We start from the raw sequence: 236,028 nt of genomic DNA on the forward strand, positions 1-236,028 counted from the left end.
CAGCTGTAAGACGTAGGAGAATTTAGTTCAGACGACGAGTGTGAATCAGATCAGATTTATTTTTTTGCGGCTGATAAAAACAGAAAAAAGAAAGATTTGAAAACATCTTGTTAATGTTCAAGAGCAAACTATTATTGTTATTATTATAATTATGATTATATGTTGTACTGCGGTCACTGATGACAGTTGACAAACAGTTTTTATTCTAAAGTTTGTGAATTAAAAAAAAGAAAAAAAGATTTTTACTTTTATTTTTCACCCAAATCCAAAATTTGACTTTTATCAGTTTGAGAAATTAAACTGGACTTTTCCTGTGTCTTCACTGTCTGTAGTAAAGGCTTAAAATGAACATATAGAAGTTTATATTAACAGGTAATGACCAGGATTAGAGCCGTTCCTTACTTAAATTATTTTACCTTCATTTAAAGCAGAATTAGATTTTATTTAATCGGAATTTTCCAAATTCAGACTTCTGTGTTGAAGGAAAATAAATCATTAACACTTTCATTATTTCTAATTATTATAACAACGTGTGATGACTGGTTTCTAACAGACTGTAATGCAGCTGTGATCAGGTCTAAGTGTGTTTTAATGTGTTGAAGGCTGCTGCACAAACTGTGTAACACAAATGTTGCTCCTGGATAGTTTGGATAAATGCATATAAAACAAATACAGACCCTGGAATTAAACTAAATTGAATAATGCAGAAAGCTGAGGATTTGAATTTGGAATTTAATGTAATGATGTTTTCTTTTTTCCCTTTGATCTTGCAGATACTCTGATATTCTGGGTTGGTTTTCTGGAGTGTGACATATTCAACCTGTTTCTTTTCAGTTCAAATTTGTGGGAAAAGCAATTTGTTGTTTTTCAAGATGCATATAAAAATTAGAGATAAAAATTATTCATTCACTCAAAGCTTTAAAGATTTAAGATTAAAATTAAAATGATTTAAATACCCAGGTCTCAAAGTTTGAAGAGAAAAACAAATCTTTTCCATTTATTTTAGGAGTTGGACTGGTCATTAATAAAAACTTAAAATGTCATTAAATCTGCTTAAAAAACAAACATTAAACTGTTGAATAAGAGAAGTGGTTAACTGAGCAGGTTTATTAAAGATGTCACTGCAGAACAATGAAGCAAACAAGTTGTTTCACTCTGAGCTCACACTGTGTTGTGAGCTGAGTCATTAGATCATTAGAGTTTGGTATGAAGCAGATAAACGACTGAATCCCCAAGTGAAAGTGTTTCTGTCGTTTTCTCTGCAGCACATGTCTGAACCTGCAGCAGATTTTTGTGATTTCTGTTTCCAACTGTCATAGAAATTTGCAGAGTTTCTCACCACTGCTGCCTGGACCTGCCTCTCATCAGCTCCTCACTTTGAACATATATTCCTCTTATTTTACATGCAGCAGTCGAACAGTATATCAGTTTAATTCACTCAGAGTAGAGGAAATAAAAGTCTGACCACTGATTTCTTCTTGTTTTTGTGAATTTTCAGTTTCAGATTCTTCCACTTCTTTTCAAAGTCTACTTTTTAGTTTGTGCTCAGAGTAACAGAAAACAATGCTAATATCACTGTTCAGAAGAAAAACACATTCTCAGTTAGAAACATTTGTCTTCTACAGTTCAAAGCCCCAAAATCCTGAAGACTCTTTATTTATAATTTTTTATACAAAATCTTTGAGGACTTCAGCGTCTGTGAGTTTGTATTAAAAGACTCAGTCAATGTATAGATGATTATTTAAAAATGAATCTCTTTTAAGTGTTTATGTACATCGTCTTTGTTTAAAAACATATATGTAAAAGCTCAGTTTTCACATTTGTACAAAATTATATAAGATCAATAAAAAGTGTTGTCACTGCAGAAGAGTCATCACATTTTAAAGGCTTTTATCAACTTAGATTAATGTTCATAGGGATGTTTAGGTCCTAAAAATAAAACCAAAACCTTTCAGATGTTTCTGTTTTTGGCTTTTAAATTCAACACATTCAGTTTCCTCTCACATCTCAGAAATCATACATACAGTGTCTGTGACGTCTCCCACAGCTTTCTAAAGCTTTAGAATGGCGTTTGGTTTTAGACGTAGTGTTAAAATCCAGGTATCCGAAAATCGTCTTCAAGCCTCCATGTTTTGGACCCACAGAGCACGAGCTGTAGATTCCTTCTTTGGTTGACGCGTGAACGTAATTTACTGATGCAGCTCTTATTATTTTTGGACCTTGTGGAGTCAACCCATGGTTTTACTGCCTTTTCTTATTCAATGATTGTCCAAAGTGGACAGTGCGGGTCATGTGACCTGCAATACCAACTGTGGCCGCTGCACCAAAGCCACCTCATTGCTCTGAGATACACCTGAAGCCATCTCTGTCCATTACTGGAGTCACAGAGCCTCAGTTTGAGTAATGGAAGACATAAAAACCAGTAGAAACGCCCACACTTCAGTCTGACCGGCCAAGACACCTTGAGACTCAGTCTGTTTTTAATTTAAACCAGACTCAGAGTCCACAGTCATGCTAGCTGCGCTGTGAGGCTGTGCTTGGAACGAAATGCTTATGCTTACAGGCTCACAGTGACAATGCTAACATGCTGTTTACCATGTTAGCATGCTAACATTTGCTAATTGGCATTAAGGGCAAGGTAAAGCTGAGGTAAGACGAACGTCTGAATCAAATTCAGTGACAATCCGTGCATTAGTTGGCCTCAAGGTGGTGCTAACTGAAAACTCACCACCACCAAAGTCTGTGGGATTCATCCTGTGGGGACCATGAACACCCAGAAAAAATTTAATGGAGATCCATCCAATGGTTGTTGATATATTTCAGTGTGGACCAACATGGACCGACTGACCATCTCCGGAGCCATGCTGTTAACAGGGCTAAAAATAATTTGAACAATGGAAATCACCCCCAAAACATCACAGTGTCCTGACTTTGTGTTGGCAGAGGAAGTCGGGAGTTTTTCCCATTCACATCAACACAGTCAGGTTCCAGGTTAAGCAGCATCCAGTGGCCATTAGAGGAACTGCAGCTTATTAAACCTCTGCAGGAGGTGGCTGGACTCACTATATCTTATAAAAACACATGTATATATATATATATATCATCACGTATCAAATATATGCAAAATATGTACAAACACACCAGTTATCCCACTAGAAATGTTAGCTGAACATGTAGAGTGCTGGAATGTATGAAAATAAGATATCAAAAAGCATCTCAGCCTTGTTATATCGGCCGATTGGTTCTTTACATGAAAGTCAGGAGAAACACTCAACACACACTGAGAAGCAGCGTCCACGGTCCTTTCTGACCTTCTTAGAAAACTTTTTCTCCCCGAGTCCTCTCGTTGCGTCTCTTCAGGTCTTGACGCCCTTCACTTCTTTCTCTTTAGACGAAGTGTTCTCCACTGGTTTCTGGTCGTTCACCAGCTCATACCCTCCTTTACTGCCTGGCTCTGGTTCCTGACGTCCGGCCCGCCGTCGCAGGACCACGATGGTCAGCAGGAAGCAGAGGAGCCCCCCGCACACGAAGACCACCTGCAGACCCAGGAACCTGCAAACACACAAGCACAGAGGCAGTAATGGACTTGTTGTTGTTTTTGGGACCAGGTAGAGTCTAAAGTCTGCAAAAAACTCAGACAGACACCACAAAACTCTGACAGAGCAACGTGTTAATTCAGTAGAATTGTAAATGATGACTAAACACTCAGTAAAAACATCAGAAAATCTGCAAGGCAAAGGTCAAACAGCTGCTGTTAGACATTTGTGTGTATAAGGTTTATAAGGTATTGTCTGCTTCCTAAGAAACCACACATGACTCTACTTTCAGTGTTTTGGTTCTCATATTCTACGTCTTTACATCAGAACTGGATGCCTTTCTTTATCTTGTTAAACGGTTGGTTGTCCATGAAAACATCAGCAGCAACGATGGGAATAAACTTAAGTCTTTATCATTCTGCCCCTCACATGTTGAATAAATGAACCAAACCAAAAACATGTACTGAACTGGTTTCTAACAGTTGAACAGTACACCTGTTTGGTAACATCACACAAAACAGACCTTTCTAACAGCAAACATGTTGTCAAATACAGGTGTAACTGATCACATATTAATGGCCTTTGTATTCAGTTTGGTCTGTTGAGAGCGATGAAAGAAACATGATGAAATCTTCAGTTATCCAAAACCTGAGGAACATATTACCCAAGACATATTTACCTCTGGAGTAAAAATGCATTTCAAATATTCAGATACAGTTGATGATGCAGAAAGTTTGTTGTGCCTGCTTTGACATGTTACTGTCTCAAACTGAACTGGTGCTGCTGTCTGAGGATGACGTCTGGACCCTCAATACTGTATTGGCCTTGATAACACTTCTTCACTTGTCCTGTTGGATTCCTCTGACACTTTGTTTTTTTTACATGTCATATTCTGTTTCTGTTTGACAGATCCAGGTCCAGTAAAGACATCAGGAGACACCGGGAACTTGTTTTCACTCGTTGTGAGGCAAAACATGTTACCACAGCCTTGAGAGATTCCCACAGGTTAAACCAATAACCTAATCAAACATTTTAAGGGCTGAGTCAGAAAAAATACTAAAAACTGAATGAAAACACTGTGAATTAGACTTTTTCAAACCTGATTCCTAGAAAATAAAGCAGTCTTATATTTGGGCCAATACGGTAGCATGTTTGTGACTGGTGCATAGAGACACATGGTACACCTGGGATCATGGTCCGTCTCAGAGGGACTCACCTCTGTCTGAAGCGGTCCAGGTTGTAGTAGAGACAGGAAGTCTGCTTGCCGCACTTTTTGCCCCACAGGATGCAGGTGGTGTCGATGACGCTGCCGTACAGCACTGGGCCCGGCATGAACGCTGCACATGGATGGAAGGTAAAGAAATGTAAGGAATCAATTCAGAAATGGTTCATCCACTGGGGAGCATTTTATAACTCTACACCTCACCTACATTACTGCAGCAATCTGCGACAATTATCAGCTATAGTTATCAGCCATTTACCGTTAACACCGTCACAGGATATGTGTTTTGTCCAGACAGAGATCGTTTTCACTTTAAAATGACATCAGTGTGGATGTAGCCCGAGACTTGAGAAAGACCTGAGGCTTGTACTATGAAGCAGGTAATTTCAGGTTTAACTGAGGGTTCAGGCAAATCACCATGGTAACTGATGCTGAACGGCTAACCTGCTCCAGGGCAGGTTAACTTCAGGGGATCAGATCGAAACCTGACCAATCAGATCACTGGAAAACTAACTTACGTACGTATGTGCCACAAAAGAGCTTCTGACAAACGGAGAGTTTATCAAACTAAATGATCACAGACTGACCGTTATTGCTTCATGATCTAGATTGAACAAAGATGCTTTTATCTGCACTCAGGAAATGAGTTGATAACCAGCTTCGTCTGACCACTTAGCGAGAGTGCGGTTGTCAGGTTTAGTGACACCAGATACCAAACATCAGTCATAATAAAATAACTGAAGCAGTCGTCCTCATTTCTAAGAGGTTTAAAAGGGATTAGACCAACAGATATAAGATCATGCAGCCTTCAGCAGGTCTTCAGCCACAGACCTCATGCCTTGCTCGAGGTGCTGAGGGAAAAACGTGTCTCTAAGTGTCTGATGGAGGCGTGGACTCACCGAGGACTCTGAACAACATGTACTGAACTCCCACTGCAAACGACTTGTCCTCTGTGGGCACCGTCCTGCAGCAGAGACACAAACATCACAGTCACAGTGAAGATCATGAATATGAACATGGGTTTAGTGTACGTGCACTCAGATGTGTGTGTTTGGTTTGTGGACATGTTGAGACAGAGCTGGATGATAACAGCAGTGACGCCTAATGCCATAACCGTGACATGTTATTATAAGTGCCTGGTTCGGTTGTTGTTGTTTCGGTCGCTCTGGTTGAGTTCAGGTGTGTGCAGATGTTCTACAAAACAGGAAGTTTGTGGTTTAACTGCTCCTCATTTGACCTCTCACCTACACCATCAGCAAGTGGAGCAGCAGCAGTGACTGTGACAGGTGATTTAAAAAAAACTTCAGTCAAAAATCAAACTCTTCTTTAATTCGGTTCAATCTGAGCCGACGGATGTGATTCACACATTTTCCAACTCAGTGTGACTTAAGTCTTTCCGAAGATAAAATTTACTTTGATGTCACTCGTAGATCAACTCAGATAAATCTGCTCAGAAATCAATGAAAAGCTGTTCACCTCACTGATTCCAGCTTTTCCACCAAATCAGCTCTGGTTCTTGAACCGGTTTCATTCAAGAGTCTTTAAACCTCAGTGCTAGCCAGTGAATTTTAAGTTTGTTTGTTATATATTTTGCTTTCATTAATGTTGGTATCAGATGTGAGGTCCACAGTCATTCAGATTAAATCTTTCTGATGCTTTTCTTTTGTCCCATCATGAATTTTACTCGTACATAAAAGAAAAGTCATGAAATCTCTTGAAAGACTTTGTATGAACACAGGTGCACTGACAAATGACCTGATGACTGTGACATGTAGCTGCTTATACACCTGAGGCTGATTATCAGATGGAGAACAGGTGAGGCAGCAGCTCAGGAAGGTGGAGGTGACGCAGTCAGGAGAGTTTTTGATTATTTCGTTTCTTTACAACAATAAATGTCAGAGGGGATGAGTGAAACTAAATCTGAAGAACATAAATAAATAATTAAAGTTCTACTTTCTCTCCCCTCCCTTCAGCCAGAAGAAAAATTACATAACCATTCCCTGTTTTTTTCCCCTCTGGAACAGATTCAACACCATTTGGAATTTATTCTAATGTCTTGCAGCTGTGAGCAGCTCCTCGTATCAAGAAGCAGGGCATTGTTAGCGGACGTCTTCTGAATGTGATCAGTTTTTCCACAGTAAACTTATTTACACATCACCTTTACAACTATTACTGTGGAACTCTGTCTCAGCTAAACTGAGACTGAGGAGGACGAGGAGGAAGCCGGACACTCACATTCACTGTGCGTCACTGTTTCTCTGGTTAAAATGACAATGTCAGCTCATATCAGCTGTAGATCATTAATGTTAATTAATTTAGTCTGTAGGTTGTCCCTGGAACTTGTTAAGGTCAAAGTTCTGGATCAGGAAAAATCAGGTGTAAAAGTCAAGTTTGTTCCAGCTGTGTCACAACAATTGAGATCAATCAATAATCAATATTCCAGGTCATGTCCAGCATTAATTAGGCTTCATTAAAACTGATGCTGATTTTAGTTGGTTTAGCTGTAAGGTTTCAACTCAATCTTTATTTATAACTTCAGTTACTGACAAATGAAGAAAGTGAAAGTTTAATTAATGGATTCTGGAGAATTCTGATTAAATCAAATCACAACCTCCACACTGTGTCACAACAATGATCCATCATGACACAGTGTGAGGGAGGGTCCAAAGAAATCCTGGTCCCTGACTGTGTCGGTTATGAAATGTGTCACACACAATGAATGTGAATCAGAGCCAGGACGGAAACAGAGAGAGGACGCCAGCAGAGACATGTCACTGACCAACAGATAAATCAGGATAAATCAACAGGTGTGCAGCTGTGGGAAAAGAGATGAAGCTGATTTCTGTTATTCATCCACAGCAATGACATGTGACCTGACGTCAGCTTTATTAAAAGTTATTAAAAGTAAAGATGTATGAAACAAAGGCCTGTGTCTGTTATGTCTGGTTCATCTGGAAGCTGAAGAGCTGCTGCTCTTCCTCTGGTCAATGAGGTCAGTCGTTTTAGAGGAGAGTTATGAATATGATGATTAAAGGATTAAACTTTCCCTGAAATGACTCAGTAAAACCCTGAAGATATGCTGGGAAAAGCTGGAACGACAGCTGCAATAAAACAGGTTTTCACTTTGTCATTATGGGTTACTGTTTCCTAAAATAATTACCACAATGAGAGAATAAAATGTGAAAAAAAAGTGTCTATACACTTTGTGTAGACAGAACGGAGTCAGTTTCATACCTGAGTATCATCATGTATGACGGGGTCTGGGAGAAGGAGGCGACGAAGCTGGTGAGACCCAGCAGAACCATGAAGGGCCGGAGGAGATGGGAGCATCCACTGCCACAGGTCCCAGCAGAGGCGTAGCTGACACACCGACAATCAGTGTAGTTCTGCAGAAACAAACACAGGCTGAGTTCACAGCTTCACAGTAATGATATTGACAGAATGTGTTCACATGCGGAGCCTGAACTGGTCACTTCCAGTCACAGGGATTTTATCCAGCTGAGTAAACGTCTGTTCACCCACTGTTCCTCAGATGGATTCCTGCTAGTACGATTCTTGCCCTTCAGTTTACCCAAAAGGCCGGAGCGGCTGCAAACATCTGGACATTACATCACTTCCTGCACTTCTGGCCGGTCACTCAAATTCCAAAATCCAGTTTTCACTTTCATTTTTATGTTTAGACAAATGAAACTGATGTAGAAGAAAATAAAAATGTAAACTCCACCGACCCCGGTGTACCCCACCTACGTCAGCTGGGATAGGCTCCAGCCAACCCAGAACCCTCACAGGACAAGTGGCATAGATAATGGATGGATGGATAGATGGATTAACTGAATATCTAACTTTATTTAATCATTTAATTGACTGTTGCAGCTCTGAAACTGACAGTGTCATGACTTTTCATTTTCACTTTCAGACTGGCAAACAAGGTGCAGTTGAACCTTCAAAGTGAACGTTTAGATTTGTATTATTTCCTTTTTAAATCTCATTTCTACTGAAAGTAAAATAGAAGCACTGGATGGAGAGGGTCATGGTCGGACTGGGACAGAAATTCAGCCCTGGACCGACTTAGTGAATTTTTTTACAGCCCATCGGGATTTGTCCCGGGAGGCACTATGCCCAGTCCGACTATGGAGAGAACTGCAGGACTTGAGATGGTTCAAACCTGCCTAAAACAACCAGATGTTTAACTCTGTTTCTACTGTAAACTGGGATTCTTAAAGTTGTTTCTTGGTTTGGACAGAGGTGTTGCTAACACTTCAGTCAGAGACAAACGAATGATAATAATGTTAACCTTTCTAAAATTAGCAGAGGTGAAACTGATTATATTCTTCTTTGAGACTTTGTGACAACATTAATATCACTTGGAAACACTGGTGGGGGAAAGTCATCTGTTGCCACCTGGACCATTTGTTTCACTGTGTATATTAATGCTGCCTGCTTTCACTCAAGACCTTTTCCAGAGAAACAATCGTAGGAGTGAGAGTAAGCTGGAATGTAACGGGCTGTGTTTCTGAGAGACAAAGAGAGAAGAGATTATAGTTACGTTTCTGAGGGCATCAAAGCAGAACAGAAGAAGAAGAGGTGCTGGGCCTGCAGCTCAGACTTAAACAGGAAGGGTATTCATTAAAACACGAAAAGTGACGTTATCCACTTCATCTAGAACAATGAGCCAATGGGAACTGGCAGCACACTGACACAGAGCTGACTGCTTCTCTGTTACTGCACATTAATTTAAATTCATGGCATGAAATAGTAGAAACATAGAGGAGAGAGAAAAAGTGACCCTGGCCCTCTGGGACGCAAAGTGATTTTTTAAAGTCTGAATGTTTTGTTTCTTACTGTGATTTTGTTGTCAAAGTCAGTCTCCATGGTGGTGCAGCCGGCGTGACAGGGAGACCTGTACTCGACCCCGTTCGACCCGCAGACCGGGTTAAATGCCTCCTGAGGACACCGACAGCCTGAACTGCACGACAACGCATCAGAGCTGAAAAAACAAAACACACAGGTTATTGACCTGGTACATAAATAATCTGTAGTTTTGTTGACAGGTGAAGCGTCTGAGAACAGCTGGAAAATCACCATCAGTAAATTTAGTGCTTTATTAATCATCTAAAGTCAGTATAAAATGAATTCCTGTCCCCATCAGATTAGTTCCCTGTTACTGGTGAAATCAATTATCACATTTAAACCACAGATGTAAATAATAAAAATAATGATTATATTCCATTTCGCGTTTTTACTAACATCTGCTGTGACAAAAAGACACATTAGTTCTCTTTCAGGGGTTTAAATTAGTTCCCTGTCAACAGCAAAATCAGTTCCCTGTAAATTATGAAATTAGTTCTCTGTCAACAGCAAAATCAGTTCCCTGTAAATTATGAGATTAGTTCCCTGTCAACAGTAAAATTAGTTACTTTTCATTAATTAATTCTTTTTTGCCAGTGAATCAAATTTCCTAACAGTGGTGAAAGGGTTCCCTGACAGCGGTAAAATTTATTCTGTTAGTGATGAAATTAGTTCCCTCAGTAGTGAAATTAATTTCCTGCAGGTAGTAAAATTTGTTCCTTTTTGTTCCCCATTAGCTTAGGAACAGGTTGATATTTGTTTGTTTCTCCAGCTCATAGAGATGCACAGCTACAATTTAGCTGTGAGTTGTTCCCTCAGTGAAGGAGCCTGTTTCGACACAGTACCTGGGAGGAAAGACCCCGGCGACCTTCTGGGTGGAGCAGCCAATAAGCAGTAGTGGCGTGGCGGAGAACATGCAGAGCAGGATGGCGGTGGTGCACAACTTGCTGGCCCCACTGACCGAAAGATTCAACCTTCGCATCAGAACTCCGCCCAGGACGGTCCCGAGCACCGCCAGCGGGATACCAACGCCTCCTGAAAGAAAGAAATCAAGATGACAAGACGCTTCAGTCGCATTTCATCCCAACTGCGATAACGGATAATTCCCACAGACCCAAGTGACCTCTCACCAATCATCATGGTGGAGAAGGAGACGGTCTGGCTGAACTGTCGCTCAATGAACTTGGCCATGAAGGTGGCGAGGCCGGCCAGCAGCGCAGCGAGGTTGACCTGTGCCAGAACCACCAGCAGGTAGATGGGACTCCGCAGCGTCCGGAGAGCGATACGAGGGAAACCTGAGGGACAGCGGTGGACAGTGAGGCTGATTAAGACTAACGGGTGGAGACAATTCTGCTTTTCAGAAACTATTTCTCTATAACAGTCGACAATCTGCAGATCCTACAGATCCAGAGAAACAGAGACAAGGGTTCTGGAAAGAGACTAGCATCAGCAGAAAGGATAAAACTCTTGTGTGGTCACAGTGACCCTGATTCAGTGTCAACGCTCTGTGGTTTCAGCAGACAGGAAGTAGAGGAGTAAAATAAGACTCTTACTTTTGAGGAACTGAAGGAGGGACAGTTCCTGGGTGTTTGTCTGCTGCTGCTGCTGCTGCTGCTTACAGTCCGGTGTGGACTCCACATCGTCTGAGCCGTCCTGGACAAATATGGAAACAGAACATCACAGGCTGGACGTGTTTTTTCTCTGCAGGTTTCGAAACCCCTCAAGTCTGCAGCTGCTGCTGCTTTTAGGAAGTCTGAAGGGGCCCTGGCTGCTAGAAAGGTTTACATTCAAGACAGTGATAAATGTGTCCTCTGAAAGCCATGGGAGAGCTCTGTGTGTTATGAGCTGTTTTTTTTAATTTATCTTTGTACTGTTGGTGAGGTCGCTGTGAAAAGAATGTTTCTCAAAAACACAGAGGAAAGACAAATATCTTTACTAACCCTAACCTGTAATCAGAGAGTCAGAGGTAGTCTGAGCAGGAAAAATATTATCAAAAAGAACAAAGTTAGGGGCTGTGATGAAGCTCTTGGTTTATCAGATGACTGATGTTCCAACACAGGTCGGCACAGGAATTCAGATTAATGAGTGGCTGTAAGAAGTTTTGTTGGCAGCAAGTTTGGACTTAAAGGACCAGTGCATAGGACTTAAGAGGATCTTCATTAGTGTTTAATGAAGAGTCTTAATGTTTTCACTGGCTTCGATTCAGTCTTTTTCCCATGTTGCTCAGCCGTGTTTCCCAGACTGGACAAACCAAACACTGACTGTAGAGAGGACCTTTCATGTGTTTAATGTTACCTGAGGGCCACCACATGAAAGGGAGGGCTATTCAGATCATTACAATCTGCAACCTCACCACTAGAAACCACTAAATCCTACACACTGGTCCTTTAAGGTCGTTTTCTGTTACATGTTTGTCCACTTGTTTTCAGTGGAAACTAACAGATCATCACCTTTCTTCAATAGATTTGTGATCAAACAGCTGTTTATTTCCACAGTCAGCAGCATGATGATTAATGTGGAGTGGTGATTTGTCCAGTGTTCTGTCTCTTTTAGCTCTGTTTTTAACCTCCACCACCTCCTGAGGGAAATATCTGGCTCTTTAGCTGCTAAATGCTCCACCATTTTCACCACCTGCTTTCTGACTCTGTCTGTCTGCTGTTTGCTACTGAACATGAAGTGGACAGTGGTATTTTTTACAACTGTTTCTCTAAAAACAGCTCCATAAATCTCCATAAAATTATCATAAAAATGGTTGATTATTGCCTCTTTAAAGAAAGCCCAGAAGGTGAGGGTTAAAACCTCCTGCTGATGTCACTGTTCTCACTGTGAAAAACAAATGGGTTTAAGATAATATCACTTATCAAACACAGTGAGAACATGTTTGGTGCCCTCAGTGCTAATTTTAAACCACTGCTGCACAGGTCAGTTAGCGTTAATGTTAGGTCTTCCAGGATTTGATCCTCAGTTGGCAAAGTTTGTTTTCTATTTAGGTCATATGCACATGATAAGTTATCAGATGGTTTATGGTTCTAACTCTAGTGATTCTGCAGTGAGCCCAGCTCTGCTTCAGTCTGTGAAAGTGGTTTGGCTCTGCCACAAAAAAACCTTCAACAGCAAATGTTTTTCAATGAAATGAAGCAATTGGTGCCAGGAGGTTACTCAACCCTGCTGAGATATGACTCCCTGAGCTCAGATAAACACACTCCCACAGCAGCCAAAGTTCACATCTGAATGAGGCTGAACCTCAGTGTAAGTTTTAGTTTTAAAACCACTTCACATGAGAAGATTTTACTTGATATTCTCAGGTTTTTAAAACCACATTCAACTCTCTGGGACAAAAAACAGACAAAAAGATAATGGGAAGAAAAATGAGTGGAATTTGAGTCCTTATCTGAAAACTGGCACCAAAATGTCTGTAGATAAAGTCGACTTTTACCTGACCATTAAATGTAATGTGTCTCTGCTGTAAGGTCAGACAGTTACAGACAGATACTGCAATCATGTAGATAGTTTGTGTATGCTGGAAATCCACCTGTTACACAGTTTACTGTCTCTGAAGATCAATCAAACACTAAGTCATGTGCTGATGAACAGGATGAACTTCTGACCTACTGAAACTCTGACGTCCTTCGCGTGCGGGAAAAAGCTTTGACTCAAAGATCTGCTTTTACAAAGTGAAAGTGCTGAAGTGTGGCCAAAGTTTGCTACTTGATCACTGATGGGAGGATATTTGATGGAATTCTGTTGAGCAATCGTTTGGTAAATTGCCTTATTTAGTTGATAAATCATCTGCAGAGCTGAACTTTGTTTGTTTTGGGAGCTGTGCCAGAACACTGGTCGCTGTTAGAGCTTGTCGAGGTGCAGGGAGTTCATGTTACATATGTTTTACTGTGTTAATCTAAATTTCCTGCACAAACTTTACTGGCCTTGCTGTTTTCGTTTGTTTATCATATTACTGATCAGTTTTAATGACGTCTAATTGGAAAATTGCAGCTTGCTTTGGTAAAAAAACCATGCCATAATTTATTCATACAATTTAATATAGTTTAATATATATGATGTAAAGTGTTTAATTTCCCATGTATTTTCTTCTTTCTTTAGTCTTGTGCTGAAGTAACATGAACTTATCCTCAACAACAATGAAAACATACCTCTTGATTTTGTGTTTTTACAGCATGCCATTCAGCGAGAGGCTCATTTCCTCCCGTTTATATCCCACCTTCCACTCCCTGAATTCTCTGAGTGTCATTAAATCACATAGCAGTTTGACCTCAGCTGATCGTTATCTCATCAGAGGGTGTAACTAAGATATGCTGTCATCACTAAGATGTTTGCTGCAATTAAGGCATAAACACATCAGCACGAAACACAGAGAGCTTCACAGTTAACTCTGATTGTTTCCTCTGCTGTAAGTCAGTCACAAATATAGTTCATGTCAACATCTAAGTCGGAATTACTTCTTTAACTTGGTGCACACCAGAGGATTTTCAAATATTAACCAAGAGATTTGTAAAAACCGACACACGAGACGATTCAGTCAAGACACTTGCCGTTTATACTGAATAATTTCAGGTGATGATTCCAGGGACTTAGGATCTCACAGGAACTTAGAGGAAAACAAATATGCAGGGGGATCATTGGGAGGAGCGCAAGCACAGGAAACTCGTACATCTTCGACCTGGTCCGTTCTAGGTTACTAAACCCAGATTTAATGGAGGTACTGCTCAGTATTTCTAACCCTCTTGAGCTGTACAGTAACTTGCCCATTTATCCCATCATTCCCACACAGTGTTGGGTAACGTTACTTTCAAAAGTAACTCAGTATGTTACACAATTTCTGATTTTAAAAAGTAACTCGTTAGAGTACTTTTGCGTTACAAATTAAATGACAGCTTTAGCTGAAACTAAAAGATAGCCGTTGCTGTTTCGGAGCTGTAGCATCAAACGGTGATGGATTGCTTATTTGAAAATGTGACTAACTTATGATTACTTATGTTGTAAAACTAACTTGTTACCCTACTAATTTCAACAAAAAAGTAATCAGAGTACTCTGACGCGTTAATTTATGTTAATTATGTAAGTGTTACCCCCACACTGATCCCACGTAATGAGAACATGACAAAAGACTAAAACTCTGTACTAACGTCTCTGATGAAAATAAGACTCACTGTTTTTACCTCACCTCAGAGAACAAAACTTTATAACGTGTGTAATGTGATTTTCCCTGCAGGAAGTTTCCTTCTGACCAACAAAGAGAAAATACAATGAAGAGCTGTCAGTCAGTTAAGAGGATGGAGAAACATTAAAACCATCACCACGGACCGGACACACATACACCTGAAGTCAGTCGTTCTTCAGACCCTTTCTCCCGCTCTCATCTCACCTCTTTGGGCATGTTTCTGGGGAAGAAGAGGTAAGGCAGCGCGGTGAGGAAGAGGAGGCAGGAGGCCACCAGGAAGCCGAGCCACCAAGCTCCCACCCAGCGCAGGTCTTTGGGGTTCAGCCTGATCTCATCTGGAAACAAGAGCAGATCAGTCGGAGAGCATGAACTACACTCATTGGTTTTAAATGGATGACAAAACTGTGAAGATGTTTTTGTTTTCAAACTGACTCTATATCAGTCTTTAATTAAATGATCACAGTCGATTATCGAATAACAAACGCTTGAAAAGTCAATGTGAATCATTAAAAAAGTAATAACTATTTTAGTTTTTATCTCTCTGCCATACAAAGGTCAAGGTTCTCCAAGGCAGCACCAAACACTGATGCACATAAACTGTTGTTAGTGTTGTAACCTCAGTGTTTCACACTGTATCAGATTTTTATCACCACATCAAAGTTCCTCTGCGACTTCTCATCAAACACATGTAGCTCTTTCCCATAACTTGGACTTGTAAGACCATGTGAGGTTCAAGGTTCTTCTTGTGTTTCCACTGAAATGGCGACACTGTAAGGTAACACCAGGACAAACGTTATCATTTTTAAACGGACAAATCGTTTGACGTGTCTTTGCCTCCTCCCGCTGTACAAAAACTAAGCCAAAATATGAAACATCTTTTGGATCCTTAGTAGTGAGCAGCCGGTGTAAGCGTGGTATCGTACCATACACCCATGCGATCAATTGTGAGTCAATCACAGCTGTCAATCATCATGATAAACCTGCTTTTTAAGTTTAAGTAAAAAAAAAAACACCTGACCATACATCAGAGTGATCAGAATCACTGAAATCAACAGAAATCATCTTTGGGAAAAATGTATTTGACATGTATGTCAATGTTTATGACCTATACAACAGATGTCGTCCATATTTTTACACAGTTGTCAGGACAAATGCGTAAAAATGCAGCAAAACACACGTCAGATATTCAGTCAGATTTACAAACATATCCTGTGTTGAAAAGGTGGACGGTTGTATATGTTCAATCATCTACTTGCTGCAAGACTCAAGAATAAAAGCTACTCTACACACTTTTTGGCAACGTGTACAATCTGTTGCAACATCCGAGCAGGTGTGACAGGTGTTGCCTTGTTGCTTGTCTGGTTGCTTTTCTTGGCTGTCTGCCTGAATTTCAAACTGCATTACATTTCGACAGCTACAGTTGGCGTGTGACGTCCAAAACCCAGCAGGACGACTTCAGGAGCCTGAAGATGTTGTGGAGTGAATATCAACCAAGTCTGACTGCACAGAGTTTGCTAACCGACCTGGAGAGAACTTGCCGTGCAAGGCCCTAATTACTGAGAAAAAACTTCAGTGCCAACAACAACTTTAGACACACCCACAACATCACGGATAACTTAAACAGCTCTGTGCAGACTTATACCATCATCTACACTATTCCACTGATTCTGACACGGACTCACTCAACAACATGATCATTCATCTAGAGTTGTTAGTGTCAACTGACTGTAGATTCAGCTGATAATTCATCACCAAAGAGACCTTTATCACTGTTAGTTACACTTGAATCCTCACAGGCCGACATTTGTTACAGGACCCAAACCCAAAGAGGTACTATCAATATATAAAATAAACCAGTAACTGGATCGATGTTTTTCCTCGCAGTGTGACTGACACACCTCGACAGGCCTGACACCTCATACTTTGGTGTAGATTACATGTCATAAGAGGAGAGTTTAGAGAGCTTACATTATTCCCATCTCAGTCAGATTTAGATCAAATAAAGATGGTGAGGATTCTCATCCTTTCGTGGATTCGTTCTGTCAGTCCTGTTTGTCACCAACCTGCTGCCAAAAAAATGTTCCTGCCAGAAGATTTTCTGCATCTAATTATTCCCCAGAAACCGAGGACAACCACTTACCCCTGTTCATTTTTAGTTCCCACAGCTTTCTCACTAAATGCTGTCTGCAGAGCTGCACAGCTTTTACTTCATCTTCCTCTGTCTGAGACAGGTAAAATCTATGGTTTACTCCATGATTTATTGGATGAAATAATAATAAGAATCAATGTCTGCAATTTCCGGAGAACTATTGTCAGTCACTTTGCAGATGGTATTCATACGCCTCCAGCATTTAATACTGCTAGCAGTTTACTACGAAGAAGAAACACATGACCTGAGCATTGTGAAGTTTTATATGATGTAATGTGACCATGTGTCAAAATGCTCGTGGTTACATGCGTACACACTACTTTGGTTACCAGACAATTTTCGTTAACGCACAGTGTACGCTGCTGACACAGATCAGATCGGCTTCTTCTCTGAACATATTCCATTACTTGCCAAGTTGGATGTCTGCAGCAGCTTAACCGCAGTCAATAAAACAACATGCTGACTGTGTATGAGTCACACAACACCCATGGAAGCAAGTGACAGGCTCAGCAATAAAATACTGGTTTATATTCCTGAACAAAAAGGATCTCCTTGACAAATTGATCCTACAGCCCCTTAATGACATGTTCATACGCAAGTGTGTTCAGCACTGTGCAGGGTATACTTTGCCTCTCGCCTAATGTCAGCTGGGATTGGCTCCAGCCCCCCCACACCCCATAAGAACGAGTGGTACAACTACTGGATGGATGGAAACAGGAAAGTCCTGCACACACTCACATCCGTCTAAACACACATATTATACATGCATGCATAGGCACATACAAACCACTGTCTATAATTTGTTCACTTACACAATCACCCCCTCCCTCCATTCACACGCATCCAACATGGTGTAAAGAAACAGGTTTTTGTTTGAACACGTCTGTAAAGAAAGCTGAGCTCCATTAATCCTGAAGGCGTCAAACAGTGCCTGAGTTTCAGCGAACATCAACAAACTCTCAACAAACTGCTGAGACCTGGAACTGATCCTGAAATATAATGAGCCCACATCAGATTCTGCAGAGAGAGCCAAGGTGGAAAAAAAAAAACAACTCTTAAATTTAGTTGTCATTCTCGGCCTCTTGCTTAATTCCCAGTTACTCAATATGTAAAATGGCCAAAGACTGGTCGACGTCCAGGGTTAGCTTCTTTTTAGCTGGGTCATTCTGAAAAGCTGAAACATGTTCCTGAAGTTTTCTCTCATTATTCAGAGATAAATGTGTAAATGCACTGGAGCACAACATTTGAACAGACTGTCACTTAAGCAAAGATGTAACAACGTTTAATGCTGTTGGACGAAACAATCATGTGTTTGATGTAAAAGCTAACAGCAACACATACTCCCCATCTTCTCACTATAACCTCTTAATTTACATTTCTTACATCTGTATGTCTGCAGATCCATGTCACTCATCCACAAACCTCTGAGTGTATCAACATCAAATCTATTATTTTAAATGACGGCTGTGGCTCTGTGTGAACACCCTCAGGGTCAAGTCCTGCAGCTACGTGTCTGTTTCCCACGTGAAGCAAAAGGAGGTCAGCTGGGCGTGAAGTATATACTTGTTAAAACCTTCAGTGAGTCAGTTCTGGGCATTAGTGAAAACCTCTGTGTAGCCTGGAGAAATAAAGTTGGTTTAATATCCCTGGTATGAAGCAGAATGTTTGTTAATCAGAGTCATACACTTGACTGAACAGGTTGGGTTCACCTGTGAAGGTTTAGATTGATTTCCAGCTTTTATTACTGATATTTCCTTATTTTACTTTATGGCTATCCAGATATAATACCTCCCATGTAAAGTCAGGGTTTAATAATAACAAAAACACTGACACTATTTATTTCTTAAAGTTGCAAACACATTTAACAAATAATGCAACTAGACATGCAACAGGATGAAGAACAATTAAAGGTTCAGCCCCTGTGTGGACAGGGACAGTAAAAACTTTACAGGATTTGTCCCAAATGTCCCGATGGTCAGTCCAACAACACAAGACTGAACGAGACTGACTGGCATTGTGTTGATGAGGTACGTCGTTAAGTCACTTAACGACACCAACATCAGCTGATGTTGACCCTAGTCTCCCCTGACGTCGGCCATATTTCCATTTGGCCAGATAAAACCTCCATTTCTAAGCTAACCCTAGCTAGTGTTGCACACTGTTGGCGAGTGTAAACGTCACATCCTTTGGATTTTTGTGGAAAATTTGTCACTGATCCTTTACATAGAAATCAGTCCACAGGTGGGGAAGTCAGGGAAGGTCTCATTGTTTAAGATATGTCGTCCATTCACACACTGACAATAAAAAATGATAATGGGTGTTGTTTTATTTCTCTTGGTTCTTCATTTAGTCTCAATCTGGTTTAGAACTGATACTGATATGGTACTGACTCAGACTCAGACCTATATGTGACAGAACAGCTCAGATTCTTATTCAACACACAGTTTGAATCAATCAGTCATCATATGACTTAACACCAGTTGTGCAAAAAGGTCAAATACGATTCATGACTACTGTGTGTCACATTACAGAAGTAATACAATAAAAATGTTATTTCCTGTAGCATTGACCTTGTCTCAGTTATTTGGTTTTATCTGCAGCAGCTCTCGTTTTTCTATCTGATAATCTGAGGAAATGACCGACATTCATCAACTTTACACAGTTTTAACTTCACACTTTAACAGACTGAACTCTCAGGACTGTAAGTGACGGGAAATCCTCCCTTAAGTGTTATGAATGAGTTGGACTTGACGTGAGGGAATACAATGCTACTTCAAGTCCAGCTGTGAATCGTCAGAGTTAGAGAGTCTCCTCACCTTTGGATAACTTGTCAAAGTCGACGTAGAAGCGCAGCATGAGGGAGCCGGTGATGAAGCCGAAAGCCGGGCCGATGGAGGTCACAGCGAGAAGGATGCCTGAAAAACACGACGAGAATAAACCTCAGAAGAAACAACAAAAGCACACTGAGGTGGTTTGAAGAGAAGTGAAACGCCTGAGCTTCAGTCTTTCTGCTTGAGGCAGAATTTTCCCTTTAATTGTTGCTTTTAGTTCATTTACAGTTTGAAAAACTGTCTGAAAATATCACCTTTATTCTGAATCTGCATCTAAACTGCTCACTGGGTCCTTGTGTTTGTGTGTTTGTGTGTTTGTGGTTTGCGATGTGATCTGAGATCTCAGAACTTTTTCCCACTCATTGTCCCAGAGACTGAACTTAGGACAAAGTCGTTCAGTTTTCAGCTGCCTTGAATAAACTTCAGAATGATTTAAACTGAAGGAGAAATCCACTGGAAACTGTAGTTGTTTTTAACTGCTCCACTGGTGCAGGTTCCTTATTTTACTAAACCATTGTTATTTTATCTAATAATGACAATTTAATGTGTGTGTATGAATGCATTCTTTATCTGTAACTATTTGTTGTTGATGTTGTCTTCTCAGAACGGTGCAGGTAAATCTGGGAGCAGACAGAAACCAGAGGAGCAGCAAGAAGATGAAGAATAAAATGAAGAGGAAAAGCCACTCACTTTAAATCTGTTTGATTTGACTAAATAATTGTGTATTCTGCACCTGTGGCATGGAACATTCTGCAAAAGGACCTGAAGCTTTGTCAATTAATACTGTTAAACACATCTAAATCTAAAATGAAAGAATTAGCGGCAGATTCTTCATTTTCCTGGTGACGAGGCAGAAATTTTGAAATGTAGCTTCTTTGTTCTTGTTCTTTCATTTTTTGAGTTTGTCTTTTGTTGTGTTCTCATTTTGTGCTGCTGACCAGGCCTCCCCTGAAAAAAAAAGATTATTAAACTGAATTGGACTCTCCTGGTTAAATAAATCAGTAATCTTCTACCAGTATTTAATATGTTGCTTTTCTTGTATTAGAACAAAGGAAATTCCTGCTTTTTGTCCTGCCAGTGGACACATCACGACCTTATAATTGCAACATATTAGGAGGCATTCAGGCATAAATCCTCTGCTCCGGTTAATGACCTGGAATCATTGTTTCAGATTTCCTCTACATGGATCAGGTTCAGCCTTACGAGTCTTTCCAGGAAGCCAGTGAAAACCGGTTTGTTGTGCGAGTACATGCCACAGGTTGGTGTGACCCTGCAGGGCGTTGAAACTCTCACCCTGCGCTCGCTGCACAGAGGCTGTGATATTTCTAGCATCACGACTCGAGATCTGCTGCACTGTTTAACTGCTGTAATGTGACCACAGTGTGTGTGATGTGTACATGTTTCCTGCACAGAGAATATCACATCACCTCAGGACATGTTCATGTTGATATACAGTTAAAATCTCTCACCTGTAAATACCAAACTCTGACTGGTCATTACAACCAGGAAAGAGCTATTTTCCACATAACTGTGACATAACAACAGGTGGTAACAGAGACTGGAGGAATGTGAGGAGCATTAAGTCCAAACATGACCTATTTTTCTACTTTAATGAGGAAAGTTTTAACGAGTGAAAAGAGCTTTGAAGATGTTTAAAACACACCCACGTCAGGATCGACCTGCCCAGCTCGACCGAGTGGACCAACAAACACTACGATTAACACACAAACTAGAAGACACCTGGCCTTAATCAGCCAATCAGTGATGAGCAGAGGAGCAGGTGTAAGGTTGGGTTTTAATTCAGAGGAGTTGATTCTGGTCTCAACTTTTCCTCTTTCATGGAATATTTGGCTGTTCAGATAAAAACACCACTCAGTGTTTCCGTACCGAGGTAGAGCGGTGAGTTCCTTTTGCTGGCGTAGTCGTCGATGTAGGAGATGCCGAAGGGCTGGATGGGGACGGCTCCGATCCCCAGGAGCAGCTGACCCAGCAGCAGCAGAGGGTACACACCTTGCTGGGCGTGGCTCTCCTGCTGGCTGCAGCTCTGATTGGAGGACGAGGTGGTGAAGGGGCTTGCTGATAGGCAGATGCCTGAGGTGTTATCTCTGGACGCTGTTGGGAAACAGAAGTTGTCTCTGCATCAGTTTCTCAACCTTTTCTTGCTCAATGTGTGTGTCTGTCTCCGTGTGTGTGTGTTCTCACAGCTGATGCGGCCGGTGTAGTCATACGGCCCGTTCAGGAAGTGCGGCAGCGCCATCAGCAGCGAGGCGAGGCAGGCCAGCAGAGCTCCACCGCCAATGAACCGCGGCCGATGGACTCGACTGCCCAGGAAACTCACAAAGACGATAAGGACTGTGTTCCCCACCTGCAAATAAAATAAAAAGAACCACACACTCTCACTGTTTGTGGCGTCTCTTTTAAGGATGTCATGTGCACTGATGCATCACACTGACCTACAGCAGCTGTTTTAGGTCTTCATTGATTCCACTATTGATACTTAAACAACAAACCTTTGAGCGCATTGCACATTCAGCCGTTGTAAACAAGCAAGAATGTAATTCAGAAGCTTTATTGGACAGTCTGTGTAACGTAGCCTATAGGCCTATTTGTGCACCAGTGATTTGATTGAAATGACGCAACTCTCAAACCTCTCAAAACATTACGCCATAGGACCTGTTAGTCTCGATGGCAATATCAATAAGCTCACTATCAATATCAATAATGTCACTGAGCTGAAGAACAAGCAGAGCAGACAGACCTCGTTGAAGGCGGCCAGGAGCCCAGACTTCTGGCTGGAGAGGCCGTAACGTTTCTCGATGGTGGAGATGGAGCTCTTCATGTAGCCTGACACCAGCAGCTGGGCCAGCTGCAGCAAACTGTGGCAAAACACAAAGAACTGAAGAGAGAAGAAGAAGAAGAAGAAGAAAGAGGAGGAGGAAAAAGAAAGAGAAGGAAGACAGAAGTTTGGGTAAAGAGAAACAAGATAATGATCATCAGATTCATGACAACAATTATCAAAGACGGGGAGTTAAAAAGTGTGTGAGCCCATCAGAGTCACGTGAATAGCTGTGTTAAAAGGAAATGTTTACATGTTGAAATCTGACAGAACAATACCAGGATGACCCTGAGGAAGTTGAGTTTCTCCACAGACAGAAACCTGCTTCAGCACAACACAGATTTCTGTGAAAACAACAAAACCTCGTGGACAGCTACAGTGTTTGGACTCTAGCAGTTACATGTATTTAAATCTACTCTATACAAAACATCTGGAGACAGTTACTCTCATTTGTAGGCCTCTTTGTTCCCCCTAGTTTTGGGGCCTTGGTCTCAGTGGTTATGAAGAGATCAGAGTGTGACTTGTTCCAGGCCTCTGAGTCGGTCATCAAATCTCAAATGTTCGTGTAATTCAAAGGTCTTTTTCTTGAATCAGAGACAAACCTTGATGCTGTTGAAGGGGCTACGGCGCTCAGCAGGAGGTGGAGACGCCGCAGGGTCAGATTTCATGTTGAGGTCGTTGGCCACCATGATTTAACGTCTGCAACACGGAGACTGAAGAGCTGAACGAAGCCTGTAAAAAACACACACACGCAGGTTAAACAATCACTGCTTTATTTTCTATTGGAGTTAGAAACGTGACTGTTCCTGCTGTAACACAGGAACTTTAACACAATGCTGCTCGTTTGTGTGGTCGCAGTCATTCTGTACAAACAGCTGCAGTTTTCTAGAATCACTAAGCACATAAAGGATGTATGTTTAAACAAAGGGAAACAGAGATAAGAGAGGAATGAGAGCTGTTGGCAGACTGAGGTCAGTCATAGAAAAACAAGATGTAGACAGAGAGAAGCTTTTATTAATGTTTAACAACAGCTCAGGGCTGCAGAGGAGACGAGGCATTCACTGACAGGCCTGCTCGTAAAAATGTAAACAAATACTATACACCCTGTGGCTCTGAATAAACCTACAGTGAATTGCAAAATCCAGCCAACATTAAGAAACACAGACCACCAGCAAGAATGTGTCAGTCCCTGGAGAGGCTGCTCTTCATTAACATTTAACACATCACACAGGGCTATCTGACACTGACATTTATGGATTTTGGACAAACCTATTTTGAAAAGAAAGAAAGCAATGTGAAAGCAATGAAAGAGAACGAGAAAGAGAGATGTGGTGATCAACAGGAAAGAAGGCGATTCTTATCAGCAGAGGAATGTCAAGGAAATCAGATTAGATTCCAAACACAACAACGTCCAACCTCCAAACTCAAGGCTCAGAGCCGAACACTGAAGCTAAAATCCTTCAAGAGAAAACCAACACGACAGTCAGATGAATCATCATTAGTAGTTTCTGTTTGTACTTTAACAAAACAGTCGACCATCTTTACCTCACCTGTAGTTTGTTTAAAGGAGTAACTAGAAGAAGAAGAAGAAGCAAGAAGGCATTTATAGACGTATTAAAATACAGTGAAATTTGTATGGTACCACAACATTAGAAAATGACACACACATTCTCTAGAAACCCTTAGTCCAACTTAGATAAATAATAAAACAAACGGAGGAACACAACAAAGAGCCCACAGTGTTGACCTGGCCTCCAAACTCCCCAGTGAGATGACCCAGAACAAGCCAGATCCACGGAGATCCCCCACTCTGCAAACCAAAGGATCCTCTACCAATGTCCCTGTGACCTCTTCTACAAAAGCCTTTCTTCTTAGAAAGTTAGTGAGAGTTTGAAAGAGCGTGAGTAGAAACACAACGAGGCTGTAAAGGTGGACTGGTGAGTAGATGGGTTTTCATGTTAACGTCCCCGACAACCTCTGTAGTCTCATTTAGACACTCGTTAGCAACCGCCTTTTTTAAGACACGTAAAAGCTTCAAACATCAGGAGTGGGGGATTTACTGACCCATTTTATGTCGGAGAATAAAACCTGAAAATGTCTTGAGCTTGTGTTAAAACCACAGACCTTATTTCAGACATTTAACCAGAAACACACTGACTCTGGGACGAGGGAACAGGAAGTGCTAACATGCTAACATGCTAACTTACCTCTGGGTTTTAGGACTAATTCCTGCACCACTATTAGCAAATGTTAGCATGCTAACACCTTAAACCAAGATGCTGAACATTACAAATGTGAAGTGTTAGCATGTTAGCATTATTACTGTGAGCTAAGCTACCCCCTCCCCCCCCTCCCCCCTCTCCCCCTCTCTCTCTCCTTCTTAACCCAACCGGTCGAGGCAGATGGCCGCCCACCCTGAGTCCGGTTCTGCTCGAGGTTTCTGCCTCTTAAAGGAAGTTTTTCCTTGCCACTGTCTCCTAGTGCTGCTCATGGTGGATCTGTTGGGTCTCTCTCTGTAAATACCTATTTTAAAGAGTACGGTCTGACTGTTGACTGTTGTTGTGATATGGCGCTATATAAATAAAATTGAATTGAATTGAATTAAGTGCAGTCTCACAGAGCTGCTACTGCTGCTGTAGATTTCTAGTCTTGTTTTTTGCTTTGTCAAGACAAAACAAACAGTTACTGCTGTCGACCTGGAAAACTCTATATCTGACTGAGTGCATGTAATGTTCGGGTGTAGAGCTGGAAGAAGAGGAAACATCAGAAGTACTAGAACAGAAAGAGAAATCTGTCATTACAACTATTGTCTAAAAACAGATTCCACCACAGAGTCAAACACTGAATTTGTAGCTTTAGAGAGTGTTTTTCTTTCTCTTTAATTAGTTTTAATTAGTTTCACAGAGATTTTACAATGGCAGCTAGTGGCCACTGGAGGAACTGCAGAGTAGCTGCAGAGCTGAGTCCTGAATCTGGCTGTTTAAGATAACATAATCCTTTATTAGTCCCACAATGGGGAAATTTAAGTCATGCTGTTGGTCGTTCCCAAAAACAATTCCATAAAGCTGACTGTGCATCTCTGTGGGATGCAGAATGAGTTGGCTGCTGTGTCACTGCTCAGCTCAGCTCTGTTTGGTCAAGGTGGTTTGCAAAACCAGAGCAGACTGACCTTATTTTAGCTCCAACAAGGTCACAGTTCATTTTGACAAAGATAAAGTCGGGAAAATGAGCTTAAAGATTTGGATTTTTAATTTTACTCTTATATTTTAAACTTCCTTTGAGAAAACATTCAGTTTTAAGTTAATAACAAACTGATGTCCTGGTATTCTGTGATTTAGTTGCCTGTCCAAACACTATAGCATAAAATGTCAAATTTTTAAAAAACAAATTACACATACAGTACAGTATTTCTCTCTAAAGTGTAATAAAGTAAATTACCTGAGTGAATGCCTGCAAACATCAACACAGCAGCAGTAGCACTCATCAAGTGTCAGGCAGCAGAAGAGACAAAAATCATCTGATTTAAATCAGTTTTTCCTCAGACTTTGCCTTGTTTGATTCAAGTCTGTGAGAAAACCAGAGACTTTCCTGCCTTCACAGACCAGCTCTAATGAAGCAGAGAGGATCAGTCCCATTTAGTCCCACTGAGTAAAAAGCCTGAAAAGGTCCTAGAGAGAAGAGACAGAAGTGACAGACTCAGACTCACTGTGAAAAGCTGCAGCTCAGACCAGCTTCTTTGCTTCCTTCTTTCACTTTGCTGCAGCTCAGATTTTCTCTCGTGTGCTGGCCCCACACCGAGGGAGGGAGGGCCGAGGCATCTGGAATTTCACCCTGGCAAACTGGAGGCAGGACGACAAGAAAAAAAACGAGAGGAATGAGGAAAAGAATGAGCAGCAGAGAGATTAAGAAGCATGTGTTGAATACTTGTCAACAGAAGGAAAAACAGGATTCAAAGAAACCTGCTTCAGGAAGGTTGAAAGTTCTTTCATCTCCTCTGCTTTTTTATTCATTTCAGGTTTCTCTTTTATATGAACAAGTTCTGCACATAGATTAGCAGCGATCACAGGGTTTTCAAAGCACTGTCAAACGCTCTGGTCCAGACTGAAATCTCTGAAACTCCATTCAGATATTCACGGTCCCCAGAGGATGACTTGTTAAAAAGCTGGTGATTCTTTCTTAAATATTTTTATTAAAATGGAACCTAGGGTTAGGGTTAGGGTGCACACCATGTGGTCGTATATGCATCCCTATATTTCCTGTTTCTCTCTATTGTCTCTACCAAAATAATTTTAAAAAAGAAAGAGCACATAATGGTATTGGGGGGGGGGGGGGTTTCTCTCATTGAAGTGACGGACTTTTCATCCAGCACAGGTCAAAGTTTTCATTTGACCGATGCTCGCCGTCATGAGACTCGCCTGCTCTCATTTACCCAACTTCCTGTTTGTGTTTGTGACTATCTATCTTTACATCCTGTTATCATCACTGTCTGCTCAACATGTTTTTGTTTCATGTCATATCATGTAGCTCCACAGGGAGAGCAGGGGACGTCCCTCACTATTCTCTGTAAACCAGATAAAATCCACGAGAGAAGAGACAGCTATGAGGACATTTATCAGCCGACACTGAACCATTTATTCACTGCTATGTCCAGTTCTTTCAAATTCAACAAACAAGCTACAGTATATCTGATATCACTCAAAGGATAACTCTTTGAGCCAGTCTTATTTTACCATGTTTTTGGATGTAAATGATAAAAAGGGACAAAAATCTTTGGAATCAGTGCAGTATTGATCATGAACTGCTCCTGTAATGTAATTCAATGGACAATTGTGCACATCAAAGTCCGTCCACTAAAGTTCTTGTTTTTGTCTCTGACAGACTCAGATTGTTATTCTAAGACTCTGACAACATGATGACAGGATTCCTACAGAGACAGAGCTTTTTATTAAAGAGGAAGATCCTTTTAGTTTAACCTGAAACATCTCTATATATCTCTACCAGACTCCATTGACAAAAACAGGGATTTTACTGAATTTTACTTTTACTTATATAAAGTATCTGATTACTTCTTCCACCACTGAAAGTCACAAATCAAGACAAACACTCTAACAGATGGAGGCAGTGGTATTCCAGCAGCTCCTGTGTTCTGCTCGGTTCCTGTTCTTGATCAATACCGCACCGATTCTAAAGATTCAAAAGGTTCAAAAATACCAGAATTACTCTTTAAAAATAAGAGAAAAGCAAAAAAGAGTAGTCTGATAAAGTCTGATGAACAAATACCGAGCACAGTCTGTTTCTGCTTGTTGTCAAACCTCCTCCAGAGAAATGTTTGGTATTTTTGCTTGAAAATGATTTAAGTAAAACGTGGGAACAAACTGTAAAACATGCACACGATTAATCTGTTTGCATGTTTAGAAAAAACACTGATGTGACCATCGGGGGGTTCTTGGAAAAAATTCAAGATTTTTTTTCTTTGTTTATTTTTTAGTTCCTTTCTGATTTAAGAGAACCATTAACTATACTAATTAACTAACTATAAAACTATTAATTAACAAAACAGTTTGTTAACCTTCTCTAACATCCACATCACTGCTGCTGTAAACTGATCATTTAAACAACCACCTGATCAAAGTATTAACAATGTCCTCCATCATCACATTGAGCTAACAGAGCCATCATGTGACCAGCAGGTGGAGCCAAACTCCAGCTGGAGCTCACCATCAGTTCCTGTTGAAACATTTGCTCAAGTGCTGTATTTGTTTTAAAGCACTTGAACTTTATTTGAGTTACTTTGAACTTCTACTCGACTACATTTTAGAGGCTTTGCTGTACTTTTACTGCAGTACATTTATCTGACAGCTGGAGTTAGTTGTTACTTTTCAGAGTGAGAGAGAGTAAGAGGAACTGTTCTACTAAACGGGCTGTAACTTTTGAAGATATGCAGCTGATCTTCAGATAAACGTCTAATAAACTTCATGATGAGGGATTACTCACAGGTGTGACAACCCAGATCAGATGTTTGAGTTGCCCAGATGTTTTGAGTCAAACAGACAAAGTGATGGGAACAGATTTAGCAGCAGCTTCACTGCTGCAGAGGAAAATCTGATTATAGATCAAGGATCATATTGTTTCTAGATCTGCTGCGGTGAAGACGACATCACCCACAGTGAATTACTGGGTTTCTGTTTACATCCATCAACATGAGTTCTGATGGTGTTTCTACTGTTTACATCTCTTCTCCACAACTTCCTGGAGTTCCCTGACACAACACAAACTGGAGGTTTAGACTGGATGAACTCACTCTGTCACATCTGCTGAGACGTGAGGAAAACTCTGCTGACTACAAACTCTACAGACTTGAAGATCATGAAGCTGTTCAGTTTTTTGTTTCAATTTGTAGAAAATATTTCTCGATAGTTTTCTTAGTACTTAAATACCTCTTGTTGTACCTCTACTGCTCAATTAGTTAATTACGTTGTTTGTTGATAATAAAAACACAAAACCCCTTGGAAATGTTACTGTTCTGAGGAGCCTGCTGCAGACAGGAAGAGATGGTTACTGTGCTTGAAGCCAGAGTCCTAAAAAGACTAAAGGGGTCTATACAAGAGACATCTGGACCAAATCACAACTGTGGAGGTTCAGGTTCACCTAAAGAGGTGAGTCAAATATCTCCTCAGGAGGTGGTGCAAAGAAAGCCTCCAAAACAGAGTCAGCCTCCAGATTCACAACAACACTGTCATGTCTTAGTTTAATGTTTCCTGATAGTTTCTTGGTTTCATGGAAACAAGTTTATAATTAGGAGGAAAACAGAAACAAAGCTATGGGACAATCACTGGAGGTTAATGGAGCTGTAGAGGAAATAACTTTGAAGTATTTGCTCATTATTCTCTTATTATTGGGAACTTTATTCTTTACACAAAGTCTTAGGAAACTATTAAGAAATTACAGACATGCAAAATTACATTTAAAATCTACAGAGCCTCACAGTGGTCATATTATTATTATTATTTAAACGTGCAAATGAATTGTATTCCCTTCACACATTTTAACAGATTAATATAATTACTCTGATGTTTCCTTGCTACCTAATAATCAGCTTAACACTGATATGTGAAGAAGGTGCAGTACACTTCATGCTTCAGAGAGAAAGCCTGTCTGTTGTCAAGGCTCTCTGTATATATGATTATCTCATGCGAACAAATTAAGTAAAACGTGGGAACGAACTGTAAAACATGCACAAGATTAATTTGTTTGCATGTTTAGAAAAAACACTGATGGGTTCTTGGAAAAAATTCAAGATTTTTTTTCTTTGTTTATTTTTTAGTTCCTTTCTGATTTAAGAGAACAGTCCAAATGTTGTGCTATGTTCTGTTAGAACAACCAGGTCGCACATATACATTGAACTGTTTTATGTTTTTAGACTTTAAAGACGATGAAGTTTAAATGTATTAATGAATATATACTTTCATTTGCACAACTGTAACTAACGATGCTGGTGTTATATTCATGCGACTACAGTGCTAGCAAGACGTACACTGTGCTGCTCACTCTTTAGAATTTCAACATATAAATATAAACAGAAAAATATTGACTTAAATATATTTCTGAGACTCCAGAAATGTGACTTCCTGTTTCACTCATAGTTGAAGAAACAACACAAAATGTTAAAAGTTACTTGTGAAACTGAACGAAGCCTCCATGACCTCTTCCTCTGTATAGACCCTGAAGGGGTTCACTGTGTTTGTTTGTGGTTACAAACACAAAGTTTGTCTCAACTGTTGCATGCTGGGAGCTCAGGGGACTGCATCTCCGGTCCACCGGTTTCATTACTGTGTGTTCCAGTAATGAGTGATAATGATTCAGAAACAGGAGATTATTAATGAGGTCCACTGTGAACTGCTAACTAACCAAACACTTAGAGTTTCTGATGGTAATTAGCCCTCAGAGAGCAAAGAGAGAGACCCAATAATAGATGTTTATCAGAGCTCAGAGGATTACACTGATTACAGGAGGTGGTAATGAAAGCTCCTGGGATCTACAGGGACTCATTTCACTGACACTGATGAACCTGTGGCTGCTGAGAAATTGACATCAAACAAGAAAAAAATATGATTATTTTTCCTTTGATGGAGCTAGGCTAACAGTTCCCCCCTGCTTCCAGTCTTTATGCTAAGCTAGGCTAAACACACTCTGGACAAACCTCTGCACTATTCAGAGCTGTGTTTGCTCAAGAAAATAAATCAGTATACACAGATACACACCTCGGGTTTAAAGAAAGTGTGAAGGTAAAGAGAGAAGATCAGTCTGCAGGCTGGAGTCTCTCCAGGGAGAGTGAGTGGCTCCTTGTCCATCAGCCCCTGAACGCCTCACTGCAGCTTTTAATTCTATTAACCTGCTGGTCACCGAGACACCTGGGAGCTCTGAGGCCTCCAGGACACTCATTACAGCCCAGTAATAACACAGGGACACAACAGCTTCAACAAATTCATTACACCAACACATCACTCAGCTAAATACAAACTTTCCACCTCGCTGTCACTGTTTAAACTTGACAACTACCCTAAATATGCAGTGTAATCGTCAGCTGGCTCAAGTATGAACACAGTGATTATTGAACACTATCTTCAGACAAGAACACAGATACTGGACTCTTAAAACACACTACATGTCCATCCATGACCCTGACCTCCACAGCTTCCCACACATTGGAGCTGGATCTGAGCATTGGCATCTGACCTCAACAACTGGAACTATTGTCTCTATACCTGACACCATGTTGCCCCCAAGTTCCTATCAAGCATAATAAGCACAGCAAACTGTACCTGGCCCCAGGTTTTCCATGTATCAGTTAGTGTTTGTAAATTTGAATAAAAACAACTTCAATTGGCAAAATGCACCTGAACATTAGCTAAAACTGACTGACGTGGCACAGGGTGCCTCTAAAAGGTGGGGCCACAGTAATGCAGGATCTGTCTATTTGAAATTGTACTTCAATGGTGTAAATTTCATTATAAATGTTCAATTAATTAGATTGCCAAAAACATACTGATTTGCATTCTACCTAGGACTATTAAGCCTCCTTGGGGTCTCGGGCCCTGGGGCAGTTGCCATCTTTGCCCATACAAAAGCAGAATATATTATTATTATATATGACACAAAAACATATATTATTCAGACATATGTGGGAGAGGAAGCAAGTAAGTTTTCTGCACCCACTTATTCCAGAAATCTTTCTATACACCAGTTGAAAGGCGGGGAGTGAGACTATAGAAGGACTCATAATCATTAAAACATATACTAAACTGTTACTTTCTTCCTTGACATTAAAAATCATATAACTGAGGTTTGCAGAATAAAGTTGTTGGAAGAGTCTTCAGAGTGCTGATGTTGTTTGAATGCCTAAAACCCTGCAGGGCCACTAAAACTGATGTCAGCTGCTTCGCTGCCTCATGGTACTAATTAACAAACTGTCACTGTAACAACAGCAAAACAACAAAAACACTGGTGATGCAACAGCAAGGTCATATTTTTACATTACATGACTCAGCATGGGAGGAGATCAGAGTACAATAATGCAGCTGATGTAAGATTTGACAACATACTTTAATCTTTTACCTTTAATCCAAACCAGGTTAATTTTCTGTTTCTGTTGTGTAGGAAGGCTCTTGACCACAAAACAGTAATTTCATATCCAATGTCCAAACCTCTAACCATTTGATCACCTTTCATCACTGTCTTTAAACATAAACATAAAAACAGTCCTCTGAACGGGAGAAAGGTTTGATCTGCCTACGGACTCTCCAAGTGGGCCAACCTTTAATCCATTACCACATACCACAAGTATTACAGTTATACTGTAGCACTTGCAACAATCAGTGACCACAGCATTGTTAACAGACCCAGATAGACAACCTCCCCTTGCTGAAGTTGCACAAAGAAACAACCAGAAGTCAGCTGGGTTGGGCAAATTCAATTCAGTTCAATTCAGGGGCCAAAGACTGAGGAGGTGTTAGTCTTTAGGATGTAGGGCGAGTCAAATCCTTTATGGATTCCAGTTGATAACAGCCCCTGTCTTCCAGAAAAGTCAGATAATTGCAGAGGAACAACCACAGCACAGGGTCCAAGTCATATGGACGAAGACAAACTGGAAGCAGGACTGGGCTCAGTTCGATGCTGGAGAACCTCAGGATCAAGCTCTAGCAGAGACCTTTGAGAGGCAGGCATAGGCCAAGGTTTATAAAATGACTTCAGCTGAGGCTGAAAAAACTTAGAAAAGACTTTAACAAAGGTCTGGTTGTAAAGAGCCGCGTTTGGGCCGAGGCACAGAACAATAAGGGTCATTCTCAAGTCATTCACGTTTAAAAGAGACTGGCTGAAATCTCTCAGTACCAGGGTCTGGCAAAGACAGAGAAACCATGTCAGGAAAAGCCTGAGAGAGAAGACAAGCTCTGGCCGGACAGACTCGGGGTGGGGGTGCATGTTTAGGACAAACAGGCCATGACCTCAAGAAAAGGAGGAACACATACAGACTCTGACAGAAAAACAGGATCTGTTAGTGACGGAGAACAGACCCAAGCAGAACCATGAAGAGATACGCAAAGCACAGGGATTGTACACATAGTGAGACCCAACAGCTGATGACCAGGGGAACTGGGCTGTTGAAAGACCAGATGAAACAATGGCCTGGCTTGAATAAAGCCATGGTAAAGACACTGAGTAGTGAGGCTGACTGATAAGGGCTCAAATGCAATGGCCAAGAAGCTTTTCTTTTTCTGATGGAGAACACGGAGCTGCCCAACGAGAGAAAGGAAAAGGCAGTGAGGTACATACACCACAGATGGAGCCACTTTGAATACTTTGAAGTTGGCATGGACCCCTGGAAGCAGTCTCGATGTGGCAGTGAGGCAGGAAGTAAGATCAGATGTGTGTGATCTTTAGCATGTATGAATATCCAGTTCCAGCAGACACCTGCAGATCACAGGACTGCACCTCACTGATTCTGGGCTAGCTGGTGGACCTCACCCTGGTAGGAAGAAAACGCCCAGAGGACAAAATCCTGCTTCCTAATGAACTTTGTCTTTTAAAATCATGTCATGAATGTATTTTGGTGAATGCCACCCAGATAATATTTTCTGACTGTGACCAAACCTCATCTGTTTGTGAAGCATTGTTGCTTTACTCCGTCTGTTGACAGTCTCTATGGTCACCAATGTGATGACTTGTCACACATTACTCCCCCCAGATTACTACATCTCTTTATAAAAACTGAGATACAGGTTGTGATCTTCTGACAGACGTTTGGCTCATGGGTATTTGGTGAGAGCAAGAGAAACAAAGGGTAATATTTATATCAATTTAATCACTGAACTATTCTAAAGGTGTTTAAGTTGCTTTTTAACAAACAAATGGTGTTCAAGTTTTAATGATTTCTGATTTTCTGTAGTTAAAGCTCTTTAACTCTGTTCACATTTACAAAAGCCTTCGTCATAGAAGATATTAGTCATTCCTATCTTCAATCTAGATTTAAAGAATCTTATGCACGTTACAACTGAGCATCAACCCTTTTTCTTTGTTTCAGGTTGATGGAAAACTACACATTGAACAGCTTTACCTGCAGCTGGAGGGATTAAAAGTCACAGAGGTTTCTGTGTACCCTGTCTTCTTCTTTTTCTTCTTCTCCTACCTACTTATTATATTAGTAAATGTAGGCATTGTAGTCCTGGTTTTCATTGACAAAAGCCTTCACCAGCCGATCTACCTCCTTTTCTGCAACCTACCAGTCAATGACGTTGTTGGAAATTCGATCATGGTGCCTCGTTTGCTCTCAGATATCCTGCGTCCTCCCTCTGAACGCCTCATCAGTTATTATGAATGTGTGGTCCAAGCTTTCACCACACACATGTTCGGCACCACTTCCCACACAGTGCTCATGATTATGGCCTTTGACAGATATGTGGCCATCTGCAATCCACTGCGTTATTCTGCCATAATGACCAACAACATGGTGATCAAGCTGACAGTTTCTGCCTGGGGAGTGGCCTTTGTTTTGGTTGGGATTCTGCTCGGTCTGACCATAAGACTGAACCGATGTAGGACTCTGATCACAAACCCTTTCTGTGATAATGCCTCACTGTTTAAACTCTCCTGTGAGAGTGTCTTTTATTAATAACATCTATGGTCTCACTTTCACGGTGGTCCTGTTCACAGGTTCCATAGGCAGCATGGTCCTCACCTATACTAAGATTACAGTAGTCTGTCTGACCAGTAAGAACAAGTCTCTGAACAGTAAAGCCTTAAAGACCTGCAGCACTCATCTATTAGTATATTTAATGATGTTCTTATGTGGAACGCTCGTCATCATCCTGCATCGCTTCCCTCAGTACTCAGACTACAGGAAACTATCTGCCATTTTATTTCATATTATTCCCGGCAGCCTCAACCCCATTATCTACGGGGTTCAGTCAAAAGAGGTACGAAAATTCCTGTCAAAACTGTTCCAGCCGAGAAAGGTTTTGCCATCATTATAATGTGAAGGCGATAAGTTTTTTTAAACATAATTTTGGAGGAAATGTGCTGTTTTGCTACATATTTCTGTTTGCTATAGTCATCCTCACTTTTCAAAGATCTATTTGTTCTGCGAGGTGGACATGGTAAAGGAGGAGGTTATCACAGTCTTTATATTTTATAAACAATAATGTTAATGACATTTAAATATTTCAACAGAGTCAAGTTACTGAGAAACTGCAGATTTACAGGCTTTACATCCATGTGTCTGTTCCTTTAATTGTTCTCATGGGGGAACTCTGTTTCACTTGTTTTGTGTCTGATACTGGAAAAAACTGCAAATTTTTTTTTTTTTTTTTTTTTTTGCTATACATATTGCAATATTAAAAAATACAAGAATTCTCACCAGACGACTTGAATAGTTCTATTTGGAAAGAATTACGTTGATTCACCAAGGTCAATGACCTTATTAATAAACATCTTTGGAACAAAAATCTAAAAATTAAAGAGCAGCTGCATCAGCCCTGAGTGGTTCACAAAAATACAACAGTGAAATAAAAATCTCTTTTTTCTTTCTCTTTTTCCTTGTGCTGGGCAGCACAGAAAACGACTGACAACCAAAAAACGAAGGTGTGGGCTCATAGCAAGAAACAGCCTGTAAAGCCCATAGCTTTTATCAGGTTTACCTGTTTCTACCAGCGGGTGCTAACTGGTGTTAACATTAGCTAGGTTAGCTAACGGTAGAATCTACTGTTGTTAAGATAAGATAAGATAATCCTTTATTAGTCCCACAGTGGGGAAATTTACATTGTTGCAGCAGCATAAGTGATCGAAAAAGTTAAAACAGACATACATACAAGTAAACTCTGTTTGTCTTCATTTGTTTAAGAAAGGTAACTTATCAGCTGCAGCCGTTTCCTCTTTTCTTTGTGGTCACAGTGAAAGCAGCACAATGACACTGAATAGTTTTATTTAGCTCAGGTCTGTTCAAACAACATGGACTCAGCAGTGCAAAATGAAAGCTGTCACATGGTCTTTTTATGCTGAGAAAAGGAGATTCATGTTTCTGATGGATCATTTCATAATGTAATACACCGTTCTATTTGCATCAGACGTAAACAGCGCCCTGTTATTATGTTTGAAAACACACTGGCACCATCATGAATGAACCTACAGGAGACACATGTATGATGCTGGGTAACGAGTTGCCAAGCAACAGCTGACCTGTCAGCGCATGACGCTGCAGCTGACGACTACTGATGAACCAAATAAAAGTGTTTCACAGCTTCATGTTGTGTCGGGGTGGAGGGCGGCTCACAGTGCAGAAGGTAACACTGACACACTCACATACTGTACCATCAGCAGCTGGAACATGTCTGTGTAAATGGAACTTTGCTGTATATCTCTATATTCTGTCGGCAGCTGAAACATTAATGCTACAGATGTATCCTGCCTTTGTTTTGGCATTTTATAAAGTGTTCAAATGTCAGACTGACTGTGGAAAAGTTAAAAAGCCTCATTTACAAACACTGCTCAAGCTTTTAACCTGCTCAGACCCTGCGCCCTCATACAGGGACATTACATTTTGGGTTTGCTGCACCTTCATGTTGCTAAACTTAGACCTGCTGTCCTTGTTAGCTGACACCTTTTTGTGCAGCCCAGTGTGCAACCTGTCAGTAAAGGTTAGCAGAAACTCACATACTAATCAGGTCCAACTGATCCCGAACAGCAGGAGAAAACAAAAACAAAAACAACACTCGACTCTGAGGAACTGAGAAAATCAAGATTTCAGTCTCTCAATGCATTCACTTGTGGTCATCACTGTGTCTTTACTTGTTTATGAGCAGGGGTGTGATGTGGAGCCTTTATTAAACACCACAGATCTGTAAATCTCTCATTTGGATCATTAATATGTGAGGAAGCTGCAGAAACATTGAATCACTGTGTCTGTAGGTGAGTCAAATGTGGCTGATACAGATCAGTACTGACTGATCCCCGTCTGCATCTGTGCGTATCTCATCATATCTACAATGTTTCTGTGGCATGTCTTCCTAATCTCTGATTTTTACACAGATATGGAAAACCAGACATTAAGTGAGGACATCCTGCTCCTGGAGGGGTTAAAGGTCTCCTCCCAGTCCTCCATTCCCACCTTCATCCTCCTCCTCCTCATCTACACCTTTGGTATGGTATCTCACATCAGCCTCTTAATCCTGATCTTCAGGAGCAGCAGCCTCCACCAGCCCATGTACCTGCTCCTCTGCAACATGAGTATTAATGATGTGTTCGGGGCCACGGCCGTCATCCCTCATGTCCTCCGAGATCTTTTATTATCAGACTCAGAGAGGTACATTCATTACATGGACTGTGTGGTTCAGGCCTTCTGTGTTCACCTCTACGCTAGTGCCTCTCACACGGTGCTCATGATCATGGCCTTCGACCGGTATGTGGCCATCTGTGACCCCCTGCGTTACGCCACCATCATGACCAACAGGATGGTGGTGAAGCTCTCGGTTGCAGCCTGGACGGTTGCTTTAGTCATGGTGGTGATCCTGCTGGGCCTCAGCGTCCGTCTGTCGCGCTGCAGGTCAGTTATATTCAACCTGTTCTGTGATAACGCCTCCCTGTTCAAACTGTCCTGTGAGAGCGTCCTCATCAACAACATCTACGGCCTCACCTACACCGTGGTCCTGCTGGGCTCCTCCATCTGCAGCATCACCCTCACCTACCTGAGGATCGCTGCAGTGTGTCTGAGAGGTAAGAACAAGGCTCTGAACAGCAAAGCTCTGCAGACCTGTGCCACTCACCTGGCCGTGTACCTCATCCTGCTGCTGTCGGGCTTCATCATCGTCATCCTGCACCGTTTCCCTCAGCTGTCAGACCACAGGAAAGTGGCGTCTGTCCTGTGCGAAGTGGCTCTGCCTGCTCTTAACGCTGTCATCTACGGGCTGCAAATCAAAGAGATCAAGCAGAGAATCATCGCTTTGTTTTTCAACAGTAAAGTGGCTCAAATGACATGAACAGACATCTGACAGGATACATTTATTGTTTATATTTGCTTCAGTTTAGAGAACTGATGAAATCATGTTGATGTGACTCTCTGTCTCAAGTTGTAAATATCGATCGCCAAATCAGTATGACAGGCTTCATAATGTTTAAAATATCTTGTATAACATTTTTGTTCACTGCAAACTGCTTTTCAGGAATAATAACACTTTCCTTTAAGTATTAAAAGTGAAATGAGTGTGAGTATCATTAATCCATGCTTTGGTGGTTTCTAATAATAGATAAATAAACATCTTTCCTCTGAGATGGTTTTCTGTTTTAATGTCTTTGGACAGGAGACCTCAAGTAAACAATCTCTGAAATTTAAAAATGATTTCCAAAGCACAGAATTCATATATACTTAATGTAAAACTAATAGGACTGAACTGCTATAAACAGTAACATTAGCAGAGTGTTCACTATCATTGATGTGTGGAGCAGCCATCTTGAATTCTTATGACAGGGTTGGTGGGGTTTCTTCCAACTTTCTGAGTTGGAAATCCGACTTCAGGTTCAAACTTCTAAACTAGAAACTCGGAACGCACCATAACTATCCATGGAGGAGGTCAGGATGAGTGGGTCCAACATCAAAACATCCAAGCAGTCAATGTTTCTTTTAATCATGACCATCATCTCACCCCAGCCTTAACCAAGTGGTTATTAATGTAACTATGACAATAAAGGTCCATTAGTCTTAAGTACTCATTTTAACTAGGGATGGGCATTTGAAGAAATTTCCCTGATCGATCATTGGGAAATTTGAGGCTCTACAATTGATTAATCATTTTTTTTTTTACTGAAAATACCTATGGCAGAAAAGAGGCAGCTAAAAAAAGCGTGTTTTTCCTCAGTGAAATATTTATTCCAAAAAGAAGTGAGAGTCCAACAATCCTCTGAAAAAAGCCGGTAAAGCTAAAACTAACAGCGCCTCCTGCTGGTTGCTGCCACATAGTGACCATTCTTTACATCACTATCAAGAATTAATCTACAAGACATACAAATGATGATGCTGTGTCCTGCTGCCAAGCAACAATCAACCCGTCAGCACGTGACGCTGCAGCTGATGGCCTCTGGTGAACCAAATAAAAAGTGCCTGCTGCTTCAGTTCTGGTCTGGGGTGGAGGGTGATTTGTGTTACAGAGGGAGGCACTGACAGAAACAGAAATCACTGTGTATTAAAACTGGGTTTATCCAAACAACTCTACACTTAATGAGCTTCTAACTTTAGTAAAGGGTCAGTTCAACCAAATCATCAATGGTTTTGGTTTTATGTGCCATGTTTTCAATCTGTCTCTGACATCTCTGCCTTCACTCTACAGAACTCTACAGCAATGTGTCTCCACAGAAACACTGTCCCTGCTGCTGTGGATAAACAGCAGTGCACACTGACACCGCAGAAATTACTTCACTGTTCATAGTGTAAAGGGAAACATTGTGTCTTAATTCTGTAAGTAACGAAACACTGAGTATCAGAAATGCTTCTCTAACAAATTAACAGTGGTTTAATTACAGCCTGTCATTGTCGTTGTGATGTGGAAATAATCTAAAGAACTTTATTAAGATTCATGAGGGAATCTTGCTGTTTTTCTGACTCTAACTGTAACTCTGACCTCAAAACTCTTCATTGTTATGTGACAGATGTTATGGAGAATCAGACTGTCGTTGCAGATATCCTAATCCTGGAGGGGTTAAAGGTCAGTCCTCAGTCCTCCATCCCTGCCTTCATCTTCCTCCTCCTCACCTTCATCTTCATCATAGTGTCCAACATTCGGCCTGGTGGTCCTGATCACCATGGAGAGGAGCCTCCACCAGCCCATGTACCTGCTCCTCTGTAACATGACTCTTAACGATGTGTTCGGGGCCACAGCGTCATCCCTCATGTCCTCCAGAGATCTTTTATTATCAGACTCAGAGAGGTACATTCATTACATGGACTGTGTGGTTCAGGCCTTCTGTGTTCATGTCTATGCTAGGCGCCTCTCACACGGTGCTCATGATCATGGCCTTCGACCGGTATGTGGCCATCTGTGACCCCCTGCGTTACGCCACCATCATGACCAACAGGATGGTGGTGAAGCTCTCGGTTCGCAGCCTGGGACAGGTTGCTTTAGTCATGGTGGTGATCCTGCTGGGCCTCAGCGTCCGTCTGTCGCGCTGCAGGTCAGTTATATTCAACCTGTTCTGTGATAACGCCTCCCTGTTCAAACTGTCCTGTGAGAGCGTCCTCATCAACAACATCTACGGCCTCACCTACACCGTGGTCCTGCTGGGCTCCTCCATCTGCAGCATCACCCTCACCTACCTGAGGATCGCTGCAGTGTGTCTGAGAGGTAAGAACAAGGCTCTGAACAGCAAAGCTCTGCAGACCTGTGCCACTCACCTGGCCGTGTACCTCATCCTGCTGCTTGTCGGGCTTCATCATCGTCATCCTGCACCGTTTCCCTCAGCTGTCAGACCACAGGAAAGTGGCGTCTGTCCTGGGACATGTTGTCTTGCCTGCCCTCAATGCAGTTATCTACGGACTGCAAATCAAAGAGATCAGACAGAGGATTATTGCTGCGTTCCACAACAATAAAGTGGATGTAAAATGAAACACTGTCTGATCAGAGGACTGTGGAAAATCTGAAACCTTCTGCACAAGATGCTTAAACAATAGAATTATAATATTTGCTTCAGTGGAAATCAGTTCACATATTTCTGCATGAATCATGTTGATACTCTGTCAGGTTACAGGAAGAACTGTTGCCCTCTACACTTTCTTGGTAAGAAATGTCACCATGTTGTACGAATGTTAGCACGTCTTTACAAAACTCAGGCTACTTCCTTAGTGGTCAGAGGTGTTTGCCAAAAGGGCACAACTGGTTATTTCAGCTCAGTATGACATTCTTTGTATGTCAAGTCTAATCCATCTCTTGCTCAAATTAAAAGGAACTGAGGCAGCAGAGCTATCCTGACTTTTAGTCTTTAGTCTTCAGTCTTGAGTTTGTCACACATACTGTTAATATTCCAGAAATGAACTTAGAGAACAACATGGAATTTTTAAATATATGAACTAATAATCTTAAGTTAGAGAGACTCCTCTCAGATCCCTGTCCATGAACAGGCCTTTTTAACAGCTGACAGTGATTTGTCTTTGTGGGCATATTTTCTGCTGGAAAATATCCCAAATCTATAGTCTAATATTATGTGAACTGTAAAGCAAGGATTTTTGAATCTGGATGTTATTTTCCCATATTATGGGCTGCAAATGAAAGGGACAACAATGTATGGAATAGTTGCAGAATTAAACGAGGGTGAACAGTGTACCCAGCAATTGCTAACAGACTCCTTGACAAAACAGTGAATTTATTAAGCTCAATATCTCCAACCTCCCTCAGGATGCATGAGAAATTCTTCCAGAGGTTGGAAACCCCATGGACAGGGGTTAAACAGTCCTAGTTCACCCACACTACATATTTAGGTTTGCCAGGTCTGTCCAGCAGCCATCTGATCCAACTCACCACCAGATGGTGACAGCTCTGCCCCTCCTTTCACCTGACTGTCCAAGACATACAGCCACAGGCCTGACAATACAATCACAAAATCAATCTTCAATGTTTGAGATGTTCTGGTACCAAGTACATTAATTAAATTTCTTATGCTTGAACATGGCGGTTGTTATGACCAACACATGACTAGCACACAAGTCCAGTAACAACGCACCACTCAGGCACAGATCAAGCAGACCATTCCTCCAAATCCAGCCCCTCCAGGTCTCCCTATCAGTCACCCACATGCATTGAAGTCCTCCCCCCAGCCAGCCATCTGACCCCAATGCCCATCCCATGGGTGGTGAACCCACATGGTAGCAACACAATGTTGTTTTTTCAGGCTGAGCCCAACCATGCCCCGTGATTACAGGCCTGGCTACAAGACGACCAGCAGGCTCCCCTCCCAGGTCTGGTGTCCCTAATCCAGGCTAGGTATTCAGACTCGAAACTGGTTGTTTCATTTGGGATGACAACACGGTCAAGATTCGCCACCTTAATGTGGTGGAGAGGTTTGTGTGGCCCAATGATCCTGGGAGCTGTGTTGTCAGCCCCTGTCAGGGTCTCCCAAGTCAAACTGGTCCAAAGGTACGGACCAGACTAAGAGTGATTCATTAACCCTAATTTTTGATTTGCCTGTTTTTATTTTAATTTGCACATTAAAAAAAACGCTGGCAATGGAAGTGTCAAAATTCATTATCATGTTTGACTGGAGCTCTATTAATGACCTCATCTTGTTTCCTCTTCATCTGAAATACAGGTCTCACCACCTAATATTCACATGAACAGCAGTGGATGGAGCCAAGCATTAAATTTCATTTTCTTTTGTGTGACTCATGACAGTGAACCAGGAGGCATCATGGGCCATTGTCACAGAAGCTTGTCAGCGTCAGGTGTAAATAATAAAACAAGTAATGGATTCATTTCATTTAGCTGCCTCAGTTTCAAGGCCCTGGCTCCCTGTTACACTGTTACTGATTACTGAGACACCTGAATCAAATAAAGACATGATAATGGTATTAGAAACACTTTCCAATTGGTCAAAATGTCCGGTGAATGAGAGTGAGTCTCAAACTAAATATTTGGTTCATCCAAAACATTTTGTTTTACTGAACAGGACCACATCATATTAGATGTGTCAAAAACATACACAAGCTTTTATAACTTGTCTTTTTCATAGACATACATAACATCTGTTGCCCATTCTTCATGTTGCTATCATGAATTAATCTACAAGAGATACACGTAATGATGCAGGGTATTGCGTAACAGCAGTTGCCAAGCAGCAGTTCGACCATCAGCACATGACACTGCAGCTGAATAAAAGTGCCTGCTGCTTCAGTCCTGGTCTGGGGTGGAGGCGTGATTTGTGTTACAGAGGGAGGCACTGACAGAAACAGAAGTCACTGTGTATTTCAGCTGTTAGAAAATGGGTTTATACAAATGCTAACTCAGCTATATAAGTAGAGGTCCAATGAGTCAAGTCTAATCTTCTACCATGCAAAAAACTTAATGAAACATTTATTAAAAGATCAATTTCAACCAAATCATCAATGGTTTTGGTTTTATGTGCCATGTTTTCAATCTGTCTCTGACATCTCTGCCTTCACTCTACAGAACTCTACAGCAATGTGTCTCCGCAGAAACACTGTCCCTGCTGCTGTGGATAAACAGCAGTGCACACTGACACTGCACAAATTACTTGCATTACTTACTGTTTAAAGTGTAAAGGGAAACACTGTGTTTGGGAAGTTTTTGATTCTTTAAATGTCATTTTAAGTGAAGAAACACAATTTCAACATGTTATCATTGTTATGTGGATATATTTTGATTAGTTTTAGATTCATCAAAACGTCTGGTTGTTTTTCTGTAATTCTAACTGTGTAACTCTGAGCAGGGCAGTCGACATCTTTATAAAACATGACAGATGTTATGGAGAATCAGACTGTCGTTGCAGATATCCTAATCCTGGAGGGGTTAAAGGTCAGTCCTCAGTCCTCCATCCCTGCCTTCATCTTCCTCCTCCTCACCTTCATCTTCATCATAGTGTCCAACATCGGCCTGGTGGTCCTGATCACCATGGAGAGGAGCCTCCACCAGCCCATGTACCTGCTCCTCTGTAACATGACTCTTAACGATGTGTTCGGGGCCACGGCCGTCATCCCTCATGTCCTCCGAGATCTTTTATTATCAGACTCAGAGAGGTACATTCATTACATGGACTGTGTGGTTCAGGCCTTCTGTGTTCATGTCTATGCAGGCGCCTCTCACACGGTGCTCATGATCATGGCCTTCGACCGGTATGTGGCCATCTGTGCACCCCCTGCGTTACGCCACCATCATGACCAACAGGATGGTGGTGAAGCTGTCGGTCGCAGCCTGGGGAACGGTTTTCGTGTTGGTGGTGATCCTGCTGGGCCTCAGCGTCCGTCTGTCGCGCTGCAGGTCATTTATATTTAACCTGTTCTGTGATAACGCCTCCCTGTTCAAACTGTCCTGTGAGAGCGTCCTCATCAACAACATCTACGGCCTCACCTACACCGTGGTCCTGCAGGGCTCTTTTATTTGCAGTGTAACTCTCACCTACCTGAAAATCGCTGTAGTGTGTATACGCAGTAAAAGCAAAGTTCTGAACAGCAAAGCTCTGCAGACCTGTGCCACTCACCTGGCCGTGTACCTCATCCTGCTTGCTGTCGGGCTTCATCATCGCCATCCTGCACCGTTTCCCTCAGCTGTCAGACCACAGGAAAGTGGCGTCTGTCCTGGGACATGTTGTTTTGCCTGCCCTCAATGCAGTTATCTACGGACTGCAAATCAAAGAGATCAGACAGAGGATTATTGCTGCGTTCCACAACAATAAAGTGGATGTAAAATGAAACACTGTCTGATCAGAGGACTGTGGAAAATCTGAAACCTTCTGCACAAGATGCTTAAACAATAGAATTATAATATTTGCTTCAGTGGAAATCAGTTCACATATTTCTGCATGAATCATGTTGATACTCAGGTTACAGGAAGAACTGCTTGCCCTCTACACTGTGATTTCTATGCGTTACTTTCTGGTAAGAAATGTGGCTATAATGTTACTAGTCAGAGGTGTCTGACAAAAGAGATGGAACTAGAGATATCAGCTGAGTATGATATGTAATAGATGTAATCTTTTAAGGTCCCTTTAATGTTTCAGATACTGTTTTTAGGAATCATTACTGCTTGCTTTAACAAGAAGTATTAAAACCTTTACTGAAATGTTTTGATCACTAATCTATCTGAGCTGTGTATCCTGGTGACTCAGTACCGACACAAGAGACAGGTCAAATTGAAGCATCAGGCATCAAGATATCCTGACTATATATATATCCTGACCATAATGCAGTGTGTCTTCTTCCTACCTGCATCCAGTGTGTAACACAGACTCTGTCAAATATTGTGAGTGGAGGCCAAGTTCAGATAAACCCAGTGAATATAAATAAACGTAGAACACATGATGAGTTTTTTAAAGGCAGGCATACCATATTGTTACCTGCCTCAGCGTCAGGATTTCTACTTGTTATGAATACATTATAACATATACTTATAACTTCACCTGTTACAGGTGTTAGCTGCCTAACTTTGCAGAACCATTAACACCTGAGCTTCCAAGCACGTGAACACCTTATCTTGTTGTCAAAAACATACTGTGCGTTAAAAAGCTGCCTCTGTCTCCTCTGTAGCCTGCTGCAAACTAGTTTTGTCTTGCTTACTAACGTTAGCATGGAGTTTAAAATATGTCTTCATGAATAAATCAATAACTTTCATTAACTGTAAAACACATGAGTAAACCATACGGAGTCAGCCTGAACCTTCAGACTACAATGAGACAGCAGATTACTGTAAGACTAATTCAAACTTCCGGTCGCCATATTATTTTTTAACAGTTAGCTACCGTTCAGCCTAAGCAGGCTGTTAACATACATCTCAAGAGCTAATGCGCTAACTAACCACTCACACCTTAAAGCTGAGCTCCAACACGGACAATAACAGCAGACTGCTCCACAACTTTTGTGATGTGTAAAGACTATTTTCGTGACATTACTTATCTTTAAAATTCAGAAGAAAGGCCAAAGGTCTCTACCGGTTTCCACGACGACGCAGCAGCAGCTAGCGGTTATTGCTAATGCTAACAGCGATGCTTCCTAACCTGGTTCACAGCCCGAGTTGATAAAATTATTATTTTATTCACACTTTAACAAGACGGATAATTTCCTCCTGGTTGCTCTGTTTATGTTTGTGAATAAGACACAACTTCCTGTTTACAGACCTGCAGCTCAGTTGCGATAGTGACACCTAGTGGCGACTTTATGAACGACTACTCGTTTTATTTCACAGGAGGGAACATTTTTAACAAACTCACCCAAAAAGTTCCCACAAGGAAAAACCACACCACACAATTTAGTCTTATTTGTTCCATATGGATATACTAATATCTGTTTACCTGAGCTTGAATTCATACAAGCTCAAACATGAGCCAATCAGCCACACTGTGCATCAGAACTCAAACAGAAAATATCTGTGCAAACCTCCATTAATAACAAATAAAATGGGTAAATAATAACTGATAATGATAAGTTTTAGAGGTTGGGCCAGTAAAAATTGTCTTGGGGCTGGTAGATTTCAGACAATACCATTCCTTGCTCTAAACATTAGAGTATTTGCCTCGTCCTGTTTTGTTGTTGTTGTTGTTGTTTTTTTAATCTTCTTCGTCTTTAATTCTTAAGTTTAAGTAGAACATTGTCAGCCATTTGAAAACAACCATCCTATATTTAGACTGACTAATACAAGGTAATAAAAGATTGTGTTATTGTGTAAAATGTGTAAAATGAAAAGGTAATTGTCATTTTCGAACATGAGGCACACAAACAGCAAACGATTATTCCATTTGACTGCATTATTCAGTTATGTATTCTGGTTATTATTGGTCCTGGATTTGGATGGAGTGGCTCTTACTTTGAAGGAGGATTTTTTTTTTGGTGTGGCCCCGATTATCCAAAAATAACAGTGAGATTCTTTCTCCTGTTTCAGAAAATAAATATCTACATTAACACAAAAACTATTATTTGGGTGAATCTTCAGTGTCCAGAGCCACATTATAGATTTCAGTCAAACATCCTCAGACAACAGGTGTCAAACTGCAACAAACACCAGCAAAATCCCAACAGGAACCACAGTGTTGTTGACGATCGACAAACAAAGCCTTGAGTACCAGGGGACCCTCGTTCAGGTTATAAAGTGCCAGCTCAGGTCTGAGTGGAGGAGGTTCAGCAGAGGTGAGCATCACACTTCACTCATTATGTGTTTATCATGTTACTGTCTGTAAATGGTTATGATATTAATGTGTTTTTGTTTTGTTTGTTCCACACACATCACCAAATTCTTCTAACAGTCACTGATTCTTCTTTTAAGTTGGCCTTTCAGAGGGTCGTAGGTTTTAATTACAGATTAAAATCCTTCAGCTGTGTGTCATTAAAGCCACATCTGCAGATTATTTATTATTTCAAACGTTTGAACGAGTGAACAGTATTAAAAGTGACTAAATGATTAATGATTGTATCATTTTAATGCAGAGAGGTTTTATTGTTTGACCCTGGTCATGTTGATGTTTGATGTGTTGTCCTGAGGTTTCTGTTCAACTGTGAATCACTGAATCTTTGTGAGCACTTTGATTTGTATGAGAGTATGGAGAGACATTAACTCCCTGGTCACTTTATTAGGTATACCTATACAATCTAATGCAATCCAATACAACAGCTCAGCCTTATATTTCACCTTCACAAAGATGTTCAGCTTTGAGCTGTCACTGTCAGACAGGTATTCATCTGTCTGTCTCTGTTAACACCAACACTGACTACAACCTCAGTGATAAGGATAAAGCTTAATTAACACCAGAAACATCTGAAGCTTGATACAGGGAGATCATGGGGCTGAGCTGCTGTACTGGATTACACTCTGATACTGATCTGATTCACCTTCTCACCAACATTAATCAAATGAAAACACAAGCTGACTTCTCTGTCCTGCAACTGCTACTTTGACAGCATGATCGATTTATTATTGCTGAGAGTTATTTTATAAGAAGCAGCTCCGACAAATGTCAAACCTTTGATTCAATATCCTAATGTGCAAGAAAGCATTTCTCTACAGAGGAATAATCTGCACACACATTTGAAATGAAGGTCCATTTAAAGTAGCACCATGTTGTAAATTATATAATAATCACTCCCATGTTTCACTGTTATATTATTATATACAACCTCATTGTGTTTATTTATTTTATTTCATATTGATCATTTTATCTTTGCTGTTCTATATCTGCTAAATGGTCTTTCTCTGATTTTAAACAATGACAGTAAAGGTCTATACTATTCTAATTTTAAACATTTGTGTTGACACAGCTGCCCCCTGCTATTGATTGATAGATTGATTATTTATATATCGATTGTATTGTCTTATTTTTTTTTTTTTATCATGTTGTGTGAGAGGTGTTATTTTAAGAGCAGAGTAGATGTAAGTCTTCAGGCTTTGTTGTATTTGTATCCTCTCACAGCAGGATGATACTTCAGAATAGCTGTGATTTCAATATTACCTGATATTTTTTAAATGTTTCAGTTGTTGTACATCATGTGCACACAAACATCAAAGGATATTCAGTTTGATTTCACAAGTTCATCATCTGTAATAGTCCTGGAGTTCATCTAATAAACTCTTTGCACACATTAAAGGTAAAGTTCTCTTCTCTGCATCGAGCAGTTCTGCTCCTGTTCCTGTCGACTGTTTATGATACCGGCAGCATTTTTCTCTCTCATCCTCACCAGGCTTGAATCAACCCTCTGCAGCATGGAGAACCAGACAGACATCCTGCTCCTGGAGGGGTTAAAGGTCAGTCCTCAGTCCTCCATCCCTGCCTTCATCCTCCTCCTCCTCATCTACATCTTCATCATGGTGTCCAACATCGGCCTGGTGGTCCTGATCACCATGGAGAGGAGCCTCCACCAGCCCATGTACCTGCTCTTCTGTAACATGAGTATTAATGATGCGTTCGGGGCCACGTCCATCATCCCCCGCCTGCTGGGTGATGTTTTTATTCTGAGCGCTGAGCGCTACATCAGCTACATGGACTGTGTGGTTCAGGCCTTCTGCGCTCACTTTCACGCCAGCGCCACTCACACGGTGCTCATGATCATGGCCTTCGACCGGTATGTGGCCATCTGTGACCCCCTGCGTTACGCCACCATCATGACCAACAGGATGGTGGATGAACCTCTCAGTTGCAGCCTGGACGGTTGCTTTAGTCATGGTGGTGATCCTGCTGGGCCTCAGCGTCCGTCTGTCGCGCTGCAGGTCAATTATATTCAACCCGTTCTGTGATAACGCCTCCCTGTTCAAACTGTCCTGTGAGAGCGTCCTCATCAACAACATCTATGGCCTCACCTACACCGTGGTCCTGCTGGGCTCCTCCATCTGCAGCATCACCCTCACCTACCTGAGGATCGCCATGACGTGTCTGAGCAGTAAAAACAAGGTGCTGAACAGCCGGGCGCTGCAGACCTGTGCCACTCACCTGGCCGTGTACCTCATCCTGCTGGTGTCGGGCTCCATCATCATCATCCTCCATCGTTTCCCTCACTTGTCAGATGAGAGGAAACTGGCATCCATCATGTTCCACGTGGTTCCTCCTGCAATGAACGCTGTTATCTATGGACTGCAGATCAAAGCAATCAGACAGAAGATTTTCATCATGTTCACCAGGAATACTCTGACTGTGACTGAAGTGAAATGACTCAGTGCTGACTAACATGTAAAAAACTGTCAATAAAATTGTTTCATTGACCTACATGTTTCAAGCTGAAAATAACACATTAGTTTGAATAGGCCGATGAAACCTTGATGAAACACTGTTTACATCCATGTTGACTTGGTCCTCATCTCCCCTGAATTTGTTGGTGTATTATTAACACATTACCACCAACAACATAAAATACTTCAGGCTAAAACCTAAGGCTAAAAGCTGAGCTAAAACTTGGAGCAGTGTGTAGGATTTAGTGACATTTAGTGGTGAGAATGCAGATTGCAACCAGCTGAATACCAATCCCCTCATCCCTTTCCAAGCATGTTAGAGAGTCTGCAATGGCTGTCAGGTGACAAAATGGTGTCAAGACACGTTTTAAGACACGTAAAAGCTTCAAACATCAGGAGTGGGGTATTTACTGACGGATTTTATAACTGGCACTAATATTTATAAGCCACAGCTGATATAATCAATGTCATATAAACCAGCGTAAGCAACTGTGTACACCAGCTAAAAATGAATGCATTGCACATTGCTAATAAACAAGGCTACAGGATATTAGCAGCCATGAAAGGTCCTTTGGTTGTGAGTCTGATTTTAGATTCATTTAACTGTGCCTATTAGAATATTTAGATGTTGCAGCATTTTAGAAAAGTTGGCAACCTGAAATAAATCCAACAGATAAACACAAGCTTATTTAAATTCAAGTATAAAACCAACAGCAACACATCCTCATAATTTTATGTGTTTATCTGACATAACATTAGCAATTCATTAATATTCATGATACAATATTCAGTGAATAATCTCTTTACAGTCCCTCTGCAAACACAGGAGCAGTGATGTCACCATCTTGTCAAACATGGGACGTTCAGTCATCTTATAAACAGTGTGAATGAGTCCAGCTCTGGTCTGACAGGAAGAGGATCAACAGAGGTAAAGCAGACACACACTCACACAGTCAATGATCACACTCTTCTCCTCTGTGCTCTGTGCTCTGTGCTGAATGACTGAAAACACTAATGAATATAAGCAGGAAACACTGATGTATCTGATCTAAATGAAGCCTGGTGAATAATTTACAGCTGCTTCTGAATCTGTGTAAAGTCTGACTGGAAACTAATTTAGAAATATTAGACTGACACAGAGCTGTTGACCTGTTTGTGATGAATTCACCGACCGACACATCTTTACTGACAGTGTGTTCACTGAAATGTTGCTCATTATATTCAGTCATTAACACCTCACAGGGCGTTTCCAGGTTGTTCTGTTGGTTTTCATTGTTAGTAGAAGTCTGTTTTCACTTCAGACCTGGAAACACACGTTTAGATTCACTCTCATGAAGCTGAAAGAAGAACTGTGCAGATCTGTCATTTCTACTGCAGCTTTACAAAGTGATAAAGTGAAGGAAACGATAAGGAGCTGTTGAATAACTGAGTGTTATCATCTCCTGTTCTGTTGAGTCTCTGTTAGTGGAGCTAGAGTTCATCACTGAGTGATTAGTATCTGAAAAGAAATCGTGAAGAACAACAAGAGCAGCTGTGAATAACAGAGACAGAGGGAGAAACACAGCTGTTGATGTTTCCAGTCTGAAATGATGTTTCATTTTACTTTAACGTCTTTTTTTGTCATTTTCATGAACACTGAAACATGAACATGAACAATGGAATAAATCATGACTGAATTCTCCTCTGCAGCATGGAGAACCAGACTGTCAACATGGACATCCTGCTCCTGGAGGGGTTAAAGGTCAGTCCTCAATCCTCCATCCTCCTCCTCATCTACGTCTTCATCATGGTGTCCAACATCGGCCTGGTGGTCCTGATCACCATGGAGAGGAGCCTCCACCAGCCCATGTACCTGCTCTTCTGTAACATGAGTATTAATGATGCGTTCGGGGCCACGTCCATCATCCCCCGCCTGCTGGGTGATGTTTTTACTCCGCTGACTCAGAGGTACATTCATTATTATGAGTGTATCATTCAGGCCTTCTGCGCTCACTTCCATGCAGGAACCTCTCACACGGTGCTCATGATCATGGCCTTTGACCGGTACGTGGCCATCTGTGACCCCCTGAGATACGCCACCATCATGACCAACAGGATGGTGGTGAACCTCTCGGTTGCAGCCTGGACGGTTGCCTTCTGTTTGATTGTGGTCCTGCTGAGCCTCAATGTTCGCCTGTCGCGCTGCAGACGCATCATAAACAACCCGTTCTGTGACAACGCCTCTTTGTTCAAGCTCTCCTGCGAAAACATCCTCATCAACCACATCTACGGCCTCGGCACAGCCATGGCCGTGATGGCCTGCTCCCTCTGCAGCGTGACGCTCACCTACCTGAGGATCGTCATGGTCTGTCTGAGCAGCAGGAACAAGGCTCTGAACAGCAAAGCTCTGCAGACCTGCGCCACTCACCTGGCCGTGTACCTCATCCTGCTGCTGTCAGGTAACATCATCATCATCCTCCATCGCTTCCCTCAGCTGTCAGACCACAGGAAGCTGGCATCCATCCTGTTCCACGTGGTCCCCCCTTCTTTCAACGCTGTTATCTATGGACTGCAGATCAAAGCAGTCAGAGACAAAATCATCATCATATTTACAAAGGAAAAATGACACAACTGCAGCTCCACGTTCATTAGACTCTGATCAGAGGTGAAGGAATTTTTTCTCTCCTTCCTGTTTTTCATATTTAGACCTGGTTATTACATCAGCTGTGAGCTGCAGTAATGTTTGAATTATTGAGCTTTTTCCCAAGAAAAATGATCTTACAGATGTTAGAATTAGAGTGGATCCAATAAGGATTCAAATTTAAAGCCTCCAACACCAACAAGTCCCCAAAGTCTCGAGAGATGATTTTAGTTTTTTACATTTTGTGCACAAACAATAACAACAGAGCTAAAATTAGTGTGTGTGTGTGTGTGTATAGTTAGTTTATGGGAAATAATTCCTTAGTTGTGATGATAATCAAGTATTACAATATGTCTTCATGAAGTGTCGTTCAGACAGAGGGATGGCTCCTGTACTTCATCACTTCCTGCGCTGGGTGAAGAATATGTCCAATAATAATAAGAAAGAGAGAATATTTGTACATGAGTCTTTATTCATTATGAATATACTTCTGTACTTTTCACATTTACAACATACAAACTGTTTCACTCTTTAGACTTAATGAAGCACTCGTCTGTTATTTCACTCAGAAAGTTGGAACAGTTTAATCAGACGGTTTCTCTGCTTCATCGTCATGAATCAGATTAGAACAGAACAGAAACAGCATTGATAATGTTCCACATGTTCGTCTGATGGTAGGTTTAAGGTGTGTGTTTTTTATTGGGAGTGGAGCTGGTTCAGGCACAGAGACAGTGGACAGAACCAGTGAAGGCAGAGATGAAATGCAGCTCAGACCTAGACCAGATATAAACCAGGACCACTGCAGTAAGGACTCAGTCTTATGTGGTTTTATGGCAGATAAACTACAGTCGCCTCCACTAGGCTTATAAAACAGGGGAAGGAGATGAGAGATTAAAACGACCCCAGACTTTAAGTCGATCAGTTGACGTAAATATTGACAACATGTGGGATGATGTTAACACAGAGTTGACAGCAACAGTTGCCTGGTGACGAAGCACTCAGCATCACAACAAAGCTGTGAGCGTGGAGAAGCAGAGGCTTCAGGTAGCTTTTAAAAGCTGTGAGTGAGTCCAGCTCTGGTCTGGATGGAGGAGGTTCACATCAGCAGAGGTAAACCTGACTCACACACACTCAGACACCATGAAGACATGATGACTTCCACCATACATGTGTCTACTGTGACGATTTTATCTGTTGGTCTTTGTTCAGCTGTTTCTGTTTTTAACAGGCTTCATAAATAATCTGATTTGATGAACACACTGTGTCAGTAGAAAAGCAAACATTTAAAACTGAGTCATCTGAATATGAATGAACAAACTAATTAAATGTTATGAAACATGAATCTGCCTGTGTATAACTTTTTAAACACATTTGAATTAGAAGTGGAGCCTGTCTGACTCATGAGACTAAAACATGAGCTCATGGTTCGTTGTAATGGCTGAAGAGGAGGTGAGTTTCTGTGCAGGTGAAAACATCAGTGAATCGTCCTCAGAGGTTAAACCTGCTGAGATCCTCTGATCATGATCGCAGCTCTGACAGCAGGAGACGTGTTGATGTTTTATTCCTGGTAAATGTTGTTTAATTTCTAATATAACGTCTGAGGTTTAGAAAGTGAAGTGATTCTGTGTTGTCTTGTTCTAGTGAGTGAAACATGTTTTATGTGATTCTTTTTCTATATTTTATAAATTACAACTGCAGTTATTTTACTGACATGTTCAGACCTGAGCAGAGATAAAAGATTCAACAGGAGGATTGAAATGTATGAACTGATTTTGCTTTGTTGTAGAATTTTACATCAGATTTTTTAAAACACTGATAAATGTAAATCATGAAAAACAAACAAAATAAACTGATAAATAACTGTTACAGCCACAGTTAAAATAATTCTAATGTGATGTTTGAATTCAGAGAGTCCAGAGGGAAAGTTTACAAAGAGTGGGTCTTTAACAACTGTGAGAAGTCAATGAATCAACAGAGAATTAGTCTGTCAGTCTGATGTTTTATGAACCAAACGACTGAAGAAAATCACCAGCTGTCGTCCAGATGTCAACTATGATGAACATGTTTTGTGAATGATCAGATCCTTAAAGTTTTCTGCTGATGTCAAAACAGTTTGTTTATTTCTCCTGACACTCGAGTGTTTGTGTGGTCGGGTCACTAACACCCACACAGTCCTTCACATCGTACATCTGTGAGTGTAGCTCATGCAGCTAACAACCCTCCAATCAGCACCTGAAACACACAAGAAAACACAACAGTGACACCTAGTGGCCACATGGAGGGATCATCACAGAAGTTCCAGAGAAATGATCTACTGCACTACTAATACTTATATATAATACTTATATTTGCCTGTCATCACTGTTAACCCTAACCCCATCACTCTGACAGACTGGGTTTCAGTGACTCTGTCTATAATCCTCTCCAGGATCCTCCCTCAGTAGCATGGAGAACCAAACCTTCAGCGCTGATATTATATCCATTGAAGGGTTAAAGGTCAGTCCTCAGTCCTCCATCCCTGCCTTCATCCTCCTCCTCCTCATCTACATCTTCATCATGGTGTCCAACATCGGCCTGGTGGTCCTGATCACCATGGAGAGGAGCCTCCACCAGCCCATGTACCTGCTCTTCTGTAACATGAGTATTAATGATGCGTTCGGGGCCACGTCCATCATCCCCCGCCTGCTGGGTGATGTTTTTACACCAATCACAGAACGCTACATCCATTACATCGACTGTGTGGTTCAGGCCTTCGCCAGTCACTTCCATGCAGGAACCTCTCACACGGTGCTCATGATCATGGCCTTCGACCGGTATGTGGCCATTTGCAACCCCCTGCGTTACGCCACCATCATGACCAACAGAATGGTGGTGAAGCTGTCATCGGGGGCCTGGGTGGCGGCCTTCATCTCCGTGGCGATCCTGCTGGGCCTCACCATCCGCCTGACACGCTGCAGGCAAGTTATATTTAACCCCTACTGCGACAACGCCTCCCTGTTCAAGCTTTCTTGCCAGAACCTCCTCATCAACCACATCTACGGCCTCGGCAGCGCCGTGGTCATCCTGGGCTCCTCCCTTGGCAGCATCGCCCTCACCTACCTGAGGATCACCATCATGTGTTTGAGGAGCAAGAACAAGACCCTGAACAGCAAAGCTCTGCAGACCTGCGCCACCCACCTGACTGTGTACATCATCATGTTGGTGACTTCCTTCACCCCCATGATCATGCACCGGCGCCCTGAGTGGGCAGACAGTGGGAAGGTGGCGTCCGTCATGTTTGTCGTCGTCTCCCCGGCACTGAACCCCATCATTTACGGGCTGCAGTGTACACAGCTCAGACAGAAGATCCTCAGCGTGTTTCACGGGAATAAAGTCATGGATGGTAAAAGTTTCACAAAGGAAAAAACTTTCCATGAATAACTTCTTAAAAACAAACAAACCTCAACCTCCCAACAACTGTCAGGGAATTTAAGGTGGAAATTTGTTTTTATTTGAGACTGAGTTGAATTTTAACCAACACATTTATGTTTACAAGACCAACTGAGTTAGATTGAAACTTTGTCTTTAACTTTACTGCTGATCATAAAATTGACAATATCTTCAATTATTTTCTTTAAAATTGAAGGTTTTTTTTTGTAGGTTTTCAGTCTCATTTTATTTTCATATTTCACAGATCATGTTTTCAATGATGAAGTTTGTTTTGCTGCAGGGAAACAATGATTGAATCTATTTTCCCACAAGTATTAAACATCACTTTGATAACCACTTTACAAACCATTGAGCAAGACAGTCTTCACCAAATGGAGGAAACTTCATATACAGATGAGGATGTCTGAATAATATGCTTTCAATAAAAATGTTTTTAATGTGTCACTTCTCTATAATCTTCTTGGACGTATAAAAGTACCTGCACATACCTGACCACAGGTGACCAAGTTATAGAACGGTATAAAAAAGTCAAGTACTTGAATAAATGTTTGATTCCACCACTGTGATGACCTGGATAACAGCTGCCTGACTAAGACTTTCTGTGTCTGTGTTCATGTGGAACCTCTAATATTGCCTGTTAATAAAATTTTGTTTGGCACAAGAAGAAGCTGTAAATATTAAAACACTGGACAAAATAATGTGAAACATGTTCACACAGCTTTATGACAAAGACATTTATTCAACATTGATTCATTCATCTGAGGGAAAACAATGAGAGGTTAATTAACATATTCACTTAAAGGGATCATTAACTAACTTTTGTCTCCCCCTTCTGGCAGAGAGAGTAATTACACAAACACTGTCGTGACTCCACACCAGAGGGAATCTGTGGTTGGTGTTGTGTATGGAGGGTGGAGCAGCGTGCAGGTGGAAAACATTTCTTCAGACTGGCCACAAAAAGAAGAAACAGTTTTATTAATTTATCACTGAGGATCTTCTGCTGATAATTAACGAGAAAAAAAAACATCAAAGTAAAAACAAAACACTGACACACTCATTTTCCCAAAGAGTGAAAAACAGACCAGCCAGTTTCCTGTCTTCCACAACCTTTTATCACCTGTCACCTGCTGTCTGCAGCCAATCAGAGAGCAGCTCTGCAATCAGTGACCAGGTGGCATCAATCTGCCTTAACCTGGAGATAACTGATGCTCAGCTGCACTTGGACAAAATTACAAGAGGCAAAATCAAAACATACATTGTTGGTGAAGTTGATAAACAAGTAAACACCTGTGAAACTGATGAATGTTTCAGCAGAAAACATCATTCATCTTCCTCTCAGCATACAGACCAATGATGACACACAGAAGTGATATATTTGGAACAGAGGAAGCAGAATCAGTGACACTGTGATCCAGAAACACAGCTCCACCATTCTCCTAGCGGCTGTAGTCTACTCTGTCAACAATCATTGATGGTTGACTTAATATGCATCGGTACTGGTGCACCAGTGCAGGAATTAAAACCCTGGTATACTACAAAATGCCTTAGATTTACCTGGAGCTGAGAGGCTGAGTCAGCAGTGTGTGAACTCATTTGGCAGTGAGAGCTTGAATCTAATTCTCTATATGTTAAAGTCCCAAACTCCAGTTTTAATGTGACTCTTGACTGTGAATTTAACATTTAAAGTTTTGCGTATAGGTTAGTCAATAAAGAGGCAGCAGAACAAACATGGAAGGTACAAAATATAGTTCAAAGACTAGTTTCAGTGTTTAAAGTGTCAGTTTCTCTCTAAAGACACTGTGTTGATGTTCCTTGTGGCTGAAACAGCAGCAGGTCTGAGCCTGCTCAGGGTCCTCCCGATAGACTCCTGCAGCTCCTTGTTCCTCAGACTGTAGATCATCGGGTTCAGGAAAGGAGTCAGAGCAGAGTACAGCACAGACACAATGATACGAACCTGAAACAGAAGCGATAAACATACTTCACTGATAACCACAAAATTTACTATGAATGCTTGTCCTCAAATTGTGATGAACATTCCTAATGTTCCTACTACTACTGTTTAACACCTTCTGGTCCTCAATGAACCATCACATACTTGATGGTCTGGTCTGTAGGGTTGGATTCAGGACCTTAAATGTGTTTTGTCTTCATACAGTTCTGTGCAAAAGTTTTAGGCACTAAAAGTAAAGTGAGGATGTTTTAAAAATAAAAAAAGCAGTCAAAACAGTCTCTTCATGTGACCCCAGACTTTCTCTGTGATGCTGAGATCAGGACTCTGTGGTGGTGGGGGTCAGATCGTCCGTTGCAGGACTCCTTGTTCTTTCTTTCTGAAACTTAGAGACAGATTATTTGAGTCTCATACCTCTGGTGAAAAGTTTCCCACTCTGTAGGAAATGTACACGAAGGAGGCCGCGCTGTAAGAGATGGACACCACGGTCAGGTGAGCAGCGCATGTCCCGAAGGCCTTCAGCCTCTGAACGACACCCATCCTCGATATGGAAACGCCAATGAGGACGTAGGAGGTGAGGATGAGGACTCCTGTGGTCAGCAGTGCCACCAGGGCAAAGGAGATGGACACAATGTTATCCACTGAGGTATCACCGCACACCAGCTGCCGTACAGACGACAGGTCGCACCAACCGTGTCTCACCACGTTGGGGCCACAATATGGCCGCAGCCAGGACATGGTGGTGGCTGGCAGAGTGCAGAAGATCCCAAATCCCCAGGCTCCTGCGACGAGGACCAGCCGGACCGGGCGGGTCATGATGGTGGTGTAGCGCAGAGGGTTGCATATGGCCAAGTAGCGGTCGAACGCCATGGCGGTCAGAATGGCACGGCTGGTAACGGCCAACTGGATGAAGAAATACATCTGGAGGAAGCAGCCTGGGACGGAGATGGTCTTCATATCTGTCAGGAAGCCGGACAACATGTTAGGGATGGTAGTGGTGGTGTAGACCATGTCCACAAAGGAGAGGTTGTAGAGGAAGAAATACATGGGAGAGGTGAGCTTTGGATCAGTCAGAGCCTGCATGAGAAAAGACAGAGATCACAACACTGATAATTATCTTAGACGGACTGAGGTGATATTGATGGAGTAAGAAGAATGTGGCTTTATTTTATTTATTTTTTCTTACCAAGAAGATAATCATGCTGTTTCCTGCCAGGATTACGATGTAACACAGCAGCAGGATGACAAAAAGGATCAGCTTTTTCTCACCAAGGTTGGCGAGGCCCTGGATGATGAAGAAGTTGATGCCATTGGGATCTGAGGTGTCGTTAACAGACCTGGATCTGTGATAGATCGATAAGGACAGGTGTGAATCTGGAGGGAAAAAAGTAAGGAAAAACAGACGTCAGTGTTGAGGCAGCTGTCACTTTATCCAGTACACTTGCCAAAAACCAATGTTTTAGCCACAACAGTGGTTTTTGTACAGAACAGTAATCCTTTGTTGCAGGTTGGCGTTTCGTTCACACGACAACAGCGTTTTGAAACTCCAGACTGTAATCTTTTGAAAACGCCACTCTTACTGTAGGCATGTTAATTGCAATAGTTCTTGTGAAAACTGTTGTCACTGCCTCACCTCGCACATGGCTGTTACGTTTTCAGCCAAACAGCCATGCGTGAATAGAACAACAACAATGGCGGACTCAGCAAGTTACATCGCCATCTACTGGCCTTGTATACTACTGCATTTTCAATTGTTTTCACAGATCAGTGTTTTTTAAAACATCAAGAAAAAACTTCTCAGTTTTTTGCAAAACTGTAAACAGGGCGTTTGAGTGTGATAAAGAGACTTTACTGCAGGACTGTCGGATTAGACTGACTTAGCTTTAGCTGGGTGTTCCTGATAAACTGTTACCTTAAATCTAATATGTCAAAAAATTGTGAAATGTAAACTATGAATCAAATTATTCATTAGTCAATCACTACTATATGTATGAAAAACAATATATAGAAAGGAATAAATGACCTGTCCAAACACTTTAACTCTTCACTGAGTTCTTGTAAATTTTTAGTGTATTTGTCCTTTTCATAGAGACATGCTTTGTCCCCCATATAAACATATCAGACAGTGTTAACCTGTTCTGTCTTTGTGTGTGTTTAATCAGAGCAGTGGATTCAGGTGTGTGGGAACCACCAGATGTCGGTCGTCATCATCATCACCCTGCTGTGCTTCAAATACCCGCCTCCTCCCTCAGCTCTGTTTGCTCAGTCAGTTCTGTATCCAGTCTTTCTACTCAGTATTTTCTCTGTAGTTTTTGCCTGTTTGATATTTGCCAGTGCAGTCTGCTCTGCTCAGGGACCCTGCTGTCCCACATCTGATTCCTCTGAGCCCTGGTCCAGCCTCCACCTCAGCCTCACCTGGTTCCCACACAGCTCTGTCTCTGACCTCAGCTAAACCTGTTCTCAGACCCAGTCCACAGCCTCTTAACCTGCCTCAGTCCAGTCTCTGATCTACCAGCTGTAACAAAACATAAACATCCATGGTTGCCTGTCAAACCAAATGACCATATATTTGTCCATGCACAGGCCCATACAACAGGAGAAAACGGTGCAGTAACAAAACTACCTGAGAAACAAGTGTCAATAAAACACAGGGGTGAGGGATCTGCATGATCTGAAGTGAGTATAACAAATCTGAAGGTGTGTAGATGTTTGTTTCACCCTCCAGTTGAGTAGGTTTGAGTTCAACACCTTTAAACAAGCGTCGCTCCAGCTGCACGGTGCATATCTGACTAATCTCCTCGTTAGAGCATAATCTACATTTACTGAGTTAGTGAGAGATAAAGACACATGTAGTTTACAGCTTTTACAGCAACTTTAAGATGAGTTAACATGAGGCTAAAGCTCTGAGGTAAAAGCAGGCATCCTCTAATAAAGTTAGATATTGTGAAACAGTCAGTACTGCTGTGATAAAAGGCACAGTTATCAGGAGAAGAACAGCTTAAGACTCAGTTCTAAATGACTTTTGTTGTAAATTCTGGACTAACTTCGTCTCTGTGTCTCTGTTCTCTGGCTTACAGATGAAAATATATAAATAAACATATCACAGAGTCAAGTCTGATCCCATGAAAAACACAAAAACACAGACCTCTGGGGCTTTCAGGTGAAATATCAAACAGCAAAATCTCCATCTCTCCTCAGCAGACAGATGAACAGATGAGTGGATGAAGATTAATTTCCTGTCAACAAACAATAAGTGCAGCAGCTCAGTTTGACCACACCAAACAAAACAAAACTTCTTCATATTTTTTAAAAGTTCAAACACCTGGAAAATATGATTATATATTAATATAACACATCATCGTGATCATCTTCTTACCTGAACACCTGGATCAGACTTTCACTGCTCCGTCAGAAGATCTTCATCTGAGCTCCACATTTTGTCTTTTCAGGAGGAACCACCTTTTTCTCAGATTTTAATGAGACTAACGAACATTAATGAGACAAAGTTGCATCAGATCGTCTGCATTAAAAAGATAAATTGGACACAAGGAAAGAAAATAACACCACAGGGACGTGGTTTTAGTTTCCTTTGTGGCTATAAACAAAGAAAAGGTAGCCACATAATTGTCTGTGTTGCCATGGTGACGGCCATCTGCTCCTCAAGTCTGGTTTAACCTCCTCATTACAGATTCATTATAGAAGCGATTAGGCTACTTTAATTGCTTGTGTGTGTGTGTGTGTCTGTGTGTACTTGTATAAGTCCTGTTGTGGGGAATCTTAAAGTAAATCATTGCATGTTTAAAGTGAGAACTCAGTTTAAAGCAACAGAATGTAAGTTTGGCCGAGCAGCAGCGCCCCCTGCTGAGGGACAGCAGCACTCTGCGACACATCACGTTACCATGACGATGTGTTCTACTACTGTAGGTTTGGGATGTTTTAAAAGTTTATTTTACTGGCTTCATGGCTGAGACTCTTTGGAGACCGACTGATGTGAACAGCCTCCAGGTTCTTGTCTCACAGACTGAGAGTGGAATCTCAAATAATCCGTTTACTTGTTCTTGTCAGAACAGCAAAATGAAAAGAAATGGCTGAACAGCATCTGGTTACATCCCTCTGATTGATTTCATGGTTGTTTTTCTGAATCACCACTGGTGTACATGTACTAGAGTTGGTTGTCTTCATGCTGTTATTACCTCTGAGTAAGGCATCATCAGAGTCTGTGACAGGAACCAGACCAGTCTCTGTTTGTTACTGTATAAGTCACATTATTCTCTTCTATATTATTTTATTTTTTGTTATTATTATCATGTGGAACATGATGCGAAACTCAGTGAGCAGTTTCGTTTATGAGCAGAACAAACCTTTGTTTTCTTATAAACAAACAATGTTTACTTTCAAACTCAGTGTGAATCCTCAAGCTCTGACAAACATGGTGAATTTGTTTCCTTCTTCAATAATGGTATTAAATATCTAATAATCAATATGAATCAATATGAAACCCTACACTGCTGGGTCAATAATAATTTATTTTGTTTATTATGTGAAAATGGTACAGTAAAACAGTAAAATATCTTAATAATATTTCTTCTATCAGGACAGAACTCTGAGATATTTAATTCATTGACATAAAACAGAAAAGCAGAAAATCCTCACAGTCAGAAAGTTTCTACTGAAAAAAATCACTGAAAGATTTATTCATTTATTGATGAATTATTACTAGTTTCAGTTTTATTCTGTTTTTGTTCAGACTGTGGATGTGGATCATTTTCAACCGATCAATAAATCGAAACATTGGTCCAGTTCTAAGTCAAATCAATCAAAGTTCTCAGGACTCATTGACTCTTGTTGACACAGATTTATTTAACATTCAAATTTTCCTCACAAGTTTCACATTTCACGATTTACATCCAGGTACTTTCAGACAGCTGTCTGCAGATGTTTTCCCACTGAGCAAACTCCATGTATGTCAGATTTTGAAGCAAACAGATGTTGAGTTTAGAGTAAGAATTTACCCAAACCTTTTCCCACAGCTGTTTATCCATAGATACTGACTTTTAGCACAAACAAGTTCTACAATCATTAAACACTGGAAGTCTTTTCAGACTCTTCACATTAAACGTTTGCATGTTGTCAGAGGCCAAAGTGTCTCGGCCTCAGTAATGGGAGTTTAGGAAAATTTCAAGGAATTGTAAAGATGAAAATCATCAAAGTTAAAGTCACTATCAAGGTTATTGTCATAAATGTGTATGAAGTGTCATCGTATCAGCAGTGTTACCTCAGCTTATCCCTGTAATCAGTGCACTGCCTCTTCGTGAGTTTGAGAATGTGTGGCCCTAGAGATAATCCACACCCCTCACACCCTCGCAAACACAAGGCAGAGGAAAGAGTCAGTTCACTTGCTGATGTCAATGAACGCTTGATGAGACATCGCCGGTGGGCTCAGGAACTTATGTATTTTATAAGTCCTGTAAATGTCCTTTGGTAGAGATAGTGTTTGTTAGATTGGGAACAGAGCCATCGTCTGCCACGGCCTCGGCTCATATACCCAGAAAGCCATCACAATCCGGTCCGAAAGATCCTGGAGGAAGCGGACGATCCTCCTCCTCCTCAGCTCAGAGGGGTCCAGTCCTTCCTCCTCATCGTCAGAATCCACGTCCATGATGTACTCGTCCATCCGGTTTCTCACCGTCCTCCATTTCTTTCCAATCTTCCGTGGCAGCTTCTGGAAGAAATGTATGACGTTCTTTTTCTTCCTCTTCTTCGGTGTGGGTGCGTTGTCATCATTTTGAAGTGCCATCCTGGAGAGCGTCGACCTCCAGCTGCAGCCAGAAGGCGGTGGACGACCTGCGGAGGTCGCTCATCACCTGGTCGGACATCAGCTGAGCATACCGGCTGATGGTGTTGTCGTACAGCTGAGCCGACTCTGCCAACCTGGCGGTGAATGATTTGTCGCTCTGGACTTGTACGACCCTGCCCATCCCCCAGGAGAGAGGAGGGAGGACGAACAGTCGAAGCAGATGCTTCACAGCTGCAGTGCAGAACAGATGAACCTGTTCAGCTGGTCTGACGGGACCGGACCACAGAGGGCCCAGAGACGTCGTCAGCAGCTGGGAGAAGCTGGACAGTTTATCCTCACTGATCAGATCCTCCAGTTTGATTAGAGTGGATCTGTCCCAGTCGCCTCCGCAGACGTCGACCTGCTGCAGCAGAGTCCTGACAGCACCGGTTATGACCTGGACTCTGGATCTCTGCTCCTGCTGCATGTCCTCACACTCTTCTGTCTTCTGTCTCAGGTCGGACAGAAGTGTGGATACAATCGTCTTTGCTTTTTCCTTTTTGTTGTTCTTCTGCTGCTCCACAGCGTCTTTGTGGCAGGTGAGAAACTCTCTCAGTTTCTCCTGCAGAGCGACTTTCAACTCAGTAGCTGTGGAGTTCACGTTCTTCTCTTTGACCTTTGTCTTGCGTCGTCTCAGTGGGAACTTCGACTTCTTTTTCTGGCAAAGTTCCTTCACACTGTTGACGACGATGTCGAGAACGTCCGAGGCAGCAGACTCTAAGGCGGGCAGGGATGACCTGTGTCGACCGGTCATCACGCTAAAACTCTGTGGGGATGACAGGGCCAATAACTTGGCCAGAAGGCCCTTTAACACCTGGAGACAGGAGCCATGAAACTCAGACAGGTCGCTGTTGATCTTCTCAGACGACACGTGTATCGGGTATGGCTTCTGACGAGCTCCAGGCTGCTCAGGCTGCTCATCACTGTCAGTCTTCAGACTGATGGTGAACGAGCTGAGCTGCTGGTGGCCGGATGCTGAGCGCTGCTCACTTATTTTGGTAGCAAGGTCTCTCAGGATCCTGGTTGACTTCCTCCCTTCAACCTGACAGCTGCTCATGGTGTCAGCGATGGCGAACATCACCTCCTCAGTCGCTCTTTCGGAGATGGTGTCTATGTCCTGGTCCTGATCCTCGTCTTTTAAATGAGCCAGAGTCTCACCTGCCAACGCCAAGAAATTCATGGCAGCAGATGTGACCTCTGACCCTTCGGCCTCAGCGCTGTCCTGGCTCTGAGCAGCCAGCAAACACAGACCCTGGTTCAGCTGCTTCACTAAATCTCCCAGCATGCTCCTCACCGGCAGCTGGGAGGCGGAGCTGCCCAATGAGCGAACCAGGGCTTCTTCATCGACTTCCAAATACTTTCGCTGATCTCCAGGCACCGGTCTCAGAGCAGCAGAGGATCTACAGAGAAACAAACACAGACTGATTCAGATTCAGTGTTCAAGGTTTAGTTCAACCCTTTAGACTTTTCAAGACCTGCAGAAACCCTGGTGTTAAATGTGAGTGGTGGAGAATCGACAGTAGCCAATCACAGCCCAGATCACAGTTACCATGTGATGAGGTGTTTTCTTCTTACCTGTCGTTGTTGTCGCTCTGATGCTCCTCTTCCTCCTCCTCTCTCTCAGAGGGGGGCGCTCTAGGCAGGTCTTCAGGTTGGAACTGGACCTTCAGAGCTGGGGTGAGCAGCTGGAGGACCAGCTGAGACACCACCCTGATGATCCTCTCAGACACCTGAGCCAGGTGAGTCTGAGACATCTGAATGGGAAGAGACAGAGAAGAAGATGGTTTACGTTCAACTTTACAACAAGGATCAACTGATGCTTATTTTACTGATCAATCTATTTATTGTTTAATTTGTAAAACACAAAATAAAGGTGCGAAATTCTTTGTCACAGGTTCCCAGAGCTCAAAGTCATGTGACACCTCCATATCACTTGTTTTAAAACAATAATAATAATAATAAAATTTACGGCAGAATTTCTGCCATATGCATTATCACAGCCAAAATGACAAAAATGTTCCGAAGTTCCCACAAAGATTAATCAACTAATCGAGTAAAGTCTGGGTGAGTTTTCAGTCAGGTGATTCTGGGTCAGAGTTACTCACCTGCTCCACCATCCGGTCCTGCAGGCTCTGCCACTCTCTGTCCTCCAGGCTGCCGATGAAGGATGAGAGCATGGCGGAGATCAGGTCCTCCTCCTCCTTACAGTCAAACAGCACCTTCTCCTCCAGGAACAGCATCAGGGCTGCCTGCTGGGTCAGCAGGTCGGTGGTCTGTTCCTGGTTGGAGGTCCGATCTTGGTCAGAAGTCTCCTCTTGATCGATGATCTTGTTCTCTGAGGTTTGATCCTCAGACGTTGGACTCTGGTCAGATGTTTGATCCAGGTCGATGATCTGATCCTGGTCAGAAGTCTGGTCCTTGTTGGTGATCTGGTCCTGAGACGTCTGATCCAGGTCAGTTTCTTTCTCCACCTCACTCGGAGGGAGAAAGTCTGAACTAAAAACTCCAGACATTGAAGCTTGTCTGTAAAACTGTTCTCTGAAACTGGTTTATACAACAGGTCTCTGAAACTGTGTTGAATAACTGGTCTGTGAAATGGTTTGTTCTGTAGTAGCTGTGGTAAACTAACTCTCTGGTCTCTGGTTCTAACGTTCCGCTCACTCTGACGTGTTCAGTGTTTATGACACAGCTGAGATCTGGTTCCATTTGGAACACGGTTTGGCCTTTGATCAAGGTCTGGTTCTAGAACCCGTCCGGGACTCTCTGCTGCAGGTTTCTTTACATGAGAAGCTCACAGTCATATTTCTGCTGAACAAACTCATCAGTTCTCATGACACATTTTTCAGATGAAAATAAAAACACTGAGTTACTTTCCACCATTGGAGAAAGTGAGGTGGACTGAGTACAATTATTCAAGTCCAAATTTGATGGACTTGTGCTTTATTTTATGTCCTTTATACCTCTGCTCTATCACATTTACCTAACAGCAACAGTCAGCAGTGACTTTATTGTTAAAATTATGATTTGTTATAGGTTAAACTCCCAACAGTTTGTATGAGTCAACCTGAAACAAACTGCTGATTAATCAATTAGTTGACTGATAATTATTTAAGTTAAATCATGGTTGCAGCTTATTTTATTTTGTAATGAGAACTCTGTGTACTGTATGGAAACTACAGAAGTGGAAAATGTGCAAGCTGTTCAAACACATTTGATACTAGTTTACAAAATTCACAGCAGCAAAAATAACATTTAAAATGTCTCAGTAATACTTTCTTCACTCCATCTGGGTTAGTTTGTACCTGAAATAAACAACCAGTAAAAGGTATCCACTTTTCCAAATGACTCATTCTTCAACTTAAAAGAAAAGCTTATACATGATTTTACCCGATTTCTTGCTTCTCAACAAATACAAATGTTTTTGTAGTAAAAATAATGGTCATGGTTTTGTTTTTTATTTGAATATTTTCCAGTAAAAATATTTTGGGAAAGAAAAACCTTCAGAATCTGAAATTAAAATGATGTCTTAACTTTTCTGAGCTGGAATACATTTGACAAACTCTTGTGTATTTCCTGGGACTGCAGCCCGTAGATGACAGGGTTCAGGCTGCCGGGAACAACGTTAAACAGAATGGCTGAAACCTTCCTGTACTCTGCGTACTGAGGGAAACGATGGAGAATAATGGGAACCAACCCACTGATGAACATAATCAGATACAGGCACAGATGAGTACTGCAGGTCTTCAAGGCTTTACTATTCAAAGACTTGCTCTTACTAGTCAGACAGGCCTCTGTGATTTTAGAATAAGTGAGGATTATACTGCCAACAGAGGATAAGAGCAGGACCATAGTATAAGTGAGGCCATAGATGTTATTGATGAACACATTCTCACAGGAGAGTTTAAACAATGAGGCATTATCACAGAACACATTCATGATCAGAGTCCGACATCGGTTAAGTCTTAAGGTCAGACTGAGCAAAATCGCAACCAAAACAAAGGCCACTCCCCAGGCAGAAACTGTCAGCTTGATCACCATTTTGTCAGTCATTACAGTAGAATATCGCAGCGGATTGCAGATGGCCACATATCTGTCAAAGGCCATAATCATGAGCACTGTGTGAGCATTGGTACCAAACATGTGTGCAGTAAAAGCTTGCATTACACACTCATAGTAGTGAATGTGTCGCTCAGAGGGAGGCACCAGGATGTCTGCGAGAACTCGGGGAACAAGAAGAGAGTTTCCCATCATGTCATTGACTGACAGGTTACAGAAGAGGAGATACATTGGCTGGTGCAGGCTTCTGTCTGTCCATATCAAGACCACAATGCCCACGTTAGCAACAAAGATGAACATGTAGGCCAAAAGCAGAAAGATGAAGAGCGGGTACTTGTTAGTCTTGGTGACCATTAACCCCTCCAGCTGAAGAGTGAGGCTGTTGTATGTATAGTTTTCCATCTGCTCACAAATAAAACAAGAGAAAGAACGAGGAAAAATCATGAGACACAAACACTGGTAGAAATCTCCACAAACAGAAAACTACAGCCTTTGAGATGATATTCATAAATAATATGAAAGTTATTTTGTAGCTCATTACTAGAATTAAGACGCACAGGTATTCACAGTAAAGTATCTTTTCAAAAGTGACAAATTATCAATGCATTAATCTGGTATCAGCTACTTTTTCTCCACCACATAGAAAATCACTGTCAACAAATCACCTTTCTGCCAATCAGTCTCCTTTCTGTCTACACTGTAATCATGGGCAGTGGTTTTATGAACGTGACTGTCCTCAGGGGAAAACTTTACCATCGCCTTAGAAAACATTACGTAATGTTCAGGTGGTTAATGAAAACTGTCAGCAAGCTCATCTGGTGGACATACATGGAAAAACACCTTGCTTTTGTTTGTTTAATGTTGGAAACTGGATGTAAGACAAGTAGAGCAGCACATCAACACCCCATAGGTCCAACTTTGGTATTTTATTTATTGTGTCTCATGTTTTATCATATCTTTAGATATTTCTCTCTCTCTTTTTTTGTTTTACATACTTAACATTATTAAAGCTGGTTTTACTGGATTATGAGAAATATACTATTTACCTCTCCACCCAGTTACAGCACAGTCCAGCAGCACATGTTTACCTGTAAGACTCACATTGTGACATTTAGAGGTGGTATATGTAAGTTTTTGCTTTAGTTCTATAACCAATGTTAGCTTTAACAGCTGTTTATTCAGCCATTGTTGCATTTAAAAGACATGAAGTTAGAATACGTCCTATGGGCAGCACCACTTCTTCATGCCCTCATATTGGACTGAGGGCAGACTGGACACTTCAGTGACTCACTATGGCAAAGTGGTATTACAAGATGGGACAGGACTGGGCTAACTAGCTAACATGCTAACTTCAATAGAAGAAAAAAAATGATATAAATAGAAGCAAAATTAGAGTTAACATTGCCTTCGCTCTCTACCTCTGGAGACAGCTCCTGGCAAGTAAAGAAATGAGGTCACCAACAACATTTGTTCATCATCTGTGACGTGAGAACATTTAGGGCTTCCCCTAAATTTTGTTTAAACTTTAAATCCAAGTCTTGTCTTAAAACAACTGAACCACAAAACTAACTGTGATGGAAGTAGAGGCGTGAAAGAAATGAAGGGCAGTGCAACTGGTTTCTGTTGGCCACTTCGATACTCTCTGGTCTGGTGGCAGGTGAGAACTGCCTGATGAGAGCTGCATGCCTGCTACGGCAATGTGCACAACTAAAGCGGAAACTATCAATGTTACAGCGAGTTAAAACCAGTTGACAACACTGTCAGCAGCCCTGCAGGAGAGACACTCCACAGTGAGGTAGGGTTTCATAGCTGAGCTGTGACCAAGATGCCAACTTTATGTCTGTATGAAAAACAAGACTGAATTAAAATAGAGAATACAGCTCTCATCAGGCAGCTCTCACCTGACACCAGAGCAGAGAGTACTAAAGAGGCCAACAGAAATGAATCGTGACCTGACCTGCCTCATTCTGTTTGGTGTCATTCTACCCTTTGTTTCTATCATGTCTCTACTTCCATCACAGTTAGTTTGCATAGTGCATGTGTTTTTGTATTTTTGTTTTACCAAAGAGAAGCCAAAGACAAATTTCCACTTAGGTGGACAATAAAACCAATCAATCAATCAATCAATCAATCAATTAGTCAATCAATTAATCAATCGTTCATTGTCGTATTGAACAGCCCAATCCCACTCAACTGGCAACATTCTGAGTTTGGTACAGTCCTACAATCATCAAATTTCTAACCCAGCATGGAGCGTTTCTAAAGCCAAAGAGTGAATCACATTAGACAGCAGTGGAGGACGTTGAACCAGAGTCTGGTTTAAAAGTAGTTTGCTGCTAAAATCTGAAACAGACTGATTTGTATAGATTTATGGTGGTGAAGAACATTCTTTATTAACTAAATATTCATGACAACATTACAGTTATATTTGCATGTTCTGTATTTCATGACAGAACGGAGCCATATTACTTTAGTTTACTGTGTTGAGGTTTATGTTTATGTTTACAGGGCTTTAATTACATTAAAACAAATATGTGGGAATTCCTAAAGAATTAACATCAAAGCCTCTTTAGTTTATATTAAATAACATTTAAAATGTCTTAGTAATACTTTCTTCACTCCATGTGCATTAGTTCCTGACTGAAAAAATACACCAATAAAAGAGGTATCCACTTTTCAAACAATTCATTGTTAAACTTAAAATGATTTTTGCAGTAAACGTTATGGTTTTATTTTCCAGTAAAATCATTTTGGAAAAAAAACCTTGACAATCCTTGATTAAAAGGATGTCTTAACTTTTCTGTGCTTGACTATGTTTGACAAACTCTTGTGTATTTCCTGGGACTGCAGCCCGTAGATGACAGGGTTCAGGCTGCCGGGAACAACGTTAAACAGAATGGCTGAAACCTTCCTGTACTCTGCGTACTGAGGGAAACGATGGAGAATAATGGGAACCAACCCACTGATGAACATAATCAGATACAGGCACAGATGAGTGCTGCAGGTCTTCAAGGCTTTACTATTCAAAGACTTGCTCTTACTAGTCAGACAGGCCTCTGTGATTTTAGAATAAGTGAGGATTATACTGCCAACAGAGGATAAGAGCAGGACCACAGTGAAAGTGAGGCCATAGATGTTATTGATGAACACATTCTCACAGGAGAGTTTAAACAGATGAGGGATTATCACAGTACGGGTTCGCGATCAGAGTCCTACATCGGTTCAGTCTTATTGTCAGACCGAGCAGAATCCCGACCAAAACAAAGGCCACTCCCCAGGCAGAAACTGTCAGCTTGATCACCATTTTGTCAGTCATTACAGTAGAATATCGCAGCGGATTGCAGATGGCCACATATCTGTCAAAGGCCATAATCATGAGCACTGTGTGAGCATTGGTACCAAACATGTGTGCAGTAAAAGCTTGCATTACACACTCATAGTAGTGAATGTGTCGCTCAGAGGGAGGCACCAGGATGTCTGCGAGAACTCGGGGAACAAGAAGAGAGTTTCCCATCATGTCATTGACTGACAGGTTACAGAAGAGGAGATACATTGGCTGGTGCAGGCTTCTGTCTGTCCATATCAAGACCACAATGCCCACGTTAGCAACAAAGATGAACATGTAGGCCAAAAGCAGAAAGATGAAGAGCGGGTACTTGTTAGTCTTGGTGACCATTAACCCCTCCAGCTGAAGAGTGGGGCTGTTGTATGTATAGTTTTCCATCTGCTCACAAATAAAACAAGAGAAAGAACGAGGAAAAATCATGAGACACAAACACTGGTAGAAATCTCCACAAACAGAAAACTACAGCCTTTGAGATGATATTCATAAATAATATGAAAGTTATTTTGTAGCTCATTACTAGAATTAAGACGCACAGGTATTCACAGTAAAGTATCTTTTCAAAAGTGACAAATTATCAATGCATTAATCTGGTATCAGCTACTTTTTCTCCACCACATAGAAAATCATTGTCAACAAATCACCTTTCTGCAATCAGTCTCCTTTCTGTCTACACTGTAATCATGGGCAGTGGTTTTATGAATGTGACTGTCCTCAGGGGAAAACTTTACCATCGCCTTAGAAAACATTACGTAATGTTCAGGTGGTTAATGAAAACTGTCAGCAAGCTCATCTGGTGGACATACATGGAAAAACACCTTGCTTTTGTTTGTTTAATGTTGGAAACTGGATGTAAGACAAGTAGAGCAGCACATCAACACCCCATAGGTCCAACTTTGGTATTTTATTTATTGTGTGTCTCATGTTTTATCATATCTTTAGATATTTCTCTCTCTCTTTTTTTGTTTTACATACTTAACATTATTAAAGCTGGTTTTACTGGATTATGAGAAATATACTATTTACCTCTCCACCCAGTTACAGCACAGTCCAGCAGCACATGTTTACCTGTAAGACTCACATTGTGACATTTAGAGGTGGTATATGTAAGTTTTTGCTTTAGTTCTATAACCAATGTTAGCTTTAACAGCTGTTTATTCAGCCATTGTTGCATTTAAAAGACATGAAGTTAGAATACGTCCTATGGGCAGCAATCGATCAATCAATTGTTCATTGTTGTATTGAACAGCCCAATCCCACTCAACTGGCAACATTCTGAGTTTGGTACAGTCCTACAATGATCAAATTTCTAACCCAGCATGGAGCGTTTCTAAAGCCAAAGAGTGAATCACATTAGACAGCAGTGGAGGACGTTGAACCAGAGTCTGGTTTAAAAGTAGTTTGCTGCTAAAATCTGAAACAGACTGATTTGTATAGATTTATGGTGGTGAAGAACATTCTTTATTAACTAAATATTCATGACAACATTACAGTTATATTTGCATGTTCTGTATTTCATGACAGAACGGAGCCATATTACTTTAGTTTACTGTGTTGAGGTTTATGTTTATGTTTACAGGGCTTTAATTACATTAAAACAACAGTAAACAGTAAAAGCTTGCATTACACACTCATAGTAGTGAATGAGTCGCAAAGATGAACATGTAGGCCAAAAGCAGAAAGATGAAGAGCGGGTACTTGTTAGTCTTGGTGACCATTAACCCCTCCAGCTGAAGAGTGAGGCTGTTGTATGTATAGTTTTCCATCTGCTCACAAATAAAACAAGAGAAAGAACGAGGAAAAATCATAAACACTGACATTAACACATAAACTATCATGAAATCTCCCAATGAGAAGAAAAACATGAAGACAACAAGAGGATACTCACAAATATTACAAAGGTCATTTTTACCTTCCTGCTCAAAAAGAAGTAAAGAATGGTTTCTGACAAAATGACAAATTGTGATTGCAATCATTTACATATAAACATATGCACTGATGGTATAAAACTAAATTATGGAGACAGACTAGTACTGTTTTGCTGGAGAGGATGATTATTTTGCTGATGGTCGAGATTTTTTTTTTTTTTCCACCATATAGAAATTCAAACAACAAATCAAATTTTCCCCATCACACTGAGTAACCAGCTTCACTGAGCAGTATTTCAAGTAAAACAAAAACCTTCTGGGTTGGGTCAGTAAACTACTGATGATCACCTCTCTGCCTTCAGTGCTTCAGTCTCAATGAGGCCTCTCCTTCTCTCAAATGTTTAACCACACTGGTTTTATGGACATGACTCTCCTCAGGGGAAGTCTTTTCCATTGCGCAAGAAAACATTATGTAATGTTGAGGTGGTTAATGAAAACTAAGAACAAGCTCATCAGGTGGAAATAGATAGAAAACATAGAAATACATAGAAAAACACTTGTGTTATTACAACCTAAATGTTCAACACAGATCACACTGACATGCTAGTAGGCCAAAATGGAGGGTCAACTTCGGTCTTTTTGTGAAGTTTGAAATATTACAGATAATAATTGTAATATTACAATATTACAATAACAGTTGGACACCTCCCACCTCTGGAGAAAGTTTTTCTTCAACTCGGGAGAGGTTGAAAACTGCTCAAGGGTCTTGTCAGCAGGTTATTGGTGCTTGTTGCAATGACAACTTGACGAATGTAATTGTGGAAATTCTGCAGTGAAGGAAGACATCCAGCTAAATTCTATAGACATTTGTAGGCCAGAGGTGCTCATTCTGTAGCCTGAAACAAAAACTGAGGTGTTGGAGGAGGACATGGAGGACTTTCAGTTGGCAAGAGGTGCTGGCAAATTGTTACACAACTCAGAAAAGGAAAGCAGGGATCAGTGCAGGCTGCTTTCAGAAGGTGGAAAGAACTGTTGACTGGGAGTATTGTTGGCAGGTGGAACACTTCTAAACCTGACTGAGAAGGGGAATGTTTGTAACCCCTGTGGAAGCCAATCCTATTTCATTGGGAGAGGTCAATGAGAGAGTTTGGATGCTCTGCAATGGCAAGGCACAAGGGGGTGGATGAGATTTGTCCTGAGACATTAAAGGCTCTGGAAGATATTGGTCTGTCTTGGGTTGCAGATCTCTGTCAGCATCTTTCACCTCTTAAGTGGGAGTGGTTGTTCCCATTTGTAGGAAAAAGGAATGGAGAATGTGTTCCAGTTATCAAGGTATTAACTGTTCAGCCACCCCTGGAAATATTTATTATAGGGTTCTGGAAAATAGACCAACTGTGAAACAGCAGACCACCTCTTACAAGGCTTCTGAATACATCTATTGCAAAAAAACCCAAAACAAAACAAGACCAAAACCCCACCACAAACAGGTTGAACGAAGCCTCTGACATCAAAGGAACACTGAGAGACATGAAGCAGCTCGTAAATAAGACATCTTTACAGTTTCTTTATGAATATAACACATATACATATCCATTTGAAATTTCTTGTGCTTTTAGTCTGTCCATATATTTGAAATAGGTTTGTCCTTTATTTCAGAGTTTTGGAACAGCAAAAACAGTCCCTCTCTTTGAATTTGGAGATTAGAAATTAATAATATGCATATGCAACTTCAATCATTTTATATGAATATCAGATTTTAAATATCTACGGACATGGGTGTTATTCAGCTGACTAACAAAATTCATACAGATACTGGACCTCTGATACAGGGCAAATTCCATGTGGTGTCTGATAGGGCTCCATTCTTGGACCTCTTTTGTTCCTAATCCATAGTAATGACTTGGCGTGATACTAGCTTGTTCATTTCACATTATTTTTTTCTCCTCACTTTGTTTTGAGGCACATTCTCAGTTATAGGAACAGATGGATGCGTTGGTATTCCAGCAGCTCATGTGTTCTGCTCTTTAAAATTCCTGTTTTTATCAATGGAGTCTGGTAGTGATATATGGTGATCTTCTTAGGATCTTTCTCTTTAATAAAAAGGTGTGTCTCTGTAGGATGTATCATTGATACAAATCAATGTAAACTTTCTATTTGTACAAGATAATGAAGATTAAAGCAACAAAAATGAAAATTAAAGTGACTTTTATCAGAAATAGTCATTATACTGAACATTGTTAAAGAGAAACTGTTATTCATTAACACCTGCTTTGAGTCTTCTGGTCCATTGGTCTTTGTCTCTTCCTTATTGCATCTTTGTTGGCAGTAAATATCCACCAAGGAAGATTTCTTCCCTGGCTGCAGTTTTATATTCTCACTGTATTATTCTCAGGGGACTTAACTCTGATGATTTGTAATGCAACACTGAGATGTCATGATATCTTTCTGCCCTGTTGGGCCAATGTTCCTTTAATTGGTTGGGTAAAAATGGACTGTGGTGGTTTCTGTGAGAAGAGCGTAAGAACTCATAGTAACACAACTTTACATCTTGTGCACACAATTACACTCTGTGCATGTGTAACAGGGTAGACTTGTGTGTGATCTTGTGTGACACAAGTGGTGGATTTGTGGTGCAGGTGTGGGTGTGGCTTTGTAGGGTGAGTCTGTGGAGTGATTTCATGGTGATGGGCTAATCTGAAACAGGTGTGCTGGATGTGACTTTCAGCCAGCTTAACTACCCCCACCCACACTCTCCTTCAGCTGAGTGCAGCAGGTGTCAGAACACAGTACGAGGCGCCAGCAGCAGAGTGTAGCACACTGAGTCAGCATACCAGCCGACTCAGTGGCCACTCACCAGGCCACACACCTTCAGCCATCTTCCCTTCTTTTAGAGTAACTGTTCCTGGACTTATTTAACTTTGATGGTTAGAAATAATAAAAGACTTTTTCAAATTTTATTCCTGTCTTGCCCATTATCCACTGGTTGGTCAATCGCTGGAGCTGAAAGAATACTTTACACACGTCTAAACTGTCCCTGCCTAAACTTGTCCTATCTACAGTATCTGCCTCCTCATTGCCCTCAAGCAATGATAGGATGTTTGAAGCCGAGGTGTCGAAGCATGTACCAAGTGTGAAGGGGCCCCGCTTCAAGGCTCGTATCATTTTCAGAAAACCACGTGACCTGTGACAAACCAGGCCTCAGTTTGTTTTGAGCACCAGTTTCTGGATATAAGCATCAGGTTGCTGTAGGTATTAGTTTAGCAGATTTTGTAGTAGTTGAAGTTGGCAGAGTATTTATTATTTTTATTATTATGATCATTATTATTTGTAGTAGTTGTACTTTTTCTGTTTTTAAAGAAAAATCCCTGAACTTACACTGTTGAGCACTGAATCCCCACACACAAATTACAAATGTCATGATGTGATTTATCTTCATTAACAAACATATAAAGCGAGGAGATAACGGAAGGGATAGCAGGGCTGCATTGTTCTAGATACGAAAAGGCTCATGAACGATTTGGCTGCAACACATTAACCTGACCAATAGATGTCACCAGTGAGCGCTGTTGAATGAAGCTTTGAGTAATGAACCTTTTTGCGAACCAATAGGCTCTAAAGCCTCACAGCTTCAGGGAACTTCATTTGGCCATTACCACTGTCAACCCCAGCATGTGCTGGCACCCACAGACTTAAATCCACCTTCCATCAGCCGTCTGTCTGGGCTGTACCACACCTCTCCTGAAAAAGAAATGTGATTAAGTTACTCCTCTCCACTGTCCTCAAAGTACAAAGAGTACACAACAAAACTAATTCAACTAACCTAACTAACTCCCCCCACCCCTCCCCTCACTTGGTCCATCCCAGTGACATCACTTATGATGTCACCCAGTTTACAAGTACAGGAAGTTTTGAGGCTCCTCTTGCTGGTCCTGGTGCACTTGTGGATATGGTAAGTGGCAAAGACAGAAGATTATTAGCTGAAAAGACACAGAACTGAACCAATAAACAATAACTAAAGTTAACAATATCGGTCTGTGTTTGTGAACTGGAACCAAACTCAATGCAAAACACAAACAAACCTGGGATAGTGTGTGTCTACAAGCTACAGATCAATGATGGAACTATGGCTAAAACAAATAATTAACAAGCATGATTAATCCAATGCTGGTGAAGCTTCCAGACATTTTCTACCTGTAAGGAAAGGAGCTTCAATGTTTCCAATCTTATCTCCTTCCTTTTACAGTGGAAAGGTAATAATGATGTCCCATAATGCCTTGTTGCAGCAGCATTTAAAATGATGCACCATTGTAGATTTCTGGAATTTGTTTTTTAAAGTTGTGAGGAGCAGATGAACTTAAATGAGTGGAGGGATTTCATCAAACACACTGAAGATATACAGGAGCAAAATACCTTTATAAAATACCTGTTTTATAACAACAATGCTGCACAATGACTTTTAAAATCTGATCTTTAAGATAAGATAAGATAATCCTTTATTAGTCCCACAATGGGGAAATTTACAATTTAATTAAGTAATTGCTCAAGCAAAAGTCTGAAACATAATCTGAATTCCACTTCTTTATTGTGAAAATCTGCTGCTTTTCTTTTTGGTGGTTGTAAACTGGATGTCTTCGGTTAGGTTATGAATGAATTAATAAAATCTGAAGGCCATTTTCGCCATTTTTTGTATACCAAACAATTTATTTAGGAAACAAGTGGCAAAATAATCAGTTATGAAAATGGCCATGAGTTTTTCACATGACCAGGTTTTTTAGCAGTGTTGATTTGCCCCAGGTATTTTTGAAGCTGAAAAATGTAATTAAAACTCAAAGAAAATAGAGGAGCTTCACACGGGAAGAAAACAATTTTATGAAGTCTAGTCAGCATTAAAGCTTCGGTTCGATTGATATGGGTAGGTGTAAGTCTTGTCTCAGTTTACAGCTTACAAAGTTTACAAAGAGATGTGACTGCTGATTCTTTTACATCCCAAGCAGATCCACAGTACTGAAATGGTGGAAGAAGTTTCAGTGGCAGAAATCTTCTAGATCTACCACTACAGGTAGAATATATAGATATCTTCATTTTTTGGGAAAAGTGACTTTTTAACAACCACCTCTTTTCTAATTTTTTTTCCACAAGTCTTATAAGTTCTTTCCTCATAGATCAGTGAGTATTCTGTTTCCACAGTTGTAGAAGCTAAATGCACATCATTATTATGACCCACCATCCAGAAAATCTGATGAAGACCCACCAACCCAGCGTTCTGCAGGGAGGACCTGGCCATGCACCCTTTGGCAGCGTGTTAAGTCTTTGGCCCTTCTAGAGGCTCCATGATTTCAACTCAACAAAGAAAAAGTATACCAACTACACGGTAAGTCAACGTCATGCAGCTGTTACTTGGTGAGTTTGTAAGAGGTAAGTGCTATTTAAGTGGGTCTTCTTTGTGTGTGTAACATATAGGCTTGGGTTTTGTTGTGATTTTATCAATACTACTATTCTTTTCAATACTTCTCATCGGTCTGGTACTTTATTGATACTTGTATCAGTACTCTTAAATGACTATGCAAGAAACTAAACTGAAGAAAAACCTGAAGACAAGAGTTAACATTTCCTAATTCAACAAAAACAGTTCCTCGAACTTCAACAACGTTTACAACAGCAAAGGTATTGTATAAATTCTACAATAAACAGTGCAACAGCCGTCGGTTGGAAGGCAATGCTGGTAGAAGGAGAAGGGGCTAGCTAAGAGTCAAAGTCCAGAATTTTTAAGATACGTGGCATATTAGGCTAAACAATTACTTACGGCTTTTGTTTTTAGTTTATTATTAATTAATTTTTTATTAACTGCTTATATTATCTAAAACATACTGGCTATAGATGAAGATACAGTGAGTTTATGTTGTGTTCGCTCACGAGTTTTGTTGCACTTATTACAGTGAACATTGATATTGTTGACTTCTGTAAAATGTATTCTCACTTCAGATTGTTTCATTCTATCCTCTGTGGTTTCTCTGCATGTATAGCTTAATTTAAGCCTTGTGATATCCAAAATTAGCAGCTCTTGTTTCTGACATTAATATCAGCCTTGTGTTCGCCAACATTGCAGCCACTATTTTCTTTATTGTAGCATTTGATTTGTGATGGCCAAAGTTAGCAGTTACTACCATTGTTTATGGAAGCCTCTGAATATCCATCAGTCTATCTTTTTTTTCTTCTGCTTGTCTGGGGTCAGGTCGCAGTGAAGGTAGGAACATAGATTTTGCCCTTCACATTTTACCATCACTCATGAAAAAGACCCCAAGATATTTGAACTCCTTCACTCGGAGCAGTAAGTCACCACCGCAATCCGCTGTTTTCCAGCAGAGGACCATGGCCTCAAACTCAGAAGTGCTGACTTTCATCCCAACCACGTCACACTGCAAACTGCCTCAGTGCACACTGAAGGTCACATATCCGATATGTATGTATTTGAATATCCTATGGTTAAATGCAAGCCTTAGGATCCAGTCAGCAGCTGTACCTTAACATTAGCCTTGTGTTGACCAACATTAGCAGCTAATTTTATTTGTATAAAGTAGCATAATGTTGGCCTTGTGATAACCAAAGTTAAAATCTAATCATCAGATTTATGGTTTACACTTTAACCCTTTCATTAATATTATCATGGCCAATGTTACTAACAATTTCAAGTTTATGTTAAGAGAGAGAAGTTATCCTTGTGATCACAAGTCATTATGTAAAAATTAAGGAAATTAAGGAAAATTAAGATGAAACAGGCAATTTAGCAATATTGAATTTTGATGGTATTATCTTAAAAAAAGGAATCTGCATTATTTTCTGGTAAATAGCTGTGGTAATGTGTTATAGATTTCCTGTGATTGTGAAATTGTTAGACTGATACCATTCCATATGTTTTGTAAAAACATGCTCACAATATTACCTCATTGTTGTTAGGATAAGCTTTATTTACGTATGTCATTTACATCAAGATTCCAGCCCACTGACACTCTGCAATAGTAAAGGTTATACACTTTTCCATTATTACTCAGAGAATACAACTCTGATATAACGGAATATTTGTGAGCAGACTGGCCTATTGTAATATAAATGTGTCATCACTGAGATGTTCTGCCCTATTATTGTATATTACCAGGCTATCATGTAATTAGCATAATATTATTCTACTGTGTTCTTATATTATTCTTTATTACTTTAACATTATTCAACTGTAATCATAGATCTTACAAACAACAAATAGTAGATCATAGAACAGGGCATTCGTGGTACACATATATTTGTATTGTATCAGAATCAGAATCAAACTCATTCATTAATCCCTTGTGGGAAATTGTTGCATTGCAGTGCACCATTTCACAAGTACAGATAAATAAAGAGGAATAAAAGAACATAATGAAAGATACGAATAAAATAAAACTGTGATATAATCCAATCCTCAAAAAATAAAGAAATAAAGAAATATACCCCTTCAAAATAGGCACTATATACATTGTTAATATTTACAGACATTTAAGATATTTAGGCAGGAATGATTTCCTGTGGCGCTCTGTGGTGCATTGTGAGGGGATGAGTGAATGTGCTATGAATAAATTTACAAATAAACCTTGGAAATTAGCCTTATAATGATGGTGGAACCTTCTTGGACTCAAACAACTTTGACAAAAATTTTCGGATCTCTTTGGACTGCACACCATAAATAATGGGATTGAGGCTGCCAGGAACAATATGAAACAAAATGGTACAGAGTTTCCTGTAGTCTGAGTACTGAGGGAAACGATGAAGAGTAATGATAGACATTCCACTAAACGCCATGATCAGATACACAACCAGATGAGTGCTACAGGTCTTCAAGGCTTTACTGTTCAGAGACTTGTTCTTACTGGTCAGACAGACTACTGTAATCTTAGTATAGGTGAGGACCATGCTGCCTATAGAGGAGGTGAACAGGACCACAGTGAAAGTGAGACCATAGACGTTATTAATAAAGACACTCTCACAGGAGAGTTGAAATAGTGAGGCATTATCACAGTAAGGATTCATGATCAGAGTCCTACATCGGTTCAGTCTTATGGTCAGACCGAGGAGAATCCCAACCAAAACAAAGGCCACTCCCCAGGCAGAAACTGTCAGCTTGATCACCATGTTGTTGGTCATTATGGCAGAATAACGCAGGGGATTGCAGATGGCCACATATCTGTCAAAGGCCATAATCATGAGCACTGTGTGAGTGGTGGTACCAAACATGTGTGTGGTGAAAGCTTGAACCACACATTCATAATAACTGATGAGGCGTTCAGAGGGAGGACACAACATGTCTGACAGTAAACGAGGCACCATGATAGAGTTTCCAATTATGTCACTCAGTGGCAGATTACAAAAAAGGAGATACATAGGCTGATGAAGGTTTTTGTCAATGAAGACCAGAGCAGCAATACCAACATTTGTGACCATTATAAGCAGATAGGAGAAAAAGAAGAAGAGAAACACTGGGTATGTTGAGTACATTGGGACATTTAACCCCTCCAGCTGGAGTGTGAGGCTGTTATAAGTGTAGTTTTCCATCAACCTGAAAAAAACAACAACAATACAATTATGTTAATGTCACAGATACTGCCATAAACAACTAAATGAACAGTTAAAATATTAAGCTTTCCCCTGACTGTAGGGAATTGTATTGTACAGTGTGCAGTTTTCTGTAAAATTATATATTATTAACAATTCTATGTATCTATAACTCTGTAACTTGTTCTGGGTATTCTGTTTTGTATGTTCTGCTCTAAAAGCTGAATTTCCTCCCTGACAATCATCTTAGCACATTCAACAAATCATTTAAGTTCTAATAACGAAGGCTGAAGATGTAAATGTTCTTTAAACACGTTTTGACTTTGATAAAACATTCTGAGAAAAACGTAGGAAAACCATGAAAGAAGAAACAGTTTAATACCTTTAGCTTTTCTGTTTTCAGTCCTGCATTTTTTTCTTGTGTCTCCTCACCCACTGCTGATAATATCCACAAGCACCAGTCAAGACTGTGCAATATTGCAGTGTTTTATACATGATTGTATCTTTAGGGGAATTGATTATCATTTCCTTGGATAAAGAATGATGCAACATAAGTACATCATTACGATGGCTATTGCAACTCTTATCAACCTCTGACACACAAGTTTTTAACTGTGAGATAAGGAAGTAATGTTTATACATGTCTGTCTCAATTCCAACAACACTTCTGACTCTTAGTCTGACTGATTAGATTAGATCATTAGTCTAAATTATTGAGCTTCAATCCTCAATTTTAGGTATCTAATAATCACAAATCCACTATGTATGATCAGGAGGAGCATGGCAAATGCATTCTAACCTAGAGCCTTTTTATTGTGTAGTGACAGTGTTAACCACAGCACTGATAAAATGAATTACTTGATGTTGTTGACTCCTGGTCCTCTGTAGCTCTGGGTCTCTATAGCTCTAAAGCCTTCAGTCTGGCTGCTGGAACTGTTCGTCACAATCATGGGTGCCTTCCTAAACTTGAGTCTTCTTGAAGTCATGCCCCAGGCTATCATACCCAGGTGCTTTGTCCACTTGGTGTACTATCTTCTTCTTGATGTGATGACAGCAGGCTTTGGTGGCGTGTTCTTTGTTTTGGCATTTTGCCTTTTTAAATTAGCAGTTATCTAGCCTGTGTGCTTTGCTGACGCATTTATAACAGGACCTTCCATTTGCTGCATTTCTTTGGAGAATTTGCCTTAGTCTGAAATGACTTCCGTGATAGTTACAGAGCATTTTTTTGTCACTTCATTCATTTGTTAATCTCATTATACTAAACTGTTGCTGTCAAATCTTTGGTGTGAGCTGTATTTAGCATTCGGTCATAGAGGTATGCACAAACGTGTAAGTGTGCATTTCGTGACTCAGTGAGCGATAGAGTGGCTAGAGTTCCTATCAGTCGCACCACTGGTCGGCCAGCCGTGATGAAGTTACACCGTTGGTCAGCCAACTATTTGACAATTCCCATTAGCTGTTTCACTGTCAAAATGATTTGACGTAAACAGTTTTTAGTTCTCGAGTTCTGCTTGCTGAGAACTGCATGCCAGTTGTGGGAATGTGCATGGCCAAAGCGGAAACTACCAGCGTTGTGCTGGCAGAGTTAACACAGATGGCAGGAGAGACATGTCCGGCCATATACTAGGTTTTTACCTAATCTTGTTAACTTGCACACCAATCCCTCTTTTAGAAGGTAATTTCAAAAAGACATGCATGAAGGTAGCCTCCTCATTCTGGTCATTTGCTCATTTACACATATAGTCTCTACTTTCTAGAAATAAACTTACTGTGGAAATTATATTGCAGCACATCAGTTAACCCTGACAGCTTTTCCTAAAGGACACAATTGCCCACCAGGAGTGTAGGGAGTGGGTCTTCCTATGATTGTCAGAAATTTGATTTGTTATTATCAATAATTCTTCACTTTTTGTCACAGATAAAAATTAGATAAGATGAGATATAGTCTCTAGCCAGTGGTGTCGTCACTAGTTTGTATTAGGCCTGAGAAATTATTTTTCTTCTCCCTATTGAGGATTGAGATCCATGTAGATTGTGTCAGATTTTAGCTGTGTGTGCCTGTGTTCCTTTTCAGTTCATCTACAATCTGTATTTAATTCTAACATAGAAGTTGTACACATCCAGGGAGCTTTGGCTTTTCTCTACATAGTTTTAGTATTTTAAGGGTGCAACAACATTAATTGTGCACATGCCCTTGGCTCAGAAAGTAAAAGTTCATTTTTCTAATAGACAGTATTGCATGACTCACGGGTTGAGTTCTTTCACAACATGAAGCACAGCATGAAACTCTCCTGGTTCAATCATCTGGTTCTCTGATATATATGTAATATGAATGTCAATGGTACAAGCCCATGGAGTTACAACTCCTGTGCAATTTGGTAAAAAAAAACACTCAAATCACCAATAGTATTTAGGAAACTGACAATACAATCTGCAGTTTACATGAATTTACTTTTGGATTGTTTTGGGTGAATTCAGCAGTGGTTTACTTCTTATAACTTAATTTGTCTGCACAATGTTATGTCAAAAAAAGACACATAAGAATCACCATGTCAGCTATTCTGGAGGCCCTTTTTAGCCTTGTGGTATTACCAGGTCAAGTGTACTGCCTTTAATATGAATGGGGCTTGACATAAGCCCAAAATGTTGAGAGCAGGACTATAAAAGGGGCTATTAAGAGGTCTGAAGGGGCACAAATTACCTCTTATTATACATAGTTAAAATCATTTTTACATTCTAGAAAGCATTTTCTCAATGTCCCCAAGAAAACATTAATTGTATCTCGGTAAGTGGTAGATATGTGAAAGAGTGCAAGCTACTCAGAATTTGGGAATAAATGAAGAGAAATTTGCCCGTAGCAAGATAAGTCATGACTTTACGTTCCAAACCTCAGGTGTAGGCAGACTAGTTAGGGATAGAGTCAAGGTTAGGGCAAACATGTGCTCTTGAGCCCTGAATCTACTTGTGAGTGTGGAATGATAGACAAGTTATAATGGATATAGTCTTTACTGCCACCTTATGGGCTAAATGTCTAATAATTTTCAAGTAAGTTATTTACCATCAACCAGCTAACTGAAAATCATTTCTGGACTTTCCTTTGACAGAAATCTGATTTGACAGTAATGGCACAGTTGTTCATAATAAAGTCTTCACCACATTTTAGCTTATATTATGTATTAACTCTAGGATGTAAAACCAAAAAGGAGATCTGTTAGTAATTATGACATTTATAGAAAAGGATTGCCTTTGTAATTGCCACAATATTGGTTAGTATGACCCTTTATCACCTTGTTATTACCAAGCTTTAATTGTAGAAATTGTAATGAGTCAACAAACCTAGGAATATAGGATACAGCAGGGCATGCGTAATGTACATTTGATGTTACCTGTGTAGATAAATTTAAAATAAAACATGGACAAGTTTTTTTTTATCATGATATATGAATTTGTGTGTCTCTTCAGACTGCAAGCCATAAATAACGGGATTGAGGCTGCCGGAGATGATATGATACAGAATAGCAACAGATTTTCTGCTGTCTGAAAGAAGTGGTGTAGAATAATGACAGACATTCTGCTGAGCAATATAATCAGATACACAACCAGATGAGTGCTACAGGTCTTAAATCCTTTATCTACAGCAAGGAACCCTTAAACTCTTTTCTCAAACACAAATCTGACTTTACTTATAAGGGACAACATCCTGGGACGCTCTTAGTTTGCATTTTATGTTATTTGTGTTGATTAATTTTTTTTTAAGTAACTTGGAAATTCTTTTTAGAATACGGTCTAGATGTACAGTGCTTCAAGATAACTTCTGTTGTGCATTGGTGCTATATAAATAAAACTGACTTGACTTTTTATATGGATGGCAAAACTTTATGTGGTTTGAACAACTTTGACAAAAATTTTCGGATCTCTTTGGACTGCACACCATAAATAATGGGATTGAGGCTGCCAGGAACAATATGAAACAAAATGCTAGAGAGTTTCCTATAGTCTGAGTACTGAGGGAAACGATGCAGAATAATGATAGACATTCCACTGAGAAACATGATCAGATACACAACCAGATGAGTGCTACAGGTCTTTAAGGCTTTACTGTTCAGAGACTTGTTCTTACTGGTCAGACAGACTACTGTAATCTTAGTATAGGTGAGAACAATGCTGCCTATAGAGGAGGTGAGCAGGACCACAGTGAAAGTGAGACCATAAATGTTATTAATAAAAACACTCTCACAGGAGAGTTTAAACAGTGAGGCATTATCACAGTAGGGGCTTGAGATTTGAGTCCTGCATCGGTTCAGTCTAATGGTCAGACCGAGCAGAATCCCGACCAAAACAAAGGCCACTCCCCAGGCAGAAACTGTCAGCTTGATCAGCATGTTGTTGGTCATTATGGCAGAATAACGCAGGGGATTGCAGATGGCCACATATCTGTCAAAGGCCATAATCATGAGCACTGTGTGACTGGCAGTACCAAACATGTGTGAGGCGAAAGCTTGAACCACACATTCATAATAACTGATGAGGCGTTCAGAGGGAGGACGCAAAATATCTATGAGCAAACGTGGCACCATGATAGAGTTTCCAAGTATGTCATTAAATGGCAAGTTGCAAAAAAGGAGATACATAGGCTGATGAAGGCTCTTGTCAGTGAAAACCAGAACAGCAATACCAACATTTGCAAGCATTATAAACAGATAGGAGAAAAAGAAGAAGAGAAAGACTGGGTAAATAGACTCCTTTGAGACATTTAATCCATCCAGCTGGAGAATGAAGCTGTTGTAGGTGTAGTTTTCCATCAACCTGAAAGAACAAAACAATGCTCTTATTGAGATATGTATTGACTGGCCAATCTAGTCATCAGAGAATTTTGTAGAGAAGTGTTTACACCACTAAACACATCAGAAACTTAAAGCTTTCCCCAAATGTCACCAGATATACAGGCCTGCGGTGTTTATTATAATTACATTTGTGGACAGAATTTCTGTTTCTTTCTTTTTCATATGTTGCTTCTGCTGTTGAACAGTCAACCTCTATAAGCAAGTTCAACAAATCACCATTATTGTTTCGAAGAAAGCTGAAGAGGTAAATGTTGGTAACGCATTTTTTTCTTTGATCAGAAGCTATAAAGAAAAAGTTATAAAAACTGTAACAAATTTTCAGAACCTTTCAGTAATGGATACATACCGTGAGTCTTTCAGTTCCATCTTTCTTGTGGATACCAGTCCCTGCAAGTAATACCCACTAGCACCTAACAAGATGCTCTCTGTTGTAGTGTTATATAGACATGATTTTACCTGAAGGGAATTCACTTACCACTACCTTTAATCATAACATCAAGAACTTGAAATTAGACAATCATCAGAAAATAGGTTGAAATTATTCAGCACATGAAAAGGTTCAAATTAACAAATAAAAAAATCAAAAACATCAGTAATTCAACAAAAATACATCTGTGTGACTATTTGAAGGAGACTCTACTTTTGGTCAACCTGTGCTCATTTGATGTGTGTTACACTGCTTATAAAAATATTCTTCAGTTCTCTTAGTTTTTTGTGTGTGTTTGTTTTAAAACACAAATTTATACTGAGAAACAGAAAGAGACCATTTAATGTCAGAGTGAAAATAGATCTCTACAACGTGATTGACATTGATTACAAATGCAAAATATGTTTTCATAAGTATTCATTCCCTTTTACATGCAAGACCTAAATTATTAATGATGCACGCTACTGATTTTAGAAGTCACATAATTATAGTGAAGATCAGCTGTGTATAATGTTCAATTAATTGTAGTATTAATACCATCAGTATCATTCCGTGGCTTCTCTGCAGCAAGGCCTGGTCCATTAGTGCAGGCAGTGAATACAGCACAAAACAAGGAAATCCTGGAGGAAAACTTGATGCAGTTTGTGTTAAACCTGCAACATGAAGATTTGATTTGTAGAGACTTAAATATTGGCATTGAGGCTGCCAGGGATGATATGACACAAAATAGCAACAAATTTTCTGCTGTCTGAGTACTGCAGGAAGTGCTAATGAAACAATCAGATATACAACCAGATGAGTGCTACAGGTTTTCAGTCATTTATCCCAAGCAGGACTCCTATTCACCCCTTGTGTCAAGTTCAAATCTTACTTTACTTACAAGGGACAACATCATGGGGCATTCTTAGTCCACATTTTATGTTATTTGTGTTGATTAATTTAGAAATGTAACTTGGAAATTCTTTTTCTACGTGTGGGAATATTTTCCTGGTCTCAAGCAACTTTGACAAAAACTTTTTTATCTCTTTGGACTGCTACACCATAAATAATGGGATTGAGGCTGCCAGGAACAATATGAAACAAAACGCTTGACAGTTTCCTGTAGTCTGAGTACTGAGGGAAGCGATGCAGAGCAATCACAGACATTCCACTGAGAAACATAATCAGATACACAATCAGATGAGTGCTACAGGTCTTTAAGGCTTTACTGTTCAGAGACTTGTTCTTACTGGTCAGACAGACTACTGTAATCTTAGTATAGGTGAGGACCATGCTGCCTATAGAGGAGGTGAACAGGACCACAGTGAAAGTGAGACCGTAGACATTATTGATAAAAACACTCTCACAGGAGAGTTGAAACAGTGAGGCATTGTTACAGTATATGCCTCTGATCAGAGTCCTGCATCGGTTCAGTCTAATGGTCAGACCGAGCAGAATCCCGACCAAAACAAAGGCCACTCCCCAGGCAGAAACTGTCAGCTTGATCACCATGTTATTGGTCATTATGGCAGAATAACGCAGGGGATTGCAGATGGCCACATATCTGTCAAAGGCCATAATCATGAGCACTGTGTGAACAGCGGTACTGGACATGTGTGTGGTGAAAGCTTGAACCACACATTCATAATAACTGATGAGGCGTTCAGAGGGAGGACGCAACATGTCTATGAGCAGTCGGGGCAGTATGATAGAGTTTCCGAATAGGTCATTGACTGATAGGTTCAATAAAAGTAGATACATAGGCTGGTGAAGGTTTTTGTCCATGAAAATAAGAACAGCAATGCCAACATTTGCAACAATTATAAATAAGTAGGAGAAAAAGAGACAGAGAAACACAGGGTAGACCGAGTCCTTTGAGACATTTAACCCCTCCAGCTGGAGTGTGAAGCTGTTGTAGGTGTAGTTTTCCATCATCCTGAAAGAACAAAACAATAATATTACTGTCACAGGTAATGCAATGTAGGTAGTACTGAGTGTCCAACCAACCTGAAACTCTGAGCTTTTAAGTAAATATAGAAGACACATACATACTGCCAGTAGATTAAATTAAATTCAGCAACAAGACTCCATTATTGGTTGTTTTTAAAATATCTGATCATCAGTCATGTACAAATCATTATATAAAGAATGAAAGTGGAAGAATGTAATGTGTAATAGAAACTGTTTTACTGTTATCATATGAGAGAGAAAATTTAAAGCTGTGAGAAAACTTAGATCAGTAATACCTACTATGAGTGTCTCTGGTTTCAGTCTGTCGTCTTCTCTTTCTTGTGTCTCCCTGCTCATTGTTGATAATATCCACCAGCTCCAATCAAGATCTGCTTTGTTGAGATGTTTTATAGACATGGTTTTATCTTTGGGGGAATCAGTTATCTTTACGTCAGATAATGTATGATGCAACAATAATATATTGCTACAACATGCAACTTTATTGAACATTATGAGCATACAGGCATTCATCTGGTGGACACAGAACATGGACATTTTTGTACAATCCAATAAAGAGAGAGAAAATTAAGTATATGTATTAATTGTTGTTGTAGCCTTCCTGCCAACACCAGTAAAACATCACCGCTACCATGGGGAAAGGAAAAAAGCATTTGTTTTTTTGCACTTGATCTGTTACATAACAAATATGTTACATCATAATTAATAAAGAGGTACCACAGGATGTGTTTGTTGTCAACTGTTCTCCATTCTGTACTCCATGGATACTTAGTGTTGACAAAAAATTACAGTAACAAGCCAGAAACCCCAACCCACTGCCATCACTGCAGGTGCAGCCTGCTCTCATCACACTGAACAAAACTTTTTTTATTACGCAAAACATTACAACACATGTAAATCACCAAATTAATTTACTATTTAAAGTTAGGGGACGGTGTGTATTTTGTAAATATTATAAACTATATATCCTGTCAGAGTGCAGCCTGTTGAGTGCTCACCACGTTACTAATGTCACAAAAGATTACAGCACGCATAAATCACTAAATTAATTTTCTATTTAAAGTTAGGCTAACTTTAAATGCTAATTTTATAAATATTACAAACTACCTATCTTGTCCCGGAACAAAAAGTTGCATGTTGCAGCATAATAATCTATTACTGTTGCATCACACGTTATCTAATGTAAAGATAACTGATTCCCCCAAAGATAAAACCATGTCTATAAAACATCTCAACAAAGCAGATCTTGATTGGAGCTGGTGGATATTATCAACAATGAGCAGGGAGACACAAGAAAGAGAAGACGACAGACTGAAACCAGAGACACTCATAGTAGGTATTACTGATCTAAGTTTTCTCACAGCTTTAAATTTGCTTTTCATGATGATAATCAAACATATATATATATATATATATATAATCAAACATATATATATATATATATATATATATATATATATATACATATATAGTATAGGAACACATTTTGCTCAACCTCTGCCTTTGTACAGACACGGGGTTTGTAAGTAATCAACAAAAGTTGGGGAACCTGTAGGAAATGTTTTCATGAACTTTCAAGGCTTCATTTCCTGCCATTGCTACAGGAAAGCGGTAACTTAATCAATTTCTTTATCCTTAAAAAAAAAAATCATTTTTTAATGAAATATAACCCCTTGATGCCTGAATGTATTTACAATTGTATACAAAAATTAATTATTTGTGTTTTTGCTTTCAAGCTGACGCTATCTCGGCTGCAGTCTGAATGCAAACGGTATGATGCAAATTCGCGACAATCGGCGTTAAGGGGTTAAAAACTGGAAAGATGGGGGTGTTCTAGATAGTAACTTCATTGTTTTGTTCTTTTAGGATGATGGAAAACTACACCTACAACAGCTTCACACTCCAGGTGGAGGGATTACAAGTCTCGAAGGATTCTGTCTACCCTGTGTTTCTCTGTCTCTGTTTCTCCTACTTAGTTTATAATAGTTGCAAATGTTGGCATTGCCGTTCTTATTTTCATGGACAAAAACCTTCACCAGCCTATGTATCTACTTTTTTGCAACCTTGACAGGTCAGTGACCTTCTTGGAAACTCTATCATATTACCCCGTTTGCTCATAGACATGTTGCGTCCTCCCTCTGAACGCCTCATCAGTTATTATGAATGTGTGGTCCAAGCTTTCACCACACACATGTCCAGCACCACTGTTCACACAGTGCTCATGATTATGGCCTTTGACAGATATGTGGCCATCTGCAATCCGCTGCGTTATTCTGCCATAATGACCAACAACATGGTGATCAAGCTGACAGTTTCTGCCTGGGGAGTGGCCTTTGTTTTGGTCGGGATTCTCCTTGGTCTGACCATAAGACTGAACCGATGCAGGACTCTGATCAGGAGCATGTACTGTAACAATGCTGCCCTGTTTCAACTCTCCTGTGAGAGTGTTTTTATCAATAATGTCTACGGTCTCACTTTCACTGTGGTCCTGCTCACCTCCTCTATAGGCAGCATGGTCCTCACCTATACTAAGATTACAGTAGTCTGTCTGACCAGTAAGAACAAGTCTCTGAACAGTAAAGCCTTAAAGACCTGTAGCACTCATCTGGTTGTGTATCTGATCATGTTTCTCAGTGGAATGTCTATCATTATTCTGCATCGTTTCCCTCAGTACTCAGACTATAGGAAACTCTCTAGCATTTTGTTTCATATTGTTCCTGGCAGCCTCAATCCCATTATTTATGGTGTGCAGTCCAAAGAGATCCGAAAATTTTTGTCAAAGTTGTTCAAACCACATAAAGTTTTGCCATCCATATAAAAAGTCAAGTCAGTTTTATTTATATAGCACCAATGCACAACAGAAGTTATCTTGAAGCACTGTACATCTAGACCGTATTCTAAAAAGAATTTCCAAGTTACTTAAAAAAAATTAATCAACACAAATAACATAAAATGCAAACTAAGAGCGTCCCAGGATGTTGTCCCTTATAAGTAAAGTCAGATTTGTGTTTGAGAAAAGAGTTTAAGGGTTCCTTGCTGTAGATAAAGGATTTAAGACCTGTAGCACTCATCTGGTTGTGTATCTGATTATATTGCTCAGCAGAATGTCTGTCATTATTCTACACCACTTCTTTCAGACAGCAGAAAATCTGTTGCTATTCTGTATCATATCATCTCCGGCAGCCTCAATCCCGTTATTTATGGCTTGCAGTCTGAAGAGACACACAAATTTTCCAAGAGGATCTTGGCTCCACTGCAGGTTTGGCCTTCCAGAGCTCAAATGAGTTTTCCCTTTTTGGCCTTGATGTTGGTTTTGTGCAGGCTTCTCACAGGTGGGCTTTCCTACAGAAAACTCATATGGACCCATCTGCTACAATCAACTGTAATATGAAGAGGGGATATTTGCCTGCAGCTTAATGTAAAAAAAAAAAAAAAATCAGAAATGTCTCACTTGAAGTGCTGACTACTTGGAGATTTGATACCTCTAAGGAAAAAAACGTGAATTCACCAATGATTTGTCATTCATAAACTATGATAATAGATAGACAGTGGAATCCTCATTAACCTCCCACATAAATCTATCTAGAAAACACTATAAGTCTTTCTCATGTTTCTGTTGCATACTGTTTAATGTCAGTAAGATGAAATGTGTATAATAAAGGATATAAAATCAGTACAGAACAGAAGTAGTGCAAGTATAATGTAAATAATGTTGCGATGGGAAGGAAGGGGATGAAAATTAAGGACAAAATTATTGTGCGGTCAGAGCCAAGGCCATAGTAAATGAATGCTGGCGTTCATTGTTAAAACCACATTGTAGGACTGGCTAATACATAGCCATGCAATGATCAAAGAAACCTGGTCAGAACATACTATACAGTGGCTTCAGAAAGTATCCAGACACACACTATTGTTTTGCATATTTAATTGTAAATGGATAAAACTGAATGGATAAAATTGGATGGGAAGCATCTGTGAACTGCCTTCTATGGGGTTTAATTATAGGCGTTGACAGTGTCTGACTCTATCCTTGAGTGGCTCATTGATTGGTGAACCACTGACCCAGTCGCAGGTTGTGTGCACTCTGGAACAGAACATATGAGCAGTGTCTGATGTTCTCCAGCCAAAGTGCTTGGAGTTCTGTCCAATGAGTTCCGTTTTTGTCTTATTTGACCAGAGAATCTTTTTCCTCCGAACAGGGAAAAGAACATTTCCTGCAGTAACAGGAATAACCTGTATGATCATAGACGCATCTAATGAATCTAATGAGACCAAGACAGTGAATTATCTAATCTCATGATCAGTAATTTGGTCTGTCACCTGTTCTGCTGTTGTTCCATCAATAGAATTATGCTAAATGTTTTGTCCTGGAATGTGAAAACATCAGGGACAAAATCTATCCATCCATTATCTATACCGCATATCTGTTAATGGTCACGGGGATGCTAGAGCCTATCCCAGCTGACATTGGGCAAGAGGTGGGGTACACCCTGTACGAATCACCAGTCCATCACAGGGCCAACATAGAAAGACAACTAACCATTCACACTCATAATTACACCTATGGGCAATTTAGAGTGACCAGTTAACCCAACATGTGTCTTTGGATGGTGGGAGGAAGCCGGAGTACCAGAAGGGAACCCATGCAGGCACAGGGTGAACATGCAAACTCCACAAAGAAATACCCCTTCTTGCTGTGAGGCAACAGTGCCAACCACTGCACCACAGTGCCACCCCCAGGGCCAATAATGGAAGTAAATCCAGGACTTAAGCGTGCTATACCTGACAATGATAAGTTGTATATTAGAATGATATCCGTAAACCAATGAATTACAAACATAGTTAGGTTAGTTAAAGTATGGTTAAAATACATATAAAAAATATATATATACTTCTTCATCTTTTCATATTGGACTGACGGCAGACTGGATGCTACAGTGACTCACTTTTGCAAAATGGTATTAAGAGATGGGATGGCTGGGGCTAGCTGGTTAGCATGCTAACTGCAGTGAAACATACAAAGTGATAGAAATAGAACTAAAATAAGAGTTAACGTTGGCGTTGCTTTGGAGACAGCTGTTGGTGGGTAAAGGAATCAAGTTTGAATCTGAACTTGTAACATTTCTTGTAGACTGGTAAGTGAACAGCTTTTAATGGAATTGAAACAGATGTATACATGTCAGAGCTCTGTTTGATGGCTTTTACACATAAACTACCATGTAGGTCAAGCAGATTGTAGAGCTTAGGCCCATGTGACATTTATGAAAGAAAGCCCAGGATGGCTAATAAAATACCATGACCTGGTTGGAACATACAGTACAGTGGCTTCAGAAAGTATTCAGTATCAGTTTTTGCACTTTATTGTGTTGCAGATTTTGTTTTAATGGATAAAACTGCCATTTTTTGCCCATCAGTCTAGACTACAATTTACAATGATACTACAATCTACAGTCTACAATCTATAATGACAAAGTGAAATGTTTGCAAATTTCTTTAAAATCAAAAACAGAAATATCTCATTTACATAAAGTATTCAGACTCTATTCAGACAAGCCTCTTTGGCAGCATTTGCATCTTCTTGGGAAAGTCTCTACAAGCTTTGCACACATGGCAGATCCTCTCTAGCCCCATGAGATTGGATGGGAAGCATCTATGAACTGCCTTCTTCTGGTCTCTGCACAGATCCTCAGTGGGTTTAAATCTAGGCTTTGACAGTGTCTTACTGTCCTAGAGTCTCCCAGTCAGAGACTGTTCTTGATTGGTGAACCGTCAACCCAGTCTCAGGTTGTGTGTCTTCTGGGAATAACATCTCAATTTGGCTAAAGTCATTCTTCCCTCAATTCTCTGTGCAGTCAAGAAGATTATAGGATAAATTAGGATACTCTTCGTTCAAAATTTGTTATTTTAATTGATACATATACAAATTTTGTAGTATATCATTATTATGATGGTAAAACCCTCTTGGACTTAAAAATAGACAAAGATTTCCGTATCTCTTTAGACTGCATGCCATAAATTATGGGATTGAGGCTGCCAGGGATGATATGATACAGAATAGTAACAAATTTTCTGCTGTCTGAGTACTGAGGGACACGATGCAGAATAATGATAGCCATTCCACTGAGAATTGTAATCAGATACACAACCAGATGAGTGCTACAGGTCTTTAAGGCTTTACTGTTCAGAGACTTGTTCTTACTGGTCAGACAGACTACTGTAATCTTAGTATAGGTGAGGACCATGCTGCCTATGGACCCCGTAAGCACGACTACAGTGAAAGTGAGGCCATATATGTTATTGACAAACACACTCTCACAGGAGAGTTTAAACAGGGCAGCATTGTTACAGTACATGCTCGTGATCAGAGTCCTGCATCGGTTCAGTCTTAAGGTCAGACCGAGCAGAATCCCGACCAAAACAAAGGCCACTCCCCAGGCAGAAACTGTCAGCTTGATCACCATGTTGTTGGTCATTATGGCAGCATATCGCAGGGGATTGCAGATGGCCACATATCTGTCAAAGGCCATAATCATGAGCACTGTGATAGCAGTGGTGCTGGACATGTGTGTGGTGAAAGCTTGGACCACACATTCATAATAACTGATGAGGCGTTCAGAGGGAGGACGCAACATGTCTATGAGCAAACGGGGTAATATGATAGAGTTTCCAAGAAGGTCACTGACTGTCAAGTTGCAAAAAAGTAGATACATAGGCTGGTGAAGGTTTTTGTCCATGAAAATAAGAACAGCAATGCCAACATTTGCAACAGTTATAAACAAATAGGAGAAAAAGAGACAGAGAAACACAGGGTAGACCAAGTCCTTTGAGACATTTAACCCCTCCAGCTGGAGAATGAAGCTGTTGTAGGTGTAGTTTTCCATCATCCTGAAAGAACAAAACAATAATGTTACAATCACAGGTAATGCTAAATAGGTAGTACTGAGTGTCCAACCAACCTGAAACTCTAAGGCAGTAAATATAGAATATATATATATACACACACACTACTGATCAAAATTTTTAGATAACCCCCATGTTACTTCTGTACTTCTGTAACTATGTTGAAAGATTAGATTGCTATTGTCCAAGCAACATTTCATTTCCATTGTACAAAGAACGCAGCAATTTTGTTCTGCTACTGGATGAGTCAAAAATAAATAAATAAATTTGATTCCATTTATTTCAGTAACAAGATTCCATGTTTCATCATTGCTAAAACATCAGATGGTTTATTTTTTTCTTTGCTTTTGAGACATTGAATTATCTAAATTCAAATAACAGCTGGAGAAATTGATTTGTTCTCAATCTTGGCCAGTATTGTATATATAAACAGTCATACATATACAATTCATTTTAAAAAGTGGAAGAGGTAAATGTGATAAACATGTAGTTAGTGTTAAAAGTTATCATAAGTTTAAAAGGAAATGTTAACACTAAGAAAACTCATATCAGTAATACCTACTATGAGTGTCTCTGGTTTCAGTCTGTCGTCTTCTCTTTCTTGTGTCTCCCTGCTCATTGTTGATAATATCCACCAGCTCCAATCAAGATCTGCTTTGTTGAGATGTTTTATAGACATGGTTTTATCTTTGGGGGAATCAGTTATCTTTACATTAGATAACGTGTGATGCAACATTATGAAATCATTATGCTGCAACATTCAACTGTTAACTCTGACTCAGGAAAAAGTAAATCTGTCTCTCACCATATTCAAACTTCCTTCCACTCATCAAGAATCCTTCACTGCATTTGTCATTTGCCTCCTGGTCACTTGTGGTGATTGGACAATTGCTTTTACAGGAACATTCTTTCTAAAACTGCTCAGCTTAATTGTTCCGTTGATGGGGTACCAACCAAACCAGGGCTCAAGTCCACCTTCTTGGTCGTTTGGTTTTATGCCTTTGCTCCTGTGACAGCCTTGGCTATAGGCATTATGTTTTCAGGTTGTCCATCTGGCACATTGAACATCATCTGGCATCATGAACACAACATATCAGTAAAGCCTTGAGGGAATTTCTTGAAATTTGATACAAATGTTCACTTGGAATAAAGGATGAACTGATTAGATTTTTGTGGTCAAAGGTCACCATGATTTCACTAAACATGTTTTTCACCTCTTGAATATGATATTGCCTGGAGGGAATTTCTTCAAATATTGCACAGACATTCTCTTGTATGTGAACTAATTAGATTTTTCTGGTTTAAAGCCAACCGTTTCGGTTCTTGCAGATACAATATATCAGAATGCCCTGTAAGGACTATCATTACATCTGGCACAAACATTTACTTGGCCTCACAGGTGAACTGATTAGATTTTGGTTGTTAAAGGTTAAAGGTCAAGGTCACACATTTTTGACCATCACTCAAGAATTCGTATAGTAATTGACTGCAACTGAGCTGGTTGGTGTAGGCATACAACCATGAGGAGGTAATTGTATCTCAGTTGATGGGACACCAATAAAGCAATCACAGACTGAATTATTGATCTTTAAATTACATAATTCATTGTCTTGCAGGTTGCATTGTTTTTCTGATGACTGAAAAGTTTTGGTGGAAGGAAGTTTGAACAGGGTGAGAGACAAATTTATTCTCTCTTTACTCAGAATGAAAAGTTGCATGTTGCAGCATAATAATTTCTTAATGTGGCATCACACGTTATCTAATGTAAAGATAACTGATTCCCCCAAAGATAAAACCATGTCTATAAAAGGTTGAACAAAGGAGATCTTGATTGGAGCTGGTGGATATTATCAACAATAAGCAGAAAGACACAAGAAAGAGAAGACGACAGACTGAAACCAGAGACACTCATAGTAGGTATTACTGATCTAAGTTTTCTCACAGTTTTAAATTTTCTCTCTCATATATATATGATAACAGTAAAACAGTTTGTATTACACATTACATTCTTCCACTGTAATTCTTTTTATAATGCTTTGTATATGTATGAGTATGAATATGTACAAGAGTAGCCAAAAGTTTTTCAAGTTTTCCAGCTGTAATTTATATTTATACATAATACATAATTCAGTGTCTCATGTGTCTGATATTGAACCACAGAACAAATGTTCAGAGATTTTCAAAACAAAGAGTCATGGAATCTTGTTGCATTCTTTGTACAATGGAAATGAAACATTGTTCAGACAGTTCATCCCAACACTGTTGCAGAGGCTCCCACAAATGTGTTGCATTTGTAGTTTGTTTCCAAACCAGCTCCAGAAGGTTTAAGTCTGGAGACTGTGTTGGTCTTCCACCATGTGAGGCCACCATCTAGTTGTATTCTTCAAATGTTTTTTTCTCCTACTTGGGTCATTATCTTTCTGTAGGATGAACCTCTGACCAATCAGTCAGTTTTCACCATTCTAATAACAATATACAGAATACTTCCTTCAGCACAGTATTGTCCTTATAATAAATCAGATGGTTTATTATGGCATTTGTTCCAACACTGCCTTTGTACAGACAGAGGGTTTCAAGGCTTCATTTACTTCCATTGCTGCTGGTTAGCTGGAACTTTCTTTATCCCTTAAAAAAGCCTGTTTCCAATGATATTTACATGATCTTTCAGTTTTATTTAGTTTTTTTGAACAAATTAGAGCTGACCTTGGCTCCATTGAAGACTTTTTACTGGACTTGAACTGTTTGAATTTCAATGAACACTGGAAAAATGGGGGTGTTCTAAACAATAATTGTTTTGTTCTTTCAGCATGATGGAAAACTACACCTACAACAGCTTCATTCTCCAGCTGGAGGGGTTAAATGTCTCAAAGGACTTGGTCTACCCTGTGTTTCTCTGTCTCTTTTTCTCCTATTTGTTTATAACTGTTGCAAATGTTGGCATTGCTGTTCTTATTTTCATGGACAAAAACCTTCACCAGCCTATGTATCTACTTTTTTGCAACTTGACAGTCAGTGACCTACTTGGAAACTCTATCATGGTGCCACGTTTGCTTGTAGACATGTTGCGTCCTCCCTCTGAACGCCTCATCAGTTATTATGAATGTGTGGTTCAAGCTTTCACCACACACATGTCCACCACCACTGCTCACACAGTGCTCATGATTATGGCCTTTGACAGATATGTGGCCATCTGCAATCCCCTGCGTTATTCTGCCATAATGACCAACAACATGGTGATCAAGCTGACAGTTTCTGCCTGGGGAGTGGCCTTTGTTTTGGTTGGGATTCTCCTTGGTCTGACTATAAGACTGAACCGATGCAGGACTCTGATCAGGAGCATGTTTTGTAACAACCTCACTTTCACTGTAGTCGTGCTTACGGGGTCCATAGGCAGCATGGTCCTCACCTATACTAAGATTACAGTAGTCTGTCTGACCAGTAAGAACAAGTCTCTGAACAGTAAAGCCTTAAAGACCTGCAGCACTCATCTGGTTGTGTATCTGATTACAATTCTCAGTGGAATGGCTATCATTATTCTGCATCGTGTCCCTCAGTACTCAGACAGCAGAAAATTTGTTACTATTCTGTATCATATCATCCCTGGCAGCCTCAATCCCATAATTTATGGCATGCAGTCTAAAGAGATACGGAAATCTTTGTCTAATTTGTTTAAGTCCAAGAGGGTTTTACCATCATAAATCAACAAAACATTGTATTCATTGTGAATGAAGAGTAGCCTCATTTATCCCATATTCTTGTGATTGATCCTTGTACTTGGGACCAGGTAACATGGTTACTCATAGAAAACCAACATGGCCCCACTGCAGGTTTGACCTCCCAGAGCTCACAGGACTTTTTACCCTTTTGGGCCCCATGTTGTTTTTGTGCAGGCATCCCAAAGTTGGACTTTACTGCAGAAAACTCCCATGGGCCCAAATTCTACAATCAACTGTAATGTGAAGGGGGGATATTTGTTCTCCAAGTTAATATAAAGCATAGATGTTTCTATTTAAATGCTGGAGACCCACATGGTAGTTTGTGTGTAAAAGCTATAAAACAGGACTCTGACATGGATACACCTGTTTTGTTTCCATTAACAGCGGTTCATTTACCAGTCTAGAAGAAACATTGCAACTTCTGAATCAAACTTCATTCCTTTACTCACCAACAGCTGTCTCCAGCAGTGGGACGCGATCCTAATGTTAACTCTTATTTTAGTTCAATTTCTATCACTCTGTATGTTTCACTCCAGTTAGCATGCTAAGCCACAGCTAGCCCTAGCCCATCCCCTCTCTTAATACCACTTTGAAATAGTGAGTCACCATAGCTTCCAGTCTGCACTCAGTCCAACATGAAAGGATGAAGAAGTAGCCCTGCCCAAAGGGCATATTTTAACCATACTTTAACTAACCTAACTATGTTTGTAATTTACTGGTATATTGCTATCATTATAATATACAACATATCATTGTCAGGTATAGCAGGAAATGTTCTTTTTCCTCTTCTGAAGAAAAAATGATCTTGTCTGATGAGATGAAAAACTAAATTCTTGGACACAGCTCTGGAGAACACCAGGCACTGACTAAGTTTACATTGTTCAGCAAAAATGGCAATTTTATCACAGATCAACTTTGGTGTATGTTGACCCGTAACTAACTACCAATAACAGTACAGAACTGCCATAGATATTAAGTCTGAAGCAGATTAGAAAGTGTCAAACCATTACATCTTTTATTTTGTGATTTCTTTTGTGGGTTTCTATGAAGTTTTATCTGCTTTGGTAAACTATGAAAATACCAGGTACAACAGTGGAAGATATCCAGGACTTTATCGCTATATACCTGACAAGTCTGACATGTTGTAGATAAGAGTGACAGTAACAACAGAACAGAACAACAACAACAACAAAAGACCAATAAACCAAAAATATTGTTGGCCCACCAGTGAGCAGCAAAGACTTACTCATTCATACATTTATGTTTTGGTCAGAGTTTTAGTTTTAAAAAAACAAAACAACAACAAAAACTTAAGAGATCCTTGCCAAAATATGTTCTATATTTTAAAACTATCACCCTCACACATTTGCACTCTACACTTTATATTTATGTTCCTTGTAAATATAATACTTGCTTTTTGTTTTTCATGCTTACCTTTTACTTTATCTCTCTTAGTTTACTGTTTTTGGCACCAATATACCAAAACAAATTCCTTGTATGTGTAAACTTACTTGGCAATAAAGTCTGGCTCTGATTCTAATCAATGTTGTTATTGGTATCAAAAAATGTAAGCATTCACACTGGCTGTTCTCTCATAGAATAGAAGAAATAGGTGTATATGCACTACAGAACCCTGTTTTACGGTTTTTACATAAACATTTTACATAAACTGTCATGTGGGTTTCCAGGCAGAAAGCTTCATCATTTAAAAAGAAACATACATGTCATGAGGTTGCAGGCAAATATGCATGTGTGTTTTCTGTGGGTAACCATAATATCTGGTTCTAAGTACAAAGAATAGTCAAAAGAATTTTGGAATAAATCAGGCTTTGTTAATTGTAAATACATTTTTATTATGATGGCAAAATCCTTTTAGACTCAAACAAGCTAGACAAAAACCTTTGTATCTCTTTAGACTGTATGCCATAAATAATGGGATTGAGGCTGCCAGGGATGATATGATACAGAATAGCAACAAATTGTCTGCTGTCTGAGTACTGAGGGAAGCGATGCAGAATAATGATAGCCATTCCACTGAGAAACATGATCAGATAAACAACCAGATGAGTGCTACAGGTCTTTAAGGCTTTACTGTTCAAAGACTTGTTCTTACTGGTCAGACAGACTACTGTAATCTTAGTATAGGTGAGGACCATGCTGCCTATGGACCCTGTCAACAGGACTACAGTGAAAGTGAGGCCATAGATGTTATTGATAAGGACACTCTCACAGGAGAGCTTAAACAGGGCAGCATTGTCACAATAAGGACTTCTGATCAGAGTCCTGCATCGGTTCAGCCGTAGGGTCAGACCAAGTAGTGTTCCTACCAACAACAGACCCACTCCCCAGGCAGAAACTGTCAGCTTCATTAACATGTTGTTGGTCATTATGGCAGAATAACGCAGTGGATTGCAGATGGCCACATATCTGTCAAAGGCCATAATCATGAGCACTGTGTGGGAAGTCGTACTGAACATGTGTGTGGTGAAAGCTTGGACCACACATTCATAATAACTGATGAGGCGTTCAGAGGGAGGACGCAACATGTCTACAAGCAAACGTGGCACCATGATAGAGTTTCCAAGAAGGTCATTGACTGACAAGTTGCAAAAAAGTAGATACATAGGCTGGTGAAGGTTTTTGTCCATGAAAATAAGAACAGCAATGCCAACATTTGCTACCATTATAAACAAATAGGAGAAAAAGAGTAAGAGAAAGAGTGGGTGGATAAATTCTTTTGAGACATTTAACCCCTCCAGCTGGATTGTGGGGCTGTTGTAGGTGTAGTTTTCCATCAACCTGAAAGAACAAAACAATAATGTTACTGTCACATGTAACACAATGTAGGTAATAATGAGTGTCCAACCAACATGAAATTCCAAACTATAAGCTTTCACAAGTGTGGAAGAGACTGTATACACTGTGTATACACATATACAAATCATTATAAAAAGAATTAAGGTAGAAAGTGAATGTGCTATACATAGTTTGACTCTCCAAACAGTGTTTCATTTCCACTCTACAAAGATCTCCACAAGTGTGTTTGGCTTCTGGATGAGTCAGAAATTTAGATTTAGAATTTAGATTTAGCAATTCAGCGACAAGATTCCATGATCCCTTGTTTTTAAAATCTTTGATTGTTTATCTGTTCTGTGCTGTAATACACTGAGACATTCAATTTTGTACAATCAAATAACAGCTGGAAATATTGAATTGTTCTGAAACATATGGCCAGTATGTACTCATACATGTACAAGTCATTATAAAAGAATGACAGTGGAAAAAATCAGTGTGTAATACAAACAGTTTATCCTCATAAATTATGAAAAGCAAATTTAAAGCTGTGAGAAAACTTAGATCAGTAATACCTACTATGAGTGTCTCTGGTTTCAGTCTGTCGTCTTCTCTTTCTTGTGTCTCCCTGCTCATTGTTGATAATATCCACCAGCTCCAATCAAGATCTGCTTTGTTGAGATGTTTTATAGACATGGTTTTATCTTTGGGGGAATCAGTTATCTTTACATTAGATAACGTGTGATGCAACAGTAATAGATTATTATGCTGCAACATGCAACTTTTTGTTCCGGGACAAGATAGGTAGTTTGTAATATTTACAAAATTAGCATTTAAAGTTACCCTAACTTTAAATAGAAAATTAATTTAGTGATTTATGCGTGCTGTAATCTTTTGTGACATTAGTAACGTGGTGAGCACTCAACAGGCTGCACCTGCAGTGATGGCAGTGGGTTGGGGTTTCAGGCTTGTTACTGTAATTATTTTTGTAAATACTAAGTATCCATGGAGTACAGAATGGAGAACAGTTGACAACAAAGACATCCTGTGGTACCTCTTAATTAATTATGGTGTAACATATTTGTTACATATATCCAAAATGCTTCTGTCTCAGTGAGCGTAACGGACAAAGTGTGACAAGCTATGCAGTTTTGTGAAATGTACAGTTCAAGTGCAATAAAAACAGATGCTTTTTTCCCATTCCCATGGCAGTTGTGGAAAGGTGTTCCTTTGGCAGGAAGGCTACACCAACATTCCAGGGATTAATATATATATATATATATATGTGTGTGTGTGTGTGTGTGTGTGTTGTTAGATCGCCAGCGTTACCCCGGTACAGGAGGTCTGGACCAGCTCTCCGTTTAAAGGGTCCGAGCTCACCCCTGTAGTGTTTTCACCCAACTTACAGTTTCTGCGGCTTATTATAAGCTGGTGGCGAGGAGATTCGCCTAGCTAACTGCCTACTTCCAGATGCCTCCCCTGCTACCACTGGTGCTACACCCAACCGAGTAGCCCTACGGGTCGGATATGATCACCAGTCACACCTGTTAACGGCACCTCTCCTCTTAAAGATCTTTGCACTTGTTATGGTGCTAGGAAATTATTTAATGACTTTGTAAGCCCCAAGGGTCTGTTAATTTAAGAGGCTGAAATAACATTTAAGAACCTTATGATGTTTTACACTCTAGTATGACCTAGTATTTTACCTTTACTGAGAGTCACAGTTCGAATGTCCACAATTCTAACCTTAGATACAGTTTATGATTTTTATTGAATACAATTTTAGCAAGGGCAAAGCATACAGAATAATCATATATATATAAAGTAAAATATTATAATCAATCTCACATTAAAAATTAGAATAGTTCTGGAATGAGTAACTCACTGATTCCCGTATTAAATGCTGAAGCCGGTCACTAGGACGGGTGAATAATTTGGAAAGAGAGATGGAGGGGTTGGCAGCTTGGCCTTAGCTGACCGATCCTCTTTTCAGGCTGGTCCCGTGAGCGGAGAGCCTCCTGACTCCGTACAAAGTCCTGGAGAACCCCGCCCGAATCACAGTTCCTCTTTCTGGGGCTGGGGCACTATGAAATCTTCAGAGAACAAATCCTTTACTGCAGTGGCTGGAAATAACAATCCTTGTAAAACTCCTCTTGCCTTGAGTCTTCTTAGCAGCAAATAGTCTCCAAGATTCCTTCATTCTAAGTGAAGCTCTCTTGATGATGGCCGAGGAGGGGTCTTCTTTAGGTGATGATCCACCGATGGTCAATGAAGAGTCCAGATAAGTTGTCTGGTACATCACCTTTTATCTGGTTTTGGCCAGCTCTCCAACCCTCCCTCTCTGACTTCCTTTACCAAACTATTTTTGACAATGCTAGCTCTTCGGTCCAGCACTGTCCATTATGTTGCAATCCTTCTTGGCTTCCAATCTCTACCAATATTGACCGCACCCATACTACATACCGCTTCTTTCAATCATTCTTATTCTTGGTTACCACTGATACAATTAATCATCACTTTCAGTAATATCATTGGTACAGTTATTCTTTAACTTTTATACTTTGAACCACAATCAACTGTTTAAATCACAAATATAATATAATATTTCATACTCTCATACCAATCTTAGTGTTTTACCAACTTCCCTTTTTCTAAGACCGGACAGGCTATCTGGTACTTTCCAGTCACAATCTTACCATTGTTTAATCACAGTGTCATATGATCTTCCATTCTTTTTCACTTATACACACACACAGTACATTGATTATAGTGCTTCACATTATACTGATTAATTTCTAAATGCTTCATTAAAGCTGTGCATCTTACAACCAGGGGGAGAATCTAGCATTAGATCCTTTCTTCAGGCGCTGGGAGTGGGTAGATTTCAACCTTTCTTGACAGTATGTGTGTGTATGTGTGTGTGTCTTAAAACTTGTTGTATGATTTGGAATAAGAATGAGTCGATTCTTTATTTTTTTTTTTTTCTCTGTATTGAATATTGAGCATAAAGATATTCACCTGGTGGATATTCTATGAATTTCTGGAATGAATCATATCTTTTCTTATAATGGTGAGGTATAATGCAAATTAAATTAAACTAATAATAATAATCTCCCTTGTATAAAAAAAAAAGTACATTTAAAAGGAGACCTTGCATCACATAATTAATTAAGGTCTGGAAAGTAAAAGCCAGCATTAGAAAAATGTCTCAGTCCCTACATGCACTGCAAAAAAATAAGTTACACTTTGTAATGATATCCAAATCCTTCTGTCTCAGTGAGCATATCGGACAGAGTGTGACAAGCTAAAGGGACAATTACAAAATCACAGGAGAACACTTTTAGTTCACCTTATTTGTTTTCATAAATTTACAAAAATACTTTGACAAGAATTTTCTTATCTCTTTGGACTGCACACCATAAATAATGGGGTTGAGACTGCTGGGGATGATGTAAAATAAAATGCTACAAAGTTTCCTGTAGTCTGAGTACTGAGGGAAACGATGCAGAGCGATGAGTGACATGCCACTAAACAGCATTATTAGATACACAACCAGATGAGTGCTGCAGGTCTTCAAGGCTTTACTGTTCAAAGACTTGTTCTTACTGGTCAGACAGACTACTGTAATCTTAGTATAGGTGAGGACCATGCTGCCTATAGAGGAGGTGAACAGGACCACAGTGAAAGTGAGACCATAGATATTATTGATAAAAACACTCTCACAGGAGAGTTTAAACAGTGAGGCATTGTCACAATAAGGACTTCCGATTTGAATCCTGCATCGGTCCAGTCTTATAGTCAGACCAAGAAGAATCCCAACCAACAACAGACCCACTCCCCAGGCAGAAACTGTCAGCTTCATTAACATGTTGTTGGTCATTATGGCAGAATAACGCAGCGGATTACAGATGGCCACATATCTGTCAAAGGCCATAATCATGAGCACTGTGTGAACATTGGTACCAAACATGTGTGTGGTGAAAGCTTGAACCACACATTCATAATAATTGATGAGGCGTTCAGAGGGAGGACGCAACATGTCTACAAGCAAACGTGGCACCATGATAGAGTTTCCAAGAAGGTCATTGACTGACAAGTTGCAAAAAAGTAGATACATAGGCTGGTGAAGGTTTTTGTCCATGAAAATAAGAACAGCAATGCCAACATTTCCTACCATTATAAACAGAAAAGAGGAAAAAAGGAAGAGAAAGAGTGGGTAGACATATTCTTTTGAGACATTTAACCCCTCCAGCTGGAGTGTGGGGCTGTTGAAGGTGTAGTTTTCCATCTGCCTGAAGGAATAAATCAATGTTACAGTCAAAGGTAATATCAGAGATTTTAATTTGATCTTATTAGTAACAATGAAAGGTTTTGCCTTTGATTGTTACTAACTATGATCATGAGTCATGAAAATTGTGAAGATACATTTGCTTTCAGATTAGTAATACCTCCCTTTAGTGTCTGTTATTTCTTCAGTCTTTCATCTTCACTTGTGTCTCTCCACTCACTGCTGTGCCTCGAGATAGCTTCTGCTGTGAATTGGTGCTATATAAATAAAATTGACTTGACTTGACTTGCTGATAATATCAACCTGCATGTATCAAGGTCTCCTCTGTAGGAAAGTTTTATAGACATGATTCTGTCTTAGGAGAAATCAGTTGTCATGTGATAATGTGAGATGCAACATGAAGTGGTGGTAATGGCAAGCTGCTTACAGACTTTTACAGAGTCATGTTTCTTAGTTTTAATTATAACAAAAGTACATATATTAATTATAAAATATTTAAAAACTGGTTGCTAGTTCAATTACAAGCCCTTCAAATAGAAAACAAGCCACATCATTCCTCTCATGTGTCCATTCATTCACTGAACCTTTCAACCTGCACTGTGGTGAAATATGTGGTGAGAATAGTTCTTAGTTAGTCTGGAGGTTCCAATTTCTAGTCTTTTCCAAAGGTGAAGAATTCACACCGGCTTGCTTCTAAGTCTGTTTACTTAGCACTTCTTTTTACTGCTTCTTTACACTGTTGTCATTTTTGTTGTGTGTAACACAGATGTAAAGTGGTTTTATAACCGCTTTGTGGTGTTTTAGCAACTACACTGGTCATTATTAATTTATAAGGAGGACAGGAGGTCACAGACATTAAACACATTCCCAAAGAAAACTAAAACAACATCGCACTTACAGTTATAAGTATACCTCATTACACTGAAATGATCTGTAATAGGAATAATTCCTGTATGCATACATACAATAATTACAATATGGCCCATCAACTTTTAAGTACACAATAATATTTACTCCACAATATTCAAGTGACTGACATGCACTTTCAGTGTAATCTCAACACAGAGTTCAGTAAATACCACATCAGAAAAACATCTTTGCAATTTAGGTTTTATCTCTGCAGTTCCAGCTGTTGGTTCTATCAGTGATGATTATATACTCAACAACTGCTTAGATCTCTCTGGTGTCTGATCAGACAATCAGACAGACTGTAGACAAACTGGCAGTCTTGCCAAAGCAGCTACCTATTTGCAAATAAGTAGTCCTCAGTGACAGAATTAACAGTCTCTGACTGTATTGACTTCAGGCAGAATGTTACAGCAGAGGGAAGAGGAGGCCTCAGACATAAAACATATTCACAAAAGGAAACAAAAAAAATATGGTGCTTATTGGTCTGTTAACATTCCCATTAACACCTCATTACACTGAGATAATCTGAATTGGGATAAATACCTGCCTCACACATTGAACAGCAAGTTTTACTTCTATTACCATAATAGTCAATTTCGGATCTATTGACTGACGTAAACAGTTAAATAAAACCAAAATCAACACAGGCCTCAGTAAATATACATGCAGTTTCAATAGTTGGAGAAAAACCTACAGCAGGTGGCGTTGACTGAATTGCCATAGTCTGCAGCTATTTTGAAATGGATTGTCATTAAAATGAATGTCACAGAATCCTTTGCAGCAGCAACATATTTTGCTATAAACATTTACATATTTACAAAGTACATCACTTTCAAGCAAACAGAATGATTGCAAATGAACATTAATTCAATTATTCATTTTTATTATTTATTTTGTAAATTTATTAAGAAAAAACAAAAAGGAAATATTTATTTTTTGCTTGTTGGCACTCATTTCTTGGACTGAGAGATTTTTAATATTTTTTTTTGTATCTCTTTGGACTGTATACCATAAATTATTGGGTTGAGGCTTGCAGGTATAATAATGAACAGAATTGCAGAAACTTTTCTAGAGTCTGAGTGCTGGGGGAAACGATGCAAAGTAACATTAATTATTCCACTTAACAGCATGATCAGATACACAACCAGATGAGTGCTACAGGTCTTTAAGGCTTTACTGTTCAAAGTCTTGTTCTTACTGGTCAGACAGACTACTGTAATCTTAGTATAGGTGAGAACAATGCTGCCTATAGAAAAGATGAGCCCAACCACAGTGAAAGTGAGACCATAGATGTTATTAATAAGAGCACTTTCACAGGAGAGTTTAAACAGTGAGGCATTATCACAGAAAGGGTTTGTGATCAGAGTCCTACATCGGTTCTGTCTTATGGTCAGACCGAGCAGAATCCCAACCAAAACAAAGGCCACTCCCCAGGCAGAAACTGTCAGCTTGATCACCATGTTGTTGGTCATTATGGCAGAATAACGCAGCGGATTGCAGATGGCCACATATCTGTCAAAGGCCATAATCATGAGCACTGTGTGAGTGGTGGTACCAAAGAACTGTGTGGTGAAAGCTTGAACCACACATTCATAATAACTGATGAGGCGTTCAGAGGGAGGACGCAACATGTCTACAAGCAAACGAGGCAGAAGGCGAGTACTTCCACTTATGTCACTGACTGACAAGTTGCAAAGAAGAAGATACATAGGCTGGTGAAGGTTTTTGTCAGTAAATATTAGAAACAAAATGCTTACATTTGCAACAATTATAAAAAAGTAGGAGAAAAAGAAAAAGAGAAAGGCAGGTAACATGTATTCTTTTGGGAGAATTAACCCCTCCAGCTGGAGTGTGGGGCTGTTGTAGGTGTAGTTTTCCATCAAACTAAAAGAAGAAAACAATTATGTTACAGTCAGGTAATACCCCTGTGGTGCTGATATCAGAGATTTTATTTTATTTTTATCAGTAACAATAGATGTTAGAGAAGTGAACTGTCTTTCCATAGGTTTTGATATTACATAAAAATAGTTGTATTTGGATCAGTAACACATCAGTAATAATGTCTTTTATCTTTAATCACTTGTCTCTCCACTCACTGTTGATAATATCTACCTGCTTCTGTCAAGATCTCCTCTGTAGGAAACATTTTGTAGACATGATTCTATCTTGGGCGAAGTCATTTATCATGTGCTCAGATAACAGGTGATGCAACATTATCAAATCATTGTGATGTTCTGTTGCTAATGTCAACAAGCTGCTTAAGTTTTACAACAAGAAGTCAAGATGGATTCACACAGGGATTTGCTTTACTTTCCAAACTGTAGCATTCTTGTGATTGTGTCTGAGGTGGGGTGAGTTGGTGCCCCCAAGAAAAGAGTTTTAAGTGTGTCAGGGTTTTGTTGAAGTCTGATGGTAAAGTGGTGTGTGAAATGGACAGATGAATTAGCGCAGCGTCACCAGTTACGCAGATGTTGCACCAAATCATTGTGGTGAAGAGGCAACTGAGCCGCAGGGCAAAGCCCATCGATTTAGCATTAGATATATGTACCAAACCTGTGATCGTGAGCTGTGGGAAGTAACTGAAAGAATGAGATGGCAGAGACGAGCAGCTGAAATGAGGGTATCTGGGCTAAGCCTTCGAGAGAGAGATGTGTATACCGGTCATTCAAAGACAGTTCAAAGTAGAGCTGTTGCTCCTTCACGTTAAAAGGAACCAGCTGAAGTAGTCCAGGCATCTGATCAAGATGCCTCCTTTGGTGGTTTTCCAAGAAAGTTCGACTGGGGCAAATTAGGATTTTGCCCACAGAAAACTCAAACACAACTCACATCATAACTCTTACATTTGTTCACTGAAATCTTTCCACCTGCGCTCTGGTGAACTTTACGCTTCCTGTTAGTTTTTCTCTGGAGGTTCAAATGTCAGAAGTCTTTTCCAAAGATGAAGCATTCACACCGGGCTGCTTCTAAGTCTATTTACTTCCCATTTTTTTCCTATGTCTTTCTACTGTTGTTGTTTTTGTTGTATGTAACACAAATGCACGACAACTTTGCATTTGTCATAATAATTTATAAATTTAATTTTATTAAGGCTTAGCCCTTACACACTTATGAGCATGTGAAAAAAAATAAATCAAATTTTTCAGCACAGTTTTCACTCACAAAATTAACACAATCTGACTGTTCTGACAGTGGAAGGAACGGGGTGCAATAGTTTACAGTTGCACTAAAACTGATTTATTGACCTACATGTTTGAAGGCCACATTTGTCTTTAAAAAATTAATATTGACATATGTTTACACAGATCACATGGACTATTTAGATGAAGCAGGGTACAGTATTGAAAATACAAAGCTATTCACATCTACAGAGAAAATTTGCCATGTTTTCTTTATTTGATTTGTGATTGTGGTTTATTTGATATTTAGTCTATGCTTGACTTGATATTTCTGTTTCCATAAATGTCAGTGAGTGTCACAAAATCCTTTGCAGCCACACCATCCTTTACTATAAAATCCTTTAAATCCTTTATTGTCCATGGTCTGATATGATTTACTTTAATCATACAAAATATATTGTATATATTTATTTCAAACACTTTTTGGACCGAAACTTTTCAAATAAGAATCTTTGTATCTCTTTGGACTGTATGCCATAAATTATGGGGTTGAGGCTTCCAGGGACAATAACAAACAGAATGGCAGAAAGTTTTCTGTAGTCTGAGTACTGGGGGAAACGATGCAAAGTAATGATAGTACTTCCACTAAAGATCATAATTAGATAAACAACCAGGTGAGTGCTACAGGTCTTTAAGGCTTTACTGTTCAAAGACTTGTTCTTACTGGTCAGACAGACTACTGTAATCTTAGTATAGGTGAGAACAATGCTGCCTATAGAGGAGGTGAGCAGGACCACAGTGAAAGTGAGACCATAGACGTTATTAATAAAGACACTCTCACAGGAGAGTTTAAACAGTGAGGCATTATCACAGTAAGGATTCATGATCAGAGTCCTACATCGGTTCAGTCTAATGGTCAGACCGAGCAGAATCCCGACCAAAACAAAGGTCACTCCCCAGGCAGAAACTGTCAGCTTGATCAGCAATTTGTTGGTCATTATGGCAGAATAACGCAGGGGATTGCAGATGGCCACATATCTGTCAAAGGCCATAATCATGAGCACTGTGTGGGAAGTGGTGGCGAACATGTGTGTGGTGAAAGCTTGGACCACACATTCATAATAACTGATGAGGCGTTCAGAGGGAGGACGCAACATGTCTGACAGTAAACGAGGCAAAATATGAGTACATCCAATTATATCACTGACTGACAGGTTGCAAAAAAGGAGATACATAGGCTGGTGAAGGTTCTTGTCAGTGAAAATTAGAACTGAAATGCCTACATTCATAATCATCATAACAATGTAGGATATAAAGAACAGGAAAAAGACAGGATACTTAAAATTCTTTGTGACCTTTAATCCCTCCAGCTGGAGTGTCAAACTGTTGTAGGTGTAGTTTTCCATCAACCTGAAATGACAAAAATTACAGTATTCTGTCAGTGTCAGGATATTGGCAATATATAGGTATCAGTGATTCATGATATATGTTAAATGGCAATACTGGCTGTACAACAAAACTCTAACTTCTCTGTCTCATAAGTTCCAAAACATTGAAGTAGAAACACTAACATCATTTTCTAAACACTCTAACTCACAACGCTCTATGTCTTTAGTCATCAATACACACAGGCAGTATTCACCAACAGCACCGAAGATGTCCTTTTTTATAGATGTATTTCTACATCTGGGGAATCAATTATCTTTACACAATGTGTGATGTAACATAGACGAATCGGTGTGATTGTCATTGCAGCTGTCAACCTTAGATTTGTTTATGCATACATAAGCAATACTGAGAGACAAGGTACTTCATGAGCAGAAGCCCTCTAGAGGTGCAAGGCTGCTGGTGGGCCTTCTCCCCAGCATTGATGAGGGTGATGAACTCTTTGGGGGTGTGCTGGTCTTTGTGTTCCTGATTGGGGTGCAGATTGTATTTCCCAATGACCTCAGAACCTGTTTGTGCCACCACCGGTACTGCCCTTCCCCCAACGCCTTCGGGCAAGCACTAAGTATGTGCTCAAGTGTGCCCCTCTTCTGGCACAGTTGGTAAGTGGGAGAGTCTGTCATGCCCCATAGATGTATGTTGGCTGGGCTCGGGAGAATCTCATACACTGATTGGATGAGGAACTTGATATTTAGTGTTTCAGCTGTCCAGAGCTCTGATCAGCTGATTTTGTGAGGTTCTGCTCAATCCCACCTGGACCAGGCGCCTTGTTGGTACATGCTGACCATTTTGCTGTGGCGTTCTTCCTCCACTTCTGCACAGATGTCGTCCTGCACCAGCCTGAGTTTGTCTTTACCATGGGTCTTTTCATAGCGTGGTTAAGGGAAACTGCCCAGTCCAGCCCCACTGCCACAGAGCTCACCAGAATGTTATGCTACAGCTTTGCCTCTTTGAAACTTATTCTCGCCCATGAGGTCAGTTGCTCCAGCCTTAGGAGGAACCATGAGCACCCAGGGACAGGTCATCCATGAATGCTCTTACAGGGGGCTGCCGAGTTCCAGATTTTGACTTGAGGCCTCTGCACTCCACCTCGGCTGATTTGACTATCATGCTCAAGACCAATGGAACAGTGACACAGAAACTGTCCACCTCTTCAGTCAGTGCCATGCTGGTGTTCATGGCCTGAAGACCTCATCCTGAAATCTTTGTAGTAATCCAGATGAGGTTCTCAGTTTTCTCTGGCACATGGTATCGTGTCATTGTCGTTTCAACCTGCTTGTGTGGGATGGATCCATAGGCATTTGTCAGATCTAGCCAGACGACAGCTAGATCACCTTTGTTTTCCTTCACCTGGGATCAGTTGAGACACCACTCCTGTGTGTTCCAGGCATCTGGGGACTCCTGGGACTGCCCCTTTCTGGACTGAGGTATCTAAGTAGGCATTCTTCAAGAGGAAGTCAGTGAGTCTTTGGGCTACAATCTTGAAGAAGTTCTTCCTGAACTGCTGAGCAGTGAGATACAAAACTGCTCGATGTTGCTTGATTTCTCCTCTTTTGGAATGCATACTCCTTCTGCGTGTCTCCACTGAGCCACAACTCTCCACCATATCACACTGAGGATTCTCCAGAGACAGGTAAGTAGCTTTGGGCATTGCTTGTAGACCTTACAGGGGATTTTGAGATGTTTATCGATCTCCTCTGCTAAGCAGATGAGGCAACTGCTTCGCTTCTGTCCCAGCAATTTCTTGATGTAATCAAAAGGCTTGGCAATGAAGGCGCTGCACCTTAAAAACCAGGTGTGCTTCCACCTTGGTGGATTTTCCTCTTGTGGCAGTTGAATTCTCCTCACCTAGCTGATCTCTCCTTTTTGCTGGTGCTGCTGCTACTGGTGTATTTTGGCTTATTTGCATCAGGCACATGTAGTTCAGTGCAAGGCCTTCTAAAGTCCTGTAATGTGTCCTCACTCATGTCCAAGAGATGTCCATGACAGATTGCAATGTTGCACTCACCATGCCTTTTTATTTTTGATATTTTGCATGTTTCTATGCTGCAGTCCTGTGACTGCCATTAACTTAAACCCAGACTCAACCATAAAACAGCCTGACTCAGAGGCTCACCAGTACTAAGGGTGGTGCTGTCAGTTATCATGAACTCTGGGTAGTGACCATAAGAATGGGATTACAGCTGTTCCTCCAAAAGTGTCAAAAGGAACCAGTTGACGTGGATCGGGCACCTGATTAGGATGCCTCCTGGGCTCTTTTGGAGGTTTTCCAGACTCACCCAACTGGGCAGAGACCCAGGGGTAGACCCAAACTCATTGGAAGGATTACCTTTCCAATCTAGCCTGGGAGTGTCTTGGGATCTCCCAAAAGGAGCTGTAACACATTTCTGGGGAGACAGATCTGTGGAATTCCTGGCTTAGCTTGCAGCTCCCATAACCACATGCACAAGTGGAGCAAAATGGATGTATGGATGGATGGCCTTTATATTTGTATATGGGCAGGCCAGACTGTGGTCAGTCTTGTATTGTAGGTTATTGCTCATTCAGGGCAACATCTGTTTTTGCACTCTGTATACACTTAGATTTGAGAACAGTTTGGCTTGCCCACAGAAACCCAGATAACAAAAGATACAGAGAAAATTCATATATTGAAAATCAAATGTTTCAAAATTGGTTGAGATTTCAATCATAAGCCCAGGAAACAGAAAACTCATACACAATTCATGCTGTTCTTCTCAGATGTCCATTTGTCCATTTAAATGTTTCCTAGGTTTTTTTTCTGTAGTTCCAGGTGTTGCTTCCATCAGTTCTGATAATACACTCAACAAAGTAGTTTCTTAGATCTCAAGACCTGGTGTCTGATTAAACAATCAGACAGGCTGTAGAAAAACTGAATATTTTGTCAAAGTAACTGCCTGTTTGCAAATAAAAGTGATAGGTAAGATACCCATAATGTCACTAATAATCCTTTTATGCAGATTCTGGTGAGTTGTAGTTTTATATTAAGAGCAAATGTGATACATACCATAGTTTTTTATTATAAATATTACTTTTTATTAAGTTATCATCTTGATTTGATGTTTTAAAAAAGTTCAGCAAAAAAAAAAAAAAAATCACAGTTCTCCCTGACAAAATTAACAGTCTCAGATTGCACTGACTTCAGGCAGAATGTTATAGTAGAGGGAAGGGGAAGCCTCAGACATAAAACATATTCACAAAGGAAAACTCAAATAATATGATGCTTAGAATGGACCTTTAAGATCCCCATCAACAACTCATCACACTGAAATAATCTGAATTAGGATAAATACCTGCTTCACACATTCAAGAATCAGAATATGGCCCATCACAGTTTTTAAGCGCACAATAAGTTGTAAGTCTGCTACTGTCATAATATTCAATACTGGATCGATTGAATGACATGAACAGTTAAACCAAGCCAAAATAAATTAAAACAGGAATCAGGAAATATATGGTAAAAAAAAAAAAAAAAGAAAAAAGAAAGAAAGAAAGGGGGGGAAACATTTATTTTTCCCTTGACTGCAAACATTTTTGGGACTGAAGTATTTCAGCTAAAATTTTCCATATCTCTTTGGACTGTATGCCATAAATTATAGGGTTGAGGCTTGCAGGTACAATAACAAATAGAATAGTGGAAACTTTTCTAGAGTCTGAGTGCTGGGGGAAACGATGCAACATTACATTAACTATTCCACTTAACATCATGATCAGATACACAGTCAAATGAGTGCTGCAGGTCTTTAAGGCTTTACTGTTCAAAGACTTGTTCTTACTGGTCAGACAGACTACTGTAATCTTAGTATAGGTGAGAACAATGCTGCCTATAGAAAAGATGAGCAGGACCACAGTGAAAGTGAGACCATAGATGTTATTGATAAAGACACTCTCACAGGAGAGTTTAAACAGTGAGGCATTATCACAGAAAGGGTTTGTGATCAGAGTCCTACATCGGTTCAGTCTTATGGTCAGACCGAGCAGAATCCCGACCAAAACAAAGGCCACTCCCCAGGCAGAAACTGTCAGCTTGATCAGCATTTTGTTGGTCATTATGGCAGAATAACGCAGTGGATTGCAGATGGCCACATATCTGTCAAAGGCCATAATCATGAGCACTGTGTGAGTGGTGGTACCAAAGAACTGTGTGGTGAAAGCTTGAACCACACATTCATAATAACTGATGAGGCGTTCAGAGGGAGGACGCAACATGTCTACAAGCAAACGAGGCAGAAGGCGAGTACTTCCACTTATGTCACTGACTGACAAGTTGCAAAGAAGAAGATACATAGGCTGGTGAAGGTTCTTGTCAGTGAAAATTAGAACTGAAATGCCTACATTCATAATCATCATAACAATGTAGGATATAAAGAACAGGAAAAAGACAGGATACTTAAAATTCTTTGTGACCTTTAATCCCTCCAGCTGGATAATATAATATAGAATATTAGAATATTAGAAACAAAATGCTTACATTTGCAACAATTATAAAAAAGTAGGAGAAAAAGAAAAAGAGAAAGGCAGGTAACATGTATTCTTTTGGGAGAATTAACCCCTCCAGCTGGAGTGTGGGGCTGTTGTAGGTGTAGTTTTTCATCAACCTAAAAGAAGAAAACAATTATGTTACAGTCAGGTAATACCCCTGTGGTGCTGATATCAGAGATTTTATTTTATTTTATCAGTAACAATAGATGTTAGAGAAGTGAACTGTCTTTCCATAGGTTTTGATATTACATAAAAATAGTTGTATTTGGATCAGTAACACATCAGTAATGATGTCTTTTATCTTTAATCACTTGTCTCTCCACTCACTGTTGATAATATCTACCTGCTTCTGTCAAGATCTCCTCTGTAGGAAACATTTTGTAGACATGATTCTATCTTGGGCGAAGTCATTTATCATGTGCTCAGATAACAGGTGATGCAACATTATCAAATCATTGTGATGTTCTGTTGCTAATGTCAACAAGCTGCTTAAGTTTTACAACAAGAAGTCAAGATGGATTCACACAGGGATTTGCTTTACTTTCCAAACTGTAGCATTCTTGTGATTGTGTCTGAGGTGGGGTGAGTTGGTGCCCCCAAGAAAAGAGTTTTAAGTGTGTCAGGGTTTTGTTGAAGTCTGATGGTAAAGTGGTGTGTGAAATGGACAGATGAATTAGTGCAGCGTCACCAGTTACGCAGATGTTGCACCAAATCATTGTGGTGAAGAGGCAACTGAGCCGCAGGGCAAAGCCCACGATTTAGCATTAGATATATGTACCAAACCTGTGATCGTGAGCTGTGGGAAGTAACTGAAAGAATGAGATGGCAGAGACGAGCAGCTGAAATGAGGGTATCTGGGCTAAGCCTTCGAGAGAGAGATGTGTATACCGGTCATTCAAAGACAGTTCAAAATAGAGCTGTTGCTCCTTCACGTTAAAAGGAACCAGCTGAAGTAGTCCAGGCATCTGATCAAGATGCCTCCTTTGGTGGTTTTCCAAGAAAGTTCGACTGGGGCAAATTAGGATTTTGCCCACAGAAAACTCAAACACAACTCACATCATAACTCTTACATTTGTTCACTGAAATCTTTTCACCTGCGCTCTGGTGAACGTTACGCTTCCTGTTAGTTTTTCTCTGGAGGTTCAAATGTCAGAAGTCTTTTCCAAAGATGAAGCATTCACACCGGGCTGCTTCTAAGTCTATTTACTTCCCATTTTTTTCCTGTGTCTTTCTACTGTTGTTGTTTTTGTTTTATGTAACACAAATGCACGACAACTTTGCATTTGTCATAATAATTTATAAATTTAATTTTATTAAGGCTTAGCCCTTACACACTTATGAGCATGTGAAAAATAGTTTTTCAGCACAGTTTTCACTCACAAAATTAACACAATCTGACTGTTCTGACAGTGGAAGGAACGGGGTGCAATAGTTTACAGTTGCACTAAAACTGATTTATTGACCTACATGTTTGAAGGCCACATTTGTCTTTAAAAAATTAATATTGACATATGTTTACACAGATCACATGGACTATTTAGATGAAGCAGGGTACAGTATCAAAAATACAAAGCTATTCACATCTACAGAGAAAATTTGCCATGTTTTCTTTATTTGATTTGTGATTGTGGTTTATTTGATATTTAGTCTATGCTTGACTTGATATTTCTGTTTCCATAAATGTCAGTGAGTGTCACAAAATCCTTTGCAGCCACACCATCCTTTACTAAAAATCCTTTAAATCCTTTATTGTCCATGGTCTGATAAGATTTACTTTAATCATACAAAAAATATTGTATATATTTATTTCAAACACTTTTTGGACCGAAAGATTTCAAATAAGAATTTTTGTATCTCTTTGGACTGTATGCCATAAATTATGGGGTTGAGGCTTCCAGGGACAATAACAAACAGAATGGCAGAAAGTTTTCTGTAGTCTGAGTACTGGGGGAAACGATGCAAAGTAATGATAGTACTTCCACTAAAGATCATAATTAGATAAACAACCAGGTGAGTGCTACAGGTCTTTAAGGCTTTACTGTTCAAAGACTTGTTCTTACTGGTCAGACAGACTACTGTAATCTTAGTATAGGTGAGGACCATGCTGCCTATGGAACCTGTGAACAGGACCACAGTGAAAGTGAGACCATAGACGTTATTAATAAAGACACTCTCACAGGAGAGTTTAAACAGTGAGGCATTATCACAGTAAGGATTCATGATCAGAGTCCTACATCGGTTCAGTCTAATGGTCAGACCGAGCAGAATCCCGACCAAAACAAAGGCCACTCCCCAGGCAGAAACTGTCAGCTTGATCAGCAATTTGTTGGTCATTATGGCAGAATAACGCAGGGGATTGCAGATGGCCACATATCTGTCAAAGGCCATAATCATGAGCACTGTGTGAGCAGTGGTACCAAACAAATGTGATACAAAAGCTTGGACCACACATTCATAATAACTTATCAGGCGTTCAGAGGGAGGACGCAACATGTCTACAAGTAAACGGGGCACAATACGAGTACTTCCAATTATATCACTGACTGAGAGATTGCAAAAAAGGAGATACATAGGCTGGTGAAGGTTCTTGTCAATAAAAATTAGAACCAAAATGCTTACATTTGCAACAATTATAAACAAGTAGGAGAAAAAAAAGAAGAGAAAGGCTGGATACATATATTCTTTTGGGACATTTAACCCCTCTAGCTGGAGTGTGAAGCTGTTGTAGGTGTAGTTTTCCATCGACCTGAAAGAACAAAACAGTGATGTTTTTCATTAACAATAGAAGCTACAGAAGTAAATGTTATTTACATAGTTTTTGACTTACTACGACACTACGACACTACTACTACGACAATAAATTATGAAAACTGAAGAAACACCTGCTGTTAGATCAGTAATACCTCCCTTAAGTGTCTGTTATTACTTCAATCTTTCATCTTCAATTACTTGAATTACTCACTGCTGATAATATCCACCTGCATCTATCAAGATTTCTTCTGTAGGAAAGTTTTATAGACATGATTATATCTTAGGGGAAATCAGTGATCATGTCTTTAGATAACATATGATGCAAGAAGAAGAAGAAATTATTGTGATGTTCCATTGTTAATGTCAACAGGAAGTCATGTTCTATACTCACTGGGATTTCCCTTACTTTCAGCATTCTTGTGATTGTTTCTCAGTTTTAAGTTTAACAGAAGACAGAGGTATACACTGCCCAAAAAAATTAAGGGAACACTTAATCATCAAAGTATAACACCAAGTCAGTTAAACTTGTAGCATGAAGTGGTACCTGCAGCCCAGTCAGGTTGCACAGGTAGACCAACTCCTCCAGGATGGCACATCCAAATGTACGGTTGCAAGAAGGTTTGCTGTGTCTCCCAGCACAGTCTCAAGAGCATGGAGGAGAGACCAGGAGGACTGGCTGTTACACAGGGAGAGCTGGACAAGATCATAGAAGGGCATCAACCCAGCAGCCAGACCAGCATCTGCTCCTTTATAGAAGGAGGAGCAGGAGCACTGCCAGAGCCCTACACAATGACCTCGAGCAAACTACTGATGTACATATTTCTGACCAAACTTTCAGTAACAGAGTCAATCTGAGTAGAATGAGGGTCTTTTCAGTTTTCAGTTTTTACTTTTATTTTCGGTGTGATTTTTAATCCCGCCCTAAGAGGATTAATGATTTTGGTTTCCATTGACTGTAGTTGCATTTGTTCTCAACAAATTACACAATGTATATCAGTAAAGATTTTCAACCTGACTAAAATCAGGTCATTCAAATCACACATCAATATCCGATGTGTGATTTGAACGTTCTTTTTTTTTTTTTTTTTTTTTTTTTTTAGTAGTATATATATTGAAATTTGGTTAGGCTTGTGGTGCAGGTTAATGCCAATTCAGGACCACAGTGTCATATTACAAGGGTCACCAGCACTGTCTCTTGTTTTTGTCCAGTTTGCATTTTAGTAAACAGTCCAGAGTCTTAGGGTGCTTAAAAATGCCAAGTTATTTTCTGAGAGGATATTAGACACATCTCTCATCTTTAAACCAATCAGCGCCAAGTATAGGAACACATAGAACACACAGGCAATGATGACAGGAAGTAGGTATTTCATGCAAAGTTCTTTAGGACCTTCACAAAATTGCAATATGAAACAAAATTAATCAAATGAAACAAAAGCATGATCCTTAGTTCAGGCCTTGGTCTAGACTCTCAGGTGAAAAAACATTTACATCAATTTGGGCTTGGTCAGCATCACTGTTTAGATAGGTGGTACATGTCAAAGAAACATTCAGATGAATGTCAGGACCCAAGGTTTCCCAGCAGAACATTGTGTTATAACTAGATGATCAATGTTATTCACGTCACCTGTCAGTGGTTTTAATGTTGAGGCTGATCAGTGGATTCTGTCCTTGATGCATTCTTTCTCAGCCGCCCCTTTACAACAGACTCCATTACATCCTCTCAAATCAATCTTTCTCTCTTTTTTTGGGTCATCAGTGTACTTAACAAAGTAATTGCTTACATCTCAAGACCTGGTGTCTGATCAGAGAAACAAACAGGCTGTAGACAAACTATTTAGAGGTAAAACTGAAAACGAACATACCTATGTTTCTTCTAAACTGAACTTCACATACATACAATTCAATAATCAGAATATGGGCCATTTTTATCTTTTAAGTGCATAATAATGTTTATTTACAAACAAAAAAAGGAAGGACATTTTTTGGACCAAAACATTTCAAACAATAATTTTCGTATCTCTTTGGACTGTATGCCATAAATAATTGGGTTAAGGGTTCCAGGTACAATAACAAAAAGAATGGCAGAAAGTTTCCTGTAGTCTGAGTACTGGGGGAAACGATGCAACATTACAATTATCATTCCACTAAAAAGCATGATCAGATACACAACCAGATGAGTGCTACAGGTCTTCAAGGCTTTACTGTTCAAAGACTTGTTCTTACTGGTCAGACAGACTACTGTAATCTTGGTATAGGTGAGAACAATGCTGCCTATAGAGGAGGTGAGCAGGACCACAGTGAAAGTGAGACCATAGACGTTATTAATAAAGACACTCTCACAGGAGAGTTTAAACAGTGAGGCATTATCACAGAAAGGGTTTGTGATCAGAGTCCTACATCGGTTCAGTCTTATGGTCAGACCGAGCAGAATCCCGACCAAAACAAAGGCCACTCCCCAGGCAGAAACTGTCAGCTTGATCAGCATTTTGTTGCTCATTATGGCAGAATAACGCAGCGGATTGCAGATGGCCACATATCTGTCAAAGGCCATAATCATGAGCACTGTGTGGGAAGTGGTGGCGAACATGTGTGTGGTGAAAGCTTGGACCACACATTCATAATAACTGATGAGGCGTTCAGAGGGAGGACGCAACATGTCTGACAGTAAACGAGGCAAAATATGAGTACATCCAATTATATCACTGACTGACAGGTTGCAAAAAAGGAGATACATAGGCTGGTGAAGGTTCTTGTCAGTGAAAATTAGAACTGAAATGCCTACATTCATAATCATCATAACAATGTAGGATATAAAGAACAGGAAAAAGACAGGATACTTAAAATTCTTTGTGACCTTTAATCCCTCCAGCTGGAGTGTCAAACTGTTGTAGGTGTAGTTTTCCATCAACCTGAAATGACAAAAATGACTACTAGTATTCTGTCAGTGTCAGGATATTGGCAATATATAGGTATCAGTGATTCTTGATATATGTTAAATGGCAATACTGGCTGTACAACAAAACTCTAACTTCTCTGTCTCATAAGTTCCAAAACATTAAAGTAGAAACACTAACATCATTTTCTAAACACTCTAACTCACAACGCTCTATGTCTTTAGTCATCAATACACACAGGCAGTATTCACCAACAGCACCGAAGATGTCCTTTTTTATAGATGTATTTCTACATCTGGGGAATCAATTATCTTTACACAATGTGTGATGTAACATAGACGAATCGGTGTGATTGTCATTGCAGCTGTCAACCTTAGATTTGTTTATGCATACGTAAGCACTACTGAGAGACAAGGTACTTCATGAGCAGAAGCCCTCTAGAGGTGCAAGGCTGCTGGTGGGCCTTCTCCCCAGCATTGATGAGGGTGATGAACTCTTTGGGGGTGTGCTGGTCTTTGTGTTCCTGATTGGGGTGCAGATTGTATTTCCCAGTGACCTCAGAACCTGTTTGTGCCACCACCGGTACTGCCCTTCCCCCAACGCCTTCGGGCAAGCACTAAGTATGTGCTCAAGTGTGCCCCTCTTCTGGCACAGTTGGCAAGTCGGAGAGTCTGTCATGCCCCAAGCCTGAATAGGTTTTAATTTTTTTTGTAAAAGTTTTTGAAAGTTATGTAGTTACTTTAAGAAAAATATTCAAACAACATGTTGAATTTATAAAATTTAATTTTTCAATGCTTTTAATACAAAAATGTTAATTATTATGTGAAACATCAAGATTTTATTTATTTGATAGTTAAAAGGAAACATGGGGAGACATAGTGATTGCATGGCATGCACCTTAGACCACTAGACCATGGCCATCCACTAAAGCTCATATAATTTTTGATAAGGAGATGAAACAGTTCGGGAAATGACCAGGAATATGATGATTTAAAGAAGTTAAGCCTTAAGCAACAAGTCATACAACATTGTTTGTTTCTTGTTGTTGCAGAAACTACACTAACTGGGAACCTCATCTTCTGCTGAGAACACTCTCTGTCTCATCAACTAATCAATGAAGAAAGTTTACTTTACAGAAGTTGTCAAAGTTTAATCCAGATTACTAAAAAAATCTGAATATATTATCATAGATATTGATTATTTAAATTGTTTTTCCCCTGCTAAGAGCAGGTCCTGATGATGGTGATGTCAGCTGGTTGTTTTGTTTCTATTGTTTCTATTTGTTTATATTAACTTTGATAAAGAGATGAATCAGTTTAGGAAATAATCAGCAACACAATGATTTTAAGAGGTTAAACCCCTCTAATTTTCTTTAAACTGATTTGGTTGATAAAATGCTTGATGATGCTGGAACGTAACTCTTTACTGACCAGTCCGTAGATAACGGGGTTGATGGTTGGTGGAATGATAATAACCAGGATGCTGAAGAACTTCTTGATGTTGTGGGAGGCTGAGGGGAACCTCTGACTCAGGATTATGATCATTGCAGCTATTTCATAGAGCACATACACAACAAGGTGCGAAGCACATGTCTGAAAGGCCTTACTGCGAACACAGCTGTCTCCACTTTGTTTTAGAGAAGCATGCAGGATTCTGAAGTAGGAAAAAGCAATGATGATGAAGATTCCTGTACTCACAGACCAGGTCATCGACAGACCTAGAAAAAAAAAATCACAATAATCCTTAAATCATGTCACCTTGTCATCCATTTGCTTTATTTTGCCCTCTTGTAATAACACACTGATCACTGTAAAGAGATATTACTTGAATGATTCAGATTAAAAACCTGTATTTTATTGGTTTAAACAGTGAAGCCATATTTACTGCAGTAAGCTGAAAGGAATACATTCTACTGAAAAATCGCCAAGAGGTGAAAAACTCGGATTACCACCTTTGTATGGGTTGTATGCCTCTGCCAGTCACTCCAGTTGCAGTTAATTGTAGTTTGAATTCTTGAGTTATGGACAAAAATGTGTTTCGTGCTGTCACAGTAACCTTGACCATTGGCTCTTACCACTAAAATTGAATCAGTTCATCCTTGAGTAAAAGTAAATGTTTGTGCCAGATGTAGTGAAATTCCCTCTGAGCCTGAACATGAGGTCAATCAAAATGTCATCAGCTCATCTTTGAGTTCAAGTGAACGTTTGTACAAAATTTGAGAGACAATCCCTCAAGGTGCTGCTGAGATACTGTGTTTACAAAAATTGGACTTACCTACAGACAACTGGAAAACATAAAGCCTCCAGCCACAACTATCACCAGCGTGGAGACATAATAAGAGTTCAGCACTAGTAAAACTGGGACAACATATACAGCTATAGCTTTATTCTAGACCAATGCACTGACCATAGATGTTGTTTGTGGGGGTGGACCTGCAGGCCAGGCTCAGGATGGCACGGTTGCTGCAGTAGACATGTTTGATGATATTGCCACACAGTGGGACATTCATGTGGAAGCCGAAGAGCACAGCAATACACAACACAGCAACAAACCACGCCAGGGCACAGCAGGAGTGCAGCCGAGCTGATGTCATGATGGCGTGATACCTGAGCGGTTCACACACAGCAATGTACCTGCAGTGAGATAGACATTTCAAAAATCCTGAGTTGTTGGCAGTCAAGGACATAGTTTTACAGGATTCTAGCATCTCACACTGTTTGCATCTATTTAAGGAGAATGATTTGACATGGTTCAGCTATTTGCAACACATAAACATTGAGGATTTGTTCAGAGTAAAAGACACAACTAAAATAAAAGATTCTTGAGTCCTTAGAAGAGCACTTGTAGAGACTTTGATTTTGTCTACAACTAAAAAATACCGTGCTCATCTGGAGACATGAGGAGAAAGAAACAAGAACAAACAAGACCCATAGCAAAGCTCTTTCATAACATTTCAAGGCTGTTAAAGAAATCATCTGTTTGACAGTAAAAGAACAGTTTGACTTTGTGACTAATTCTCTTGATGTACAGATGCACATCAATACCTGTCATAAGCCATTGCAGCCAGAATAGTCTGCACTGCAACACCATACATGTGCACAGAGAAGGCCTGGGCGATCGCTGGGATGTAGGCCATCCTCTTCTCCCCGGTCAAAAAGTGCATCATGAGGCGAGGCAGCACCGCAGTGGCCCCCAGCAGATCACAGACCACCAGATTACAAACCATCACAAACATGGGTCGGTGCAGGTTCTTGTCTATGACAATGACGCACACCACCACACCGTTCCCCAACAGCACTACAATGTAGTTTAACAGAGCCAGGAAGAACAAGAAAGAGCCATAGCCTGGTGGTATATGGAAGCCCTCCAGCTCGAACACGATGGGCTGTTTGAGAGGAGTTAACGTTGTTACGTTCTCCATCCAAAGCTATACAGTTCTGTAAAAGACAGGAATATCAAAAACTCTTCAAAGAGGAAACCTCTCAGGAATCAGAGACAGTGATAATGAGTTTAGATTCAAAACCAGATGTAGAATAAACAGATGTCTAATGATCACAACAGTGTAAATGTTTTTGGTTTCTGTCTCCTCATCAGAGCACTGATGTTGCTCTGACTTGAGAAGAGTGTGTTGTGCTTTTAATGATTTTACTGTCTGTCAGTAACCAATGAGACATCAACCCCACCCTGAACCTTCCTCTGCAGCTCATCTCTCAAGATTAAACATTTGGCTTTGACTACAAAATAAGTACTTCATTTATTTCCACAGTAAACTGGTTTGATTTAAACCAGCATGTACTAACCATGAAGGGAGAGGACATAGGTTCTTGGTTACCACCTTAAGGCCACCAGGGCACTTCCTGAACAATATGAAATGGTAGAGATGGCGTATTGGCAAATAAACAACCTAAGTGGAAACAGATGGAAGAATATACATGTAAAAAGAAAGGTTATGACAGAACCAGTAGGGCAGTACTGTTTTGTCCTGTTCGTTCTTAGTGTAATCTAAACTGGGAGGAAAGTTAGCTTCTCTGCAGTTAGTGTAAACACAACCTAAGCTCTGTCGTTCAATGTAAGTAAAGCTGCCAGCAGTGTTGAACAGGCCCTCGCACCCCGCAACGGTTGGTCGCCTGAAAGCCACGGAGTCACTGCTGGTCACATGACACAGTTCCACAATCACATGATCATTCGACTCTGAATGAATCAATCAAAAGTCACTTACTGCGTTTGTCAGTTGCAATTTGCAGGCAGAGGGTTTTGGAAATTTCTGGGGGGCCCTGTTGAGACAGTTCCAGTGCCACTCTCATGAGTAAGACCCTTGTAGATAGGGCAGGACTCTTATTAAACATGTCCAGTTTGGGTCTAAGTGGACATTGTTTATCTGAGTTACCACTCCATGGAGAAGCATCAGCCATACTCCTACAGACGCACCCTTCAAGGAAACCTCACAAAGCATCATGAAGACCTTAAGGCTTTCCTGACAACATTTGATGTGGATCTGGACAACCCCCATAAGAGGAGGACATCATAATGTAAAATTTGTCATGTCCTGTAGGGGCACCATGTATGTAATTGAATGTTGGCATATAGATGTCCTCAGGCCAGGACCTTTGTCAAACATATGAAGTTTGGTGCTGATGGGACAACGTATGCATGAGTTACATAAACTTCCTGGTTCTTGGCGAAACATTGAAATTTGCCACGCCACCACAGGCATGCCCTTCAACAGAATGTCACAATTTTCACAATAAAGGACTTAACTCTTAAACACTCATGTTCAGACATCAAAATTTGAGGTACCACCATGGCCATGCCCTTTGACAAAAACTCAAGCTTTTGATAACTTTTAATTGCAATCTTTTTAGGACTATACTGACCGGAGTTCATTCAAGTACACTCTGTACTGAACTCTGTAGTCAGTTTTGATGTCATTGTGTGCACTTCTTTTGAAATAGATTAGTTAATCTACATGGGTGATTGCCACCTTTGTCATAAAAAAGAGGTATATGGAATTTATTGAACCTATGTTTCCATAGATCATCCATAAGTGAATGTCAGAATCCTTTGCAGCAGCAACATATTTTGCCATAAATATTTGGATATTTACAAAGTACATTATTTTTGAGCAAAAACAGAATATTTAATTGCAAATGAACATTAATTCAATTCTTCATCATTCAATGGGGTTTTTAGATTAATTTTAGTCTTTTACTAGGGAAAAAAAGGGAAACATTTATTTTTCCCTTGACTGCAAACATTTTTGGGACTGAAGTATGTCAGCTAAAAATTTCCATATCTCTTTGCACTGTACACCATAAACAATAGGGTTGAGGCTTGCAGGTGCAATAACCGGGCTGCTTCTAAGTCTATTTACGTCCCATTTTTTTCCTGTGTCTTTCTACTGTTGTTGTTTTTGTTTTATGTAACACAAATGCACGACAACTTTGCATTTGTCATAATAATTTATACATTTAATTTTATTAAGGCTTAGCCCTTACACACTTATGAGCATGTGAAAAATAGTTTTTCAGCACAGTTTTCACTCACAAAATTAACACAATCTGACTGTTCTGACAGTGGAAGGAACGGGGTGCAATAGTTTACAGTTGCACTAAAACTGATTTATTGACCTACATGTTTGAAGGCCACATTTGTCTTTAAAAAATTAATATTGACATATGTTTACACAGATCACATGGACTATTTAGATGAAGCAGGGTACAGTATTGAAAATACAAAGCTATTCACATCTACAGAGAAAATTTGCCATGTTTTCTTTATTTGATTTGTGATTGTGGTTTATTTGATATTTAGTCTATGCTTGACTTGATATTTCTGTTTCCATAAATGTCAGTGAGTGTCACAAAATCCTTTGCAGCCACACCATCCTTTACTAAAAATCCTTTAAATCCTTTATTGTCCATGGTCTGATATGATTTACTTTAATCATACAAAAAATATTGTATATATTTATTTCAAACACTTTTTGGACCGAAACATTTCAAATAAGAATCTTTGTATCTCTTTGGACTGTATGCCATAAATTATGGGGTTGAGGCTTCCAGGGACAATAACGAACAGAATGGCAGAAAGTTTTCTGTAGTCTGAGTACTGGGGGAAACGATGCAAAGTAATGATAGTACTTCCACTAAAGATCATAATTAGATAAACAACCAGATGAGTGCTACAGGTCTTCAAGGCTTTACTGTTCAGAGACTTGTTCTTACTGGTCAGACAAACTACTGTAATCTTGGTATAGGTGAGAACAATGCTGCCTATAGAGGAGGTGAGCAGGACCACAGTGAAAGTGAGACCATAGACGTTATTAATAAAGACACTCTCACAGGAGAGTTTAAACAGTGAGGCATTATCACAGAAAGGGTTTGTGATCAGAGTCCTACATCGGTTCAGTCTAATGGTCAGACCGAGCAGAATCCCGACCAAAACAAAGGCCACTCCCCAGGCAGAAACTGTCAGCTTGATCAGCATTTTGTTGCTCATTATGGCAGAATAACGCAGCGGATTGCAGATGGCCACATATCTGTCAAAGGCCATAATCATGAGCACTGTGTGGGAAGTGGTGGCGAACATGTGTGTGGTGAAAGCTTGGACCACACATTCATAATAACTGATGAGGCGTTCAGAGGGAGGACGCAACATGTCTGACAGTAAACGAGGCAAAATATGAGTACATCCAATTATATCACTGACTGACAGGTTGCAAAAAAGGAGATACATAGGCTGGTGAAGGTTCTTGTCAGTGAAAATTAGAACTGAAATGCCTACATTCATAATCATCATAACAATGTAGGATATAAAGAACAGGAAAAAGACAGGATACTTAAAATTCTTTGTGACCTTTAATCCCTCCAGCTGGAGTGTCAAACTGTTGTAGGTGTAGTTTTCCATCAACCTGAAATGACAAAAATTACAGTATTCTGTCAGTGTCAGGATATTGGCAATATATAGGTATCAGTGATTCTTGATATATGTTAAATGGCAATACTGGCTGTACAACAAAACTCTAACTTCTCTGTCTCATAAGTTCCAAAACATTGAAGTAGAAACACTAACATCATTTTCTAAACACTCTAACTCACAACGCTCTATGTCTTTAGTCATCAATACACACAGGCAGTATTCACCAACAGCACCGAAGATGTCCTTTTTTATAGATGTATTTCTACATCTGGGGAATCAATTATCTTTACACAATGTGTGATGTAACATAGACGAATCGGTGTGATTGTCATTGCAGCTGTCAACCTTAGATTTGTTTATGCATACGTAAGCACTACTGAGAGACAAGGTACTTCATGAGCAGAAGCCCTCTAGAGGTGCAAGGCTGCTGGTGGGCCTTCTCCCCAGCATTGATGAGGGTGATGAACTCTTTGGGGGTGTGCTGGTCTTTGTGTTCCTGATTGGGGTGCAGATTGTATTTCCCAGTGACCTCAGAACCTGTTTGTGCCACCACCGGTACTGCCCTTCCCCCAACGCCTTCGGGCAAGCACTAAGTATGTGCTCAAGTGTGCCCCTCTTCTGGCACAGTTGGCAAGTCGGAGAGTCTGTCATGCCCCAAGCCTGAATAGGTTTTAATTTTTTTTGTAAAAGTTTTTGAAAGTTATGTAGTTACTTTAAGAAAAATATTCAAACAACATGTTGAATTTATAAAATTTAATTTTTCAATGCTTTTAATACAAAAATGTTAATTATTATGTGAAACATCAAGATTTTATTTATTTGATAGTTAAAAGGAAACATGGGGAGACATAGTGATTGCATGGCATGCACCTTAGACCACTAGACCATGGCCATCCACTAAAGCTCATATAATTTTTGATAAGGAGATGAAACAGTTCAGGAAATGACCAGGAATATGATGATTTAAAGAAGTTAAGCCTTAAGCAACAAGTCATACAACACTGTTTGTTTCTTGTTGTTGCAGAAACTACACTAAGTGGGAACCTCATCTTCTGCTGAGAACACTCTCTGTCTCATCAACTAATCAATGAAGAAAGTTTACTTTGCAGAAGTTGTCAAAGTTTAATCCAGATTACTAAAAAAATCTGAATATATTATCATAGATATTGATTATTTAAATTGTTTTTCCCCTGCTAAGAGCAGGTCCTGATGATGGTGATGTCAGCTGGTTGTTTTGTTTCTATTGTTTCTATTTGTTTATATTAACTTTGATAAAGAGATGAATCAGTTTAGGAAATAATCAGCAACACAATGATTTTAAGAGGTTAAACCCCTCTAATTTTCTTTAAACTGATTTGGTTGATAAAATGCTTGATGATGCTGGAACGTAACTCTTTACTGACCAGTCCGTAGATAACGGGGTTGATGGTTGGTGGAATGATAATAACCAGGATGCTGAAGAACTTCTTGATGTTGTGGGAGGCTGAGGGGAACCTCTGACTCAGGATTATGATCATTGCAGCTATTTCATAGAGCACATACACAACAAGGTGCGAAGCACATGTCTGAAAGGCCTTACTGCGAACACAGCTGTCTCCACTTTGTTTTAGAGAAGCATGCAGGATTCTGAAGTAGGAAAAAGCAATGATGATGAAGATTCCTGTACTCACAGACCAGGTCATCGACAGACCTAGAAAAAAAAAAATCACAACAATCCTTAAATCATGTCACCTTGTCATCCATTTGCTTTATTTTGCCCTCTTGTAATAACACACTGATCACTGTAAAGAGATATTACTTGAATGATTCAGATTAAAAACCTGTATTTTATTGGTTTAAACAGTGAAACCATATTTACTGCAGTAAGCTGAAAGGAATACATTCTACTGAAAAATCGCCAAGAGGTGAAAAACTCGGATTACCACCTTTGTATGGGTTGTATGCCTCTGCCAATCACTCCAGTTGCAGTTAATTGTAGTTTGAATTCTTGAGTTATGGACAAAAATGTGTTTCGTGCTGTCACAGTAACCTTGACCATTGGCTCTTACCACTAAAATTGAATCAGTTCATCCTTGAGTAAAAGTAAATGTTTGTGCCAGATGTAGTGAAATTCCCTCTGAGCCTGAACATGAGGTCAATCAAAATGTCATCAGCTCATCTTTGAGTTCAAGTGAACGTTTGTACAAAATTTGAGAGACAATCCCTCAAGGTGCTGCTGAGATACTGTGTTTACAAAAATTGGACTTACCTACAGACAACTGGAAAACATAAAGCCTCCAGCCACAACTATCACCAGCGTGGAGACATAATAAGAGTTCAGCACTAGTAAAACTGGGACAACATATACAGCTATAGCTTTATTCTAGACCAATGCACTGACCATAGATGTTGTTTGTGGGGGTGGACCTGCAGGCCAGGCTCAGGATGGCACGGTTGCTGCAGTAGACATGTTTGATGATATTGCCACACAGTGGGACATTCATGTGGAAGCCGAAGAGCACAGCAATACACAACACAGCAACAAACCACGCCAGGGCACAGCAGGAGTGCAGCCGAGCTGATGTCATGATGGCGTGATACCTGAGCGGTTCACACACAGCAATGTACCTGCAGTGAGATAGACATTTCAAAAATCCTGAGTTGTTGGCAGTCAAGGACATAGGTTCTTGGTTACCACCTTAAGGCCACCAGGGCACTTCCTGAACAATATGAAATGGTAGAGATGGCGTATTGGCAAATAAACAACCTAAGTGGAAACAGATGGAAGAATATACATGTAAAAAGAAAGGTTATGACAGAACCAGTAGGGCAGTACTGTTTTGTCCTGTTCGTTCTTAGTGTAATCTAAACTGGGAGGAAAGTTAGCTTCTCTGCAGTTAGTGTAAACACAACCTAAGCTCTGTCGTTCAATGTAAGTAAAGCTGCCAGCAGTGTTGAACAGGCCCTCGCACCCCGCAACGGTTGGTCGCCTGAAAGCCACGGAGTCACTGCTGGTCACATGACACAGTTCCACAATCACATGATCATTCGACTCTGAATGAATCAATCAAAAGTCACTTACTGCGTTTGTCAGTTGCAATTTGCAGGCAGAGGGTTTTGGAAATTTCTGGGGGGCCCTGTTGAGACAGTTCCAGTGCCACTCTCATGAGTAAGACCCTTGTAGATAGGGCAGGACTCTTATTAAACATGTCCAGTTTGGGTCTAAGTGGACATTGTTTATCTGAGTTACCACTCCATGGAGAAGCATCAGCCATACTCCTACAGACGCACCCTTCAAGGAAACCTCACAAAGCATCATGAAGACCTTAAGGCTTTCCTGACAACATTTGATGTGGATCTGGTCAACTCCCATAAGAGGAGGACATCATAATGTAAAATTTGTCATGTCCTGTTGCCCGTAGGGGGCACCATGTATGTAATTGAATGTTGGCATATAGATGTCCTCAGGCCAGGACCTTTGTCAAACATATGAAGTTTGGTGCTGATGGGACAACGTATGCATGAGTTACATAAACTTCCTGGTTCTTGGCGAAACATTGAAATTTGCCACGCCACCACAGGCATGCCCTTCAACAGAATGTCACAATTTTCACAATAAAGGACTTAACTCTTAAACACTCATGTTCAGACATCAAAATTTGAGGTACCACCATGGCCATGCCCTTTGACAAAAACTCAAGCTTTTGATAACTTTTAATTGCAATCTTTTTAGGACTATACTGACCGGAGTTCATTCAAGTACACTCTGTACTGAACTCTGTAGTCAGTTTTGATGTCATTGTGTGCACTTCTTTTGAAATAGATTAGTTAATCTACATGGGTGATTGCCACCTTTGTCATAAAAAAGAGGTATATGGAATTTATTGAACCTATGTTTCCATAGATCATCCATAAGTGAATGTCAGAATCCTTTGCAGCAGCAACATATTTTGCCATAAATATTTGGATATTTACAAAGTACATTATTTTTGAGCAAAAACAGAATATTTAATTGCAAATGAACATTAATTCAATTCTTTATCATTCAATGGGGTTTTTAGATTAATTTTAGTCTTTTACTAGGGAAAAAAAAAGGAAACATTTATTTTTCCCTTGACTGCAAACATTTTTGGGACTGAAGTATGTCAGCTAAAAATTTCCATATCTCTTTGCACTGTACACCATAAACAATAGGGTTGAGGCTTGCAGGTGCAATAACCGGGCTGCTTCTAAGTCTATTTACGTCCCATTTTTTTCCTGTGTCTTTCTACTGTTGTTGTTTTTGTTTTATGTAACACAAATGCACGACAACTTTGCATTTGTCATAATAATTTATACATTTAATTTTATTAAGGCTTAGCCCTTACACACTTATGAGCATGTGAAAAATAGTTTTTCAGCACAGTTTTCACTCACAAAATTAACACAATCTGACTGTTCTGACAGTGGAAGGAACGGGGTGCAATAGTTTACAGTTGCACTAAAACTGATTTATTGACCTACATGTTTGAAGGCCACATTTGTCTTTAAAAAATTAATATTGACATATGTTTACACAGATCACATGGACTATTTAGATGAAGCAGGGTACAGTATTGAAAATACAAAGCTATTCACATCTACAGAGAAAATTTGCCATGTTTTCTTTATTTGATTTGTGATTGTGGTTTATTTGATATTTAGTCTATGCTTGACTTGATATTTCTGTTTCCATAAATGTCAGTGAGTGTCACAAAATCCTTTGCAGCCACACCATCCTTTACTAAAAATCCTTTAAATCCTTTATTGTCCATGGTCTGATATGATTTACTTTAATCATACAAAAAATATTGTATATATTTATTTCAAACACTTTTTGGACCGAAACATTTCAAATAAGAATCTTTGTATCTCTTTGGACTGTATGCCATAAATTATGGGGTTGAGGCTTCCAGGGACAATAACGAACAGAATGGCAGAAAGTTTCCTGTAGTCTGAGTACTGGGGGAAACGATGCAACATTACAATTATCATTCCACTAAAAAGCATGATCAGATACACAATTAGATGAGTGCTGCAGGTCTTCAAGGCTTTACTGTTCAAAGACTTGTTCTTACTGGTCAGACAGACTACTGTAATCTTAGTATAGGTGAGAACAATGCTGCCTATAGAGGAGGTGAGCAGGACCACAGTGAAAGTGAGGCCATAGATGTTATTGATAAAAACACTCTCACAGGAGAGTTTAAACAGTGAGGCATTATCACAGAAAGGGTTTGTGATCAGAGTCCTACATCGGTTCAGTCTTATGGTCAGACCGAGCAGAATCCCGACCAAAACAAAGGCCACTCCCCAGGCAGAAACTGTCAGCTTGATCAGCATTTTGTTGCTCATTATGGCAGAATAACGCAGCGGATTGCAGATGGCCACATATCTGTCAAAGGCCATAATCATGAGCACTGTGTGGGAAGTTGTGCCGAAGAGCTGTGTGGTGAAAGCTTGGACCACACATTCATAATAACTGATGAGGCGTTCAGAGGGAGGATGCAACATGTCTGACAGTAAACGAGGCAAAATATGAGTACATCCAATTATATCACTGACTGACAGGTTGCAAAAAAGGAGATACATAGGCTGGTGAAGGTTCTTGTCAGTGAAAATTAGAACTGAAATGCCTACATTCATAATCATCATAACAATGTAGGATATAAAGAACAGGAAAAAGACAGGATACTTAAAATTCTTTGTGACCTTTAATCCCTCCAGCTGGAGTGTCAAACTGTTGTAGGTGTAGTTTTCCATCAACCTGAAATGACAAAAATGACAGTATTCTGTCAGTGTCAGGATATTGGCAATATATAGGTATCAGTGATTCATGATATATGTTAAATGGCAATACTGGCTGTACAACAAAACTCTAACTTCTCTGTCTCATAAGTTCCAAAACATTGAAGTAGAAACACTAAAATCATTTTCTAAACACTCTAACTCACAACGCTCTATGTCTTTAGTCATCAATACACACAGGCAGTATTCACCAACAGCACCGAAGATGTCCTTTTTTATAGATGTATTTCTACATCTGGGGAATCAATTATCTTTACACAATGTGTGATGTAACATAGACGAATCGGTGTGATTGTCATTGCAGCTGTCAACCTTAGATTTGTTTATGCATACGTAAGCACTACTGAGAGACAAGGTACTTCATGAGCAGAAGCCCTCTAGAGGTGCAAGGCTGCTGGTGGGCCTTCTCCCCAGCATTGATGAGGGTGATGAACTCTTTGGGGGTGTGCTGGTCTTTGTGTTCCTGATTGGGGTGCAGATTGTATTTCCCAATGACCTCAGAACCTGTTTGTGCCACCACCAGTACTGCCCTTCCCCCAACGCCTTCGGGCAAGCACTAAGTATGTGCTCAAGTGTGCCCCTCTTCTGGCACAGTTGGCAAGTCGGAGAGTCTGTCATGCCCCAAGCCTGAATAGGTTTTAATTTTTTTTGTAAAAGTTTTTGAAAGTTATGTAGTTACTTTAAGAAAAATATTCAAACAACATGTTGAATTTATAAAATTTAATTTTTCAATGCTTTTAATACAAAAATGTTAATTATTATGTGAAACATCAAGATTTTATTTATTTGATAGTTAAAAGGAAACATGGGGAGACATAGTGATTGCATGGCATGCACCTTAGACCACTAGACCATGGCCATCCACTAAAGCTCATATAATTTTTGATAAGGAGATGAAACAGTTCGGGAAATGACCAGGAATATGATGATTTAAAGAAGTTAAGCCTTAAGCAACAAGTCATACAACACTGTTTGTTTCTTGTTGTTGCAGAAACTACACTAAGTGGGAACCTCATCTTCTGCTGAGAACACTCTCTGTCTCATCAACTAATCAATGAAGAAAGTTTACTTTACAGAAGTTGTCAAAGTTTAATCCAGATTACTAAAAAAATCTGAATATATTATCATAGATATTGATTATTTAAATTGTTTTTCCCCTGCTAAGAGCAGGTCCTGATGATGGTGATGTCAGCTGGTTGTTTTGTTTCTATTGTTTCTATTTGTTTATATTAACTTTGATAAAGAGATGAATCAGTTTAGGAAATAATCAGCAACACAATGATTTTAAGAGGTTAAACCCCTCTAATTTTCTTTAAACTGATTTGGTTGATAAAATGCTTGATGATGCTGGAACGTAACTCTTTACTGACCAGTCCGTAGATAACGGGGTTGATGGTTGGTGGAATGATAATAACCAGGATGCTGAAGAACTTCTTGATGTTGTGGGAGGCTGAGGGGAACCTCTGACTCAGGATTATGATCATTGCAGCTATTTCATAGAGCACATACACAACAAGGTGCGAAGCACATGTCTGAAAGGCCTTACTGCGAACACAGCTGTCTCCACTTTGTTTTAGAGAAGCATGCAGGATTCTGAAGTAGGAAAAAGCAATGATGATGAAGATTCCTGTACTCACAGACCAGGTCATCGACAGACCTAGAAAAAAAAAATCACAATAATCCTTAAATCATGTCACCTTGTCATCCATTTGCTTTATTTTGCCCTCTTGTAATAACACACTGATCACTGTAAAGAGATATTACTTGAATGATTCAGATTAAAAACCTGTATTTTATTGGTTTAAACAGTGAAACCATATTTACTGCAGTAAGCTGAAAGGAATACATTCTACTGAAAAATCGCCAAGAGGTGAAAAACTCGGATTACCACCTTTGTATGGGTTGTATGCCTCTGCCAATCACTCCAGTTGCAGTTAATTGTAGTTTGAATTCTTGAGTTATGGACAAAAATGTGTTTCGTGCTGTCACAGTAACCTTGACCATTGGCTCTTACCACTAAAATTGAATCAGTTCATCCTTGAGTAAAAGTAAATGTTTGTGCCAGATGTAGTGAAATTCCCTCTGAGCCTGAACATGAGGTCAATCAAAATGTCATCAGCTCATCTTTGAGTTCAAGTGAACGTTTGTACAAAATTTGAGAGACAATCCCTCAAGGTGCTGCTGAGATACTGTGTTTACAAAAATTGGACTTACCTACAGACAACTGGAAAACATAAAGCCTCCAGCCACAACTATCACCAGCGTGGAGACATAATAAGAGTTCAGCACTAGTAAAACTGGGACAACATATACAGCTATAGCTTTATTCTAGACCAATGCACTGACCATAGATGTTGTTTGTGGGGGTGGACCTGCAGGCCAGGCTCAGGATGGCACGGTTGCTGCAGTAGACATGTTTGATGATATTGCCACACAGTGGGACATTCATGTGGAAGCCGAAGAGCACAGCAATACACAACACAGCAACAAACCACGCCAGGGCACAGCAGGAGTGCAGCCGAGCTGATGTCATGATGGCGTGATACCTGAGCGGTTCACACACAGCAATGTACCTGCAGTGAGATAGACATTTCAAAAATCCTGAGTTGTTGGCAGTCAAGGACATAGGTTCTTGGTTACCACCTTAAGGCCACCAGGGCACTTCCTGAACAATATGAAATGGTAGAGATGGCGTATTGGCAAATAAACAACCTAAGTGGAAACAGATGGAAGAATATACATGTAAAAAGAAAGGTTATGACAGAACCAGTAGGGCAGTACTGTTTTGTCCTGTTCGTTCTTAGTGTAATCTAAACTGGGAGGAAAGTTAGCTTCTCTGCAGTTAGTGTAAACACAACCTAAGCTCTGTCGTTCAATGTAAGTAAAGCTGCCAGCAGTGTTGAACAGGCCCTCGCACCCCGCAACGGTTGGTCGCCTGAAAGCCACGGAGTCACTGCTGGTCACATGACACAGTTCCACAATCACATGATCATTCGACTCTGAATGAATCAATCAAAAGTCACTTACTGCGTTTGTCAGTTGCAATTTGCAGGCAGAGGGTTTTGGAAATTTCTGGGGGGCCCTGTTGAGACAGTTCCAGTGCCACTCTCATGAGTAAGACCCTTGTAGATAGGGCAGGACTCTTATTAAACATGTCCAGTTTGGGTCTAAGTGGACATTGTTTATCTGAGTTACCACTCCATGGAGAAGCATCAGCCATACTCCTACAGACGCACCCTTCAAGGAAACCTCACAAAGCATCATGAAGACCTTAAGGCTTTCCTGACAACATTTGATGTGGATCTGGTCAACTCCCATAAGAGGAGGACATCATAATGTAAAATTTGTCATGTCCTGTAGGGGGCACCATGTATGTAATTGAATGTTGGTATATAGATGTCCTCAGGCCAGGACCTTTGTCAAACATATGAAGTTTGGTGCTGATGGGACAACGTATGCATGAGTTACATAAACTTCCTGGTTCTTGGCGAAACATTGAAATTTGCCACGCCACCACAGGCATGCCCTTCAACAGAATGTCACAATTTTCACAATAAAGGACTTAACTCTTAAACACTCATGTTCAGACATCAAAATTTGAGGTACCACCATGGCCATGCCCTTTGACAAAAACTCAAGCTTTTGATAACTTTTAATTGCAATCTTTTTAGGACTATACTGACCGGAGTTCATTCAAGTACACTCTGTACTGAACTCTGTAGTCAGTTTTGATGTCATTGTGTGCACTTCTTTTGAAATAGATTAGTTAATCTACATGGGTGATTGCCACCTTTGTCATAAAAAAGAGGTATATGGAATTTATTGAACCTATGTTTCCATAGATCATCCATAAGTGAATGTCAGAATCCTTTGCAGCAGCAACATATTTTGCCATAAATATTTGGATATTTACAAAGTACATTATTTTTGAGCAAAAACAGAATATTTAATTGCAAATGAACATTAATTCAATTCTTTATCATTCAATGGGGTTTTTAGATTAATTTTAGTCTTTTACTAGGGAAAAAAAGGGAAACATTTATTTTTCCCTTGACTGCAAACATTTTTGGGACTGAAGTATGTCAGCTAAAAATTTCCATATCTCTTTGCACTGTACACCATAAACAATAGGGTTGAGGCTTGCAGGTGCAATAACCGGGCTGCTTCTAAGTCTATTTACGTCCCATTTTTTTCCTGTGTCTTTCTACTGTTGTTGTTTTTGTTTTATGTAACACAAATGCACGACAACTTTGCATTTGTCATAATAATTTATACATTTAATTTTATTAAGGCTTAGCCCTTACACACTTATGAGCATGTGAAAAATAGTTTTTCAGCACAGTTTTCACTCACAAAATTAACACAATCTGACTGTTCTGACAGTGGAAGGAACGGGGTGCAATAGTTTACAGTTGCACTAAAACTGATTTATTGACCTACATGTTTGAAGGCCACATTTGTCTTTAAAAAATTAATATTGACATATGTTTACACAGATCACATGGACTATTTAGATGAAGCAGGGTACAGTATTGAAAATACAAAGCTATTCACATCTACAGAGAAAATTTGCCATGTTTTCTTTATTTGATTTGTGATTGTGGTTTATTTGATATTTAGTCTATGCTTGACTTGATATTTCTGTTTCCATAAATGTCAGTGAGTGTCACAAAATCCTTTGCAGCCACACCATCCTTTACTAAAAATCCTTTAAATCCTTTATTGTCCATGGTCTGATATGATTTACTTTAATCATACAAAAAATATTGTATATATTTATTTCAAACACTTTTTGGACCGAAACATTTCAAATAAGAATCTTTGTATCTCTTTGGACTGTATGCCATAAATTATGGGGTTGAGGCTTCCAGGGACAATAACAAACAGAATGGCAGAAAGTTTTCTGTAGTCTGAGTACTGGGGGAAACGATGCAAAGTAATGATAGTACTTCCACTAAAGATCATAATTAGATAAACAACCAGATGAGTGCTACAGGTCTTCAAGGCTTTACTGTTCAAAGACTTGTTCTTACTGGTCAGACAGACTACTGTAATCTTGGTATAGGTGAGAACAATGCTGCCTATAGAGGAGGTGAGCAGGACCACAGTGAAAGTGAGACCATAGACGTTATTAATAAAGACACTCTCACAGGAGAGTTTAAACAGTGAGGCATTATCACAGAAAGGGTTTGTGATCAGAGTCCTACATCGGTTCAGTCTAATGGTCAGACCGAGCAGAATCCCGACCAAAACAAAGGCCACTCCCCAGGCAGAAACTGTCAGCTTGATCAGCATTTTGTTGGTCATTATGGCAGAATAACGCAGGGGATTGCAGATGGCCACATATCTGTCAAAGGCCATAATCATGAGCACTGTGTGGGAAGTTGTGCCGAAGAGCTGTGTGGTGAAAGCTTGGACCACACATTCATAATAACTGATGAGGCGTTCAGAGGGAGGATGCAACATGTCTGACAGTAAACGAGGCAAAATATGAGTACATCCAATTATATCACTGACTGACAGGTTGCAAAAAAGGAGATACATAGGCTGGTGAAGGTTCTTGTCAGTGAAAATTAGAACTGAAATGCCTACATTCATAATCATCATAACAATGTAGGATATAAAGAACAGGAAAAAGACAGGATACTTAAAATTCTTTGTGACCTTTAATCCCTCCAGCTGGAGTGTCAAACTGTTGTAGGTGTAGTTTTCCATCAACCTGAAATGACAAAAATTACAGTATTCTGTCAGTGTCAGGATATTGGCAATATATAGGTATCAGTGATTCATGATATATGTTAAATGGCAATACTGGCTGTACAACAAAACTCTAACTTCTCTGTCTCATAAGTTCCAAAACATTAAAGTAGAAACACTAACATCATTTTCTAAACACTCTAACTCACAACGCTCTATGTCTTTAGTCATCAATACACACAGGCAGTATTCACCAACAGCACCGAAGATGTCCTTTTTTATAGATGTATTTCTACATCTGGGGAATCAATTATCTTTACACAATGTGTGATGTAACATAGACGAATCGGTGTGATTGTCATTGCAGCTGTCAAACTTAGATTTGTTTATGCATACGTAAGCACTACTGAGAGACAAGGTACTTCATGAGCAGAAGCCCTCTAGAGGTGCAAGGCTGCTGGTGGGCCTTCTCCCCAGCATTGATGAGGGTGATGAACTCTTTGGGGGTGTGCTGGTCTTTGTGTTCCTGATTGGGGTGCAGATTGTATTTCCCAGTGACCTCAGAACCTGTTTGTGCCACCACCGGTACTGCCCTTCCCCCAACGCCTTCGGGCAAGCACTAAGTATGTGCTCAAGTGTGCCCCTCTTCTGGCACAGTTGGCAAGTCGGAGAGTCTGTCATGCCCCAAGCCTGAATAGGTTTTAATTTTTTTTGTAAAAGTTTTTGAAAGTTATGTAGTTACTTTAAGAAAAATATTCAAACAACATGTTGAATTTATAAAATTTAATTTTTCAATGCTTTTAATACAAAAATGTTAATTATTATGTGAAACATCAAGATTTTATTTATTTGATAGTTAAAAGGAAACATGGGGAGACATAGTGATTGCATGGCATGCACCTTAGACCACTAGACCATGGCCATCCACTAAAGCTCATATAATTTTTGATAAGGAGATGAAACAGTTCAGGAAATGACCAGGAATATGATGATTTAAAGAAGTTAAGCCTTAAGCAACAAGTCATACAACACTGTTTGTTTCTTGTTGTTGCAGAAACTACACTAAGTGGGAACCTCATCTTCTGCTGAGAACACTCTCTGTCTCATCAACTAATCAATGAAGAAAGTTTACTTTGCAGAAGTTGTCAAAGTTTAATCCAGATTACTAAAAAAATCTGAATATATTATCATAGATATTGTTGATTATATTTTTTCTCATTCATGAAACTTGCATGTATCAGACATTCAAACTTATTCATAATATCTAGTATGACCTTCGTAGTTTATGATTTTATTACTCTATGTGCAGAATTATGACTGAATTGTTTTTCCCCTGCTGGTTGTTTTGTTTCTCTCTGTTCAACATGTCTTCACTCTCAAGTCGTCACATTCAGACACTTGATCAAGGGCCCTTTGCCGTCACTTTTTAACACACGTTAGCCTATTTTTTAAACTTAAAAGGTAGTCTGATAGTAGAGCACTGTCCTGACAACAGTTGAAAGTAGATAGTCAGGAAACAAGGGGAGACATAGTGATTACAGTTATTACAAGTGTGATTACAACCTTAGACCACTAGACAAAATTTTATATTAACTTTGATAAAGAGATGAATCAGTTTAGGAAATAATCAGCAACACAATGATTTTAAGAGGTTAAACCCCTCTAATTTTCTTTAAACTGATTTGGTTGATAAAATGCTTGATGATGCTGGAACGTAACTCTTTACTGACCAGTCCGTAGATAACGGGGTTGATGGTTGGTGGAATGATAATAAACAGGATGCTGAAGAACTTCTTGATGTTGTGGGAGGCTGAGGGGAACCTCTGACTCAGGATTATGATCATTGCAGCTATTTCATAGAGCACATACACAACAAGGTGCGAAGCACATGTCTGAAAGGCTTTACTGCGAACACAGCTGTCTCCACTTTGTTTTAGAGAAGCATGCAGGATTCTGAAGTAGGAAAAAGCAATGATGATGAAGATTCCTGTACTCACAGACCAGGTCATCGACAGACCTAGAAAAAAAAAATCACAATAATCCTTAAATCATGTCACCTTGTCATCCATTTGCTTTATTTTGCCCTCTTGTAATAACACACTGATCACTGTAAAGAGATATTACTTGAATGATTCAGATTAAAAACCTGTATTTTATTGGTTTAAACAGTGAAACCATATTTACTGCAGTAAGCTGAAAGGAATACATTCTACTGAAAAATCGCCAAGAGGTGAAAAACTCGGATTACCACCTTTGTATGGGTTGTATGCCTCTGCCAATCACTCCAGTTGCAGTTAATTGTAGTTTGAATTCTTGAGTTATGGACAAAAATGTGTTTCGTGCTGTCACAGTAACCTTGACCATTGGCTCTTACCACTAAAATTGAATCAGTTCATCCTTGAGTAAAAGTAAATGTTTGTGCCAGATGTAGTGAAATTCCCTCTGAGCCTGAACATGAGGTCAATCAAAATGTCATCAGCTCATCTTTGAGTTCAAGTGAACGTTTGTACAAAATTTGAGAGACAATCCCTCAAGGTGCTGCTGAGATACTGTGTTTACAAAAATTGGACTTACCTACAGACAACTGGAAAACATAAAGCCTCCAGCCACAACTATCACCAGCGTGGAGACATAATAAGAGTTCAGCACTAGTAAAACTGGGACAACATATACAGCTATAGCTTTATTCTAGACCAATGCACTGACCATAGATGTTGTTTGTGGGGGTGGACCTGCAGGCCAGGCTCAGAATGGCACGGTTGCTGCAGTAGACATGTTTGATGATATTGCCACACAGTGGGACATTCATGTGGAAGCCGAAGAGCACAGCAATACACAACACAGCAACAAACCACGCCAGGGCACAGCAGGAGTGCAGCCGAGCTGATGTCATGATGGCGTGATACCTGAGCGGTTCACACACAGCAATGTACCTGCAGTGAGATAGACATTTCAAAAATCCTGAGTTGTTGGCAGTCAAGGACATAGTTTTACAGGATTCTAGCATCTCACACTGTTTGCATCTATTTAAGGAGAATGATTTGACATGGTTCAGCTATTTGCAAAACATAAACATTGAGGATTTGTTCAGAGTAAAAGACACAACTAAAATAAAAGATTCTTGAGTCCTTAGAAGAGCACTTGAAGAGACTTTGATTTTGTCTACAACTAAAAAATACCGTGCTCATCTGGAGACATGAGGAGAAAGAAACAAGAACAAACAAGACCCATAGCAAAGCTCTTTCATAACATTTCAAGGCTGTTAAAGAAATCATCTGTTTGACAGTAAAAGAACAGTTTGACTTTGTGACTAATTCTCTTGATGTACAGATGCACATCAATACCTGTCATAAGCCATTGCAGCCAGAATAGTCTGCACTGCAACACCATACATGTGCACAGAGAAGGCCTGGGCGATCGCTGGGATGTAGGCCATCCTCTTCTCCCCGGTCAAAAAGTGCATCATGAGGCGAGGCAGCACCGCAGTGGCCCCCAGCAGATCACAGACCACCAGATTACAAACCATCACAAACATGGGTCGGTGCAGGTTCTTGTCTATGACAATGACACACACCACCACACCGTTCCCCAACAGCACTACAATGTAGTTTAACAGAGCCAGGAAGAACAAGAAAGAGCCATAGCCTGGTGGTATATGGAAGCCCTCCAGCTCGAACACGATGGGCTGTTTGAGAGGAGTTAACGTTGTTACGTTCTCCATCCAAAGCTATACAGTTCTGTAAAAGACAGGAATATCAAAAACTCTTCAAAGAGGAAACCTCTCAGGAATCAGAGACAGTGATAATGAGTTTAGATTCAAAACCAGATGTAGAATAAACAGATGTCTAATGATCACAACAGTGTAAATGTTTTTGGTTTCTGTCTCCTCATCAGAGCGCTGATGTTGCTCTGACTTGAGAAGAGTGTGTTGTGCTTTTAATGATTTTACTTTGTGTCCATTGGTAACCAATGAGACATCAACCCCACCCTGAACTGCCCTCTGTGGCTCATGTGTCAAGATTAAACATTTGGCTTTGATTTCAAAATAACTTTTTCATTTATTTCCACTGTAAACATGTTTGATTTTCAATATAGCGTTAACCATGTAGAACTGTTTGATCTGTCTCTCGCATCTTCACATCTGATAAAGCTGCTTGTTGAGCTGCCATCAGAGATTTTCTTTAATATACTGTTTATCTTGTATTGTATGCCGCAAAATCAGGGGAGAGGATATTGGTCATGGTTTGCCTCCCCAGGCCACCAGAGCACTCCAGTGTGTGTTTGCTTGGTGCAGAGGCTGGAGGTTGAAGGGATCTTCACTAAATGAGAACCAGTATTCTTTCAGATAACTCCAAACTTGTATTAATTTGTTTGTGTCTACTTAGCGACTTGCTGGCCACTGGTACAACTACAGTCTAGGAATTAATACAAACTCAAATCTCTGTTTTGGAAGTCAAGCGCCATGCACCGATTGGTCTTAACATTATGACCAATTATGACAGGTGAAGTGAATAACGTGGATTATCTTGTTACAATGGCACCTGGTGCTAGGTGGAATATATAAGGCAGCTAGTGAACAATTTGTCCTTGAAGTTTACGTGTTGAAAGCAGAAAAAATGGACAAGGATAAGGATTTGACCGACTTTGATGAGGGCTACACGACTGGGTCAGAGTATTTCCAAAACTGCGGCTCTTGTGGGATGTTCCTGTTCTGCAGTGGTCAGGACCTACTTAAAGTGGTCCAAGGAAGGAAAACCTGTGAACCGGCAAGAGGGTCATAGGCGACGAAGGTCTATTGATGCACATGGGGGGAAAAGGCTGGCCTGGTTTTCCAATCCAATAGAAGAGCTACTGTAGCCTAAACTGCTGCAGAAGTCAATGTCGGTTCCAATAAAGAAGCTTCAGAACACGCAGCCCACAACCAAAAGTGCCTACAATGGGCATGTGGGCATGTGTGTGCCAAAAGAGGGACATACTCAATATTAGGTAGGTGATCATAATTGTATGGCTGATCGGTGTATGTTCATGACAACCTCAACCTAATTACATCTAATCTTGTTGTGAGTTTATTCTCATGTCTCTAAAATGATACCTGAGGGTGTGAACTTTTGTCTCAATGACATGAGCAACAAGTGACACAACACTGTTTGTTTGTTTCTTGTTGTTGCAGCAACTTCAACAGTCTGTTCATTAGTGGTTACAACAGAGAGGAAACAGGAACACTGCAGGGACCCTCATCCTCTGCTGAGATCACTCACCGTCTCATCAACTAATCACAAAGAAAGTTAACTTTGCAGAAGAAACTGTCAAAGTTTAATCTACATTACACAATAAATGTGAACATATTATCATAATTGTTGATAATTTTTTAATCTGTGATATGAATCAGACATTCATATCATTTATTCATAATACCTAGTATGACCTTGTGTTTTTATTTCTGTATATGCAGAATTAAGAATGAATTCTGAGGATGGTGATGTCAGCTGGCCATTTTGTTTCTGTCCATCCAAAGTTTTGTCTCTCCTAAGTTGTCACATTCAGATGCTTAGTCAAGGCCTCTTTGGTGTCACTTTTTATCTACTTTTGCCTCATTTTTCGACATGCAGGATAGTCAGATAGTAGAGCAACGTCTGTTACTTTTACCAGAGGAGCTTCTCTCAAGAGTGATCAAGCTGTTTTAGCTTTTAGTGTTCACAACAAAGTTTTAAAATGTAAAATTCAGATACTGACTTATGTGACAGTCATATTCTTGGACAATCAGAATTAATTTATTGGTCAAGTATCCTCATTCATACAGTGATAGAAGCTGTTTTAGTGTCTGGTTATTTTGTTGTACAGTGGTGTATACAAGTTGGATGAAGCGGAGATAAGTTCTGGATGATGATTTGCCAAGCCTGTTTACAAACCTCTAAGTTCACTTTGAGTGCAGAGCACACAAGTTCTTCGATGCCCAGAGACCAGTTACTTTATTTTATTAGATTTTAATAAAATGCACCATACAAGCGAATAGTATAGAATTATAAAGATCTTCAGACTAGATCTTCAAACAGTTGAAAGTAGATACAGACAGGAAACAAGGGGAGGCGTAGTGATTATATGGTGTGTAAATTAGACCACTAGATAAACACTTATATTAACTTTGATAAAGAGGCAAACAGTTAAGGAAATAATCAGCAACACAATGATTTAAAGAGGTTAAACTCCTCTCATTTTTTGAGACTGATTTGGTTGATAAAATGCTTGATGATGCTGGAACGTAACTCTTTACTGACCAGTCCATAGATGACGGGGTTGATGGCCGGTGGCATGATAATAAACAGGATGCTGAAGAACTTCTTGACATTTTTGGAGGCTGAGGGAAACCTCTGACTCGCGACTATAATTGTTACAGCTATTTCATAGAGCACATACACAACAAGGTGTGAAGCACATGTCTGAAAGGCCTTACTGCGAACGCCGCTGTCTCCACCGTGTTTTACAGAAGCATGCAGGATTCTGAAGTAGGAAAAAGCAATGATGACGAAGATCCCTGTACTCACAGACCAGGTCATCGACAGACCTAGAAAAACATTCAGGGAAAAAAAATTACAATCTTTCATGTGTCAACCTGTCATTCGCTTGCCTGAATTTTGCCTTCCAGCAACAGCACAGTGATTGCTACAATGAGATCTTATTGAAATTATTCAAGAAAACTGTATTTTATTCACTTGAACAGTGAAACCTATTTTCTGCAGGTGGTACAAAGAGCTTTCTTGCATCACATTCACAAGAACATGAGGTTACCACGACCTGGAGCTTTGACAATCAAAAACAGTTCATCTTTGTGTTCAGGTAAAATGTTGTTGCAAAATTTGAATTTCCTCAAAGGTCTTACTGAGATATCATGTTCACGAGAATGGAACAAACAAAAACATACAGCCTTCAGCCACAACTGTCACCAGCGCGGAGACATGACAACAATCCAGTAGCAGTAAAACACTCAAACAGTGACTAATTGTTTTTAACAGGGCACTTAAACACAGTCTAAGAAGATGCTAGGAATCCACTGAAATGGCCTCATTCAAGCTCGGAATCTGTGAAGTTTTACTTTGGTCTGTAAAGTGTTGTTAGTTGTTGGTCTTTTACTTGTGGCAGAAAAAAGCAGTAGTAAAATTGAGAAGAAACAGAACTAAATGAATGAAATGACTTGTTCTCCTTGTCACTGACTTAATGTGTTGATGACCTGATGATAATGGCTACAGATGAGGGGTGATGTACACGTCTGTAGCTTTATTCTAGATCCAATGCACTGACCATAGATGTTGTTTGTGGGGGTGGACCTGCAGGCCAGGCTCAGGATGGCACGGTTGCTGCAGTAGACATGTTTGATGATATTGCCACACAGTGGGACATTCATGTGGAAGCCGAAGAGCACAGCAATACACAACACAGCAACAAACCACGCCAGGGCACAGCAGGAGTGCAGCCGAGCTGATGTCATGATGGCGTGATACCTGAGCGGTTCACACACAGCAATGTACCTGCAGTGAGATAGACATTTCAAAAATCCTGAGTTGTTGGCAGTCAAGGACATAGTTTTACAGGATTCTAGCATCTCACACTGTTTGCATCTATTTAAGGAGAATGATTTGACATGGTTCAGCTATTTGCAACACATAACATTGAGGATTTGTTCAGAGTAAAAGACACAACTAAAATAAAAGATTCTTGAGTCCTTAGAAGAGCACTTGAAGAGACTTTGATTTTGTCTACAACTAAAAAATACCGTGCTCATCTGGAGACATGAGGAGAAAGAAACAAGAACAAACAAGACCCATAGCAAAGCTCTTTCATAACATTTCAAGCGTAAGAGATAATCTGTTTGACAGTAAAAGAACAGTTTGACTTTGTGACTAATTCTCTTGATGTACAGATGCACATCAATACCTGTCATAAGCCATTGCAGCCAGAATAGTCTGCACTGCAACACCATACATATGCACAGAGAAGGCCTGGGCGATCGCTGGGATGTAGGCCATCCTCTTCTCCCCGGTCAAAAAGTGCATCATGAGGCGAGGCAGCACCGCAGTGGCCCCCAGCAGATCACAGACCACCAGATTACAAACCATCACAAACATGGGTCGGTGCAGGTTCTTGTCTATGACAATGACACACACCACCACACCGTTCCCCAACAGCACTACAATGTAGTTTAACAGAGCCAGGAAGAACAAGAAAGAGCCATAGCCTGGTGGTATATGGAAGCCCTCCAGCTCGAACACGATGGGCTGTTTGAGAGGAGTTAACGTTGTTACGTTCTCCATCCAAAGCTATACAGTTCTGTAAAAGACAGGAATATCAAAAACTCTTCAAAGAGGAAACCTCTCAGGAATCAGAGACAGTGATAATGAGTTTAGATTCAAAACCAGATGTAGAATAAACAGTAAAATAATCAGACACATAAATGTTCTTGGCCTGTGACATTTGTTTGTCTTTGTAATTCTTCACTAAATGAAATAGATCACACAGTGATACCTGACACTTAATGAACAGATGTTATCAGAGCACTTTGATATTTCATGAAACACATGAAAAGAAAAGAAGTAAAAGTTAATGTCTAATGATCACAACGGTGTCAACAAGTCCTCCTGTCTCCTCCTCAGAGCACTGATGTTGCTCTGACTTGTTGAGGAGAGTGCGTTGTGCTTTTAATGACTTTACTTTGTGTCCATCAGTAACATTGATCACAGCAAACAGTCAGTGTTACAGCACATCCTTAACCCCACCTTAAACTGCCCTTTGTGACTAATGTCTGCGGTCTGAAGCCCATATGAAAGTCTGGTTGATTACGGCTACTAGATGCCACTTAACAACAAAACAGACGACCTGCTGCACAGACGACCTTTGGCCTAGTTTTTTACAGGACAGTCTTGCATGTTGTCCTGGTCCATATAAAGTGTGATGGTGTGTATGGTGGTGCTGGAATAGACAGAAATGTTTTGCTGTGAGTTTATTCTCAAGTCACTAAAGTGATACTTAAGTTTTTTAACTTTTCACAAGTATTAGTGACTCAATGACATAAGCAACAAGTGACGCAACCCTGTTTGTATGTTTCTTGTTGTTACAGCAATACACATGTTCCATGTTCAAAAACTGCTGTGGTGAAAAGTTTTTGTTGTGAGTTTATTCTCATGTCACTAAAATGATACCTGAGGGTGTGAACTTTTGTCTCAATGACATGAGCAACAAGTGACACAACACTGTTTGTTTGTTTCTTGTTGTTGCAGCAACTTCAACAGTCTGTTCATTAGTGGTTACAACAGAGAGGAAACAGGGAACACTGCAGGGACCCTCATCCTCTGCTGAGATCACTCACCGTCTCATCAACTAATCACAAAGAAAGTTAACTTTGCAGAAGTTGTGAAAGTTTAATTCAGATTATTCAATGAATCTGGACATATATATATATATAGATATTGAAGAAGATCCTCATATGAATCAGACATTCATATAATTTATTCATGATATCTAGTACAACCCTCATACATACTGCTTATACATTTATTCCTTTACATGTAGATTCATGAGTGGATTGTTTTGCCCCAGAGCAGATTCTGACAATGATGATGTCAACTGGTCGTTTTGTTTTGTCCGACATGCTCTCACTCTTGGTCAAGGCCCCTTTGGTGTCACTTGGTGCCTAATTTTTCAACATGCAGTGCAGTCTGATTGTAGAGCACCTCATCAGTTTGTGTACCTGGATTGAAACCTGATTATGTGTGTGTTTTGGCTGTTGTGTCCCTGTGTTATTACTGGGCTGTAATGAGTGTCCTGGAGGCCTCAGAGCTCCCAGGTGTCTCGGTGACCAGCAGGTTAATAGAATTAAAAGCTGCAGTGAGGCGTTCAGGGGCCAACTAACAGGGAAGAAGTGACAGTTCCATAGAGGCTCTCTACTAGACTGTGGACCCTGATCAGTCTGGCTCATAGTTGGTGTTCCAGTTCATCCCAAGGCTTTTGGATGGGGGTGAGGTACAGGCCAGTCAAAATCTACCACATCAAAGTGGAAAAAGCGTTTCTTTATTTGTAGTCACTTTGAAACAGGTCTCACCCAAACTGAAGCATACTCATTGTTTGTTGTAGCCTGAAGATTTCCTTTCATTGGGGCCCAATAGCTGGATAGATGAGGAAGACAGCCTGAACAGAAGGGTTATAAGGTGCTTTACAGAGGACAAGTCATGGTCTTTAAAATCAAAAAGTTGTGTGACCTCATTGAAGTTTCATGGGTGTCTGTCTGTTACATTATGATCTGTTGTATGTGTTATGTTCAAATGGAAAACAATGGCACAAGAGGAGAGGTCAGGGTTCACCTAAACTGTTTTCTTGTTGGGAACCAAAGTACAGTATGTTGCATTGTCCCTGTAGATCCCAGGAGCTTTCATTACCACCTCCTGTAATCAGTGTAATCCTCTGAGCTCTGATAAACATCTATTATTGGGTCTCTCTCTTTGCTCTCTGGGGGCTAATTACCATCAGAAACTGATGGTAAGTGTTTGGTTAGTTAGCAGTTCACAGTGGACCTCATTAATGATCCCCTGTTTGTGAATCATTATCACTCATTACTGGCTGCTGTGGTAACTGGAACACACAGTGATGAAACTGTTTTGACTTAGTGTTCATAACAAAGTTTTACAATGTAAAACTCTGATATTCAGGAAACTACTACAGATGCCATGTTAGACTTGGTTTATGTGACAGTTTTGCTTTTGGACATTTACAATTTAAAAACAATCGGTCCAGTTTCCTCATACAGACGGGGAAAGAAGCTGTTTTAGTGTCTGGTTATTTTTGTTGTACAGTGTTGTTTACAAGGTGGACAAAGCTGAGAGTTTACATGTACAACTATGACATAAGCTTGGCACCTCGAACATGTAAAAATGTTTTGATTTAGATTTAAAATTTAAGCTTCAAGTCTGCACATTTGGTGACACAATAGAAATTACATTGCACATTAATACAAATCTTTGTTTATGTGTGAGATAGTGAGACCAAGTGCTGCACAGAGGTTGGTGTACAGTATGAATTTTACTGCTCTTTAACTCCACCTGCTGCCTGTTTTTACTGTTACAGTGTTTTTCTTTCAGATTCTGAATAAACACAGGTTACATTTGTGATTACATTTTATAGTCTAGGTGTTTTATGTATCCCCAGTTTGTTTTTCTCTTAAACAGCAATCCTGTTCACATTTAAACATTGAGATATGTGGTCATATTAATCTTTAATGAGGAGAATTACACCTACTTCAGAGATGTATGGACACTAGTGAACTTGTAATACCAAAGATTTTCAGCAGGTGGCCTCGATCCTTCTGTGAAGACCACAAACTGAAAAACACTGGTTTTACAGTAGAGCTGTTCTTTGTACATCCACTGTTGTTAGAGATTTGATCTCTTCAAAAATAATGCACCATAGAACATGCATTTGTTTTAAATGTTTTATTACTTTAGAACAACACAGCTCTGTTTCAACCCTCTTTCATAGATAGATTATAGACTATAAATTGCTTGTTTGACAGTTTGCATGATCATCAGATGAATCACATTCATAATAACAGTTATTGAGTTTTTGAAGTCATTCCTGTGTGAATACATTTACTTTGTGTATGCTGGATTCAATCACCCTCTTCCATATCTATCTAGGTGTTATTTTCAAAGTAAAAGTTTTATTTTTAAACTTTGATATAATTCCAATCATTTCATATTCAAGGCATACCTACACAAAACATGACATACATCAGTTCAGATCTTTCCATTTGCTTTCATTTATTTAAAGAAAATTGACCACAATGCGAGAAACACAAATGACAAAATTCTTATTCATCATCTGAAACCTATTCATTTTACAATACAATGATTAGTTTTTAATTTGCCACCCTATACATAACATGGTTTTTGTAAATGCTTTTTATCACTATTTTGTTTTCAGATAATTGGACACTCTGTGAAATCAGTATTGTACTTTTTCAACCAGACCAAACAAGCAAGAACACATCAAAGAACAACAATTACCGCCTTGCAATTGTCTCTGCCAACCAGTCCACTTACAGGTTATTAGCATATGATTTCTTAAGTTATGGCCGTGAAGTCACCCTCACCTCAACCTTTGACCTTTGACCACCAAAATTTAATCAGATTATCCCTGAGTCCAAGTAAAAACATTTGTATCAAAATTTCAAGAAATTCCTTTGTTTAACTGAGATATCGTATTCATGAGAATGGGACATCCATAGGTATGGATGGACATCCTGAAAACATAAAGCAGAAAAATACATCAGTGAGAATCAAAGGTTTGATTCTCACTGATGTGAGATGTGACAGATTTTATGTTTAAATGCCAGTAGATGTAGTGAATAGAAAATCAAACTGTTATTATTCTACTGACTGACAGGAGTGATGATCAGAGGGTTGGAGTTTATACCCCCAGGACTGAAGAATGGGTAGAGTTTCTCGGTGAATGAGCAGTCAGTAAAAGAGTAGATGAGATCTCCATCATCCACATCATAGAAGGAGACCAGACCCTCCTCATAATCCACAAACACTCCCACCTTCTCAAGATCCCCAACAGAGAGCTCATCTGGATCGTCATCGTGAGCTATGTATTCTCCATTCTTCAGACCTATGGCCCAGTAACCTTGTTGGGGACTCAGTGGACCTTTTCCCTTCCTGTCGATCGACTCTCTGGCCACTCCTAAATCCCACGTAGTCTTTTCCTTAACCTGAACCTCACAGTAAAATCTTCCTGTAGAGAAACTCTGCAACCCCAACACATTGTGATGATAAGAAAATCTCTCTGGGTTGTCTCTGACTGTCCTCCTCATCCAGCCACACCTTACCTGTTTTCCATCATCAGACAGGATGAGTCTGGGATGTGCTGTGTCAGGATCAAGTATCACATCCGCTGCATACTGCTGGACCTTCTTCAACTCAGCCTCAGACAGCTCATTTATCACTTCATCCATCTGTCCCTCACACTCATCCAGGTAGTCTTCAAATTTATCCATAGCCATTCTCACAGTTCCTTCATATAATGGTGGAGATATGCTGACCTTTGTCCAGTCCTTGGTGGGTAAAGCAGTTTTTAGGGACAGAAAGGTTTGGAGGAAATCTAGGTCATCTGCAGAGTGTGAGAGCTGCTCCATCTCAGCACTTCTCTTTGTCAACTCAGAGATTTCCATTTCCAGCTCTGTGATTAAACCCTCGGCCTGTTCTTTTGTCGTTCTCTGCTTCTCTTCAACTGTCTCAGTGACCTCCTTCTGGACTATTTCCATCATCTGCCTCAACCAGGTGAAGATTTTAACACCAGCTGCTTTCTCTCTGTCTGCATCTTTATTACTCAGGTTCACTGAGTGTTTCAGCTCATGAATCTTCATTCGTCTCTTCTGGATCATCTGTTGAATTTCAGCCTCTGTCTTCCCCAGCTCTGCCTTCTTTCCTTTGTGTGCTTCTGTCAGAGTAACCACATCATGTGTCTTGTGGCCTAAAACAGCACAGAGTGTGCAGACACACGTCTGGTCGTCCTTGCAAAACAGCTCCAGGGGCTTTTTGTGTTTCTTACAGAATCTGTCTTCCAGGTTCTCCACAGGGTCGATCAGCTGATGTCTTTTCAGTCCTGACACTGTCAGATGAGGCTCCAGGTGAGTCTCACAGTAGGAGGCCAGACACATCAGGCAGGACTTCAGGGCTTTCAGTTTGGTTCCGGTGCAGACGTCACAGGAAACATCTTCTGATCTGGCACTCTGTAGCTCTGAGCTGCTCCTTTTGGGTTCCTGTTCAGCCAACTGTCTGAACTGAGAAACCATCTCTGAGATGAAGATATTGACCCGCAGCTCAGGTCTTGTGTAGAAAACCTCCTTGCACATAGGACACTGGCAGGGGACATTGATATCCCAGTGTCTGGTGATGCAGCTCTTACAGTAGTTGTGTCCACATGGTGTGCCAACTGGATCAGTGAACACATCCAGACAGATGGAGCACAGAAACTGATCTTCAGTCAGCAGACAACTGGCAGCAGCCATAACCACACACTGAGAACAAAAGTGTCAAAAAGTGTAAACATTTGAAATGTCAAACTGTGTTCTGTAATAATATGGAAGGTATACTGAAGAGTCTCCATAAAACTGCAGTGCTTACAAGGGACAGATATTGAAAAAGAACTTCACAGACCGAAGCAGCAGAGGCTTAAATTGTCCTGACTTTTAGTCCCTACTTTAGATCAACCTACTAATTCTCTCTCCACCTCTCTGTAATGCAGACTTTCTGTTACATTTGTTTCAGAGCCCAAGCCCTGATAACATCACTACGATGTTGCTTATTTTAAGTTCCACCTGACAAGTTTCATTCATGAAATTAAATGAGTTGAACTGCATATAATTGAGTAAACACACCCAGCTGAACTGACAAGTGTTTTACAGAGACTTTGTTGTGTTGTTGAGAACCTGATTCATATGATAGGATAACAGAACCTGATGATTCTTTTTGCCACTAAATTCCAGTGTAAATATCTGAACATGACATTACATTTTATAATGGTTTACACAAATGGAATGAGTAGAAGTTCCTCTAAGATTATCTACTAATGCTTCAGTAAATTTCACCAGCTGTACTCACCAGTATGTTAGACTTTGTTGTTGAGAAAATCCTGATGAACTGAGGTCAGTTTGGTTTTGATTTTGACTACAGTTCTGCTAAAAGTCTGCAGTCAGCTATTTGGTCATCTCTGACACACTCCCTGTTTCAGTGTGATGCAAGGTCAAAGTTCTCCTGTCTCTCCAGTGCTGCTGTGTTGGGGAGGCTTGATTGCCTGTCAGGTTTTGACATTATGATCAATACTTTGTCACCATCAGTCCACTATAAAGCACAAGCAACTAATCTCAGCTATATATTGTTGAGTACAATCTGTTGTCAGGAAAATCACACTCACAAAGTGAGTTCTGTGAGGAATAACCCCTCTCACCTCCCTACCCACCCTATGTTATTGTGACGGACAGAATGAGGAGCAAAAAGCCTGACTGCATGTATTTTCAAAGTCTGTTCTGCAAATTTTTCTCTGTTTGACTTAACTTCCCTCCCTTACATACTCTTTCACATCCTCCTATGGAACAGTGCATGTCATTACACCTCGTCTGTGTCCAAAGCTGCTTTGCAAGGGAAGCAGGCTTTTTATAAACGACAGCATCAGCACCATCTGCTGAAGACAGACCAGACTGCAGCTCAAACACAAGTCTCTGACTGTGACGTGTACAATAGGCAACCAGTGGCCAACGTTTTAGATTCCTTTTCCTCCAAACTCCAGTGGTTGTCTAATGATTTGCACAAGGAAGCTCCCTCAGGGTCTCCTCTCCTCCTTCCAAAGCTTCATTCACTCCAAGTAAAAATATACTACTACAATAATAGTAATAATAATAATAATAATACATAAAGTACATTTGTACGTTGCAAATTCTGAGGTGCATGTCTCCATAATACTCCATCTCCCCATATTCAGTTAGTCTTTCAGTCCCATTTTCATTTCTTCAGCCTTGTTGTTCTTACTGTGACTGTAGAGGCCGAGTGCTGCACAGAGGTTGGTGTTCAGCATGAATTTTACTGTTCTTTAGCTCCATCTGCTGCCCTTTATTTGCTACTGTAGTGTAGTACACAGCATGAAACTAATTAAAACAACACAAAAGATGATAAGGAGAAACAGAGTCTGACAGGAAGAGTCATCTGTCTAATGTCACATTTTGGATTCCAGTATTTTTATGTATCTTTAGTTTGTTTTTCTCTTTATCAGTTGTCATGTTTATATTCAAACATTTGCATTGAGATAATTGCTATGTATTCATATTAATCTTTTTAATAAGGACAGTTACCTTCTCCAGGCATGGCCTGTGCACCTGTCGTCAGCAGTTTTCACTGGAATGTAAAAATATACAGAGCATACAATATAAATTTATTTTAAGTGATGTTTTACTATTTTAGAACAACATAGCACTTTTAAATGTTTTCTCATGTATCCTAGAAACAGAAATACAGTGACAAAGTTGTTTTAATATGAAAAGTTTAATGTATTTCATAGCATTAACAGTGTGTCCACAAAAACAGGATACATAACGGGTAGTTACAGTGATAAATTTGGCATTTCTTATTTTTACATTGTGACGTTTACAAACACTGCAAAAAATCTTCTTTTTTTTCTTTTCTGGGGGATTCAGGCAAATAAATTTTCTTTTAATCAAATGTCTTTCATTTCCTCACTTTAATATCTACTGAGTTGAATAACAAATATGTACTGAGCTGGACATTTCACAGTTAAAAGATACATGTATCAGTGCCCTCTAGAGGACAAACTCTATAATGGAGCCACTGTTCATCCTCTTTCTGAGCCTTTAAATTAACGCAATAAATTTTGTTTTGAATTTTTTTTTTCCACTCTTTTTTTAAACCAACAACTTATCATAAGCCTTTAATTCTTGTAAAGGGAGCAGAACTACATGGAGCAAGAAAATACATATTTCACCAAATCTTCCCACAAGGCAACAAAAGTCAGTTATTCAGTTAAGATTATTTTCTCTGTATTTCCCTGTTTGACTGTTGGCAGAAAAAAAAGCTGAATTTAAAATTTAAATTGGTTTAAGTAACAATTAGCTGGTCGACACAAAATTACACAGATTTGTCAGATTTACTCTCCAAACTTCAGGTGAAGATTTTAGATGGGAATACTGAAATATTTTACAGTTTATATACTGTACTCAGAGATTAATGATAACAATACTTTCTGATTTCAATGTGTTAGATACATGATACAAAAAATCCTGCATGCTTTTTCAACTTGTCAAAAAATGAACACTCAAAACGTGTATTAAAAAAAAGTGCAGCAAACACATTGTTAAAACTGTGACAGTGATAAATGTTTGTGTTCAGCTGTAAGACAAACACGTCAGTCCTCTCATCAGGTAAACTAAGATTTGTTTTTCATCTTTTGATCCTCACACTTAGGCTCCAGCACCCGGCAACCCTTAATGGATAAGCAGTGGATGGAGCCTGATAAGTTGTGGGTGTGTTCTGTGATGAAAAGAAATCTGAAATCATCTCTGGCCTTTTCTTGGTTCATAAACTCTGATGTAAAAACTGCATCTGTCCAAACTCCTGCTGTGTGGCTGAGCCTCCAAACAACTGCATTTTAAACTCTAGTGGAAATCATTCTTTGCAAAGACATCCAGTTAGAGTGTACATTTATAACATTAGTGGATTTAAACACATCTGAAATTCACTATTTGAGTAAATCATCACTGAAAATGAAGACTGATTTTTGACTTGATGAAAGATAAACAAATCATTTTATCTGTGTACAAACTTGCTGCCTTCACCCTCTCGTGACTCTTTGAAGCCATATCTCTATCAGATGGCTTTTCCCAGGATGAGGATGCTCATGAAGAAGACCATGATGAAGAACAGCCACATGAAGAAGCGATCCATGACCTTGGCGACCTTCCTCCACTCCCCGATGCGCAGCTGTGCTGCTCGCTGGTCCTGGTATGAGTTGGCAATGTACTCAACGTTCTTGCGCAGTCCCTGGTGCTGGCAAACACACTGGGTTTTCACTAAGATCTCCCTCCTGTTCCCCCTGGATCCACCTCTTCCTTCGCCTCCAACACCTTTCTTTTCCTCAACATGCTCTCCTCCTCCACCACTGTTTGACTCCTCTCCCTGCTCTTCACATCCACCAGCAGCTCCCTCCTCCTCCGAGTGGTCGATGGTCACAAACAGATCCTCTTTCCAGTCTGCCTGGTTGGTCACATCCCGCCCCACCTTCAGAGACTCCCCTGCCCCATCCTCTTCCACCTTCCCTCCCCAGGCCTGTCCATTCACATCCCAGTTTGGTCCTTTGGGGTTGCTGCCATTGGCCGACGGGGCCTCAGACTCTTCCTGAGACAGAGGTTGTTTTCTGGAACTCCTGCTGAAGCAGTTGTCTCCGACCTCGTAGACAAAGCAGATACGGGCGAGGTGGTTGAGGATGAAGCGTTCGGCCCATTCTGGGACTGGACGAGCCTCGGGACCACAGTGGTGTATGTTCATGATGAAGATGGTGAGAGCTGTGGAAGCAGTGACCATCGTCATGGTGGCAATGTAGTACTTTCCTGTTGGAAAAGGAAAGTAAAGATCAGTTTTACTTTGTGCTCAAGTATAGATATAATATCTTTCAGTAGAAAGAGTCGAGTATTAATCTTCATCTTTGACAAAGACAGTCGTCTATTCTGTGGGAAGATTCAATACAAAACTCTCTAAATTTAGTCAGGGTCATGTTATGCTCTTTGTAGCTCTTAAGTGAGAAAGAAAGAATTTAAATGGTTGCTCAAAAAGCTCCAAGCTGAAAGGTGAGGGTTTAATGAACTCCTGCTCATTGATTCCTGAGCTCTGATTGTCGTATTTTAAATAACCACTGACAGACATTATCGACCCGCTGGAGTCCTGTTTGTTACAGTGATGTTAGCCAACAAACATAAACAGGGTGTTTACAACTGGGGCTCAAACTGTACCTTCATTATCTGTTCAGTTTCTCTGTTATAAACAAGAAGACAGCACAAACACCCACACAAACTGCAAATCTGCTTGCTTGGCAACTTTGTTCTCCTATACAACAGTAAACTGCAATATGAAGATGATGAAATCTGATTTTTTTTAATGCACATTGAAATAGCTGTACCTGCTTCTACTGTATACAGGATTCATACAATGCTGCCTCTCATTGGTCACTCCACCAGAAAGTACAAAAATGTATTAGAAAAGAGAGGTTTACTGATACAACACAAATGCCTCTTAGATGGGAAGCAGCAATGAAACGTCCTGATGTAACGTTACACGAGTACTTGTGGGATTTTTAGTCGATTATCAGATTTTCGCAATCTTGAATATATTTGCATTAAGCTGACGTTATGGACTGGACAGATGATCAGAGGGGCAGAGTTTTTCCCATCATTATTACAGGGAGTGAAGAATGGGTAGAGTTTCTCAGTGAACGAGCAGCCAGTGAAGGAGTAGATAGGAGCTGCAGTATCAGTATCATAGAAGGAGACCAGACCTGCTCATAGTCCACACCCCCACCCGCTCAGGCTTTGACTTCAGAGAGACATGGACACGTGGGTCAGCAAGAGCTTTGTACTCGTTTTCGTTCCTTAAAGATATAGTCCAGTAACCGTTGAGGATTCATTGTGATTTGCCTCTTCCTGTTGATCGACTCACTGACCACGTCTAAATCCCACTTAGTCTTCCCTTCAACCTGAATCTCATAGTAAAATCTTCCTGAAGTAAAACTCTGCTTTCCTATGGCACTGGCATAATAAGAGATTCTTACTCACATCACCAAAGTTCATTTGTTTGCCATCATCAGACAGGATGAGCCAGGGATTCGCTGTATCAGGATCAAGTGTAACATCCACTGCATACTGCTGGACCCTCGTCAGCTCAGCCTCAAAGACATATCTTTATCTCTTTACTGAGAGTCTCCTCCAGCTCAGCTACAAATGTCACCACAGTCCCTTCATATGATGGTGGATGGACTCTGACCTCTGTCCAGTCCTTGGTGGGTGGAGCAGCTTTCAGGGATGGGAGTTTTGGAGGAGGTGGAGGTGGTCTTCAGAGAGTGAGAGCTGCTCCACCTCAGTGCTTCTCTTCATCAGCTCAGAGATTTCTTGTTCCAGTTCCATGATCAAGCCTTCAGCCTGTTTCTGTGTTGGTCTCTCCTTGTCATTGATCATATCAATAAACTCAGCCAGGCCTCTTTCAACAGACTCCTTCAGAGCAGTAAAGACCCAAATACCCTCTGCTTTTTCTCTGTTTGCATTTTCATTACCGAGCTCCACTGAGCACTTTATCTCCTGAATCTTTGACCTTCTCTCCCGGATCATCTGCTCAATTTCAGCCTTTGTCTTGCCCAGCTCAACCATTTTTTCCTTGTGTTCTTTTTTCAGAGGAACAACATCATGGGTCTTGTGGTCTGAAACCATGCAGAGCATGCAGACACATGTCTGGTCTGTCCTGCAGAACAGCTCCAGAGGTCTGTCATGCTTCATACATATCCTACCGTGCAGATTTTCCACAGGATTGATCAACTGATGTCTTTTCAGTCCTGACACTGTCAGATGAGGCTCCAGGTGAGTCTCACAGTAGGAGGCCAGACACATCAGGCAGGACTTCAGGGCTTTCAGTTTGGTTCCAGTGCAGATGTCACAGGAAACATCTTCTGATCTGGCACTCTGTAGCTCTGAGCTGCTCCTTTTGGGTTCCTGTTCAGCCAACTGTCTGAACTGAGAAACCATCTCTGAGATGAAGATATTGACCCGCAGCTCAGGTCTTGTGTAGAAAACCTCCTTGCACATAGGACACTGGCAGGGGACATTGATATCCCAGTGTCTGGTGATGCAGCTCTTACAGAAGTTGTGTCCACATGGTGTGCCAACTGGATCAGTGAACACATCCAGACAGATGGAGCACAGAAACTGATCTTCAGTCAGCAGACAACTGGCAGCAGCCATAACCACACACTGAGAACAAAAGTCAAAGTGTGAAAAAATAAAACTGGAATTATTTGTTCAAATATTGTGAGCTCTGTAACACTGAGAGGGACAAAAACCATACAGTTCTTCCTGTGTGTCCTAACTTGTTGAGCTATGGTTAAGTATCACCAGTCGTACTCACCAGTGTTTTTCGCAGAGACTCTGCTGTGCAGTTGAGAAGGTCTTGGTGAAGTCAGTTTATGTTTTTTCTTTATAAATAACTGACTCCTCTCGACTGCAGCTCTACTGTCACTCTGACCAGCCATAACTTTCATCTGTGGAATGTGGTGTTTCAAGCTGCCCTGTCAGGTTAGCTTTTGCTTGGCTCTTAACAAAACTCTCCGGATGAGGAGGACATTTTGTTGTTTTTCTGGTTCAGGCAAGATCACAGTGACAAACAATTTAACCTAGTGCAAGGCATGCAAATGCACCCTGGTTACTGGGGTGGTAATTTATATCAGCCAATAAAACACATAATTAAAAGCAGGTCTGACCCAGATAAACAAGAGCTTAGTCTATGTTCAATAACAGTTATTGCTGTTTAAATTCTAACTGTAATGTTGAGTGCCCAAGAGATACAAAGGTTCCAAAGTGGAATATATGGAGGACAGTCTTCAATAAGTTTGCAAAATATCCACAAGACATCAAGTTTTTCTATTTCACAATAACATTACCTGGTTTGTCAACATTAGAGTCAGATCACGTGAAGTTAATAGAAGACGTTGTACTAGTTTGACAAGATGCAGGACTAAAATAGATGTGGTCACAAACATAATTCCAGTGATGTAATAGACATGTACTGCCAACTATTGTTTGAGTTCTCCGATGGTTTTGTCTCTCAGCCTTGAAATCAATGTATTGGAAACTGACTTAACTTGTTGACTGGTTCAGTAAAATATGTGCCCATCTTGAGTTGCCTTGACCACTGACCATGACCACCACTGGATTGATTTTCTTAATGTTTTCTCAACAAATGAACAACTCTAATAAAACTTAAAAACCAGGGACTTCTCGGTCTGCTCACCTATCAGTGGGACACTCTCGGAGGGTGGCATGCTCTCAGCCACCAGCAACTGAAACACAGTGAGGGCCAGCAGCACCGTGACACCCAGAGAAACTTTTTCACCCGAGTCTGCTGGCAGGTAGAAGCCCAGTGGGGCCAGAAAGGAAATCATCATACAGGGGATGAGGAGGTTGAAGATGTAGAAGGAGGCACGTCTCTTCAGGTGGAGGGTGAAGGTGATGTCTGGGTATGGATCCGAGCAGCAACCGTACAGAATCACATTTTTCTTGGCTGGCATGCCCAGAACCTGGTTAGGACAAAACAGTTTTTGATTTTGTCAAAGAACTAACAAACACCTTGTTATGGACCCATGAACAAGGTAACAACTCACCTCCCACTCCACGTTGGGGACGAAGTCACTGAGGTCAGCACTGTCCAAGGCATTGAACAAGTCCATCTGGTTGCCGTTGTGAGTCCAGGAGCCGAAGGTTAGGTGACACTGCTGCACATCAAAGGGGAAGAAGGCCACATCCACAGAGCAGGAGCTTTTGGTGATGGCTGGCTGGTCCCACATGACCTGACCATCGTTACGAAGAACGACGTTAGTCTCCATGGAGCTGGAGAACTCGTCGTCTGCACTGTGGTGGAGAAAGAGGAGGAAGTGAAGTCAAGGAACAAGGGATGGATGTCCAGTGTCCTGCAGCCGGACAGGGAGCCACACCTACCTGTTGTACAGAACAATATCAGGCCTCCATACGAAGCTGCTGGGTATGCGGATGGTGTCGAGGCCGTCGTAGTCCTCCTTCTTCCAGGTGAGGTAGGCGTCCATCCACACCTGGCGTATCCACAGGTAGGTAGTCAGGATCTGGTTCCGCTCGTCCTGGTGAAAGGAAACACACACCATAGATGTATCAGTGAGGGCATTAATACACACAACATAAACATCTGGATCAGCAGTCAGGGTTTCATTACCATGTCAATGATCTGGGAGAGAGTGATCTGCAGAGTGACATTGATGATGTTGTCTGTGTCCTCCACCGGTCGCAAAGCGTTGGTGTAGTTGGAGAGCAAGTCATTCAGTAATTTCTGAGCAAAGCGACCATGAGCGGCAAAGCAAACTGAGAAAAAGGAGAGAGAGAGATATCTCTGTTAAACCAGGTAGTCATTTAAATTAACTTATTTTTGAAACCAAGCAGCAGGACATGAAGATGACAGCGTTGGTCAATCCAAACACTCCCGAGCAGATACATCAACAAGTATTGGTCTGATACTGAGCTCATTCCTGTCCCCCAGAAGATTAACTCCTTAGATTTTAATGACCCCATGACTTTTTCACTAGCACCATCTTCAGGACAAAGATGAAATTTTATATATTTATAGGAATCAATTTCTTGTGTTTTAATCTTATTTTCCATTCCCAAACACTACTGTTTCCATATTTTGATCCAATCTTTGATGTCATTCTTAACATTTCAAATGTTAACCAGATTTTGTTGCAAAACATTTTGGATATCACAAAGTTGCCTTTAAAGTTCTTTTTCCCACTGCTTTCTTCTCTGCAGTGAGTCTGTCTTGATCCTGAAGTGTTTCATATCACCTGCAGTAAATCACATTGCTTCTGTCCCACAGAAACACTGTACACACTCATACATGCAAACCACATTTCCCAGTTCAATTAACCTGGTTATCTCCTCAGGTTTTACACATTAATCCAAAAACGTCTGCAGAACAGCAGCAGACTGATAATTCCTTTAAATCCTGTCACATCCTGTCACAGCTACCGATGATGATGATGATGATGATGATGGTAGTGGTGGTGGCTTGTGTGGGTCTGTGCAATATGTTTTGCTTAATTCTTTCTCTACATCAATGGCAACCTGAACTGAAACAAATGAACTTGTTAGAAGTCCATTTGTGTGGATACATGTAGAATGGAACTGGATCTGTGCATTGTTTCTTTTATATACAGTGTTTACAGTTTACAGTGAACAGACTGTTGATACTGGATGATTCTGCTTAACTTATTTTTCAATTATAACATCTATAACATGTCTTTTTGTAAAGACCATGGTTCAATAACAAAATCAGTTTCCCAGCTCTTTGATGAACCCAACATCCACAGAGAGTTTTTGGTTTTACTGACAACAGGCCAGAAGTAGAGCTGGCACTAAGTATATCTAAATGAATACACAAACATGTGACTTGTCAGTTTTTATGTGGAAGAAAAGGTTCATAAATCTCTGAAAGTTTGAAAAAAAAAAACAAATAAAATACAGACAAATTACACACAGTAATGCAACAAACAAGCTTCACCGTCCTGATTTCAACCCCATTATATCATGACAGTCAAAACATGAACACAATTTAAGAGTTTATTTAATTTTAAACTTAGTTCAACATCTACACAAGTCTTATCAGATCAGAACGCTGGAACCTGACAGACAAAACCTTTTGGATGATAACATGAGATCTGAAGAACAGGATTATATTTTATGTCCTCCAAATTTCCCATCAGATGAACATGTTGTAATTCAGAGCAGATAAAGCTAGAGACACATCTTAAACACCAGGCTGATAGCAGTGGACCAGTAACCATATAAGTAAATGGTGAAACGCCTTGAATAGCCAACACTTCAGCTGCATAAATTGTGTATAAAATCTGTTAACGACAAAGACTTCACTATCAGCTGCAGTCAGTCGTCTTCAGGCGGCCATGGAATGAAGTTTAGTTGCCAAAGAAACATCCTGTAAGGTCACAGTGAGACACTTTGTTGGCTGTCGCCTCTTAACCAAACCTCCTGTGCTGCTTCAGGATGCTGCAGGGCTTCATTCTTAGATAGGTGTTGTTGGATTTGTGTGGTGTAACATCATGTAATGTTCAGACTTTTCCAGGCCCACAGCAGAAATGATAAAAGAAAGAAGATTTCTCTAGAGTTTCTAATGCACAAAAACTACATTTTCACCAAATATAAAGAACATATGAAATAATTGTGGGGGCCCTGAAGGTGGTGGGAGGATATACACTCCAAAATATCATGTTCTCTTTAGAGTTTCATTACTTGGCAATGGCTTGAGGTGGAGATATACATTTTATTCCTGTTAATATAGTGAAACTAGCCCTCACACCTCCACCCTGCGTCCACAGCTGCAGCAGCATCGATGTTCCTCTGCTGCAGACACACTGCACCTCAAACACAACACCCCCTCCCTCTACTGTGTCTGTGGTTGGTCAGGACTTATATACAAACACTTTAAAATACTGTTTAGTAGTTTTAGCTCTAAAATGTCAGAACTCCTGATCAGAATATTTAGATTCTCTGAGATATATCACGTTATTCAGCCGTCTCCATACATCGCCTTGTTCAGAGTCCTGGACTCTTCTTTGTCTGGATCTCACAGGGAGGCTGGGGCCTTTGCTGAGAGGGATTATTCTTTTAAATTAAAGATCATCTGCTACACCTCCGTTTAGACACAGAGGAAGAGATTTACTTAACTTGTTTTGAGATTTGCAGAAATTTGATTCTTATGAAAAAAAAAACATTTCTCAAAAACGAGAGTTTTAAATCTATTCTCATGTTGATTTTATGTTTATTACAGCTTATAGACTGACTGTGGTTGTAGGTTGTGAGCTGCAAACACAGAGTGTTTTTTCCCTCTCATTTTAAGTATTTTTGAGGTCTTAAGAGAGAGAATCAAATCTTTCAAAAGGAAATAAATAGAGAAGAAAATAGAATTTGTTTTCTTTCTTATCCTTTTAAATGTGCCCTCATATTACAGTATTTTAGGACCAATCTCCAGTCTGGGAACCACTGGCCTACCAAAATGATCATTTAAAATGAAGAAAAACACAGCAGTGATCCGACCTGCATCCACAGGAGAAGCTCCTGTGTTAGCAGCTTTGAACACTCAACAACAACAAGGACAAAGAGATTCCTAACTGCAGAGGAGGCATTAAAGACAAAAACAAACAGTCCTAATCACACACACACACACACACACACACAGAGGTTTAACAACATGCCTTGCACAAAAAAGGAAGTGCACAAAACCACAGTCCGTTCGGTGGCCTTCAGATAACAAGGAAATAATATATTTAAAAACTCTAACCTGACAGCAGAGACGGAGAGAGAGGGTTTGAGTTTTAACATCCTTTGTACAAATTTGGAAATATGGAAGTGAAGCTCAGAAAGACACGAACAACAAGATGTCTCATTGTGAAAAATAGATAAAGACAGTCTGATTCTCATGGCTCATTATTATTATTGCTCATTAAGATTTTTTTCATGTTTCTGTCTAGATAATGCAAAGTCTCTTGTTTTTGTTTCCTTTATTTTTCTTAATCAACAATTCCCATAAAGAGGCCAAAACCAACAATGTGTTAGACCTCCTACCCTGCAGGTAAATCTTAAATTAGGCTCAGTAATTTCCTAAAACAGCTGTCAGTAGAAGGAAGTAGTGCATTTGTTGGAGACTATTTGATTATTTGTGGCAGCAGGATGGTGACATTTAACAGGTAACAAATAACATAGTTTTAACGCAGTTTATAGATGTTTCAGCTGTATTTTCTCATCCAACAGAAAAACCTGAAGGTTGCAGTGACAAGCAGTCTGTCTGTCCCTGTGTCCAACACTTTCATCCCAGGTAACTTATCCTAACAACTGCAGGCCAGATTTCCATTAAATCTGACATTGTATATACAGACTGGAGACAAATGAACATAAGATCCAACATAGAGTGTCTTCGTTAGGTGTTGAGAACGGCTTCTGTGTCCCTTGTCATAGACTGTCAACCGTGAAACTACATTACCCTTATTTGGTGTTTTGATGATGGTGGTGGAGAGCGCTGTCTACATGTTAAAGAAAAACCTAAAAACTCTTTAAGGATCGCTAGAGAAACCTTCCACACACACAGAACCTCCTCACTGATAACTAGAACCTCCTTAAGGACTCTGATGATACAGGAAAGTGCTGTAGAAATTGTTGCTTCAAAATATACCAGAGATGTTCCCACTAAACTCTGAGAACTTTCTCAGTGGCCACAAGAACTACAAGAACTACCATAGAGCCTCATCAGAGACTATTAAAACCTCAGTGACTGCAAGAACCACTTTAATGACCACTTGAGCCTCCTAGTGGTCTGACTAGAACCAAATTGAACTAAAGCTAAATTGCTAAGAACCTCTTCAGACTTATAGAGGCTCCTTAATGACCTGTGGCTACAAGAATGACCTTAGGGACCCTAAACCTCTTCAAGGACCACTAAAACTTCTTCAAGGACCACTAAAACCCCATTGAAGACAACTAGAACCTCCTCAATGACTGCAAGAACCTAATACATTCCTTATTGATTCCTAGAACCTCCTTAAGGACAACTAAAACCTCCTAACAGACATCTACAGGAGCCCTAAAACGTCCTCAGTGGCTACAAGAACCACCTAAGGGACCCCTACAACCCCTTTAAGGACCACTAGCACCTCTCCTCAGTGACTTCTAGATCCTCCTAAACACCCACTAGAACCATTAAAGGAAGTGGGAACCTCTGTTCTAAATTAGCCAAATACATGAAGCTGATTGCACTTGTAGAATTCTCTACACAGTTCTCTCTCTTACGATTTTAAGTGTTTTATATAGTTGTATTCATAGTTACCTAATTTTAACACCTGTTTGACAGAAAACACAGGATCAATCAATATGCAGCATCTGGCTCATTAATAATGAGATGAGACTGAACTGAAAACTAAAAACGATGCCCATTTTGTTCCAGGTGAGATCGTTAAAATGCTGAAGTCTGTCTGTAAATCAACCTGCAGCTCCACCTCTTATTGTCTCTGTTCATTGTTCAAATGCCTTCGTGGTCCGCTGAGCAGCTGAGTCAGCAGTTTGTCTGTCAGCATCAAGTCCCTGAGGAGTTAAAGTGTTAGTGCTAACAGCTCTGAGAGCACGCCAGCTGGCACACACTCATAGTCACGTTTCCATCACTTCAGAGGACAGTACACTGACTTGCATTCATTTACTGGGGACTGACCCAAACCCAAACCCAAACCCTAAACTTAACACCAAGTTTTCACCCTAAAATTTAAAGATTTACATCATGGGGTCTTGTTTTTGTTCCCAAAAGGCAGTTGAGTTCCCATGAAGACAGATTTCTTTCCCTACAATGTGTCATCACCATCATCGCCGCCATCACTGTCATGGTAACGAGTGAGTCCATACATTCAGCTCAGTGCACAGATGGTCAGAATCATGTGCATCGCGGCTAAGTGCAACAAACGGATGAAGGCATGTTAAGTCAATATGACCTAAGCCTTTGCATGTGAGAGTGTGTGTGTGTGTGTGTTTGTTTTACTCGTGTTGTGGAGACCGACATCTGTTTACAAAATTCACATTGTAGAGATTCAACCTTCTTTGACAGCTGACACTGATCTGATAGAACGAAACATCCTCCCATTCACATCCACAGCCAGTTTCATCCTTCACTTTTAAATGTGTTGAGCTGTTTCCAGACATGAATAAGTCACTGCCGTCGTCATCTGTTACAGATTTAAGGAGCCAAACGTGGCCTCTTCAGATATTTTAGTCCAAATAATCTAAAATATTGAGTTTGTAGTCCTATCAGACAAAAAGAGCATGAAATTCCTTTAATTTGAGGCTGGAATCAGAGAATATTTGGCATTTTGTTTGAAAAATAATTAATCAATTATCAGAATAATTGATTCACAGACTAATTATTTGAGCTCTAATTTATTCCAATTTAATCTCCATGAAAATGTAAGACATTGACCAGTAACAGTAACAATGCTGCTGTTGTTTGTGTTTGTTGTTTGTGTGTTTCAAATTTGCTACAAAAAATGTTAAGAAAGTAAACATATGGTCGTCGAACACAGAAGACCCCTGTGTTTCTCCGTTTGGTAAAACTGAAGAAATTGTTTAAAGAAAAAAACAGTGAATACTGAACGGAGAAAACCTGTGGAACCAGCAGCTTAAACTTTCCAAATGAAATAGCATCAGATTTTGGACACGCTGATCGTCCCTCTGGAGAAAATAGATATTCTTTGAATAGATAAAACCGTTGCTGGGGATATTTACAGTCGTCGGAGGATAAAGCTGTGGAGAGGTCAGAGCTGACAGGATCTTCACAGTGAAGATGTGTGTGTCAGTTTCCAGTTGAAGTGTGTTTGGATTATCTCTGCTGTTGGAGGTCACTCCTCCTCTTATCTGGATGGACGCTGTGATTGACAGCTTTAATCCTCACAACCACCAAAGCTTATCACTGCTCAGTCTGCCTCCCTGCATTGTCTCGACATCAACACAGAGTTCTCATCAAGTCAGAGGACGTTACATTGATTTAGGTTCATTTCCTGGAGACTTAAAGCAACATTATTCAACTATTTGACCTTAAACTTCAGAGTCACTGTGATGGTTCAGTGTAACAGGGAGAATGGAGCCTGTTGTTTCTCTGTGGAACTGTGGTTCTTCAGGTCCAATCTCCCTCTGACTTACTGAGAGTCAGCAGCTTAAACTGCTGGAATCAGACCCAGAGAGTTCAGACTGATGCTGAACTATAGATCAGATAAAAAGACTGAGAAGTCATTAAAAACCAGAGCTCATCTCTGGTATCCAGGAAACTGATGCAAAGATCAAGAGTTACAAACAGAGTTTGGTGTTTGTTACAGCAACAGCACTTCCTGCTCCAGAAGCCGGGGATCATGGGTAATATATATTTCAGGCTACGCAGTTGAAGCTCCAGTCAACAGATTGATAGACTTTGTTTTCTTAATCACAATCCTTCCAAAAGCTGTTGAGATATTTTACTAAAAACCACAAATGTTAATGCTCTGAGGACGATGAACGTCAGCACTGAATTTCATGGTAATCTGTCAAATGCTGCTGAGATATTTCAGTGTGAGTGGACTCATTGACCAACTGATGAAACCTGAGACAAAAACACTGTATATGACAGGTTTCTGATCTGACGTCTGTTTGGTTAGGACCAGAGAAAGTTGGTGTTCATGCCTTGAAGTTGGAGTTTTCCTTCTCCAACAGAGGAAAAAGGAAGAAGTTTTCTTCTAATATACATTTTAGATAAAACATTTGACTTTTACAAACTAAAAAAATCTCTAAAGTATCAAAGTTCTCAAAGAGCAAAAACACAACCTGCTCTTAATTTCATTTCAAAGTTAGAGTTTCTAGAATTTCAACTTTACATAGATTCCTTCTTTTAGTAAACGCATGATTATTTGAATTTGTTTGTCCAAACCACCACATCAGCTTCACATCATCTGCTCCTCGTCCCTGACCTCCACCTTTATTTTTTCTGTCCTCACATCCTTAATCCTGAACGCCCCCGTTCACTTCACTCTTCAGGAAAAGCATGAACACATGAAGGTTACTGATGAAGGCTGAGAGTTGACATTTATGGTGGTTGGAGTTTGAAAATTAGCAGCTGGTGGACAGGGAAACAGCAGCTGTTTTCATTATTGATTAGCTGTTTTTCATGATTCTAAATGATGAGGATTTGCTGCTTTTCTGAACTTTAAGACAACAAACTCAGTGTCTTAGTGTTTGGACTGTTGCTCAAATATTCAAATAGTTTTTCACTGTTTTGGACATTTTATAGACCAAACCATCAAGAGATTATTCAATAAAAGAATCAGCAGATTAACTGATAACAAAAATAATCAGTGTGAAAATGAGTCAGGAGCTTCTGATGCTGTTTAAAGGCAGAGCAGTGTGTTGGCTGTCAGACTGATGCAGATGAAATGTTCACATGTTTGAAACCAACAAACAGATCGATGACTTTAATCCTCAGTCTGCATCACTGACAGCTGTCAATCATCGTGTCTCCACTTTAAAGCCTGAGCTTCTGTCAGAGGCTGCGACAACATCTGCATCAACAACACGCTCCAGTCTGTTCGTTAGAATCAAATCAAACAGCGCAACAATAAAATCTAATAAAACACAGTCTCTCAGTTTATACTGTTTGTTCAGGACACGAACTCCGACTCTGTTTAACTGATTCATTAAGAAGTTTTTACGTTAAAAAGTCGCAGAAGTTGAAGCTGAAAATCTTCTTACCTGGAATAAAAGAGAGGAGCAGGAGGGACGCGATCGATCCGCTGCAGAGGAGCTTCATCCCGCCCTGATGACTGCTATCGATCCGGTAAATAAATCGATTGCAATACTGTGATCACACATCAGCCTCCAGCCTCCGACCGCCGAGCAGAGGAGAGGATGAAACACTGAGAGAGAGAGAGAGAGAGAGAGAGAGAGAGAGAGAGAGAGTGAGAGAGAGAGAGAGAGCGCTGGTGTGTTTGCTGTAGTGCGGTGCTCTCCGGTGTATGAGGTGTCATTAGTGCCACATACAGGCCGCAGAGCATCAACCATGTTCAGGGGAAAAACTAAAGTCCTGCTCAGGTTTGTTCCACCTGTTGTCAGTAATCATTCAGATTAAGGTTCAGTTTTTAGATTTAACCTACAATAAGTGAGTTTTTTGGCCACTAGGGGGCAGCAGAAACAGATCGCAAACACAACAATGACGTGTCGTCACTTAAACGTTGATGTGTTGAAGCTGTGATCGAACTCTTTATATTTCCACATCCAGCAGTCACAGAGCAACATGATGTGTTTGTGTCCTGATGAATCTGAAGACATTTTCTCAGTGTTAAGAAGATTCATGCTCGTTCACACTGAACCAGACGAAGCTGACGCTGAGACTCAGAGGCGTCCCACAGCAGCCTGACGGACAGGTACGACCACCTGTCCATTCCCTTTGTAACAGGAACCACAATCTGCTAGTACCTTGAACACATCAGGTGACGACTACTTAACTCCCATCAACCAACACACGGCCTCCAGCATCACCTGGTGTTGTGTTCAGTTTCAACTCGTGTGTCCATGAATTATAGATTCAGTCAGAAACAGCAGATACATGCTGTTCATGACGCTGTATCTCTAACGTCAGTCCATCCCACAACCACTGCATGGACTGACAGATATTCATGGTCCACAGAGGATGAATTCTCCTGACTTAGATGATCCTCTGACTTTTCCTCTAGCGCCACCATCAGGTCAACATTTCACTTTGTCCAACTCTCTGGACTGTGACCAAATACCTGCAGAACTAACGCTGCTCCCATCGTTGAGTTTAGTGCTAATTAACAAATGTTAGCGTGCTAATCTGATGAACATTATAAGTATTATACCCGCTAAACATTAGCATGTTAGCATTGTCAGTCACTGTGAGCATGTAAGCATGTTAATGTTAATCTGTGGAGCTGAAATTAACTGGCAACATTTTGATAAGAGATTATTGGTTTTTTAACAAAATCGTGAGACACTCACTGTTAGCAGCTTCTTAAATGTGGATATTTGTCAGGTTCTTCTTTAATTTCTCGCTCAGAAACATCTGCACCTTCAGAAACATCTGCACCTTCAGAAACATCTGCACCAGCACCATCAGAGTGCTGTTGGTAAAGTTTGGCTCTGTAGCCGGTTCAGTCCAGCTCTGGCCCTCGGCCCACCTGAAAGGCTCTTACTTTTATTTCCAGGAGGAGTTAAAGAATTGGCCGACGGCAGCGGTGCCTCAGCTCAATTAACCTTCAGTCGCCTTCAAGTTCACTCAACAAAAGCTTTTAGAAAAGGGAAAAAAACCTAACAAAGCGAGTGGGGAGGGCTGAGGCAGCTCTCACATCCTCACACTGACTTCCTGTGTGACAAAGACCTGGTTTTTAAATTCTATAAAGCAGCTTCATGGAGCGCCGAGTGGTTCAGAGATATAATACAACACAAACTAAACATTCAGGCTTAAAGTTTGTCCTGTATGAAATTACATGTGTGGTTATATTAGATAAAATACAGTAGAAACAGGTAGAAATGAGAGTAGAGAAATGAGCTTCCTAAACTAAACTCCACATCAGGTCGATCTTGTTGATACAGTTCATATGTTTCTTTTATATCTGGTCTTTTTATTCTTCATGTTAAACACTTTAAATTCTTACAGATCCTGGTTTCTTCTGCCACCTGATAAGCAGGTTTTTACGTCCTGTTTCTTCTCCTCTCTTCACTGAATCTTTACGTTTCATATTTGTGAGTTTGTGAAACTAAACCAGATCAAACAGGAGAGTTAGATTCCAGTAAAGAGAAAAGAAACGAAGGAGGAGGTGTTTAGGTTTTGACTCTTTGACTTCATCACCGCTGCGTCCGTCGGCCAATTTATTTCCTGCTAATCCGTTAATCTCCTCCCGGTGTCCTCACTTCACTTTTCAAACTTCAGCATTTGTCATTTAGTCACACGACTCCGATTAGAAACTGTTCACAACGAGTGTGTTTCATCCCAAACAACAACAGCACCAGAGGTCAAAGGTCACAACATGAAGACTGATGTGCAGACGTTTATGATGTTAAAGGAACAGTGAGACATTTCGAGTCAGCTTCATCCGTGAGTCCAGGACGGACGGAGCCGGAGGAGGAAGCTCAGCTCGTTCTGTAGATTTATTGTTGTTGTAGACAAACAGAGAGCGGTGAAGAGGGAACAGGACAGCTTGGAGAAACTCGTCCTGTTCAGCCTTTTAAACCACTGTAAACAGTTGATGATGACAGGAGCAGATTTTAGATCAGTCTTATTATTATCATCATTAATGGATCAACAAAATATCCAGCAGAACAACATCACAGATCATTTGTAGCTTAATAACCTCTGACAGCTCAACACTGTAAATTCAATGAAAATAAAATAAATACAAAGAGGGAAAATACTGTAAAAATTATAGTGTGAAATACAGGTCGGAGGTCAAAGTTTGATCCCAGCAGCTGCAACAAAACCGGGTTTCAAATGTTTGTGTTTTGAGGCTCAAATGCTGCTGTTGTAGTTTTATCCAGAAACAAACCTTTTTTCATTTAATTTGGTCAAACACATCTTCAAAACTAAATCAGCTTTAAAATAATGCTGAAATGAATTGAATGAAAAATGAATGCTGAATGAAACATGTTCTGTCCACGCAGCTGCAGCAAAAAATCTACATAAACTACTTTTCTTTTTCCTGTTTTCTCAGTGGTTTTCTTGCCTGATAAAGACGACGTGTCTCAGATTTATTGCTGAGATGTTTTCAGGCCAACAGACTGTTTGAATCTGGCCGACATTGAAACCAGTGCTGCAGGTCAGACTTTAATAAATGCAGCCAAATGTACGCAGACTCATCAGGAGAGTTATTACTGCAGTGACCACTGGTCCATAATCACCATCTCTTTTGAGGGTCTGGTGAGTTGTTCCCAGTCATTTTCTCCTGACACTGCTGCCATGTACACGTCAGTTAAACCTCAGTCATATATCAGGACCCTGACCAGATCATGACAGAATGAGCCTGAATCCTGGATCCCACCAAATCAACTCTGGTCCTTGAACCGGTTCGTTCAAGACTCTTGGTGTTTCTCAGTTTGTTGTTTGTTGACTTTAGCTGTTTTGTTTTGACTGAGTTACTTTCCTTTGTTTGTTTGTTTTTGGTTTGTTTGTGTATCTTACGTTGATTAGTACGTAGTTTGGGACATTTGGTTTTAACCAACAAGAGTTTGTTTGTTTGTTTGTTTGTTTGATTGAAAATGGGAAAATAAAGCAGCAAACACTAGATTTCATTTGGACAGTGGACTTGTTTTACCTGCAAACACCTCATGACCACGGTGCATCAGCAAACCAGCCCACGATCCCACCAGGTTTGAGGTCTGTGGTGGCAGCTGAACGTCCACTAGAGGGCGTCACAGAGTCTCAGATGAAGCATGTTTTACACCATTAATCCAGATGAACAGCAGCTGAGACACTGACTCAGTCAGAGATGTACAAAGACATTTATTTACAGAAAATATGATGAGAACATTGTTAAAGTTAAACCTGTTATCAGAGCTGAAAAGAATGTATTTAAACCAAACTCATCAGAGACACTGAGACAAAGTTACAGAGGAACAAACAGTAGCTCTACAGCTCTGAGAGAGAGACTGTAGGTTCACTCTGAGTGAACATGGAGCAGCGTGTTAATGATGAAGACAGTGCTATTTAACTTGCTGTACTTCAAGCCACTGGTTTCACTGGTAGTAGGAGTAGTAGTATTAGGTAACAGTACACTACAGGTTGAATTAGTTCTTTTTCTCTCTAGAATGTTTAATTATAAAAAGACTTAGACTTAGACAGACTTTATTGATCCTTGGGATGACTCCCTCAGGGAAATGAAGTTTCCAGCAGCTTATATGGAGAGAAGCAGCACACAGGACAGTTTATAAACAACAACAGCAACTGCTTGCAAACAGGTATAGAGAATATATAAAGAAATAAACAATAAACAGTAAACTCTTAATAGGATAAAAAAAACACTGTAAACTCTTAACTAAATATACAAACTATAACTAGAATAAAATAAGAATGAGACAGGATAAATAAATATGGAGAAAAATAATAAAATGACCTAAGAACCAGAATATTTTAGATTTGTTTTTTACTGTTTATTTTAAACTCAGCTGTAAACTTTAACTTGATGAAATAAAACTGATCATTAAACGTGTTTAAATGTAGTAATCCTGTTGTAAACTCCTGTTGTTCTGTTTATCTTTCACTTCACCAAACATTACGTAATGACAGGACTCCGCTCTCTGATTGGCTGAGCGTCCTGTCACTCAGTGATGGGCCAGCCAATGGGAGGCGGCGGCAGGCGATACAAACTAACAGCCGCCATGTTGTGTCTCCGGGGGCCTGGAGGGACGTCCGGTAGTAGACGGTAGATGTTACCGCCCGCTCGGCAGCTCACAGGGAAGGGACCGCAGCTGGAAGCCATGAGCCGTCCGTCCTCAGCCGGAGCCGGAGGTGGAGGACTCGGGGCGGGGAAAGCGGGCGGGGGAAAGCACGGGGGTTCGGGAGGCGCCGCTGCCGCCGCCGCCGCAGCTGCAGCGGCCGCAGCAGCGGCAGCCGCCGCCGGCGTGAGCTCCGTGGCCGGGTCGGGGTCCGCTGCCCCTTCCTCCGCGGTGTCCCTGCCCTCGCCCGGCCTGCCCGGGACGCCCTCAGAGCTCACGGCGCTGTTCGAGTGCCCGGTGTGCTTCGACTACGTCCTGCCGCCCATCCTGCAGTGTCAGGCGGGTCACCTGGTCTGCAACCAGTGCCGCCAGAAGCTGAGCTGCTGCCCGACCTGCCGAGGCCCGCTCACCCCGAGCATCCGGAACCTGGCCATGGAGAAGGTGGCCTCCACGCTGCCGTTCCCCTGCAAGGTAAACACCCACCTGCTCCTCACACAACTTCCTCGTGAACATGTTAACCGACAGGTGTGTGTGTGTGTATGCGTGTGTGCGCGCGCGCGTGTCACGTGACGTCACAGGGGACCAAAACAAACCGAGTCTTTAACCAGTCTGTCAGCAACACACCTGAGCCGGTTTTAACAAAACCTCATTCAGAACTCCGTTTACATTCTCACTGTTTTAATAACTGAAAACCAGTTTGTCACGTGACTCGAACTAACCTGACACTACCCACGAGACATGACGTTCACATGAATGTAACAGGCATATTAATTAGACACGCTGCTGTTCTGTAACGATCAGTCAGATTCCTGCAGTTACACTTCTTACACTGAGACCTGGTCTCAGTTCATCTGAAGCCTGTGGTGCTGGGGTCCAGAACCTGGACCAGAACCTTTCACCTTCTCGTCAGGTTTAGTTCATTGTGTTGACGGAGGTTTGAGGACCTGAGCAGCTCTGCAGCAGAGGAACGTTCACTCGTCTTTCTGTTTGTCGGTGATGAAGCAGCTCAGACTCCGTTACAGACGCATTAAAGTTGAACTGAGCTGCTGAAAGCTGAGGAGCTTTGACAGAGAGAGAAACAGGTCAGAGCTGAAAACTGACGCCTGAACCTCACACACTTCACAACAGACTCACCTGGACTGAACTCTTGAGGAAATTTCAATCGAATGCAACTGGACTTGACCAGTCCCAGCCTGGTCAGATGAGAGCATGAACTGATGAAGCCTCTTGGATGAGAGGTGGAACGTCTTCCGAGACAATCACTGAGTCCAGTTGCTTTCCTTGAGATAACTATGACCTGGATGAATGAGAATATTCACAGGCTCACCTGGACTGAAGCCACAGGTGAGTCTCTGAGGTTGGACAGATGATCTGATCAGCAGCCTCTGTCAGTCTGTCCATCAGTCTGTCCATCAGTCAGTCTGTCTGTCCATCAGTCTGTCTGTCCATCAGTCTGTCTGTCCATCAGTCTGTCCATCAGTCTGTCCATCAGTCTGTCCGTCAGTCTGTCTGTCAGTCTGTCCATCAGTCTGTCCATCAGTCAGTCTGTCCATCAGTCTGTCCATCAGTCAGTCAGTCTGTCCATCAGTCAGTCTGTCTGTCCATCAGTCTGTCCATCAGTCAGTCCATCAGTCAGTCTGTCCATCAGTCTGTCTGTCCATCAGTCTGTCCATCAGTCTGTCCATCAGTCAGTCTGTCCATCAGTCTGTCCATCAGTCAGTCTGTCTGTCCATCAGTCAGTCTGTCTGTCCAGCAGTCTGTATGTCAGTCTGTCCATCAGTCAGTCTGTCCATCAGTCAGTCCATCAGTCAGTCCATCAGTCCGTCAGTCAGTCAGTCCATCAGTCAGTCTGTCCATCAGTCTGTCTGTATGTCGGTATCAATGCGATATCTCAGGAACGCCTCGTGGGAATTTCTTCACATTTGGCACAAATGTCCACTTGAACTCAGGGATGAAGTGATCAGATGTTGGTGGTCAGAAGGTCAAAGGTCAATGTCACTGTGACATCATAATGTTGTGCAGAAACATTGTTTTATTGAACACCATACCAGGAGCAGAAGATGGCGACTGTATTTCCTGCTCTGGTTGTTACTTGAACTGTTTGTCGACTGTTTGAATGTTGGTGGTTTTTAACAGACTGGAGATTTGAGAGGAGGCGGCTCCTCGGCTTCTGTCTCTAGAATAAAATTACACTCACTAACTTGTCGTCGATGGAGACGAGCTGCTCTTCTCCTTCATTTACATTTCAAACCCTGAAAATCTCATCTGCATTCACACACACATCCTCCACCTACCTGCAGCTGGGAGTGTGTCTGTAAAGGCTGCCAGCCGTTCGTCTAAAGCTACCGTGTGTGTGTGTGTGTGTGTGTTTACCCATCAGTCTTTGCTGTGCTGAATCTGTAGGCGTCTGATTATAATGTGTGTTCAGATTTTTGAGGCTGATAGATCCAGTAACAGGATCCTCTGTTAGCTTAAAGCTAAAGGTGTTGATGGGAGGCAGACTGATGAAGTGGACCGGCTGATATTTCAGCTGATGTCAGGTTAATGCACAGATGTTGTTTCAGTCCAGACGAGGTGTGAGGTAACGTAGACATCACAGCTGCTGATATATCATAAACAAGTTCTGTTTTAACATCAGTATCAGAACTGCTGTTCATATGTTCTATAATATAACAAAGCAGAATAATACATCAACAGTTAAACACATAGACTGCCGAGATATTTAACACAAAACGATAGAGTTTTAGTTTAGTTTGAGTAGATGCTGTCAGGTCAAATGTTTACGCTCTGATTTTCTCTCTTTATATTCGACTGTGTCAACGTGTCCTGGATAAATACAATAAAATCAGATTTAAAAAGGAAACGAAGAAAGAACAAAGAAAACGCATTGTTATTTTTAACTATTGTAAATAATGAGTAGAACACAGTGAAAGATTAAACCGTGTTTCCTGAAGGTTGCTGCTCCGGTGTCGACCACACTTCTTTATATTTAACATCAGGCTGATGCTTTTCTGATTCTGCCTGTGTTTGCAGTGTACTGTGATTTATCCACCAGAACATTGTTATTGATTTCAGCCCGTCCCTCCCCTCATGTCCTCCTCCTCCTCCCTCCTTCAGCCCCCGTTTCCTCACCTCCTTTAATGTGATGGATCTGATCCTCCTGAGTGCTCACCGAACTCTCCATCAGTGTGTAATTGAATTAAAGTGTTTTTTTATGGACGTTCCTCAGAGCTGATGTTTTCCCTCCTCTTCCTCTGAATCCTTCAGGTCTTTTATACATTTTCTGTATTATGGTCCAAATGAAGACGACCTGACATCACAGCGAGGGGCGGGGCTAACAGCTGTAGAAATTACAACAATATTCAGGGTTGTATCTTCAGTCAGATACTGGAGACGGGGAATCTTCATGTAGACGAAAACTTCTAAAGTGAAAAAAGCTGAATTCACAAAAGAGAAAAAATGTCGTAAATATGGCGTCTTGTCCCACAATTACAAGGCTAAACTATCGTATAGGTCGTTTGTAAGGTCGTATGCAAAAGTGCGAAATACTCTGTGAGTCTGTGAGTATCCAACAGCCACGGTCGCTGTGGACATGTTTTAGGAGGTTTGTGGGACAGTTTGAGGTCCTGTTGGGGGTACAGAGACCAGCTACCAGGATCCTTTGACCCTGAACCCCCCCCTCGACCCCCCGCCTCCACCACCTCAACCATTTATACAACATGTACCTAATAGATGTCATAATCACTACGGCCACTAGGTGTCACTCAACAAGAAGACGTTACTGTGGGTTATAATAAGCTACTGCACGAACAGCGTGTGTGGTTGTTTTTTATAATTTTGACCTGATGATGGCGCTGGATGAGAAGTCTGTGTTTTAGAAGCTGAAACCTTTTTTTTCTTTATTATTTATGCTTGAAAACGACAGATAATCAGCCTGTCGATCGATTAATCGACAAATAAACTGAAACGTGATGTAAACACACTGCAGAGCTGAAAGGAAGGAGAGCAGAGAGAGTGTGTTTCTTACAGTGTGTGTGTTTGTGTACATACATGTGTGTGTTGGGGGGGGGTCGACAGATGCTGTGAGGAGGAGGAGGAGGAGGAGGATTGGCTGAGTGATACTCCCCTTTTATTCTCTCTCTCTCAGCTTTCTTTCTCCCCGCCCCCACTGTGTGTTAGTGTGTGTGTTTCTTACAGAGTGTGTGTTACTGTGTTAGTGTTGGTGTGTGTGTGTGTGTGTGTGTGCTGCAGTGTCTCAGTGCAGTCTGTTGGAGGATGAATGTTTTTCTGCCGCTCTGTCAGAGAGAGAGGACGAGAGACATTCACTGAGAGCTGCAGAGAGAGAGAGAGAGAGGAGAGAGAGCATTACACCCGGTGTGTGTGTGTGTGTGTGTGTGTGTATGTGTGTGTGTGTCGTTGGTACTCGCCGCTGGTCGGTCGCTCGCCACACAGCTCAGAGAGAGAGTGTGTGTGTTGGCATCTGTGTTTTGGCTCTTCAGTGTGTTTTCACTGCTTCGATTTTTCACCACAGAAGAAGAAAACAGTGTTTTTTCTTCTGCTGCTGCAGTAAGGGAGAGAACGGACGAGCGAGGTTCAGCTGCATTACTGCTGCGTCTAGATTCACCAACAGGAGCTGGTATGTGTGTGTGTGTTTATTTGTTCCTGTGTGAGCTGATTGATTATCTATTGGTTATTGTTTCTGATGAGTCGTTGAGTCAGTGTCAGACTGATGTGGTCGGACGTTTCATGTTTTGGTCTCAGATTCAGTCGTGTTCAGATTCTGTATTTAGCTGATTTTAAATTGAACCTCTGCAGCTTCTTCAGACGTTAAAGTTACTTTTTATTTCTTCAACTTTAAAAAATAGAAAGAAAATTAAACAGTAAACGTGACGTGTGCAAAAGTTTGGGCACCCTATGAAGTCAGGACTGAGGCTACGTCCACACTGAAACACTTTCTCCATCCACACGAGTGTTTCAGCTCCCTGTCAGAAATTATCTCAACCCGTCTGAAAACACAAACCACATGACCGTCCACGCACAGGTGCAGGTGTAAACAGGAAGCAGATTCTCGACTGTGCACGACGAACAGCAACAGGGAAAAGCACGACCCACAGATTTCTTTGCTTGGACCGATGAAGACGAAGTCGAACGGTTACCAAGAGTGATACATGAGAGTCGTCATGACGGCAGAAAACAAATGGTGTGTTCCTTTTACATCACAGGTCAGAACTGGCAGTGACGTCACCTTCGAGTTGATCGCGTTCCAGTTGAGAAGTCGGAAAAACGTGGATGCTCACAGAAAAGCCTCTGTTGTTAATCTGTCAGAGAATCAGAACAACTATTCACTCCACCTGAAGAACTTTACCTTCATATTTTATTATGTTAAAAACATTTTGATCACGTTTGATTTGTCTTTCCGTTACCAAAACACAAAACTGACTTAACGTTTACTTAAACATAAAATTAGTAGAGTGTTCACTACTGTTAACGTCAGGGGCAGCCATCTTGGATTCTTATGTCGGGGTTGGAGGGGTTGCTCCGACTTTCTGAGTTGGAAATCCGACTTCAGGGGGCGTTCAGGTTCAAACCTCTGACTACGAACTCAGAAATTCCGACTTTTGAGTGCAACTGGAACGCACCAGTAAACTGGGAGTCGTTGAAAAGCGATCGTGGACGTCTGCGTCATCGTTTCGTCTCTGTTTTAGGGACTTGAAAACCCGGGAGTAGTACGGACTTAGCCGGTCTGCCAGCAACAGACAGTCTGTGAAAGCTCACAATAAAAGATTTCTTGCTGTATAATATTAGCACTCTGTGTTTAAGTATTCATAACAAAAACAAGTTAGAATGGACATGCAAATTAACTGCACCAAAAACACCCCCAGCATGAAAAGTCCTTTAATGTGGACGTAGCCTCGGTTTCCTGAAGTGGGTTCTGGAGGATTTTGAGGTCTGGTTTGCTATAGAAACCAGAATCTGTTCATGCTGCAAAAAGTAAAGTAAAATGAAAGTTTTTACAAGATAATACGAGTCCTTACTGAGACATTATTATTGATTCTGAGTAACTTACTGCTCGAAAGTAGAATAATCAAGCTGCTGCAAACAGCAGATTGTTTGTTTGAAGTTACATTCCCTCCTTCCTTTTCTCTTGTTTTTGATGCAGAGTGTTTGAAGCAGCTTTAACTCTCCTGACTACAGGGCGTTAGTCTCTTAGATCTGTTCTTCCCTCAGTCTGTGCAGTGTTTGGCTGCTAACCCCCCCCAAAGAATAATATTTCCACCTCCCCAAGTTTAACAGTTGGTGGCGGGGTGGGGGGTAGGTCACTAAATACTGAAGTGATTCTGAGACACTGGATTTAATCTGACGACTCCAACTGAACTCAAACATCGTCGTGAGTCGTCGAGTGTAAACGGAGGTGAATCCTCAGATTTCATGTGTTTTTACAGAAACCAAATGTGGTCAGACGGCCGTCGTCCTGCTGTGGCGTTTTAATCTTGCTGCTATATGATCTCCACGTGGCTCTGCAGTCTGTCTGAACAGCTGCTGACCGGCTGCTGTCTGTTTCTGTCCGCCTGTCTGTCTGGTTCTCTATGGAGAGCACAGAGGGACAAATAACAGCAGAAATACAGGTTTAACTTCTGAATCTGGGCCTAGGATTTTATGGAGGTCTAAATCAGAGTTGAAACTATTTGTTGATCAACAGAAAATTAATCTGCAGCTGTTTTTATAATCGACTGATGCAAAAATTCTCTGGTTCTTGCTTCTCCAGTGTCTCAGATTTTCAGTTTTTCTTAAGTTTTATATCATGAAAACAGAATATCTTTGGGTTTTGTTCGTCAGACAGAATATGACAAGTGAAGAGGTCATCTTGGACTGTGGTCGACAAAAATATCAGAAAATGTCCATCACAGTTCAGTTAACTGGAAAAATAATTAGCAGATTAAATTGGTTATGAAAATTATTTGCAGCCCTACGCTTAGGTTGTTAAGCTGTTGTCATAGCAACAAGTCCTTGGGCCTAAACCTGCACAGTTTATTGATATAGTGAGTTGGATCATGAGGAAGATAAACCTGAACCTGAACTCATCTTCAGATATTCAGCTCATCACAGGAACCAGCAGAGAAACGTTGAGAGCTAGTTTGGGTCTGAACCTGCAACAACTGGCAACTATTTTTGATACCTGATCAATTATTTGTCTTTTATTGAACACAAATGACAAATATTTCTCTGGTTCCAGTTTCTTGCTTTTATTTCCTTGTAAATGAACCTTTTTGGGTTTTGTCTGTTTTTCAGACTATAAGTATTTGAAGATTCGACTTTTAAGGAACTGGGACATTTTTCACTATTTTCTGATTTAATCAATCAATGAAAATAATCGTAAGTTGCAGCCTTGGTTGGATCTTCTTTAGCCCTGATCCAGGACAGTCTACTACCTATTGGTCCTGCTGTTTGGACATTATTGTGGCCACGCTCTTTTAAATGATCCAGGAGAGTTTTGTGTTTCTGTCACGAGGAACATCAAGAAAAGTGAAGCTCTGAGGGACTGAGAACAGTTTGACGGTGACGAGAGAGAAATGCTTTAATTCCACCTTGTTTCTGTACTGACAGTAAATACCTGTGTGTATGTGTGTGTGTTTGTGTGTGTGTCAGCAGTGTGTAGTTGCGTGTGTTCGATGCTGTGTCCGGCCTCCTGCCTGCCTCTCCTCAGGGAGTTGGCTCAGTGGCGCTGCCTGCTGGGCTGGCATCGCCACCATGGAGTCAGTTCGACTAGCGCCGCAGGGCTAACCGCTAACACCGGACAACAACAACAACAGCAACAGCAGCAGCAGGGGTCAGAGGTCAGGGACAGGGCCAGTCGACCTGTCGGCCGCACCAAACCGCTGCCGAGCAGCCAGGTGAGTCCTGGATGTTCAGCAAAAAAAAATCAGGGTCTTGCAGCAAAAATATTGAATGTGGCTGAAGTTTCAAACTGGACTTCATCATCTTAACATAGAGATCAGAAACGCATCAAAGCTGTGAGCGACCATCTGTCGTGTTTGTGTTGTAGCTGCAGTAAGCACTGCAGCCTGTAGGGGGCGCTGACAGGACTTTAAGCCGTTCATCTCGTCATGTGTTTTTTTTTTTTATCTGCGACTTCATCTGTTTAACGACTGTCATTAATCTCATTTCATCATCCACTTAAAGGCTGATTCCACCGATTTCCTCCCAATAAAAAAAACCTGAACCGCTCTGAAACGAAGCTCGATGGAGTTGACCTCCCATTTACCAACCTGTCACACACACACACACACACACACACACATACACACACACACACAGTACTTTCATCCTGATTGTTATTGATCGTGGTGATCCAGGCCTCAGCTCTGCGGTGGTTTTCTTGCTGTGTTGGTTTCTCGGCTCTGAGACACTGATCTGATTTAAACAGGAGAAACTGGTTCAGTTTACGTTTCTACCTCCTGAAAGGTGTTTTGGTTTGTTAACGATGATGACTGGTTAAAGACTCAGTGATGTAACTGAATGTGAATTCATTCTCTGATGTGGATGTTTGGTTTTTTAAACCACTTGTCGGTTGCAGTCCTTCTCCTGACGTGTCGTCCATCTCTTGTTGTTTCAGGTTTTTCTTAAAGGTTCATAAATTAATTGACTGATTGTGTTTTCCATAGTTAAATGTTAGAATTTTCAACTAAAACGTTAAATTACAGTACACATCATCATCATTTTAGACCATTATCATTATTATTATTATCACCATATCTGTGGCCAGAAATGATTTCACGATAAAAATCGCAGTTGACGCGATAATTATCACAGTAAACGTCAAATCATAAAGTTTGAAGGCTGATTTTTGCTTGTGAGTGAAATTTGAAGAAACCAGATTAAATGTTGTTTTAAACTCTTTACGGTTAGAACATGACAAACACCCGTCATGCTAATCTAAGGCTTAAGGTTTGACTCTAAGCATGAAAATTAATTATATCGAACATTTATCAACCATTTGTACTGAGGAAAATTGTAACATAATTTTATATCACAATGTAAAATTATATTTATTTGCCCAGTCCTGTCTGTATACAAATAGTGTCGCTAAATTCTGGGAATTGTTGGAAAGTTGGAAACTTTCTGTGGAAATTAACTGGAATAAACTGGAAATTAGCAAAATTGCAGGTTAGCTTAAAACAGGGAACCCAAAATTAGTCAAAATCTTTAAAATTTGGATTAGTTTGCATTCATGTCTGCTAATGACAAAACAAAATATTAATGTTTGTGTTTGATTTTTTTGTATAAATTAATTTCCAGTTAATTCCCACTAACCCTGAACTCAACAGGTGTGTTTTGTAAATATGAACCATGACTGAAGTTTTGAGGAGCTCAGACTTTAACACATATTCTATTTAATATTATTTTGTTGCAGCAGTTTGAGACGTCTGTTTGGACTTGTTTTATAAAGCAGGTGTTAGTTTCAGTCATCACCTGAAACCTAGTAAACAAGCAGCAGCTCCGTCTGAACGAACTGAGGCTGAAAGCTCAGGTTGTTGATGGCGTCTTGTTTTCCAGCCTGCTGCCCTTTGCAGGAAGCTGCTGCTGCGTTCTGACCTGCAGCAGATGAATATTTCATCAGACAAACAGTGAAACCTCCTGCTGGGACGTTAACAGGACTGAAACTCTCCTCTCAGAGGTTTCATTACACGGCTCAAAGATTATTCTGATCGTCATTCCACAGGATGTTTGAAAATGAATCGATAATGCAGATAAAGAAGAGCATCGAGTCTGACAACGTTATGGACAGGATTCCTAGAGAGACAGAGCTTTTTATTAAAGAGGAAGATCCTTTAGTTTAACCAGAGACATCTCTATATATCTCTACCAGACTCCAGTAGCCCTTTGTTTCAGCTGTGCTGATATCTGCTGTCGTGGCTTCATGTCGTCGCAGGTCGTGTTGCTGTCGACAGATTCTGGGTCAGTGTCTCTGTCACCAGGAGTGAAAACGTCCTCCCATCACCGCCGCCTCCTGCAGGTGTACAGTTGGCGTTTTCCTGTAAACACACTCTCTCCTTATCCAGGCCAAACAGTCGCTGCAGTTCACCTTCCAGAAGCTAATCCACTTATCATCACGCTGCTGGCTGAGCGTTATCTCAGCAGGCAGCAGAGTAGAGCAGAGCAGAAACAGTCTGTCACACTGATTGTTCTGCCCGAGCCTCAGGAAAGTGAAGCTAAATCCTGTTTTACAGACCGAGTGTGTTCGCATTCAAACAGAGGAAGGAGTGTGTCGGAACAGTCGATATCACTCAGTGTCTGCTGCTCTCCTTCGTCCTGTATGATCGGAAATTCACCGTTTTTTTGTTTTGGAAACTAGTTTACAGTTTGAGATCAGCTGAGAGAGGAGGAGAGATCAGCAGGTAAATCCATCAAGGTGAAGCACACCTGGTGTTAAAAGAATGGGATCTGATTGGTTCATGTTACACCTAAAACACAGAAGCAGACGTTTCTGTTTCAGTAGTTTCAGTTTTGTTCTCTGGTTTCTGTCGAGCTGTGGAGATAATTTACCGCCTGTTGTCCTGAGGTCAAACTGTCCAATCAGCAGCAGCCGTCACACACTGCAGGAGGTTTAATGGAGAAACTGAAGTAAAACATGGAGATTTCTGCTTCTGTTTGTGTCTCGCTCCGTCTTTCTGTCGTCTTTAATCTCCCCGGCGGTGAATATCTCTCCCTCCTCATGTTTATGGATGCTCGCTCGCTCGCTCTCTCTCTTGTGGTAAATGTTCAAACAGCATCAGTAATAACGCCGCCTGCCTTCCTCGAGTGCCTCTCCTTCTTCCTGGGCTCTTTGTCGCTGTGGTGTTTTCATACCTCATTTACCATCATCAACACACACACACACACACACACACACACACACACACTGCTATAGGCTCCAGGTCTGTCTATAGGAGCTGTTGTTGAAGATGAAAGAAGAGGAGGAGAGGAGGAGGAGGAGGAGGAGGAGGAGGGAGAATCCCATCACTGTGACCTTCAGCATCTCAGAAAGTAGAGGAGAAAGCTGCAGCCATTACATTATAATCTGCTCCTGACTGACCAGAACACACACACACACACACACACATATTTTTGCTTTAACCTTCAAGTAAAATGTCCTCACAACGATGGTTGGTCCTCACAAAGACAGCAATAAAGCCCCCCCACACACACACACACACACACTCTCATTCTCTCTCTCTCTTGTTCTCGGGGTATATTTATATCCCAGCACGCCTCACTTCATCTGGATCATTTAAATCAGGAGATAATTAATATACAGGCTGTTCCCTCGGCTGCAGGCAGCAGCTGATACTAATACAGAACTCCATTGACAAAAACAGGAATTTTACTGAACAGAACACAGGAGCTGCTGCCTCCATCTGTTAGTGTGTCTGTGTTACTGTGTGGTACTTTTACTTCAGTAAAGTATCTGATTACTTCTTCCTCCACTGAAAGTCACACAGTAACACAGACACACTAACAGATGGAGGCAGTGGTATTCCAGCAGCTCCTGGTTAAATCCCTGTTTTTGTCAATGGAGTCTGGTAAGATATATAGAGATTTTTCTGGTTAAACTAAAGGATCTTCCTCTTTAATAAAAAGCTCTGTCTCTGATAGGAATCCTATCATAATGTTGTCAGACACTAATATATTACTTACGTATATAATAATAAAATATATAATATATAAAATACTGGAGTTTTCCTCAAATGTTATGAGCTGCAAATGTTTGTAGTTTCAGTGTTTTATTAAGCAGGTTTTGTGGGTTTAAAACGGCTCATGAATCGATATAAAATGTCACAATCTGATGCTACAGGGTGTCCACACGATGAGCTCTAACTCTGTCCTCTCTGTGTGTCCTCAGTATTCGTCAGCCGGCTGTCTGCTGTCCCTTCACCACAGCGAGAAGCCTGATCACGAGGAGGTGTGCGAGTTCAGGCCGTACACCTGCCCGTGTCCCGGGGCCACCTGCAAGTGGCACGGCTCGCTGGAGGCCGTCATGCCGCACCTGATGCACGCGCACAAGTCCATCACCACGCTGCAGGTCAGCACCAGAGTGGTTTGGTGTCTCGTCAACCTTGAAACAAACCTGGACTACCCGATCATTTTTGATTTACACCTGCTAACAATGTCTTTATCGATTTCTTTCGTGTGCAGGGGGAGGATATCGTCTTCCTGGCGACGGATATCAACCTTCCCGGCGCTGTGGACTGGGTGATGATGCAGTCGTGTTTCAGCCACCACTTCATGCTGGTCTTGGAGAAGCAGGAGAAGTATGAGGGCCACCAGCAGTTCTTCGCCGTCGTGCTGCTCATCGGCACCCGCAAACAGGCCGAGAACTTCGCCTACCGCCTGGAGCTCAACGGTAACCGCCGTCGGCTCACTTGGGAGGCCACGCCGCGCTCCATCCACGACGGCGTGGCGGCCGCCATCATGAACAGCGACTGCCTGGTGTTCGACACCTCCATCGCTCACCTGTTCGCCGACAATGGCAACCTGGGGATCAACGTCACCATCTCCATGTGCTGAGGGAGCGGAGCGGCGCTATGGGCAGTCGTAACGAACAGACAGACATCATGGCGGAGAGGTTTGGAGACATGGCGTTCGCCGTCTGTCTCGTCCTATGTTGGACTATAAATGTCCAAACTTTTCAAATGACGGGACAGGAAGCGTCGACCATGAAGAACATCATGTCTCTGTCCGTCTTGACAGAGACAAAGTCGGTCCTGCCACCCGTCAATGCCAGGAGGCCAGGGGCCGGACAGAGACTGAGCTGTCCTGAGTTTTCTCTCCCGAACAGAGAGGATTCTGGTCTCACTGGAGGAAACAAACATGGCGGCTCCACGGACTTCCTGTCAGCGTGTTCACAGTGATCTTTGCTGCTATTGGCCAACACTGTCAGTCAGTGTTCATCAGCAGAGTCCTTGTAAACGACGACTGTTAGCCTCTCGTTGATTGACAGGCGTCTCGGCCAATGAGATCAGTCGCTGTAGTTCAGTCCTTTCGGCTCAAGACAACTGATTCAATCATGTTGTGACGATAAATTTTCTAAACATATCAACTGACAAGATGTTTATGGATGAAATAACCAGACAGAAATGTAAATACCCGACGTATGGTTCTCAGTCACATAAAAATCAACCAGTATCAGTTTAAAAAGCTGATTTATTGATTATTGCCATTATAGACTAATCTGATGGTTATTTTCTTGATTGATCGTCTGGAAAATAGTGAAAAATGTTTTTTCTGAGGTAATGTCTTAAAGTCTTCTTTTGTCCAACAGTTTTAAACATTCAGTTTACAAAGATATAAACTGCAACTATTAGTCAATTAATTGATTAGTCAATGCAGCACATTTACAGTCGGAGAGGAAAACAGTAAAACAGAACAATGTGAACACGTCTGTTCAGCTACTTTGTGCTTTAATGATCAGAGCAGTGGCCTGTAGTCTGAGGTTGCTGGTTCAAATCCCTGCAGCTTGTCTGTGTGACTCTGGATGGTTTGGTCGACTGTTGGCTCGTCTCACAGTTTGGAGGTCATCGTTTGACCTCTGTGGGAACCTGCTGAGCTGTGGAATCCAGTTAATCCTCAGACCTTCTTTAATCTCAGATAAAAGCAGTAAAATGGAGGAATAATCCTCCGACCCTCCTGTATCCGTTCAGCCGCCAGCGCCTTACTTTTCTACCGCCGCCCTCCTCCTCGTGTTCGAGCTCTTTCTGAGTGAGTCTTGGTGCTGATGTGCTTCACCTGACGTCAAGTTTGTTTTTTCTTTTTTTTTTTCTGAAACCTGCCCAGGGAAAAATACAACGGAGACTCTTTAAGAGAAATGTATTTAAAAAAAACAGACTGCTGCTTGTTCAAAGAGACAATGACACGATGGACGGACGTTATTACCTGTAAAGACACAGTAGGTAAAGAAACAAACATTTCTTGTCTCCAAACCTTTGTAGCAACCAACCAGGACGAAACGAACCTCACCAGATACCTCTGATCTCAGACACATCTGTTAACTGAACCGCGAACCCCTCAGACCTCGGCGGTGTTTCCTCTGTGTTCGTTCGGCGAGACAAAACCCGACTTCGTCAACCTGCGCTGTAACCAGTCAACCAGGACCAGGGGTTCGTTCGCATGAATCAGAGCTCATTTGTTTCGAGTGAGCAGGGACAGAAATTGGAGAGAGATCAACAGCATCAGCAACAATATCCCCGACAGGAGTTAAGTCATTTAGCTAAAAAAAAAAAAGAAGCCACTTGTCAACATTTTATCAGTTTCCTTTGTCAGATCTGACTCGACTTTCAAGTTATTTCAGACATTTAACTTTTTCCACATCTTGCTAGCGTACGCAGTCACGTGTCACCAACCCAGCGTCAGTGCTCGTAACGCAACAGAGTCATGTGACACAAAAAAAAGGTTTGCGACCATCAAATGTCCCTGTTTGGAATAACTAATAATATTTAATGTGGATTCCTGCTTCTTATCTCATTGGTTATTTTTATTATAAAGTTTATGTTTTAGTTTTGTCTCAAGTCCCCAGTGTTCAAGTCAAAGTTGTTCAAGTTGCGTCGTAGCGCTGTTACTTTCGCCAATTTTTCAGTCTGCGTCCTTCTCTCCAGCTTCTGAGTCTGAATGCTGTTAATACTCAAGTCCGAGTCTAAGTCCAGGTCACCAAAGAAGAGTTAGAGCCATCAAAGCTGAGTTTTAGTCTTTTGCCCATTTTTACAACCTATTACCAACAAAACCCCAAAACAGTCTGAGTTCTCGTCTCCAACTTCAATGCAGTCAGTACTTGAGTCTGAGTCCAAGTCCAAGTCCAATTACGAGTCCTCAAAAACCCTTAGAAAGGATAGGAAAAAGAAGCTCCCTCGAACTGCAGAACGTCATTCAGAATGTTTTTCTCCAGTATCACATTGATGCAGTGGTAGTTATCTGTACAACCATGGCTGCTCTGCAAACAGAAGCTGATAATAATTCATTCAGCATATTTAAGTTTCCAAAACTGTGAAAAATATAGAGTTAAAAAACAGGCCTCAAGTTGTAACTTGCTGAATCTGTGGCAACATTATACTTCCTGTTTCTCGTAGAAGTTTACATCATCCAACAATCAGGACTCGAGCACAGACCCACATACAAACATCTCGAATAATAAACTCTGACTTTAATGTTAAATTCACTGTTTTAACTGACGTCTCTAACTAAAGTCACAGAGGAAACACCGCCCACTCTTTATCTCTGATGATCACTTCCACTTTACACCCGCCGACTTTCTACGAAATGTTTTTGAAATACTGTAAATGAAGCTATAATGGCAGTATACACACACACACACTTATATACATATACATATATATATATTTTCTAAAAGGAAAAGATTTATTCTGTGTGTATCGGTGTTGGCATTTGCTCGGCTGTACAGAGATTTTCAAAGTAATTTTCTAAGCTGACTTCCTGTTGTTGATTCTTGTTCTTGCTGCTTCAGTCCAACATCCGTCACACCTCAAAAAAAAAAAAAAGAAACACAAAGACAAAAAAAATGGACTTGACAAACTGCTGCAGAAATATTTTCTATCCACTGACAAGTGAAGCAGGAAAAACCTGGTTCATTTTCTCATGGACACAAAAACTGACAGAGATGTTAACTACGACTCCCAAGGTGCATTTCAGTAACAAACAGCCAATCACAGAGCTTCATGTTCTGCTACAAGTGCAGCTAAAGGGCTGAAGCTAAAAATGACTTTCTGTAGAAACCTGGTGAAGATTTGTCAGCATGGGATTTGTGATATCTCCATAGCAACAGCAGCTGAGACTCATGGGTAATGTAGTGTTTGGAGCCATCAGTCAAACTAACAGGAAAACCAGTAAAATTGAACACTGCTGTAAATCAAAATGGGTTCAAATAATTTGAGTTGATCACCAGTTTAATCCAGAGTCAAATGACTCAGATCTTTAACGAACCTGAAACGACAGACGGTTTGTTCCTGATCGATAAATGAGTTTGATCAGCAGCTGTTCAGAGTCTGTCACATCACCAGGTTATTCTCTGAGCAGCTGGTTCTGATCCGACTCCTGTTTGTTCTCAGTGTTTTTTGGCTCAGTTCTGTGATGTTTCGATAATAAACGGGTGCAGCTTGTTTCTCTGTGTTTTCCTGTTGTTTTTACACGATCAGACGTAAAGTTTCAGTTTTCACATCTCATCCTGAAAACCACCGTCACCTCCTGATCATGGTGGGAACTGTTGGCTCTGTAAATATTATAGTTTGGTCTAGACCTGCTCTGTGAGACCTGCAGCTGCCTGAAACCGACGTTTCAAAGATTTCACCGTTTTCTGTTTAATTTAAAATCCACTGATGCAGCAGGTGGAAATGTTTTTTAATTAGAAAATTAAATCAAACATTAAAAAACATGTAACTTTACAGAACTGGAGGAAAACGAACAGGACGTTACATTTCATCATCAGTCGAGTTGGATAGAAACACTTTACATTGAAATCCTGACGAATCTGTCGTCTCCGTCCGTCTCTCCTCGTTTTCATCAGTCCATTTCTCAACATTTCTGTCTCTTCCTGTCATTGTCTGTCTACTTCTATTGTCTCTTCATCAGTCCTCCGTCTCTGTCCTTCTGTCTCCGTCTTTGTCGTTCTATCTTCTTCTATCGTCTCTGTCTGTTTCTCTTCTTCTATTCCCGTCTCTGTCTCTGTCCATCTCTCTCCGTCTGTCATCTCTGTCCCGGTCTGTCTCCCTCCTTCTTTCACCATCTCTGTCCATCTCTCTCCTCCTGTCGTCCTCTCTCTCTCTGTCTGTCTCTCTTCGTCTGTCTCTGTCTGTCTCTCGTCTGTCGTTCTCTCTCTCTCTGTCCGTCTCTCTTCGTCTGTCTCCGTCTCTCCTTCTCTCGCCGTCTCTCTCCCGATCTGTCTCTCTCCTCCTGTCCCCCTCTCTGTCTCTGTCGCTCCCCTCTCCCTGTTTCTCCTCCTGTCTTCCTCTCTCCTCCTCTCCACCTCTTCCCCCCGGAGTCTCTCGTTCTCCCTCGCTCTCTGCCCGTTCTCCTGCTCTCCCGGCGGCGCCCCCCTCTGGTTGTACTTGTCGTAGGCGGCGTCTTCCTTCTCTTCTTTGACTCTGACGGTGGGAGGACGAGGAGGAGGTGAGGAGGAGGAAGTCGCCCGGCTCCCCCTCTCTTTCTCCTTATCTTTCTTCTTCTTCTCCTTCTTCTCTTTCTTCTTTTTCTTCTTCTCTTTCTTATCTGAGACAGAAAACAGGAAGTAGAGAAATAAAAATCTCCCCTCAAAACATTCCTCTGGTATCAGGTGTAGCGACGACAGGAAGTGACCTCACCTTTCTTGGGCTTCTTCACAGGTATGCTGTACTGCTCATCTTCCTCTGAGAAAGAGGAGGAGGACTCGGGGGCTTTGGGAGCGCAGCCCTCCTCCCTCAGGTGTTTGGTCACGTCGTCGATGTCCTCAGAGTCTTTGGGAGGACGGTAATCTTTAACATGATCCACGCGAATCGTCCGACCTTTGATCTGACGCCAGAAACAAAAGATTCAGGAGTTAATCAGAGAAACATCTGAGATACAGTGACAGGACGATCACTGGACCTCACCTGGATATTGTTCCCAGGTTAAATTCTGGTTAGCTTAGCTTAGCATAGAGACAGCTAGCCTGCCAGTTCCTCACGATTCAACACTTTACAATCTCATCAGTTTAATCTGCACAAAAACAGAACGTTGAACCAGTCTGTCCTCAAAACCACATCCCAGCCATGTCACCTTGATGCCGTTGAAGTTGTCCACAGCCAGGATGGTGCTCCTCTGGTCCTCGTAGCAGATGAAGCAGAAACCTTTGGACTTCCCCGTCTTCTTGTCTCGCACCAGGTTGATGTTGACGACTTCTCCGTACCTGACGGGGTTTGTGTTCGGCGAGGATGCAGAGACAGGTGGTTAGAGTGAGGTTAGGTTTAGGAAACAGGACGAGACAAAGTGTGGAGGTACGTACTGAGAGAAGACACAGATGATGTCCCCTTCAGTCAGCTCGTATGGAAATCCTCCTGCAGGAAATTCAAAAAACAACTTCATCCACGTGCTCTGTTGAAGATGCAGCAGGAGCTCCTGTCTCGTCCATGAAGGAGGGTTTGTCTTACCAACAAAGATCCAGGCGCTGTCTTTGTACACACTGTGCCAGGAAACAGACTCGTTCACCCCGAGGTTGGCCTCACGCTCATTCAGCTCGTTGATCAACTTCACCTTCGTTAGTGGACTGAGAACAGAGGAAAGGTTCATCTGCTGTTAATGATCAGGGCACTGTCCGATCACCAGGCATTAGATTTCTATTCACTGCTGACCGGATGCATGACTATCTGCCCATTATGTGATGAAATCACGTGACCTACCGTATTATAGTGACTCTACAGAGACACGTACATACTGTTTTTGTAAACATTTATTTGTCCAGCTACTTGTATGTACACAGTGAGAACTACCAGATATCAGTCAGATTCCTTGCATGCGAAAACAAGAGAAATCCGCACCAGACTCCATTCAGATTACGACCAATTTTATATTCCCTGAACAGCGCCCATCTGGGATTTAGAAAACGACATAAATCCATAAGTGCAAGTTTAAGATTCATTATTAAATTGAGGAAATCAACTGACTTGGAATAATTAAAAGAAACACGATCCTACTTTCACCAAAACCGATGGTGGAGCGCCATAGCAGAAGGAATGAATCACGCGGCAAAAACGTTGTTATTATTGAATTACGAAATGCTTGGTGTGTGCCGAATTCAAAAACTGCTCTTGTAGGTTTATAATAACATCAAATGCTGTGTTTAATAAAGTATATGAACTCCCCGTTTAAAGGGGGATCGTTAAATTGTAAGATTTTTGAACAGGGTTCGGTGCTACGAGAATGAGGCTGCTGCTAAAGGCGGCTGGGTTAACAGCACCTATCAACAACGTTTGCTAGCAGCTAGCAGGTTAGCGGACAGAGCCCGCGACGCTCTGAATAAAAACCACCAACAGTAACAGTAAATAGAAACTCAAATAGTTAGTTTACTGTAAAAATGTTCGCTTACTTCATGGTTGCATGGATGAGACAACGACACTTATGAGGAACTTGTCTACTTCGCTGACATGAGACATTTCCGGATGAATCACCGCCTCTGCTGCCGCCTGCTGTTTGGATGTCGTAACTACAAGCTGAACAATATTAAATAACTAAACAATTATTCTTCAGAAGGTATAATATAAAACAATGTATTATATTGATATTATCAGAATTACATTCATATTACGGTATACATATTTATTGAAAATATAAATTTAGCATCATGTGTAATTCCACCGTACATCAGGGGGCGCTATGCGGCTTCCCGCTATCTACTAACCCGGTGTGTAAACACCGGTGTGTCAGTTGGTAGCCAGGCTGCTAACTGAAGTAACACACATTTATGTTGTATCTCTGTCGATATTTGAATTCTTCTCTGAAGTGTTTCATCAGTAGAACTTGTTCAGCGTTGACTCGTCCATCACGATCTGCTCTCGTGTTGTTTTTTTCCTAACTTTAAACATGCTACGATAGCTAACTTTAGCTCGTCTACCGTTAGCATCTGTTAAATTACCTTCACTCCCGATCATGGATTAATAAATAATTGAAGTAATGTATCATTTAATCGGATTTACCTCTGTTTCACTGTAAGTCTACTACAGGTGAGTAATGCATTAAATGATGTTAAACTTAGTGTCATATGCTCATAGGCTAAATCCAAACTCGATTACATTTTAGTGAATTTAGCATAATTTGAGTTGTTTTCGAATCTTGTGTGCACGTTAAAACATAACCAAGGCATTTTCTGACTCGTCTGGATCTTTTGATAAATTCGGCATTAAATAAACCAGACTAAATCTCGGTGATTTGTTTTGATTTCATTTCTGGACTGGTTCACACAGAGATTCAGTTGGTTCATCTCTGGCGGAATATTTTAATAAAAACTGAAATGTAGATAAAAAGAAAACTGCATATGATTACATATATTCATAAAATATACCTGTGTGACACAGGGTTGTTGAAAAAGACGGGGGTTATCTTTATAACAGGGAGTTTTGTTCATGTATAAGGAAACCTAAAAATGACAGAATGTTGAGTGGAGTTTGGTTGGACCTTCTCAGAACAAGAAAGTGTTACAGGCTGGTTTTACCTGCCTGCTAGTCTGAACACAAGGAAGCTGCACATAGTAGATATTTTAAAATAATGTAAATAAAAAGGTGCATACAGGAGGCTACCAACGGTCACCAGTAGGGGGAGCCACTGTGTCACAGTTATTTCTCCATAAGCTGGATGTGGCATCTGTATTTTTATTTATTTATTTTTATCTTTGTGAGCTGCAGCTGTTTGACCCCCCCCCCTGTTTCTTTATGTCTCTCTGCAGGATGATCTCTCAGGTCTTCATCTTGTCCTCAAAGGGCGACCACCTCATCTATAAAGACTGTATCCTCACCTTCTCGTCCTGTAACAAAAAACAACCAAGGCCAAAAACAGAAACAAAAGGATTATCTGTCCCCTGATCAGTAGTTTTCTAACACAACCTTCAGCTTAAGGTCTGTGAACTGGTCCCCTGGACTCCATAGTTGGTGATTTCGTAAGCCTTAAATAAGTCTTTTTTAAATGTTAATGTTATTTCTTTATGTCATCAAATTAAAAAACATATTTAAGGAAAACAGTAATCGTGGCAGCTGCCCTGATACGTTGCTGAAAGCTGATTTCTTTTACGTCTCTGTTCAGACGATGTTAGTTTCTGTGGCTGTGTTGATATTAACACAGATTCATTAGTAATGAAGCGTCGTGTGTTTCTGCTCTTCTTCTTCTCTCGTTTATTTTTTTTTGTTTGTTTAAAAGTCTTTAACCCGACCACCAGTCCGCGGAGAAGCTGGAAGTGATGTCGTCAGTATTTTCTATGAGAAGGTCACGGCCCTGACCGGAGACCAGCCTCCGGTTGTCATGGTAACACCACATGTTCCTCAGGATGCCATCAATCAATCAGTCATTAACAATTTACCTTAGTAGCACCTGAATGAACAAAATAAAATGAGATGAAAGAAACGAGAACAACATGTGAAAGCTGGAGACGTAATTATTTCTCCACCCTGGACCTTGAACGCAGCGTCAGTTCTGTGTCGTGTTCTGCAGAGCCACAAAGATCTTCACTTCGTCCACGTCAGGCAGGGAGGGCTGTACTGGGTTGCCACGACGACGGCCAACTCCTCGCCGTTCACCGTCATCGAGTTCCTCAACAGGTTCGTCATCACCTTCTCACCAGCACACACAGTGTTTAGTCCAAGTCACTCAAAACGACGCCTTTCTGCGAACTCTTCTGTAATGTTATCAGACAGACACGTGGAAGGAGCATGTTCAGATTTTCAGAAATACAACGTTATTGTCCTCGTTTTTAAATATTTACCTCACAAAACCCGACGAGGGATTCAGGAGGATTTGCGGTGAATAAATGGGTTTGTTAATCTGTTCTAATCTGACATGTCGGTCACAACATGTACGTGTGTTCTCAGGTTAACGGCTCTGATTAAAGATTACTGCGGCAGTCTGTCGGAGAAGTCGGTGCAGATGAACTTCGCCCTCATCTACGAGCTGCTGGACGAGGTCGTGGTGAGTCTACCTGCCTCAGGTGTTCACGCTCAGGATGTTTTGGGTTATTACGGCGAAAAGTTAAGACAATCTCCGTCTGTGTCCGTCAGGACTACGGCTACGTCCAGACGACGTCCTCTGACGTCCTGAAGAACTTCATCCAGACTGAGGCTGTTTCCTCCAGACCGTTCAGCCTGTTTGACCTTAGCAACATCGGCCTGGTACGTCAACACCAACACCAACACCTGACACTGTTACACGAGAGGTCAGAGGTCACAGGTTTGATCGGCTGAACGGAGAAAGTGTGTTAGTTGTCGTGTTTGAAGAAATAGTGCAGCCGTTCCCAAATATCTGAGTCATTAAATCATTATTAAAGAATCACTTTTAATCCTTAGATAATCAAAACAATTAAAAGTATCACTCTGGAACATTTAACTTTAACATTTACAGGCAGCATATTAACATGTAACATGTGTTTGATACATGAACTGTTGTAAACTGTGTGCATTATAATGCTGTCTTTGTCAGTGGAGTCTGGTAGTGATATATAGTGTTGTTTCTGGTTAAACTAAAAGGATCTGACTCTTTAATAAAAAGCTCTGTTTACAGTCCAGAGTGACTCAGAGGACTTTACTGTCTAAACAACACGAGCCTGGATTCACCCTGTTGTTGTTTGTTTGTTTTGTTTTGCTGCAGTTTGGAGCAGAGACGCAGCAGAGTAAAGTGGCTCCGAGCTCTGCAGCCACCCGACCCATCCAGTCCAGCAGAGAGCAGGTAAAATCCTGACGAAGCTGATGACAGCAGACGTTAGGAGCGTCGGTAACATCTGGAGAAAAATCCACTGATGTTGTCTTTTTGTGGGAATTTTACAACGAGGCAAACTGTGGAGATAAAAGCTAAGATGGCCGACACAGTCTGTGCTGTCAGGACGGGGAAGTTTATCCAGTCTGAGGTGCAGACGGTGAATTCCTGGGACTTTTCCAGACGTATAATTTTATCTTTTCGGAAAAACACATGAACGTGAGCATGAACAAGTCAGAAATTCAGACATGGTGTCTGGGTTTTTAATCAGCACCTCATTAAAGCAGTTTGGTATTTTTACCACTGGAGACGTTAGAGACGACATTCGTTTAACGAAAAGAACTTCAATATCTCTTATGTTATTTTGATAATATCTTTTTAAATGTTTAGAAGTTTTCAGTCTGAATCTTTATTAAAGCTCATAAACCAGACAAGTGAATCTGCTGATATGGACGTTTATTTTTATTGATATACAGATGAAAATTAGTCCGTGTGTTTCCCAGTTTTCCATCGTTATTCCATCTGAATTCTGTTCAAGTTGCACTGTCTGTTTAAGATTGATGGGAGTCAGTTACTGGACATCTTAATGAGTTTCCACCTGTGTGTGTGTGTTTGTTTTTCCAGGGAGGAAAGAGTGAGATATTTGTGGACGTGATCGAGAGGATGTCGGTCGTCATCGGCTCCAACGTGAGTAACGTCAGTCGCTGTCTGGAAAAGTAGAAATCCAACAGTTTAAATTAAAGGATTACGTAAAGTCAGGTTTTAAACTCTGATCGATCTGGAAGGTAAAACTCAGTTAAACGTGTTTAAACTCAGGGAGTTCTGATGAAGGCCGACGTCGAGGGTGAGATCAGGGTGAAGTGCTACATGCCGAGCTGCTCAGGTGAGATTTAAAAACACAGGTCCAACCAATCAGTGTCTTTAAATGTCAAAACCAGACGTGTCTGAAGTCTCTGTCTGTCTCCGACTGTCCTTCACCAGAGATGAGAATCGGTCTGAATGAGGAGTTCAGCATCGGCAAGTCACAGCTCAGAGGTAACACACACACACACACACACACACACACACACACACACACACACACATTACGTATGTGTTTTGTTTTTACAGGAAATAAAACAACAACGATCATTAACGAACCAAAGCTCCACACAAACACCTGACACAACACAGTGTTCACAGTGTTCACAACGAGCTGCATTATCTCTGAGCGTAACAGTTTAACAGCGCCTCCTGCTGGTCGCTGACACACAGTGAAAATCACTGCACAACCTCACTGAAACAATTGATTAAATTCCACATGAGCGACAAAATTCTTAGTGATCAGTCATGGATTGATGAATTGGTTAGTCTGACATGGACCCGACGTTTTTCCTCCTCGTTGTATGTTTTCGTGCTGCTCTTTAAGAGGTGCGAACTCTCGACAGACGCGTCTCAAAGAAAACAAAACAGCACAAAATCTAAATCTGTGTGTGAGTTTATTTTTATTCAGTCGGTTCAGATGTGGGTCACAGGTCTGTAACGGTCAAAGGATCCTGATCAGAAATATTCACCTGTTTCACGTTCGTGTGTTGGTGAAATCGGAACTTTCGGTCCCTGAAGTTTTGAAGAATATTCGGGGCATGTTGTGATTTAATCACAGAGACAGAGAGACATGCAGTTAAATTACATTAAAATTCATGCACTCGTTTTATTCACTGCTCCTCTTTATATCGTAAACTATTTCAAAAACGTCGGTTTCTGATTAGAGCTGAAGATGAAGTCTTGATTAGATTTCTAAAGCAACAGGAAGAGAAGAAGTTTGAAAAGATAAAGTTTGTCTCTGATCTGAATCAGAGTTTTTACTGTGTATTCATGTTGATTCTGTTTGGTCTGGGTTTTGTTTAAACGTGTGTTTAATGTTTGTGCTTGTGGAGGCTGTGTGTTTGTATATATTCATTTAATTTCCCGTGTTGGACGTCTCCTGGGACATCACATGTATGTTATTCATATCTGTGTGAGGTCTGCTGGACGGTTCACACATCAGAGTATTCGGTTTGCTGTTAATTAATAAGTCTGAATAATTAGGTTGGATGGATTCAGTCTTTGCAGTTTGTGGTCAGCACTGAAAAGATTTTCCTGTGTTGTACCTGGACACTACCAACAGCTGCTGCAGTGTAATCCAATGGGCCGTTACTGACAGACTCAGATTGTTCTTCTCAGAGTCTGACAACATTATGATAGGATTCCTTTTAGTTTAACCAGAAACATCTCTATATATCAATACCAGACTCCATTGACAAAAACAGGGATTTAACCAGGAGCTGCTGGAATACCACTGCCTCCATCTGTTAGTGTGTCTGTGTTACTGAGTGGCAGCTCCTGGTTAAATCCCTGTTTTTGTCAATGGAGTCTGGTAGTGATATATAGAGATGTTTCTGGTTAAACTAAAGGATCTTACAGCTGCTGGGTACTAAGACTTTTGTCCTTATCATTAGTCATGTCATTAGTTAAGGTTTTATTCAGAGTTATTTTAACAAGAGTGTAATCAGTTGGAAAAGTGAAACGAATGCTGATCTGTGTCGTCAGTTCTGTTGGATTCGATATTGCTGTATAATATTTTTGACTGATCATTTGGTCACGTGACCTCAGTCCTCTGCTGAATAAATACAGATCAGCATTAATCCTGTCGCCTTATTTTAAAACAGATGGACTTCATTTCCTCCAGCGTTTATCTTCCTCCTGTTGTTTCTCAGTTTTCACAGACGAACTGTTGCTTTTCACAAACAGACGTGTCTTTATTCTGCTATTTATTTATTTATTAAGCTATTTCAGGTTCGATTTAAAAGTCTCATTACTCATTTCTGAAACCTGCACGTACTCTGTTGATACATCAACTAATGGATGATGGTTTTCTGTTCATAACATTTACAGTATTTGTTAAATAATAGTGTTTTCCTGGCAGGTTGTGATTGAAAAGTTTGGAAAGGGGAATTTTAAACAAGGATTTGGAGTGGAGTGTGTTTTCCAAACAAATTCCAAAAAGATTTATTTTGACATTTGCCTCTGCAGGATGGATGAAGCTTCATTTCCTTGTTTCTGATCAGCTGTGTTTTTCTGTTTTCAGGTTACGGAGCTGCTGTTCGCGTTGATGAGTGCAGCTTCCACCAGGCAGTCCGACTGGACGAGTTCGACAGCCACCGGATCCTCCGACTAAGCCCGAGCCAGGGAGAGGTGCTGTCATTTAGTTTGACCTGTTTTGATCTGTTGAGGCTGTAACTGTAAACAGGGCTGGACGATATGGAAAAATATCCTGTCGATATGTCAAGTCACTGTTTCTGTCGAGCTTTACTCCTTAGTGAGATGTGATATCATTAAGCATGGAGCTGGAGAAAGTGGACGCTATTGGTGCGTTCCAGCTCGGAAATTCTGACTTCTGAGTTCCTAGTCTGAAGTTTGAACCTGAACGCCTCCTGAAGTCAGGAGCAACCCCACCAACCCCGACATCAGAATCCAAGATGGCTGCTCCTCATCAGCAGCAGTGAACTCTCTGCTAATGTTCCTGTTTATAGCAGCTCAGTCTCATTAGTTTACATGAAGTCAGTCAGACACAGAGAACTGTTCAGGTTTTATCTGTGGACATGTTGCTACGCTGTTTGTAGAGCGATGTTAGCAGCTGTTGCTAACAACAGCTAGTCTGAGATACGACTGAATCAGTTCACCTTCATGGTTTAATGTTGCAGGTTTAGAACTGTGAACGTCTTTTAAACAACGATCTGAAGAGTTTGTGTTAAACTCTGATGTGAACAGCTCAGCTGTTCTTCAGGAGCAGATTAGTTTTGAGGTTGTCTACGGTGTAAATGGAGCGCAGCATATGATCTGTTGTTGTGCAGGTTTTAAACAGGTTCAGGGAACCAGCAGCACCTTCAGAGTGATTTGCAGGTTTATTCCAATCAGTATGGACAAAATATTTCAGTTCAACAGGACCACCGCTCAGAGCAGGTCAGCTCCAAACTGAAGGCAGCAGGTATCTCTTACATCTGCTGTCTCTGTGAAGGAGTGATGTTGCATAATCCTATCAGATCAGCTGGTTCCATTTTGTGCAACACTCTTGTCATTTTGCAACAGACTGTTTGATAACACAGATAACCACAGAAAACGTCCGCGGCCGTGTGCACATCAACAGCTCCCAGATAGAAACCAACGTCGTCTGCGTGAGGAAAACTGAAGTGATTACGATAGAAAATGTTCTCGAAGAGCTCCGAGGAAAACGGAAGTTGAATATCCGCAGTTCTAACAAGACAACTTCATCTGGTGAGGTGGATTGTGGGATGTGATTAAAAAGCTCCTAAACAGCAACTAAATGGACTCTGTGGTGAGACTAGTTTCTTAATGAGCACAGTGTTGAATCAGCACCTCTCTGATTCAAACTGAGCATTATAACCTCAGACTGTTAAAGCTCAGTGTTCCTAATAAACTGAGGTCAGACATCTCTGAGGAGCCTCTGCTGCAAACCTTCAAAACAAACAGTACACAGTGAGGAACTCTTTGTTTTCTGCTGTAGAGATTAAATGTGGTGAAAGTCTCACTAAGCCTCTTTCACAGGTTCCTGCCTTAAAGGAACATACTGCAGCTTTTAAAGGCTTCAGCGCACAAACATAATCCCGTCAGATTTGTTTCATTTCTTTTCTCTGTGGACTGATTTAAAACACAGAGATCGTCCATCACAGCAAACGGTTTCTTTTAAAACCTGAACACTTCTTCAGTATTTTGCACCTGGTTAGGTTGAATCTTTAACAGACTTGATGCTCTCTGTTCTTCTTTCTTCCTCCTCATCCTCTTTTATCGTTTCCTCCTCTTCTTCTCCTTAATCTCTTGTCTTTTCCTCCTCCTGCAGCAAACAGTGATGCAGTACCAGCTGAGCGACGATCTGCCTTCAGCTCCTCCTTTCCGTCTCTTCCCGACCATCGAGAGAGACAGTGGAGGACGGTAAAGACGATGCTGTTGTGTTGTTGTTGTGAGCTCCTCAGAATCAAAGTGTGATTTCTGCAAAGCTGTTCTGAAACTGAAATTTAATTTAAGGAGAAATCTGCCGGAAAACAGGAAACAGCTTCATCATTTATCAACCTACGCACAGTTTCCCATCATTTAGTACAGATCTGCTCTTATACTCGCCTCATACATCCAACTCAGACTCATATAAGCTTCAGCAGCACAACACCAGAACAGCAGGAGACTGGATATGAAGTCATGAGTTGTTGAGACACAGTTTGGATTGTAAACACATTTACATTATTTCACTTATTATTACACTTGTAGAGACTGTGAGAGGATGTTTATATCAGTAAGTCAGTAACTTCACGGTTAAAAAGAATGAGAGTGAACAACAAAACGCTTCACTGGATGGTCTGAAGTGGAGAGGTGAGGGCTGACGAATATTTGAAAATATCAGTCGACTTTATTTGTCGAGCTCAGAGATAAGAAGTAAAACATTAACCTCAACACGAGGTCAGAAAAGGTTGAAAACGTGAGTTGACAGTTGACGTTCTCTCGTCTCCGCAGGCTGCTGATGTACATGAAGCTTCGCTGCGATCTGCCGCCAAAGAGGTCAGTCTTTATTTCATCATCAGGGGACGTCGAATGTCTTGACAAACCAAACTGAACTGCACAGACCTCTTTAGATAAACAGCTGGGGCAGGTGTGTTTTAATAATTCAGATCCCTGGGCAAACATGCCTTCATACAACAGAAGAACAACAAACTGTCGTGGTTTTAAAGGGACAGTCCACCAGTTTTACTCAATATGAGGATGACGGTTCACAGCCTGTAAATACAGATGTGTGGTGTCTTCTGTGCTTCTGTGTTTTTGTCTGGAAATGGAAATCACTGCAGGGTCTGAAGGCAGGGACAAAACACACTATCCAGCTATCAGGTGGCATCATGGGAAATGTAGGATCTGTTGGTTTTATGCTTCTGTGTTGGAGACAGCCGAGTTCTTCGTACGTCCTGTTGTCGTGAATTCAGTATCTCAGTGACACCTCGAGGGAATTTCTCCAGATTTGGACCAAATATTCATCTGGAGTCAAAAATGAACTAATTAGGCTTTGGTGATTAAAGGTCAAAGTTCAAGTGAACTTCTACTCACGCTCTTTCAAACTCTCACTAACTTTCTAAGAAGAAAGGCTTTTGTAGAAGAGCTCAGAGCTAAATGAAATGACCAGTTGGAAGCTTAGTGGTGGAGACGTTGACGTCATGTGACCGTGGTGTAGTTGGTTTATAGCCTAACATTAGCTTCTTACTTCAAACATCAAAACAGTGGTGTTCATCTGTGAAGATGATCTGATCAACTAAACCTGAAGGATCAGAAACTTTAGCTGGTCTCAGTTGATTTTCTAACTTCAGGACTGGACTACAAAAACACATCATCCCTGCAGGACTGTGTTGTTCTAACTGTGGCAGAAAGTTACAAACTGTATTCGAGTAAATGTACTTTGTCATGTTCCATCTGTGCTGCAGGGTCAGAGAGGATCTGAGCAGCACTTAGTGACACAATGTTAATAAACATATGGAGGATTAGTAGATGACAATGATGATGATGATGATGATGATAATGTCATTGTTTTGTGTTCGCAGCGCTGCCATCAACGTCAGTGCCACCATCCCTGTTCCCAAAGGCTCCGTCAGGTGAGACACTCCCATTCAAATGTAGCTGCTCGGCTGCAGCTGACGTTTGTTATGGAAATCAGTGTGTATGTAAAAAGAAAAGAGCTCAGATGTCACAGCCCGAGTCTAGACGTTAGTTTTTATATGAATGAGTCTGGATGGTGTTTCTTCAGTAGGTTTCATGTCTGCGAGTGAGTCAACCCCCTGAAACGTAAACAGGAAGGTTCAGGCCTGACAGGGGAAGTTGAGACAGTTCCTCATCGCTACGAGGAAATCAGATATTTAAAACCAGGTCTGCTGTTGTGACTGTTTTTAAATGGGAAACAACATTAACAAAGTAGGCAGCAGAACAGATGAACAGAAGGCAGCGCACCTAATTTGTTATTTAAAGTCATGGAAATGTTCTATCATTGATGCGATAAAGGCCTGGTCCTCACCGTCACCAGCTGCTTTTATATCACAGCTTCTAGACTAGTTAGAAAAACCTCAGTGGTCGGTCTCTACAGTAAAGTATTGTTCAAACACAGGCCTTTAATTTTAGTTTAAGAGATGTGAGGAAACAGGTGTAAAAGTTTGAATCAGACATCAAGAATATTTCACATGTGGTTTATTGGTGCAGCCATAAAAACATAAATTCTTGGATTTGAATATTTCACTCGGGGTAAATGTCACAGAGGTTCAAGCTACAGCAAGATGACACAGCACATAGAGTCGCTTCAGAAAGTATTCAGACCCTTTCACTTTACTGTGTTGTAGGTTTGAATTTTAAATGGAAAAACTGACATTTTTGTCCATCAGTCTACGCTCAGTAATCCAATAAGTGAAGACATAGTTTCAGGGATTTTGGCTGATTCACACCCTTAGCTGAGGACTTTTCAAAAGCCCCTTTGATGGCAGTTACAGCCTCCAGTCTTCTTGAGTCTTGAACCTTCAGTCAGAATGCATGTGAAGAGTCCTCAGATGTTTTATGGGTTTAAGTCTTGGTTTTCAGTCTTGTCTTGGCTGTTTGCTTCAGGTCATTGTTGAGCTGAAAGCTCAGTCCTGACTGACGGAGGCTGCTGAGATGCTCGTCCTTCCATCTCTGCAGAGGACTGAAGCTCTGTTAGGGTGTTGTTTGTTTTCAACCTCACTAACTCTGATATGATGGTTTTTGTCTGGAGACAGAAACCGATGCAGGGTTGGAGAGACATGAGCATCATGGGAAATGTAGGATCCAGTGGTTTTACGCCACCGTGCTGGCATCAGCCGGGTTGTTCGTTCGTCTGTCTCGTTATGCTTGAGAATTTCTTCAATTTGGTCCAAATATTCACTTGGACTCTAAGGTGAACTGATTTTGGTGATTAAGGTCAAAAGTCAAGCTCCCAGTGACCTCACAAAACACAGTTTTGGCCATAACTCAAGAATTCAAACACTAAGTAACTGCAACTGAACTAGTTGATGGAAGCACACAACTGTTTCAGAGGAAGTATTTTAGTTGTCGGACATCTGGCTGTAGCTGGGCTCTGTGAAACACCATCGAAGAAACACTGACTTTTAACGTGAAGCTGTTTTATTCAGTGTTTTTTCTGACTTGTGTCAACGATGTAGAACACAGGGCAGAGGTTTTAGGTGAGGATGTTTTCAGGAATTAAGCCATGAATCGTTTTTATTTATCGATAAAGTTTGCCTTTAAACCAGCTCGAGTTCCCTTCTGTCTCATTATATAATCCCAGACTGACTCCATGATGTTGAGATCAGGACTCTTCTTGTTCTTCTTGTCTCTGAAGAAAGATCTTGTTTGAATCTGAGACTGACCACAGAGAATGTAAACCAGAGCTGTGTATGAATGGACTGAAAACCCTTCTGTCTGCGTTGGTTTTTGTTCTGGAGCGGAGCAGTGTTGTGGAAAATGACAGCGTTACATCATCTGAAAGCCGTCAGCAGGATTATCTCTCAAATCACTTTGTGTGCGCTCACCTCTGTTTCTGCCTCACCGCCCCACATCACCTCTGTAACCCCATCCGAACCCTGGTGACCTCTGAACTCCTCAGGCATCACCTGTAATTTTCTGACACTGTTAGTGTGAGGGTGAAGCTGAATGTTGACTGTTGTTGTTATTGTGGGTTCAGTTTGTCTCAGGAGCTCAGCAGTCCGGATCAGAGCGCCGAGCTGAGGCCACAGAGCCGAGCCGTCGTCTGGCAGATCCCTCGCTTCCCTGGAGGAACACAACTCTCTGCTCTGTTCAAGGTGACCACACACAATCACAGACACACAGACAACAGCAGCATTAGATGGACTTGATATCTTTACACTGAAGATAATCGTCAGCTGCAGCCTTAATCAGTTTGTTATTGAGCATGAGCATGTTAGCGTTTAGCACCGAGCTGCTAGCAAAGACTGTAGTCTTGTTTTAATCAACCAACAGAGAATGAATCAGCACATATTTAGAGAATCACAGAATAGTTTGAGTCATTTTTTCAAGCTAGAATATTTTTTTAAATTGATGATTTCAGGTTTTTATTTGCTGCTTACATTAAAGCAAACTGAACCTCTTTCTTATCAATAATTAGAATCATCTCACAGTTTGACACCAACGCTGTGGAAAGGAACAACTTCCTGTTTCTATTTGGTACCAAACAACTTGTTTATTTAAATGGATTTAGTGTTTGCAGAACCAGGCACTGTTCGCTGTAGACGACCAGTAAAAGTAAACACACAAACTCATAATAATCCCTGTCTAATCATTTCTTCTTCCTGTTTCCAGCTGGAGGTCCCCGGCCTCAGCTCGGCCTCCATGTTGGAGGTCGGTCCGGTCGGCCTGAGCTTCGAGCTGCCAAAGATCACTGCCACGGGGCTGCAGATCCGCTTCCTCCGCCTGACGCCCGTCCAGCCCAGTCCGTCACAGCGCTGGGTCCGATACGTCACCCACTCCGACTCCTACACCATCCGGATTTAACCCCCTCACTTATCTCCACCTAAACCGCCTTAAACGACGAACGAGTCTCATCAGTTTCATGATGAAGCAGGATGAAAAGACATTATGTACATTTTTTCCTTCCAAAATAATTTCTCTGTGTGTGTCAGTGGCTTTAATACCTGTTGGACTCTTTGTTTTGAAGTATTGGAAAGTTGTACATTTCTCCTGAAAACACCTCACAGATCATTTCATTTTAAAACACTGCTGTCTGTAAATAAATGTCAGCTCCCACTCTGTTTCCTCTTTCTGTGACCTTGTATTTAAAGTTTAGTGTTTTTACCGAGGGTGAAGTTCTGTTTTTAAAAAAGCTGAGCTTGGATATTTATCGCCACAAACTGACCTTATATCAGCGGCTTCAGTTCACAGTATCAAATATCGTTGTTCGATTATTTTTGCTCGGTGACCTGTTTCACTTCTCTATCAGGACTTCTGTCTGGTAATTGTTGACTGCTCAGTGTTCATTGAGTGGTTTATAAAAGTGTCCAAAGCACCTTTTCAAACTGGTGTAAGTCAAGTTTGTGTTCTAATGTCTGAAGAACTTGTAGTAAAAAGTATGTGACCGCAAAGGACAGCTGCTCACTAGTTTTTAACAGACAAACAGGAGTAAACTGTGCATTTGTTGAGGATTATTTTCAGTGGCGGAAGAATCCACATTTAAGTGAATAAATGTTACAAAGTGCTTTACAACAAAAAAAACATTCAGTTCAAAGCATCAAACTAAACAAAAACACACATAATAAAACACAAAAACCTCGAGCAGCACTGAGGTCGTCGTGTTTCACAGGAAAGTAGAGGCGAGTGTCATCTGCATAGAAATGACATATCGTGAGAAAACCAATTTAAAAGCCCAATAACGCACAGAAAATAATGAAACTATTCCAGCTATGGTTAGAAAAGGAGTGACCTCTGTGGAGTGAGGTTTTCCCCAGTCAACCACGTCATTGTGTTTCATCTTAAAAATATAAAATGATGTCGCTAATTTCATGTATTTGATATTTACCAGGGACTATTTCTTGACCAGGAGCGTCGTTTGTTGTCAGCAGTTTTATATTTGTTTTGCATCTATTTTTATTTGTCTTGTGTTTGTCTGTTTTGTCTCTTTTTAATCATTTTGTGTCTCTTTATGGTCATTTTTAGTGTTTTTTTCATTTTGTGTGCTTGTGGTCATTTTATATCAACCTTTTACTAATTTTGTGGATTATTTTTTGCATTTCTTCATGGTTGTTTTGCTTCTCTTTATGGTGATTTTGCGTCTGTGGTCGTTTTGCGTTTACCTTTTACTCATTCTGTGTCTCTTTGCTGTCATATTGCATCTCTGTATGCTCATTTTTAGTCTTTTTGTGTTTGTTTTGTGAGTTTGTGTGTCTCTTTGTGGCTATTTTACATCAGCCTTTTACTAATTTTGTGGTCATTTGATTCTTTTTGTGGTTGTATTGTGTTTATATGTAGATTTTATATCACTGTACTTATTTTGCATTCTTTCATGGTCGTTTATTGTGGTTTTGTGTCTGTTACTAGATGTTTTGCATCAGTTTTTCTCTCATTTTGTGTCTGTTTATGGTCGTTTTCCATCTCAGTGTCCAGTAACTGAACTCTGAGACTCTAACATCACACATTAACTGTCCCTTTATACAGGGGGTCTGGTCCAGGGGCTTCGGACCTCTGGGGTCCCGGTCCTGGTCGTAAACCCTTCGCATGTCAGACCCAATGAGTCACTTTTCTTAACGATGAATCATCTTCTGTCTTTTTAACATTTCATGTTTCGTGTTGTCATGTTGCCGGAGACTCTGCGTTGCGCAACGTGACCTGCAGCCGCTGATACACACATATACACATACACACACGCACACGCGCACGCGCAGACACGCACAGATCCTGCCTTTGCGGAAGCCAGAGGAGCCGAGGCGGCGCTAAATTAAATTAGCATACTAACTAGTTAGCTGTGCGCCGATGTGGATGGACGGGTGAACGGAGCTGCACGAAGAAACACACGTTTTCTAAAGTCAAGACACCGCCGGTTCCGAGCTCATTTTGTTGGGATCTTCCTGCCGTCCGCCTGCCGAGGAGATGGGGGACAAGGCGGGCACCAGGTAGGACGGCTAGGCTACAGCGGCTAACAGCTAGTTAGCATCCGATCTCACGCACTTTGCTAGCGTTAGCCGAGCTGCTGCTGGCCCGGGCGGGGGAGTTTTTTCTCCGCTTGTGCTGTGGAGATTTACCCGCGTTGTGAGGGGGGGAAACCCCGACACAGAGATCAGTCACCCTTCCCCCGGTTCGTGTTTTAGCCTCCGGGACGATGACCTCGTCCGCAGGAGGCGAAGTTAGCACAGCAGGGTGGGGTTAGCTAACCGCGATACGTCTTCAGTGGACAGGACGGAGCTCCAGCCTCCGCTCAGAAATCTGTCAAATTTAGATCAGTTAGTGGTGCAGCTCTTTAACAAAACTCCCAACAACTGACCCATTATTTACACCCTCTGCTGCACACACACTACATGCAGCTGTTCTGGTTTTAATATAAAGTAGGTTTTAGTGTTGTAGACAGGAATTCCCACGGTGCTTTTCCAACAAAATACGGCCGTGGTGGGCGGTATCGACCACTGGAAACCTCCACTTTAACTCGAGATTTTAGTGAATGTAAGTGCTGTTTGGTGGATGGAGTCAAAGCCGAATTTAGCGAAAAACTTTTAGGATTCAGAGACAATGTAAAGTTGTGCTTTATATCGCTAACAACACACGGAGCGTTTAAAATTAATATATTTTCCAATGGAGTTTGGAGCGACCGCGCGTATTAGGGGCTAGCGTATTGGGTTAGCCTGCTACTATAACAAGCTATTTTCGGGTCTGTGGGCACCGCAGGCTCCTGTTCGTTAGCCGTGGTTGTATTTTCAGGTGAATGTCAGGTAAAAGCCGAGGCGAGCAGGTAAACAGAGTCAACGCCTCTGGCTCGGTTTGTTTTTGCTGAGGAAGCCGTGCGGACAAACTGGACATTAGCTGGTTTCCAGGTTTCTTTTAGCCTCAGGATGCCACTTTTTGTGTGTTTACACCTCTTTTTAATCGGGTTAGCATTTCTGTGCTTCTGCTGCCATCGTGTTTTTATCTTAATCTAGGATGAAACTAGTGATTATTCTCCTAATCGATAAGCATCTAAACACAGGAAAACGTGCTGAAAGTTGAGTGAGCATTTACATAGAAACCCTGCATTCATGTTAAATCGACTGATTAAGCTTCAGGCTGTTTTCTTGATTAATTATTTTTGCCATAACATGTAAGAAAATAATGGGAAATGCCTATTACACTTCCCCACAGCTCAAAGTGACGCCTAAGGAGAGGCCTCATTTGGTCCAACTATTGTCATTTCTCTCAAAGAAAAGCATCAAACCCTCACACATCAGAGGCACAGATGTGTTGTATAAGTGTGTAACCTAAGAACTAAACCCAGTTTTCAGTTAACTGATCAGTATCAGTGTGTTTTCAGTAGCTAAAGGTCTGAAGTCAGTTGTGATGATTACTTTAGTGATGACAGCTTCTTAAATGTGAGAATCTGAATCTTTTCGTCACATGACGGTAAACTGACTTTGGTTTCAGAGAAGTTTAACAGTCAGTTTATTTGCAGTCGTAGTTTATCGCAGCTTCGTTTCCAGCAGTGCAGTGCGTGTTTTCTCCTGCTCATCGGGTTTTTAATAAAGTGCTGACTCTCAGCTTTAATCTGAGGCTGTTTACATCCACAATCCTGAGTGTTTGCTGTACAGACAAAGAGCTTATATATGCTCACATTCCTCTTTGTTTACTCATTTCATGCACGTGTTGCTCATTGAGCTGCTTTGTTTCTTTGCTTTAAACTCTTATAAAGTATTTTAGTGATTTTCCGTCGAGTTGAAATGCATATTTAAACTTTCTCGTCTCTCGTCGCACTTCACTCCCAGTTACTTCCTGTTAGGAAACAGGTGGGAAACTGGGAGGAGAGGAAATGAGCAGGAGGAAATACAGACGTCATGTAAACAGCCAGGGCTGATATTTCTGCTGGTCCCAGAACGAACCTCTCCTGGAACATTTCGACATTATCGTACAGGAAAAACTGTGGCTTCACGCTCAGCGGCAGATCAGCTGTGGATAACAGATTATACTTTATCAACATATTGACCTGCTGCTGTCAGTGTCGACTGTTTATTCTCTCACTGATAATCACAATCTTTTAGAGCACGTTCACAACTGAAGTTACGACAAAAACTAAACCATACAGATTCAAACTGAAAACTAGCACTTGTTTTGTAGAACTCCAGTCCCATCCTGAACCTCAGGACTCGGACTCGAGCATTGACTCTGAAGTGGAAGAAGTAGACTCAGACTTTTTTTGTTTCTTTTTTGTCATAATGTGGCATAAAATATCTACAGCTGTGTTAATACAGACGTGTTAAAACTGTACCAAAACTTTTCACACAAGATGAACCCGTCAGAGCTGCTCCACTCTGTTTACTGGACACAAACTTCCAGCCAAGTAAAATGCAAATACATTGATAGTTTCAGTTTGTGTTTGGGAGTTGGTTGATTCGATGACGTGCTGTAAAACGTCGTCGTTACAGACGAGTCGATGGGGCTTCATTGGACGTTTGTTGTGTTTTTTCAGGTGGTTGAACAGGTTAGTTGTGTTGCTTTGTGGTGCAGACACAGGTTTCATGCAGTCTTTGCATATGATTTGCTCTTTGTTTAACATCACTCAGCCCAAATCTGAAACTCTCCCAAACAACAGACGATTAGTTTTAGATCTTCACCCTCTGCTTCTGATGTTTGTGTTTCATGTTGTAGAATAAAACCAGCTCAGAACATTCAGACTTATTTCTGGCATCAACAGAAAACTCTTTGACTTCAGGACAAAGGAACCAGAAGTACTAAAACACAGACTTATCTCCAGGTTTTAGACTCGTCCCTGGAGTAGCAACAATAAAACCAGGTATTAGCTGCTGCAGGTTTATAATGTAACAGGTGATTATTCAGTGTTCAGACCAGTCTGATGGCTTCTGCTGCAGAGACACTGTATGTTTGACTTTGTCATTATGTCGGTGAGTTAAATGTCACCAGGACTGGACAGGAAGGATGGGCTAAACTACCAAAATAAAACCCCATATTGTGAGGAAGTGGGATTTTCCTTTAACCCCGGACAGGACTGCTGTTGTTTGGGATTCAGTTTCCATTTTTTTCTGCTCTTGTTTCCATTTGAAGCTGAAGAGAAGAATCAGAGGTTTGACTGTTTAAACTGATAATGACGCCACTTAAAGGCAGACGGCCCGTAAACACAAAGTGACAAGTGTTTGTGGGCGGCAGCTCGACAAGCCGAGTGTGAGGAGTGTGTGTTTGTGCAGAGGAAGTGTGGTGAGGAACCAGTCCAGCGAACATGAGGAAGTGCCGTCGATGACAACTCCGACTCGAGCGTCACACAGTCGAGTGTGAAGTCCGCTCTGGTTTTTCTCTTTGGCTAATGTGTAGCTGCGTTCGAGGCCAAGCTGCCGCTGTTGAAACACCTGAATCAGCATGAAACTGCCTCTGCTGAAGTGTCTCTGAGCAACGAACTCTGACCCAGAGGAAAGGCTGTTCCCTCTCTGGACGTTTCCTGCTGTCTGATCTTTGCACATGTAATATACAGTTATTTAGATGACATGCTCTGATATACGTGGACGGAATAATAACAGCAGCACAAACTGCTGCCTCCAGAACGAACATTAGGCTCAATTTACTCCTCTTTCAGCATTACAACCTTCATGAAGGAGGATGTTTATTATATGTAAATGTTATTATTATATGTTAGCGTAGCTTTTTTCTCCATCAGGAGGTTTTTACTTGGAGCTGTATTATCTACACAGGTTTCCTCTGTTAAGATGATACTGAATATAGTAGTTTAACGGACAGGACGTGGAGAGCAGCTGTTTGCTCTGGTTCCTGAAGATCGAGACGTCTGATGACTAAAATCCTTCATCTGGTTTAAGATTAGAATTTCTTTAAAAAATTGACGGTGACTTGTAACAGAAAGTAGCAGACTGAAAATGTAAAATGAAAAGTCTCATTCACTGTTGTTTCATGTCTTCTCCAGCTGCATTGTGGGAAATGAAGGATCCGGTGTTTTTGGATTTTGACCTATACGAGGCGCTAACAGTCGGGGCTTCAGTTTGGACCTCTCCTGTTTTAATATGTCTCTCGTGAGTCCTTCAGCTTCATGTTAGCGGTATACTAAATCCCTGGAGTTGTCCTTTAACCATTAGAGGAAATAATTGATTGATTTAACAAAGGCAGCAACTAATCAATGAGTCATTTAGTCTGTAAAAGGTTCATCTATAAAACATGGCCATGAGCTTCCCTGAGTCCAAGGTGACGTCTTGTTTTTTTCTGACCAGCACCCAAAGAAAAAAAGAAAAAGTTCATAGAGGATAGAAAAAAACAGTAAATTTGAACATTTGGAACCAAGTTTTTGGTATTTCTACTTTAAAAAGTGACTTTTATCAATAATCAAATATCAGTTTCATATTATGATTTTATTATTATTTTGATAATTAGTCGATTGTTTCCACTGGTTCCTCGTAAATGTGAGAAAATGCTGCCAGTTGTTGGTTTGATGAGTTTTTAGTTAGTCGGACACAATGAGACGTTTGAGGACAGCAGTGGTTGGTTCTCACTGTTCTGTTATGTTTTGTAAACAAAACAGTTAAGAGACTTATTGAGAAAATAATCAGATTAATTGGAAGTGAAAACAGTTATTAGTTGCAGACATAAAAGATCCAAAATATTTGTTTGTCCTTCAAGTTCCTCAAACCTCCAACCACTGGAACATTTTTTTAAACCACTTTTATAATGGGACAGTAAATGTCACCACACTGTTTAAATCAACTGAATAAAGGAATGAAAGAAAGAATAATGGATTAACTCGTAGGAAAACAACTCCCCACCACATAAACCAAACAGATCACCAGTCATTACCAACACCCGAGTTAAAATTATCCCCTCATTTACAAAACACTCCGATCTTGTCGAGGCATGAAGTCGCAGCATCGCTTCGTGTTCAGGTGACGCAGTCTGCTGTCACAGGAGGACGACGGTTTCCTCAGTCTGCCTGTTTTCCTGAGCTGCCGTCCCAGCAGACCTTCCTGCTGCAGGTGGATCGGCCGCCACTCGGCGTCCCGCCGCCGTCGCCACAGCAGTGTGCGACACGTTAATCCGGCAGCTGGAGAGTTTAGGAAGCAGCCAGCCGAGCATTAAAGCGTGTTTACGTGCAGACGGCTGTTTTCTTGCAGGGCCTTATTCCCACGGCAGCCAGTTCAACCTCACATCACACTCACGTTGGGGAGGAGGGTGAGGACCGGGGAGGAGGGGGGAGTCAGGCTCTGCTGCTGTTTGCACAGAGATAAACATCTGACGGAGGAGTTAGGGATTCAAAACACGGCGTCACGTCTCTGCACAGACTGTTTGGACCAGTTTGAATCATCTCAGAGCTGAGTACTTTGACTGTTGGACTGTCTGAGGACGTCACCCTGAGCTTTTCAACTATTTTAGAAAAAAAACAAATCATTGATTCATCAAAAATAACCTGTAGATGAATCAATAATGAAAGTAATTATCAGTTAACGTTCTTATCTGCAACAAACAGCGTTGTAGTTGAGTTGCTAGAACCTTGAGTCCAAGTTGAGTCTCGAGTCCCCAGTGTTCGAGTCTGAATCTGCTTTAACTTAATAAAGGTCGATCAGTATCTTGTTCAAAATTATTACAGCCTGTTCCTGGATTCTTGTCCTACAACAGTGTCCCCCAGAGCTGAACTGATAAGTTTTAATTGTTTGGTCTGCAGATAGAAAATGAATTAGATAATCGTACATTTTCCAAGCACAGTACAAATCATTCTGTAGTTACAGCTTCTCCAGTCGGAGGGTTTGCAGCTTTCTCTTGTTTTGAATCATGAAATCTGAATATTTACTGTTGGTCGGACAAAAACAAGACATTTGATGCTTTGGGCTTTAGAAACAATTAATTAATTGACTTTTTTTTTTTTTTTTTTACAGTTTTCTTACGATAAATCAAGAAACTAATCGGCAGAGTAATTGTTAATGAAAATAAGAAGTTGCAGCCTCACGCCTTGGTTCAGGCCTGAGTAGATTTCTGGTTCATGCTGTGCTGACATTTTAATTTGCAGTCAGAGCTGAACTGATAAGTTGATTAATTGTTTAGTCTGTTGACAGAAAACTAGTTGTTGATTATCAACTCTCCACTGTGAGGATTTGTTTTTGTTTGTTTACCACAACTTTCAGTGTGTTTTTGTATTTTTCTGAGCTGTAGCTGCAGCTTTAAATAAGCTTTCAGTACCAAAAGTCGGACCCACAGAAACTTGTAAATCAGTTTTAATTTGTGCTTTGAAGTGGAAGTGATCTAAATATAACCGTGGTGTGGAAAGGATCAGCGGCTCTGACAGGAAGCTGGAGCTGCTGCTCTGTTGTAAACTGTTTACTCGCTGCTAAAACAGTGAAAAGGCAGCAGCTCGGTTCGCAGGCCGGCGCCTCCGTCAGATGTTTGACTTTCTCCTGAGCACCTCAGGTGACCGCTTCGCCTTCAAACCAGAGATATGAGGAGGCAAAACCGCTGCGTTTGTCACTTCCTGTTTGTGTGTTGTGGGCGTCAGTTGTTGGAGGAAGTGACCAGGACGGCGTGCTTGACACCCAACGCGTGTGGTATGACTTAAAAGGCTCTATGGTGTGAAAGCTGCACCGAGACTGCCTGAAAAGGAGGGTCCTGGTCTGGTTCCAAGTGGACTGAAACCAAGTATAAGAATATGTGATTGCAGAAGATGTGTTTTAAAACCTGAACTGGATTGAATCCATGTGCTTCAGAAGCCAATTTTGAGAGGTCTACACCTGCAGAATATTTACATATTTTAAATGTTTTTGAAGTGGAAAGAAAAGTCTAGAATACAAAAATATTCAGTTGTGACGATAAAAACAACAAATCTTTATATGTTAGAGGCTGGAACCAGAGAATTAATGACATTTTTGCTCAACAGATGACAATCGATTATCAAAATAGTTGCTGGTTTAATTTTCTGATAACTGACTTATCGTTGCAGCTTCATCAGCTCTGTCATCTGTGAGGTTCAACGACTATGAAACCGAGACCAGAACTGTGATACAAACAACCATGATTATCATCTTCCTGCTGCGTGCATCACATGACCATTTTGGTCCAGTCACAATCCAGTGATAACACCTGTGGTAAAGGTTAGGGTAGTTTAATAGAATGGTGCAGAAATTAGTCATAAAACCAAGAGGTGAGTTAGCATGTTAGCATGTTAGCTCTTCCTGTTGTCAGTGTGTTTCTGGTTAAATGTCTGAAATAAGGTCTGTGGTTTTAACACAAGCTCAAGACATTTTCAGGTTTTATTCTCCGAACATAAAATGGGTCAGTAAATCCCCCACTCCTGATGTTTGAAGCTTTTACGTGTCTTAAAAAAGGCGGTTGCTAACGAGTGTCTAAATGAGACTACAGAGGTTGTCGGGGACGTTAACATGAAAACCCATCTACTCACCAGTCCACCTTTACAGCCTCGTTGTGTTTCTACTCACGCTCTTTCAAACTCTCACTAACTTTCTAAGAAGAAAGGCTTTTGTAGAAGAGCTCAGAGCTAAATGAAATGACCAGTTGGAAGCTTAGTGGTGGAGACGTTGACGTCATGTGACCGTGGTGTAGTTGGTTTATAGCCTAACATTAGCTTCTTACTTCAAACATCAGAACAGTGGTGTTCATCTGTGAAGATGATCTGATCAACTAAACCTGAAGGATCAGAATCTTTAGCTGCTCACTGTTTATTTTCTGTGGAGGAACCAGGCTGATGCTGACTTCAGGTTGGACAGAAACACATCAGGAGTGTGTTACCTCAAACCAAACAATGTTCGGATACAAGTATTAATGGAAGAGGTTTTGAAGGGCTGTAAAAGAAAAAAAAGTTTGTAAATTTAAACCTGAAGTGAGTTGATGAGAACGACTGTTGGACTGTGTTACTCTCAGTGGAACATTCATCAGCTGCAAGGCTGAATTATTAAAAACCGTGGTTGTGGTGTCTGAGTCAGAGCTGTACTGTGGGGTCACAACATGAGTTCATCAGATCAGATATGATACAACTCGCTGAACATATTTATTCATATTTAAATTCATTTTCACGATTCTCTCGTGAATGTGAGCGAAGGTTTAGTCACCTGAAAAGGTTTGTGGGTCCAGGACTGATCATAACCCTCCACCTGTCCCCATTAAGACTCTGTGGTGACATCCCATAATAACCCAGGTCATATAGATGTAGAGTTTGTTTTTTTTTTTCTTTCAAACCACTTCCCTCCTCAGTTTCCTGCTGTGAAATGAAATAAACAGTGGCCTTGTTTCACACAGAGATGTTTCCTCAGATTATTTTGACAAAATATTTTCACCCATGCAAAAAGAGATTCACAATCAACTTTCTGCAGGTTTTCACTCCTCGTGTTTTTCATTTTACTGACAAAAAATTCAACCTCCCCACACCCAAAAACAGAAGAGACTAACATGAGTGTCTCTGTCTTTATTTCCTTCTCTCCTCCTCCTCTTCCTCTTTCCAAACTTCTCAGAGTTTTCAAGAAGTCGAGCCCCAACTGTAAGGTCAGTCAGTCAAGATGTTGAAATAAAGATTAAAAAAACTGACCAGAGGAGAAAGACGTCCTCAGATCTTTAAAGCAACATCATGTAACTGGTTCACTGTCATCTGAACACCTCTAACTGAGTCATAGTCAGCGGCTCAAGAGTAACACTGAACTGTCGATCAGTTAAAAAGACTTAGAAGTCATTAAAAACCAGCGTTCATCTCTGATATCCAGCCAGGAAATTAGCGCAAAGATCAAGAGTTAGAAACAGAGTTTGAATCGATTGCAGCCCCTCCCTGCAGGGGGCGCTGCCGCTCAGTGAAGTTGCATTATGTTGCTTTAAATAAAAGAGGCTGTAAATGGCATTTATATCCATGTGATTTGCACTTGATTGGAAGTTTTATTCATGACAGAACTAACTGGAGACTAACCTGTGCAGGTGACAGTTTACCTGGGAAAGAGAGACTTTGTGGATCACCTGGACCATGTGGATCCAGTAGGTGAGTCGGCACATCTGGAGGTTTATTAATATTTTATGAAGAGGTTTTTATTGACGGAATCTCGCAAAGGTTATTGAACAACTTTTTTTGTCTTTTCAAGGACTCAAAAACTTAAATTGTCATAGTTATTGACTCAAAAATACATTTCACTTATTTAGGAAATGCTGCAGCATTTATGCATGAACACTGCAGGAATGTGGTCATATAAGTTTAAAGTGTCAGCCCTCTACAAAAACCAGGTGTGTGAAAGAACCTGAGCAGGTAAAACTCACATCAGGAGAGTTTCTGGTTGAACAGTCAGCTCTGTCAGAAACAGTTGAGTGGACAAACTGTGGACGTAGTTTTTGTGATGATGCAGCGGTTTGTCTTCCTTCCCTCCTGCTGACAGACGGAGTGATCCTCGTCGACCCCGAGTATCTAAAGGACAGGAAAGGTAAGACCACTTCCTCTGGAAAAACAAAACAAGCCTGTGGTCAGTTATCAGCTCTTTAGAAACACAGTGGCCTCAGCAGAACTTTTTGAATTAGAAAAACATGTTTCCACTTTGGTATTATAGAACATTGACTGATAAAATGTCAGTTTTGTCTTTTTAAAAGGAAATCTAGAACACAGTAAAGTGAAGGGGTCTCAATACTTTCTATGCCTTAAGTATCCACATTTAAAGCCTGAAGTAGTCTATATTAATAATAATAATAAGTCTAACCAGTTTTAATTGATGGTGCTTTTATAAAATATATTTGACTGTGTGTTTGATTTAGTTGAGGTAAATTTAAACTTCTGTCAGTTCAGAGTCAAGCTGCAATGATTAGATGATTAATTGATTAGTAAATCAAATGAATATTAATGTTTTAATATTTGTTGTTTCCAGCTTTAAACTGATAAACAAATCAGTTTGGACTGTGTGAAGTTATAACAGGTCATTTTTAATCAGCAGATTCATTAGTAATGAAAGTTATTAGTTGTTGCCCTGAATCACAGTGTTTTACATGAGGTTAAAACACTCAACTCAAAATCAAACAGTAAAATAAAATCAATAACGAGATCAATAGAAAATGGCAAAATAAAATACACAGGGATTAAAAAAAATAAAAGTAACAGATCAGAGATACAGTTCCAGGTAAATGCTCTTGCTTGCTCTTGGTGGGATTTGTTGGGTCTCTCTCTGTAAATACCTATTTTAAAGAGTACGGTCTAGACCTGCTCTATATGAAAAGTGCCTTGAGATGACTGTTGTTGTGATATGGCGCTATATAAATAAAATTGAATTGAATTGAATTGAATTGAAATGACTCACCTGGTCCTCTTCTTCCTCCCTGCAGTCTTCGTCACGCTGACCTGTGCGTTTCGATATGGACGTGAGGACCTGGACGTGCTGGGTCTGTCCTTCAGGAAGGATCTCTACATCTCCACCTTCCAGGTTAGAGCTCCACCTCAAACCTGCGGCTGCACCTGAGCAGAAAAACCTGTTTTCACCTGACGACGCTGTCCAACAGTGGTGGAAAGTAACCGAGTACATTTACTCAAGTTCTGATCTGCTGGAAATGGCTTTTAAAACATGACAAATGTTTTTTGGGGATTTTTAAAATAGCTGCTGATTAATCTACTAAATGTTGCAGCTCTGTAACGGAGTAATTTTTGTGTGGTATTAGTACTTTTACTTGAGTAAATGAGCTGAATATTTCTTCCACCACTGCTGTTCAGTCAGTATTATGACATGTCAAACACCTTTTGATCTCCTGAGTTTACAGGTCTGGTAAAACTGACTGAAGTTTGGTTCCTCTGAAGTGAAACCTGTGACATTAAATGTCAGATGTAGTCACATCCCCCCTCTCTCCATCAGGCCTTCCCTCCGGTGCCTGAGGAGCGGAAACCAAACAGCCGGCTGCAGGAGAGGCTTCTGAAGAAACTTGGCCAGCATGCACACCCCTTCTACTTCACTGTGAGTCACCGCTGCTGTCGTGGTTTCTCTTCCAGGAAACACTTGAACGAACTCAGCTCAGCTTCACCTGTGTTTTGTCCACGGGAACCAGGCTGAACAGTCAGTCCTGGTCCCCAAGAACAAAGTTCATAATCTGGGTAGAACGTCGGAGGTTTCCAGCCTCAGTCGCACAGTAAACAGGCCTGGATGACTCTATATATTTGGAGCAGTGGGAACCTGTCCTGTGATGTTTATTGATTATAGTCTGATTCTAAAAAGACAGATGAAGAGCAACGACATGACAAGAGAAAGCTCGTAGATTAAGAGAGTTTGAAAGTGATTACTTTCTATAGCAAGGCTCCAACTAGAGTTTATCTTCATTATTGATTAATCTGCTGTTCGTTTTGTCAAAGTGAAAATAGTCAAAGGTGTCAGCAATAATTTACCAATAATCTCCCAAATCCCAGATGAGCTATTTAATTTGCTTGTTTTTACCGCACAAAGGACGGCATTGCTTCAGATGGTAGAAAAGATGAGTGGTGTTACCTGTGTTTGTGGGAACCTGCTGTTTATGGTGCAGCTACTCTGCTTCTTGTTGGACTTTAAACAGCCAAAATATCTCCACACCACCAAATGGTCTGACCCTTCTTTTCAACAAAGGGTTTGTAGGGTCTGTTCCAGCCACATGATTGGTTTGGTGCAGCGTTATTCTAATTATCACTGGCTTTTCGTGTTGTCAGTCAAAACATGGATGGACTGAGTTCTATCAACGTCGCATCGTCTATGTCTTATATTTCTAATGAGGAATTGTTATCTCGTGATAAGTATCGTTATCGTTTTATCGCCCAGCCCCACCTCAGGTGTAAACACAAGAGGCACTTTTTAGTTCCTGGTTCCATCGTTCTATTAGCTTTTTCTTTGAAAGGCTTTTCCACCAGAAGTTCTAAGAACTTTAAATTTCCCAACAACTAATGAATGAACTGAATTCCTCAAATGGTTTCCTGTTCCTAAAGCAGGAACAGATGTTTTATCATTTTTAGAGATATAGAATTTTTAGTTCCTGGTTTCATGGAAGCTTTTTCATTTAAAGGCCTTTCCACCAAAAAGTTCCAGGAACTAAGTATTTTATAAAATATCTCCCCATGGCTTGATTTAAACCCTGGTTTCTTCACCTGAAGCAAACAGTCCTGTCCCTTTCTTCCTCTTTGTGTCTGTTTTGCATCCATTCAAACTCCAGATAACCAGATATGACTTGTTGTTTCTTCCTCATGTGTTTTAAATCTGCATCTGAAGCTGTGGACTATGAAGAGGAATTTGTACGAGGGACTTTTATGTGTCTATTTTGGTTCCTGGAACTCTTTGGTTGTTGACTGATGTATGATGAGGATGTGTTCACTGTCTATGGAGTGTAGCTCCTATAAACGTTTATGAAGCTGAGGAGAAAATGGCTGCAGCATGTTGAGCTGTGGAGTCTCTGTCTTCGCTCTGACCTGGTTTTCCGGTGCTGGTAAACTTGTGCTGCAGATTAGAGCAGTTTGCAGCTGATCTCATTAAAGTCGTGATCACACTTCTTGCTGAACGAATTAACGCCGTGATGCTGTTGGCTCGACCTCGCAGTTGCAGGTTTCGGTCCCTCTGGACGTGCAGCAGCAGAAAGATTTGCCGTTAATGGATGAGGAGAATTAGTGAAGCTCTGCAGGTGTCTTGATAAATCTGCGTCATCAGGGTTTAATCTCTGTAATCTGAGGCAGTTTATTCTTAATCAACACAACTATAAATGTCAGTTTACCAGGTCAGTGAAACCAAACGCTCAGGGTTTACTGCATCCATTAAGTTTATCCCCACACTTCTGGGACTTTCTCTAAGTTTTTATTACCCTGGTCTTATTGCTCAGGGCTGCCACTAACAATTATTTTCATTATCGATCAACCTGCCAGTTGTTTTCTTGATTAATCGGTTAAGTCTTCAATATCATTTATTTTGTCCGAAAACCAAAGATTTTCATTTTGCAAAGACATAAAACAGAGAAAAGCAGAAAATAGAATTCTTTGCCATTTTTACATGAAAAAAATATTAATCGATTATCAAAATAGTTGCCAATTCCTTATCAATGAATCCACTAATCGTTGCAGCTCCATTATTTCAAACATCAGTTGAAATGCTTCAGGTAACAGGGTGTTTCAGATCGGTTATGCTACCTTCAAGTTGCCAAATAGATCAATTATTGATTCTTTTCAAAGAGAATTTTTTTTTCTTTTCTGCTGCTGAAATCCAGTTTTTTAAAATTAAATATCTGTTTGTTCTGATGTGATAAACTTTAGTTGATCATATCTCATCTCTCCTGGTTCCAAAACCCCTTTTACTTCATCACTATATTTCACTGCAGACCAGTGACTGTAAATAAAGATGGCCGACACATCTCCACTTCCTCCCACTGCAGGGAAAATGAAGCTAAAGTTTCCGAGAACAAACATCAGCATGATGAGATTGATCTAAAATGACAGAGATCATGTTGTACTTTGACAGTCGTGGAGGGAGGCTGGGTTTATGACCTGTTCTGCAGCCGGCCACCAGAGGGCAATCAAGATGTTTTGGCTTCACTTTGAGGAGCTGTCGTGTCGTCCATCTTTATGTACACTCGTAGACACTGCAGATCAAGTTTCAGCTTTAATATTTAGTTATTTTACCAAACGACTGGTGGCTGCCAGGTGTTTCAGGGTAAAGAAGCTTTGCGAACACTGCCCTCCAGTGGCCAGATGTGGAACTGCTAACTGATGTGTTTGTTTTTTTCTTTCTTTGCTAATTCAGATTCCTCAGAACCTCCCTTGTTCAGTCACTTTACAGCCTGGCCCAGAGGACACTGGGAAGGTAACACACACTCAAATGATTCTGTATTCTCTCAAATTAAAACACTGAAATACAAGAAACAAACTGAAGTTTTTTCTCAGTTCTGTGACATTTGTTGTTTCTGGTTCTTTGTTCGGTATCAAATAATTCTAGACTTTTTAAAACTCTTTCCAGAAATAGTAAGTAGCCCAACTTGAATAGAAATATGTTTCTAAGTGATTAAGTTTAATGATTAACTTGTGTTAGTTCAAAGTCACTTCAACAACACACCCTGTTAGTTTTTAAGGAGTAACTGGTTCAACACTTGTTTTAAAGTCTAACATGTCAAACCCTGCCTGTTTTTCTTGGCTGTTACATACAAAAGTCTTTATCCTGATTGGTTCTTGGAGCCTGTTATAAATGTGTAAAAGGTAGGAATAAACGTCCAGCTCAGACAGATGTATGATATTTTACGTTCAGGATCAACGAGCCGTTTTCCTCTGTTGCTTAAAAGGTTTATTTTCTCCAGAACTTGTAGTTTTTGATAAGATCATTGTTGTCAAGCGTTCTCAAAACATCTCTCCTGACACGAATTCCTAGTTTCCATCTTCTGTTAACTCCTAACAGGTTAAGACAACTCTGAATATCAGCAGAGGATAAGAAATTTGATAAAACTCTAACTCTTTGTCCAAATAACAACCAAGAGTTCTGGCCCGTTAGGGCCAACGTCTCTGTGCAGTGCTGAGCTCTGAAAAACCGCACCTGAACGTTAAACACGACTCTGTTTCAGCAGAACAAGTCGAACATCAGCAGGTTTAAATATAAGAATGATTTAACTCTGAGCAGCTGGGATCAGTCTGTGAGGTCTGAGCGTTCAACCGGTCGTCTCCTCTGTTTTCAGGCCTGCGGCGTCGACTTTGAGATCAGAGCTTTCTGTGCCAAGTCGATAGAAGAGAAGATTCACAAGAGGTGAGTTCAGACCTGCTCGATGGTTTGAAGTGGATCCACTGAGGGTCAGAGACTAGTTCAATATGAACAGCTCTAAATCTATGAAGTGAAGGGGGTTTAAAATGTGTCAGAACTTCAGAAGGCTGTGGACAGGGCTGCTGTTTGTCTTTCACATATATGACAAAAAAATGAATATCTTCAGGTTTTAGTTCAACAGACAAAAGCTGAAGACATCACAGTGGCCTTTTTGTCTCTGTTTTTTACTTTTACATTTCCTAAACTAAACGATTGTGAAACAAGATCAATCGACAGCGAAAATCAGCCTCGATTTATTCTGCAAATTATGTTTTTAATTAATCATTTCCTCTACAAAATGTCAGAAAATGTCTGAAAAAAGACTTTTTCTCTGAATCAACATCTTGAAATATCTTGTTTTTTTGTCAGATATTCACTGACTGCAGATCTTCATGTTGGAGAAGCTGGAACCAAAGGACAAACTATAGTTTTGCTTAAAATAATGACTTAAGCAGTAAATTGTTAAAAATTATTTTTCTGGCGATCAACTAATCGACAATAGTTTGAAAGAGCGCAAGTAGAAACAGACCTTATTTCAGACATTTAACCAAAAACTTTGGGATGAGAGAACAGGAAGTGCTAACATGCTAACATGCTAACTTACTTCCTGGTTTGTAGTTAAAATCTTTATAATCCACTGGTTATTTTCTCTATGAACAGTTAAACATTTTCTGTCTGTCAAACATCCACACCTGTCACCTGCCCCGACCGTCAGTCCAAACCCCTAAAACACTCGTCGTCATCTCGTCTTAACGTCACTTTACACTTTACAGTGACGTTAAGACGAGATGACGACGAAGCAGGAAGTGGGTTGACGTCTTCATTCTCTCTCTGTCTGAGCAGGAACTCTGTGCGTCTGGTGATCAGGAAGGTTCAGTACGCTCCGGAGAAACCTGGTCCTCAGCCGATGGTGGAGACGACCCGCAGCTTCCTGATGTCTGACAGATCCCTGCACCTGGAGGCCTCTCTGGACAAGGAGGTACACGCAAAGACACACACATAAGGACTACATGAGTACAGTTTACAGCTTTTACTTCAGTTGACTGTTTACATTTTCTGCTACCTTATAGTTTAATTATTAGGCAAACATTCTGCTTTTTTCTCCACTATATTTATCTGACAGCTGGAGTCACTTTTCAAACTTAGACTCTGAAAATGAAGCACAACACACAATGAAGTACTTTTACTGTCAAACTACAGGAAGTACTTTTACTGTCAAACTACAGGAAGTACTTTTTCTGTTCTACTTTAACAGGAAGGAGTATTTTTACACTGCTTAACTGGTACTTTAACTAAAATAAAGGCTCTGAGTACTTCATTAAAATATTTGTCTGTTTTAATGAGCACATTTTCCTAATAAGTTACTTTACTGTGATAAATGTCATCTTTTCCTGTGTTGTGTGTGTGTGTTGTGTTGTGTGTAGCTGTATTATCACGGAGAGCCCATCAGCGTCAACGTTCACGTCACCAACAACTCCACCAAGACCGTGAAGAGAGTCAAGATTTCCGGTACGTCTCAGGGAGATGGAAATTAAAATCTGTGAAATACATTTGGATGTGGAAAGTGTCTTCACAGCAAACACTGATTTAATTTTTTGTTTGTATTAAGTTGAATGTGTCTCTCTCTGCAGTGCGTCAGTATGCAGACATCTGTCTGTTCAGTACTGCCCAGTATAAATGTCCAGTGGCCCAGCTCGAGGCAGAGTAAGTCCCAGTTAAACCTCTCACTGTTCCCAGTAACAAACACCTGATTGTTGGGTGAAGCTCTGATTATTTCTCACTGAGATTAAAAACAAAGGCAAAATAAATCTTTAACTACAAACAGGAAAAAATAAAACCTTAAACCTTAAACTAAGTTATTTACATCTGAACGTCCCGAACATTTCTTTGCTGATTAACTTAAAAGATGTTGTTACACATGAAACAATTCTTTTTTTGCTGTTGTTTTAAATATATTATTTAATAATTATTCTAATTGTCATATTTTTAGGATCTGCTAAACCAGATAAACTGTTTCACAGTGGTTTCAAATGAGATTTAATTTGGTTAAAACCAGAGATAAACTGGATTAAACTGGTTTTAAGGCTGAATAAACCAGAGATAAACAGTAGTCCTAGTCTTAAAATACCAGCCAGCTCTTTAGTTTGAACTGATCAGAGGTCAGTTGGTGGAGTGGGCAGAGTTAACCTGAACAGTTTGATTGACAGCAGTGTGTCGTCTCCATAGTGACCAGGTGTCGTCCAGCTCCACCTTCTGTAAGGTGTACACTCTGACCCCGACGCTCGACAAGAACAGAGAGAAGAGAGGACTCGCTCTGGACGGAAAACTCAAACATGAAGACACCAACCTGGCCTCCTCCACCATGTAAGACACTCACACACTCACACGCTCACACACATACAGGTGTGTGCAGGTACTGTCATGTGACCACGGCGCTGTTGTTGTGTGTTTCAGTGTGAAGGACGTCACCAACAAAGAGGTTCTGGGGATCCTGGTCTCCTACAGAGTCAAAGTGAAGCTGGTGGTCTCACGCGGAGGGTAACACACACACACACACACACTACACACTACACCACTCTGATGACATCACTTCCTGTCCTCTCAGCCTCAGTGTTTGCTGAGCTGCACTGTGATCTGTTCTGTTTTTAAAAAGCTGCTGGAGATGGAGCCAGTTTTAACGTCTTTATATCAGAGTTTCACTAATCAATGAAAACCAAACAGATTCTTTTCATGATTGATTAATTTTCACATTATTTTCTCTGTTAATCTTTTTATTGATCGACTGATTGGTTTATAAACTTGAGCTAACAGAGCGAAGTCATCGCAGAGCGACACCTTCACATTGTTCTGTGGAAATGTCAGACAAACAAAAAAAGAACGAAAACATTAAATTAATAAAAAAGGAAAAAGCAGCAGAGACTGTGAAGTGAAAGACAGGAGGGAGAGGAAATATTTAGAGTTCAGTTGATCTGATCCTGATCCGGACTCGTCGGTGCAGCTCAGCCTCACGTTTCCTGCTTCATCCTCAGAACTTGGAGCTTTTTGCTGTAGTTGCTCGTCACTGTAGTTTGTTGTGATCGTGTTGCCTCCTGCTTTTCATTTCATCTCTGTGTTTTTGGCTTCATGTGCGGCTCCTCCTCCTCCCTCCCCCCTCTGTGTGTCCTCCTCCCTCCCCCCCTCCTCCCTCTGTGTGTCCTCCTCCCTCCTCCTCCTCCCCCCTGCAGGCTGCTGAGAGCCATGGAGAGGTAAATGTGACTGACGACCTGTGTTTTCATTTAGTCTGATCTGATGTCCACAGCAAACATGAAACATGGAAACACAGTCTGGTTTAATGAAAAACAATCTGATGTAAACATTTTAAAACTGCTTTAAATTAAATGATTAACTGGTTTAAGAACAAGAGGTACATGATGTGAAAGTGGTTTAAACTACAGGCTGTAGTTTAGATTAATTTAAAAACAAAAGATAAAAGGTTTTAAACAGTTTTTAAAAATAGTTTTAACAAGAGATACACTGGATCAAAGCATTTTAATTTAAAAGACTAGTTAAAATAGAGTTTAAACTAACAACATGTAAGCTGGATCAAAGTGGGTTTAAACTAGTTAAATGTGGTTTTAACTGGATTAAAATAAGACATTAAGTTCTTTAAACTAAAGGTACGCTATGTTAAAGTGAATTGAAGCTTGAAGCTTTACTTTGCTTTAAATTAAATTTAAACTAAAGTTTGTGTAAACTGATTTTAAACCAGAGAGAAAACACTTTAAAGTGACTGAAAATAAAAAACCTGGTTCAAACAGCTCTTGTTTTTAGTATATTTGATCATATTTTAGCAAGAAGCTTCTGTGTTTTCTGTTTTAATTTGCTGTCGATAAAAACATCCTCCATGTTTACCTGTTGTTTACCTGTTGTGTTTTCATAAACATCATTAAACTAAACATCATCGACGTGTTGATGAATCAGAACGTGGACTGAGCGGCATTGACGTGACGTCGGGTTTGTTGTTTTTCAGGGACGTGTCGGTGGAGCTGCCCTTCATCTTAATGCATCCTAAACCTGTGGAGCCGCCGGTGTCCCGCCCACAGTCAGGTGAGTCCACACGCATCATCTCAGGTAACAACCAGGAAGCACTCATCCACTCATTTACACAAACAGAAGATAAATGAATCAAACTGTCACCTGTCAGAGGAGGAGCTCTTTGTTAAAACCAGTAGAGGTTAATCAGGTAGATATCTGGCAGTTGATATTATTAATCAATTCTCAAAACAGCTGCAGGTTAATTTTCTTCCAATCAACTAATCAATTGATCAACTGTTGGTTTCAGCTGTTTATCTAATCTGACTCCACTCACACACTGTCTGTATCAGTTCTTATGTAACTCTCTGGCCTTTTCCATCCTTGTCCTTTCTTTATCATACATTGAATTACCATGGAGACAAGAGGCAGTTTCCATGGAAACAGCAGTGTGACATGCTAATGTGTGTATGTGTGTGTGTTACAGCTGTGCCAGAGATGGACCCCCCCATCGACACCAATTTGATAGAATTCGACACAAAGTGAGTATCAGGCCTCGTGGAAGAGGAAGAAAATCCAAACTTTATTAAACACGTTTTAATTATTTATTATTTATATGTTTGGACGCGTAGTGAAACTCACATAGTGAACACGGTTCTAGACGGGCAAAGTGTTGGTGCTGCTTGATTCTTTTGGCTGTCGAAACTTGCAGGACTGGTTTGAGATTACATTAGTCAACGGCTCCAAACCAGCCCTTGGTGGAAAAGGGGGTACTGTAGCCTTGGCTTTTGGTAATCCTATCTCCAGGTCCTGACATAAATGGTTCTTGGTTCTAGACCAGCAAAGTGCTGGTGCCGCGCTCTGGGACCAAGACCCGACTCATAGGTTTTCAAAGCTTGCAGAACTGGTTTGAGGTTAGTCACCACCATTAGTCATCCAGGGTACCATGGGCTTGGGTCTTGTTGGTCTTGATAATCCTGCCTCCAGCTCCTGACGTTAAGTGGTTCTTGGTCTAAACCAGAAGTGTTGGTGCCACTTTCTGGGGCCGAGAGCCGGTTATTGATGGAAGAAGGGTACATGAGGTAAACCTCAAACCTTGTTGTCTTAACGAGCAAATGGGTTCTTTGGGATTTACCAGAAACCCATGAGTCAGGATTGTTAGTATATGTGGTTTAAACTCTCTTTAAATTTTCTTTCTTCTCCCAGCAGCATCTCCCAGGACGATGACTTCGTCTTTGAGGACTTTGCTCGCCTGCGACTCAAAGGCGTCGTGGATGACAAGGACGAGGACTGCTAGGAGCTCGCCATAAGCTCATACGCTTGCTTCAAAACCACCACACACACATATAAATACACACAAACACACACACACTCTTCATGTTACATTCCCCAGTGGAGGGGATGGATGAGGGCATGTTTTGGACGGAGGCCTCACAGGGGCTCGGTGGTGTTCTTCCTCTCTTGCTTCAGCCATTCGTCACGCCGCTGCCATTTCTCACCGCCGTCTTCTTCATCTGTCTTCTCCGTTCCCCCATTTTTTTTCTTCTTTTTTTGTTGAAGGTTGAGAAACTGTAAATGTTAACCAGCTGCAGGACAGATGTTGACGGTCTGGATCGAAATCTCTGCTGTTCCTTTGTTTGTAGTCAGGGACGTTCAGGTGTGGGGGGTGGGACTTGGTCCCAGGTGTAAAGGGAAGGATTGAACCGCCAAAAAAGAACGAAAAGACACGTAGGAAGCCGAAGAGTTGCAGGAGCAGCAGCGTTCATCCTCTTTTACTTTGTTTTGTTTGCCGTTTGCTGCGGCGACGATCACCGTCTTGTACAAATAGGATATATATTTGAAATATAGAAAAAAATAATCTACGAGCAGTCGAGATCCGTGTTCAGTGGTGATCGCCGTTTTTCTTCGAGTAAATACTGTAGATGCTTTTTACATCATGGCTGCAAAGGGAGGAAACACACAGAAACACAAACACACACAGACACACACTCACAGCAGTCTTACACAAGCGACTGAAGTTCGATTTCACCAGCATCCACTCTCCCGCTCTCGTCACGCTCTGAACTTGAACCCCACCCTCCCCTCACTCCCTCACCTCCTCACCCCCTCACCTCCGCCCCGTCCATTCTGTAAAACGTTTTTCACGTTGTCACGTTCTGTCGGCTGCACGTTTTTCTTTTGTTTTTGATTCCCACAAACCATTCCAGCGTTGACGGAGTCGTTTCCTTTTCATTTAAAACACTTTCAGAAGTTAAAGAAGTAGTTTGGTGTCGTTTGTATTTTTCTTACTGTCGGCAAATTTTCGGCAAAAGATCAAAACTAAAAATTAGATATGAACTCTAGATAGTCTCCAGCTTCCCTCCTCTGTGGCTCTCATCTCCAAACCCATTAATTCCTACTTAAGATATACATTTTTTAAAACCTCTCTCAAATATACATTTTTATTTTTAACCTTGACCTGCAGGTGAGTTTACCAGGGTCCGAGTTATGACACAACTTCTAAACAAAGCCTCACCGACTCAGGCTGATGTATAAGCCAGGAGAATTTGTCAGACTTAATATGTAATATCTATTTAATTCATTTGGCATGGTCGTTTTTATCAAGGAGGAAATACAGAATATATTGAGTATTTTGAGATCTCAAGAGTTAAATCAGAATATTTTGGGGGGAAAAAAGCATCATTTCATGGACAAAAATCCTAAATTTTACAAGAAAAACTTGAAATGTTTACACAAGAAGGCCTGAATTTTCCCCACTGGTTCCCCTTGAAAATGTAATACTTTAAAAGAAACAATGGTTTAATGTCAAACTAGACTTGCAGGCAGGTATATCAGGGTCTGTTACTGCCATCTAGTGGCTTTTCTGATTAATACAACTTGTTAAATTCTTTAACATGAAGTATGTTTGTTCGTATTCCAATACTGGATAATGCAAAACAAGACCTGGATAAAATTGTTTGCAGAAGTAGAGTTTTGAAAATCCCAGGTGTCTGACAGTAAGAAAAAATAAAACATCATTAGACTTCTCTTTACATTTCACTTTTTCTTGTTGCACCAGGTTTGAAGATGTTTTTAAATCAGGTTTCTGATGTTTCTCAGGCTCGTTTAGCTGCACATTTACAGCAGACATCAGTCAAAGACATTAACTTATTTGGGTAAATTGAGGTTTGACTGAGATATTTGACCTTCGTCTGGTATAAACTGGTCTGGGTATGTACAGTTCTCTGTCGATCAGCACTCCTTCAGTTGTTAAAGTGCTTTAAAATTGATGTTAAACTCGTCTTGAGTTTGGAGCTGAGCAGTAAAATTTTGTTGAAACAGTCTGTGACTCGGTCCCGCCTGGTTTAAACCATCAAACTGTCATTGTTGGCTCATTAGAGGGAAACATTGGAGGTTTTTTCTGTTTGGGTTATTAACATCATCTGTGTTTAAAATCCAAACCAAATATGAAAAATGAAAATTAAGGTTCATTTCTGAGGGATCAGGCTTGTAACTTAGTAACCACTGTAAACTGCTTTGTGCCTTCTAGATCTCACTGTTGCCAATATGTTTTAAATGCCACTCCCTCTTTCCATTAAAAAAAACAGAATTTGCAGCGTTTTCAATGACAAACTAAGACGCAATTTGTCATTTGTTTGTTACTTTGGCCATAAATTACAGAAAATACTGTAAGTAGTAGAAAAAAGCCAATTATTGTTATTGCTGGGTGATAAATCAGAGTTATACTGTAAGTCAAGTTGTATTTTGGACATAAAGTGATTCGGACTTGTGTCAAAATGACTTAAAAAGCAGGATAATAAACTGTATTTTAAAGAAAAACATAGACCTGCACAAGAGCATCTGATTTTACATTACTTAATAATACAAATACATTTCTCTGGTAAAATTACAATATGAATTTTCTCTCAAAATTGTTGCTCAGTTGTTGTAATATTGTGACTTAATTCTTGAAATATACGTAACTCTTGTAATATTCTTTTTTTCCTCTTCAAATAACTTGTTCTTTAAATATTAAGCTTTAATTAATTATATTTACATTATATTTCACTTGTGTAACTATGATTTCATCACAGCCTTTTTCCCATTCATTTTAACGAGTAATTTGACTTTTTTCCTTATTAAAATAACTTTATTCTCTTAACAACACTCAAAATCTTTTGAGAAATTGCTGATATTTTATTTCCCTAAATTTCTATCGTAAGAATATCTCCTTTAAGGTTGATGCCATGTGACAAATTATTGTACAAATGTAAAAATTACCAAATATTAAAATGCTGCCATGAAGAACTCATTAGCCAATGAAAACTGTAAATGAGACGGGATTAAAACAAACCAAAATGGCTCCAGTGTTTCCCTCCACATGAACCTCCTGCCTCTTTTTCTCCCGAACCATCGTCCATTTTTAAATTTTTTATTTTCTTCATTAAAACTCAGACATGATGTGAAGGACTTCAGCAGCTCGGGTATTATTATTATTATCCTCTATTAGATTTCTTCTGTGTTCATTCTTTAAAAAAAAACAGGCGGCTGAGAGATGTTCGGAGGTTGTGGCTTTCCAACATTTGTGCGTCGCCATCGAATCTGTCTCTTTAACAAGTTTTTGTGTTTTTACCCCCCCCCCCCAAGAAAAAAACAAAAACCTGCACAGATCAACATTTCGGATGACACAGGAGCACTGCACTTTCATCAGACAAACAAACCCAGAGAACTGCAGACATTTTTGTTTAGGTTTTTTTTTTTTTTTTTTTTCTTATTTCACGAAACAAAAATGAAGAATGTTGATTTTTTTTTTATGCTTGGCCATTTTTTTGTTCTTTTTTTGACAAGTTTCGAGGCTCAGCAGGTCGTCGACTTGCATCACACAAACCAACAAACTTAGATTTTTTTTAAATCTAAAAACTGCCAAATTCCCTCCTTCCCTCCCTCCTTCGCTCAGTCAATCAGTCAGTCAGTCATTGAAGCTGCGACCCAGAAGGGAAGAAGAAGAAACCGACACAGAGCATGTTTTAAATTTTTGATTACATTTTTTTTTCTCCAAGCAGTGCTGTGAATCGTACGAGCTGTGATTCTGTCCTTATTTTGTCGTGCATATGTGGGGTAACTTTGCTAAGTGTTAAAATATTTTGACAAGTGCCACGCCCCGGCCTGTGCGATGCTTACCATAATGTCTATAAAACAGGAGGTGATTTCTGCTGGTGGGACGAACACCAGAAAAGATAGAATTACAATTATTACGCTTCTGATTATTATTATTATTATTATTATTATGGTGACTATTATTATTATTATTATTATTATTATTATTATTACTTCTACTGTATCATCATTTGCGACCATGATTATTCTCATAATCATTTAAGAGTCTATTGTTTTGCCATGTATTTTTTATTTTGAGATTTTTATTTTAGTTTTGTTTTTATTATTAAAGGTAAAATGAACTAACAGATACTGCTGTTTGGTGGTGATTGTGCACTTAATTAGTGACTGTTATTGTTTCCTGAATTACTGAACTGAAGTTGGTATTGATGACGTAATTCTGTAGTCCAGTCCTGAAGTTAGCATCAGCCTGGTTCCTCCACAAAAAGCCAATGGGATTTTTTCATAGTGTTTTGGATTATTCCAGAAAATAAACTGTGAGCAGCTAAAGTTTCTGATCCTTCAGGTTTAGTTGATCAGATCATCTTCACAGATGAACACCACTGTTCTGATGTTTGAAGTAAGAAGCTAATGTTAGGCTGTAAACCAACTACACCACGGTCACATGACGTCAACGTCTCCACCACTAAGCTTCTAACTGGTCATTTCATTTAGCTCCTCAGTCTTTAGTCTTTAATTCTTACTCCTGTTCAGTCTTCAATTTGAATTAACAACTTCCGCTGACTGACCAAAGGCGAAATGGGCGGGGCAGACTCATCCAACCAATCAGCGTTTTGTGCGCTGATGTGTGTTGTCATTTTAAGTATGTGAGTTACTGTTGACTGAGTAGAGCAGAGCAGTAGAGAAACACAGTTAGAGAAACAAGTGAAAATACAGAGTAAAACCAATGCTTGAGTCGTCGCTTCGTTGCTTTGTTTTGTGAGAACCATGAGAAACTTCATTAATTCATTACTGAAGTCTCGATGTTAAAATGAGCTTTGGAGCAGTTTGTCGAACACGACTGAAGCTGGACGCTGAGAGCACCTGTGGTGCTAAGGTAGGGCTAACGATCTATTCAATAGTTCACCATAGAAAACAACATTAATTCTACAAATAAAATGGAGTGAGTTGTTCATAAGTGTTAATTTTAACTGTTTAATTATTGATCATTTTTCTTTGTATGTTTCTCTTTGAGTTCCTCCAGGTGTCACCATTTCATCCATGATGTCGTCAACGATCACAGAGACATGATCCATGTGATTGGAAAGATATTGGTGAGGATGACGGAGACATTGTCCACAATCAAAGACATTGTCCATGATGTGCAAGAGTCCATAGTGATGGCGTTCCCCGATTTGACGGCATCACACACAACCATAGAGACATTGTCGATGGTCAGAGAGACAAGGTTTATGATCTCAGAGACATTGTCCATAATCTCAGAGAGGTCAGGACAGTCAGGGAGACCAGGACAGAGGCCTCCAGGTAATTCACAGCTTTACATCAATTGTCCAAAACAGACCACTGACATTAAACTGTTAAGTATTTAATGTCATAACAGTGTAGAAATAATCTGCTGTATTAAAATATTGTCTAAGTAATGTGTAAGAAAATAAAATAATCTGTAATATAAAAGCAATGTGGAAATAGTGGTCAAAAATGTCACAGTACAGTAAGGCGTCAAAAATGTGAAAATGTGGTACTATGGTATGTGGTCAAAAATGTCATAAAAATTTCATAGTATAGCATGTGGTCAAAAATGTCATAAAAATGTGGTAGTATAGCATGTGGTCAAAAATGTGATAATGTCATAGTATAGTAAGGTGTCAAAAAAGTGATCAAAAAAATTCATGGTATAGCATGTGGTCAAAAATGTGATAAAAATGTCATAGTATAGTAAGACATCAAAAATGTCATAACAATGTCATAGTATAGTAAGGTGTCAAAAGTGATAAAAATGTCATAGTATAGCATGTGGTCAAAAATGTGATAAAAATGTCATAGTATAGTAAGGTGTCAAAAATGTAATAAAAATGTCATAGTATAGTAAGGCGTCAAAAATGTGACAAAAATGTCATAGTATAGTAAGACATCAAAAATGTAATAAAAATGTCATAGTATAGTAAGGCGTCAAAAATGTGATAAAAATGTCATTGTATAGTAAGGGTGTCCAAAAATGTGATAAAAATGTCATAGTATAAGCATGTGGTAAAAAATGTGATGAAAATGTCATAGGATAGTAAGATATCAAAAATGTGATAAAAATGTCATAGTATAGTAAGGCGTCAAAAATGTGATAAAAATGTCATAGTATAGGTCAAGTATATGATAGTGCAAAAATGTGATAAAAATGTCATAGTATAGTAAGTGGCGTGTCAAAAATGTAGATATAAAAATGTCATATGTATAGTATAGGTGGTCAAAAATGTGATAAAAATGTCATAGTATAGCATGTGGTAAAAAA

At 40.5% G+C, this 236,028-nt stretch overlaps 31 protein-coding genes and 9 pseudogenes across 35 annotated transcripts; 11 read left to right on the forward strand and 29 right to left on the reverse strand.

Moving 5' to 3' along the window:
- Positions 1–1,080: 1,080 nt before the first annotated feature.
- slco2b1 (solute carrier organic anion transporter family, member 2B1) lies at positions 1,081–38,050 on the reverse strand. 2 transcript variants are annotated; one of them, XM_018667202.2, is made up of 16 exons: positions 37,913–38,050; positions 26,308–26,440; positions 23,204–23,333; positions 22,524–22,661; positions 21,968–22,130; positions 21,653–21,877; positions 19,751–19,849; positions 14,990–15,120; positions 11,160–11,259; positions 10,737–10,901; positions 10,452–10,641; positions 9,601–9,745; positions 7,993–8,144; positions 5,658–5,722; positions 4,753–4,873; positions 1,081–3,552 (listed from the first exon to the last, which is right to left on the reverse strand). In XM_018667202.2, the coding sequence occupies exons 3-16, from the start codon at positions 23,288–23,290 to the stop codon at positions 3,357–3,359; spliced, it is 1,977 nt and encodes a 658-aa protein (XP_018522718.1). In that variant the 5' UTR covers positions 23,291–23,333; positions 26,308–26,440; positions 37,913–38,050; the 3' UTR covers positions 1,081–3,356. The 2 variants fall into 2 exon arrangements, with proteins under 2 accessions (XP_018522718.1, XP_018522720.1); XM_018667204.2 differs by lacking the exons at positions 26,308–26,440; positions 37,913–38,050 and adding an exon at positions 26,040–26,301.
- LOC108877216 (olfactory receptor 146-like) lies at positions 34,184–35,128 on the forward strand (annotated as a pseudogene).
- LOC108877217 (olfactory receptor 5B17-like) lies at positions 36,905–38,125 on the forward strand. The gene has a single exon (XM_018667185.2). The coding sequence runs from the start codon at positions 37,136–37,138 to the stop codon at positions 38,123–38,125; it is 990 nt and encodes a 329-aa protein (XP_018522701.1). The 5' UTR covers positions 36,905–37,135.
- A 1,668-nt stretch (positions 38,126–39,793) lies between these two features.
- LOC108877239 (olfactory receptor 52N5-like) lies at positions 39,794–41,115 on the forward strand (annotated as a pseudogene).
- Positions 41,116–43,531: 2,416 nt separating this feature from the next.
- On the forward strand, positions 43,532–45,225 carry LOC108877240 (olfactory receptor 52N5-like; annotated as a pseudogene).
- A 3,322-nt stretch (positions 45,226–48,547) lies between these two features.
- LOC108877218 (uncharacterized) lies at positions 48,548–52,164 on the forward strand. Its single transcript, XM_018667186.1, is given in 4 exon segments — positions 48,548–48,964; positions 48,966–49,472; positions 50,419–50,435; positions 51,197–52,164. Coding segments are annotated over 4 exon segments (1,857 nt in total). The 3' UTR covers positions 52,113–52,164.
- A 2,405-nt stretch (positions 52,165–54,569) lies between these two features.
- Positions 54,570–55,547, forward strand: LOC108877219 (olfactory receptor 13C7-like). The gene has a single exon (XM_018667187.2). The coding sequence runs from the start codon at positions 54,573–54,575 to the stop codon at positions 55,545–55,547; it is 975 nt and encodes a 324-aa protein (XP_018522703.1). The 5' UTR covers positions 54,570–54,572.
- Positions 55,548–57,245: 1,698 nt separating this feature from the next.
- Positions 57,246–63,178, reverse strand: or6at1 (odorant receptor, family 6, subfamily AT, member 1). Its single transcript, XM_051069106.1, has 5 exons — positions 63,050–63,178; positions 59,138–59,203; positions 58,691–58,801; positions 57,919–58,581; positions 57,246–57,510 (listed from the first exon to the last, which is right to left on the reverse strand). The coding sequence occupies exons 1-5, from the start codon at positions 63,176–63,178 to the stop codon at positions 57,334–57,336; spliced, it is 1,146 nt and encodes a 381-aa protein (XP_050925063.1). The 3' UTR covers positions 57,246–57,333.
- LOC127142018 (uncharacterized) lies at positions 62,352–66,022 on the reverse strand. The gene is made up of 3 exons (XM_051069112.1): positions 65,446–66,022; positions 64,916–65,094; positions 62,352–64,740 (listed from the first exon to the last, which is right to left on the reverse strand). Exons 1-3 carry the CDS (start codon positions 65,851–65,853, stop codon positions 63,285–63,287), a joined length of 2,043 nt encoding a protein of 680 aa, XP_050925069.1. The 5' UTR covers positions 65,854–66,022; the 3' UTR covers positions 62,352–63,284.
- A 47-nt stretch (positions 66,023–66,069) lies between these two features.
- Positions 66,070–67,862, reverse strand: LOC108877220 (putative olfactory receptor 52L2). Its single transcript, XM_018667188.1, has 2 exons — positions 66,901–67,862; positions 66,070–66,167 (listed from the first exon to the last, which is right to left on the reverse strand). Exons 1-2 carry the CDS (start codon positions 67,838–67,840, stop codon positions 66,070–66,072), a joined length of 1,038 nt encoding a protein of 345 aa, XP_018522704.1. The 5' UTR covers positions 67,841–67,862.
- Positions 67,863–70,174: 2,312 nt separating this feature from the next.
- Positions 70,175–71,120, reverse strand: LOC108877231 (putative olfactory receptor 52L2). Its single transcript, XM_018667195.1, is given in 2 exon segments — positions 70,175–70,570; positions 70,572–71,120. Coding segments are annotated over 2 exon segments (945 nt in total).
- An 8,885-nt stretch (positions 71,121–80,005) lies between these two features.
- Positions 80,006–81,195, reverse strand: LOC108877247 (olfactory receptor 146-like). Its single transcript, XM_018667217.2, has one exon. It carries the CDS (start codon positions 81,185–81,187, stop codon positions 80,243–80,245), a length of 945 nt encoding a protein of 314 aa, XP_018522733.1. The 5' UTR covers positions 81,188–81,195; the 3' UTR covers positions 80,006–80,242.
- A 3,700-nt stretch (positions 81,196–84,895) lies between these two features.
- On the reverse strand, positions 84,896–85,992 carry LOC108877254 (olfactory receptor 146-like). Its single transcript, XM_018667224.1, has one exon. The coding sequence runs from the start codon at positions 85,987–85,989 to the stop codon at positions 85,045–85,047; it is 945 nt and encodes a 314-aa protein (XP_018522740.1). The 5' UTR covers positions 85,990–85,992; the 3' UTR covers positions 84,896–85,044.
- Positions 85,993–87,360: 1,368 nt separating this feature from the next.
- Positions 87,361–88,372, reverse strand: LOC108877252 (olfactory receptor 146-like). Its single transcript, XM_018667222.2, has one exon. The coding sequence runs from the start codon at positions 88,370–88,372 to the stop codon at positions 87,452–87,454; it is 921 nt and encodes a 306-aa protein (XP_018522738.1). The 3' UTR covers positions 87,361–87,451.
- A 1,903-nt stretch (positions 88,373–90,275) lies between these two features.
- On the forward strand, positions 90,276–91,288 carry LOC108877248 (olfactory receptor 146-like; annotated as a pseudogene).
- A 3,059-nt stretch (positions 91,289–94,347) lies between these two features.
- On the reverse strand, positions 94,348–95,289 carry LOC108877222 (olfactory receptor 146-like). The gene has a single exon (XM_018667189.2). It carries the CDS (start codon positions 95,287–95,289, stop codon positions 94,348–94,350), a length of 942 nt encoding a protein of 313 aa, XP_018522705.1.
- Positions 95,290–98,112: 2,823 nt separating this feature from the next.
- Positions 98,113–99,003, forward strand: LOC108877253 (olfactory receptor 4Q2-like). The gene has a single exon (XM_018667223.1). It carries the CDS (start codon positions 98,113–98,115, stop codon positions 99,001–99,003), a length of 891 nt encoding a protein of 296 aa, XP_018522739.1.
- A 1,871-nt stretch (positions 99,004–100,874) lies between these two features.
- On the reverse strand, positions 100,875–101,819 carry LOC108877223 (olfactory receptor 146-like). Its single transcript, XM_051069110.1, has one exon. The coding sequence runs from the start codon at positions 101,814–101,816 to the stop codon at positions 100,875–100,877; it is 942 nt and encodes a 313-aa protein (XP_050925067.1). The 5' UTR covers positions 101,817–101,819.
- Positions 101,820–105,064: 3,245 nt separating this feature from the next.
- Positions 105,065–106,123, reverse strand: LOC108877246 (olfactory receptor 146-like). The gene has a single exon (XM_018667216.2). It carries the CDS (start codon positions 106,100–106,102, stop codon positions 105,155–105,157), a length of 948 nt encoding a protein of 315 aa, XP_018522732.1. The 5' UTR covers positions 106,103–106,123; the 3' UTR covers positions 105,065–105,154.
- A 1,838-nt stretch (positions 106,124–107,961) lies between these two features.
- Positions 107,962–108,915, reverse strand: LOC108877259 (olfactory receptor 146-like). The gene has a single exon (XM_018667228.2). It carries the CDS (start codon positions 108,889–108,891, stop codon positions 107,962–107,964), a length of 930 nt encoding a protein of 309 aa, XP_018522744.1. The 5' UTR covers positions 108,892–108,915.
- A 1,651-nt stretch (positions 108,916–110,566) lies between these two features.
- LOC108877257 (olfactory receptor 146-like) lies at positions 110,567–111,536 on the reverse strand. The gene has a single exon (XM_018667226.1). The coding sequence runs from the start codon at positions 111,531–111,533 to the stop codon at positions 110,595–110,597; it is 939 nt and encodes a 312-aa protein (XP_018522742.1). The 5' UTR covers positions 111,534–111,536; the 3' UTR covers positions 110,567–110,594.
- Positions 111,537–111,891: 355 nt separating this feature from the next.
- LOC108877224 (uncharacterized) lies at positions 111,892–113,720 on the reverse strand (annotated as a pseudogene).
- A 1,378-nt stretch (positions 113,721–115,098) lies between these two features.
- On the reverse strand, positions 115,099–116,188 carry LOC108877225 (olfactory receptor 146-like). Its single transcript, XM_018667192.1, has 2 exons — positions 116,155–116,188; positions 115,099–116,018 (listed from the first exon to the last, which is right to left on the reverse strand). Exons 1-2 carry the CDS (start codon positions 116,183–116,185, stop codon positions 115,099–115,101), a joined length of 951 nt encoding a protein of 316 aa, XP_018522708.1. The 5' UTR covers positions 116,186–116,188.
- Positions 116,189–117,876: 1,688 nt separating this feature from the next.
- On the reverse strand, positions 117,877–118,818 carry LOC108877258 (olfactory receptor 146-like). The gene has a single exon (XM_018667227.1). It carries the CDS (start codon positions 118,813–118,815, stop codon positions 117,877–117,879), a length of 939 nt encoding a protein of 312 aa, XP_018522743.1. The 5' UTR covers positions 118,816–118,818.
- A 1,975-nt stretch (positions 118,819–120,793) lies between these two features.
- On the reverse strand, positions 120,794–121,750 carry LOC108877255 (olfactory receptor 146-like; the record flags this gene model as incomplete). The annotated part of the gene is made up of 1 exon (XM_018667225.2): positions 120,794–121,750. A coding segment is annotated over exon 1 (936 nt), but the record flags the coding sequence as incomplete, so codon positions are not given.
- A 1,320-nt stretch (positions 121,751–123,070) lies between these two features.
- LOC108877226 (olfactory receptor 2K2-like) lies at positions 123,071–126,130 on the reverse strand (annotated as a pseudogene).
- A 1,555-nt stretch (positions 126,131–127,685) lies between these two features.
- LOC108877250 (olfactory receptor 146-like) lies at positions 127,686–128,627 on the reverse strand. Its single transcript, XM_018667220.2, has one exon. The coding sequence runs from the start codon at positions 128,622–128,624 to the stop codon at positions 127,686–127,688; it is 939 nt and encodes a 312-aa protein (XP_018522736.1). The 5' UTR covers positions 128,625–128,627.
- A 1,334-nt stretch (positions 128,628–129,961) lies between these two features.
- LOC108877227 (olfactory receptor 52N5-like) lies at positions 129,962–131,296 on the reverse strand. The gene is made up of 2 exons (XM_018667193.2): positions 131,017–131,296; positions 129,962–130,326 (listed from the first exon to the last, which is right to left on the reverse strand). The coding sequence occupies exons 1-2, from the start codon at positions 131,294–131,296 to the stop codon at positions 129,962–129,964; spliced, it is 645 nt and encodes a 214-aa protein (XP_018522709.2).
- Positions 131,297–133,454: 2,158 nt separating this feature from the next.
- Positions 133,455–134,396, reverse strand: LOC108877249 (olfactory receptor 146-like). The gene has a single exon (XM_018667219.2). It carries the CDS (start codon positions 134,391–134,393, stop codon positions 133,455–133,457), a length of 939 nt encoding a protein of 312 aa, XP_018522735.1. The 5' UTR covers positions 134,394–134,396.
- A 1,334-nt stretch (positions 134,397–135,730) lies between these two features.
- On the reverse strand, positions 135,731–137,064 carry LOC108877228 (olfactory receptor 52N5-like). Its single transcript, XM_018667194.1, has 2 exons — positions 136,785–137,064; positions 135,731–136,095 (listed from the first exon to the last, which is right to left on the reverse strand). Exons 1-2 carry the CDS (start codon positions 137,062–137,064, stop codon positions 135,731–135,733), a joined length of 645 nt encoding a protein of 214 aa, XP_018522710.1.
- Positions 137,065–139,214: 2,150 nt separating this feature from the next.
- LOC108877251 (olfactory receptor 146-like) lies at positions 139,215–140,156 on the reverse strand. The gene has a single exon (XM_018667221.2). The coding sequence runs from the start codon at positions 140,151–140,153 to the stop codon at positions 139,215–139,217; it is 939 nt and encodes a 312-aa protein (XP_018522737.1). The 5' UTR covers positions 140,154–140,156.
- A 1,631-nt stretch (positions 140,157–141,787) lies between these two features.
- Positions 141,788–144,095, reverse strand: LOC108877229 (olfactory receptor 2K2-like; annotated as a pseudogene).
- Positions 144,096–146,344: 2,249 nt separating this feature from the next.
- Positions 146,345–149,501, reverse strand: LOC108877230 (olfactory receptor 2K2-like; annotated as a pseudogene).
- Positions 149,502–151,613: 2,112 nt separating this feature from the next.
- On the reverse strand, positions 151,614–155,114 carry LOC108877214 (E3 ubiquitin-protein ligase TRIM11-like). The gene is made up of 2 exons (XM_018667183.2): positions 154,781–155,114; positions 151,614–154,197 (listed from the first exon to the last, which is right to left on the reverse strand). The coding sequence occupies exon 2, from the start codon at positions 154,186–154,188 to the stop codon at positions 152,548–152,550; it is 1,641 nt and encodes a 546-aa protein (XP_018522699.1). The 5' UTR covers positions 154,189–154,197; positions 154,781–155,114; the 3' UTR covers positions 151,614–152,547.
- A 1,117-nt stretch (positions 155,115–156,231) lies between these two features.
- Positions 156,232–170,947, reverse strand: LOC108877273 (neuronal acetylcholine receptor subunit alpha-9). The gene is made up of 6 exons (XM_018667246.2): positions 170,785–170,947; positions 162,683–162,828; positions 162,436–162,590; positions 162,102–162,348; positions 161,732–162,017; positions 156,232–158,292 (listed from the first exon to the last, which is right to left on the reverse strand). The coding sequence occupies exons 1-6, from the start codon at positions 170,840–170,842 to the stop codon at positions 157,553–157,555; spliced, it is 1,632 nt and encodes a 543-aa protein (XP_018522762.1). The 5' UTR covers positions 170,843–170,947; the 3' UTR covers positions 156,232–157,552.
- On the reverse strand, positions 158,956–160,690 carry LOC108877272 (E3 ubiquitin-protein ligase TRIM21-like; annotated as a pseudogene).
- A 3,602-nt stretch (positions 170,948–174,549) lies between the features above and the next one.
- Positions 174,550–191,626, forward strand: siah2l (seven in absentia homolog 2 (Drosophila)-like). The gene is made up of 3 exons (XM_018667241.2): positions 174,550–175,950; positions 187,361–187,540; positions 187,654–191,626. The coding sequence occupies exons 1-3, from the start codon at positions 175,471–175,473 to the stop codon at positions 188,023–188,025; spliced, it is 1,032 nt and encodes a 343-aa protein (XP_018522757.1). The 5' UTR covers positions 174,550–175,470; the 3' UTR covers positions 188,026–191,626.
- Positions 191,627–191,845: 219 nt separating this feature from the next.
- Positions 191,846–194,028, reverse strand: LOC108877268 (RNA-binding motif protein, X-linked 2-like). Its single transcript, XM_051069109.1, is given in 7 exon segments — positions 191,846–192,439; positions 192,442–192,729; positions 192,822–193,008; positions 193,255–193,384; positions 193,481–193,532; positions 193,626–193,741; positions 193,875–194,028. Coding segments are annotated over 7 exon segments (1,131 nt in total). The 5' UTR covers positions 193,925–194,028; the 3' UTR covers positions 191,846–192,131.
- Positions 194,029–194,855: 827 nt separating this feature from the next.
- On the forward strand, positions 194,856–207,758 carry ap4m1 (adaptor related protein complex 4 subunit mu 1). Of its 3 annotated transcripts, none has more exons than XM_018667243.2 (16): positions 194,856–195,194; positions 195,914–195,972; positions 196,400–196,485; positions 196,672–196,778; positions 197,049–197,145; positions 197,235–197,345; positions 197,821–197,898; positions 198,550–198,612; positions 198,742–198,808; positions 198,907–198,960; positions 201,032–201,138; positions 202,802–202,893; positions 203,467–203,511; positions 204,537–204,587; positions 206,675–206,792; positions 207,310–207,758. In XM_018667243.2, exons 2-16 carry the CDS (start codon positions 195,915–195,917, stop codon positions 207,499–207,501), a joined length of 1,326 nt encoding a protein of 441 aa, XP_018522759.1. In that variant the 5' UTR covers positions 194,856–195,194; position 195,914; the 3' UTR covers positions 207,502–207,758. The 3 variants fall into 3 exon arrangements, with proteins under 3 accessions (XP_018522759.1, XP_018522758.1, XP_018522760.1); XM_018667242.2 differs by having other exon boundaries at positions 194,856–195,179; XM_018667244.2 differs by lacking the exon at positions 194,856–195,194 and having other exon boundaries at positions 195,947–196,082; positions 196,381–196,485.
- A 1,623-nt stretch (positions 207,759–209,381) lies between these two features.
- arrb2a (arrestin, beta 2a) lies at positions 209,382–233,872 on the forward strand. 2 transcript variants are annotated; one of them, XM_018667214.2, is made up of 16 exons: positions 209,382–209,612; positions 218,139–218,169; positions 218,590–218,650; positions 219,039–219,083; positions 219,970–220,067; positions 220,491–220,589; positions 223,377–223,436; positions 224,296–224,363; positions 225,261–225,396; positions 225,842–225,926; positions 226,049–226,121; positions 226,644–226,781; positions 226,872–226,955; positions 228,427–228,503; positions 228,916–228,970; positions 229,635–233,872. In XM_018667214.2, the coding sequence occupies exons 1-16, from the start codon at positions 209,590–209,592 to the stop codon at positions 229,723–229,725; spliced, it is 1,224 nt and encodes a 407-aa protein (XP_018522730.1). In that variant the 5' UTR covers positions 209,382–209,589; the 3' UTR covers positions 229,726–233,872. The 2 variants fall into 2 exon arrangements, with proteins under 2 accessions (XP_018522730.1, XP_018522731.1); XM_018667215.2 differs by having other exon boundaries at positions 229,638–233,872.
- Positions 233,873–236,028: the final 2,156 nt, after the last annotated feature.

This window comes from Lates calcarifer, unplaced genomic scaffold, assembly GCF_001640805.2.
Source record: "Lates calcarifer isolate ASB-BC8 unplaced genomic scaffold, TLL_Latcal_v3 _unitig_5878_quiver_531, whole genome shotgun sequence".
In the NCBI taxonomy this organism is placed as follows: domain Eukaryota; kingdom Metazoa; phylum Chordata; class Actinopteri; family Centropomidae; genus Lates; species Lates calcarifer.

Coding starts and splice junctions, on each gene's coding strand:
- LOC108877252 (XM_018667222.2), bottom strand. CDS start 88,372: ATGATGGAAAACTACACCTACAACAGCTTCACACTCCAGCTGGAGGGG.
- slco2b1 (XM_018667202.2), bottom strand. CDS start 23,290: ATGGTGGCCAACGACCTCAACATGAAATCTGACCCTGCGGCGTCTCCA. Junction 11,260..14,989: donor CCAGAAACATGCCCAAAGAG/GTGAGATGAGAG, acceptor ATATTTGTCCAG/GACGGCTCAGACGATGTGGA. Junction 10,902..11,159: donor CCTCCTTCAGTTCCTCAAAA/GTAAGAGTCTTA, acceptor GCTGTCCCTCAG/GTTTCCCTCGTATCGCTCTC.
- ap4m1 (XM_018667242.2), top strand. CDS start 195,145: ATGTATCATTTAATCGGATTTACCTCTGTTTCACT. Junction 198,613..198,741: donor CGGTCGTCATCGGCTCCAAC/GTGAGTAACGTC, acceptor GTTTAAACTCAG/GGAGTTCTGATGAAGGCCGA. Junction 198,961..201,031: donor CGGCAAGTCACAGCTCAGAG/GTAACACACACA, acceptor TTCTGTTTTCAG/GTTACGGAGCTGCTGTTCGC.
- LOC108877220 (XM_018667188.1), bottom strand. CDS start 67,840: ATGATTTTTCCTCGTTCTTTCTCTTGTTTTATTTGTGAGCAGATGGAA. Junction 66,168..66,900: donor GTCCCAGGAAATACACAAGA/GTTTGTCAAATG, acceptor ATGTGTCATGAG/AACTGATGAGTTTGTTCAGC.
- LOC108877246 (XM_018667216.2), bottom strand. CDS start 106,102: ATGGAAAACTACACCTTCAACAGCCCCACACTCCAGCTGGAGGGGTTA.
- LOC108877222 (XM_018667189.2), bottom strand. CDS start 95,289: ATGATGGAAAACTACACCTACAACAGCTTCATTCTCCAGCTGGAGGGG.
- LOC108877228 (XM_018667194.1), bottom strand. CDS start 137,064: ATGTCCTTGACTGCCAACAACTCAGGATTTTTGAAATGTCTATCTCAC. Junction 136,096..136,784: donor CCCCACAAACAACATCTATG/GTCAGTGCATTG, acceptor TTTTTTTTCTAG/GTCTGTCGATGACCTGGTCT.
- LOC108877253 (XM_018667223.1), top strand. CDS start 98,113: ATGATGGAAAACTACACCTACAACAGCTTCATTCTCCAGCTGGAGGGG.
- LOC108877258 (XM_018667227.1), bottom strand. CDS start 118,815: ATGGAAAACTACACCTACAACAGCTTCACACTCCAGCTAGAGGGGTTA.
- LOC108877254 (XM_018667224.1), bottom strand. CDS start 85,989: ATGGAAAACTACACCTACAACAGCTTCATTCTCCAGCTGGATGGATTA.
- siah2l (XM_018667241.2), top strand. CDS start 175,471: ATGTTACCGCCCGCTCGGCAGCTCACAGGGAAGGGACCGCAGCTGGAA. Junction 175,951..187,360: donor CGCTGCCGTTCCCCTGCAAG/GTAAACACCCAC, acceptor GTGTGTCCTCAG/TATTCGTCAGCCGGCTGTCT. Junction 187,541..187,653: donor AGTCCATCACCACGCTGCAG/GTCAGCACCAGA, acceptor TTTCGTGTGCAG/GGGGAGGATATCGTCTTCCT.
- LOC108877219 (XM_018667187.2), top strand. CDS start 54,573: ATGGAGAACCAAACCTTCAGCGCTGATATTATATCCATTGAAGGGTTA.
- LOC108877259 (XM_018667228.2), bottom strand. CDS start 108,891: ATGGAAAACTACACCTACAACAGCCCCACACTCCAGCTGGAGGGGTTA.
- arrb2a (XM_018667214.2), top strand. CDS start 209,590: ATGGGGGACAAGGCGGGCACCAG. Junction 223,437..224,295: donor GCCCAGAGGACACTGGGAAG/GTAACACACACT, acceptor CTCTGTTTTCAG/GCCTGCGGCGTCGACTTTGA. Junction 226,782..226,871: donor AACCTGGCCTCCTCCACCAT/GTAAGACACTCA, acceptor TGTGTGTTTCAG/TGTGAAGGACGTCACCAACA.
- LOC108877227 (XM_018667193.2), bottom strand. CDS start 131,296: ATGTCCTTGACTGCCAACAACTCAGGATTTTTGAAATGTCTATCTCAC. Junction 130,327..131,016: donor CCCCACAAACAACATCTATG/GTCAGTGCATTG, acceptor TTTTTTTTCTAG/GTCTGTCGATGACCTGGTCT.
- LOC108877247 (XM_018667217.2), bottom strand. CDS start 81,187: ATGGAAAACTACACTTATAACAGCCTCACACTCCAGCTGGAGGGGTTA.
- LOC108877249 (XM_018667219.2), bottom strand. CDS start 134,393: ATGGAAAACTACACCTACAACAGTTTGACACTCCAGCTGGAGGGATTA.
- LOC108877273 (XM_018667246.2), bottom strand. CDS start 170,842: ATGAAGCTCCTCTGCAGCGGATCGATCGCGTCCCTCCTGCTCCTCTCT. Junction 162,591..162,682: donor TCTCCCAGATCATTGACATG/GTAATGAAACCC, acceptor TCCTTTCACCAG/GACGAGCGGAACCAGATCCT. Junction 162,018..162,101: donor TCCCCAACGTGGAGTGGGAG/GTGAGTTGTTAC, acceptor TGTCCTAACCAG/GTTCTGGGCATGCCAGCCAA.
- or6at1 (XM_051069106.1), bottom strand. CDS start 63,178: ATGGACGAGTACATCATGGACGTGGATTCTGACGATGAGGAGGAAGGA. Junction 59,204..63,049: donor GGATTGTGATGGCTTTCTGG/GTATATGAGCCG, acceptor TAACTTGCTGAG/TCCGCCATTGTTGTTGTTCT. Junction 58,582..58,690: donor ACAGCATGATTATCTTCTTG/GTAAGAAAAAAT, acceptor TTTCTCATGCAG/GCTCTGACTGATCCAAAGCT.
- LOC108877223 (XM_051069110.1), bottom strand. CDS start 101,816: ATGGAAAACTACACCTACAACAGCCCCACAATCCAGCTGGAGGGGTTA.
- LOC108877257 (XM_018667226.1), bottom strand. CDS start 111,533: ATGGAAAACTACACCTACAACAGTTTGACACTCCAGCTGGAGGGATTA.
- LOC108877250 (XM_018667220.2), bottom strand. CDS start 128,624: ATGGAAAACTACACCTACAACAGTTTGACACTCCAGCTGGAGGGATTA.
- LOC108877217 (XM_018667185.2), top strand. CDS start 37,136: ATGTTTCTGTGGCATGTCTTCCTAATCTCTGATTTTTACACAGATATG.
- LOC108877225 (XM_018667192.1), bottom strand. CDS start 116,185: ATGAAAAACTACACCTACAACAGCCCCACAC. Junction 116,019..116,154: donor CACCTACAACAGCCCCACAC/TCCAGCTGGAGG, acceptor TATATTATATTA/TCCAGCTGGAGGGATTAAAG.
- LOC108877214 (XM_018667183.2), bottom strand. CDS start 154,188: ATGGCTGCTGCCAGTTGTCTGCTGACTGAAGATCAGTTTCTGTGCTCC.
- LOC127142018 (XM_051069112.1), bottom strand. CDS start 65,853: ATGTCTGGAGTTTTTAGTTCAGACTTTCTCCCTCCGAGTGAGGTGGAG. Junction 65,095..65,445: donor AGGACCGGATGGTGGAGCAG/GTGAGTAACTCT, acceptor CTTCCCATTCAG/ATGTCTCAGACTCACCTGGC. Junction 64,741..64,915: donor CAGAGCGACAACAACGACAG/GTAAGAAGAAAA, acceptor GTTTCTCTGTAG/ATCCTCTGCTGCTCTGAGAC.
- LOC108877251 (XM_018667221.2), bottom strand. CDS start 140,153: ATGGAAAACTACACCTACAACAGTTTGACACTCCAGCTGGAGGGATTA.